This window comes from Hippopotamus amphibius, chromosome 2 (assembly GCF_030028045.1).
Source record: "Hippopotamus amphibius kiboko isolate mHipAmp2 chromosome 2, mHipAmp2.hap2, whole genome shotgun sequence".
NCBI lineage: Eukaryota > Metazoa > Chordata > Mammalia > Artiodactyla > Hippopotamidae > Hippopotamus > Hippopotamus amphibius.
In genome coordinates, this window is record NC_080187.1 from 28,719,310 (window position 1) to 29,007,667 (window position 288,358).

Below are 288,358 nucleotides of genomic sequence, written 5' to 3' on the forward strand. Positions count from 1 at the left end.
AGATTCATAGAACTGTGTACCAAAAGAAAGAAATGTAAATGTTACTCTGTGATAATAATAATAATAATAATAATAATAATAATAATAATAATAAACCCTAGGCATTCTCACACCCTGTTCATGAGAGTATACATTTATGCCAACTTTATGGAGGATAATTTAGCTATATCTATCAAAATGTAAAATATGTCTATTCTTTTACTTAGCAACCCCACTTTTGCTAAAATATTCTAAGGAATCTTTGGGCATGTGTGCAAAGATAGTACAAGAAAGTTCATGGCTGCATTTTTTATGATTGTAAAAAAGAAATACAAACTGTAAGTCTATCTTTGGGGATTTGATTTCAAGTTATAATATTACATACAGTGGAACACATACATTTAAAGTGGTATAATCTATACTTGTTTACAGGGAAAATGTCCATAACATATTACGTAGTGAAAATAATTTATAAATTATTAGTAATATACCAATATGTATGTTTATATAAAGTATGTTTATATAACTGCATAAAAATTTAAAAATAGTTTACAAATAATGCATATGGCATGAACTTGTTTTTTTAAAATGAGAAGTATATGTCCAAATACACATTTATTCATTGGAAAAAAAAGTCTGGAAGAATGTACCCCAGACACATTGACAGAAGTCATCTCGGGGTAGTCAGCTTATAGTGATTCTCACTTTCATCTTTGTACCTTTTTCATAGTCTTTTAACTTTATACCTTTGTTATAGTCTATTTGACTGTGCAAATGTATGACATGTATTTTTAACATTTATTTTGATTTTTACAAAAACCCACGCAAAGTTTGAAGCTTTGAGTTTTAGACCATGATAAAATTTTCTCAAGTCAAAACAGATGTATTCAAACATTACATACTCCACAAAATATCCTGCCCAAATCTACTATAAAAGAGAGCATTTAGCTTTTTATTGCTAGGACTGCTGAGGCCAGCAATATTTCCACCGTTGAACTTTTCACCTTCCAATATGTGTGGGCTACTAACACACTTTCTCATTTTTGAGGATTTGTCTTTGATAAAATGTAATTCTTGGACTCAAGGAACATAACCTCAAGGTATTCATATGGTTAAAAATCAAATAATGCACCTTGTTTAGTATAAAGTATGATCCTATGCATATGGTGATTGGGAGGAGAAAATGGAAAGGTTATCTATTACTAAATTTAGAAATTATGTCCTGGTAGATTGATGGTTGATTTAAATATAACTTCTTGTCAAACATCTGTTTTTAGAATCAAATTATTATGACTCTACAGTTTCCTTGAAGTCTCATAGTCTCAAATTTCTGTTTGCCTTTGTATGGTTTTAAGAAAATGAAGTGTGTGAAACTGCGAATTTAGTTTTCATTGTATCATATTTTATATGACACACTGGTCATTTCATAGAAATATAAGGTGGCAAACAAACTGTCTGCAGAAGACATAATTGTCATTGTCTCATTGAATCTTAAGTCATTCAAAACCACCTCCCACACACTGAAAATTCATGTGGGAATGCTTTTGTCTTCCCAGCTGCCCACATGTTTTTCTAATCCATCTCTTCTCCAACTTTGCCTTATTGACCACCCCCAGTGGAGGGCTGACTGTTTTTCATCTTGCTTCCTCTGTTTATCTCTAAGGGTTAACTCAATAAACAAAGTGGCTGGGATCAAATTTTGGGCTCCTATGGGTTTGGATGTGTTCTTTGGTCTCAGTTTTAGTTACCAAAAGGGAGTGTTGCTTCTGACCTCTTTAACTCTTCCCTGCTGATTTTACTAGGCCTTTGATTCTAGTAAAGGGTGAGATTTTTGAGGAAGTGGTCTTGCTTTTGTTAAAGGTTGTAATGCCTTTTATTGCTTCATGACTCAAGTTGGTTCAGTTGCATTCACAAAGGTGTGCCTTAAAAAAAATCAAATTCAAACTAGCAGAAATAGAAAACCAGGGTTTTGGTCTTCGAGGAACCATGTGGCTCTTACTATTGATACAGAGATAGCAAATAAGAACCCTCACATAGCTTTGATTTCACAAGATTTAGGTAATTCATTGCCTACTGCACTCACTCTCAGCCACTTCTCCCAACACATTCTCAAGGCGTGTGATGGACTAGCATCTCCCCTCCCCCACTGTCCCCCAAGAACTTCCAGGCCAAGGGGCTACAAACTCAGAAGCCTATAGAGGCTGGGCAGGTAGTGCAGAAGAGTAAATCAGGCTGTGTAAGAAAAACAGGGATTAGTGGGGACTTGGCCAAGGTAGAGACAGCATGTTCCCCCTGGAGAGAGCCTCTTTCCAGCATCAGCCAATTGTTGCTCTGTGGGAATAGGCCTTGGGTGATCAGAGCTTGCACTCTTTCAATAGAAGCAAGAAACAAAGACTTTTGTGTGACATTTCCAATCTCATCAACTATTTCAAATAAAATACCAACACACTTTAGCCCAAAGCATGTGTCAGAGAGCTGGATGTGGCCATGGGCCGCCAGTGTGCAACTTCTGATAAAAACGAAAGTGCATAAACCTTGGGAGTCCAAAAGCAGGGTACTGATGGAGGCTGTTCAGAGGTCAGGGCGAGCACAGACACAACCTCAGCAGTGAACAAGGGTATATGGGACTTTGAGGCACCCGTCAGTAGTGCTGCAGTGCTACTGCTGTGTGCTAGTGACAGGGCAACTGGCGGCTGAAAATTAGAGCCTGACTGACTTCTCTAGATCTCTGTGGAAGCCCCCAGGGCTCTTAGGCAGTTCTGGGGGAGGGAGGGGGGAAGGGAATCTCAAGAAAGAGATATTGGATTTCCTGCTAATAGGTAGGCAAGTGGGGATTTGAGTAATTAAATAAAAGATGAAAAAGAGATATGACCGTATTTGAACTCTAGGCTGGCGAAGCAGTTTATACTGGTTAATCTAATTGAAAATATCAATTTAAAAATCCTCAAATTGGAATTTTGGAAAGAAGTCATGTTTATTAAGTTATTATTGGACATTGAGGAAAAGTTATATTGTTGTTTGGAATAATAATAGTAGTAACATAAAAAATGGTATTAATAATAACAGCTGTCTTTTATTGAGCACTTATAACATGCCAGGCACAGTACCAGCACTTCACATGTATTAACTCATCTAAACCCATAGAATACCCATAGAAACCCATAGAAATAAGGTAATTTCTACTATTACTTCCACTTGATAGATGAGTAAACTGAGGCACAGAGAGGTGAAGTAACATGCCCAAGGACACACAAACATATTATACAAATAAGGAGTTTTCATTTAGCAGTGGACTCCTAGTGTTGGTTTAAAATCCTCTCACTTTGTAGAAAAATTTATAAACCTACTCACCAAAAAGAAGTTCTAGCTGTCTTAACCGTTTCATCTCTCCATATTCTCTTCTGTTCTTCATTACTGTGTATACATTCTTCTAAAATATGTTAGAGTTTACTGTTTCCATGTGGTAATTTATGGTTTGCCTTTGTGCAGTTGTGAACTACCTTCTCTCACTAGTAATCTACAAACTCTGTTCTTAATGCCATTTTTCTTAGGTAAAAAATACAATATGCTTATCCTAGAAATTTTGTAAAATACAGACACATAGGAAAAAATTACTCCTAATCCTACCATCCACAGAAAATAGCTGTTAACTTTTAGGTGGCATTCTTTCCATTCTTTTCTATACACACAGATTCGATGAAAAAGACTGCAAGTACATTGCTATCTATTTTTACGGAATATAAATCTTATATGCACATAACTATAGCTTTGGTTTTCTTCAGTTAACATTTATCATTACCTTTGACAACATTATTTTTATTTTTAATGACTACATAGAATTCTATCATATGTTTACCAGAATTTATTTTAGAATCTTAGATGATTAATAACCATTAACCATTAGATGATTTAATATTTTAAAAATGTTCACTCCTGGAGATAACATAGTGACAAATATTTCGAACATAAGTCTTTGACTATATTTTTGGATATTTCCTTAGGGTAAATTCCTCCAAGTAAAATTAGTGGGCCAATATCTCTTAACACATGTTGCTACATTGCCTGTCAGAATGTTGGGCCAATTCACACGCCACTAATACCCTCCGTTTTTATGATCTTCACTTTTACATCACACTCCTCTTTCCTTAACCTCTGAGTTTATTTCCTTATGTGTCAGGACTGGGACCTCCACAGATCTGTCTTTTCTCATCCTAGTAGTGTGTTGAGGGCCTCCTGTCCCCAGCAGTAAGTAGACAGATGTGGGGACTTCCTGCTGAGCTTTGTTGGGTAATTGAGCCAATCCAGAGGAACCAGCTTTCGGGTCCGCTAAACTGACCTGTGGGAAGCCCCAGGCCTCTGGGAACGGAGCCTGTCCCCCACTAATTTACATACTGTGGATGATTCTGCACGGGTAGGCTTCTGAGACAAGGAACCGATCTAAGAAACTGCTCGGATTTCACTGGACAACATCAGTCACCGGAAGCATGGTAACGAAGAAAGGAAATGAAGGCCTGCTTCCATGGCCTGGTCGCAGCACAACATCTGGACACTGTTGTCTTTGAGGGGGCACAAACATTCGTTTTGTCTAGACAGTTTCGGAAGCTATGAGGGGCACTGGTGCAAGGGCAAGTCAAACCAACACGAGACCACCAAGGGCACAACAAAAGGACCATCATGCATCCTGAAGGATTTGTCTCCAAAATGCTGAAGGGGAAAAAGAGAGGCTTGCCTCTCCAGTGGCCCAAAAGAAAAGGGAAATCTGGAACATTTCCTAGGATTTCTTTGTTTTTTAATGACTTAGTCTCTTATTAGTATGTCAGAGAGAAGGAAAGCTCCTGGCTGAGAAATAACAGTCCCTCATCCCAGAAATCACAGCCTGGAATATGGGTTCTTAACAAGTGTCAGAAAAGCACTCTGAGTAAGGAGAGAATCATGCAGATACATCACTTCTGTTACAATAAATGCTTGATTTCTTTTAATCCCCAGAGTCCAATTATTTTCTTTCCAAACTTGAGGGTCCTGTCTGCCCTATTAATTAAGGGTATTTGCCTATTAATTTGAGTACTTAAAAATATCTATCTATAATATCTCTCTCTCCCTTTTACCTACCCTATACCCCATACCTTTTTATCTAATGAATTCTAATCCTCTCTTCTCTGTCCCTTTTGCCTCCTGCTTCTTGAATAATAGCACAGCACAGTTAGTTATTTAATTCCATCCTTCTCCTTCCACAATCTTATACAGGAGGACAGGGATGGAGATGAGAAGGATTTCCAAGTAAAGAAACTACATGAGCAGAGATGCAGAAAGTTTGTGTAATGGGGAGTGGGTAAATAGGGATGGGGAATGGAGGAGGCTTCAGAGGTCTTCTATGTCATGTTTGCAAAGGTCTTTGTAGGTTTTCTTACAGAACTTTGAGGGACTGTTTCTTTGTAAGCAATGGAGAACCATAGGAAGTTTTGAAAGGGGAAAGATATGATTAGATACTTTCTGTTTTTGTGTTGGTTTGCTTAGCTTTTTTCCCTTCAAGCAAAAAATCACTCCATTGTGGTAGGAAAGATAAATAGGAAGAGGAAGAAACTAAAGGCAGGAATAGCAATTTGGAGGTTACCCAGTCCTTTGGCTTGGATTTAGACAAGTGGGGATGGAGAGGAAAGGACAGATTTAAGAGATGTTTAGGAGATTCAGTTGGCCTGACTTGGGTGCTTCATAGAATGAGAAGAGAAAGATGAGGTCAGAGAGGTGAGAAGTTAAGCAAGTATGGCCATAATTTCCCATAGTCATTATGTGGACGAGGATGTCATTAAATGACATTAAAACATTAGATGCAGATGGAGGAGGGAGATTTAAAGGGAAGATACAAAAATTGGTATGGGGTTTAGTTGCAGAATATCCTATTCAGTGTTGTCATGGTAAATGTTAAAGTTGGCTTTCCAGAAAGAGAGAAAGAAAGAGAGAGAAAAGGAAAGAAAAGAAAAAAAGAAAGAAAAAAGAAAGAGGAAGGAAGGAAGGAAGGAAGAAAGAAACAAAGAAAGAAAGAAAAAGAAAGAAAGAAAGAAAGAAAGAAAGAAAGAAAGAAAGAAAGAAAGGAAGGAAGGAAGAAAGAAAGAAAGAGAGAGAGAAAGGAAAAGGAGGAAAGAAAGCCCAGATTGTATCAGATTTCAATGGTGTTAATATTCCCACCATGGGCTGATTTTAAGCTCACCCATTGGAAGTCACCTATTGCAGAGTTGGGAAGAGATATACATACACAGTCAGCAATTCTGAGTTGGAGTGAGCACACCACTGGTTCTGCTGGATGCTCCACCGTGTATGGGGGGGTGCACCATCTGGGAGCCCACCAAGGAGATGAGAGCTGGGGATACAGGGTTTATGTGAAGCCAAGAGAGTGGATCATGTAAAAATGAAAAGAGAAAAACAGTATTAGGAGATATTATACAAGGACAGAGGAGTCAGGAAAAGAGTTGTTAAAGAGGCAGGAGAGTCAGAAAAGAACCAGATTCAGGAAATACAAGAGAAGAACTAGTTTCAGGAAGGAAGGTGTGGTCAGTAGTGTCAAATATCAGAGATCAGGTAGCCCAGGGACTTAAAGGAGGTCATCAGCTTTACCCATTCAGCGGTCTTTCTGCACTTGAGGTATTTTTCTATTTTTCTACATGAAAATATTTTATAATGATAAGAAAGAAAGCCCATATACTGCTTTCTCTCTCTTTTTAAGGAGGTCATTAATGAATCTGGAGAGTGGTGGGGGCCAGAGTTTGCCTGAAATGGGCTGGAGAGTGAATAAAAGAGAGCGATCACAGATGAAATCTTTTCAGCAGTTTGGTTCTTAAAGGCAGGAGACCTTGAAGGGAGGCAGGCTGGATGGCTGGCTTTTAAAAAGAATTATAGCTCATTGATCAAGGAGTAATTCAGGGGAATATATCTGTCTATAATCCAGACTAACTTGTTGATCCCAATGACAAGCAGAACAAACATCTTACTCAAGTCCAGAAGCAGTTAATGGTTTTGAATCTTGCTACTTGTCAATAGGAGTCACATTAATAAAGAAGGGGATTGCATCGGTCCAATTATATTGAATTTATAGGTATTGAAAGCCTATACAATACATGGTTTACTCCACAAATAATGGCAAATCCTTTTTTGTTTGTTTGAACATTTACAGCTTGAGAATTTGTTTTTAACCATGTATTGGAATTAAACTGACTCAAATATGAACTGTAGATTCCACTTCACAGGAGAGGATTACCTGTTTTTTTTTCTTTTAATTTTGAGGCACCTGTCATTCTTCAGGAATTCTCAAAAAGCCCAGCTATTAGGTCTTCTTAATTGTAATAAATTCTGCTTGAGAAGTTATTTTTAGAATACTTTGTTTTATTCTTCACTGACTTCCTGTAATACTCTATTTTTTTTTCAGTTTCCAGGAATCAAACAGTATGGTATGCATACCAACCAAAAACACGTGTGGTGAAAATACTTTATATGTTAATTAACGTGTACATGTACGCTAATGCAGACCATTAGCGTACACGTACACATGTACACTAGCAGATATTTTATATCAAAGCAATATCCAAGCAAAACCTTTTAGGTAATCCCTAATTTGAAAGTCTCAACAGAATGATAATTTGTAGCTTCATGACCTCTAGCAGGGTCTCCAAGGCCACAACTGCCTGAATTCTGTAATTAAAAGATTCCACGGTCATCTCAGAATAGAACTTCAAGACACCCAGGCTACACTGACAGAATGGCTTCTCCGGAGCCACAACAACAAAGAAGGGCCATTCTACTTGTTTGGAAAGGGTCACCTAGGGTGGGGACCTGGAATATTGGTGTTGGCATTAGCAGGAATTGAAGGACTTGGAGGAAAGCTCACTGAAGCATACTCAGGAACAAATTGACCTGTGACATTCAAGGGAGAGAATTCCCACTTTTACACTTTCTCAAAGGACACATTCTCTTAACCTCTAACTTTCGGAATTAAGTATTTTTGTCATATGAACCTGTCATACTTGTAAAGTGTGGGTTTGGTGCCAGCAGACTTAGGTCCTTGTGTCCCCTGGCCAAATCACTTAACCTCTTTGGGTTTTGGGCTCTTTTATTGGTAGACATCAACACGACTAATAAGCCTATTTCAAACATTATAGTGTGTTCATGTATTCATTGCAGAATGAATGTACACTGCAATGTACAGTGTACATTGCAGATTCTTGATACCGTAGATTGTTCTTGATTAAAAGTGATCACATTTGGCTTTGTGCATTTAGAATCAATGGTTGTCCTCTCTTGGGCTTTCATCTCCTTCTTGGCCTCATCTCCTTTCTCCAACAGCCTCTCTTTGTCTCATTTGTATAGGACTTACTGTCACTCATTCCCCAGGAGAACAATCTCAGGGATAACTTTAGTAGGGGTGCTCTTGGGAACTACAGCCTTCGGTTCCAAAAAGAATGCTTTTGGTGGTAGGATTTTAAGCATTGTAATAGGTGGGTGGAGGATGGGGTGGGGCAGGGGATGGAGAGTCAAAGAGACATAATCACTCCCACAAATCACACTTGGAATGGTCACACCCCCTCCAGGAGCTTTCCTGTATATCTAGAGGGTCAGAGAAATTACTTTGAACTCTTTGCTGGACCTGGAGTTTTAAAATTTTAGTATGGGAAAATCTTTATAGGCCATGACTGGCACCAGAAAATGACATTAATAGCTACCAACACCCTCTTTGTTTACAATGCCATTCTTCGCAGGAGCTCAAATGAACAAAATGCACTTTCAGAAAACCCCTGTGAGGCAGGGAGAGCATATATATTCTATTTTATGGGTTAAAGAACTGGAGGCAGAAAGTTGTGGATCATGTGGTTTGGTCAAATTTGACCCCAGAACCCAGTCTCTTGACCAGGGTTGTCCTTTGACCCAGGCAAGAGGGACTCCTTTCGTGGGCCCTGAGCTTCAGAAAGCTTGGCTGTGGCCCACCTCAAACCTCATCCCTTCCTAAGGGTGAAGAGTCCACAGGACCTAGGGGCCAGGCCACCACAGTTACGAGTTGCCAGGACGCCAGAATTCCTTGAGCTAAGTGCACTTCCAGGGCCTGCATGGGCCTCCTCACTGGATCCATCCTGAGTGTTGACAGAACCACTGACATGCGGACCTGGGTTCAAATTGTGGCCTGGACTGTAGTGTGGAGGGGCTGATGCAGCTAGGGGCCTACACACACACCTGGAGGTTCTTCTGGAATATGTTGGAGCTGGGGGTGGAAGAGAAGTTGTCTGGGGGCCAGCTTTCCCACTTTACTACTTTTCTTGACAAAATTCAAGTCAAAGTGTGAAGAGTCTGAATTTGAATCTGCCCTTCCAGGTTGCTCCAAAGGTGTCTTTGTCAAGGTAGGAGACATATTTTACAGTTTGTTGGTTATGACTTATGAGTTAAATATTTAAAGTATGTGGGCCTCCATTTGTACACTTGCTTCTGTTCCTCAAATGTTATGGGCCGTCTTGCTTCTGACTGTCAAAGCCAAAGCCAGAGGAAGAAGTTGGAGAGCTGGAATGGTTATGAAATTTTACAGGACTGCGATTCTCTAGCTGCACTCTGTGAGTCTATAGAAACCTAAATACAAGCCCTATGTATTCATCTATCACTGGGACGCTGACCACTGTGATGCTCGGTTTTTTGTGGCCTTTCTCCTCCCCCCAGTTTGCTAAGAGAAGGAGCGAGACCATTTTCAGGGGTCCTTTTGGGGACCTGGGAGGCCCAGGTGGGAACCGCAAAAGCAGTAAGTCGCCTCTTGAATTCCAAAGTCAGGGTTTATGGCGGAAACAACACCAGCCAATCATCCAGAGGGCTATCCGCCTTCTCCCATGCCCCGGGCATTTGAAAGGAAAAAAAAAAAAAGACTAAATGGTTGGCAACCGGAGGGGTTTCAGCCTCTTGTTCTCTTCCCCTCCCCCCTTACCCCTCCGCCCTCCAAGTCCCTCCGACTGAGTAAATGAGCAAACGAAGCAAAAATTGCTGAAAGCAAGAGTTTAGAGGAAGCGATTTCCACTTGTGCTGCTGGCTGCCCTGAACCTGGATAAGAGAGAGTTTCTGGTGGGCGCAGCCCCAAGTCCGGCGTTTCCCGCTGGTCCTGGGTGGGCCGGCGGGTAAGGGGCGAGGACCGTGCACCGCGGACCGCGGACTGCGGACCCAGGCCAAGGACCTCACCCCCTTCAGGTCCCTCCTCCCGCCCCCAGCCCCACGCGCGGCAAGACGTCGCCCGTTTAAGGGGCGGGGCGAGACTCCACGTGCTTTCTGCTGAGTGACTGAACTACATAAACAGAGGCCGGGAAAGGGGGCGGGGAAGGAGCGAGAGAACAGGCTTTGACCGATAGTAACCCCTGCGCTGAGCGCCGCCGAATCTATAAAAGGAACTAGTCGCGGCAGAAGCCCGGTAATTCCAAGGAAGAGTGAGTGCGGCCGGGCCCAGCGGAGCCGCGCCGACACCTCTCTCCCCGGGCGCAGGTGGGCAGAACAGGGGGCCCCGCGCGACCAGCGCCACCGCAGCCAGTTTTCGCGGCGCTTTGCTCCCTTCCCCTCCTTCTTTCCCTGAAGGGTTTTTCAAGGGGTGGGGGAAAAAGCCGCAAACAAAAAAAGTGGAAAACAGGTAAGAGACTCTCTGGTGACTTGGGCATTAATTGTTTTTGTTTCAGGGCCGAGGGGACTTTGGGAAGCGCTGGGTTTCGGGGGCTTTAGTCCGAACCCCCACATCCCCACCTCCTGCAGCGCCAATGGTGGGGGGCGTAAGCGGGGGCAGGAAGTTCTAGGATGAGCTCTAGCGACCCAAAGACGCGGCGCCGCTGCGCTCAGGGTTCGCCCGGCGTTGGAGCCCGGGAAGCATCTCTGGGCGCGGAGACCCGAGCGCAGTACCTGGGGCGCAGTGGAATCGGGGGCTGCTGGTGGTGCTGGGGGCGTTGCTGCCGGAGTGGGGAGAGTGGCAGGTCTGGCACTGAGCTCTTCCCTTTGTTTGGAAGCGCCTGAGCCGGCTGGAATCCTCTCTGGCTGCGGGTCGGCCGGCGCCCACCGGGACAAATGCCAGCCCTCAGTCTCCACTCAGTTCTTAAGCAGCTAGTCTGAGTTGGGCTCTGGTCTGGGGATCGGTCCCCTGCGCCCCCGGACTGGAGCGGCGCGTTCTTGTTCCCCAAGCACGCGACTGGGAGGTGTCCCAAACCGGGTCCGTAGCGCTAGTGCTCGTTTGAGGCCTCGGGGGCTTTGTGTGACCTGGGGGTCCTTTCTACGGTCTCCGTACGCTCCCCGGAGCTGGTATCCCTGACGCAACTAAGGGGGGTGGGGTGGGGACTGGAGTTTTGTTTCTTTAAGAAACGTTAGACTTAGAGAGAAGGAGGGCCCGCGGAAAGCTGGAGCTGAGGTGCCCATTCCCCTGCCTCCCATCTTCCTGCCCTCTGCTGATCGCCCCCTGGGGCAGCCTCAGGCCGGGCACGGATGGGGGAAGCTGGAGCGAGATGGTGCAGCGGAATGACCGAGAGTAACCCCGGCGGGCGGCGCCGAACTCGCAGCTCGGCGGGCAGGCTGAGCTCGGTGGTGGGGGAGGGACGGCTAGGTTCCGGCTGCCGGTGGCCACGGGGGTATTGATCCACAGCGCCTCCTGGCCGGGTGGCCTGGGAATCGGCTCCTTGGCCGGAGTGAGGCCGGGCTGTTGAAGACGGGTGTCTGCAGACTGGGAGGAAACCTGCGGGATCAGGCGAAAGCGCGTCTGGTTGTGTTTTATTACAATGATTCCCAACTCCCAGAGCGTTGCTAAATGGAAGGTCCTTGAGGCGTGGGCCAGTGCCAGGGTTGTGTGTAGGTGCCCCTTTTTCAGCACTTATCAAAAAGAAGGGAATAAACAAGATAAAAGAAAATCAGAGAAAGAGAAAGGAAAAGGGGGAGAAAGATAAAGAAAGAAAGAAACAAAGAAGCAAAAAGATAAAGAAAGAGAGGAGGCACTGGAAATAATTGGTCCGTGTCTTTTGCAAAAGCGATACCATCAGCTTTTAAAACCAAGACTTTTCAGTAACACAACAGAGTGAGTGAGTGGTATATACGTTCATATAATAGAGGACAAATTTGATATTTAAAAAAATTCCTTGGTGATGAAAATCAGCGAGTCACTTTCTAAGACCCGATCCCCACCTCCCCACAAAGAAAAACTCACAAAATTCTCCAAGTTCAAAAGCAGAGTTTTACTGGTTCTTTTAACAAAAGTTTCGGACCCAAACCTAAGTTTTGATCTTCTTTTCAGACAACATTTAAGTCCCAACTAAAAAAGTACTTAGTTTGTCATTTCCCCTTTTGTTACCGTTTCGGCACGTTTTCCTCAAACCAACCACAAAATTAACGGAGGTTTTCTGTTGTTCCTATCATTCTCTTGAGACATTTCTCCAAAATCAAAGAAAGTGTGAAAACATGGAGAAGGTTCCGGAGTAGAACCTCCTGTGATGGTATAATAATTTTCAAATACAATATTTTCATTGTCAGCTTTTCCCCCAAGTCCTCCTTTTATAGGAGCCTCAGTGCTTTATGCATTAAATTAATTCATGATAGAATTTTGAGAAAACTTTGGATACACAGAGTACATTGGTATTGAGAAAAGGTAGTAGAATCAGAGTGACCAGGCTTCGATGACAGTTCATTTAAGGGGTAAGAATTGCTACTGTCGTCAGAGTAATTCATGAGCCCCCTTGCAGGGACCCACCTTGCAGGGACCCATCTAGTGTTCCAGAATGATGTATCTGATGGTGAAGGGGACACATGTGATGTGTGTCTCTCCTCCAGATGAGCATTTGAAATCTCAACCCTCAATTTACATGTAAATAGAGACCTATAATTGACCCTGGACGCCTTTTGACTTAGAGCATATTATGTAAGACAATGTGAGACAATAGCTTAGGATTGGAAAAGGGTGATCAGGGTTTGGTTGTCTTCACTCTCTGCTCTAGGAAGTCTCAATGCTTACATGATTAAAAATGAACGAAACTCAGCAACACAGCTTTTTATTATCTTCTGTAGTATTTACCTTACACGGAGAGAAGTTGGAATATTTTTCCATTAAAATTTTTTAGGGGATCTTTCTTCCCATAAACCAAGTTGCTTATGCTATATTCAGAGTGATTGTAAATTAATATCTTTGCAGTTTTGATTTTTAGCTCCTAAAATAATTAAATGGACATTGCCTTAGACTCCTTAATTATGAACCTTTTGAAAATCTAGAAAATACCAATAGATGTGTGGTTTTTGCATTTCTAAAATACTCTCAAATCCAAGTACATTTTTATTTACTATCTAAATGTTAAAGAAATGATGAAAGTAAAATATAATGCTCCTTTGTGGTCGATTACCTCAGTATCACATTTTAAAGATCTTGCTGAAAATTTGTTTTAATTTAACTATTCTGGGAGAGGGCATACACTAAAACTGAAGCCTGCTTCATATCTGCATGTGGAAATAATCTTAAGTGCCAGTTATTGCAATATTTATTTAATAGACACTGTTAAATAGCACCAGGTGCCAATTACTATTACAAATGCTTTTCAAATCCTATTCTATTTTAATTTTTACAACAAATCCACTTATTATCCCTAATTTGCAGACTAAGAAACAGGTTAACTAACATGTCCCCGGCCATACACCTTGCAAGTGGCAGAGCTAAGATTTGAACCCAGCCAGTGAGCCCCAGATTTCTTTGACTCCTGCACTAAGCATTGAGGTGGTGCAATTTCAGCTGCTGTGGGCAGAGGACTATGCAAGGATGCTCACTGAGTTCTGGTACATTCATCTGCTCTAGTTCTTATCAGAATCTACAGCCTGTATTATATTTCCCTTGTTGCTATGAGTGAGCCAGCCAAATTCTCTTCAGCTTGTTAGGACATTGGTTGCGTAGGGATTGCAACACCATGGAAAAGGACAGACAATAAAATTTGCTCAACTCTAATTCTTTGCTTGCTTAAAAAGAAAAATTTATTGTTTTTTTGGTCAAATGTTTGTGAGTAAGTCTACAATGATCTCAAAATCTTTTCCTGTGTGATACATAGAAAATGGATAAGCAGAGGATTTGGCTGTAAAAGAATAAAGAACAAAAGAAAAAGGGAAGGGACTTCCCTGGTCACCCCAGTGGCTAAGCCTTCAGGCTCCCAATGCAGGGGGCCCAGGTTCAATCCCTGGTCAAGTAACTAGATCCCACATGCCACAATTAAGAGTTCATATGTTGCAACTGAAGATCCCGCATGTCGCAAGGAAGACCCGGCACAGCCAAATAAATAAATAAATAAATAAATAAAAAGAAAAAGGGAGGAAGACTATTACTTTAGCTGTCAATCTTAACTTTGGTGAATTTTTAAATTTGTTTATTGTATAATATATTTCTACTTGTTTTATCCCTAATTATGTCATGGACCTTCTGAAGTAAATTCTGTTACTTCCACTACTGTTTAGGAATCAAATTTAGCCTTTTGTTAAGGCATCTTTCTCTGAAAGTAAATACAGTGTCAATCAGCTTAATAAAAGTGCAGTTGGATGGGAAACTTTTTCTTTTTAACTTGATGTAGCACTTTAGAAATAAACTCTTAGAAAAGATTTCTTCTTGGTAACATGTTACATTTATTGTTGGTTCACCTTATGTTGGGTGTTGTTTCAAGCATTTTATGTGTAATGATTTAGTTCGTTCTCATGAGAACCACATGAGGTGGGTTTTGTTATTATCTTCATTTTACAGACAGGGAAACTGAGGTATAGACAGGTAAGTAGCCTGATCGTGGAGTTTGTAAGTAAGTAGTGGAGCTGAGGTTGCATCCCAGGCCGTTTGGTTTCCATGAATTTACCAATAGCAGGGTAAGGACTTCATTAAAAAAGCAAAGTTTTGACAAATGAAACGTTAGCAAAAGGCAAAAAGTGAGTCTCATGCTTCATTTGGATATTTCTGACTGAAGATAGTTCCCTGCGTAGGTAACCAGCATAGATGTTGTTAAAGAGGCACATTTTAGAAATATCTGGATTGAACCTGGTGTACCCCCAAAAAAATAAAAAAAAAATAAAAAAAATGAAAAAAAAGAAATATCTGAAGCCAGAGAAAGAAAATCTCATATGTAAAACTGCTTTCAGGTCGAGCCTTTGGTTTTTCTGCATTCTGTTGAGATGATAAGCTGTATTAAAGCAAAGAGCATTTACTCTGAGGAGCATCAGACTTTGTTCCTAAAACAAAAGAAAATTTGAAGTCCTGCCTTTTTTCCATTTTGAAAATTTACTCTAAGACTTGATTTAAATGCCATTCTTCTCATAAGCTCTCCTGAATTCACACCTTCCTGCCAACAGTAAGTTGAAATTAATTATCCCCTTCTCTTTTTACTCCCATAGGATTGCATCACAGCACTGTTCATGTCATGGGTTTAATTGTGTTTTGTTTTGTTGTTGTCGTTGTTGTTGTTCTAGTTAACATTTATTTGTCTTCTTCTTACGCGTCTGCTTCTCCAGGAGGAGGTCTTTGATTTATTCTCCCAGTCCTTAATTCACCCTCCTCGATATGGAAGGGGATTCAATAAATGCTCACTTGAACAAGTCAAAGAGAATGGCAAATAAAGTTGGTTTTCTGTATTCTAAAGATGAATTAAAATGATAGGATAATCACAGGAAAGCATTAGAAATAGAATTATATGAGAAAAAAACTCTAGTTAAGGTTGGGTTTATGATAGATTGAGAAATAGTAGTATGTACTTAGGCCAGCTTACCTTTTGTAGAACAAACAATTGTGACTCCATTCAGTGTCATTTCTCTCTTTGAGGCAGCTGTGGTTTGAGAAAGTACTGTAGTCTGTGACATTTCACATTAAACTACTTTCATTCTCACATTAATTTATTTTTAAAAAATAAGAATGAGATAATTCACTAAGTAATTTAGAATTTAATTACTTAAAAAACAGGATTTAATTATTTAACAAACCAAAATAACCTTTTATGTATAAGATGTTTTCTTTCATTCATTTTGTGTGTGTTTGTGTGTGTGTATGTGTATTTGTTTAGAACTGCAACATTTTCTGTGCCAAATCCAACTTCCAAGAAGCATTTGGAAGTCAAACATTTTATTTGTCTGGTCTTGAAGTCAAGATGTTTTATGATAATTGGTGTTTATTACGGGACACTTCCTAGGAAGAATTTTGTATATATAAAGCCAATTATTGGTTATCATTTATTGGGAGAGGATTTTTGACTACATAGAGAATATGGTGAAAGCTATGGATTCTCTCTAAAGAAAAAAATATACACAGGCATGTACACTCCAAATTTTACATATAATTACATACAATTTGATTTAATTGTATTCTATATGTAATTCCAGAAACCCACTAAGGAGTCATGTGACCTGGGGCAAGTCATGTTACTTTTCTGAGATATAGTTTCTTGGTTGATGAAATGAAAGAGGCTGAGTACATGACTTTTAAAGAGCCATTGAAGCTTTTATATCCTCTAACTTTAGGTCTGTATTTAGGAAAAAGGATGACTCTTTGGTTGAATCTGCCCAGAGAAATGTCCTGAGGGACAGGCTCAGTATTAGCATAACAGATTGTGTGGGTTTTGAGAGGAAGAGTGGAAATACCCAGGGAATGCGTAAGAGCATTTTGGTGTTTTTGTTTTTCTTTTACATAAATTTATTTATTTATTTATTTACTTATTTACTGGCTGTGTTGGGTCTTCGTTGCTACACACCGGCTTTCTCTAGTTTCGGTGAGTGGGGGCTGCTCTTTGTTGTGGTGCGCGGGCTCCTCATTGCAGTGGCTTCTCTTATTGTGGAGCACGGGCTCTAGGTGCTCGGGCTTCAGCAGTTGCGGTGCATGGGCTCAATAGTTGTGGCTTACGAGCTCTAGAATTCAGGCTCAGTAGTTGTGGCGCACAGGCTTAGTTGCTCTGCGGCATGTGGGATCTTTCTGGAGCAGGGATTGAACCTGTGTCCCCTGCATTGGCAGGTGGATTCTTAACCACTGCACCACCTAGGAAGTCCCTGTTTTGTTTTGTTTGGTTTTTTATAACAGCGTTTTGATGAGAGTGATGATGGAAGAAAAGAAGATGGTGGGAGGAGAGGAAGGTAGAAGCAAGAAGGTGTTTGGAATTGCCTATTTTTATCTTCATTAGGTGGATGAAGACTTGAATCATAGAACCAAAAGGGGAGTTTCATCTGAAATGCAAAGGAAGGAGGGGTTGGTTGATCTCAATAAATTTCAGTGGAGCAAACATGATGTGTGGAGACGCAGTGAGGCATTTGTCACATTTCCAACTCGCCATCTGGAGAATCTCTCTGAAAGAAAATGTTCATTTGGACTCTCCATTCTGGATGTCTCCATTTTGAGTATAGGTTTTGCTTCTTATATTGCAATCTTGTTAAGTCAATATATGATAGAAAAAAAAAGGTAACTGACTTTTAAGACTCATTCATCCTCCAAGAAAGGATGAAAATTGGACTAACCTTATAAGAATATTTCTAAATATCTCAGAAGACTCTCACTGGGGGTAGATGGGCAAGACACAAAGTTTTCTAAAGCATTGCTCTGAATTAGTTGTTTCAGAGATCATAGTAGATTAGGACTAGAAGGAAGAAGAAGGGAAAAAGAGCAAGGGTTTTCAGGATCGGGGCAGGCATGGGAGGAGGGAAAGAACTGCTAAGAAGTTGTTTGGGTTTCGTTTCCCTGTTTACACTTGCTTTGCAAAATTTCTGTAGGATGCTGGGTTGGGAAAAATTTTTGCCTAGAGTCAAGCCAAACTTGTTTTCTTGAAGAAGCAAGTCCCTGGGGGATGACAGCTTGAATCTGATTGGATCTAGTATTTAGATGATCCAAGTTTGACATAAAGGCAGCATTGATGGAAGCAGCAGCTTTCCTTGGAAAGGCAGAGAGAATGTGAAAGCCCAGACTGATGGCTTTAATTAATTAATTAATTAATTAATTAATTAAAGCTGCACCAGGTTTTAATTGTGGCATGTGGGGTCTTTTAGTTGCGGTGTGCATGCAGGATCTGCAGTCTTACCCACTGGACCACCAAGGAAGTCCTAAAGAACTGCTAAGAAGTTGTTTGGGTTTCATATCCCTGTTTACATCTAAAGACTGATGGCTTTAGATTGATCTGTAGACTCTTCTCCACTCCCAGATGCGGGACCTTGGGATGGAAGCGGCAGTTTACCTTAGCTGGGGTGAGGTGTGATTTTTGGTACTGGAAGGAGGGAAGAGGAAGACATCATATTAAAAAAAAAAAATGTGTGTGTGTACTTCTCTGTGGCTAAAGTAAAAAAATACCATTAAACTGAAATTCATTTCTTCAGCAAATATTTTTCAAACGCCTCGCAGATACTAGGCACTGAACAAATGTCCAAAGACTTTACGGATCTGCCACCATGATGATCCTTAGCTTGGCATTCGAGGCTCTTCGAAATGAGACTGACCATTTTGACAGCTTTGTCCTGGACTGTAAAAGGCATGCACTGCACCAGGTTTTCTCACCAGCGATGAGCATGTAGTCTGGCTCAGTAACTATCTGTTAACGGACTCTGCCGCTATGGGTTTTCCTCTTTTCTCTGATTCCTACTTTAAGAACCCATTCCTGCTATTTTTTGTCTCCTCATCGTTCTGGAATCTCACATCCATTCTTCGTGGTCGGCTTTTGTTTGCACTGTGGCCTCTACTCTGATCCCTCACTAACGGAAGCTTTGTCCCTCAACCATGGGTAGATGAGCACGGCATGGGCTGGGCCTTCCCCTCCATTACCTCATTTACTCCCCACTGGAACTCGAAGGTAGGCAGCATGTAAACCCCTCAGATTATTTCCACTGAGTCACATTTTTGTAATCATCAATACATATATTGAAAAAAAGTTAACTTTATATTGATTCTCTGAATTGAAAACTGATATCCGTTGTCTCAAATAAAAGGTAATTTTTAAAAATAATTAGGATGAAAGCAAATTATTTTTTAAACAGTCTGTCCATAAAATAAACTTGTTTTCTAAAGGCGCTAAGTGGCTCTGAGACTTGCTCTCACTTTGTTAAAAAAGGGAAAGTAAGCACGTGTTAAAGAGGCTTGTTAAAGAGGTCTTAAGACCAAACAGAAACTTTCTCCTTAACGTAATACGGTTTTTACAAAGGCTAAAGAAGTGCTAAAAAGAACAACATTTTCTCATTGTGTGATTGAGTGTTTTTAATATTCATTTATTTATTTGGCTGCGCTGGATCTTTAGTTGCAGCACTCGGGATCTTCATTGCGGCCAGTGGGATCTTTGGTTGTGGCATGCGAACGCTTAGTTATGGCATGCAGGATCTCGTTCCCTGATGAGGGATCAAACCCGGGCCCCCTGCGTTGGGAGTGTGGAGTCTTAACCGCTGGACCACCAGGGAAGTCCCCATGATTGTTTAATACTGTGCCTGTCCATCCCCTAATAGCCTCTTAAGTGGAATTTAAGTACTGCTCAAATTCATCTTGTGTGACTTTCCTGCACTTGGTGAAATATTGAGGTTGCCCCATTTTTCAGATGGTGCACCTGATACAGAGACTAGTTAAATAATTTGTTTCTGGTTCACATATTTCAATAATGGCAGAGCTGGGGGTTCAAACTTGAGTCTGAAACCCAAGTTCCAGGCAGTTTTCTTAGACTCAGAAGATATTCTACTCCATTCTCATTATAAAGACTTGTTTTCTGTACTGTGGCTCAAAGTGGTAGAATGACTTGCCTAAATTCACTCCCCAGAAGTCAGTAACTGGAACTTAAAATCTTATTTTCTTGCCTCTTTAATTCAGGCTTCTCACTACTGTACCAGAATTTAGGGTAGTATTTACAGCGACCTTTTAGGAGAGAAAAAAGAAATTGGGACTATAAGTCTGTTCTAATGGTCACTGAATCTTTGAATATTGAACTGGCCTCATTTCTTCTGTCTGTTGGTCCAGTTTGAATCTTAATGGGTCTTTCAATTGGATTTTTTTGTTTCTCTCTTTCAAATAAACATTGCTCTTTGGTTGTAAGTTCAAATCAGAAGGAAACCTCCACAGAAATCCTAAAGGTTGAGTCTTTCCCGTTTCCTTTATGCAGAAGTACAAAATACCTGTGCTAATTTTGGCCATTTAGGATTAATTGTGATTAAAGGTAGTTTTTTAGTTTTTTTCTTTTTTCTTTTAACTTTAATGATTGTGTTAATTATAGTAAGGACCTTGAGTTCAAGGTAAAGAAAGCCTTTGGTCAAGTAGTGTTTATACAGTAGTCAGTCCTGTTGCAGGATTTACAAATTTAGTGGAATTAGTGCCATTTTCCAGTTTCCAACTCCAGTCCCATTTCACGTGATCACAGCACGGCATTCTCCTTGGCTGTCTGACACTAGCTTCCAATGGCCTCCATGGAGGGGAGTGGATGTACTCCCTGGAGACTGCAGAAACCAGCAAGGCAGTCTGTCCTCAGGTGGAGCTCCACTGGGGACTCCATGCTCACCTGATATAGACACTTAGCACACAGTCACTTGGGAGATGAGACTGTGTGCATTTTAAAATGCCACTGTCAACCACAGTTGAAAAAAGAAGCTAGCAGGAGTTCCACCCAATAGTTACTTTCATCTTTCCTTGAGCACTTTTTCATCTGGCACGTAAAATGTTTGATCTTAATGACAGTAGCTCTTTCTAGAAGGAATACTCAGAATCATGATAATATTGGAATAATACAGATCGATTTCCTCTGGGAGCATCCTCCCAGAGCTCAAATAATGGAACTCATGTTGCCAGTATTTTTTTTAAAAAGGCTACCATCCTTCATTTTTTGTTTTTCAGAGTCACAAGTATGTGAATTTAAACTTGTGATCTTATTTCTCTTTAATTTAGCAAGGCAGCCAGCCAAGTGGCTTGTTATAGAGAAGGAGTTCAGTTTTGAAGTTGGGGGGGTGGGGCAGGGCTTAAACCCTGTGTCTCTGTGCCTGCCCTGGGGCCCCTACTACATCCTCACCTACCTGGTCAGCTGGTTCTCGATGGGCTTTAGGGACAGTGGCTTCTTGGACACATGACATACAGCTTCACTGTCTCAAGAGCTAGCTGGTAAAAGGAGAGGTTCCAGAGAAGGTTGCTGGGTTTGGTCACATACTCTATGAGCTACAACTGGAAAAGAGCCTGGAGATGAGATAACTTGTTTTGGCAAAAGTAAAAGGAATAAAGTGTTGAGGTGGAAAAATTGTATCCAGGTGTTGATATGTTTCATTGAGTGAGTTCTTGAGCCTGTGGGTTTAGAGTTCAAGGCTCCTGACCAATGCTGACAGTCCCGTATTTGCGGTTGAGCCCCTAGGGGAGGTGTTCTTGTTAGCTGGCATGTTTACAGGGGTTTTAGAGCCTCAGTCCAGCAAACTACAGATTCTTCTTTGCTCACATGAAGTCCAAGAAAATGAATGTCCTTCCCAACAAAGTAGAGCAGCTTTGGGGTAAACCAAATTAAATGCACTCCTGTTTAACCTGTGTTTCTTTGAACGCAGCTGGAAAATTTGTCATGGTTTTGTGCTACTTTCAATGATACTTCTGGTTAGTTACCATGATGAACCTGCTTTAACTGATTTTTCTCATCCCTGGGGTCTGACTTCAGAGGCCTTCACTCCACAAATGCTTACGCGCACCAAGTGGTCCTGGGCTCTGGGCTCAGTGTGGCAGAGGATAGTAAGATGATCGGACACTGTAGCTTGCTGTGCATGGCCTGCAGTTTCGCAGGGACCACATGAGCAGTTGGTACACTGGGGGAGATGGTAGGAAAGCTGAAGAGATGGAGGAATTATAAGGCCCAGACTGCAAATAGGTATTTGAACTGGAGGCTGGGGGAAGTGGGCTGGAGAAGAAAACTGAACCAGGTGCTGAAGATGTGGAGGAAGGCAGCCTGTATGGAACAGAGGAGCTGACTGCACCCAGAGTGGGAGAATAGTATAAGTGGGTGGTAGGGGTCCCCAAATGGTGTATGTGTGTGGGGTAAAACAGCGGCAGAAGTGGCACCAGGATACCAGCATAACCCTTTCACATCTCCCACTGAGCTGGAGACTGCAAAGAGTTCCAGTGTATTCTGCAAAGGCCGCTGGGGGAAATAGTGCTGTCTGTGGACAAAGAAGGGAAAAGAGAGATTCCTTTAATAAGCTGCCCACTTTGTGCTCCGTCCTTGATGAATGCTTTACCCTGTGAAGTCAGCAAAACTAATTATTATAATAGCTGCCCTTTACTGGATACGTCCTCTGTTCCAGGAACTGGCTAAATGTTTTATAAACTATATTTGTTCTATTTTATGGAGAGAATGCAGGGATTCAGAATCCCTAGTGTCCCAGAGCTGGTGAGTAGCAGACCCAGGATTTAAACCCGCTTTCTCTGACTCCAAAACCTACCTTCTGTCTACTGGGCCAGTTAATTCAAGAAAATAAGAGTTCAGGATGTCTGGGGAAGTTTGCTGCATGGCGGCATAGGCCACAGGAAGGGGAAGGCAGTGAAGGGATTTGGGTTTGTCTGTCCCCAAGTCCTTTGAGCACTTTTATAAAAATAAACTTTTTAGTCTGGGAGAAGGTTGAACATCTGAAGATGTTGACCCTCCCGAGATGTAAACCAAACAAAATGGTTTTTGCTGATACAGTCACTAAGCCTTTTATCCTAAAATTCTCTTGGAAAACCTTCCTCCAACAACAGGGAACACTATCCAGTCAAGTTTTTTGCAAATAAAGGATTGCTCATGGAGGCAGTCTTGCTTGTGTTTCTGTATCACTCAGGGTGTGTGTGACTTTGATAGTTCCTTCCCTGCAGGGCCCTCTTCCTTTGGCATTATGATTGTGGTTGAGAAAATTTTTTTTTTCTGTGACATGTAACGTTGACACGTATTTCTAGGGGAAAGGTTCCTTTTTCCTATATGCTACACATCCCCAACCAGGGAAAAAGCAAATAGTTGTATTGTTTGCTGAAGTCTTCCTTTGAAGGTTGCTCTGTGTGTGTTTAGTGGACATCAGCAGGGAAAGAAGGGTTATCTCTAACATTTTGTCAGAATTTCTCCATACTTCTACAACAATGAAACAAGAACTTGGGGACAGGACAGGCTTGCTTTCAGAAACCCTGGCTCTTGTCAGTTTTAGAAATCCTGAGACTGTTTTAGCTGGTAACAGCTGGACTGTTGAGAGTGATGAATAGGGTCTTTGGTTGTCCAGATATCAGCGATATGATAGATTTGCACTTTTTGAATCTCCTTTAAAATAGAATTGCTGACAGCATGAGGCATTATGCTCCTCAAAGGCTCGTTACAGATTTGTTACAGTATTCATGTGTCTCTTCTTACTTTCCAGTTTTGTGTATTCATGTCATAGCCCTCATTTTGAAAATTAGCTGTTAGCAAATACTTTGTCCAGGAAATTGAGTATGTATTCCAGGATGAAAAAAGGATGTGCAGTTGTCTATAAATTTATTGTTACTAATAATCAAGTAAGTATGATATATTTCGTACTTTAAAAAACCCCCTTGAGTTACAGATTGTTAAAATTGATAAAACTCATTGAATTTATATTTTTTAAACAGGTCTTGGGATAGCAGAGCCTCTTCTAGAATGACAGGAATCTTCTAGAATGATAGAATGGCTTCCTTTTATCCTTGACTATTATCTTGGAGGATTTCTTACATCTTTTTTTCTCCTTAAATTTGAGAATTAAAACGTTATGGTTTGGGGACTTACCTGGTGGTCCAGTGGATAAGACTCCACACTCCCAATGCAGGGGGCCCAGGTTCGAGGCAGTCAAATTAACTTCAGGCTTAATAAAGCTGACGGCTCAGCCTGGGAGAAATCACAGGGCGACTCCAAATCCCCCCCTTCCACCACAGCACCCATGTCCTGTCTTCAGTCGCGGGTGCAGTGAGCCTGTTCCAGCCTGGTTTTCTGACTGTCAGTAACCTCACTAGCCTTTTCCCCGAATGTGGCTACTGATCTAGAGACACATACTTGGAGAGACAATTAAAGAACAGACCTTTTCCAAGCAAGCATGCTCTGGTGGGCTTACAGGTTTCATATCCCCCTTCTACGGGACCCTCTACATCTCTCTGGAGATGAAATGCAGCAACACCTGTGACCCTTGCTTTTGCATCAGCATCTCATGAAGAGGCCATTAGCTGAACTGTAGCACCAACACATTTACTACAATTCAAGTGTGTTATAGTTAAATCTTGCCTTAAATCCATCTCCTGCTTTTGTTACTGGCAGGTTATTTATTGAGATAAGACATCTCGAAACAGTTTCATCAGAAGAGATGCTGATAGCTGTTATCACAGATTTCAACTTTTATCTCACTTCTGGTGACTATGGGGAAATTTGTCTAACAAAGAAGAACACACACACGTGTTTATCTATTTGTTTAAAATTTAGACAGATAGCTGTCTTTGTGACAGCTATTTCTGTTTTTGAAAGATGAAAATTAGTTGCTGACTGCATATTCTGGGTATACGAACTATTTGGGTAAAACCGATAGGAAAAATGTGTTCAGAAGAACAAACAGAATTGTAGAAGGAATATAGTAGTGGGAAAGTGGGAACAGTTGTTGGCAAAATTATTTCTTGAGAAACCTGGGCGCCAGCTCTGACTCTAGGGGGTGAGTCTGGGCAGGACATTTGCTTTTAGGGGGCCTCGACTTCTCTATAAGATTGAATGGGGGGGGGAGTCAAGGAAGGGAGGGAAGATGGGGATATGTGTATAAAAACGGATGATTGAACCTGGTGTACCCCCCCAAAAAATAAATAAATAAATTAAAAAAAAAAAAAAAAAAAAAAAAAGATTGAAGTGTGGTGGGAGTGGGTCTCCGAAGCTGCAATGAACTCTTTCTATCAGCTGGGGGATGGCCTTGTGCAAGGTTGTCCTCTTCTGCCTCGAGGGGCCCGACTTCCCTGCTCCAGGGAGAAATGGCAGTTGCGTGGTTCCCACTGGAGACTGTTCTCTCCAGGAGCGAGCGGGCTAGGGGCTTCACTGCCACCCTTGGATGGAAGCTCAGCCTCACGTGCTTGCAGTGTTCTTGCAGGAAGGAAAGAGACCAGCGAACCCTTTGTTACTGCACAAAGAATTTCGTGTAACAGTGCAAACACGTGCAGTTTTTTTCCTTACAACATTTCCGTGGACAGATTTAATGCCTCAGAAGGGTAGAAGGCCGTCACGGGATGTAGTTCCTGTTTTCCTTTTGACTTTGCTAAGTGGGAAAAAAAGGCCTCCCTTGCCTTTTTAGCATGTCTGCCTCTTCTTCTCTCCTCCTTTCTTCTTTATATTTCTCATCTCTCTTTGAAACTTACATGTGAAGTTCAAAAGGCCAAATGTTTTGGCGAGGAAGGGGGTTGGGGGAGCAGTGCGGAAGGTGCTGGCGGGGGTCCTCATTTCCCCTGGCACCAAGCTTCCTGTGAACCTGTATTTTTCCTTCGGCCAGCATCCCTGAGCCTATCTGGCATTTCAGGTTTTAGCTGAGGGAAAAGGTAAAAGAATTTACATTCGCAGCTGTCACTTGGTGACACTTTTACCAGTAGCAAATAGCCCTCTCTCATTTCACTGTCTTAAGGAAAGGCATTACCCACCGCTTGTTACCTTCTGCCTCCTCACTCGGCTTTATTTTTCTTCATCACTCCTGTCACCCACTGCCTTAACAGCACACGGTTATTAGTCTGTTTCCTACCTCCTTGCTAGAATAGAAGGTCCATGAGAGCAGGAACTTTGCCACTTTTGTTCATTGCTGAGTCTCCAGTGTCTGGAACAGCACCTTCACATAACAGGCATTCAGTAAATATTTGCTAATGGCAGCCTTGCAGAGTTAAGGCTGCAGTTGTTTGTGGAGCGAACAGGGGAGTGAAGATTTTATTTGGTGTTTACCTTCCTAGGGAATCACACAATAGTTACGCTTTATACTATGCCGTTCTTAGGTCTTCCAAAGCATGATTTGACTTGTGGAGTATGTTACTTATCATCATAGAACACTAGTTTTTTGGGGGAGGGCGATCAGGTTAAATCATTTACATAGTTAAATTTAGCCTTTTTACATGTACAGTTTGATGAGTTTTGATAAATGTGTATGGTATATGTACAACCACTACCACAGTCATGGGGTAGAATATTTCCATCACTCAATACTCTGCAGTCTGTTCTCTTCCCCACCCACTGGCAACCACTGATCTGATGTCTGTCCCCCATGGTTCACCTTTCCAGAATGTCATATAAATAGACTCATACAGTATGTATCTTTTGTGTCTGGCTTTTTTCTCTTAGCATAATCTTTTGAGATTCACCCATGCTGTTGCATGTACTAGTAGTGTGGTCCTTTTTTTTTTTTCTCCTGCTGAGTAGTATTCCATTTTAATTTATTCACTAATTGATGGACATTTGGATTGTTTGCAGTTTGGGCTATTCTATATAAGACTTCTGTAGACGTTCACATACAGGTCTTTGTGTGAACATATGCTCTCATTTCTTTTGGGTAGAGACCTGGGATGGGATGGCTGGGCTATATCTGTATCATATATCATAAGTCTATGTGTAACTTTTCGAGAAACCACCAGAGTATTTCACAAAGTAGCTGGTCCATTTTTGATTCCCACAAGCAGTGTATGAGAGCTCTAGGTGCTCCACATACTAACACTCGTAAATTTTAAAAATGGTAGTAGTTCTAGTGGGTATATAGTGGTATCTCATTGTGGTTTTAGTTTGTATTTCTCTGCAACTAATGGTCTTTGCTTATTTGAGAAGGTCATGGTTTAGCAGGCTGTGGCATTCTCTGGGTACTAGTAATTTTAGAGCGTCAGTGGCATTTGAAGTGAAAATTTCTGTAAAAAATTGGCCAAAGATTTGAACAGTCGCTTCCACAAGGTCATACTGCACAGAAAAGGTGAGAGTGTGGAAACTATGTTAAATTTTGGCAAAGGGGTGATTCACCTGGGTGACTGATACGAAGACCTGAAGAGGGCGCCCCTAGGACTTGGCATGAAGATGGGGAGAAAGCAGATTTCATGGTTCCTCTGGCCTTGGGAGAGCCTTAGCTAAACCTGTTTGTGGGCAGCTGACCTAGATTCAATTACACTTTCTGGGATGTCCCCGGAGTCACTTGGGAAGCTCAGCAGTGCTTGTGGCCATCACAAGTATGTGGTGAACATAGAGCCCTGGGGACAGTTTGCCTGAATCAGCTAATGAAGCTTGAGAAATCAGTTACCACAGGCCCAGGCATGCCACCACTCTTCCACCCTGAATCCCTATTTCTCATGTCCATCTTGTAGTTAATTAATTAAGCAGGTGTTCCCTGAGGGCTTACTCTGTGCCTGATACGGTTTTACATGCTGCAGAAAACTGCGATGAAGGAAGAGGTCCCGTGGACTCAGAAAGTGGCAGAAACTGTGCTAGCAAAAACAGAGGCTGCCCTGGGCACACCTAGGAGGGACTCCTAACTGGGTTGTCAGTGCAGGGAAGGTGGTCAGGACAGGATCCGAAGGTTGAGGAAAAGTTGGCCAGGCTGACAGTGCTGGGAGCAGGGGATTCAGGACGGGGAGCACACAGGAGTCCCAGTGGTAGCAGGGAGGGTGGTCCCTTCAGAGCTGGGGGTGGTTTTGCGGGATCTGGTTTAGGAGGTGGGGAGTGTTGAGAGAGGAGGCTGGAGAGTCGCCGGGGAGACCAGCTAAACCAAGGTGAGGACTGGACTTTATCCTCAAGGGCGGTGGGTTGCTGGCAAAGTGTTTTAAGTGAGTGAGTGGCATATTTGGAACTTTGATTTAGTGGAATAATTTGGGTTGCTCTGTGATAAATGGATGGAGGGGGCAAGACTGGAGTCAGGGAACCCAGGGAAGTGGGTATTGTGGTCACCCAGGAGCCGGAAGAGGGTGGCATATTGGCTGGCCATGATTGTGAAGTAGGACCCTTTCCAGCCAGTAACTGGAAATGTGCATAAGGACAGAAGTGAGTGTGCTATACTAGCTTTGAAACATTGAGAAATCTAGTACATAATACGGCCTTCTTTTTGGTTTTGGTTTGTTCGCTTCCTTGGAAAACTGATGTAGAAATGTCCCTTTGGCTTTAGTTACCTGAGCAGACGAATTTGGGCATTGCCAAACCCTCCTCTTCGGGTAAAATTGCTCCCAGCAATGGTCACCATGTTCTGAGGTGGGGGGAGGGAATTAAGCAGGAAGCCAAGGGCTGTGCCAAGGTGGGTGGGGAAAGTGGGGCAAGAAGCCTGCCCCGCTGGGTATACAGACAGTGTACCCGGTGAAGCCAGAGCAGAACCTCCTACTGCTGCTCCAGGCTACTCCTTGCCGACTTCTCTGCGCGTCTCCTGGAGGGTCTCTGAGGCCATGTTTGGACACCCAGAAACTCTGCTTTAGGAAAATACTCTCCCAAAACCCTCCTCCTGCCTGTTCTCTTCTCATGAACATTCTGTAGAGGTGCGTCTTCTTTTCCTCTGAGATTCTCCACTCAGGTTGAGGGGATTCTGTGTCCTGGTTTGGGTCTGGGGGTCTCTAACACTGAGCTGTTCTGATTTCAACCCTGCTACTTTGTTCCCCCTACCTTGCCAGAAACCCACCATGGAGTTGCTAGAAATAATGGAGTAGAAAAGAATGTATGACCAGGATAATAACCCTTTCTCTGTTAGAGGGAACTGATAGACCAGAAAAAGAGAAGTGGGGAGAAGGGAGCTCATTTCTTCGGCACTTACAGTGTGCCATGTACTTTGCTGGGGACTTACTTATATTGTCTCATTGAATCCATTGACTATCATGCAGGGTAGGTAATTTCACCCCCATTTTTTAAGGAGGAAATTGATGGCTCTGAGAGAAGAAAGATTTGGCCAAGGGCACGTAGTTGGGAAGCTGGGCTAATTCCTGTCTAGGCTCTCTTTCTGCCAAGTTCATTTTCCTTTTTTAATGACAAACTTATGTTCCAACCTCCTCATTGTTACCTTGGGGATCTGAAAAGATTCTTGTAGCTTCTGAATCAACTAAGTGATTCCTGGAGAGCAGCTTTTGCATGAGAAAAATCTAGCTACTTATTTATTTCAGTGTTTCTGGAATTCAAGCCCTGTCCTGGCCACTTTCAAAATAATTTGGGATTATAAGCACGCAGCTCACAGACGAATTCTGGCTCTCAGCGCTTGGAGGCCAGTTGCCATCTTTAAACAACAAATTGCGGATGGACACAGTGCTGGTTTAGCTCTTCTTTTTGGTCTGAGAATTTTTTTTGGGGGGGGGGGGCAGCCCATTTGTGTCCAACTAGAAGTTTGCTGAGCAAATGATAAAGAAAAGAAATAGGTCCTGAGGCTTGATTATTTCAGAGGAATCCCTGATCAGTTGGCTTGTCAATGAGTAAATTAAAATACCTAATTGTAGAGTCAGGCACGCAGACTCCTTCCATTCTCTTTTCTCCTGCAGAAGTTTTTAATCCAAGTCATTGTGGGGTGGGGGCCAAGAGGGTAAAATCCTGCTAGAGGTTGACCTTTGCATTGAGCTCTGATTTGGACTCACAGACTTTTCGTCCAGTGCTTGGTTTCCCACAAGTGGTCACGACATTTTTAGCTGTTTTTGCTGTTTATTCCTCATGCCTGATATCCCACCCCCACCTCTGTCTCACTAGAGGCCACAGGGATTAAACGAGCCATTTTAGAGGTAAAGCTGGTTTCTGGTTTCTGCTAAGGGTTCAGTTCATGCCTGAAGCAGCGTCAGGGCCTAGCTTTGACCTGTGTATCCCTCCCTTCTTCCAGGTTTCATTTTCTGCCCTCTCCCCAACTTTACGTTTAGTATGACTACCTGGGATTATTCCAGCACTAAATAAATACCGTTGGTGAGGGGGCAGCCGGGACACACAGAAAATTGTATCCCTTGTTTATGAGAACTCTCCCCCCTCCCCTGCTTCCCCCAGCATGGCAAAACAGTCCTCCAAGGAGGTACCCATGACACCTAACAAGGAGTAGGCAGGCCCTGTGTGCAGGTGCAGGTGGAGCAAGGCCAGATATGTGCATATGTCCGGACAGTGGGAGCTGGTCCGTTTCACCAGTGATGCTCTCCGTCTGCCTTCGCTGCCTTGTTTTTCTCCACGGGATGTTGTTTTCTTTCCACACACACACAACACGGGGGTTGTCCGCATCATCTGGGAGCCAGGTGTCTGTGGCATCTCCTTGGTGTTTACGCACAGTCATCTAAGACATGCTGTGACTTTCCAGGTTAGGAAAGTGCTTTATCGAGGGTGCTATTTATCATTGGAAGGACTCAACTTTGTGGTCAGATGAGAACATAGTTTGCAGCAAATTTCAGGGAATAGCATAAGTCACTCCAGCTTCAAGGCAAAATGTATAAATGCCACTGACATTTTCTGAGAGGGGAGGCATTTTCTTAGAGAAGGGAGGCGGTCTCCGGGATTCCAGTAGGCCATTTGCAGCCTCAGTGTTTTGGCCACCTAAGATTGCTGACTTACATCTGCCTTATGTCATAAGTGCATTTTTCATTCCCAAATGATCACACTAGTGGAACTCAAATGATTCGGATAATAATGACTCACTCCCAGGCTACCGCCAGAAGACCTGCAGCATCCCTGTCTCCCAGAGACCCCAAGGCTGGGGGTCGGGGACTCATGCCTTATGGAGAAGCAGTCATGAGGCAGAGCTGGGCGTTGAGGGCTCAGGTGAGGGGGCGGGTGCAACAGCCCTCACGGGTGTGTAGCTTTGCAGCAGAAACTGACGGCGCTCTCCCCTCTTGCTTTATCTTTCAGTTAATGACCAGCCACAGCGTCCCTGCTGTGAGCTCCGGCCACTTCCTCCACGGGCTCCCGAGCCACACGCAGGCTGCTGTGGTGCCGGCCGAGGTAACATGGCTTGTTGGCCTCAGCTGAGGTTGCTGCTGTGGAAGAACCTCACTTTCAGAAGAAGACAAACGGTAAGCTTGGGTTTCTCTGGGGGTTCTCCCATGCTTTTCTTCCTGATCTTGAGTTGGGAGGGGAGGAGGGGGCGAAGGGAGTCCTCTTGGTTTTCTTAAAGTGATTGAATGAATCTGGCCCAGTGGACACAGGACCGTGTGTGGAGTCCTGATCTAGCCCTGTCGCTTATCACAGGGGGCGGATTTGCAACCAGGCAGAAATCACAGCTTTGCTTTGTGCTATTGCCCAGGCCTAGAGTTCTGACCTCTGGAATCTGGCACAGAATTTGCCCCTTTGCCATCGTACTCTTAACTTTCGCTGCAGCCCTGGAGGCTACCTGGCTCTCCAAGAGCACCTAATGGCTTCTGGGTGGTGGAAATGAAGTGAGTTCATGGCCCAGCACTTAGAGATCAGAGACTGGATCTCTTAGTGTCAGTGTGCACTGTCTTCTTTCGTCTTTGATTGCAAGCCTGGAGGAATATAAAATGGAGATTTGTTTTATTTCTGCGGAGGGTTCTAAGCCATTCGCTTCTGGATGGGACAGCGATCCGAGAAGGCCATCTTTAACGCTCAGGTGAATGGTATTTTTCCGTGAGAAGGTAAAGGCTGTAAAGCCTGGTGATCTCTCTGAAGCTCTGACATCAGCTTTTGTCTTTTCCCTCTCCGAACGCCCCTAGAGATCCCGTTTGGTCTCCTGGGTTTAGCTGTACCTTTCTGTAGTTGGCTTCTAAATGTCCGTTTCCTGTCCTGCCTTTTCCCCTGAATTCTAAGCCTACATCCCCTTTTGGCTGTACTCACGCAGCTTAACACATCTGCAACCAAAATGATCCTCTTTCTTAGATGCAAAGAGCTATAAGGGATCTTGGAGATGACTTAATTCAGTGTTTCTGAAACTGGACTAATGCTTGGCCCTTCTTTAAAAGAGCAAAAATGTCGAGGTCCTCTCGTGTTCACTATTTTTTTTTTATTATAATGTTACTTAAATATGTACATATGTGAAACTAGATGTAAACTCCTTATTCTTACAGGCTATTATACAACCATATGACCCATACAAACTTACAAATTAAATGCAAACAAAATTGCAAACCAGTACAGTTCAAGTTAACACTGTTAAGGTAGTAAGGCAGCTGACATTGTTTAACTGAAGCCATGTTATAGGTAACAATGAGACTATGGTATCGAATGCTTATTTGTTTGAGTTTGGGCAGTGACCTTCATTTGATATCATTTGGCTTTCATTTGGTCCAATCTCATCATTTACAAATTACATCTGCATCTGTGCCCTTCTTACTGGTCTGCTACAGTTATATTGGTGCTAAACAAATATATTGCAAAAACAAATATAAACTTAGGCTTGACATCTTGCCTGACTTGGGCCAGAACTTGGTTATAAGGTAGGCATTCGGAAAATCCAGGTATGTTTATTTACATTTGCTTGGATGACCATTGAAATGAGAACACAAGATAATTGAAATCCTGACAGGAAACTCATATATAATCCCTCATGGGTGTGTGCGTGTGTGTGTATATGTGCACACGCCGTGTGCGTGTGTATTCTAGTTTAAGAAACACTGATTATTTTTCAGTTCCTCATGTTACAAGTAGGGAGCTGAATCCCAAGGTCAGTTAATGAGAAAGTAGGAACTAGAATCTACATATCCTATCTGCCTTGGTAGTAATAATAATAATAAAATGTAACAATATTATATAATATATATAATATAATAAAAGCAAGCACTTAGACTGAGCTTCCATGTGGTAGGCACTAAAGTGAGTTTTTAACTAGATTAATCCTTTTAAGAGCCACAAAGTACTATTATTTTCTTGTATTGTAATTGGGGAACTTAAAGCGCAGAGAGGGTTTAAGTAGTTTGTCTGAGGTTCACACTGCTAGTTGGGGGCACATGTAGGGTTCAGGTTTAAATCATCTGACTCTAGAGTTGGTTCTCTAAACCACTATGTCAGATTGCTCTTCAGTGGTATTATTATTTTTTCTATCTTCAGTCTCAACATGAAGTTTCTAACCTCTCTCTTGCCTTTACCCTTACCTCCCATGGGTATGTCCAGGTCCTGGTGTTCCTAAGACGTATATGTTCATCTCCTAATCTCATTTCTTAACTACTGTGTGGTCCAGGTCCCCTGCCTCTTCTCATCATGGTGCAGCAGCCCACGTGATGGGCAGCTGTCTCTGCTGTTCTGTGTCCGTTCGCCCGTGAGTAGTGGAAAGAACTATGTCATCTTAGTGATGCAAGGTCTCAAGGGCAGTCCAAGCCAAACCTGTCGTTTTACAGGTAAGAACACTGAGGCACAAATCAGGGAAGGAATTTCCCCAAGGTCAACCAAGGAATCAGGAGCACAGGGTCCTGGAACAGGACTTGGGATTGGGCCATCCAGACGGGGCCATCTCTACTAGTCTGTCTGCTTCTCGTTCAATATTGCCTATCAGTTTAAAAAGAGTTACAATTAGAGAGATAGGTGGGCTTAGTCAAAGGCAATTTTTGGCCTTGTGGCAGAGTTCTTGTTGAAGGAGTAAGTAGGACACAGCATCCTGACACAAAAGGGCTTTTCTAGATGACACACCTACTGCCTGCTAGCTTGTCCTCCTTACCTCTCTTCTTGATTTCTACAGGAAATGTATTTTGCCAAACCAGAAAAAAAAGGTGGTTTATTTCAGGTTGCAGATGCCTAGGTTGTCAGAGCTGGAAACATCTAATCTGCCCCTGATGGGATTGGGGTTGGGGGTGGCGGGGGGCAGGGGTCCAGAGTGGGTCAGTCATGGAAGTAGAACCAGAACCAATTTCCCTGTGGCCCTACAGGCAAAGGCCCTTTTTAGCAGACTTTGTCTTATCTGCACAAAAGGTTTAATGTCCATGGATCTCAAGAGCTGGCTGTAGCTACTTTCCAATCTACCTGGCTTGGATCTCTAGATATGTTGTTTTATAGACAAAGGAACCTGTTTAGAGTTTTGGTACCACTTTGCTAGCTCACATAGGCAGGACAAGCCCTGCCCAGTAGGCAGGGGAAGAAGCTAGCAGCTCCATGGTAGTTCTTGCCCACAGTGTATGGAAAACCATTGCTTGGTTTCCTCTTTCTGAGATCCTGGTTGTACACACTTGGCCCAAGATCCTGGCACTGGGGATATGCTTAATAAGTATTTGCTGAACGAGGAGATAAATGTGTTAAATGGGCCATTAATTTACAGGTCTCAAGGAGGCTCGCCCGCTATAGGGGCCTTATGTGCTGGGAGATGGGAAGAAGATGTAAAAGCTGGGTGCTGAACAGTAAACCCTAGAGCAACCTTCTTGAAAGGCAGCTGTTTGCCCTTTCACTCTGCGTCCTCGTTTGCTAATGAATCCTGGGGACCTCTCTCTCTTGTGCTCTCATTATGCAGACTCATGGGGACCATCAGCCAGGGCTAGCTTTCCGCTGTTCCTGTTGGGCAAAGAATACACTGAAATTGAGTTGCATAAGTTGGGTGCAAAGCTCAGTTTGGGTCCAAAGTGACGGTTAACTTGTGTGGGTGGCAGTCACTGAACACAAACAGGGCTTGGGACAGGAAGGGCGAGGGGCGAGGGGCTTCAGAGTCCTCCGGATCTTCATCTGGCTTTAGGCTGAGCCAGAGGCCAAGGTCGCCATGGAGCAGATGGGACAGAGTACTGCCATATGGCCTTTTTTTTTTTTGCCTTTGCTATTAATTTTCTTATTTAGATCTGTCTAGCCATGTGGCTGGGGAAATAGGTAATTCTAGTTTCTGCGTATGTTAGAGTAGCAATATTTGGGCATTGTTTAGTGACAAGAAATAGGCTATCAAATAAACAAAAATTGAGACTCCTCATTTAAGAGCCATTAGAGAATTTTACAGGGTAGATGCAAACTTTCTGCATCCGCTTCTGGCTTCCAGTTTCACCTGATACATTTCTTCCCTGTCCTTAGTTCTGGCCTGGCGATGCTGGTGCAAATCCAGATAAGAATTCTAATTCTTTTCTCATTCAATTCTAATTCCACCTTGGCCACTGTATGTCTCAGTGGTTCAGGGAAACTCATTTTTCCTGAGTGTTAGTTTTCCTTTCTGTGGACTGAGGAAAGCTAGAACAAATAGCCGTTTATTGTTTCCTTTGGATAAGTATTCATTGAACATCTACTGCATGTAAAACAGTGTACTGGGTATACAGGCAGGATCCCTGCCCTCATAGAGCTTACAGTTCAGCGAGGGAAGCAGGTATGAAGCTCATTATCACATAAGTAGAAATATCATAACAAGCTGTGATAAGTGCTGTGAGGGAAAAAAGCCAAACTGTCCTACTATGTTAGGTACTACCAGGCTATGCATAGAGACTTAATTTAGAATGGAAGGTCATGACATTTAAGCCGAGAGACTTGAAGTTCAAGCAGCGGTTAGCCAGGGGAAGATGGGGAGCTCAGCCATTGGGCCACTGGATTCTAGGCAGAGAGACAGAGGGTGTGAAGGCCATGGGCTTAACACATGTTCTGGAGTCAAGGAACAGGAAAGCCAGTGGCACTGAAGGAAAACTGGCTGGGAGTGAGTTGGGAGTCGGCAGGGCCAGATCATGTGGCCGTGGAGCTGGGGAAGGGGGTTGAATTTTATTTTATGTGCAGAAGGCGTCCCTGAGGTAGATAGGTCATGATGAGGGTCAGGTGGGGTAGTCCTTGGCACAGAGGGGGCTGGAAAGATGATCACCTCAGGAGACATTTAGAATCATTACACACGTACGTACCATTTTGCGCTCTGATTTCCTCTTTCATTTAACATCATTTGGCATGCATGTTACCACATTTCCAAATAACCTTCATATTGATAATAATGATTCTTAATGTGTAGGCTGTGTTTTGTACTTTTGAAATTACTTTTGTACCTGTTATCTTCTTGGTTTTCACAGCAATTCTGAGAGGTATGCGTTAAATTTCAGTTTCACAGGGGAAGAAAGTGCTGTAAGGGGAGGAGGCTGGGTCAGTCTGCCGTGGGATAGTGCCGCTGACATCCCTGGTAGCATCACAGTGATCCATCAATGCAGTTTTCATTTTATAAGTTCGTACCGTATTGCCAACATTCTGATGTTTCCTGTTTGCTGTTGTAAACTACCATAAAGATTTTATACATATAGCCTTTTCTTATTTTTATATTATTTCCTAAGGCCAAAATCGCAGGAGTACGATTTCTAGGTCAAAGGGAAGTTGCCCTTGACATATACGATCAGATGTCCTTCCAAAGGGTCAAACCAATTTAAAACTCTACCATCACTGCATGAGGCTTTACAGTTCTGGAAGGGCAGGCCTGGTTTCAAGATTTGCTTTTCCCTCCAGCATCTCTCTGATTTGATCTTTAAGATTTCACTTTAATTTGTCCAAAGTTAATGGAGGTGTATGTTGATAATTTTTCATTGTGATGCTGATATAGCCTAGAGTGTGCTATTGCTTTGATGAACATTTTATTGTTTTGGGAAACTCATTGTCTCATGTTTACTTTTTTACCTCTCAGAATAGGCTTTCATATTTTCATCTGTTTCTTTTCCCCATTGAATCTTGTTATCTTATCAAGTTCTAAAAGTAGCCTAGCACTATTTTAATGTCCCAGGGATATTTGGTAATGTCTAAAGACATCGTTTGGTTGTTACAGTCCTGGGTAGGGGTAGTTGGTCCTGTTGGTATCTAGCCGGTAGAAGCCAGGGGTGGGGGAAACATCCTACCATTCATAGAAGAGCCCCTCACAATTATCTGACCCCAAATGTCAATAATGCTGTTGAGAAAAACCCTGCTCTAGAAAGGCTTGCTCATATTATCCCCATGTTGTTGCTGAGAAATAATGAAATGGAAAGTCCCCAGAACAGCTCTGTGTCGCAATTTACTTAAACATCAGAATTTTAATTTTAATACCCTACTCAAAGAAGGTTTCTGAGCTTCTAACTTTGATAAGAAACACCTTTTGAAAACAGTGTTCCTCTGCATCTCCTCTACCTTGTAGTGGGGGCAGGTGTGGAAGTAGGTGGCTAGGTATCAGAGTAAGATTTAGAAGAGTTTTCTGTAGGAGTGTGTAGCAGTAAAGCATCAGTCATTTCTAAGCTACTGGGTTCGTCAAAAAGTTCGTTCGGGTTTTCTATCTGGTATGGAAGACCCGAACGAACTTCTTGGCCAAGCCAAGTATTTGTGAGGGCTTATTTTGAAGGAAAAGTGCTAAGCTTAGAGATGGAGGAGAAATCTGATTCTGATAACGAGTGGAGCTAGAATGGCATTTCTGGCAGAAGTAAAATTAGGTTTCTAGTGGGATGCTATTAGGAAAAGAAATACCTAGAACATACCCCTGAGTGTGGAAGGCGAAATCTGTGTTCAATGGCACAAATAATTTTAGAGGCTCAGAGTAAAGTGCACGGATAGAATTGTGTCTCTCCTGAGTTCTCTGGTTTGGGTGCTGTCTCTTGGAGAGTCTCTTCATTCATTCAAACATATTAGTGTTTCAGCTCAGCAGGGCTTCTAAAGATCAAGACCTAGATACTCTGGTAATGGGGTGGGGGGTAAGGAGGCTGGGGTGCATAGTGGCTATGAACGCACCCTTGAGTTGGACTGGCTTTGAATTCTTGCTCTGCCATTTACCAAGCTTGTATCTTTGGGCAATTTATTAATTCTTTTTTGAGCCTCAGTTTCCTCATCTGTGAAATGGGTATTATAATAGCACTAACAGGGTTATTTGAAGATTAAATGAGTTCATCTATGTAAAGCACTTAGAACACTGATACAGGGTAAGACCCATTTAAGTGTTAGCTGTCATTATTATTTTTTTTATAAATTTATTTATTTATTGGCTGTCTTGGGTCTTCGTTGCAGCACATGGGCTTTCTCTAGTTGCAGAGAGTGGGGGCTGCTCTTCGTTGTGGTGCATGGGCTCCTCATTGAGGTGGCTTCTCTGTTGCAGAGCATGGGCTCTAGCCGCGTGGGCTTCAGTAGTTGTGGCACGTGGACTCAATAGTTGTGGCTCGCGGGCTCTAGAGTGCAGGCTCAGTAGCTGTGGTGCATGGGCTTAGTTGCTCTGCGGTATGTGGGATCTTCCCGGCCCAGGGATCGAACTGGTGTCCCCTGCACTGGCAGGCGGATTCTTAACGACTGCGCCACCAGGGAAGCCCGTTAGCTGTCGTTATTACTGTCAGTCTTTTTCTTACCTCTTTCCCTAATCTGCTTACACCACTGGCTTCAGTTGCTGAAAATGGTTTACAAGATCTTCTTTGTGCTCTTTGCTATCAGCGCCATGGGAAGGATCCATTCTTTTTTTTTTCAATCAATCAACATATTTTGAGCATCTGCTCCCTTATAGGGGCTGCAGAGATGTCCAGGAGCACAAAGCTTGAATCATCAGGTCAGATCAGTGCCCAGGAGGCTGGTGAGTGCCAGACTTGTCTTAAGTGGCAGTCTTGAAAGGTATATGTCCCCAACATGGCTCTGTGAGAGGCAGCATGATGGGTGCAAAAGCACATAGGGGGTCAGTAGATCTGGGTTCAGACGCTGGTGCACTCTCTTACTCCGCTGTGGCTCGTAACCTGCCCCAGTCTTACTTTCTTCACTGTCTAATGATACCAGCTACCTCACAGAGTCACTGTGAAAATTAAATATTAGAGGTGAGGTATATAAATCCCTGGTACACAGTAAATGCTCAGTATTGGCTGTAACTATTATAAATCTGCAGGCCACCAGCTCATTTTACCTCTGTGAAACCTGTTGATATTTTTTGACCATGCCGCCTGGTGAGGTTATTTCCCACCTGGGCCACTGGCTTCCCGAGTTGGGCAAAACTAGCCACTAATTTCAACCCTGCCACTGACTGTCTCTGTGATTTACCCTTCCTTGAGCTTTAGTCTTGCCACGTATAAACTGGAGCTAATGATGGTTCCTACATCTCAGGGTTGTTTGCAGGATTAAATGAAATAATCCGTATATAATGTGCCTGCTACACACCGGACTCTAAGTAAGTAAACAGTAGCTACTGTTTATCCCCAAAGTACACGTGGTAGCTTCAGAGCTTCAAGGCCGATGACTCTCTTACTCATACTCTTAATTTTGGCTTTATTTTTTTCTGAGTTCATTATTCTTTGCTGAGTTTATTCACAGTTAAACCGTTTTTTGGAAGTTTTACTCCCGTCTGTTAGTATTTGTAAGTGAGCTTATTTAGCTGTAAGCTTGATATGCATACAATTTTGTGTTCTGCTTTTTCCACTTAATATTATATGGTTAATAGTGTCTGTGTCTCCTAAACATTGTTATAATGACTGCATAATGTATTGTTGAGTAGATATGCCAAAATTTAATCATTTCCATATTGCTGTGCAATTAGGTTGTTTCCAGTATTTTGCAGTTATAGTGTTTGAATGAATGAATAACAATGTATATAGGTTTTTCATATTTTAAACTTCTTCTGTGGCGTGAATTACTAGGAATATTCTTTGGTCAAAGGGGATAAACATATCTTTTGAGTACCTAAGGCTAGGTTGCTTTCCCAAAGGGCTCAACTGACTTACATTTTCATCTTTATTATTTTGTAAATTTCAGTTCATTCTCTTACTCAACACACATATTTAAAGCCCTTATGCGCAGGCTTAGTGAGAAGAAAGTGACACTCGGCCAGAAGCTCCTCCTGTGCCAGGTGATGGAAGAGGCTCAGGGTACCTGGGGAGCCCAGGGAGGGACCTGCAGCTCCTCTAGTGAGGAGGCTGAACGACATTTGAAAGCTTGGAGATTTCACTGTGTGTTGCCTCTTTGGGATTATTTACAGAAATATTTAGCAAGACCAGCCGCATCTTTGGTCTTGGAGACCCCACTGACAGCATGATTTCTTTCCAAAGAAGGACCCATTAGTCTTTTTTTTTTTTTCCTGGTGTGCTTTCTAGAGAAAACTATTCTTCATAGTTATATGGTAACTGTTTTCATGGTTGTTGTTGTTGTTCTACTAGAGAAGTGTCAATACTGCATGCCCATTATGGAAAATTTAGAAAACACTGGAAGGTGTTTAAAAAAAATCACCCATGTTCTTATCATCCTTGGACATCTACTCCTCATCCATGTATTTCCTTCTAAAAGATTTAAAAATGAGTTTAATGTGTAACCATATCAAAGGTCTTTGGAATTTAAAATACCAGAAATCCAACAACAAGTAATAAACAAAAACCCAAAACCAATTTGAAGCAGAAAGGTTAAATTAATTTTGATCTCTTCACGGTGTGGAGTATCAAGTGGCCATTAAAATCCATATCTTAAGAGAATATTTTTTGTCATGGAAAACATTCCCAGTATGATGTTCAATGAAAAAGCAAAATACAAAATTATATATGCTGCATAATTTTTATTTTGTAGAGAAAAATTATTATTTATGTACGAATAGAAAAAAAGACAAAAAATATTAATGGAGAACCACTGATAGCTTAATTCACTAGGGGTTATTGCCAGGAAGTAGGATTAATGGTGATTTATATTTATTTTTTTCTACTTTTCTGTATTTTTTTTTAATTTCAAATTTTCCATAATAAAAATATATGGACTTGGGGATCAAAGACAAATTCTGTTTAAATAAAAGGAGGGATTTCATATCAGTGTTCTCTTGGCTCTGAAGTCACAGTTGTAGTTACTCTCAACCACAGGGGCCTGTGACTATTCTGGGCTCTTTGGTGTTCATCCTAATTAGAACATCTGAGTCCAGAACTGAGAGGAATGAAAGAGGTGAGGCTTCAGGCAGTGGAACTAGTTGTCCGAACACCACAGGTTCAGTTAGATTATGTCTCATGATTTCCATCCTGTCCCTGTGCTTGTTTATCCCCTGGTAACTCACTGAGGCAGGTTTTTCCTTTAGAGAAACCCCATTGCTTTAACCAGTGGGTCAGTTTAATGATCGTCTAACCCGCTGGAGAAGATGGTGACCAGATCTTGATGGATGGGGAAGGACTTTGCACTCTTCCCGGATCTTGCCAGTCCTGGAGGCACACAGGTCAATGTGGAACTGCTTGTGAATTTCCATTGTCCTTTAGAGCCCTCTTCTCAGCCCCACAGGGGACAGCTTTGTGTGTTCCTTTAGAGCCAAGGTGGTGTGTATTTAGCACAGCAGGCTGCCCTGGCCCTCTTCTTTCAACAATGCTCATAACATACCTGACACTGTGCTAAGGCTGGAGATGCAAAGACACTTGATCCAGTGCTTGCCTTCGGGGTACTCATAGCGAGGAAGCCAGTGATAAAAACATGATTTCAGGGACTCAGGGAAACTGTTATGGGAGGAGGATGCAAGGGTTACTCTGGGAGCAGAGCAAAAGGGCTTCCAGCTCAGCCTGCGATTTCAGTAAAGGAAATTGTGCCTGGTTGAATCTTGAAGGATGAGTGGAGGTGAGCCAGATGAAGCAGGATGGGAAGCATCTTCCTTTTCTTAGGGAAAACACAGAGGTATGGAATAGTGAGTGATAAGGTGAGCACTGCAAACGATTCAGTATTATTAAAGCACTGAGAGTGGTAAGAGAGGCTGGAGAAGTTGATCAATTGTTTAATTAACTTTCTTGTGGATTTCCTAAAGCTCAGTAGCATCAGGCATCCATATTTGTTTGTTTAATTCACAGTGCTCTGTCTTATTTCCCACTCAGTGTCAGCTGTTGCTGGAAGTGGCCTGGCCTCTCTTTATCTTCCTGATCCTGATCTCCGTGCGGCTGAACTACCCACCCTATGAACAACATGAATGTGAGTATATGAGCAACCCGCCTGAGACTTACTGCTGGCATGTGAGATCCGGGCAAGGGGCACAGGCTAAATGTGACCTTTCCCAAGATGCTATCTTTAGGAAACACCGCAAATGGTTTGGAACAGGAAAGCGAGGCTTCCAATCGTTTGATAAGGCATCAGCTCAGGAAACCATTTCCAGTCCTAGTGGATGGTGATAATAGGAATTATAATAATAGCCAACATCTGTTTCATGCATTTTCAATCATGAAAGTAAAATAACCTTACTGATAGCTCAGAAAGGGGTGATTAAAAAAGCCACCCAAGGCAATGCCTTAACACCACTATCATCTGGTCCCTGCCAGGCCTTTTCATATGCATTGCAAGTCATGGAACATGTAATTTTAAGCAGCATTTGTTTCTCATTTGATTCTCATAAGAACCTTGTATAATGGACTTTATCACTGTTATCACTTGCTTTAATTTCTTGATAAGTAAATTGAGGCTCAGAGAAGTGCAGGGACTTGCCTGAGGTCACACATCTATTAAGTGATGGCTATGAAATAAAGCTCAGGTCATCTGACTCCCAATCACGTGTTTGGATGGTGGCCTTTTCGGTGAGCGTAGAGAATACAGTAGTGGCTGAGAACACAGGCTCTAGATGTCAGGTTACCTGGGTTTGAATCCTGGCTTCAACACAGGGATGTCACCTTGGGCGAGCCACTTGGCTTCTCTGTACGAGTTTCCTCATCTCTGTAAAAGGGGAGTAATAATACCTACCACGTATGGTTGTCGTGCGTGTTAACCCTCAAGCACAGTCTTTCTCTCCTGGCTGGGCTTACTGGATGGATTAACGCTGCAAAAATGTCCCCGTCTGAAAGATCAGCATTTATGGGGGAGATTTAGCTGGGACCTCTGTTCCATGGCTCCAGTGACTTTCCCTGTCATTAACCAGCTCCACCCATGCCCTGCCAGCCCTGTAGCTGTGCAGGATACAGTTCTTCAGGGAAGAGGTGGGGCTGGAGTTACCTTTGAATCGTGTTCTTGGTCCGGTTGCATGTCTCCCAGGGCACATAGTGGCCGTTATTTACCTGCTGACACATGATACATATTCAAGTTTTAAAAAATCCCACAAAACCTCAAAACATTCTACCGGATATGATTTTCTGATTTCACCAGAAAGGAAAAGAGCACACAACGAAATATACACTCAGTTTGTGGGCCTGCAAGGCAATTCTGCTTTCTTGTTTGAACCTCAGAGACTGATGAGCAAGTGCATATTTGATTTTATACAAGCCTTACCCTAAGCCCCACTGAAGTAAACATTTTAGGGAAAACTCTAGCTTTTTCATCTGCCAGGCTGTTCTTTCTCTGGAATTCTCACAAGCAGCCCAGATGGTACGAGGGAAAGAGCGCAGACCTTGGTATCGGGCAAACTGGGGTTTGTCTGGGTCCTGGCTCTGCCACTTGCTGAGGTTGTGATCTTAGGCCAGTTGTTCAATTTTGACCCAAACCTCTCTGAAGCCAGACCATCGATTCTCAGAAATGTTGTGAAATTCCTATACCTATAGAAAATAGAAAAGACTTTTGCCCTGCATCCACGTACTTTTTGCAACCTTACTTCCTGTTCTTCCCACCTTCTAGGGACTTAACTGGAAGGGCAGAGGGTTAAGGCGATGCTTGCAGAGATGTCCTGTCTCTGGGAACAGAGGATTGGTACATCCCCAAAAATCTTTCCTAACTTGACCCAGACCCATCAATGTCCTAATCCCTTCCCTGGGTCATGAGACTCCTTTCAATTGTCATCCTGTGCACCCAATGCCAAGTCCTCACCGCTTTTACTTGCAAATCAGGTGGGACACAACAGACGAGGAGAGGTCTTCGCTACACGCACCAAGGTATAGACTGAAGCACCTTGTTTGTGTGCCGGACCAACACCACCCTGCCTTTGGTGCCAGTATTTCCTGGAGGTTAAGAATCCCTTGGTCCTTCAAGTATTTAGTTAGGTTACATAAATCTCCCCTGAATGAGGAGCAGCTGACTTAGGCAAGGGACCTTGTTTGGTTTTCCTTGAACTATTAACAGGGAGATAAGGGGTTTAACTGGGTAAATGTTCAACAGGCCAGAGTCCCTGCAGAGGGTGGCCACAGGGACCAGATCTTGGTTCATCCTTGCTTTGGATGTTGCCTCTGTGGTTGGAATGTGGATAGAAGAAAAAGAAAAAGATAGAAGGACCCCAATATTGAAATGCAAAGTGTAGCAAGTCCTGGCTGTGGGGTGAACTTCTGGGGAGACTCTGTTTGTCCATTTGCATGAAAATAGTAAGCTGAATAAAACTGGGTTTCTGCCTGGGGGGGAGGTGGGGGCTGTGAGATGGAAGGAGTGTTCCTGGCTGGGCAGGAGCCCAGGAAGGACTATTGTAGGCTGGCCACCACAGCGCCTCAGTGACCCTAACAAGCCATTCACTGAGCTTACCCTGTGCCAGGGACTCTGCTGCATGCTTTGCCTATAAAAACGTGCGTAATACTCACTGCAGTTCTGCAAAACAGATTGTGTTGTTAGCACCATTTTATAGATGAGGAAACTGAGGGTTAAGAGGCCAGTGATTTGGCCGAAGTTGCTGCTTAGCAAATTTGCAGAGACTGGATGTAAATCCCAGTTGGTGTGACCCTAAAACCTGAGACGCTATACAGCTCTTCACTACCTAGAGCCATGGTTCTTAATGGTTGTTAACTCTTTTGGGGTCACAGAAAACCCTGAGAACGTGATGAGCATGGGGCCTCGGCCTTTCTGTCGCAGGAATCCACACGTGCTTGGTCTCAGGTTAAGAGCCCCAGGTTCCAGGGCACATTTATCTTGATCCTCATAAGCAGCCGCACGGCCTTTGATGCCTCGTATCAGCCCCTGTACATGCAGCCCTGCTGTTTGTAAGAAGCTCCTCCGTAATGAAGGGAAAGGGAAGAGAGGAGAGGACCTGTTGGATGGGGCTCAGTGTGCTGGGGGGAGGAGGAGCAGCGACAGCAGCTAAAGCAGCTTCACAGATGGCACCTGACCCCAAGTCAGCATGTTCCTTAGGTGCCTTTGAGGAGCTTGGGAGCTAGTGGAGCAGGTGAACAGAGGTCCATGGAGGACCTCAACGGGGGGATTGCGAAGAGCTAGTAGATAAAGGAGGCCACAGATGTAAGGAAAGGAGCATGGTTTGGATCACAGAAATGTGGGTTGTACCCCTGGTCCTTGCCCACTGACTCCCAGAGTGTTCATCAGCCACTATGTCTTGCCGTGGTTTCTTCCTTCGAGCGTGTAGGAACTGGATTTGCATCGCCAGGGCCCCCTCTGTGTCTGAAAGGCGAGGTGAGTGGTAGAAGATGAAGGGATGAGGAGCCAGTACTTGCTGCCCTCCAGGCTCCTTCTGTATATGGTCAGCAACCCCTCTGGTCACTTTCCCAAGGCTGGTGTCATGGATCCCAGCCTACAGATGATGTCAGATAGGTTAAGAACCGCTCTCTGATGCCCTGTTTCCACCTCAGTTGGATTCGTCCAGGGTGGCAGGGCTCTGGGCTGTGGGGAATGGGACAGACGGATTTGCGGTGGAGCCATGTTTGGGTGGCACCAACAGAGATAAAAGTTCCTATTAAGTCCCAAGTCCTTCAAAGAATTAATGTTTCTCCTTGTGTTTTTCTTCTCCTCGATTTCAACAGGCCACTTTCCAAACAAAGCCATGCCCTCTGCAGGAACACTTCCTTGGGTCCAGGGGATTATCTGTAATGCCAATAACCCCTGTTTCCGTTATCCGACTCCTGGTGAGACTCCTGGAGTTGTTGGAAACTTTGATAAGTCCATGTAAGTACCTAATCAGGTTTTCTTTCCCAGACTTATCAGTTAATAATTTTCCTTTCCCTTCTCAACCTCCGGGGAGTTTTGAATGGTTTGGATTTGAGTAAAGCTGCTTTAGTTGGTGTAACCAGGGCTTTTCTGCTTTCCTTGCACCCCCTGCAGTGTGTCTCGCCTGTTCTCAGATGCTCGGCGGCTTCTTTTGTACAGCCACAGAGACACCAGCGTGAAGGACATACGCAAAGTTCTGAAGACATTATACCAGATCGAGCGTTCCAGCTCAAGTAAGCAAAAGCCTTCTGTGAATTGGTTCGTAATTGGAAATTAACCTGCACCAGGGAGCGACAGCAGCCCAGGTGGCCTGGTGGTTGTTCCTTTTAGCTCTTCCCTATGGGGTTGTCCTCTTCAGTGGCTGGGCTGTAGGGCCTCTCTGCAGGATGTCTTTGAGAAGGAACTAGGGAATCAGTGAGTATGCTAGCCTCCTTTGGAGACACAGAAGAAAAGCCCCCAGAGAGGAATGTCACCTGCCTGGCGTTAGGACCATTAGAGGTGCAGATTGCTACCAACCTCAGTTTTTTGCAGTTGGCCTTATGGTTGCTGTGAGCAGGCAAATGTATAGACAGGGGATACTTCTGTGCGTGTAAGAGTAATTAAAGTTGCAACTTGATATGGATAAGTGAAAGTTAAGCATTCATTTTAAAAAGATGCCTTAGAGGACTGGGGCAGGGAGGGTGGGGGGGACTCGAGGGGGGGGGAGTCAAGGAAGGGAGGGAATACGGGGATACGTGTATAAAAACAGATGATTGAACCTGGTGTACCCCCCCCCCCCAAAAATAAATAAATAAATAAATTAATTAAAAAAAAGAAAATGAAGAACAGGCCAAAAAAAAAAAATAATAAAAGGAAGATGTAATTCATCTTCCCTCTAGTCATTTGATTTAGTCTGATGGGTAAATGAACTCTGATCTTTAAAAAGTGACATCTTTATCTCTAATCCGGGGAGTGCCCGGGCAGTTTATTGCGTGTCATGTAGGAAGCAGCTGAGAGCTTGCTGGCTGAGGCACTGGCTGCAGAAGTCACCACGAAACAGCCTCCCAGGCAGTAGCCGACCAGGGGGCCATGGGCTGCGGGAGCAGGCCCCTGGGAGCAGGCAGAGATGGTCTGCGAGGTCTGTAGAGAATTTAAACGCAATAATGAAGCCTACTGAGAGTCAATCTGCTTTTTATCATGTCCGTGCACCGGTGATTCTAAACAGTGTGGCTGATGAATTGCAGCCATCAGGAGTCAGCTGCTGCCACTGTTCCAGGAAAGTACTTTTTTGTTCAGTTTGGTGATTGGGAGGAATGGGGTGGGTTGGCTTTTGCTGAGAGGCCTCCCAGTTTGCCATCCACTTGGCGAAAGAAGAAATGGTGGATAGCGGTGTTTAAATGCTGGCGTTTAAACCATGCTTGGATTGGAGCTTTCTCTTGGGCAGCCAGACTGTGCTTTCCCCAGGGAAGGAAAAGAGGTAGTGAGCGGGGTGGGACCTGCCAACAAAGGGAGGCCAAGCTGTGTGTGGGGTGGTGAGAGGGAGGTGTCGTTTCACAGCAGAGACGGGTGTGACGGTGCTTGGGCTCCTGGGTCAGCTTCGAGGAGCTCCCAGCTGGACCACTCCTGGATGCCAGGCCATCTGGATGCTGTTTCCTTGCCCTGTAGGCCCCCATCCTGCACACCTGTCTGTCCCAGCACAGGACACAGAGAAGAAGCAACCACCAATCAAAGCATTAGTCCTTCCTGATCTGCTGGGGCTCCCCTGCCTGGTGAACCAGTGACAGAGTCAGGGTTATTTCTTGCTCTGCAGAGACCGTGTGACCCAGAGGAAAGAGTGCTACGGTGTATTACTTTATAGCTTAGTGACCTTGTGAATAAGTCCTTTAGACCCTTTTGGGGCCACTCTTCTCATCTGTAAAATGGAGACAATAGGAGAACCTAGCTCATAGGATTATTGTGAGGAATAAAGGAGATGAAACATTTAATTGCCTAAAAACTATATCTGGCACATAGGAAGCACTTAGTGAATGTGAGCTATGATTATTTTGGAGTAGTGCCATCTTGGCCAAGCCATTTAACCTCTCTGAGCCTTAGTTTCTTCCGCCCTTGCCTGCCTTTTTGACATTTTGCTGCAATTAGACTGGCTGTCCTTGAGAAGACTACAGCTGATCTTGGTCTATCTTATACCCAGTTCCACCAAGGGGTTTTGAACAGAAGCAACCTGCACCTCACCCACCAGGACTTAATGTTCACAACAGGAAGGACCATGCTGTATACTCCTTGACCAGCAGCCTTTTTGTTTGTTTGTTTTTTTAAACTGCAGAGTAAGCCTCTATGCCTATGTATATTAGGTCATTTTCAGCACTTGGGACTCTTTCTACCAGATCTGGAGTAGAGCAGATTGAGATCACTGTCCATTCCTCTCTTCTATAGTAATACAGAGATGAATCTGATTTACCAGTACTCACAGAAATGTACCAGTTCAACTTGGCAAAAGACTTAAAGGAACATAAGGAAACTTCTCCACTGAACTTAAAATTTACCACTGACTTGAAGAGCATCACAGAACTATTTGCCAGTGGGAGGCTGGTTGTCCTGCTTCATGTCAGCAAGACAGTTGGGCTCTTAGACTCATGACCACTGAGTTTACTTACATTGAAACTCTATTGTATCATCCAGAGTATGCTATTGGAAGTGATTATTCCATTCAAATGGGATTACAAGCCTCCTGAGTAGAAGACAAACTTACTCCTTACGATTTTTTCCAGAATACTTTTATTGTCAAGGAAGGAACAATGCCAGCTGTTACCATTCAACTTTATGAGCAGAGTTGAAACTTTTTCAGTATCTGGTCTTACCATTGACGTCAGTTGTTTTGGATTGACCAGCATCCCTTCCATTCTTTTGTAACAACTCCCTGATGTTTCTTGGAACCTCCTCTCCCTCTTTTCAGTCCACGTGGTTCAGTCTGACCTAATCTTAGGTTTCATGGGTGGACATGTAATTCAGACCTGATCAATCAGCACAGTCCATCTCCTTGACCATAGTGATTGGTTCAGGAATGGTCATGTGATTCAAGTTGGCCCAGTGATACTCAACCCTAAGAGTTTTACTGAACTGTGGAGGAGAAGCTCAGAAGCTCTACTGAGGTTGCTTAGCTCTGTAGGATGAAAAGCTCAAACCAACAGGGCCCACCATATCAAATGAGCCAGTCAAAGAATGAAGCCAGTACAGAGGAAAGCAGAGCCAAATGTTGGAGAGACTTGAGTCCTGATGACAATGTTTGTGCCCCTGGATCCAACCGTGCCTGAAGCTAGTATATCCCCTGGACTTTTCAGTTATATGAACCAATACTTTTCTTTGCTTAAAAAAAAAAAAAAATGGGTAACCTGCAATATGAAATATATACCCTAACACAGTGCCTGGCACATAGTACACGTTCAATAAATGGGAGCCAGTATTGCTCCTGTGTGTCAGTGATATTTCTGAGCACCTGGCCTTGCTCTTTTGTCTCTCCACCGCACGGCTGGAGAAACAGACTGTGTGTTGGGGGGTGGTGTTGTTTCAGATCTCAGTGGGTGCTTCCTTAGACACAGAGCAACTAGAGACATGAGTCAGGGTAGAGAAGAGATGCCAAACCTGCATTCAAACAACTTTCTCTGCATAACTCTGAAGAGAGACCTCTGATTATGATTATCCCCTATCAAGGCTTATCTCTCAGTATGGTCCCTTTTCTGCCCCGCAGCTACTTCTTAAGTGCTTCCACCTTTCTTTGCCTGTCTTGCAACCCTTAGCCAGCCCTCAGTCCAGAGGGGAATGCACAGAAATGTTGTTTCTTCCGAGGTGAAATCAGTGACTTTTTGCCGAATTTGAATAACACTAGATTTCAGAGAGAGTCGGAGGCTGGGGCATGTCAGTGTAGATCCTGACTTGGAGACCTCTGTGTCTCTGCACTGACATCACTACTCACAGTGTGATGGGCTCAGCTCTCTTGCACTGTCACTCTCCGGATGGGAAGGATCCTTGGTTCGGAGTCCTGCCCATCAACCTCCTCTGCCCACCTGAGAGAGGAACCCACCTCTCACACAGCAGCTTATTTTGGGTATTGGCAGAATATCCAATATTAGAATATTGGTATTCTAATTATCAGAATCTGTTCACTGGTCTGCTGTACCTCCCAGAGAAAGAAGCTAATCTATATCCCTTGAAGTGTTAAAAGACAGCTCTCTTTTTTTCCCCCCTCTCTTCTGGAAATCTTTTGTTTTTCTAGGCGAAATGTCCTCCATTCCTCTTCGGGAATGTTTACCCCCACCACCACCCCCCACCCCCGGCCAATTTCTGCCTCTCCTTTGATTGGTTGTGTTTCAGTGTGTATCTTTCTTGAAGTTTGTCAGAAATTACAAAAGTCTTCCAGCACAGAGTAGAAAGGGACTTTTGCCTCCTTTGTTTGGAGCACCGTATTTCTGTTAATGCAGTCTGGGATTGCATGAGGCCTTTTGACATCTGCGTCACACTGTTGACTCATCCCATGTGCAGTCAATCCAAACCGCAAAGCCTTTTAAATACACAGTATTGCAGGTTACTTGTTCTCCATTTCTGAATTGCGCGATTGGCTTTTTGAACCTAAAGGGAGAACATCTATCTCTTTTCTATTTTACAGTTTTAGATTCCCTGTGTCATTTCATCCTACCCAAACTGTTTTATTTTTTATTTAATTAATTAATTTATTTATTGTCCGTGCAGTGTGGCATGTGGGATCTTCGTTCCCCAATCAGGGAACCCACACCCCATGCAGTGGAAGTGTGAAGTCTTAACCACTGGACCGCCAGGGAAGTCCCCTACCCAAAGTGATTTAGATTTAGATTCTGGTTTTGTATTATATTTGCTGGCTGCTCCTTGTTGCCTGTCATGTAGAAATTTGATAAGTAGCTCTCTTTGTTCTCATCCAAGTCATTGGTAACTGTGGGACGAAGGCTGGAGGTTTGGATCAGTCCACTGGAGACTGACAGCCTCTTTAGATAGTGCCATCCAGGCTCTTACAGATCTACCAACCCATGTTGTGATCCATGCTGGGCCACCGGGCTCCTGTCATCTGGTTAGAGGACTTACCTTGTTTTTCCCTTCCACTTCACCTGCTAAATCCATTGGCCTATCCACTGATAGTTTGTCTGCTCAGATATTCTTTCCTAGTCCCATGGTTTGCTGGGCTAGGCCATTGTTTTATCCACTTATTGGATGAGACCTTAGAGGCCAGTTAGTTCATTTATAGACAAATGAATTGATTGATTCAAATGTTCAGCCAGTATTTATTGAACATGTAGTATGTCCCAACCACTGTTCTAGGTGCTGGGACACAGAGGTGTACAAAACAAATATGGCCTCTGTCCATACAGAATTTCTGTTCTAGAAAAGACTCTGGTCCAGCGGGGGGAGGGGCTTTCCCCAGTCTGCACTGCCACCAGAAGGATATTCTGGGAATGGAATACAGCTAAACCTCTGCTACCCCGTGCAGTGCTCTTTCTACAGAGCTCTCTTGTGCTCTTCCATTAATCTCCGAACTGGGAAGACCTCCAGTTTTAAGAGTTAAGTCATAGACAAGTTGAGTTACCCTTGAAACCGTCCTAATAAGAAACACACTTAGGAAGCTTTACAGAGGGGCCCCTCACTCAGTTTTCTCATCACTGGAACTTTTTTGACATTTTATTATTTTCTTCCTTAACCTGCAACCGGCCAGGTTGAGTAGGGGATAAATTAATGTTTGGGAGTCAAGGTGAGGAGTGTTCATTCTTAAGTCCCTGTCATGACTACAACCCGATGGAAGCGTAAAAGTTGTAAAAATTCTCAGAAGCTCTTAAAAAAGCGACAGGTCTAGATTCTGTCTCTGTGAGATGCAGTCTGGCAAGAAGGAGTGTTTCTGAGCGAGTCTTGCGTGGTATCTGAGGTGATTTTGAGCAGTACACAGATGACAGCTTTTAATTTTAACCCATCTCAAATTGCAGGTTCAAGGGTATCATTGCTTAGGAGGCTGTTAAATAGGAAAAAATTACTTAAAAGTTAATTTAAAGAAGACATCGTTTTATGTGGATGTGGTGAAACTTGTGAGAGTAGTTTGTAAATGCTGGAAGATTGGAAAATGCTGCTGTAAGAGAAAGAGTTTGGGCTTTGTATTAAGATTCGTTTTGGGGGAGTGATGTCACCAAGATGGTGAAATAGGTCAAAGATTCCCCAAAGATTCACTTGGGGAACAAATTCAGGCTCTGTCCCTCCTTAAGTGTGAACCTTGGGCGTGTTTTGATTCTTTCTGACCCTCAGTTTACCCGAAAAATGGAGATTAGCTACCCTGCGGGTTGTTGAGCATTAAATCAGATGACGTTGTAGATGACTGATAGCGAGGTCACAGCACATAGTTTTTTTTGTTTTTGTTCTTTCCTTTAGATCTTTATTGAAGTATAATTGCTTTACAATGTTGTGCCGATTTCCGCTGTACAACAAAGCGAATCAGCTGTATTTATACATATATTCCCATATCCCCTCCTTCTTGAGCCTCCCTCCCACCCTCTCTATCCCACCTCTCTAGGTCATCACCAAGCATCAGGTTGTTCTCCCTGCACAGCATATAGCTGACATGCAATTAATCTGAGTTAGTTTACCTCCCCGTCTGTTCCTGGCTGCCTGTTTGGCTTTGCCAATTTGTTCACCCTCTCTGGGCCTCAGTTTTCCTTGCCTCAAAATTGGGACTTTGGCTCAACAACCTGAACGTATTTCATTTTGGAAACTTGGTCGGTACTTGGGTAGTGGATCACCTGGGCCTGATGGGTGATGTGGGCTCTCCCCTGCCTGTAGCCCCTGGAGGCAGGGCTGGGCCTTGTTTGTGGCTCTGTCCTAAGCATCAGTGTCATCGTGCAGTACAGTCAGGCACCCGGTGAGCAGCCAGTGAGTCTTTGTGGAATAGAGGTGAAAGAGAACACCTGCCCTTTGTCCTTCACAGAGTATTTTGAGGGGCAAATGAAAGCACCTTGAAAAGTATAAAATCCCAGCACGTGTAATTTTCAGGTTGATGCATTGTGTGAACCCAAGTCACCAGGGTTCTCAATTAATAACAAAAGTTCTTAAGCACAGTTTTGGCTTTCTTTCTTCTACAAGGTTTACTTTCCAGAACTTTACTGGAAAGGCTTCCATGAACCCAGAGGCTTGAAGTGGATTTACTGAGAAGCTAAAGAAGTTTCACTTTCATAGCCCCCTTCCAAGGCCCTGGTAGGGATCTCAGCAATCAAAACTTGCCAAAGTGGGATGTAAAAACAATATTCCTTTTTTTAAAGAGAGCCCCCTAGCTGTGTCAGCCTCAGGCCTTGCACAGCTGCATCTGCCCCTGCCAGAGGCCTGGGGGACGGGAAGGACTGCCTCCTTCCTCAGCCTCCTCCTCCACCCCACCCTCCAGGCTTGCTCACCACTCCAGCCCACGGCCCCCTCTTTGGGGAATCTGGCATTTTCCAACGGGGTGACCAGCAGGCTGACCAGAGTTAAGGCCTTCCTGATGGGGCCGGTGCTGTGCAGATCGGGACTGGGCTAGGGAAGGAGGTATCCCTTTGTGTTCTTCTTTGTCTTTACTGTTTATTTCCTTTAGAGCTACTTAAACGTGTTGCTTAGTGATACCTAATGGGCTCATTAACCTGCTTCCTGCTGGATGTTTTCTGCTCAAACATCCACTTTGCCCCAATGCCTTGCTCCTTTCCCAAGTCCCGGAATCCAGACTACAGCTCTTCTTCATCTCTAGGTGGCCTCATGAGCCCAGGCCCCTCTCGAGTTTGCACCACATGTAGTGGTCAGGGCTTCCTACTTGGCTGGGAGGGCACCTCCTGGGGCGGGCCATCCTCACATCTCCGGTAAGGAGTTCCCCACCTCGCCACTGTCCCCCATTCCCACTGGTAGCTGGGCTTTTGCCTCCTGCTACATCCCATGGCTGCTCCCTCAGCCTCTCCGTCGCGCATGCTGGTCCAGGAACAGTTCCTAGGCTGGTGGGATGTTGTGATTTCTCTATCATTATCTGCTGTGGCCTGGCCCGATGGACAGGGCTCTGGGTTCTGTGATGTAGCTGGAGGCCAGAACCCCAATCTCCCCTGTGCATGGGACTCAGCAGCTTTCGTTCTCAGCCAAGATCTTAGCTGTCTACGTGCCTGACCCTGTCTCAAATTATAGCCATAGCAATGCCATTTAACAGAAGGCCAGTAGGTGGGACTTCAGGTCATTTTTCTCGACCTGCTGAATTGGGCCAGGCCAGGTAGGTGGGACAGTTAAGGGAGGGATTTCAGGCTTTACTTAGGGCCGCCAGATCACACATTTTTGAGGTGCCATGTATACCGTGGTCCACATGAATGGCGCTCCCGTAAGTCTCGTGCTCCCTGAAGCCGGGTGCCTTATCTCAGCTTCCCTGATGAGGACTAGGGTTACAGCTGGCCTCCCACAGCCCCTGACTCAGGGGCCTCTATAATGCCTTCTCTCCAGAATGTAGCATCCTCTGAAGCTCATGAGAACTTTGCCAGCAAAGAGCAAGGAAGAACTTCAGGCATTTTGTCGCTGGGCTGAAGATGTCCCTTTGGAAGACATCCCACGTCGTTGAGGTCAAGGGTTGGAAGGGGAAGGACTGGAGGAGAGCTCTGGGGCAGCGCTGCAGGCACCCTGACACCCTAACTTGGGTCTTGTGTTTCTCCATCCCTTTGGTGAGATTTTTGAGTGTCAATGGCATGGCTGTCATTTTCTATATGTTCATGGTACAGTCTGGCTTGTTTGACCTTTTTCATGTGGCTCTAAGACTTTCGTGAAATAAGGCCCGAGGGTTATGTTGGACTTTACTTAGGGAAATGGATCCTAACTTTCTGGCTGTTGGGTTTACTGGTAATACTGAGAACTCACTGCATGGACCTTTGATTCTGCTTTGATCTTTCAAAGTCAGAAAGACCTGATCCCCTGAGGGCAGGGCAGGCTTTGGTGACATGGCGAGGTAGTTGGCTGTGGCTGGGAGTTGAAGGAAGGGGTTGTAAAATTAGCATCTTGTAAACATCCACTGGGCGGTACAATTTAGTATTAAGAGAACATACTTGGCAGCCAGACTTTGGTTCAGATCCTGACTCTGCTGCTTACCGGCTGCGTGACCTTGGATAATTCTGCAGCACCTTTGTGTCTCAGTTTCCTCAAAATGGAGATAGCAATCCCCTCTTAGGGCTGTTGTGGGGAGTCAGGAGATAACAAGCATAAAGCATTTAGTACAGTATCTGGCACATCAGGAGCACCAGTCTTAGACTTTACTTCATTGAATGACCATCATGTGAGGTAGGGAATTCTGTTCCTTTTTGTGCACATGAAGGAGCTGAAGTTCAGAGAGGCTCAGTAACTTGCCTAAGGAAGCATAGCTGGCAAAGGGCAGGAATAGGTCTAGAACCCCAGACTTTCATACTCTGCTAGTATGTTATTACAGCCTAAAGAGAGCAGCCCAGGGTAGCCAGAAAATTTCCCAGTTTACAAGATACTGGGCATGGATGGACTGGGATCAGAGCAGAGACATGAGGGCTTCCAAGAGAAATGCCAGACTTCCTCTGCTTCCCGGCTTCGAGGTAACAGACATGGGTGGAATGTACCCCAAGGCCCGTGTAGAAAGAACATCCTATGACTCACAGCCACTTCTCCTTCCCTGCCTAAACCCCTTCCTTCCATTTGGGTAGGTGCTGAAGTTGAAGTTGCAGCCTCAAACTTTGTTTTCTGTCCTTGTGGGGCCCCACATCTTGGGAGATCAGATGACCTATGTGTCAACGTTAAGTCATCAAACTGGAAATTCCTTGAAATCTTTGGGTGATTGCAATTCATGTCCATATGCGCTTATCAGAAGTTCTAATTTGAGGCCTTAGAGTTTCATAGTTTGAAAGTTTCCCAGACCTGTCAAAGCCAGGCAGCCTCTCAAAGCTTAGGCTTTTGGTTTCCATCCAGGGTAGGGCCTGGCCTCAGCTTGGACTGCCGTCAGGGGGATGCAGTGCTGCACTGCTGTGTGGAAATATTGCTTGAACTAAATTGAATCAAAGGTCAGCTTTACCCAGACAAGAATAGAAAACACAATTGTACTCGATGACAGGACGACATGTACCGCACAATATCAGACTGCCTTTTAAGAGTTTGGATTGTTAACATCAAGAACAGTGATTCATGTCTCTTGCTTTTCCAGTATATGACTTATTTACCTTGTGGGTGGCAAAGAGCAGTTTGGAAGTTCGGTTTGTTTCTCCTTGAAATCTTCCCATTTCTAGCCATCACTGTTGCATTGAGGCACAGAAGGGCAATCTTAGAGTGACACTTTGTCCAACAGATTAAGCTGTACCAGGTAAAGATGCCATTTTACATTTAAACCTGTTATTACATTCAAGTCTTACAACAGCTCCAGCTTGGTATTATCACCCCCATTTTACTGATGAGGAAACTGAGGCTCACAGGGTTACATCTTTTGCCCAAGGTCACAGAGGAAAGCCATGAATTGAATCAGGGTCTGTCTGACCTCAAGGCTCAGCATCTTTGCACCATCCCATGCTGCCATGTCGCCTTATTCCAGTACCAGAAAGCATGAGTGGCAGCACCAGCTTTTGGTGCCAAAATCATTATGAAGCATTTTAAAAGAATAAAATGATTCCTTTAATTCCTATATAGCAGAAAGAGCCAAAGCTTTATAAGCCAGAGCTGATTGGGTTCACATTTACCATTTGCTAGCTCTGCGACCTTGAGCAGGATATTAACATCTCTGGGTCTGTTTCCTCATTTGAAAAATGGGAACAATAACATCTTTCTCATAAGCTTGTTTTAAGGATCGTAGACAGTGATACGTACAATGTATCTGATGCCTGGTACCTGTTAATCCCCTTCCTCTGCTGACAAAGCATGACCGTGTCCCTTAATACATTTTATTAATTTTAAAAGAAAAACTTAAAGTAATTTATATGTTATCTATTGATATGTTAACAGTTCTTCCTGAGTCCAGACCTGGAAAGAACCTTCTCAGGCCCTAATTCATAAACTCATCTTCCCTTCCTTTCCCATGTTCCTGGGCTTCTCAGGGCCCTGCAGGCTGAGTCTTATCCCTAACTCATGGTGTAAGGACCCTCTGGTCTCATTTCAGTCAGAGACCAGCTCCTCAGCAAGGACTGAATGCCTCCGACGCTCTTCTTTCTTCCCAGCCCTTTTTCTCTCTGCCCTTTCTGTTTGATTTGGTCTTTCCTGTTTCTGGACTGTTTCCTCCCATTTTCATCTCACCTTCTCCCCATCCCTTGCCTTTTCTGGAGATCCTCCCCCACCTCTCCACCTCTCTGGCCTTCACAAAGGGATCTCCACCCAGTGTTCTCCCAGCTATTTTCCTGCTTTGTCTAATGATGGCTCCTTGTCTCTCTGTCTCTTGTTTTAAGATTTATTTTATTATTTATTTATTTATTTATTTATTTTTGGCTGTGTTAGGTCTTTGTTGCTGTGCACGGGCTTTCTGTAGTTGTAGCCAGCAGGGTCTACTCTTCGTTGTGGTGCATGGGCTTCTCATCGCAGTGGCTTCTTGTTGCGTCGTATGGGCTCTAGGTGCTTCAGTAGTTGTGGCTCATGGGCTCTAGAGCGCAGGCCCAGTAGTTGTGGCGCATGGGCTTAGTTGCTCTGTGGCATGTGGGATCTTCCCTGACCAGGAACTGAACCCATGTCCCCTGCATTGGCAGTGGATTCCTAACCACGGTGCAGCCAGGCAAATCCCGGCTCCTTGTCTCTTCAGGTCCAGAACTCACTGGGGCCAGCGTTACCTCCCCAGTGTCACCTTCCTTTTCCTTTTGTGCTTCTCAAGCCAGCCCAACTGTGCCCACCACCCCTACGGCATCAGCAGAGCTCCAGGTAGTGTGAACAGGTCACCCTCTCCCTCTGGGGCTACAGTCTCCATTGGCTTTTTGGGGCCTGGTTACCATTCAGCTTCTTATCAGCTGACCTTAGTCCTCATTCCAGGGGCTCCCGACAACCTCTCCCACCTTGTCCATTTCTCACTAATACACAGGGATGCTGTTGCCTTAGCAGATGGATCTGGGGAAAATGTGTCATCTCTTCCCATCCCCCGATTTCAATGTTAGGACTGATTCTGGAGTGGCAGAGCGGACTGGAGGCTCACAGCTCTGCTCACCTGACCTTCTGTCCACCTCCTCTTGGATGTCAAGGGAAGGGATCCTGTCTTTATACAGCATCTCTTTTATTACAGTTTCTTGCCTTCAAGGAGCTCCAAGAAATAGTGCTACTTAGAACCACAGGTCTAGTGTTTTGGGTGCAGTAGCCATTTAGAAGTTTGTTGAACTTATGCAAGTTCCATTCTATGTAGATTAAGGGATATGTGGTTCCTGAAGCTGTGCTGCTCCCACGGGTCTCAGGAGAAGACCCTGGCTTCCCTGGGACTTGCCATTAAGGGTTCAGGAAGCATAACCCTGAATATTCTGGTTTCTCTGTGGAACCCTTCACATAGTTTCATCCAAGACTTTATCAGCATTTGTTTTGAACTTTAATTTTTCAGCTTGTGTTTTCTCTCGCAGTATGTGTGAGTCAGTATTCAGGGCACTCTACACCCCCGTGTTGCTAGTGCTTACGTAACCCACCCCCTAGTGTGGCCAACCTCCATTTATAGAAAGATGCAACTCAGAGACTCGGAGGCCACATAACTGGAAAATTCTGGAACTGAGATATGAACCAGGTTAGCCAGACTCCAGAACCTGGGAGCTTTCGGGGGTGTCATGGTATCCCTCCGCAAGCCCTCCCTGCAGAGAAGGAATCTTCTCCTGGGTTGGGAACCCCAGGCCCAGGTGATCAGGGAGGTCCTGAGGCTGAGTGTACCCCAGGCTCGCCACCTCCTCTCACCTGCCCTAAGGAGTCACCCCAGGGAGCAGCCAGGTCACCATGCCTTACCCCTCTCTCCAGAGCCCTGAACGTCCCAGAGAAGCCCTGGTTTTCCTGGGGAGGGTCCAGCCGTCTCAGTGAAGTAGGTGGGAGCTATCCTTGAAGAAGAAGATGGAGCCCTAGCATCAGGAAAAACAAACCAAAACAACAAAAAATACCCCAGAAGACACCTGAACATGTTTGTTTCCAGCCCTTTCCTGGCAGAGAAATGTTTCTCGGTCTTGTTTGTAAGGCTCGGCTTAGGCTGAGTAAACCCAAGAGTGAGAATCTGGCCACGGCCCCTCCAGGCCACCGCCCCTGTGATAGGATCAGGGCTGGAGACCCTCCTGGGGTCCTTTTAGGAAGAGTATCTGGGCCTTGGAAGCTGACGGGATCTCTTTCTCGACTTCTGCTTTTTTTTTTTTTTTTCATTTGCCTCCTCCACCCACTTCTCAAGCAGCTGATGGTTGTGGTTTCTTTTCATGTTGAACAAAAGAGGCGACAGCGATCTTGAAACTGGAGCTGGGCACTGGAGGGCACTGACCGACAGTAACCCCGCCACGGCTCTGCTGAGGGCTTCCCTGCTCCGCCTTCCTGGGCGGCTGCCCTGCCTCTTCCTTGCTCCCCTCCTTCCCTGTGTGCTCAGGCCCACTGGGAAGAAGCAGAAGGAACACTAGGTGGCCAGGAAAGCATCCCCCCAGGACAGTGTCCCCTTGGTGCAATGCCCCTCCCCACCACACCCCTCTCTCTCCTGCTGTAGAAGTGTTTCCTTAGCCTGCCCTGCCCAGAGGACTGGCAAGGAACTGAGGATTCTGTGTGTCCTCAGCCCACAAACACACATTTCACTTGTTTTGTTCTTTAGACTCCAAGCTCCTGAACTGAGTTTTTTTTCCCCCTCCTTTTCTTTGTCCCACCGCTCTGCACCCAAAGCAAAGCTTTCTGGAAAAGGACAGGCCGCTGCTGGCTCCTCTAGGCAAAACCAAGGAGGCTGATTTCAGCAGATCAGGTATTTTGGCCCATATTGAAGAGATGGCAGCAGGAAAGCTGTCAGAGCCTTCTGTTATATGGTGACTTTCAGTCTTCTCTGTGGGCAGCGGGGACACATTTAATTTAGTGACCAGTCCAGCTCCCTGATGACCATATTCTATGACAGCATTTATATCCTCTAAGTTACCCTTGTAAATTCTTGAGGCTCTTTCCCCCCAGGAGAATATTTTCACCTTCTTCATCTTGATTTTCACAACAACCTGTGAATGTTATTAGCCCATCTTACATCTAAAGAAACTGAGGCCCAGAGAGATTTAGAAGAGGGGAAAAGTGAGGTTCATGATTACACAGTTAGGAAACAGCTGAGCTGGGACCTGAATTCAGATTTTCTGATGCCATGTCCAGTGCTGATTTAGTTTTACTGCAAGTGTACCTTTGAGTACTAACTTTAAGAAGACCTCTGAGATCACCTTCTACAACTCACACATTACAGATAAGAAAATTAAGGTTATGTCAGCTCACGTGGGCGAAGTTAAATGGCCAACTAAGTGACTGTCTTTTCCATTAAGTGTTCTCTGTCTTAACTTCCAATGACTGGTTTTTCTTACTGGTCATCTTCCATTTATACCCATCCTTGTAGTGATCCTGTAGAGGCGATCATTCCCATTGATTTTCTGTAAAATGCTAGATTTATTTATTCTCTAAAGCTCTGAATAGGCAAGTCAGTCAGTTTCAACCTTTTCTCCACCTTATAGACAGCGTCAGCAGAAAGAATTCAATAATTCTGTCTGACTCAGGAGCTCAGCCAGGCAAATACCTAACACACAAATACAACACACACACATACACATACCTTAGATCATAAATTCAATATTGACTTTGTTGGCAAAGTCACTGCTACGTTCTTATCTTTTCTGGAAGCATATGCTTTAGGATCAGACTAGCCATGAAGCTAATGAGGCATCTTTCCTGAAAGTGAGGATGGTATTAGCCGTCCTGATTGAGAGCTTTTCTTGGTTCCAGGCGTTATGCTGGGACTTCAGGTACATTTTCTCGTTTAACCCCCGGCTCAGTGCAGTGAGGGGTGATCCCCATTTATCCTGTGACTGACACCTCCCATGCCCTGCTTCTAGCTCCCACTCACCCGACTGCCTTCCTGACCTGGGCTGATGCAGCTGAGGGGGCTCAGAGACACGAGCGCTGTCTCAACCTGGCACTCCCCTACCTGCGGCAGATCACCTCCGTTCATTACCCGATTCACTCATTTGTGTTCATCCATTCTTTCATCGTCCACCATTGAGGGGATGCCTCCTTTGTGTCCGGCACTGCTGTGCTTTTGCGCTCCAAAGTCCTGGCCCTCAGGCACTTCTGTTCTTCTGGGGGAAAAGATGTGGTCTCACACAACTGCAGCTTGGGGCAGGCACACATGGGAGGCTATTGGGACAGAGAGGACGGCCACCTAACCCAGCTTGAGGGCGGAACGTCGGGGCAGCCTTCCTGGAGGGGATGACTTGTGGCCCAAGTCATAAAGAAGGGTAGGAGTTCGTTAGGCCAGGAGGAGAAGGGCCATTTCAGACATCAGGCTTTCTTGATATTCTTGGCTTCTCCACTCATTTTCCTGCCAACAAGATGGAGAAAACTGAGACCAGAGGTACAAAGCCACCCTGCTCTGGCCTCATACTATACCTCTTCCTCTTCCTTCTCCCATCCTACTCCCCAAATCTTAGGTTTTGAGGAATCTCCTCTATGTTTATCTGCTTGTACATTTGTTTCAGAAACATTGAGAGCCTTGTTTACACAGCACTGTGACTACAGAGTGTCCTGGTCCTTGCCATCATAGGACGCCTTCCTTACCCTCTCCTCACCAGCCACAGCCTCTGGAGATTCCTGGCTCTCTGTCCTTTTTGAGAATTTGGCTTCAGCCTGTTCAGCCTGACTGCCCCCTTGAAACACTTGCAGTTAAGCCTCAGCTGGGTCAGATGCTGGCATGAGCTGCCTTCCCCTGGCTCTCTCATCCCTCCAGCTTTCTCTATTGATTTGCCCTTCATCTCCCTTATCATCCTTGGAAGTTCCTTGAGGGCAGTGCCTGTGTCCTTACCTTTTCTCTATACTTCACTGTGGTACACTAGTAAAGGTGAGTGAAATAAACCCTTCCCAATAATCACAAAATTATTATCATTTTTTGAGCACCTACCATGAGCCCGTTGCTCACCTTTCATGCACTACACGCGAATATCTCTAATGCTTATACCTTCGAAAAGTGGGTACTGTTACCCTTACCTCTTAGGTAAGAAATCTTGGGCTCAGGAAGGCAAAATGAACTTCTCAAAGCCACACAGCTCATAAACAGCAGAGTCCAGCATCAGAGTTAGGTTATTCTGATCCCACACCCCCAATCTTTCAATGCACTATTGTTTCCCAAACTTGGCTGGAATCACCCTGAGGAGTTTTATAAAATTCTGATGCCTGGGTCTTAGCCCTAGGAGTTCTGATCATGCAGAAGTTTTTTTGAGGGGTGTGGCCCGGGCACTTGGATTTTTGTAAAGCCCCCATGTGAGTCCCGTGGGAGCCAAGGTTGAGAACCGGTGCACCCTACAGTACTGCTCTACTCTGTGCACACTTGGCTGCAGCTTGTTGGTGGCGGTATGTGAGTCTGAGTCCACATGTGTGGGATCCACGTGACCAGAATGCAAGTTCTTCATAGCCCGGGATCTTTGGCCCTCCCTGCTACCTCCCTGCATGGGTGGCCTCACCACCCCGTGCACATGCACTGCCAAAGGTTGTTGACTTTAATCAGCCTCTTGGTTCTTCCATCTCATCCGGAGGATTCACTGAGAGGCAGTTGGAGTTTGATCACATCCAGCTGTTCTCACCCGCAGAGCCTAACTTACCAGAAATGTCTTGTAAACGCACTGCGTGCACTCCCTGGTCTCAAGTGTGTTGCTCGTGACCTAGACCCATCATCAGTGCAGCGGGGTCAGCCTCCCACACTTCAGCAGCGGTGCTCCGGAGGGAGGAGGTTGTTCTGGAGTTGGCCAGCACAGTGTCCAGTGCTGCTCTGGCTTTTCACACTCAAGAGGGGTGTGTGGCCCACCTGGTCACTGAGGCTCAGCTCATGTGCATATTCTGTTCTGTCCGGGGCTCAGAGAGGTTGTTTTCTTCACCCCTCACTTTACAGGTGAGGCAGTGGAGACACCGCCAGGTGAAATACTCTGGCAAATAAATGGGTGCAGAGCCCAGTTTTTCTGGCCCTCAGTGTGGTGCTTTTCCCATTGTTCCATAGTGGTCAGTGTCAGGCTTTCCATGCCAGACCTTCGTTGAAGCCACTAGCTTTCCTACCTTCTTCCTGTTTACCCCTACCTTAGGGATCCTGGGACACCCAGGATGTTACTTTGTGTCTTTGGGAATATAGTTCTAGTGACTAGGGGTCCTGTTTACTCTTGGGGTGCAGCCTGGGGATCATCCTAATATCTCTGGGCCCTTCTTGGACCTGTACAGCTGCAAGGAAGTCTCCTGTGATGCTTCTCAGATACTTCTGGAATCTTCCCAGCCCTGATCCCATCTCCTGGGATTTATTGTTGAGCCATCGTTCACTGATCAGTAATTCTTTGCTTGATCTGGACACCAGGATACAAGGATAAAAGACATAGTCTGTGTCCCAGAGGCATAGTCTAGTGGAGATAATAGGCAAATAAAACAACATTCCTAAAAGGATGGTCCCCAGACCCTCTGCATTAGAAATACAGGAGATGCTTATTAAAATGTAGTTTCTTAGGCCCCACTCTAGATCCACTATTTCAGAATCTCTGGAAATCAGGCTAAAGAAACTGCATTTTAGCATGTCCCTAAGTGAATCTTAGATGCTCTGAGGTTTGGCAGCTACAGAAGTGAACCTGTTGGTGAGAATGCAGTATCCTGTGTGATGGGGAGCACCAGGCAGATGGCAGCCTCCAGGAGCACCTATTCTCAGGAGGGGCACTAACTGGTCCAAGACCAGCTTCTTGAGGAATAACTAGAAGTTAGCCGAATAAGGTGTAGCCAGAGAATCATTTCTCTAGAGATGTGAATCATGCTTACTGTATCCCTTCTGTAACTCTGTGTTAAATATTAGAGTTTGCTTTAGCGGAACATGCCTGGATCAGGTAGCACTGATGAGAGTCTGGTTGGATTTTGAGCCCTCCTTCTACTTTATCTCTGCACATCACCGCCGTAGCTCCCAGGATTAACTCCTGTCCTCTTTAAGCCTCACCTTACAGCCCCGTTTTCAGATCAAACATCTGTTTCTCATCAGTTACGTGATTTGTGTGTGCTAGGTTTGCCCCCTAGAGGTCGGTTTGTGCCTGGGCCTGTGGACTGCAGCCTCTCAGTGATGTCTTCAGTCATGAGGTCATGAGGAGCTGGTTTTCTCTTTATTGAAAGAAGTTGGGTTATTAAGAGGGCGGGGCAGAAGGAGAAGTGGACACTCAAATGAAGTATGGCAGGTAAAGGAGAGCATTTCAATAAGGGGGTTCCTGCCAAGCATCTGGTCAGAAACCCCACGTTTTGGAGATAAAGATTCGGAGTGAATTTCAGAATGAAATCTCTGAGTGATACCACTAGGCAGGGTCTCCAGCTCTGGGGACTAAAATTGGATTTCTGGTTAGTGCTTTTTCTGCTTCACTACACTGGATTGGAACCGTTTCTGAATGTACCTGGAGGGCTTATTATTTAAAGCGATTCTGTTTGACACCCTGCAGCAATCCAGTCATTTAGTAGGGTTGATTTTTTACGTGTATGCCTATGTGTTTTCTTAAAGCATGGCAGACTTGGGTGTTGGAGCTCTGTGTCACGTGTTCCACATTTGGAACTGAAATGAGACCATGCCTGTGAACGCACTTGATATGCCTAACGGTCTACACCTGTGGTTCTCAAAGGGTGGCCCCCAGACCAGCTGCATCAGCATCGCCTGGCAGCTTGTTAGAAATGCAGATTCTCTAGCCTCATCCCAAGCCACTGAAGCAGAAACTCTGGGAGTAGGGGACCAGCAGTCTGGTTTCACAGGCCCCGCAGGTGATTTTGATGCCTGCTAAAGTTTCCTCTACTCTGCATCAAGAGGAAACCAGCCTCTGGGGCTCGTGGGAGTAAGATTTTAAATATCTCCGAGTTTAGCTCTTTCAGTTGGCATTGGGGAGATAGGAGCGGTGGGGTCAGGATCACAAATCTCAGGTGGGTTGACTTTTTCCTTGAAAAGCAAGGCAATGCTGTGTGTGTGTGTACAGCAGTGTCTACGCCACAGCTTCAGAAAGCAGTCTTTTCATGTCTCTGCTGTTAAGGCGAAGCTCCCTGAACCTCGTTTCTCTGTGTGCTTAAGCCAGAGGCCTGTGGTTATCAATCGGTTTAAAATGAGGCAGTCAATATTATGATATTTTGCTCCATCATGCTGACTTTTTAATTAATTATTTATCTATTTTTGAGTTGCTTATGAAATGAAAATAAAACACTGTTTCTCCGGCAGGCTTGAAGTTTCGGGACTTCCTGGTAGACAATGAAACCTTCTCTGGATTCCTGCATCACAACCTCTCTTTGCCAAGGCCAACTGTGGACAAGATGCTGGGGGCTCGTGTCAGTCTCCGCAAGGTAAGATGTGACCTTCACCTTCCCTGGTGGGGCTGATGGCAATGGCATTGTTGGAGAGTGCCTGGAAGGAAATGAATAAACTCCTGTCTTTGTAATGGCGCTGAAGGAGGTTGCTGGCTCCAATGCAGCTTCACCTATTTTTACCACCCTGCTCAGGCTGGCATTACCAAACCATCCAGAGAGTAGAATGTACAACCTGGCATCATGGACCAGCTGGTTGAAATAAAATTGATTTCCTGCCTGTCAATTGGCATTTGTTGATAACACCTCCCTGAAGGGGAGGTGAATTTAAGATGAATTAAACATTTTCTTTAAAATTTCACAATTCTGTGACAATAACCAGGGTTGAGGATTATTACTCTGAGTATCTCTATCTGTAAAACCTAAGACAGGAGATTTTAAAAACGTAACGCTTCCTTTAAAGATAGACGAGAAAGATATATAAGGAGAAAATGCTTAATTTTTTTCTTCAGTTTATAAAACCAGACAGTAATATTAATGTTTATGTAGAATTTTAACCTTAGATATTAAAAAACTCCCCTGACATCATACAGTGGGGAGCAGGCCCAGATTGCATGGTTATTGATTTTCAGAGAAACGTCTCAGGTTTATTCTCTGGAAAGAAGGGGAACTGCTTCCTTACCATGTCTCATGTCTACACAGTAGCTTGTCTTTGCAGTAAGCAGAAGTAGTGGAAATGTTTATGTCTGAAAATAGATCTTTGCTTTACGTGATCTAGAATTTTTAAAATTAGAAAAAGATGCTTACTGCTTGCCCTTATGAAACTAGGAAAATATGCCTTGTGTTTACCAGTTGTGTGGTTGGGAGATGGGCCAAAGGTGGCAGGCTTATGAAAATCGTTAGCAGCATTTCCATTGCCCCCCCGCCAGTTTCTTATCTGTCACATCCGATCAGTTTAATATAAGGGGCATCCTAAGTACGAAGGTGGTCTTTGCATGGTAATTAGTCTCTGTGTAGTCAGTGTTCTTAAACACAACACTAAAAGTAGGCTGTCAGCAAGGACTAGCTAGAGAAAAGAGGAAATGTGAAGTGCACTCAAGTACCTTGCCGTAGGTAGAAACAATAGAAACTGTGGCCGACTGAGTGCCCTGCAGTGTTAGAAAGCTGTAAGGGTCTTGAGAGGCTTTTGGTCCATCACTCCCATTAGGTTGTACTACAAGCAGGTCAGGCTGCACCAACTGAAATAAACAGAGGAAGTAGTAATGGAGTAATAGTCTGATTCATCCGTTCATTCATTCCACAAATATTTACTGCCCATATGTTCCAGGACTGTGGACACGCAAGGGAGCAAGAAAAACAAGGTTCTTCATCTTACTGAACTTGTTGTCTAATGGACAGTAAGGACCATATATGAAGAAGTGCAGTTTATAGGTCTAGTAAAGCTAATTAAATAAGATATGGCCAAGGAGAGGTTCTTTGTTAAAACGAATAGAAAAGAATGACTTAGAATTGGCCTATGAACGAGATAAGGGGCTTGACTTTCTAGTACTCTGCTCTGATACAAGTAAAAGGAAGAGTTCCATATTCTGAAATTGTTTGAACATGGTTCTTTGCATCAGTTAAATATATGTATCTACAAATAAATAGTATAAATGCCTTTTTTTTTAGTAATTCAGCCCAACCCCAGTTTAAGATATCATGCATTCCAAAATAATGAGAATTTTCTATTTTCTCTAATAAAAGTGGTTTCAGGAGTTCAGGCTCTAGATTCCTATTTGCTGAATCACGTGTCCCACTTTTGAGAAAAAGAGTTGGACTCAGGATTTCCCTTCACAAGGACAAGAGTGTGGAGGTGATGAGTCAGACACCACATTCCAGTTTTAAGTGTCCTGTGGGATCACGCCTTGAGCCATCTGAAGTTCAGTGGAGACCCGATGCATTGGACAGGGTCTAGTAGTGTCCATTCTTCAAAGCTGTATTGATGTGAGGTCCCCCAAAAGGCTGCCAGGACCCTGCTTCCCATCTTTGTCATCCAGTTTTGCTTCTCTCTCTTTGTATGAAATGCTTTCAGGTATTTTTACAAGGCTACCAGTTACATTTGACCAATCTGTGCAATGGATCAAAATTAGGAGAGGCGATTCAACTTGGTGACCAAGAAGTCTCCAGGCTTTGTAGCCTGCCAAGGGAGAAACTGGATGCAGCAGAGCAAGTACTTCATTCCAACCTGGACATCCTGAAGCCAATCCTGGTGAGGAGGCTTGCTGTGTGGGGAAGCTTCAAGCACTAATGCTTTTGGAATGTGAAAATTTTCCTTGGGCAACATGAATTTGTTTTCGTAGAAATATAGGGCTGGCTGGGAGTTGGAGATATAATTTGACTCAGTAGTATTCTAACTGTCCTTTCAAGCTTTTGGGTCACCTCTCCAAGAGTTAATGGGGGAAAGAGTGAGTTGGGTGTGGCTCTGAGTCCATGTCTAAGGTCCCTTGTGCCTGTTTCAATCAGAGAAGACCTGCTTTGTTATGGTTTTTAATATTGTAAGGGTTCATTTGAAGAAGGAATTCCCCAGCTTTAAAAAAAAAGTCTCAAAACTGTTAATGGGAAGATGGCTATCTATTCATTTCTAAAAGCCTATCAGAAAGGAGACACTGAGATGTCTCAGTGGGAAAACCCTGGAACTGGATGGAGCACACTTACTAGCTTAATCAATGACAAAATTGCATTCATAGAAAAAAAAATTCCAGCAAAGTATGATCACCAGCTGGGAATGACTAGTTCAGAGAAGAGATCCGTGAGAATACATGTTCGTTCCTAATCCAAGAATAGGGATGAGTCTGAGCACTAGAACTAGGCACATCAGTGTGTCTAGTTCCAGAACAGGTATCTTTCTTTGGATTTCTTGGAGCTCTGGTGCAGTGCCCCTTGAACAACATCCTTTAGCATTCAGTGTTCGGGTTTCCTATTCACCATAGAGCTCTCTGATTTGTCAGTAGTTTTTTTAAAACCAGGGGAAAAGCCCTTGGAAGAAGGATATGCCTGGAAAGAGATGTTCCTCATTATATTAGAAAGAAGTTGGAACCCTCTGGGACTTTGCACACCATAATTTCTCTAGAGAAAGATGGGCCCTCCTGGGGTACTAACAAAGTTCGGTTTCTGGGCCCTGTACCTGGATTACACCCTAGAATATTCCTTGGAAACCCATCCCAGGGTTTACCCTCTTGACTGACCATTAAGGAGTCCTTGTATCCTGCTTGACTCTCTGATGCTATAGCTTCTGCCTGAGGTGAAGGTAGTAATAAAACTGTGACTTCTTGGATGCTTCCGAGGCAGGGTTGATGGTGACCCCGTCAGTGTGAAGGGTTTAAGCCTAATACCTAAGATGGGTTTTTGTTTTATTCCAGAAATAGTATTTCTGTTTCTGTGTTTAAAAACATACTGCATTGTTTTCGGTGTTCTGATTCCATGGTTAATGTTTCTAGAGTATAATTTTAGTAAGATATATTTGTGTATGGAGATGTTTCCATCCCCAGATAACTGGTCTAAATAATCAGATAAGCTCATCAGGGAAGACACTTGCAGCCTGTTGGCACTTTTTGCATTGTGAGACGGAGGGTCAAAGGTTGTTACGAATGGTAGACCATTTCCTTGGACTGTTTTGGCTGTTTTGTTTGACTTCACTGCAAGACAGAAATGTTCACCCTTTCAGCCAGGATGATTCAAGCTTTGGAAAGATGGGGGCTTTTAGAAGACAGAATAATTTATTCTGGTGCCCATTCATTGTTTGATTTCTGTTTACTCATTGAACACCTCTAATTATATAATGTCTGAATTATGCTCCAAGTAGAATGATAGTATAGCCTTCATAGAATGATAGTATAGCCTTCATAATCTGATAGTCAACAGCTTAGGGTTCAACTTGAAAATCTTTCCCTAGTTGGGAAAATTAGCATGATTGGGGTATGGAAATGCACTGTCAAAACTGTCAGCTACATCACAGCCCATCCTGTCATGTTGTGGTGGTGCCTTGCAGACCAGTTGGTTCACTGCGGGTGTTGATTAGGGTGGCTGCCGTATGCTTCCTGCACATCTCTTGGGCATGGGAGCATCTCAAGTTCTGCTCCTGCCTGTCAGCTGTGGCTGTGAGATCTCTTCCTAAAATCAGAAAATGGGGCTCTGAAATTAGAACATAGTGAGTGGCCAGGATGGCTCTGCATAAAGATGTTTTAGGTGATACCTGTGGGATCAAATGACTTCCAAATATTTTGAAATGTGACTCATATAGCAGTGCCTTCATTGGAGCGCTGGGATCGATATTTGATTTACATTAAGCAGCCTCTTGCTTCTGCCACTTGCTTGGAATTTTGACATTGGTGATGGTAGGTGGGTGTGCCGTGAGACCTCATTGCACATGGACAGTTAATTGCGCCAAGAAATACAACAGGACCAGCAACCAACATTGGCGGTGGGGGGGTGGGGGGTGGTGAGCAGAGAGAAACTGTTCTGTCAATATGCGTTTCTGCACCTAGAGTAGATTTTGAGGAGAGGCATGTTTTGAAACATGTCTCTCTTCTCTCTCTCTCTCTCTCTTTTCTTTTGGTGTGGCTGTTTCTCTGTTTTTCAGCCAAGGTATTCTGAATCTTTCTCCTGGGCGTCCTTTAGTTCCTGTTGACCACTTGGACTACATTGTTTTGACAACAGCAGGGAAGTGTGGCAGAATAGAAAGGGTGTAGGCTTGGGGTCAGCTGCATCTGAGTTCAAATACTGCCTCAGCATTTTAGCAGCTGTGTGACCTTAGATACATCAGATTCCGTAAAGCCTCAGTTTTCTCTTCATTTACATATGGATAACGGGGTGTACGCTTTGTTGTGATTATTGCCCATGTATACAAAGAGCCTGGCAGAGGGCCTGGTACACATTAGATGCTCAATCAATAGAAGTTAATAATTTAATTGATATAAGTAATATAAATTATATGCTGAAAACAGTGGCGGGTAAGGTAGCAATTTTCTTCTCTAACTCAGTGTTAGAAATCAGTCACATCAAGCAAAGTAGCCTTGAGGAATGTTTCAATGAAGAGTTGTGTTCTTTGCTTGGATATGGCCGAGGCCTCTCACCCTGTAGGGTATTTGTTTATGCCTTGGTTATACCTTGCGTAAAATGAAGGTATTAATTTTGCATATCAAGGTGTTTATAGGGCTGTATTCCTTTCTGGAGTCTTTGAACATGAATCTGTTTCTGAGCTCATTCAGGTTGGTAGCTGATTTCAGTTCCTTGAAGTTGTAGGACTGAGGTCACTGTTTTCTTGCTGGATATCAGCTGGGGGCTGACCTTTGCTCCTAGAGGCTGCCAGCATTCCTTCTCATGCTTTTCATATGGTCCTTCTCCAGCCACAGTGGTTTGAGCTTCTCTCATGCTTTAAATCTGACTTTTCCTTCTGTTGCATCTCTCTGCCTCCAGCCTGAGAAAGTTTTTTGCTTTTAAGGGCTCATGTGATTAGACTGAACCCACCCATATACCTAGGATAATTTCCCTATTTTAACATTCATTACTTTTTACATCTGTAAGGTACATTTTACCAGGTGATGTAACTGATGGACAGGTTTCAGAAATTAGGGAGTGGACGGCTTTGGGGAGGGCGTTCATTCTACCATAACTGCCTTCGGATTGGAACATATATTGGAACAATATTTCATTATGTCTTTGAAGTGTTTCTTCAGTGCCCTTGGCTTTTTTTTTATTAGTCCCATTTCAGCCCTGTGTACTTTTTTTGCTTATATTCTGAGAGTGACACTAAAGCACAATAAACACTACTCACTAAGGTTTGTAATGCACAAGCCAAAGGGCAGTGACTTTGGAAAGCAGAGCACCTCTGAACAAGGCATGAGACATGCATCAACAAAACTAACATGTGTTTACTGACTGTCTGCTTTGTGCCAGGTACTGTTCTAAGGCACTGAAGTTTCAGCCATGAACAAGGCAGACAAGGTCCACATGGAGCTTTCATTCCAGGGGGCACTGAGAACCAGCCTTGAGGCTGAGATTGGGAACTTGAGGAATTCTTCACAGGTTCTGGGTTCTGTAAAGTGAGGGCTGTCCTCCCAACAGCTCCCTGACAACAGTCTTGTCCAATATGGGACACTGCGAGCCCCAGTGAAAGTCTGTGTGGTTCAGTAGGCTTGGGCTCTAGTCGTGTCTGTGATGTGAAGATGGTGTCTGATCCCTGAGGTGAGAAAAATGGTGTCTGATTCGAGTTAGCAAGGACAGGCATGCAGATTGACCTCCATCTCGATAACAGCTTAGACACCGCACAACCATGTGGCTAGATTGTCCTGACCTCTGATGATACGTTCACCTGAAAAGGGAAAGTTCTGTCTCCATGGAACAGAATGTTCTGTTCATGTGTCTTCTGATGCATGTAGTGCATTCTTGCAAAGGCAGAACTCAGTTCATGGGACAAAGGAGGTGAGGTGAGTGGTGCCCTGAGGTGCCCAGAGGACCAGTGAGCTCACAGCTGGACTGCACAAGGTGGTGATAGTCTTTGTACCTGGTATGCGGCTTACTTATTTTCAATTTGAACAAGAACATATAAATCCTAGCCCTGAATTGAATTTTCTGAATACAGGCAAAGGGAAGCAGAGATTTTAGTCTACTTTGAGAGCATGTCAGGGAAGTTTGAAATGTCCCAATGAACACATTGTAATATGCATTTGCAGGAAGAAGACAAAATTGTGTATTATATTGAAAATACTATTCAAATATAAGTATGTCCACATCTCACTTTAATGGTGGAGTCCCTGCAAAATTTGAGTGTGGATAAGATTTTTATAAATTTAAAAGAGTTTTCAGTTACATTTTAATTTCACAGATGTTCTGTCTTGTATTTCTATTTGCCTGTGACTTCTAATGCATTGGTAGTAATCTCTCCCAGTTGTCCTTTTGTATAGCGATCATCTATAAACAAACCCTTAATTTTATTCATTCAGAAAGTATTTTTGAGCCCTGATCTGTGCCATGCACTGGGCCAGGGAGGCCGTGATAAGCAAGGTGCAGATTTCTGAGTTTCCCTGCTGGTGGGGGAGTAGATGGACAGAGCAAGAAAAGAGCAGATGCTGTGCAGAGTGATAGCCTCTCTGCTGGGTGCTGTGCAGGCCCAGATGGGGCCTCCTAACTCAGTCTTTGAGGATCAAGAAAGAAACATCCTCTAAGTTGGAACCTGGAGAATAGACGTTAGCCAGGTAAAGACAGGAGAAGAATCTTGCGTGCAAAAGACATGGCGTGTGCAGGGGCTCAGAGGAGAGAGACAAGAGAAGATGGCATTTAGAGGTACTGTGCATGGTTGAGTAGTTCAGAGTGGATCGGGTACAGCAACAGGGAGTTTGATGGGAGAAGTCATGGTAAGACATATGATGCAGAGGTGCTGAGGGAAACTTTCATGAGTCATTTTTAGGCTATTGGCCCTCATCCTTAGAGTAAGGGGAACCACTGAAGGGCTCCAGGGGTGAGTGACTTGATGAGGTGAATGTGAAACAGAGTATATGTGAATTTGAATGACTTTTGGAGCAGGACTCATACCAGTCCATCACTCACCCTCCTAATGTGCTCTTCCCTTTGCTTTTCATTTTTCTTCCACATTTATTGGGTGCCTAGTTATTATGTGCCAGGAACTGTGCTGGACACTTGAGTTGAAATAAAACAGCAGCTCAGACATTAAAGTCAATTGACTTTGCTAGGTTATCGCCTTTTTAAAAAAAATTTTAAGTCTTTTACAACTTAGTTAAACTAAGTTTTTGGTGGGGTACATGCTGTAGCATACACAGAAATATAGTATATATTATGGAATGTAGAAATATAATGTACACATGAAATTTACATAATAAACCATTGTTACTTCAATTTAAAAAAGAAAAAGAAAAAAATAAAATTCAAGTGGAAGGAAAAAGCTAGTGAGGATAGAAAGAATATAATGAAGTCATCTATTAGACCCAGAAAAGATGGCACAATGGCCTTTCTCATTCTGGGGCCAGTGCCCCAGACTGTCATGCTTTTAGGAACTGTTGCAATGTTGCGATTAACACATTTTGCAGAAATGGGTAGGAGCTTTTGAGTAATACTCATTTGTCTATTCTTCCACTAATGATAGTATAGCATTTAGTTATGATCTAAAATTACTGAATAATGCATGAATTCCAGTTAGCCTAACACAGAACGTACAGTCTTCACTGAAGGTTTTATTTTCCCTCTTTTCCCCCCTGTTTTCCTTCATACGAGAAAATCTTGCCTTCTGTGGTTAGTGGAGACCTATATGAATTCATAGCCAAGGGAATGTTTTTGGTTAAGAAAAATAGTCGTAGGAGTTCCAAACTGTGAATGATTTACTGGAGCTCTTTGGAAATACTATTGGCAAACTTTGTTTGCCTTTGTCGGAAGTATGAGCAGGAGACCACAGTCAATATTCTAGGTGTAGGCACGTGGTTCTCAGACTTCATCTTGTGGCCTCATTTTAAGGCATGTTGCCTAGGGTTAATTTTGTTCAAGGAAGTTAGACATCTTTTGGATCTGATACAGACTCAAGCCAACTTATATTCTTACCCTTCCTTCATTCCTGCCAATCTCCTTTCCTCCTCCCTCTCTTTTGTCTTTCATTGAATTAAAAAGAAAATTATAAAATAGTTCAAATATATAAAAAGGCACAGAAATAACATAACACCCATGCACCATCATCCAGCATTTTACCGTGCCTGCTTTAGATTCATTTCAAGAAATAAAACACTACATATACAGTTTGTGTCACCTGTATATCTCCCTTTTTCTTCAAAGATAACTGCTATCCTGGAGTTGCATATTTTTATGCAACCATATATATATTTGCATTCTGTTAATAATAACATAGTGTATTGGTTTGCATGTGTTCACATTGTGTAAGTGTGCATGTTGATTTGCAGCTTGTCTCTTTCACTCAACGTTATGTTCTTGAGATTTATCAATGTTGATAAATGTGGCATCTGGTTCATTTTAACTGCTGCATGGTATTTCATTTTTGTTCTAAAATTTTTTTAAAAATCCATTCTCCAGTCTTTGGCTTGTTTTTTCATATTGGTGGTGGTGTCTTTTGGTGCGTAGTGTTTACTTTCAGAAGTTGAAGTCGTTAGTTCCCGGTTTTGGTTTGGACTTCTGTATTTTAAGAAGGCCTTCCCTACCCCAAGTTCATAAGTACATTTTCTCCTCTATATCCTTTAAACTTTCTTTTTTAGTTTTAGTTTTTTAATCTACCAAGAATTTAATTTTGTATAGTGGTATGAGACAGAAAAATTACTATCTTATATGAGTAACTACTTGTCTTAGCAACACTAGTAGAATAGCCCATCCTTTCTCCATTAATTTGTAATATTAGATCTGATTTACATCATAATGTGCAAGCACAAAAAAGTGAAATGAAGTCTTGAGCAAAATACCTGGATAATGTAAGATTTAAACTTGATGTTGAATTTGAATTGTGTGTGTTTTTAACCATGTGATATCAGCCCACACCTATATGTGTAACTCCAATCAGCACTTCTTTGAAAAGGGAAATTAGTTTGTACTGGTTACAGGTTGCCAGTACTTATGTTAATGAATTCCAAGCATTTAATCTCAAACAATAATTAGTGTAAAAAAGCATCCTGATAAATGGCATTGACTATTATAGTTATGACTTATGGATGGGTTTAGCCAGTGTTTTTGAGACCAAAACCTAAATCAATTAAACAAACAAACCAAAGTTCAGTCTCTTGACTACAAGTTCATATAGTAAGATATGGTATTGTATGGAGTCTGAATATCTAACGGTCTGAAATCCACGGCAGATGTAACGAGGTCTTTATGTTTATGCCATGGTTAACAGTATTCATGGGTTAGACAGCCATGCAGTAGGCCCTGCTGTGTGTGTGGAGTTTTGCTGAATTGTGTAGCTTCTAAAACAAGAAGAATAAGCTTGCTCCAAAGTTGACACTTACATTGAAAAACCTGAGGGAAAAATCATTACCTAATAAAGACGTAAATTCATTCAAATGGGGAAGACATATTCTCAGAACAACGTGAACTGCTCATTGATTTGTATCCTTCAGGGGAATGTTTGCTAGTGCGGACAACAGGCCAGTGTTGGGTCTGGGAGGTTTAGAGAACTAGTCTCTTGCACTTGGTGGCTTGGGTACACAACTGGTGTAACATACCTGGCTGCACATTTTGGCACTGTCTTGCATCCCACGCAGGGCTGGGTGAGAACTGATTGATTTCACTGCTTCACAGTCTGAAGCAGACAGCATCGTGTGAACCAGATGTGGAATGCTCAGACAGCCACATTCGTGCAAAGAATACTATAAAAAAGAGGTGTGAATATTGTCCAGGTGCTGTGCCTCAGTGGTGCTCAAACTTCCGTGTGCAAAAAATTCCCCAAGGATTCCCAGGTCTCACGTCTAGCTTCTCATCAGTAGGTCTCAGGGGCTGGGAGTTGGCATGCCTGACAAACACCTCAGGGGGTTCTGATGCAGGAGCTCCTGAGACCACTCTGTGTTGATGAAACCTGGTTATTATCAGTTCTCTGTCAGATTTAGGTTGTGTTCAAGTGCAGTTGGTACCATTTTAATTTAATATTTTCTTTTAATCAACTCATTTGTATCAAGGAAAGGACACTATATTATTCCTGTAAAAGTAAAATCAATATCACTTACTGTACATAGAAGGTACACGTGAATATATATTAAGATAAAGGTGTGTATGTGTGTGTATATATATGTAATTATAGATACATGTACATAATCATAGGTTTTTCTTCAGGTTTTTCCATTTAAATGTCAAGTTTGGGGAAAGTTTATGTGTATATAGTATAAATATATATCAATATATGTATTTCATCCACTTAATGTTTTGTTTCACAGTTTGACAAACACTAAGAAAAAGGGTTATAGAGGAGAGAGAAGCACTTATCCCAAGGATTCAGGAATTAGGATTAGGATGTCTTAACTTTGTGCTGAGGCATATTTATAATTTTAGAAATAGAACACTGGAGTGTGGCCGTTGTGCTTTCAGCTGACAACTCTAGCTCTCTGCCTAGTGGAGGGAGAGCACCGCAACAGGAGGAACAAGAGACAGAGGAGGGATGCATGTCCTTTCAAGAACTGGAAAACGCTGTGTGCAGAGGAGAGTCCTAGCCCTTCCGTTTTGGTAGTAGACTTTTGAGGAAGGGAAGAGAAAGGCAAGGATGGAATTGTTTACCACTGTGAGGATCTACGGTGTGCCAGGCACTGTGCAGGCGGCTCTGGTTTAATGTTTATGAAGAGGCTGTAGAGTTGAAGTGGAGGTGTGGGGCGTTTGAGCCACTTGTCCAGGTCCCCATTACCAGAGAAGAGGGGGCAGCGTGGTGAGAGTCTTATTTCCATTCAAACCTTTTAAAAGGAATGGATTAACTACCAAATTTTAAACATTAATTTGGCGTTTTTTGTTTTGCTATTCAATTGTGAACATTTATCCTCTTGTGGACCTCATGGTGAGCACAGAAACAGTTTTTACCTCCTATGTCTCCCAATTAAGACTTCTCAGTTTATAAGTTTTCCTTACCAAGGTCTCTGTAGGTTCAACTTTTAGTATGGTAGCCTCGAGGTATAATGTGAACCTGAAGAGAGAAAGAAGAAAACAAACAGAAAGCCTCCCACCTGTTTTTGCTCATAATTACTTCATGGACGGAACAATCATTAATACAGCCTGTGAACTGTGTGACAGAGACCTGCCTGAGCGCAGCATTTCAAGGAAAGCATGGGCCGGTCAGAGAACTGGGAGTGTGGGAAGGCTGGTGCAGGGTGAGTGAGCCATTGTAGAAAAGCTTATGAATCAGGCTGGACGAAATCTTCCAGAGAACCTTTAGACAGATTTTATCAGAAATGTACATTTGGGATTATGCTAGGATATTATCATCATGATACTAACGGAGCCTTCTGTATTTGGAGTTGTTTTTAAAAGACAACATCCCAGGCTGCTGTTCTCCAGAGATAATGATGAGCTCCATCTACTTTCAGCCATCTTCTGTGCAGGCTGCCTTATGATTTCACAGCAATTCCTGATATATGACAAATATCAAAATAGTTCAGCCTTCTCCAGATTTCTGAGGGTCTGATATTGAATAAAATGATGCCCATAGAAGTGCCAAGGAAAGATGGGTTTTTCCCTGGAGACTTTTTTCCCCCCTATTTGGCAAATAGAGTGATGAAACTGACCCTATATCTTTTTTTCTTTGGAAGCTTGAAAACTCAGAACCAACTCTGACCTCAGAGTCTGTGCATCATTGTTTGTTTTTCTTCTCTAGCTTAGACTTTCTACCCTAACCTGTCTTCTCCTTGGGCCTAAATTAATTATTTTCTTCTATTTGCCATGCAGCTAGGTGGCATATAACAGCAATATATAAATGAGTAAATATAACAATTTGATTCAAACTAGACATAAGTATTTTTAAGTTATTTAAAATTAATTTTAACATAGTAAAATAAGTTTTACTATATATTAAAAATAAGTATATTTCCAGTGTTAGAAACAGTGCTGACTTAAATGGCAAGAAAGAGAATTCCTTCTTCCCATGCTTTTGGCAACTTTAAGCTTTCTACTTTCTTCTTTTCTTGTGAGCCATCACACACTTGTTTCTCAGGGCCATTCACATGTTGTCTTTCTTGCAGAGTCATAGACAGAGTTGGGAATTTATGATGAGCTTTGCATTGGACACACACACACACACCCACACCCATGTGAGATATTTTATCTATTGCATATCAACTAGTTTAAAATACATATTCCTACACCATTTAAAAGCATTCATCAAAGAATTAGTAGTTCTTATGTGAGATGAACAACCTGCAAACACACAGAATAATTTTAGTGTCTTATTTTGGTTGGGAGTGGGTTTCTTGTGTTTTAAACTCAAGATTGTGAATGGTTTTAATTCACTTGTTTATTTTTAAGTAGAGATTTCAGGTTTACACTGAGTTTAGAAACAGTATTTTTTTTTTTTCTCATTGCAGACAAAACTAAACTCCACATCTCCCTTCCCGAGCAAGGAGCTGGTTGAAGCCACAAAAACTTTGCTGGATAGTCTTGGGAATCTGGCCCAAGAGGTAAGTCGTGTCTTTTCAGCCCGAGATGGCAAACCGTCCGCTATCGCATTTTCCACCCTGAGTTTGGCTCAGAGGGTCCTTTGATTTGAATGTCATAGGAAATGTAAAATCAACTTTAGAAGCATCTGTGATCTTAAAATTACTTAATCTCCTTACTTTAGAGATGAAGAAACCGAGACTCATGGATGTCTCAGGGTTAATTAGCTAGTGGCTAAAGGCCTGATATCTAGCCTAGAACTTTCTCTCATAATTACCCTTGGCCCCTAGTCAGTGATTCATTTGTAAAGAGGATGATTCCTCCTCATCCTCCATGTCCTGTATTTGTCTTACCAGCTACTTCTCCTTATTTCTCCTTCAGTAGCAAAGCAAGACAGTCTTTTTTTACCGAAACATTTGTTTGCTATCTGAAGGGAAGAACGTGGTACTCCTAATTCACATCTTTCCCTTGTAAACATCTGGCCTCTGAGTTCAACTTCGGGGCTGTAGTCTCCTGATAAATGTTGAATTTACCTTTCGGGTCCACATGTTTACAAGTGTATCCGAATAACCTTTGTCATAGGATCAGAGGGCCTAACTTACAAAAAGCAGTTAACCATTCCTCTGCCTCCCAGTCAGCATGCGCTCACCTTTCTGACACCCAGCCTTGTTTCAAATTAGACTTGGGAAGGGGGAACCGTTTGGAGCCAGGTGTATAAAGAGCTAAGCTGAGAGGTGGTGGTCACCAACGGTGCAGGCTTTAATGTTTAAGATACTGGGTAGGAATAATTCGTGGTGAAATTTTCTCAGACTTGGTCCAGCCTTATTATGAGTTGCTTCTCTAACTCATTTTTTGGTGTTTGTATCATTTTTCTCAACTATTAAAGCTCACTTTGTGTCTTCTAAAAATACAGTATTGCATGTTCACTATGGAAAAATGCAGAACATTTGGAAAATACAGAAAACACCGAGATTCAGCACTGTCCACGTGTTGGTGTATTGCTTTCAGTTTTGTGTTTCGATTCTGCTCATGTGTGTCTGACTGGAGAGGCCTGGCTTTTGGGTCCCTTTCAGGGGGAGAAGCTCTCTTCCAGGCTGCCGTCTGTTAACTCCAGTTATGAACTCTGGTGACATCTCTGGGGGTGGGGAAGCTGGGTCTCCTGGGGTTCTTCCAGGAGGCAGAATGAGAAATGGAAACGGCCCTGCAAATCGTTTCTCTCGGGTCCTGTTAGCTGACACTGACGTGCCCTGTACCACTCTGCAGGTCCCTGCCAGCCTTAGCAAAAGAAAGCAGGGAGGCTGCCTCTAAACTCAGTGTCTGGTTACAGCTGTTTCCTCTTACCTTACTGGCCTGCATATTGTCTGGGGTTAAAAAAAAAAAAATTGAAAGCATGTGATGTTTCCATTGCTCATATGGTAGAAACTCTCCAACTGGACAATGTACATTTTCCTTGCCCTGCTTGTTCCCCGGTCCTGGGCAGCAGGGGCCGCCTGCTCCTCTCAATGGAACAGAGAGTCAGGTCACTTTCTCCATGAGTGACTCATTGTCTAATGTGCCATTTCTCTGGGACAAATGGGAGAAGATAAATAAATAAGCGCACTTGTTGATCTGTTCTGTGTTTGGAAAGAAAGTTTGTTGTTTTGACCGAAGCACAACCCTTGAAAGGAAAAGGAAAAGGGAGCGAAGCTGCCCTGGTTCATGCAGTTTCACCCAGTTTCCCTGTGTAATCCACACAACAGACATGAGTGGGTCCTACTGTGCCCATTTTACAGGTGACACCAAGGCTCAGAAAAGCTAGGCAACTTGCCCACAGTCACCTAGTAAGTTAATTGGCAAAACTGGGATTTGAACCCAGGACTGTTGGCCTCTAAAGCCCATGTTCTTGCTACTTTAGCCCACTTTTTGTCTGAACCCTGATAGTAAGTGGGATAGAATAGAAAGGAGACTCGTCAAAGAAAGAAAATATGGGTTAACAGGGCTGGCAGTGGGGTGGGAGTGGGGACTTTTGGAGCCTGATAAGTGAAAGCAGACGTGAGCTTCACCTCTGGGTGATGGGAAGGTGAGCCTGGGGAACCTGAGGAGGCAGGGCAGGGAGCAGCATCTCAGTTACATGTCCAGCACCTACCAGGTGCCGGGCACAGCGGGTGCTGGCCACTCAGCAGTGAGCACAGTTACTTCACTGTTCTCATGGGACTGACACGGGGTGGGAGACAGAAACAAATAGGTCTGTGTATAATGTGACAGCAGGGATGTCTGCAATGAAGAAAAATAAAGCCAGGGAAGAGGGCTGGAGGGAGATGAGGTGGTGTCTTAAAGGAGGGTGATTTCTGAAGTCCTCTCTGGTCAGGTGACATCTGAGCCCGAAGGAAATGACACTAGGGCCTCCACTCCAAGCAGGAGGAACCGTAGATCCAAAGACATGGATGTAGGGCATGATGAAGAGACGTATGTAAAGACCGGGGAGCAGGCCAGCGTGGCCAGAGCAAAGAGGGCAAGTGATAGGGGAGTCGGAGATGAGGTCAGAGCAGGAGGTGAGTGCCGTGCAGGCCTGGTAAGGCTGGGTTTACACTGAGTGAGATGGGAGGCCAGTGGAGGGTCTGGAGCAGGGGCGTCTGGTGTGACCTAGAGGGTGACAGTTGTTTACCTTCCGGCTGTTACGCTGAGAAGAGACTGTGACGGGGGCAAGGGCAGGAGGAGGCCATCGCAGTGGGTTGAGAAAGTGGGTCAGTGGTTCATTCACTCCCGGGATGATGGTCAAACGCCACCTTCCATGGGCTGGAGGGCGAGCGGCCCCCTTCCCTGTGAGGGGGAGCGCTTCACGGAGGAGGTGTGGAGCGTCCCCTGAGGTGCAGAAGAACCGGTAGGAGTTTGCCCCTAAGACAGGTGCCGGAAAGAGCCAAGAATTTGGAATGACTCAGTCATTTATGGTGCTTCTGTCCAAAGATGTGCTGACTTTATGTGGAAAGTAGTTTGTCCTTTTGGTTGGGTGATGGCAGGATGGTGGTGGTGAGAAAGAGAAGTGAGTTTTTGCTACTGTTTAAAAATCTCTAGGGCTGCTGCACCCACTAACAAGAGGAAGGGTGGTCTGACCTCCTCTCCCTTCCCTGTCTGTATACCACATGCACCACATACATGTGATGAGATGATAAAGTCGGGGCAATGCTGACCACCTAATTGTGTTCTCCTGGTGGGAGAGGCTCCCTCTCTGGCGGGAGGAATCGTTGTGACCTCTGACCACCCCTGGAGCTCCTGGTTCCCCTCTGCAGGCAGAAGACGAAGGCAGGATCTAAGGCGCCCAGGACGCGTCCCTTACAGGAGGCAGCAGGCTCTGTGAGATAGAAAACTGGGCCCGTGGAGTCCTAACCTAGTTCGCCTCCAGGGCGTGTGCGGGGTCCTGCAGCCCCTCCCCTCTGCCTGCCTCGCCTCCGCCTTCCAGGCCGTGAGGACCTGCAGTGACATGTCAAGGAATGTAGAGATTTATTAATGATTTATTGTGAAATGTGTGGAAATACAAAGTGCTCTATAAATATTGAATTATAAGAGGCACCGGGCCAAGAAGTCCACATGCTGCTGGAATACATTGGTGCGTGAGACAACCTCACGTGTGAGTCCTAGACTCCGCCCCCAGCTGCCTGGGGCGTCTAGCTCATCCCTGCAGGGCCTCCTGTGCAGGGCCCTCTCTCGGTTGTCGCATGTCCTGTGATTTTCTCCTTGCCACACTCTGTTTTAGCTTCATCATCTTGATGAGAAGTTGGGCCCTCAGAGAAGTGACTTCCCAAAAGCTGCAAGCTAATGAGAGACATAGTGGGGATTCAGACTTGGTCTCCCACTGTGTGCTCTTTCCATTGCCTGACATGAGGATGGGGTTATCACACGCAGCGCATTTTCCGCCAAGAGGTAGAGGGCCCCTCAGCTTCCACACTGAAGTTTGAGGTGTTTTAGAAATGAGGCAGTGACTGAGGATGTGAGCGGTTGCTGATGGACGCATACGAACACATGGTTGTTCAAAGAAAGCATCCTCTGCTATAAACCCGATGATCATCCGAATGAGATAAAGCCCATCACCAGGGGCTGCACTAACTTCTAAGCGGTGCTTCTCAGTCTTTAATGTGTATAGGAATCACCTGGGCACCTCGTGAAAGTGCAGATTTGAACTGTAGATAGATGGACCAGAATCTGCATCTCAAGCAGCCTCTCAGATGATGCTGATGCCACTGGTCCCTGGACCCCAGAGGATTAGCAAGGCTCTGGGAATCCCATCACACGGCTTCTGAGTGGCGACATCAGACAAGAAATGTTCTGGTATGAGGCTTTGGAGAGGTCAGGAGATTAACCTGTTTATTCCTCTTCTGTGTCTTCAAACCTGCCCCCCTCTTTCCTCTCCTTTTCCACCTGATCCCCCCACCAGCTCTTCAGCATGAGGAGCTGGAGTGACATGCGGCAGGAGGTGATGTTTCTGACCAACGTGAACAGCTCCAGCTCCTCCACCCAGATCTACCAGGCCGTGTCCCGCATCATCTGTGGCCACCCCGAGGGCGGGGGCCTGAAGATCAAGTCCCTTAACTGGTACGAGGACAACAACTACAAAGCCCTCTTTGGAGGCAACGGCACTGAGGACGATGCTGGCACCTTCTATGACAATTCTACAAGTGAGTGTCCGTGCAGACCCAAGCCCTGGCCCCAGCCTACCTCGGGTCCAGACTCAGCCCTGTGTCACCCTGTGTCACTTGTGTCACCCCCTCCCTCGTGCTTATGCTCATCCTACAGTAGCAGCAGTGGATGTTTGTTTTCCTGTCTGTTTGTGCCCCAGACTGAACTCCTAGAGGAGGGAGACTCCTGCTAATCAGTGAACTGTCCCCACCTGTGTGAATGGGGCCTGGCACGTCCCAGGCGCTACAGTGAATGGGTGATTGAAAGCCAGTCTCCTCAGTTTTGGGGGATGTCAGAGGGTGGTTCCCAGAGTGATCAAGGATCTCCTCCTCCTCCTCTTCCTTGCTCTCTGCCTCCTCCCTCCCTCTCCTTGAGGTATGCTTTATAATAAAAACTTAATGGTAACAACAACGGTAATAAAAGATAACATTTAGGGAACATTTCCTATGTACTATGCATTTTATATCTCATTTAACCCTTACAATAACCCTGCAAGGAAGATTTTATAACTCCACATCTTACAGGCTCAGAGAGGTTCAGCGACTTGGTCAAACCACAGCAGAGCTAATTGGCAAGAGCCAATGTTAAACTAGATCTGCCTTGCTCCATGCTTTTTTCGGTAAACACACGGCCTCCAAAGTACCTGTTTACGGTGGCGTGTGTGTGCCTTCGGACTCGGGCATTTGATCTCCTGTTTGTTTTTGGTCCTTAGCTGCAAGGCGGCGTTAAAGAACCTTGTAACTCCCCACGCCTGGGCAGTTTTGTGGGGATGTGTGTCCTGTGCCTGGAGCTGGTGTTAGAGTTTTATACAATGGCATCGTTTTCCTTGAAAACCTGATGCGAGTGAGCCTTCTTTCTCCATTTCCAACCACAGGTGTGTCTTTCAGACACTGAGTGAGGTGGCTTTTGTGCATTTCTGTAACACAAGAACCTTTTATTCTTCTCTGGAGTGAAGCACTCCAGACATGGCAGGTTGCTTTGCAAACTTGAGCGAAGGGCACTGTAGGCAGTTTTCTGAAATGCCATCCCCTCTGTTCCCTCGCTTTGTAAGTCAACCCAAGGGAAACTTCATTTGCACAACAGATATAACAGTGAGCAAATCCTCTTTTTTTTTTTTTTTTTTTTTAAATATTATCTTTGCAGCATGTAGAGGATACTTGGTATCTAAAAGAACCCAAAATGAAACTTTAAAAAAATTCAGGAATCCTTCTGAATAATCAAACCCTCTTGTCTGTTACAACTTTGAATTTTTCAGTTTGGGCTGTTTATTACATTTGTTACATGTACTTGTTATGAGACCTGTTAATTAAAGGGAAGTTTTTTGTTTCTGATTGAAAACTAAAGCCTGAATTCAGCCCTCTGTTAACAATGAAAACAAAGTGGTGAGGGCTGGCAGAAGCCATGTAGAGTTATAGATCTAGGCTCCTGCGTAGTAAAAAAACATTTTCTATATTGTCTCAGTTACGTTATCTATCATCATTGTTATAATAAGCTTTGATTATTTATCAAGCATTGTTCTAGGGGCTCCACGGATGGCATCTCAGTTAATCCTTTCCACGTCTCTGCCAAGTAGATGTCATTAACTTTATTTTTACAGAGGAGCCAACTGAGGCTCAGACAAGTGAAGTTGTTACATAGCCATTAAGTGGCAGAGCTGAGACTTGAACCCATGACTGACCAGCTGGCTCCAAAGCTCTTTTTTTTTTTTTAAGGACTTTTATTGAGATATAATCGACATGCAATAAACTGCATATATTTAGAGTGTACAGTTTGATTTTTTTAAAGAACTTTTATTGAGATACAATTGACATACAATAAACTGCATATATTTAGTGTACAATTTGATATTTTTTTTCTTATTAGTGATGTATATATGGCAATCCCAATCTCCCAATTCATCCTACCCAAATTCCCCACCCCTCGCTTTCCCCTTTGGTGTCCATATGTTTGTTCTCTACATCTGTGTCTCTATTTCTGCCTTGCAACCTGGTTGATCTGTACCTTTTTTCTAGATTTCACATATATGCATTAATATAGGATGTTAGTTTTCCTTTTTCTGACTTACTTCACTCTGTATGACAGTCTCTAGGTCCATCCTCCAAAGCTCTTATTGGTTCCTACAAGTATATGACCATGCATACAAATATTTACCTTTCATCCTTTTCATAGCTCCTTATTGCAATGATTTGATGAAGAACCTGGAATCCAGTCCTCTTTCCCGCATCATATGGAAAGCTCTCAAGCCCCTGCTTGTTGGGAAGATCCTGTATACCCCTGACACTCCAGTCACAAGGCAGGTTATGGCTGAGGTAAGCTGCCTGGGCCCAAGAGCCCCTCTAAGAGAATCCTCCTAGAATTATGGACAGAAATGTAAAGGTGGCTTCAGATGGTGTGTATTGAGTATCCTCATGGCTCTTCTGGAATTTCCAAAGAGTGAGAACCTCCAGTCTGACTCAGGCCCCAGCTGACTATGGAGGGTCAGCTCTCCAGCCTTGGGTATTTGAATCACTGCTGCAGGCAGGCACTTCTTGGGAAAGGGAAGGACTGGAAAAGGGCTTCTGTGATGGAGCATCTTTTCAGGGAGCAGCTGAGTTTCTCATGTCTCTGCCTCTCCTTTTTTTTTTTTTTTTTTTTTGCTGCCCCTGCTCCCTGCTTAACTCCAGGTGAATAAGACCTTCCAGGAACTGGCTGTGTTTCATGATCTGGAAGGCATGTGGCAAGAGTTCAGCCCCAAGATTTGGACCTTCATGGAGAGCAGCCCAGAAGTGGACGTTGTCCGGGTGAGTGCCCCTCTGATTACCGTGTGCCTGCTTCATGCTTTTGACTTTCCCAGAAGTGACTGTGAGGTGAATTCTTTACATCGAACCAGTACAGACGTACTGAGCATAGCTCAAGCCACAGGGCTGTCACTTGGCAGAGCTACAGGTGATGGTGCACAGATCACACCATTTCATGCACGTCAACATCAGTGCGTCTGGTAGTCAAGATCAGACTTCCAAGAAACTTAGGGCTGGTATTTGGAGCAAGAGTTTAGTGATTACAGGACCTTGAATATTTTCCTTTCTGGCTCTAGAGCCACAGCATCTTACTTAATCCTACTCGGTCCTAGTAGGTCTTGGACAGAGGTGTGTGTGAGCAGAGGCCTGGTCTGACCTGAGATGCTCATTCCCCAAGGCACCATGTCAGTGCAGAGCCGCTTTTACTGCATGGAGGGGAATTGTACTTAGTGCTTCGGAACCACTTGAAAAGGGATAAGTGCTCTAGAGACAATTGCATTCAAAGCGGAGGAGTCTGAGCAAGAACGGAATGTCTCCTTTGCTTGAACCTGAGTGCCGTTTAATCACATCATCCTGCCTTGGGCTGAGTCAGAGAATCATTAGACTGTTTCCTGTCTCCATGGTGAGAGAGACCTCTTCCTTTTTACCTGCTGCTATTAAGAAGCACAAATGGATTTTGCCAGGTTTCTTGTCTTGACACTTCATTGATCAGAGAGGGCAGCTGGGTGTTAGAGGTGGTATCTACCCTGGGAGGTACTCTCCCAGGCCGAGGACTGTCCTTTGATGCCCTGGGAGGGACGGTACCCGGGGGCCTTCCAATGAGGGGAAAACAGGAGTCATCTTTGTTGCACTAGTCCTGCAATTTAATTCTTAAATTGGGGGCCTTTAAAAACCAAGGGACTTTAGTCAGAAAAACATGAACAATAATTTGTATAGATTGACTGAATAATTCCTAATAATAATAACAACTTATGCTCTTCAAGGATGGATCTCTGTTAGACTCCAGTCTCTCCTCCGAAAGGGAATCAGGATTCACGTGGTCCAGACACAGACAGCACCATAGACCTAGGTGTGGTCTCAGGCATCTTCTTCCTGGTCCTCTCCTTAGAATCTACATTTCTGCTTGTTGGACTTCTCTCCTTCTGAGTCTCAGAGGACGATGAGGGGTGCTGTTGAAGGACCTGCATGAGTTTTAGTCTGTAGGCAGATAGATGCTTCCCTTACTCTTAAATAGAGGGTTTGGCTTGGATGATCCAGCAGCCCACAGGCTCTCACTTCTTCTGAGACAAGGCGCTTGTCAACATGGCTGTGGCATTCATTAGGAATGCTGCTGGAGAACCCAGGATGTGTGATAGGAACGGAGGAGCTGTGGCTGGGGAGAAAGGCACAGCGTGTGATTTTGGAGAGCGTTGGGCGTCAAGCCAAGGACCTTTACTCTAAGCTCTGGAGCCCCGTGAAAGGGTGCTAGGCAAGGGTGAGGGAGGATGGGGAGGTGGCTATTCCTCTGGTTTGACAGGTGGATTGAAGAGGGGAAAGGTAGAAGGCAGAGTCTAGGGTGGAGGCTGTCCAAGAAGGTGGCCAAGGCACTGGCTGGAGGCAAAGCCTTGTGACTGCTTGATTGCGGAGGGGTAAAAGAGGGCGGCTTCAGGATGATTCTTGATTTCTAGCTGGTGGATGGTGGGGTTGTCCAACAGGCCAGTGGGTGTCGGGGCTTGGAGTGTAGGGGGCTGGTTAGACTGGAGACACCAAGTGGGGACTCATCAGCCTGCGGAGGGGGACGTCGAAGGAGCCTCCTCCAGGTGCTTTCTTTTCTCTACTAAGGAGTGTTTATTTCACTCCACAAGCTTGGGCCTCTCAGTCCTCTACACCCCCTGCAGCCTCGAGTCTGGTACATGAGGCGATTGCCTGAGACTTCTGCGTCTGTTGGGGTAGCTCTTTCTTTTTTTCAGCTTCATTGATGTGTAATTGACAAATTAAAAGTGTATGTATTTAAGGTGCACAACTTGGTGTTTTGATATATGTATGCACTGTGAAATGGGTCACCTCAGGGGAGCTAAGTAACATGTCCTGCACTTCACATAGTTACCTCTTAGCAAGTGTCAAGTATACAGGACAGTCTCATTAGCTATAGTTACCACACGGTACATTAGGTCCCCAGAACTCTTTGCACTGCATAACTGAAACTTCGTACACTTTGGCCTCCCTGTTTCCCCTGGCAACTGCCATTCTCCTCTGTGGTAGCTCTCATCTTCTGCTGTCTCTGGCTCTGTCTACACCCGTTGTGTCAACCCACAGATCCGGAGGCACTTTTCCGCTGAATCACGGAACCCACTGATGCTAAACGGTTCTCCTTTGTGAGCTGCTGTTTGTCTCCTTTATCTCAGCCCTCTGCTTTCTGCCTGGCCACTGTGCTGAGGGTGACCTTTGGTCTCCTGGCCCCGCTAGTGCCCTAGAACGGCCACGTGGTCGGGGGTCTCGCTGCGTGCATCTCTCCGGCCTTGCTGCCCTCCGTGGCCCTATTTCCCAGGAGCCACACGGGCCAGGGCGGGCCTCACCCCAAATGGCACGTGTCTTCACTCAGGTCTTATTGGTTCCATTCAAGTCTCAAAGTCATTTCAGAATCACTAACCCATACCCCTGTGAACCTTTGTGAGGCACAATTTTGTATCTATTTTTTTTTAACAAAAATACGTATCTTAACTGATGACAGTATAAATTGTTATTCCCTATAGGAAAGCAATTTGAAATGAAAATTGTAAGAACCAAAAAAAAATGTACTATCCTGTGTACCTCCATTTCACACACCCTCAGGGATGTATCCCATACAAAAATAATTTTAAAGAAAGAAGTCACCCTGTGAGACAGAATGTTATTGCTATAATAATTGTTATTGTGAGAAATTAGACTTAAATGCTTAGCAATATGAGAATAGTTAATGAAATTATAGTTTATATAGTCTATAAAAACTGTTATGCTCCCATTAAAATAATAAATATGAAGCCACATGGGGAAAAAACTTATAATGTTAGTAGAAATAAGACTGATTTAAAAAATAGCAGTTTGGCCACTTAAAGATTCCATTTCAGTAGAGCCAGAGTTTCATCTACCTTCTCGAAGATGTGACAGGAGTTGCAGCCCATTCTCCCTTCCATGAGCTGAGGCTGAAACAGACGCATTTTCCTGGCAGCACATCTGTGCAGGCCTCTGCCCCGGTCCTCTGCACCTGCTGGTTGAGCACCAGATTGGTTTTCTGTCTCCTCCATGTTGATCCACGTGGAGCACCAGCCAGCTAGGGAGTAAGCAATGGAAGACAGGCCTCCTTGGCATCACGACCCATGCATCCTGCAGTTGGAAAAGATCCTATTTTACTTGGTTTAACAGCAGAATTCTTTCCCCAAACTAAATAGCAGAAGTAGGTACGTCTTAATTGTCTAGAGAGTAGGGCCTTTATGAGGGGTCATCAGCCTGGGTCTCAAAAGAGGACGATGATGTAATGCAGTGGGAGGTGCAGCAGAATCCAAGAGCCCAGCATTCTCACCTGTAAAATGGTACCTATCTCACAGTTTTCTATTAGGATTTAAAAAAAGGACAATGCATGTGAAAAGGTTTTATAAATCAAGTAGTGCTCATTAAGACTTAGTTGGTGTTTAATACTTGTACTTTGTCATTGGAATGGTAGACGCTATTGGACACCAGAGGCAATGACCACTTTTGGGAACAGCAATTGGAAGGCTTAGATTGGACAGCCAAAGATATCGTAGCATTTCTGGCCAAGCACCCAGACGATGTGCCGTCCGCTAATGGCTCTGTGTACACCTGGAGAGAAGCCCTCAATGAGACCAACCAGGCAATCCAGACCATCTCTCGCTTCATGGAGGTAAGGATCTGTTCTGTGGACCATTTAGAAAAGGCTCTGGCTTCTTTCTCTGAGATGGTGCGATAAGGTTCGGATTGGAGTAAAGTTTAGAAATAACGTTTAGTCGTATTTACAGTAGTATCCCTCCAACCTAACACAGGGCGTGGTGTACAAAAAGGTACTCAATAAATGTTAGCTGAATGACTGAATGAGTAAATAGACCTAATTTCTAGCTTTATTCTGTGTAACTCAAGAATGTCTCTACCCATTGTCTTCTAGGTTTTCCTGTGTTTTGATATCCCAGTACCTAACGGCAACAAAAAAAATTCCTTTAAAAAAGCATTACATATGACACTTACCTAATAGGACCGATTACATTTTAAAAATTGAGTTCTAAAAATGATATGACTTAATAGGGACAAATTCAAGGGTTTTTTGGGTCTGTTTGGTTAGTTGTTATAACTCAAAATTACTAAGAAAGCAGAGAAGAAAATGAAGTCTGATCATTGTTTAAACCTCTTTCCCTCCACAAAAGTCAATATAAGTAACTTATCTCCAAATACTTCCAACATTTCTCTTAAACTGCAGTTAAAAACAAAAACGACCCATTTTCGATTGAATATTGGAGAATGATTTGAGAGAGGGATAGAGTGAGGATAAAAAAAGTCACATGCTTAGCGCTTCTCTTTAGCATAGACTCCGCCTTGGCCACACTTGCGTTCCTGGCCATCAGCGTGCTCATGACGGCTGTTCTTGTTTCAGTGTGTGAATCTGAACAAGCTGGAACCAGTAGCAACAGAGGTTCTGCTCATCAACAAGTCCATGGAGCTGCTGAATGAGCGGAAGTTCTGGGCCGGGATTGTGTTCACTGGAATCGCTCCCGACAGTGTCGAGCTGCCCCATCATGTCAAGTACAAGATCCGGATGGATATCGACAACGTGGAGAGGACGAATAAGATCAAGGATGGGTAAGTGGAATCCCATCCTACCAGCTGGTCTCGGGGACGTCAAGAGCAGCTAATATGGCTGGAGGTTCTTTATTTTAACTAAGAATCTGGTAAAAATTTCCAACAAAGTATAACTCAAATTGGTGGCATGATTTTGGTATAAGCTGGCACGTTCATTGTGGAGACAGCTATTTCAGAGATCATAAAATATCATTATCTTTTGGGTCAGCATTTCCACTCAAGGGAATTAGTTCTAAGGAACTGAATCAACAGGAAAAAATGGGGGAAGAAAAGACAGTCGGTTTCTGTGCTAGTGCTGTCCGTTTTTATAAAAGGGGGCAAATAACCAAGATAAAAGGGAATGGTAAGTAAATTTTGGCACATCCACTTGTTGCACTTGTTGTTAGGGACCCAGTGGAGGGGAAGAAGACCCCATACCTGCAGGTGGTTTGCTCATGCTGATTGTACCTATTTAAAAACATGTACGTATCAGCTGAGATCAGAAAGTAAGATACAGAAATAAGAATGGTGGCCCTGTAATGGTCGTAGGATTGTGGGTGATTGAATTTTTTTTTTTTTTTTTTGTATGGTACTAAGGAATGTTTGGTCACCTGTGGTTTGATTTAAGGTACTGGGACCCCGGTCCTCGGGCTGACCCCTTTGAAGATATGCGGTACATCTGGGGGGGCTTCGCCTACTTGCAGGATGTGGTGGAGCAGGCAATCATCAGGGTGCTGACGGGCACAGAGAAGAAAACCGGTGTCTACATGCAGCAGATGCCTTACCCCTGTTACGTCGATGACATGTAAGTTACCAGCAAGCCACCACCTTTACTTAACAGGTTAATGCTGCCCCCAGATGGTGTGTATGCACACACACACACGCCAAGGGAGGAGGCTGAATGATCGTATTTATTTTATATGTGTGTTGATACTGGCCAAAAAATTAGCTAAAAGAAGACTGAGGCTACTGAAAAAAAATCGTTTTTGAAGTTGTGTGGCAATTTCAGGAAATAAGATGCCAGATGTAGGTAGTTGACAGTTTGAGCCACATCACCAGTCATCCTCCCTCCTTTCTAGTCCATGGCTACCGGAACTTTTATTTCTTTTGGTCAAAATCAGCCCAATCTGCAAGTTTAAACTGCGTCATGACGAGCACATGCCAAGCACATGGACCCCTAGAGGCACAGCATTCTAGGTTTATAAAAGCTGCCTTCATGTCAGTTTTTCTTCTTCCTCTCTGTAAGTGGTGAACCACATTTTCAAACAATGCAAATAAACCTGAACAAGGCCTTTTTATCTTAGACTTTTTAGATAATCTTTTAGTGCTTCCCCCCTGTGTTGCCAAGTTCTCACTGTGGGGACTGTGCCTTTGGAGCTAATGGTTTCTTGCGAGAGAGAGAGAATGGGCAGAGGTGTAGTTATTGCAGGCATCTGAAATATGTCATGTCTCTTCCAAATTCTGGAAACTTTCTTATTCTCTGTTGTGTGAGGGTGAGTGAGTGAGTGTGTGTGTGTGTGTGTGTGAAGAGATCAGAGTGCAAAAGGAGCAGGGTTCCTCTCCTTGTATTTCTCCCTGCTTTGCATTGAACTACCTATCTCCTTGCAGGGCGCACTCTAGCTTTTCTAGGTCACCGGGATTTATCTTGTTTCTCACCTTCAGAAAGATTAGGCGGTATTTTCCAAAGGAAGACTTTTCCAAAGACCCCCTAAGGCAAGATTTACTCTAGAAAGGATGTATTGAGATGGGGACATGATGGGAGGTCAGAGGCATTCAGAGCCTTTGCCTCTTGTCGCGTACCCAGTAAGAGCATAAGTGGTAAAGCTGGGACTTGAACTTTGAGTTTCAGAGTCCGGATTCTGTGTCCCTTTTACTTTACTGCATTTCCTGTTCTACTTTGGAATCTGAAATATTACTGACAGGAGCTGCCTGAAGTGTATTTCTGCACCATCTGTTGTAACAGTTATGCAAGGCAAGCTGATAGTGAGATGACCTTAAAGATATTGAACTTTTGTGAGAGAATGAGTTGGGTTTTTGGTTTTGTTGGTTTGGTTTTAACACTTTGAAATCACCCACATTTAGCTTAATGATATCAGATGGTAACTATCTGATAGCTACTATAGCAGGCCCTCAAGAAGTTTTCCTTGGCATCACTTTGTTAGTAATCTTTATCACTGCGATGCCCCGCTCATGAAGCGTGACTGTCAGGGTGCACAGGGTCAGCCCGACCCGGGCGTGGTGCTGGTGCTTTCTCTTGCACACAGGCCTGGAGGCATCGGCCCGGGACCCTGGCTCACACTCACCTTTGCTCCTCCCCCCACCCTTCCAGCTTCCTGCGGGTCATGAGCCGGTCGATGCCCCTCTTCATGACGCTGGCCTGGATTTACTCTGTGGCTGTGATCATCAAGGGCATCGTGTACGAGAAGGAGGCGCGGCTGAAGGAGACCATGCGCATCATGGGCCTGGACAACGGCATCCTCTGGTTTAGCTGGTTCGTCAGCAGCCTCATCCCTCTGCTTGTGAGCGCCGGCCTGCTGGTGGTCATCCTGAAAGTAAGGCTGCTTCACCGACTCCTCGCCGCCCCCCGTGGGCTACGTGAGCAGGAGGAAAGCACAGATACTGTGGGAGGGAAAGGGTCATATGTGCTCTTCCCTGCAATATGCTCATTTTATAGTTGGGGAAAGTGAGACCCAGAGAAGGGCAGCAACTTGCCCAGAGTCAACCCAGCTGGTTAGCTGCTAAGCAGGACCGAATCCAGGGGTCTCATGTCCCAGCTGAGCCCATGCTTAACTACGCCATGCTGCTTGGCAACGGGTCATGGCAGCATCTGAGATTTCCTCATTTTTTAGATGGATTGGGTGGTGATTCTGCCAGAATTTCTAAAAACCACAATGAGAAGGATAGATATTATTGCAGGTTAGGATTTTCTGGAAGCAGAGGCTGAGACAGAGTTTGGTATATTAGTATTTCTTAGGGATCCTGCATCTATAGAATGCAGGATGCAGGGCAGAGCAGAGGGAGGAGTTGAACTGTGATGCACGGCCAACCCCTCGGGCGCTCTTGCCATGGAGCTGAAATGTCCAGCCCTTTAGGTTACCCCAAGGTCTCTCTCCCTGTCACCCCATAGTCCCAGGCCTCTCAATTAGTCATTGGAAGCTGTCCGCAGCTGGGACAAACCCAGAGGGGTTGACACCTGAAGCTTTCTGCTGACAGCAAGGCAACAAGTCCTTCCTTGAAGGGGACTCTGTACAGTGCAGGTCTGTGTCCACCCCTGACATTAATAGGTTTATATGCCAATTTTTTTCTCAATCATTTCATTTAAGGATGCATCGTTTAAAAATACATGTTTTTTTTAAAAGCAGAGGGGTACAAAGGGAGAGAAACTCACATTTAATTTAATACTAGCTACTGTTCATTACAAATGAGCACTTACTGATTGCCAAGCACTGTTTAAAGCACATGCATGTGCTGTCTTATGACATCCTGGCTAACTGACCCATTTAACACACACGGAGATGAGGTCAGGGAAGGTCAAGGACTTCACTGAGGTCAGCTGACACTATGGCAGAGCAGTTCTTGCTAAAATCAAGCCCCCTCATGCTCTGATGTCTGACTTGACAGGGCTGAGCTCTGTGGCCGGATTGGGGGTCCTGTGGCTGGTGGGTGAGAGCTGCTCTGTGACAGCAGAGTGCTGGTGGCCTCTGCTGAAATAGAACCAACTGCCAGAGAGGAACTTGAAAGGTCCACAGAGTTTGGATGATTGTGGGGATCTAGAATCCATGACAGGTTCTCACGGGGGATGTTAAGATTGCCTGGCCATTTTCCTTGGGTTTCAGAGGGAGAAGTCGTATGCAATGCTGTCTCCCACAATTTGGTGCCAAGAGTCATAGTCCTTATAGAAGGAGAATCCAGGTGATATTATTTCTTGAAGAAACGAAGAACAAAATTGTCTGTTGAGATGACCCTTGGTGAATATCAAGCCTGGACTTTGTTCTGTTTCTGGCTCTGCTGTTGTTTTGCTGTGTGGTCTTGGGCTAGTCGTTTCCCTTCTGTAGACTTCAGTTCACTCATCAGAAAAATGAACAGCACTGTTTCTCTGTATTATCTTTAAGATGAGCAGGAATAAGCCCTGGCTGTTTGCCATAGATCGCTGCTTATTGAGAGTCTTATTGGGTCTCTTCTTTCCCAGTTAGGAAACCTGCTGCCCTACAGCGACCCCAGCGTGGTGTTTGTCTTTCTGTCCATGTTCGCCGTGGTGACCATCCTGCAGTGCTTTCTGATCAGCACGTTCTTCTCCAGAGCCAACCTGGCGGCAGCCTGCGGAGGCATCATTTACTTCATACTGTACCTGCCCTATGTCCTGTGCGTGGCGTGGCAAGACTATGTGGGCTTCACACTCAAGATCTTCGTGGTGAGTAATTCTGGCCCTTCTGCAGCAGCTGCAGTCACAGCTGCCCCTGGTATTTCACGTCTGCTTTGTAGTCCAAACTGAGAACAGAAGATAAGAGATTCTCTTTCCCATGGGACTTGAACCTCAATTCTAGATTCTATGCTCCTTGAAGGCAGGGACTGTGTCTTATTCAATTGTTAATCGTTAGTCCTCTGAGTGAACGCTGGTTGAATTGAATCAGATGGTATTTTTTTTAGGGAGCCAGACTGCACCGTGGGCTGGCTGGGGGTAAATGGCCCTGGGGAACACCTTTAGACTACAGAGGCCACCTCTACCTTTTATCTCCCAGCTCTGTTGGCCATGTTAAGCTCGCCACAGAGTCACAGCCACAGATAGAACTGAAAGCTCTTGAGGTCAGAGAGGGCTCTTTCTAGACTCTTGTCTTCCTTGTGTCCAGTATGGGGTTTCACTTGAGTCATATTTTCTGAACTTCAGGACTGAGGAGCGGCAGGTACCCCATCTCCCCACAAATCCCTGACTTTACTCCCCTGCTTTGGGCAGAGGAGGAGAGGCCTTTGAGGGTGTGCAAGTCCCTATAAAAGTGAGTTGTCCCAAGTTTTTCACAGGTTGCTCCAGGTGCTTCCATCTGGACCTATTAGACGTCAGCAGCCCCAGACAGGCTCCTGGGATGCTGAGCCAACACTGGCCAAGCAGGAAGCTTGAGAGGACCTTGATGAGTGCCTCTGTGTGTGTGTGTGTGTGTGTGTGTGTGTGTGTGTGTGTGTGTAAGGCACACGATTGCTGAGCCCTTGAGGCATCTTTGGAAGCATACAATTTTAGAAGTTTTATATTCCATCATATACACATTTCTGAAATGTGTCTGCATAATGAGTGCTTATAAATAGAATCACTTTACATGATGCCGGGAGCCCACTCCCCTAAAGGGACTCTGTAGACGCATATTTCCATATCTTGTAATTGATCCATTTCGCAACTTTGCTTTTCTCCAGGTGGCATTTACATTAGCAGCGACAGGAAAATGAGAGACAAGGAGTTGGATGAATGACTTTTGCCTCTTTCTCACAGAGCCTGCTCTCTCCTGTGGCTTTTGGGTTTGGCTGTGAGTACTTCGCCCTTTTCGAGGAGCAGGGCATCGGGGTGCAGTGGGACAACCTCTTTGAGAGCCCCGTGGAGGAAGATGGCTTCAACCTCACCACCTCGGTCTCCATGATGCTGTTTGACACCTTCCTCTACGGGGTGATGACGTGGTACATCGAGGCTGTGTTTCCAGGTACACGGAACTTCCACACTTCTTTAGTCATCGGCCAGGGAAATGGAGTTTCTAGCTGTAGCGCTTTCCTCCTTTTGTCCTGGAATTTCTGAAGGACCTGGGTTTCCCTAGAAAGTGGCTAGGACTTTAGACCTATGGCAGACAAATAGTCCAAGGAGAAGCAGCTGATGCTAAAAGTACAGCTCTTACTACTGACATAGCTCTTGTTTCTTGAGCACTGTGTACTACCAGGCACGGTGCAAAGTGTTTTATATACTTGGATTCATTTAATCCTCGTAAGACTACTCTGAGGGAGTTACTGTTCTAACCAGTTTCTGCAAATGAGAGAACTATGACCCAGAGAAGTTAAGTAACTTGCCTGTGGCCACGCAGCTGGTAAGAGTAGGTGCTTAGAGGTGAACACAAGTGGGTTACACTGGTTCACCTGGTCCAGGAGATTCCTCCCAATGCTGACCCAGGTCTCCAATTCTGTGTCCCCCGAGTTGCCACCAGCGGAGGTTCTGTTTCCTGAGTACAGCTGGTGAATAATAAGATATATTGGCTCTAAGCCCGTGCCTGTGCTTCCGTCAAATTAGTATTCATCAAAATTCATTTTTATACTTCTCTTAATAAATCTCCTTGACCAAGACTTGCCTTGGATACATTTTCATAGAAGAACAAATTCTGAGAGAGTGGGGTTTAACCCTTTCTGGTTCACCTTCTGATTTTCCTCTAAGGGAGTGTATCTGAAATGTTTATTACATACCCCTGCCTGAACTTCTCACATGGAACATGCAGTTTTGCATCACACAGATTTGGATTCAGATTCTGAGTCCTTCACTCTACTGGCTGAGTGATCTTGAGTAGGCTATGTATCCCTCAGTTTCCTCATCTCTAAAGTGGGGGTGACACCTGCCTCGTGGGTTTGCTGGAAAGATGCCGAGACGTGCAGGGTGTTTGTCGTACATAGGGGATCCCAGCAAATGGTAGCCCCTGCTTCCCCACCTCCATTCCATTCTGTCCTGTCTCCGAAGGCTGTATCAAGGAGAGAGTCAGGGAGGCTGTGTCTGGCTGAGACACCTCGGGGACACTGGGGCATTGCTGAGCGTGGCTCACACTGTGCTTTGCTTTCAGGCCAATATGGAATCCCCAGGCCCTGGTATTTCCCGTGTACTAAGTCCTATTGGTTTGGCGAGGAAAGCGATGAGAAGAGCCACCCTGGTTCCAGCCAGAAGGGAATATCAGAAAGTAAGTGCTGCTGCCCCTACTGGCTGTCAGGGGAAGGGGGTGGCTCTCTCCCTGAAGAGCCTAAAACCACCCTAGGGGCAGAGAAATCCCAAGAAGTGACCCTTTCCAAATTCTCCCATGCATTTGCGTCCAGTGCTGTTGACTTATCAGGGAGTCACTACCTGGGTTTCTAAAGGACATTTCCTTTGTTTTCTTGGCTTCTAAAAGAAGTGGTTCTTGATCTCTGCTATCACTTTCACCCACCCCATCCCCCCAGATACATACGCACATACTTTTCTTGCTGTCCTAACAGCTAGAAGGAAGAGGTAAAGACAGCCATAGCCTCGCTGCCTGCCTAGTCCTGATGACAGAGGCACGAGCCTGTGCAGGGTGCCACCAAGTGGCTGCCACGGAGCTCGTTCTGTGCTGCTTAATGTTCTCAACCTGCGTTACCCGGAGCACAGATCCTCTCCTGGCTCCTGACTGTAGGAAGTGATGCTCACAGTTCATCAAAGACTCTGCCTTCTGGGCTTTTTTGCTCAAGTTCTTGGAGGGGGACTCTTTGTGTTCAGTATAGCTTCCTGAGTTGTTCGTAACTTGCTCCTCTGCTGAGCTCTCCTGTGCCCTTTTCCCAGGCGCCCGCGGTGAAGTGTTGACATTCCTTTGTGTGGCTCACGAGGTTCCTGACCACCCGCCCTTGCCCGCTGTTCCAGCTGCTGCCCCTGCTATTCCTCCTCCTCTTCCCCAGCCTCCTCTCTGCACCTGTATCACTGTATTCCCCTCACCAGCACTAGTACCCAGATAGACCCTACATAAGTATTTGTTGCCTGCCTGGCTACCTGAGAAACCAGGAATAGCCGTGGAGAGAGGGCAGTTGTAAAAGTGCAGGCACAGCCCCCTGTGTCTTGACACTGCACTCATCAGGGTCTTCTGTGAGCTCATTTCCATCCTCTGTCTTCTCACAGTCTGCATGGAGGAGGAACCCACCCACCTGAAGCTGGGTGTGTCCATCCAGAACCTGATGAAGGTTTACCGTGATGGCATGAAGGTGGCCGTTGATGGCCTGGCCTTGAACTTCTACGAGGGACAGATCACTTCCTTCCTGGGCCACAATGGAGCTGGGAAGACCACCACCATGTAAGAAGAGGGTGTGGCTTCCTCAGAATCAGCCACAGGAAGGTTCTGCCCTACAGTGAGAAACTCATACCAAAGAACATTGCGTTGGTTACCAGGGCAAGGGCAGAGCATGTGAGGAGTTGATGAGTGTAAAAATATCATCTAATCGCAAGAGTGCTTTCCAAGTGCTGTTTTTTTTTTTTAAAGACATTATTTCTTCAGGTTAAAATAGGCTGGGGGCCTTTTGATGACCTTTCCCATTCAGTTCTCAGAATTCTGCAGTGTTTTTGGAACCTGAGGCTGTGGCTAGTCTGAGAAAGGGTCTCCTTTGGAGTTGATTTGGTTAGAACTGTGAGGCAAGAATGTGGAAAGAAAGATTGGCTGTATTGGAGGGAGGAAGTAATTTGCAGGAACTCTGTCTCTCAGCAGATGTGAGAAACAGCTGGGCAGCTGAGTGTGAGATTGCCTTCTCTGGGACCTATAAGGACCTTATAATGGGTAGCTGCAGAAGGGAGCACAGGCCATAAACATACCAGAGTTACCTCAGTGGCTTTCAATGTAGTCCATCAAACACTGCAAAGGGTATTTTGGTGGGGGAGGGGGTAACCTCTTTTTCCTGTTTTTCTTTTATATATTTGAAAAATGCAAAATCAGTATATTATGAACATCGCAGAAACTCTTTAAAAGGTGCACACACATCCTAACTGCCAAACACAGATTATTTTTATCTTTGAATAATGTGGTCTGCTTTGTCCACTTTACTTGGACGTGATTTTAGGCAGACAAAATGTATGTTTTAAAGTGTAGTTCCCGTTGTAAATTGGAATCTTCATTTAAAAAATGCTTGTGCTGAAATTGCCATTTCCAACATACAGGCCCACTGCTAGCTGTTCACTGAAGCAGAGACTCCTTTGCTGCGTGGGGGTCTGCTGGGGTCCGTTAGGAAGGAGAGGGGATGGGGGGGCTGCTGCCTCTGCTGTCCGCCTGGGCTCTGCCGGCTGGGATGGAGCCTCAGGCCAGGGAGGCTAACGCTGACCCCTGCACATTGACGTTTCTGTCCTCAGGTCCATCCTGACTGGGTTGTTCCCTCCCACCTCGGGCACTGCCTACATCCTGGGGAAAGACATTCGCTCCGAGATGAGCGCCATCCGGCAGAACCTGGGGGTCTGTCCCCAGCATAACGTGCTGTTTGACATGTGAGTACCGGCAGGCAGACCCTGCCCGGAGGTGTCTTGCGAGTGGTGGGCAGAGTGGGACTTAAGCATTTTACCACCTCTGGGGGTGGCGGGCCTTCGCTTCATGGACGTGTTGAGACGTGGTTGTCCTTCGATTTTGGAAAAGTCAGAGAGTTGTTGGGTGGGGGATGTTACATCAGTCCAGCTGGTGGATGGGGTCTCGGGAAGTGGTGATCTCCATCACTGTCCTTCTGGCGTAAGGCCACCCTCTCTCCCCGCCACCGTCCCTGAGGCCCCCGCAGCTCTCACCTGGAGGTACCTCAGGGCCCTCGGTATGGGGGCCCCGTGTTTCCTGCTCAGAGCTTTCACTCCCGTTCAGCTTGCCCATCAGCAAGCAGGGAGCTGCCCTGGTGAGCAGAGAGAGGCCTGAGCCGTGTGACCTTGGGCAAGGGCGTCCCCCGCTTGGGCCCCAGTTTCCTCTTATCTACAGTGAGCAGCTCGCGCGCGTGTCCTCCACAGGGGCCTCCCTTCTCTCAGGGCGGAGGGCCTTTGAGGTTCAGGGGGCTCGGACAGGCTGAGGCTGAGCCAGCTCCTTGGTTGGCAGGGCCGTGGGGAGGGCCCTCTGAGGACCTGCCGCTCACTGCCTGACGTGCGGGGGCCAGGCCTGCAGGGAACAGGGCGGACGTGACCCGTCCTGCTGTGGCTCTGGCTTCTTGAGCAGCTCATGGGGCTGCGCGCTGCCGTTCTACCTCGAATCTTTCCTGGAGGTTATTTTTCAGAAATTGGTAAAGTTAAAAAAAAAAAAAAAAAAAAAAAAAGGCGGGGAAAGAAAAACGTGCCTGTCGTGTCCTGGGTGAGGAGGCCCTGTGCTCTGTGTATCCTGGGGGCCCGGAGCTGAGCTGCCCCTGTGTCCCAGGCTGACTGTGGAAGAGCACATCTGGTTCTACGCCCGCCTGAAGGGGCTCTCGGAGGAGCACGTGAAGGCTGAGGTGGCGCAGATGGCTCTGGGTGTTGGTTTGCCGCCCAGCAAACTGAAAAGCAGAGCAAGTCAGCTGTCAGGTGAGGCCCGGCGCTGCCTTCCTCCTCCACCTCCCCTCCTGCTTCAACCACCACCCCACCCCGAGAAAATACAGCTGCCCCAGGGTCCCCTGCGTCGGGGGAATGGGAGGGTGGGTCAGAAATGTGTCCCGGGCTTGTCCCCAGGTGGGCACCTCCATTCGTCGCTCGCCACCTCTGCCGTCCCTCGCCGGGGCTGGTCCTGGAGCCTGTTTCCTCTCTCCCACAGGTGGAATGCAGAGAAAGCTGTCTGTGGCCTTGGCCTTTGTCGGGGGATCCAAGGTTGTCATTCTGGATGAGCCCACAGCCGGCGTGGACCCTTACTCCCGCAGGGGAATATGGGAGCTGCTGCTGAAATATCGACAAGGTAACTGATGTGTGTTTACTCTGCCTTCTGGGCTGCCAGGGGGAGGGAGGGAAGGAGAGGCTCTCGACGTCTGGGTGTATCTCATGGCTGTTCTTGCTAGAGCTTCTCAGGGAAAATGTGGAGCTGATCTCTGAGCTCAGCCCTGGTGTGCAAGTGGGAGGCCTGGTTTACAAGCCACGTCAAGTTTATACTTCATTACCTAGGGGCCTGCAAGGAGAAGAGAAACGGGGATAAAGGGCATCTTCTGTGGGCCCCCTGGGCTGCCCCCAGTATAGAACTTTCACGTGCATAGTATAATTATGTTCCGCTATAGACTGAGATTCTCAAGAGCCAAGGCTGCGTGGTCCTTCTTCTCTGTCCCCACATGGTACAAACAGAGTGGGTGAATACATGAATGGATGGGAGAGGTGCCGTCAGCTTAGAGAGGTGGAAGGTACCGAAGGTGGTATAGTATGGGTTTGGAGTCAGTTCAAGCTGGCCCGAGACCTTGGAAAAGTCATTTAACTCTGTTACTTTATCCATAATGGTGGTAGTGCCTGCCTTATAGAGGATTAGGTTGAATGGGGGTGCACGTAGACCACCTAGCACACTGCCCTCATGTAGCAAGTTCCCAAACAAACACTCCTGTCCTTTATTGTATGAGGATGCAGCTGCTGTCCTCACAGCGTTGCCGCCGTGGGGGTCATGAGCACACAGGCCTCGGGGTCTTTCTCCCAGGCTTTCCTCTGCTCATATTTCTGTAGTTCCGGCCGCTGCCATCAGTGAGGACAGCAGGCCTCACCTGTGCCATGTCCCTGTGTTTGTGCCTGGCAGGCCGCACCATTATTCTCTCCACGCACCACATGGATGAAGCGGACATCCTGGGAGACAGGATTGCCATCATTTCCCATGGGAAGCTGTGCTGCGTGGGCTCCTCCCTGTTCCTGAAGAACCAGCTGGGGACAGGGTACTACCTGACCCTGGTCAAGAAGGACGTGGAGTCCTCCCTCAGTTCCTGCAGAAATAGCAGCAGCACTGTGTCGTACCTGAAAAAGGTGAGTTGCAGGCTCAGTGCTGGGCTGGTGCAGGGTCCGGGGAGTCAGGACTCATCGGCTGTGACCGGCTTCTCTGCATCTGCCCCACTCTGACACCTTGAGGCCACCATCTCCCTGCTCTGTATCCCTTTGGAGTCATGTCGTACCTCCTATATGGAAAGCTCCGGAGACTTGTGTTCCCATCGTGCTAGCTCTGTTGAATCCTGTTTCCTTTTTCCTATGGAGACACAATGAGTGATGGAGAAGGTCCTTAGGGACTTAATTTTGTTGAAGAAGAGAGACTTGCCAAGAGTTAAGAGCCTTGGCTGCAGAGTGCCCTGCTGTACCTGCTCATTACCTTTAAATCTTATTGATCTTAACTTTTAAACTACAAAACAGCAAATATATATGAGCACCGATTTCATGTCAGACACTCAGGCTAGCAGACTCTGAGCATAAGAGGAAATCATGATAATGTTTGTAACGTTGTTATCATTTGCAAACTTTTTTTTTATATCTATCATCTCAAAGTACAGAGCAACCCTGGGAGGAAGGTATTGCAATTATTATCCCAAATGAGGGAAGTGAGGCTTGTAGGGATTCAGTTTATTCACAGTCACGCAGCAAGTGAGTAACAGAGGTGGAAACAAAACCCAGTAACCAGGTACACTTCCCCTATACTGCAGTACATGCCTAAGATTTATTTCTGTGTTCAAACAGTGGCACCCAAACACTTACATCCCAGCCTTGACCTCCTGTCCACTTATTTACCTTTAAACTAGTGCCTGGTGACTCAAAGTGCAGTTTGAGACCAGCAGCATCAAGATCGCTTGGGAGCTCATTAGAAATACAGAAACTTGGGCCCAACTCAGACGAAATTACTGAATTAGAATCTGCATTTTAACAAGGTCCTCTGGTGATGAAACACACATTAAAGCTTGAGAATCAATGAACTAGACAACCAGGCAGGTAAATCCCATGCCCAAGGTGGTCAGTGAGGGCCTGGTTACAGCACTCGTTGGCAGGCCACGGTTCGAGAGCTCTGCTTCCTTTGTACACAGCACACACATGTCGGATCAGACAGTGGCCTCAAAAGCCAAGGCTGCCCAGTTGCATGCCTCCCAGGAGAAGCTTTTCGCTCCAGTTCTTACACGATAGAGCTTCTCGGAAGCTCCCCCGGTGAAGGTGCTGGTGGCTGTACCTTGCTCGGTCTCTGACCCATTCTCACCTCCTTCTTTGCCATCAGGAGGACAGTGTTTCTCAGAGCAGTTCTGATGCTGGCCTGGGCAGCGACCATGAAAGTGACACGCTGACCATCGGTAAGGACTCTGGGGTTTCTTATTCAGGTGGTGCCTGAGCTTCCCCCAGCTGGGCAGAGTGGAGGCAGAGGAGGAGAGGTGCAGAGGCTGGTGGCGCTGACTCAAGGTTTGCTGCTGGGCTGGGGCTGGGCGGCTGCGGGAGAGGGTGTAGCTTGGTGGTGGATTGGCCTCGTGCTTGCCGGGGAGCCTGGGGCTTTGTCTGCGAGCTGGCAGGGCAGTGTCCCAGAGAGCTGAGATGATTGGGGGTGGGGGCTCCCTTAGGGGAGGGGGTCTTGCTGGACACTGAACGCTGGAGACCAAGGGTAAGGAGCTGAGTGACCACAGTGATGGGGGAGGGGCTGGAATCAGTGCCTAGGGAGGGTGCGCGCCCAGGAGAGGAACAGCCCGCTGGATTTCCCTCAGGAGGTGTGTATAGGGGGCCAGTGCCACCAGTAACACATATGGAACAGAAGCCTTTACCATGGCCACGTCTGCCCGGCCTAACAGCTGACTGTTCTCAGGAAGACCTCTCCTTCCACGCACTGTTTGATTAACCCTCTATTGAAGTGAATAGAAGGAGCCTCCTTTAAAAGGTTAGAGAAAGGTGAAGAATCTTTTATGGTTCCTTTAGTCAAGTTTTCCACTGAAGAATCCTAGAATTTAGGCTGTAAACACCAGGCTTTCAACCTAGAAAGTCATCCATCCCGCCACCCACCCAGCATGCACTGAGGACCTACACTGTGCCCGGCTTCGCTGATACAAAGGTGAATAAGACCCAGTCCCTGCCCCCAGGAACTCTCAGGCCAGAGATGAACATGTGGAACGACTTTTGTATCTGGGCCAGGTGTGGTGTGCAGGCAGCAGCCCCTGAGGAGTAGGCAAAGGGAGAAGGTGGGGAGCAGCTGGCCCTTAAAGGGGAACCTCTGAGCTGGCTGAGCTGTGTCTGTGCTTTGGTCTCTACAGATGTCTCTGCGATCTCCAACCTCATCAGGAAGCATGTGGCCGAGGCCCGGCTGGTGGAAGACATTGGGCATGAGCTGACCTACGTGCTGCCCTACGAAGCTGCCAAAGAGGGAGCCTTTGTGGAACTCTTCCACGAGATTGACGACCGGCTCTCAGACCTGGGCATCTCCAGTTACGGCATCTCAGAGACTACCCTGGAAGAAGTAAGTTCAGTGGCTGACTGTCAGAATATAGCAGGGCCAACAATCCTGGAGCCAGACAGGCAGCTTGCATGTCCATTGGGAATAGGATCACCATGGAACTAGGCACTGAGCCCTTAGGTCGTTGGCACCTGGGTAATGTTGGTTCCAGTTAGCCCTTGAAGGTTGTAGTGGGAGATGGTAGGAAAGAACTATTAGGATTGCTCCCTGGTATGACTGTGTCATGACCATGCAGAGGAAATGGCCAATATTTATGGAAAATCTACTTGTGCCCTGTGCTAACCTTGATGTGTTTTGTTTGCTTTTTTCAATCATCGTAACTTCATTGAATCCTCATAACAAAATGAGAAAGTTGACACTCAGGGATGCTGAGCGAGGATTCAGAATCAGAGGTCTTGGGCTTCAAAGCTCATACCCTATTACTGTGTAAGCAGTGCCTCTCTTTAGAGAGACCTCGAGGGCTGGAAGGGATATAAAAGTTGTCTGGCCTGGTAGTCTCCAAGTTTGACTGTGCAGCAGAATCTTCTGAGAATATTATTGACAATAAAAATTCCAAGGCTCAGCTCCAGAGTCTTTGAATCAGAATTTCTGGAGGAAAGGCCTTGATGTCTGTGCTTTTATTGCATGCTTCCTGGGCAGCATCTGTAGATCAAAGTTTGGGAATCACTGGTCTAGTTCAGATTGTCTTCTGATGTTGGAATCCCTGCCATTACATTTCTACTTGTGGGGAACCCCTCCTCTCCTGATCATCCTGTCCTGGATAACCTATCACGGTGCTAGCCTGCTCAAAGATTTGGAGCTATAGACTTGAAAGAAGCCCCTTGGCTCACTCCCTGTAGGTTTAGAACAAATTCCTCCTTCCGCAGTGTCCTCATGCCAGAGCTTTAATTTGAAAATGATTCCACCCCTGGGGAAATGTTCTCTGGTAAAAACGGCTTCTCTCCCAAGTGACTCTGACAAAGTGTTATTAATAAACGCGTCTTCCACGTTTTGTCTTAAGGGCTAGCACACCATTCAGTCATGTAACAAGCATGGCACTTACTCGCACAACGTGGTGCTTACAGCACTCTCACTCACTCTTATTTTTCAGATATTTCTCAAAGTGGCTGAAGAGAGTGGGGTGGATGCTGAGACCTCAGGTAACCTTCTAGGGGGCTGCACACTCTCTGGGCTGGGCCACCTGTAGGCTGTCTTAGCTCACCAGGGTTGTGCCTTTCCCTTCAAATTGTTTATGACCTTCTTACTTTTAGTGTATAGATTTGTTACAGATTTGGAGAGTTTGTTTTGTTACAAATAAAGTAACACGTGGGGTTCCTTGCTTTTGCCTGTAGATGGCACCTTACCTGCAAGACGAAACAGACGGGTCTTCGGGGACAAACAGAGCTGTCTTCACCCATTTACTGAAGATGATGCTGTAGATCCAAATGATTCTGACATAGATCCAGGTCTGTCTGGGCAAGATCTGCATTCCCATTGCTTGGAAGTGAATTTCTCTCTTACGTTCTTCTCCATTGTTACCTTTCAAGGCCCTTGAACCAGGATGATAGATGCCTACAGGGTCCAAAGGGAAGAGAGAAAAGGAGAAAAGCCACTTTCCTCTTTCCAGAGTTGTGCATACAGTCCAACCGGAAAGAGCCTGTCCTCACCACTTCCATCATTGCACTGAGATCTTTCTCTCAAGATACACATCAAAAGATGGCTCCTCAATCCTCTGAATCCATTTCTTATCTTTTCTCACATTCATTAGTTGTTTAATTGTTGAATAAATGTGCTCTGAATGGATGATGGACGATCTTGAAAGAGCGAGGTGAATTTGCTTTCAGAGTTAACTGCACCCTTAGACTTAGCTGTTTTGGATGAGTGTGTCCCTGTGTATTTGACTGCGATGGAGAAGGGTCAGGCAGAAAATCAAGCCACCGCAGTTAGAAATCGTTCATTTAAGATGAGGATTTCTATAAAAATTTTCACAATATAAATTTGACAATAAAAATTCCAAGGTTCAGCTCCAGGGTCTTTGAGTCAGAATTTCTGGAGGTAAGGCCTTGATGTCTGTGCTTTTATTGCATGTTTCCTGGGCAGCATCTGTAGATCAGAGTTTGGAAATCATTGGTCTAGTTCAGATTGTCTTCTGATGTTGGAATCCCTGCCTTTACATTTCTAGTGATGGGGAACCCCTCCTCTCCTGATCATCCTGTCTTGGATAACCTATCACGGTGCTAGCCTACTCAAAGATTTGGGCCCGTAGACTTGAAAGAAGCCCCTTGGCTCATTCCCTGTAGGTTCAGAACAAATTCCTCCTTCTGCAGTGCCACTTCCCTGTACCACATGAATGTGTGACTCTCGTGTTCTCCGTAACTTCATACATCGTCAGTACTCAGATCACCAGGATGTGTCCACCTTTTACCAAAAATATAATAGATGGGAGATAAATTGCCATTGTGTGTTCTCAAGTATGTCAGCCTACATACATGGCCTATTTTATAAAATATTCTGTAAGAAATGGAGAATAACTTGATTCATCTGAATGGCTTGATGTAACACCATTATGTGTGAATACATCTCTTCAGTTGTCTCAAGGCGCCTTCATTTTTCTGTGCCCATCAGATGAGAACCCAGAGACTGCTGCTGTTGTACATTTGGGGTCATAACTTTTCCGTGGTCGTGAATTTGTCATGAAGGTCCTTTACTCCTCTACTTTTACCTTCAAATGCAAGCCTCCAAGATGGTTGCTGAAGATGCTGGAGGGAGGAGCATGGGGATGTCAAAAATGCCTGTATATTAGGTGACCCTCAGTGTTGGGTTTCTGCAGAATCCAAAGAAACAGACCTGCTCAGCGGGATGGACGGCAAAGGCTCCTACCAGGTGAAGGGCTGGAAACTCACACAGCAGCAGTTTGTGGCCCTTTTGTGGAAGAGGCTGCTGATTGCCAGACGGAGTCGGAAGGGATTCTTTGCTCAGGTGAGAAGTGCTGTTCCAGGCCCAGGACTCAGGCTTCCTTGGTGAGCAGTGAAGGCAGGCATTGTTGTTAGAAGATGGATACTGGAGCCAGATTATCTGTATTTCAATCCCAGTTCTGTTTCTTGCACTCATATATCTATTGACAGGTTACTTCTCTGAGCTTCAGTCCCCTTATCTGTAAGATGGGGTTAATAATAGTACCTATGATATAATTGTTATGAAGATTAAAATAAGTGCTTAGAATGGGCCTCACATTAATAATTACTGTGTGTGTTAGTTTTATCGTAGAGGAGAGTATAACAAGGACAAATTTTAGAAAAACTGGCTGGGCAAATTAAACTTTCATAACTTCAGAGATAATATGCCCACATGCACTCAGCATGTGAATGGAAACTTGATTTTTCTCGAAGTTGATGTTTAAATGCAAACTGATAGAAAAAATGACCAGAGGTCAGACCAAAAAATGGTAAACAGAGAAGACTCATTACACTCTTGCCTGCGTGGCAGTGTTTGCATGCTAACCTGCTGGGTTAGGAGGGATGTACTCATTCCACTCTATAAAATCAAGAAGTGTAAAGAAGTTACAGAGATTCTTCCCTACAGACTGTGTGGGTAATGCAAAGAGTATGATTTTGGAGCACACAGACTTAGGTTTGAATTCTGGTTCTGCTATTTAGTGGCTGTGTGGCCTTGGGCAAGTTACTTAGTGTCTCTGAACCTCAGTTACCTTGTTTGTTGATTGGTGATAATGGTATTACTACTTAGGGTTGTAATGATAGTTAAATAAGATGATGCTCATACAGTATTTTCCCATGAAATTAATCACCCAGTGATTAATTTTCTTCATTGAAACTTGAGAACGTTGGAACCATGGGTATCATTTGGTTTTTTTTTTTTTTTTTAAGGATAAATTTCTCAGGAATAAATGGAAGGAGCTTAGAGTTTGCTTATAAAGTATGTATAGGTCATTGTTTTCAGAGAAGGTACAGGTGTAAAGTTTAAGGTGGTTTAGTAAGGATTTAGGTTAATTATGCTTTTCGAGGCCATCAGGGACAAGAAATGGCTGCTGTTACCTTTCTATGGAGACAGTGCTTTAGAGTGGTTTTATCAGAGTATGGGATCTGAATGGGTCACCTAGTCTGTCTGCAGATTACAAAGGAGAAGACTGAGGCCATAGGGGACGTGACTTCACATGGATACACTTGTAGTAGAGACAGAATGAAGCCGCAGGTCTTCCAGCTTCTGGTCCAGGCTTGGGCTCTCGGCTTTCCTCTGAGCTGAGCTGCGCTCATGGCCAGTGTGATCTTTCTCAGGTTTTCAGGGAGAAGAGGGACCCAGTGTTCTGAGTCACCCTGACATGTGACCACTGTTCACTCTGTGAAGTCCTAAGCTCGGTGCCCCTGCCAGGTGGCCACAGCCTCTGGCCTTGTGTTGCCAGCTCCCAGAAATGCCCCAGAGGGAAGGGGTTTAGATTTCAGTCTCCACTGCTTCCAGTCTGCCAAGAATGCCCTGGAGGAGCTGGGCCCTGTGCACACCCGAGCGCTGGCTGGTCTGGGTGGGTGGCTGGACTCAGGGCTTTGCCCTGTGGCCTTCTTTCTAACCCTTGTCCTTCTTTTGCGATGTCTCTTTCCTCCTGCCCTCTGGCTATAGATCGTCCTACCAGCTGTGTTTGTCTGCATTGCACTGGTGTTCAGCTTGATCGTGCCACCCTTTGGCAAGTACCCCAGCCTGGAACTTCAGCCCTGGATGTACAACGAACAGTATACATTTGTCAGGTATGCGTTTGCCTTCTGCACCCAAGACGGGAGGAGAGCTCAGGCCCACCAGGGTGTTTACTGTGCCGAGGGCCAAGGGAAGAGGGACTGGAGAGTAGCACAGGGGCATGGATTTATCAGCTGTGGCTACAGCCCTCACACAAACTCACGTTAGATGCAAAGAACGCAGTGAACAAAACCTGAACTAACAGGCCAGTCCTCTTACCTCTTTATACGCTGTTGTCAGGAACATACGTGTTTTCTGTAAATAACTTGCCCTTGTAAAAGAGTCCATGACTGAGCTATCATATATTTGGATTTTCATAGCTATGTCTTTATTTTGTACTTGAACACATGGCTTCCATACACTCAGAGCATCACACCTCCAGGTTCTTGTTTTCTGCGTGGTGCAATTCGTGTTTCTATTATTTAGTCTTTTAGGTTATAGATAATAGCTAGTGTTTGTTTTTTAGACAAAAATACCAGCTACTCTGTAACAATCCAGCGCTTCAAACAAAAGGGCAAAGGACTTTCTCCGTCTCATTATGCAGGAGTTTTCCTCAGTCCCATAGTATTCGCAGAACTTTCAGTGGAGGGAGTGTGTCAGTGATGTCAAAGGGAAGCTTTAAAGGAAAGAAAAAAAGAGAAAAATATGTAACCATATAAATCAGCCTCTTTTTCTCTAATCCCGTGCTTCCTTCTGGTTTAGTGCAGGTTTACTTTCTTCTTTCCTTTCCCAGTTACTGACCTTGTATTGCCCAGGGCTGTAGGACACACGGGCTTGTTTTATGTTTATAACCTGTGCCAGAACACACTGTTTGTGTTTTCCACTTGTCCATGCAAACGTTCAGCCCATAAAATCTGCCTGCCCTTTCCTAGAAAATCCCTGTTGTCTATACCTAATGGATAATTGTGAAAGTACTTTTGAAATCCTGATCTTTAATGAATTCACGTACCTCACGTTATAATATATATGTAAATGTATGTGGGTGGGGGTGTAGACATGCACACACACGTGCACACATGTGCACACCTCCATACGTATAACTTATGTACACAGGCTCCACGTTGGAGTGCTGTATGTTACCTTGACACCAAATAAACAGCCAGAGGCTGAGTTCCTTGTGGGTGGGTTCTGTGTTTCTGTGTTAAGAGCTTGGCATACAGGAAGTACTTAATAAAGTGTTTAACTTAAAAAGAAAAACCTTTCCTCCTACTCGAAGAGGGGGGAATCAAGGGAAGGAGGGAATACGGGGATATGTGTATGAAAACAGATGATTGAACTTGGTGTACCCCCAAAAAAATAATAAAACAAAACAAAACAAAACAAAAAAAACCTTTCCTCCTCCCCATTCGGGGTTTCAATGAATTGCTGAGCCAACTGCTCCTCATGTTCCTACAGTAATGATGCTCCTGCGGACGCAAGCACCCAGGAACTCTTGAATGCTCTCACTGGAAAGCCTGGCTTCGGAACCCGATGTATGGAAGGAAGCCCGATCCCGTGAGTGCCCCTCCGCGGCTGGCTTCGTGTGCTTGTCACCTGGCTTGGTCTGTACACCGCTTTTATCACTTGTATGCCACATGGTGAAGACCATCATTTGCCCTTTGGACCATTTTTTGTTTTGAAAAAGCTAATACAGTGATTTAATCAGACCATCTAGGAACAAATGTAATAGACTAGGAGAGTCTTCTAGCATCTTGCCAGGCAAACAACTATAGACATTTGTTTACTGCTTTAGAAATTAATGTTTCATTTAAATGGTACTTTATGCTGATCCCTTTCCCCCAGCTCCTAGACCTAAGTGCAGAGACAGGCTCCCATTATGTATAATTTGCAGTTTTTTTTATCAGCTTCTTCACTCTAAAAGCCTGAAAAGATGACATAGTTTTTTTTATAACAATGGACATTTTCTTCTTTCAGAGTTGCACATTTTTATCATATTCTTCAAAGTCCTTAAAAAAAAAAGTAGGCAGTGTATACCTAAATTCAGTAAAATACCCACATGACTCTAAGTGTATATGGAGGGAAGGCATGTCCAGAGATCTTTGTGAGTAGACAGTGAACAGAGGTGAGGAGCTTCTGAGAGATCCCGATGACGGTAGAGGTGGGTGCAAATTTTCAGGCTCAGGTAGGTTGTTAACCACAGACTGAGGAATTATGGAGATTGTAGGAAGGTGTGGAAAGATTGGAGAAGGCCTAACTTGCATTCCAGGTTTTAAAGGGAAGATAGTGAGCTTGCATGTGACAGACCAAGTGAGCATACCACCTGTGTGTGCAAGGTTTCAGAACAGATTGCTAAACAGATAGCTATCATGTACTTGCTAGCTCTTATTAATTGAGTACTTACTGAACATTTGTTAGTACTTCATACCTGCTAAGTGGTAAATCCTGACAGTCAGTATCAGTTCCTAAAGAACAAGATCACCAAGGTGGAGAAGGACAGAGATTTCACAAGACTTTTTTTTCCCCATCTGATTCTTTTCTTTTTTTTAGAACTTTTATTGAGATATAATTGACATACGATAAGCTACATATATTTAAAGTGTACAATTTGATATTTTTGTCTTAGTAATATATACATGGTGATCCCAATCTTCCCATTCATCCCACCCCAACTCCTCCCCCCCCACAAGACTTTTGGTGAGATTCCACTTGGACGTACTCTGTAGGCGAGGTAAGGGTGAGATGAGGTGATAACAGAGGTAGGTGGATTCATCACACGCCAGCTCAACAGTATGGACTCATAGATGGATGCCAGCCTAGGAGGGATCTGTAGGAGCCGGGTCTGATTTCAGAGGTGCAGGCCCGACATCACGGCTCGCAGCCTGGGGGCAGAGCACCACTGACATGTACTGGGGGTCGTCTGATGTAAGGACACCACTCTGGAGACTTTTAGGTTTTTCAGAAAGTAGTGGACCTGAGGGAAATTTGACTGGGACACGTCCCCGTGGCATTTAACCTTGTCTCAGCCAGTCATCTTGTGAAGGTTTCAGAGTGTGAGCTTCCGGATGGCCCTGTCTTAGTCTGACTTTTCCATGTAATCCAGGTGCTTTAAAGAGAGAACCAGAGGGCAGTTCACAAAACTGTTCATTTGATAGAAGAATCCTCTAAAGACTGTGGCTGTACTTCAGATTGTAGAGTTTTGCAACTGGAAGGGATGTTAGAAATACCTTGTTGAAATGTGACTTATTGAAATAGGTTATTTTTTACTTTTGTTTCGCTAGTGGAGAAAATAGGCCCTGAGAGGGCAAGTGACTTGCCAGTGGTCTCACAGTAATTCAAAGCTCAAGTCAGACGTAAAGGCCTGTCTTTAGTCACCTGGGATGCTTGCAGACAACCTAAGCTCTTCACCGGCCAACAACTCTCACCCCTATTCACTCCCCGCAAATTCTCTTCTTGTTTTAAAACATAAAGTGAATTCGACATTCTGCACTAGATTTTCAGCACATTGAGCATAAAATGCAGACTCCTTCCCAGGCCTGTGTCCTCTGACTCCTGCCTCCCTCTCCTCCTCATCTCCCGTCCCTCTCCCTCGTAGCCCAACTCATTCCAGCCCCACTGCCTTCCTGTTGTTCCTTAAACGTAGAACGCTCGGGACCTTTTCACCTGTGCTCTGTTGCTTCTGCTCGTAATACTCTTCCCCTGAATCCCTGCCTAGCTTGTTCTCTCTCATCCTTTGGGCTTTGGCTGAAATATATGACCTCTTCAGATGGTCCTTTCTCACCAGTCACTCTGCCTTTATTTTGTTTCACTTTTAGCTGTCTAAAATTATATGATTTAATTGTTTGTTACTGAACTCTTTCATGGGAACACACACTCCATGAAGGCAGAGACTTTGCCTTTTTACCCCAGATTCTCAAATACGCAGGACAGTGTCTGGCACATAGTAGGTGCTCAGTGAATGTTTGTTGAGTGAACCCATGGGTGAGTGATTTGAATGCTGGTGACTAGATTGACTTGAGTTCATTACATGAGCATTTAGGCCCTCTTTGTGTTCCATTGTCCTTCACTGTAAAATGTGTTTGTAGCTTACAAGTCTGTGGAGTGGATCAAATAACCAAGTGGTGAGGGGATAGATGCATGTTTGCAGTTGTTATTGATTGGTCCTGTGCTCTGAGGCAACAGGAAAGGCCAAGCCCTCTTGGGTGATTCTACCTTTGATGTCCCTTTGTAGAAACATGCCCTGTTTGGTGGGGGAGGAGGAGTGGCGCACTGCCCCAGTCCCCCAGACCATGACGGACCTCTTCCAAAACGGGAACTGGACGATGGAGAACCCTTCCCCGACCTGCCAGTGTAGCAGTGACAAAATCAAGAAGATGCTGCCCGTGTGTCCCCTGGGAGCAGGGGGGCTGCCTCCTCCCCAAGTGAGTCACGGTCAGGGTGTGACTGAGCAGATGGGGGTACAGGGTGGGCTGGGGAGAAGGAATGGATGACATATTTTGAAGTCAGCTGAGATTCCTTCCTTGTTCGAGATACAGCCAGAGCACAGCACTCTGGATCAGCGGGCTGTGGGAGGCACACTGTGGTGTCACAGGACAGACTGTGACAGGCCCAGCTTCATCTCTGCCTGTGCCACAGATGAGCTGGTGACCTTGGACAGGCCGCTCTGAGTCCCTGGGCCTGTTTCCTCACCGCTGAACTAGGGAGGCTGGCCCATAAAACTTCTGTGAGTCTTACAACTCTGAGACTCTGAGTGAGAGAAACAATTCTGAACCATTTTTTTCTGAGAAAAATTTCCGGAAGAGGAAATTTGCTTGTGATGTCTCTCTGCATCAGCATCCAGGTTGGAGGGTGAGGACAAGGAATTTTAAATGGTGTCGAAAACTTAGAGTAGCCCTTCCTGGTTACCTTTCCTTAAAATAACAGCTCATCTCTTCATCAGTATAACTCCAGTGAACAGAGGAATTCACTAGGCATAGTCAATGGTGCTGCTCCCTAAAAACCTTTGTAACTGTAAAGAATGATACTTCACGGACTGTTGCTTAGTTCTGAATAATTTGCTGGGGATCGCCTTGGCTTTCCGTAAGTGAATGGCCATGCTGAGGGCAGGATGGACCAGACCTTGGTGGCCGGCTGATGGCAGTGTCTGGGTCCTGTGGGCAGAGTCTGGTCACACCGTGGTACACGTTTGACAGACATGTGTCATTATCATCCTTGATTTGTTTTCTGTTCCAATTCTGGTCCGTAAAGACACATGTGCTTGGTTTTTCTGTGATAACAGAGAAAACAGAACACGGCGGACATCCTTCAGAACCTGACAGGAAGAAACATTTCGGATTATCTGGTGAAGACATATGTGCAGATCATAGCCAAAAGGTCATTATTTACTAACCTTGGCCCCTGCTTAATCATTACTGATCAGAGGAATTAAAGGCCTAAGAAAATAGTCGATTGAGTAGTGGGGGGAACATCACATTTTGGCTTGAAGTTGTCTTTTGGAAATTTAGGATATTCTTTCAAACTAGAAAAGGTGATGGGAAGTGTTATGAACACTCTGCTTTAAGACTGAGGTTGCCTGTTTCCAGAACGAAAATAAATCTGGATTCAGATTCTAATTCTGCCACTTATTAGCTGTTTGATCATGAGCAACCAGTTATCCATTGTATAAAATGTGATAATAACATTGCTCTTATTTCTTGTGAGGATTAAATGAAATGATGCATCTGAAGTGTCTCTCATGGATGGAATGAATGATAATACGTGGCATTATAAACAGAGCACTGGCCCAACTTAATGGAGCCTTGGAAGAGCCACGTAGCTTCCTGGGGCCTGGGAAGGGAATCGTCCCTTTGTCCAGCATATCTGTGGCACACATGCTACCTGCCCTCGTCCTCTGGGTTATCACATTGACTGTCACAGTATTACAGTACTCATGTACTTTACATAATAGTGGGCCTATTGACCTTCAAAGAAATTAACAGGAGACATAGGGAAAAACATAGTATATGTAGGGGTCAGTATTATCTGTGGTTTCAGACAGTCACTGGGGGTCTTGGAATGTATCTCTTCCAGATAAGTGGGCACTGCATGTTTGTTCTAGCTTCCATCCCATCAGCTTGGTTAGTTGGGCCCCTAAGTTAGGAGTTCTAGTGACTTTTAATGACAAAGGTATGCTTGAATGACAGTTACTGTGAGTTTCCAAAACTAGAGGCATAACCTCTGCGTATGTCATCCGTAATTGAACTATTATTTTGAAGCTAAAAAGTTTCTAGTTTGATCACATCTTTGGAGGTTTTTGAATTGTTATAATACCAGGCATGATTTTCATATAAATAATAAGGTTTTAAGATGGGGAGAAGAAGAGACATGGTAATTAGGGCTTCTTTCCTCTGGCAAAACCCGGTAGCACCAGCCTGATCGTAGGAGTTATTTCTGTCCCTTTGTTGTATCCTCAAGTAGATATTTATTCCTTTTGCATCATCAAGAATAGGATCAGTGTTTCTTTGGACTGATTTCTGGTTTCTTTGTCTTTGGCCTTCTGCAGCTTAAAGAACAAGATCTGGGTGAATGAATTTAGGTAAGTTGACCTCTCTGTGCTTTCTTTTCATTTGCCTTGACTCCTAAAGTTCAGGAGGATGATTTTGATGCAGTTTTCTTGGATCCTGGGAAGTTGTTGTTTTAGGGATTGTTTTTCCTTTAGCATTTCTGCTCAGTGCCCCACTGCCACTTCAGAGACCTTTGGGATATTTGGCATACAGATCTCCTTGAGGAGATCAGACGTTCCGTGTGGGTCTCTGGGGACTTGGCAGGAAGCACGATGTTGTGAGAGGAATACATACGCTAGTTAAACTTACCAAATCAGATTCCTAGAGGTTCTGGGGGCTCAAGGACAATTTTTCAGGCCTTTGGGATAACCAAGAAGGTCTTAGACGAAATAAGAGGCATCAAAACCATCTGTGATCATTGTATTTCGACTCATTTGTCCCTCTGAGTTTTTTTTTTTTAAATAATAACATTTCTATTAGAATTAAAACCAGAGTTCCATTAGGATAGCAAGAATCATTCTCTCCTCTGCTACAGTCAGGCTCTCTCCTCCCCACCCTCCACCGCCACCCCTGCCCACATCCTTCTGGGTTTTGAAGGAGCAAATGGGACTGGGGAAGAAAAGGAGGGACTCTTGAAGCCCATCATTACTCATGAGAAATGAGATTCCTTACATGGCTGCCTGAAAACTTGGCTCTTTGTGCCTGCCTCCCACCTTCCTTCTTTGCCTTTTCCCCAAGAGCCAGGACCTACTGAGTAACTGAGCAGAGCGGGTGCAGGACCCTTTGTGGTCCTCCTGCTAGGAAAGAGCCACAGCCTGTCTATAAGCCCTCCCTGGCCTCTCTGGTCAGTGTCTTCACTACTCTTCCTGACTCCCCATCTGCTTGCCTGGAGACCCACGTTCAGGCCAGAGCCACCAGGGTGGGAGGAGCATCTGTGAGATGAACGAGTATTCTTTGCTCAACATCTCAGATGTCTCCCTCTGCATATAATCGGACTCAGGTCCCTCCCACTTGCACAGGAGACATAAGAGCTAATAGATTGCCAGAATCCATTAGAGGAGGCCAAGGTGAAACTTTCTCTGAGTCTAACTTTGGTCCTACTTTGAACGGGCAGTTCATCTAAATGAAGCATTACATACTCACGCGGTGTCTGCTGCTGAGTGATATTGGGCCCCACACTGCCTGTGTTTTAATGTCAAGCTGTTCTTTTAGGTACGGTGGGTTTTCCCTGGGTGCCAGTAATTCCCAATCACTTCCTCCGAGTGAAGCAGTGAATGATGCCATCAAGCAAATGAAGAAGCACTTGAACGTGGCCAAGGTACAGTATCCATCCCAAGACATGTCAGACAGGAAATGAGTTGCTGGTACATGGGAATAGTTGGCAGGTAGATCTGATCAACTGGCAGCTTATTGTTTAAGACTTTCAAATACAAAGTCATCACTGGGCATTTAGTGATCTTGGGCCAGCCAAGACTGAGCTACTCAGTATGTACCTTGCTATCTGAAAGTACAGATCAAAAACAGATGCAGAGATTTTAAATCTCTCAATAAGTATAGCCAATGGGTAAATAAACTGGGAATCAAACATACTTTTCTGAAACAATCCCTATTTAACAGGAAATGAATCATTTTCTTTAGGCTGGCAGCTAGTTTTAGTACCTGATAAGCATTCACTTCATTTATCTGTATCTCGAGTTCCCCATTTCTAAGTTTGAATGAGGGGGGGTCAGATGACTCCAGGGTCACGGGCAGCAGGGATCGTCCTAGAGTCTGTATGTCTGCACTTGAGGCACAGATTCCATGTCTGATGCATCTGCACGTTGAGTGTAGTTTTGGGTCTTAGAATGACATCAAGGGGACACAGTGAAGAATCCTCGCCACCAGTTACAGCCAGACATCTGCATCTTGGGACTTTGAGTCACTGGGTTTCCCCTCTGGTTCCTTTAAGACCTGTGGCTTGTGGCAACATCAGTGCTTTAGACTTCTGGTCACTTGTTTCTCAGAAGCCAGTCATAACTCAGTGGCTTCAAGTTTCATTTCAGTGAACGAGGCAGTAGCGGTGTTGCCCTTCACAAGGTCGTCCCAGTGTCCACACACTCCAGACTTCCTGTTGCCCTCCCCTTGTGAACCATCCTAACTGAGGCAGCTTTCTGTTGTTCACAGGACAGTTCTGCAGATCGATTTCTCAGCAGCTTGGGAAGGTTCATGACAGGACTGGACACGAAAAATAATGTCAAGGTAAAGCCCTTTGTTCCAATAGCTTTTTTGTTTGTTTGTTTGGCCACTCTGCAGGGCTTGAAGGATCTTAGTTCTCCAACCAGGGATTGAACACCCAGGCCCACGGCAATGAAAGCACTGAGTCCTAACCACTGGACCGCCGGGGAGTTCCCTCCAACAGCCTTTTGATGAACAGTAATCCCTGTGTTCCCCCGAAGCACTTTCAGCTCATGATAATGTTGATTCATGACAGAAAAGTCTAGGAACGTTACTGGGGAGGCTGTACAACGTGATGATGAAGAGAACTTGCTTTGCCACCAGTCACACCAGGGGAACCATTATGAACTTGATCGAGTTACTTAACCCATCTAAGCCGCAGTTTCCTAATCTATAAAATGGAGACAATAATGATGGCTACCTCAAAGCTATGGCGAGGATCAAATGAGTTAAACATAGTCTGGCTGCACAGTCAGTGCCGGGCTCACCTTGGCCGCTGTTACCTTTTTGCCGTGTTCTCTTGATCATGTTTTGTCTCCGGATATAACTGGAATTTCTGGAGTTTACGTGCATGTTTTGTGAGTGTGCATCTACCTCTGGGAGCAGGGTTTGGGAGCAGTACCTTGCACCTGGTATGTTTTATTTCAGGTATGGTTCAACAACAAGGGCTGGCACGCCATCAGCTCTTTCTTGAACGTCATCAACAATGCCATTCTCCGGGCCAACCTGCAGAAGGGAGAGAACCCCAGCCAGTATGGGATCACTGCATTCAATCACCCCCTGAACCTCACCAAGCAGCAGCTCTCAGAAGTGGCTCTGTAAGTGTCGCTGTGTCTGAGCAGGGAGAGGGAGAGCGTGTCTGGGGGAATCATGGAGCAGGGAAAGGAGTATGAAGCCGGCTATAGAGTAACAGCTGGGGAAACAGGTTCAGTATGGTTTGTCTGGGTTGGTCCAGGCTCTGGACAGAAAATGATCAGGGCAGGGATTAAACTGCAGAAGATAGATGACTCTGATATATTAAAGCCATTATTACATTTAGTGAATTCATATAAAGTAAGTTAAATTGTTAATATAATTCTAAAATATGTTAACTTACCCTTCATACAATGTTTAATAAAACAATCAGTTTCATTTGTTTTGAAACCACTATTTTTAAACTTGGTGAAACATGCTTTTATCAGCTTGTGTTTAATTCCTGGAGAGAGGGAGAGTGTGTGTGTGTGTGTGTGTGTGTGTGTGTGTGTGTGTGTGTGAAGTTAAAGCCAGTATAACCTAGTTCAGAGTATATAACCTTTGAAATCACAGAGATCTGGGTTTGAATCTTGTTTCTAAACTTTCTAGATGTATGGTGTTAAGTGAGGCAATTCATGTAAATTGCCAAGTCCAGTCTTCAACACAAGGTTGATATTCAACACACGTTAGGTTCCTTTCCTCTCTATGGAGCATGGGACAGTTATTATTTCTGTTTCACTTGTATAGAATATCAATATATGTCTCTGGGATCTTTATACCAAGCTTATATAAAATGTATGCAGAGAAATAGTTTATATTGTACCCCATTTAATGGGCTGTGCTGCTTATAATAAGGATCTGATGGAATTTTTATATGTGTTAGATTGATAGGCCACACACTTTTGTTGTCAAACTTATTTACAGCCAGACGTTGTTTGAATAGTTTCGCACGATTATTTCTTCTTTATTTAGTTTTCAAGCTACACTACTCCTTATGTGTGAAAATTTACAATTTGTTGCTCATAGAAGGTCAAGAGTAGTGGAACAAAGTGAATACCATTAGGCCACTCTTAGACGTCCTTTAATAATTTCATTTTGGCAGTGGACCCTTTTTGACCTTGGTAGAATCAGTTTTGCATTAGAATTATCAAGGTTTGTTGTTTTTTGGTTTTCTTTTTTTTTTTTCACTTGAAAGTAATCATCTTTAACCCTGAATAAAATATATTTGGTGAACAGATTTTTTCCCCTGGGCTATGCGTCAGATATTTGTGTGTGTGTGTGTGTCCCTGATTGAGTCCTCAGCTGCGCTGTCTGTCTTTTTCAGGATGACCACGTCAGTGGACGTCCTCGTGTCCATCTGTGTCATCTTTGCGATGTCCTTCGTCCCGGCCAGCTTCGTCGTGTTCCTCATCCAGGAGCGGGTCAGCAAAGCGAAGCACCTGCAGTTCATCAGCGGAGTGAAGCCCGTCATCTACTGGCTCTCCAATTTTGTCTGGGACATGGTGAGAACGCCTGTCTGCTGCTGCTTTGTAAATCTCCATCAAGGCTCTGGATTGGATGGGTGAAACGGCCCCTGGCCATCAGCAGAAAATGTTCTAGCTCGTTCAGAGATGAACGAAAGAGGAAAAGGCAGACCCAGTGGTACACTTTCATGTGACCAAACATGGCCTTAAGCACAGGGCTGATCTCACACCAGAGAAAATCTGTGCACACGGACTGCAGTTAGTACCACCACCACCACCTCATTCCCTAAGTGACAACCGTCCAAAGAAACTGAGGCGGAAGACTCTTAGTCAGAACTCAAAGCCAGTGCCCCTCACGTGTGATAGAGTTTTAACCTCCAGAGTCAGGGTGTTCTTTGTCTTACTTAGGAACTCAGTCTTGTCACTTGAAAACTTTATATGTTTTACTGGAAGCTTATCCATCCATTGCAAATCTGTTTTCATGCCAGCTGTAATATGTTGCTTCTGTTTGGACCAATATGGAGGACTTCAAAGGATTCTGAAGTTCTAATTTTTGTAACACGGAGTGGAAAGGTATCTCCCTATGAGTTCCATTCATTGTAGGCCACACAGAGGACATTTAATTCTTCTGCCGCTGGACAGCCCCACAGATATTTGAAAACACCTGTCATTAAGCTTTCCCCAGATAAGATGATATATGAGAACACACTTTGTCATCTCTGAAGCGCTGCGCAAATGTGGGTGATGATGATGGTGCCGGTGTAGATTATAGCAAGCCTCTCAGACTTGTCATTGCTCTGACCTGATTGCCTCTCTGTGGCCATGCTCCATATTGTTCATGTGCCTTTTGAAAAGCGAAGCCTGGAATTCACCTTATATTCAGGCTGTGGTCTGAATGTTTACGAGTCTAGAGGGAGTTGATCTTTATTCCATACTCCTATTACTCAGCCCAGGGGTATTGCATTTTGGAAGTAGCACTGTCTTGTTGGCAACTTGGTAGTGAACTGTTTCACAGCTAATATTTATGGGGTCCCTTTCACTGTGTACTAATGCAATTGACTTTTTTGAACCTTTATATTTATATATGAATGTAAAACATATATATATATATATATATAATCAAACTTTATACTTATTTATAGTTATATATAAATGTAAAGGTTTTTAAAAACATACATAAAACTTTATATTTATCCCTGTTAAACAATTTTACGTAGTGTCCATTTGTTTTGGTTTTATCCCAGTAATTGCTTTATTGACTAAGCACATACATACTGACTGTTGACTCCATGTCTGACTCTGCCAGGCATCGCAGGATTCAGAAATGAAGATAAAGTCCCTGACTCAGGAATACCACTTATCTTCCTGTGTATGTTATCTGTCCCTCCCTGCTTTAGAACCTCTGAAATTTGCTATAAGTTCATCTTCATCTAAGGTGTTGAAAAACACAGTTGAGTAGGGTGGGACTGAGGCACAGAGCCCTACGGTCTGAAGCTACAAATTCTTCTAACAGCTGACAAGCCTACTACCGCCTCCCTGCCTGTGCTCTGCTCTGCCAGCTATGAATTCCCGTAATTGTCCTGGGGTCACGTCTTTATTTCTGCATTTTAATGCTTGAGACACTGTCAGGACAGACTTTAAAATTAGTCTCGGTGTGATGAAACAGTTCTGACATTCATGTTATAAGTGCTTACCTCATAAATAGATTACAAGTGAGCTTGAACTTGGGCAGACTATAATATAGCATTAATGATGAAACAGACACAATCATCTTCGGGAAGAATAACGGCAGCTTCCTTGCTGCCTGTGAAATTGAAATTACTGTGACTGAGAATCCATCGTTCAGTAAGTTTACTGAGCGTGACACCTTGGCTTATCTGTTGGAAAGACAGAAAGGACATGCAGTTTATAAAATCAGCCAAGGGTAAAATGCTCGTCAAAGTGTATTGTCCAGTATGTTGATTAATAGGTTTTGTGGCTTCATTAATTCAACGTTATTCTTCAGTATGTTGATCTGCCCTTTCTTTCTGCTGATGATGCAGACTTGAGATGTGTTGTAGCTTTGACTTAGGGGTGACCTTGATTTCTTTGTTTCACTTTTAGTGCAACTACGTGGTCCCTGCTACACTGGTCACCATCATCTTCATCTGCTTCCAGCAGAAGTCCTACGTGTCCTCCACCAACCTGCCTGTGCTAGCCCTTCTACTTTTGCTGTACGGGTAAGGCACCCGTGGATGGGGCATATGGTCTTGGATGTCAGGGGGAAGGCAGGGGACACCCAGTGGACATCTGTCTTTGTGCCTCACCAGGTGGTCTATCACACCTCTCATGTACCCGGCCTCCTTCGTGTTCAAGATCCCCAGCACAGCCTACGTGGTCCTCACTAGCGTGAACCTCTTCATTGGCATCAATGGCAGTGTGGCCACTTTTGTGCTGGAGCTCTTCACCAACAATGTGAGTCCTGCAGAAGGAGATGCTGGGATGAGCGTAGTGTTCAGTCACGATCTTATTCTGCCTGCCTGTGGTGTTGACACCATGGACCACTCTGTCCTTTTACGGAGTCTGTCTGTCTTTCCTCGGTTTGCACAGCATCTCTCACTTCTTTTCCTTATATGTCTCTGATCCATTCTGTTTCCTTTAACATGTTCTTTTATACGCCTTTCTGTTTAAATGCTGCTTTCTCCAATATTCGGCCGTCTGGCATCTTATTTCCCACTTTAGATGCTGTCTCTGGGGGATGCCATTCATGCCAGAAGCTTTTACCACCACCTCTCAGTGTCTCCGGTTGTTCTCTCTCAGATCTGTGCCTTTAGCCCCAGCTCTTCTTTTGAACTCTAGTCTCACATTCTCCCTTGCCCAGGGAATGGCTCTCTTTAGACTAACTGAAGGATACCCCAGACTGGCCATGTGCTAATCATCTTCCCCTCAGAATCCAGTATTTCTCTTGCCATTCCTGTCACGCTGGATGGCACTACCATCCACCCAGTCACCGCAGCTGGCCACACTAGAGCCATTTCATATGCTTTGCTTTTGCTTCTTTCCTTTCTTGCCAGTTCCTCCCATTACAGATCTCTTAAACAAGGTTCCCTGTCCACTCTTGCTGCCTCTGCCTTCGTCCAAACACCTTAACTTAGCCCACAAGGCCTCTCAGGTGTACAAGCCTTCCTAGACAGTCCCCACCGCACCCTCTCCCAAGGCATGGTGCGCTTCGGCTGAGTGGCCCCTTAAATCCTCCGTGCTCCTGTAGGCCTGGTGCAAGATGCCCAGCACAGCCTACGTGGTCCTCACTAGTGTGAACCTCTTCTTAGGTGTCAGTGGCAGTGTGGCACGTTGGTGCTGGAGCTCTTCACCAGCAATGTGAGATACTACCTGATTCTGTGGTTTCTCTGTCACAGAAATGGGTAGTATCTCAGTTACCCTTCAAGACTGAGCTTGAATGTGAAGCTTTCCTTACCTGCCTTATGGGAGGTGCTCTCTCTTCCCTGTGCTCCCAAAGCCCACACAGTCCATGCCTCCAGTACAGCACATCCAATGATGTAGTAATTTCCTGTTTCCACATCTCTTTTCCTCAGAGTAGAGACTGTTTCTTATTCATCTTTGCCTCTCCTGTGCCCTAGCACAGTGCATCCAGCATATAGCAACTTACACAGTTCTTGGGTATTTGGCCACTGCTCGAGTGATGTATGCTAGAAGAATTTTTAAAATTCCAACAAAACCCTGAAACTGAAGTATTGACCTAGACATGAGCAATTTGCTTTTAAAATGCTAAGCAAATATTTTGTGATGGATTTGCTTCTGATTAAATTTAATCGTGCTTCTAAACTTTGCTCTTATTTCTCCCGTATGCATAGCATTATTCAAGATTTTCTACAGAGCAAAATTTTTATTACATTATATATCATCAGCTATGACTACTGCTGTTTATTGGTATCTGAATTCAGAGATTCAGGTTGACCTCAGGAAATCAAATTTTTTCTTCACTCCTATATTTTAAACTTTTGTAAATTTTTAGGCTGAATCACGAAACACGTACAGTCTCCCTCTGTCTTATTGTTTTTTAGAAGCTGAATAACATCAATGATATCCTGAAGTCAGTGTTCTTGATCTTCCCACATTTTTGCCTGGGACGGGGGCTCATCGACATGGTGAAAAACCAGGCAATGGCTGATGCCTTGGAAAGGTTTGGTGAGTGACAGCAGTGGATACAGGATGTTTTAATAGAGATGGCAGTTTGCCTGGGTCTTGGTACTTTTACCTTTGTTTTGGGAAGAGGCTGGTGACTGAGCACAGGACTTCCCTCCACTGATAGAGCTCATGTCAGCACAGCTGGTTGTGGTATGGGTCTTGTGATACAACCATTTGTCTGAAAAGTGAGACGGTAGTTTTGGAGGTAAGGAAAATATTGGCTTTAGCTTGGACCCAGTGCCTGATACCACTGGTGGGGTTTGTCAGTCATTGGAAAAGTCAAACCACAGCTTTGAGAACTAGGTATAGGCCAGAGAATCAGAAGGAAAGATGCAAACTTTGGCTCTATTAGGAAAATCATGGACCTGCAGATGGGGTCATATATTACCTTTTACACAGTCTATAAAAAGGTAATTTACTGCAGCTCTTTCTACCTTTAGGCTCTTTAAAAATATTTCTCCTATGGCCACATTACTGTTCTTTACTGACTCACTTATACAGTTAGATGGGCCGTGTTATTTAATGGGCATAGAAGAGGGACTATTTTTTTTTTTAACTTGGAGGTACAAAGGGGACATATAAGGAATTTAAGGACTATTTATATAAACCCAGATGAATTGAGTCACTAGGTTACATTATATGCTACTGAAAGGGGCATCTTTTAAATGTGCTTTCTAATCTTTCTTAGTGAAGCTTATAATTTGTTAAAATACTGACCCTAAAAATTACCCTGGATTGTTTGCCTTTTACAAAGGATTTTTGGCATGTCTCATTAAAAGGGAAGCATTAGATTTCTTAGATGAAGTTACAGATCTAATACATACTGGCTCTGAAGTTCTGATTGATACCGGGTCACAATACCTTTCCCCCAAACCTTACCCTAAGTCAGTCTTGGAAAGTGGTGACTCCTTTATTTTTTCCTCCTTGTCATGGGCCATAAACGTTGGTATTTCTAGGAACATAGGTGAATTTGAGCCTGAATTTGAGGAAGGGCCATGGTCTCTGGTGCCTGCATTCTGACTGGATCTCTGCATTGTGTCCACCAGGGGAGAATCGCTTTGTCTCGCCGCTGTCTTGGGACTTGGTGGGACGAAACCTCTTCGCCATGGCTGTGGAAGGGGTGGTGTTCTTCCTCGTCACAGTGCTGATCCAGTACCGATTCTTCATCAGGCCCAGGTGAGCTTTCTCTCAGAACTCACGGAGCGCCTGGTTGAGGGTCACAGAGGAGGAGCACAGGGAAACACTCACCAGTGGTGGTTGGATTGACTTGAACTCAAAGCAAATAATCAAGCTGATTTTCCTAATGCGGGTGTACCCCGGCCCCCAACGCTGCCGACAGCTCTGGAGCATGGATTTTACAGGACTGCTTTAGAAAATGGGTCTTTCACTTAGAAAAAACTTGAAATGTTGACTTTTTTTTTCTCTTAATTTTCCCCCTAAGACCTATAAAGGCAAAGATTCCTCCTCTGAATGATGAGGATGAAGATGTGAGGAGGGAAAGACAGAGAATTCTTGATGGTGGAGGACAGAATGACATCTTGGAAATCAAGGAATTAACTAAGGTGAGGCAATGAGGACAGGCTATAACAACTTGTCTTCAATTTTTTCAGCTTTATATATTGGAAACTAGCATTTTGCCTACTCTCTTATTAAAACGAGCATGCTTCCTAAAATGTGCATCTATACCAAGTTTCTGTCAATTTAATTTTATTTAAAATACATCATGGGGACTTCTTAATTAAAGAAATCCTACTGAGAATAATTGTAATGTGAGTTCTCATTCTTGAGTATATTTGTTTTTCACACTTGCATTTATGGGTTAGTTATTAAAATATCTTATATTGTATATCGAGTCAAAGCTGAGGTTGGGAGAATAAATGATTGGTTTTGAGTTTGGTCCATGGTCCAAAAAGCTGATAAATCTCCATTGCTTAAGACGAGGGTCTGTTTCAGCTCTTTCTAGGTGCCAGAATCCCAATAATTCACTATTTTGTAATATGTTCAATATTTGCAATGTTTCAATAACAAATTTTTACTCCATAGAATTTAATCTTTAAAATATCTACAGTATCTTTATATATTAAATAAAAATTATGAAGATATTAATGATCAATATGTTTTTTAAAAGGCTGATGTTAGATTAAAACATTAAAAAATTCACTTGTATTTTAAGCTTCATTCAGAATCCAGTTGCCACAGAGACGGACCAAGGCTTTAGCACATCAAATATGTAGCTTAGTCTTACTGATGAGTCTTGTTTTGTGGTGTGTTTAGGTCATAATTTCCTCGTGCACAGTTGCCTGGGACAGCCATGAGTCACTGCAGCTGGTGAAGTTTTGCATTTTGTTTGTTGCAGGTCTACAGAAGGAAGAGGAAACCTGCTGTTGACAGGATTTGCGTTGGCATTCCTCCTGGTGAGGTAAAGACACTGTTGTCTCCATTGTGTTTGCCCCAATCAATTCAGACTGTCTCTGCTCCAGTCAACAATGTCTATAAGGGGTTAAAAGTGGTTTTAAAAGGCTTCTCCATTTTATATCTATGTGGAGCAATCAGTCATTGAAAGGATGGGGGCCCCGTGTATCAACAATGTTGGATAATCTCAGACAATTTAAGAAAAGTATACACAGCCCAAAAGTGATTTTGTGATTCATTCACGATGATAATGAAATTCAAATAGGTTTTAAGAAATAGATTTTCTCCCTTCTCGTTTCTGTGTGTATTCTTGTATGCCTTTTAACCAGGTTAGATGGTGAAATTTGACTTGTTGGCTTTCATTACTGTTTTTTCGCACATTAACTTTGGCCTTAACCTGACAACTCAAATAATATTTACAAATACACCCACACTTTAAATGGTTTCATTATAAAATGTATATTTAAGTATCTATATGATTTCTTAAAACCAAGAAAATAGTTGACTCTTCATTAAGAATGTTTTAGGATCATGTTACATAAAAATGAAGCTGAGGTGATTGTTTTACAAGGGTCATCTGTATTCAGATTTTTAGTAGTTTGCTCATACAGCTTACCCATTCTTTTTCAGTGCTTTGGACTCCTGGGTGTCAATGGGGCTGGGAAATCATCAACTTTCAAGATGTTAACGGGAGATACCACTGTTACCAGAGGAGATGCTTTCCTTAACAAAAACAGGTGAGAAAAGAAGTCGGTATTTTGCCACAAAGACTTTTTTTTTTAAACTTTATTTAAATGAGTGTGTTGTTATTTTTCTGATTATAACAGCACTGTATAGTTTCTAAACATGTTGAAATATAGTAAACTGTAAAGAAGAAAATGAAAATCATCCATAATCCCAGTACCTAGAGATAACTACTATTCACATTTCCTTTTAGTGTCACTGTATTTTTCTTTAAACAGCTTTATTCAGGTATAATTTATATACCATACAATTTACTTGTTTTAAGAGAACAATTTAGTAGTAACTTTCAGGCAATTTACAGAATTGCACAACCATTATCACAATATAATTTCAGAACATTCCCATCACCCCAAATCTCTCTACTTTATATACACATATAAGTATATTATAAAATTGAGATCATACTATATCTAGATTTTTAATTTAGTTTTTTGTTGTTAATGACTGTATTTTGAATATTTCCCAATGGGTTATGTATTCTAAGGTGTAGCATTTTACTTTGCTGCATAAAACACATATCTGTACATGTACCTATCATTTATTTTACCAGTTAACTTATCGTTGGACATTTGTTTCTGTTTTTCACTAAATATGTCCTCGTATTCATCTTGATTGTTTCCTCAGGGAAAATGCCTACAAGATGAAAGTTTATATACTTGTCAAATCACCCTCTCTAAAGGGTGTGCCAACTATTGGTGTCACCACCGGGCTGTTATCTGAGAATGCCCAGATCACTAAGCATCTGATTTTCAGGGGTATCGTACACTTAGAGTCCCGTTAGGCAACGTCACCCTCGAGCACTCTAAATAGGAGTGGGACGTCTCTGGGCTTTTTATATGGAGAGATGGTACAAGGCAGCGGCTTTCAAACTTTTTGATCAGACCCATAGTACCAAATACATTTTACCACTCAACCCAGTAAATACACAAAAACACATAAACAGGCATACAGCTTAAGTAAAAATTTTGAAAAGCGGTACCCACTCTTCCTGCTTGTAGTGTACTCTGATATTTCTTATTCTACTCTCCACCATGCCATTTTAAAAATGCTGATTGTGACCAATTAAATTTATTTCACAACATACTAAAGGGTGGTGACTGACAACTTGGACAGAGAGCTACTAACCAATAAAATTGCAAAGGGCAAGAAACTTAACGTACTCATGGCTCTCCTCCTCTGCATGTTATATGTTTTTTCAGTAGCAGTGTAAAGGAGGTTTACAAGAACAGAATTTCTAGAAGAGTTGGCCTAAGGCGACACACCTGCTCTCCCAGGCTTGTTCCCAGTACCAGGCTCCTGGGGCACACAGCCATGGCAGCTGGCCCAAGCTAAGGTTCCTCACAGTGCCTGGTTCCGAGAGCTGGCGTGGGCAGTGTAGCTGTGGGGTCCGAGCACAGGGTCTGTGAGTGCCTCCATCATAGTTCTGGAGAAGGCTGGATCTGGGAGTACTAATTTATATGCAGAGAGAAGTGAATACTGCTGACAGGCCAAACTCATGGCTGTCCAGAGGTGACTAAAGTGCAGCTGTCAGACTGGATGTGACACTGAGCTTTCTCATACATCAGGGATCCTAAGCTGAGACTGGCTTCATAGGGCCTAAAAGCTGCCCCCACCAATCTATGTAAAATTGTGTCTGTAGGTATATGTTTTGTTGTCAGCAGATTCTCAGAGAGTCTGTGATCATAAAAACCTTCAAGACCAGGCGGGTTCATGGGTTGAGTATTTAGTGGAACCAGGGAGTCTGGACCATGCTGTGGCCAAGTCCGTGTGTGGGCAGCAAAAGGCAGAAAGAAGTCACACTGAGTTGCAGAGCTTCCTCTGGCTTGAATGGAGCCACAGAGCACACTGTGCTTATGACGGGGCCACAGAATCAAGGCAGGGATGGACACTTAGTGTTAAAGCCCCAGGATAGTGTGCCTGAGGCTGTTGCTAAAGATGGTGCCACAGTTGGGATGGACTTGGGAATTCTGAATGGGACTGAGCCTGCAAATTGAGGTGTTGGGGGAGCCAGGGGCAAGGACTGGGCAGGAGGGAGGCAGGAACCCTGACTTCCAGGAGGGGCTGGCATCCTGGGGGCAGAAAGGCTGTTCCTTCAAGCTGTGGCAAGTGTGCTCGCTGGTATGTTTGTCATACACAGGACCCTTTATAGGAATATTAGGCAGGATGGTCTGATCAGAGTATCTAAATGCTTAAAAACCTGACCAGTTTCATTTTTCTTTGCAGTATCTTATCAGACATCCACGAAGTACATCAGAACATGGGCTATTGCCCTCAGTTCGATGCCATCACGGAGCTGCTGACTGGAAGAGAACACGTGGAGTTCTTTGCGCTCTTGAGGGGAGTCCCGGAGAAAGAAGTTGGCAAGGTACCGTGGGCACCAGAAAGCCAGCCTGCCTCCTTTGGCATCCCGACAGCATACCTTATGGCTGTGACCTTCACACGTGACCACCCGCTTCAGGCTGTTCTTCCTTGTGGATGCAGCAATATGGAGTGCCAGCTGTTTGCAGCCGCTTTCAGGGTGGGAAGCCAGTGGTGGCGATGGGGCAGGGACGGGTGAGCTGGCGCACGCTGGAGGGCAAGGGCAGTGCCGCTCCCACCCACACCAGTCCCTTCACCCTGCTGTTGGCTCCTCCGCACTTGCCAGGTCATGATTTTATAGAATCTGATTCTACTCAGTGAAAGAGTTTTCACATGCATGTGTAAGAAAGCGTGATAAAATTACCAAATCCAGCAAAGGTCAGGGCGCTTTTTATCACTCTTAGGTTGGCGAGTGGGCAATTCGGAAACTGGGCCTCGTGAAGTATGGAGAAAAATATGCTGGGAACTACAGTGGAGGCAATAAGCGCAAGCTCTCGACAGCCATGGCTTTGATCGGCGGGCCTCCCGTGGTGTTTCTGGTGAGTGTGACTGTGAATGGAAAACGTTGTTCTGGCCGGAATGGAAAACATCTCTTTTCCAAAGTCCTGGATGTCATGACTGGCTTGGCAATGGCACGCCCCCCTCCCCTGATGAGGAATAGCAGAGCTGCCCCCAGGATGCCAGCCCCTCAGAGAACCAGAGGGAAGCTCCCTTGTCCCTCTCCTTCACACACATCGGGGTGGCTCTCCCATGCCCTCGGATGCTCCAAAAGAGGGGGTACCCCAGGAACCTTGTTTCTCTGATGGAGAATCTCAACTAGCGTGGCTGAAGCTGGGTATGTGATTTGACCTTTCTCTGGACCATTCTGTATTCCATCTATGTGTTCATACCCTGAAGATGGACAGTGTGGATGTAGCTTCAGGATCCCCAAGGTAGCACCTGGGTCATAGTTCCTTACATACAGATAAATGGAAGACAGAAGGTCGGACTGATAGTGGCCCTTAACCCTTTTTCTTCTGCAGAGGAGAAGAGCATTGAAGTTATTACAGGAAGAAGCCTTGGGCTGAGGCTTTAAAGTTATCCAGACTATTTGGATTTGAAATTTATTTCTCTGAGACTAGCAAGTACAGTATAACAGATTAAGCCAGAGTGAACTAGAATTTAAAAAAAAAAAAAAGAAAAGAAAAGAAAAGGAATTTTACTCAAATCTGAAACTGACTTCAGTAGACATTTCAGACAAAAATAATTTTTAGTATATACTTGTCAGTCATGAAACGATGATTGAAACTAAATGAATTTTCCCCTTCCCTTTCTGTTTATTTGGAGAAATTTCATTTCATAAAAAATTAAATTTGAGGACTTCCTAGGTGGCGCAGTGGTTAAGAATCCACCTGCCAATGCAGGGGATATGGGTTCGATCCCTGCCCCAGGAATATACCACATGCTGCGGAGCAACTAAGCCCGTGTGCCACAACTACTGAGCCTGTGCTCTAGAACCCGTGAGCCACAACCATTGAGCCCATGTGCCACAACTACTGAAGCCCACACGCCTAAAGCCAGTGCTCCGCAACAAAAGAGGCCACCACAATGAGGAGCCCTGCGCACCACAACAAAGAGTAGCCCCCGCTTGCTACAACTAGAGAGAGCCCAGTGCAGCAATGAAGACCCTACACAGTCAATAAATAAATAAATAAAATTTTAAAAAAATTAAATTTCAGTTTTCTACTTCAAGTGACACATTTGTGAAAGTGAATTGGTTGCGAATAGGTATGAAATACTCTTATGTATAAGGTCTGGTTCTTTGGTCTATCAAGAAATAAATAGAATGGTGAGTTAAAACTCAGGCTGTTTCAGAGATCTTCTGCATTTAAAACCAAACCTATCTTTGATTTTTCTTTCAGCATATAATAGGGCTTATTTTATTCTGATTACAGGATGAACCGACCACAGGCATGGACCCCAAAGCCCGGCGATTCTTGTGGAATTGTGCCTTAAGTATCATCAAGGAAGGGAGATCAGTAGTGCTTACATCTCATAGGTCTGTAGTGAAGACTTAGCTTGGCTTCTTTGTTGTATAATTTTTAAGTTTTCCAAGTAGTGTATGTGATCATTGTGTCAAAATAGAAAATACCGAAAGGCAAAGAGAAAAAAAATTATGATCACCTGATATTGCATCGCTAGGAGACAACTATTACTATCATCGGGAATATGTCTTTGCGGAGTTTCCCTATGCCAGTCTATACACATGTAGGTGTTTTTGTAAACAAAAATGCAAGCTTTAGCATACATACAAAGTTCTTTTTCACTTAACAATATTGAGAACATTATTCCAAGTCAGTTAACTGAGATGTGTCATCGTTTCTTATAGCTATTAGGAATAGCATTCCATTAGGATACACCCTAATTTATTTAACCATTCCTCTTTTGTGTAGACATTTGGATCATTTCCAACTTTATTCACAATTGTAAACGGCACAGCAGTGAACAGCATTTTACCTACATCTTCCTGTATTTGTAGCAGGATGCAGTTATGGCCTAGGAAGCTGGGAATCTGTTTCTTTGAAATGCCAGATGTCATGGTGATGTTCTGATGGTTGTAGGAGCATCTCTTTAAAACTAAACCTCATTCTGTTTTCCCACAGTATGGAAGAATGTGAAGCTCTTTGCACGAGGATGGCAATTATGGTCAATGGGCGGTTCAGGTGTCTCGGCAGTGTCCAACATCTGAAAAATAGGTAATAAAGATAATTTCTTTGGGATCCCACATCCTGAGAAATCGTGTATTTATTCTTTTGTAAGTGTATACATGGTGGCTCTAAAATAAAGGGAAATAAACTGAACAAAATGGTATAGTGGAAAGAATGAGGACTTTGAAGTCAAACAGAGCTGCACGCAAATTCTGTCTTGACCTTTTAGTGGTTGTATACACTTCGCAAGTTATTTAACCTCTCTGAGAGTCAGTGTTCTAGGAATATCTACTTTCTAGGTTTGTTATAGAGATGTAATGATAAGATTTATATGTGCCAGTAAGGTTAGAGCATAGGCTTCGGAGTCAAACACAGGTTGGGTCCACACCCTGGTCCCACCACCTCTGAACTACATACCATAGCAAGTGACTAACTCTCTAGGTTTCAGTTTCTGTGTAGCATCTGACAGACCTCATAGGCCCAGGTGAGGATTAAATGGAGTCATGTCTAAGGCACTCGGCAAGGCAGCTCACATAGAATAGGTATTCAGTACGTGATAACTAGTTCCTGCTCTCTGAAACTTATTTCTGGGTCTGGCAGGGGCCTCTTTCATCGCCCAAGTGGGGTTCTTCGAGTTAAATATTCTTTTGAGAAGTTTCCCAAAGACCTTCCATTTGGACTTTCTTCTTCGTGCTTTCAGGTTTGGAGATGGCTATACAATAGTCGTACGAATAGCAGGGTCCAACCCTGACCTGAAGCCTGTCCAGGAGTTCTTTGAACTCGCCTTTCCAGGGAGCGTCCTGAAGGAGAAGCACCGGAACATGCTGCAGTACCAGCTTCCCTCTTCGCTGTCTTCCCTGGCCAGGATTTTCAGCGTCCTTTCCCAGAGCAAAAAGCGACTCCACATAGAAGACTACTCTGTCTCTCAGACAACACTTGACCAGGTAAGCTTCAGTGTCAAAAACAGGTTTGCTTTTCAGGGTGAGGATTCCTGCCCCTTCTCCTCCCCCTGCCCGTTATGGGCCCTAGAACAGTATAGACGATCTGAGCATGCGCTCCTGATCGTCTGTTAATTATGCTTTTTACCTGACCTCCCTGAATCCGAAAAGGGAGATAATAATACCAACTTCATAGGGTTATTGTGAGAGTAAACTGTCATAATAATCATAAAAACTGCAGTTTTTTTTATTGCGTATCTGCCATGGGCATGTACTATGCCAGGTGCCTTATCCCATTTAAATTAGGTAACATCAGGGACCAAATAGATCCTGGTACTTAGTAGGTATTCAGTAAAGGTTAGTTGTCATCCCTCTTCCCTTTAATCCGGCCTGTATGAGTCAAAGTAAACAGATGATTGAGCCATTGGTGATTTGGGGCAATAATAGAAGGTCGGTTTTTTAGGTTAATGCTTTGTCAAGTATTCCCCTCTTCCTCCCACGCAAAGTTTTCTAGTTAATCCATTTATTCTCTTTATTCAATCTTGTATTCTCTAATTTTCACATGGGGAAACATGCAACTAGAATAAAGAGAGCAAGTTAGAGGTATTTATAAAGGTCAATCTTTATTTTGACAGGTATTTGTAAACTTCGCCAAGGACCAAAGCGATGATGACCACTTAAAGGACCTGTCGTTACACAAAAACCAGACGGTGGTGGATGTTGCAGTTCTCACCTCTTTTCTACAGGATGAGAAAGTGAAAGAAAGTTATGTATGAAGAATCCTGTTCATACGGGGTGGCTAGAAGAAAGGAGGAACTAGACCTTCTTTTGCATCATGTGAAGTGTTCCAGAGGAAAGGGCTGGAAGATTCTGTAGGAAGAAGTAAACTGGATACTGTACTGATAGATACTGTTCAATGCAATGCAATTCAATGCAATGAAAACAAAATTCCATTACAAGGGCAGTGCCTTTGTAGCCTATGTCTTGTATGTCTCTCGAGTGAGAAAGACTTGAATTTAGTTTATTACCTTATACTCATGTGAAACTCTAGAATGGAACCCAGTGGACATATGGGTTTGACATACTTTTTTGTTCCTTTGTATTCTAACTGGGGTTGCAACAATATTCCATCAAGTAATCATGGCCAGTGATTATTTATCAAAATCTAAAGGCCTGCACATCCCCATTCATGAAGCCGTGCCATGCCAGGAGACTGGCTTCCCGCTGACACAGCCACTGCTAGCAATGAGTGTGCCAGAACTACCAGTGCCAAGTTGCTCAGAAAGCCTGAAGCACCACAGTGTGTCATGCACACTTTTGTGAAAGCTCCTCCACTCAGAGTCTGTTGACATCATCAAATATCAAGTGACAAAATGGTGCCGTGTGTGGGGAAGGTCCTGCTTTGATTCCCTCTTCGATGAGCTGCTCTGGTGGTGGTCACATGCACACTGTAACACGAAATCACAGGGTAACATACAAGAGTGAGACTTGGTTTCATTGTTGGCATTGCTTGGAACCATGAGTCTCCACGGTTATCTTTCTGGGACTCTTTAAGGACACTTAGGTCCTGGTAAGAAGCAAAGAGTCGGCGACCACACTTTTGGGGCTACAGCTGCGGAGCCCAGGGCCTGGGATGAAAGGTGATGCACTCAAACCAAGGGAGGCCTGTGTCCATTTGTCCTGATTGTCTACTAACACGGTACAGTGCATCTCAAGATTCTGTTGTTTGATACAAACGTAGTATTATTTCTGGCTTTTTGAATTAATCTAGAATATGAAAAGATGGAGTTGTATTTTGATAAAAATATGTGTACTTTTAATGTTATTTGGAAGTGTAAGTTCTGTCAGTGACTTCTGAAACCTTAGAATGACCTCTGCGTAGAACCCTGTGGCACAGAGGAGTATGGCCACACTGCCTCGCTAGCTTTATTTTTTCACAGAAGTTTGCGGATGGATCATCTGACTAGTGCCTGGTGATTAGAAAACAATGTGATGGCCAAGATCTCATATGACAACATCGTATTTAAGTTTCTTTAAGATCCTTTAGAATACTTTTAGTATCAGTGAATCGATCAGGTATTTTTTTGAGTGTATGATTGAGTGAGTCTGGATGGATGGGGTGGGGAGATATTAAGTCTCAGTAGATTTCCTGTGCCATGGTCGTCAGCTAACTGGTTTACAAATACAGGTTTGGTTGTGGTTGTTGGAACCCACTGAAAGACTATTGGGCAGCCCACTTTTTGAAAATAGCAACAATGTAAAAGCCAAGAAAGTTTAAATGTCATGAGGGTCACGAGACTAAACAATGAAAACTTTCACAGAGAAGACAGCTAGCTTCAAAACTTGTCAAATAACATAAAACTTGTGCTTATGGCATTTAGCACCTTCGAATAATTGGCTTTGAAAATCTCAGATACCCCATTCTGACAATCTCAAATTTTTCATCTCTTCAATCACTAACCTATCATGGAAAAAAAAAAACAAAACAGCAAATGACCCCCCCCACATGAAGATTATTTCGGACTTTTCTAACCCAGTTTAATTTTTTTAGTAAGTAAAGACGTGAAAAATACTATTGCACTAATGCTTAATGTCATCTGTCTTGAGACAACAAAATTAGGAGAGAAATACTGTTTGGTGAAGTTAAAGTGATCATCCAATATCATTACTACTGTCTTCTCCTTTTAAAAATATTTAGATATTAACTCTAAAGGTGCAAGATTTCAGATCTATTCCAAATCTGTATTTTTTTCTTTTAAAATTTACTGCATGTTATCATGCAGCTTGTTGCTTGGAAAAAGAAAATGACCTTTGGGAATGAATGCCAATACTTTCTAAAATGATGAACAGGTAATAAATGTATTTTTCCAATAACTGTTGGCATAAGCTCATATTTTATGCTATCTTTAATGATATAAAATTCATTGACTAATTGTTTCTCCTTGTTTAATATTTTTCAAAATCAAGTTCTGTTAGTTTTCCCATTTCACTAGAATCATGTTCTAATTCTGTGTTATATTAAAACCATGAGCAGCTCCTTTTTTTGATTACTCTCCTTCAAGGCCATATTTAAAAAAATCAAAAGACACTGTGAATTACTTTGAAAAAAAATGCAACATTTCAATATAGATTTAAAGGTTCTCTTAAGCTAGAAACAATCTACAGCTACTCATCTACTTCATTAATATTGTTACCTTTTAGACTATCCAAATAGTAGTCTTTTACATTTTTCTGTGTAAGCCTAATTATAGTAGAAATTTTTATCAACTCTCTGCTTAGTCAAGTAAAATTTCTATGTAATCCCTGTGGAAATGTAACCATGTGAGTTTCAAAAAAAAAATTTTTTTTTTTCAGAAGTGTTCAAAGATTTCTGCTTTCACTTCTTTTGGACACCTTAAACCTTTTTAACTGTGAATATGAAAGATACAAAAGAAAACAAAGCCCTCTATATGCAAATGCCCAGCATAGGTCATTGTTAAAAAAAATAACCAAACCTCAAACTACTGTATTTCAATATCTGTACTGAAGGCATGTGCATTGTGACTATTAAATGTTGCATACCATTCACTGTATAGTAATCATTGACTAAAGGGATTTGTCTGTTTTCTTCTCATGGTTGTATATATCAGGTAAAAATTGTTTCCAAAGAGCCATGTGTCATATTATATTGAACCACTTTGAAACTGAGATATTAATTTCTACTCTTGTTACTATTTAGTAGTAATAATATAGTACTATAGTAATATTGTTCTAATTCTCTTCAGAATTGTTGCATCCCTTTTTATAGACTGTTTATACTTTCATAAAGTCTAAATATCCTGTTCTCCCTTCTTATACCCTAGGAAACAGCTATGTTTTTGTGCTTTTTCTTTATCATTGGCCCTTCATTCCAAGCACTTTATGCTGTCTGTAATGGGATCTATTTTTGCACTGGAATATCTGAGAATTGCAAAACTAGACAAAAGTTTCACAATAGATTTCTAAGTTAAATCATTTTCATTAAAAGAAAAAAAAAGAAAAAAATTTTGTATTGTCAATAACTTTATATGAATATTAAAAAAGGCATATTTCTATGTTGTAATAAGTCACGAAATAAACCTGTGACAGTTCTGTTGTGGTCTATACTAATTTATTTTCATGCAGTCATAGCACCACCTACTGTTAAAGCGTAAAAAGTCATTACAGAAGTAAGAAATGTCTGCTTGTAGAAGGGACGACACTGGATCAAAAGTAGAAATTTATGAGTTATTTGTAATGAGGTGGATAGACCTAGAGACTGTCATACAGCGTGAGGTAAGCCAGAAAGAGAAAAACAAATACCATATGCTAACTCATATATATGGAATCTAAAAAAATGGTACTGATGAACCTAGGGACAGGGCAAGAATAAGGATGCAGATGTAGAGAATGGACTTGAGGACAAGGGGTTGGTGGAGGGGTGGGGGGTGCGAAGGGGAAGCTGGGACGAAGTGAGAGAGTAGCATTGACATATATACACTACCAAGTGTAAAATAGCTCGTGGGAAGTTGCTGCTTAACACAGGGAGATCAACTCGGTGATGGGTGATGACTTAGAGAGCCAGGATAGGGAGGGTGGAAGGGAGTCGCGGGAGGGAGGGGATATGGGGATATATGTATAAATACAGCTGATTCACTTTGGTGTACCTCAAAAACTGGCACAAGAGTGTAAAGCAATCATATTCCAATAAAGAGCTGCAAAAAAAAAAAAAAAAAAAGGTAGAAATTTAGAAAAAGCTGAATGTCCTGTTAATCACAAAAGAGAATCTAGGGGACTACTTGAAAATAAAGGGTGTTTCGCACTTTCATGATTCAGTTTCAGTAGTAACTGGTACTAAGTTTAAGAGGTTTTAGATAAACATATTTTGCTTAATGATAATGACACTGCAGAGATCTCTGCAAATACTCTGTAGCTAAGCCATAGAATAAAAACCTCATTACTTCATTTGGCGTTGAGGAAGCTCAAAGGCAGCCCTCGATGCTCTTCTGTTTCGTCAACCAAAAATACAAGGACACGGTGTGGCAGGTGTACCTGTGAGGTGCTGACAAGTGTGAGCATGCAGGAAAAGCAGGAAAATGGGGGAGGAGAAATGATACTAATGTTGGAGGTGCCTTCCCTTTCTTCTGTAAAAAATGTTGTGTAGTCTACACCCAAGACGATGCAGTGCTGCGATGAGACGTGGGTGCATTTGTCATGGCTCATAAGCAGACACTGTTTCTGAGACTGACTGCTAATCTTGGTCCTTGAAGAACCCCTGTCAAACAGGCCCTCTGAGGCAGCACAGTGGAGTCGTGGCTCTACTTGTGACCTCTTGATGGTCGTGACGTGCAGCGAGTGGTCCTTTGCTAAGGTGTGGATCTGAACTTTGTGGGCGGGAGGGAGGACTGTGGCTTTGCGACTGAGCCCTGGTTGATCGCCCAGTCATCAGCATCATAACTGTCTTTCTCCCTTGAAGTTCACACTCTAGCCACTTTAGTGAAATGACAGAAAACTGTGTTTGTGACAAATGACAATTGAGGGAGAGAAAAAAACACTGAAAAATAAAAAGGCAGTTAATTAAGATAACTATATGTTACTCACAAGTCTGGAGCAAAACATTCTAGGAAAAAAAGCCTATATAAACATTTATAGGTTCAGAAAAACTCTGGAAACTTTGGAATGCGAATGCGTACATTGAATAAGAAAGAGCTTGGGAAGATTAGCTACCTTTTTCAAGTGTTTTACTGTGTTGTCAGGTATTTCATTTAATCCTTAGAACCTACCCTATGAGGTAAGTAGTACCATTTGACATATGAGTAAACTGACTCAGAGAATAACGAATTGTCCAAAGTAACACAGCCAGTAACTGGCAGAGGGTTGTTTTGGTGAACTTGGGTATCAGTTAAAATTGTCCTTGTAAAATTGGTTTGGCATCATTATGCAATAATGTAACAAATACTTATTGAACTCTGTTGTGCACCAGATAAGCTTCTAGGTTCTGAGGATGCAGTGTTGAAGAGGACAGAATCCTGCTCTAATGAACTTGAATTTCAATGGGGAAGTTATATTCATATTCACAATGCATGTGTGGGTAAAGAAATAAATTCAGACAGCACTAAGTGCTAAGAAGAAAATACAACATGGTAACAATAACCATGGAGAGGAGTCAGACCTCTGTGGAGTGATATTTAAGCTCAGATGTGAATCAAATGAACAGCAGCCAACATTTGAAGGTAGGTAGGAAGAATGTTCCTGGAAGAAAGAACACTTGGAAGTAAGCCAGAAAGAGAAAAACAAATACAGTATGCTAACACATATAGATGACATCTAGAAAAATGGTACTGATAAACCTAGTTGGCAGGGTAGGAATAGAGATGCAGACGTAGAGAACGGACTTGAGGACACCGGGGGGAGGGGAAGCTGGGACATAGTGAGAGAGTAGCATTGACATACACTACCAAATGTAAAATAGATGGCTAGTGGGAAGCTGCTACAGAGCACAGGGAGATCAGCTTGTAAAGGGAGATGCTTTGTAAAGACTTAAAGGGGTGGGATAGGGACGTTGGGAGGGAGGCTCCAGAGGGAGGGGATATGGGGATATATGTATACATGTGGCTCTTTCACTTTGTTGTACAGCAGAAACTGACCCAATACCATAAAGTAATTATACTCCAATAAAAATTAAAAACAAAACAAAAAAACAAACAAAAACACATTGAAATGCACCCTTTAAAAAAAAAAAAGAACACTTGGTGCAAAAGCCCCGAGTGGGGAAAAGCTTGGCAAGCTGGGGAGTGGGGAGTGAATTCCAGTGTCTCTGGAGTTACAGGGGATGGAATCAGAGATGGCAGGAACCAGAACTTGTGGGGCCTCGTAGTCCAGGTTAAGGTACCTGGATTTTATTGTTGTTGCAACGAAGAGCCGCTGGAGAGTTTTAAACAAGGCAGTGATTTGATCTAATCTTTATTTCAGAAAGAGCTTTGCTGGTTATATGGGGAGAACGGACAGTAGGGGAACCAAGTAGGAGAGGATGGTGGATTGGGCCAGGGAGGAATTGTAACACTGAGAATCTATTTTAGAGATAGAGTCAACAGGACCTGCTGACGGGCTGCAGGAAGGGGATGAGGGAAAGAGATATCAAAGTGACTTCTCGTTTGTGACCCAAAAGGCCGTTGGTATTTCAGTCTGGAGCTCAGAGGGAAGGATGGGAAAGGAGATAAAAATGCATGAATCATGGGCATAAATGTGGTATGTAAGCCTTGGGACTGAATGACCTTACCTAGAGAGAGGGAAGAGAGAATATTCCTGAGGCCTGAGACGCCACCCACATTTAGAAGACAAGCCAGCAAAGGAAACAAAGAGACTGGCCAGTGAGGAGGAGGAAAATCTAAGAGTAAGGTGCCATATATTAAAGCTCAGAATCAAGTGTATTTGGGAAGGTAAGAAGTGGTCAGTTGTGTCCAATACTGCTGAGAAGGTGAGCAAGGTAAAGGCAGAGAAAGACTATTGAATTTAGTAAGAGAGAGGTCCTTGGTGACCTTCAGAAGAATCATTTCAGCAGACTGACAAAGATGTAGGCCTATCTAGATGGGGTTCAGGGGAGAATAAGAGGTAAGGAAGGGAAGATGGTGAGTATATACAACTCTGCAGAGAGTTTTGCTTTGAAGGGAAACAGAAAACACGACAATAGTTGGATTACAAAAAACAGGATGTTTAATCCTTTAATTTCTTCTACCAGGATCCTAAAACACTGTACCTTGTTTTCCAAATTTCCCTTAGGCAGCTAATTCATAATTTACTATTTTATACTTATATTTTAGAAATGTAGAATAATATAGCTATAAATACAGACTATCAAAAGAGCTTGGAAGTACCAAACCTAGTTTTAGAAGGCAGAGGTATACAACTAAAATGGAAATTTAAGGTGTTTCAAGGAAAACCCTAGCATATCTGTGGCAGCACTAAAGAAATCTTCCTTCTGGCATTACTATCATGCTATATTCTTGATATAACTTAACATTTACAATAAGGTTGGTAAGTTATTACTGTGTCATCATCCTATAGTAACACAGTAAAATCTCCAGAGATGATAATATAAAATGCAAATTAAGAAAAAACCAAAATGAATATGTCAGATTTTATTAGGGCAAGCATTTCCATAAATGTAAAAATCTTTAAAATAAATATATGTGCCAAGGATCGTCATTAAATAGTGATCCAAAATGAACAAAAAGCTAATAAAACTGTAAATGAACACATTTCAGCATATAAAACAAGTCTTCTGAAGTTAAAAAAAAATTTTCCAAGTGAAAGTGACAATTAATTGTGAAAGCCATAATTAAAACGGATGACACAGGTTATACCGTACTTTCCCAAGGTAAAGAAATACATTTGATGTAATATTCTTCTGAATCCCATTTGATATCACAAACTTAACTGGGCAAAATTTTTTTAAAAATCTCAGATAACAGAGACATGATCGAAAGATAGACATGGTATATAAATAGTTTAAAAATATTGTCAGGCACAGAAATGTAAAATCGTAAAAATATAAGAAAATGCTATAGAGCATTTCGTTGTTAAAATAGAGGAGATATTCTGAAACAAATGAAAAATCAAGGTCAAGGAGTAGTGGCAACTACATATTTCTAAGTTATAACAGATACTGAAGTGCCAAGGGGAAAATGAACAGAACTATCCTGAGGCAGTAGTGACAATGGACAGAGCTGGCTTTAAAAATGCAGGGACATATGAATTAACACTTTCTTCAAATAAAAGTGAGAATCTCTTGGGAGAATTTAAGGACCATTAGCAGACACATCTTACGGCACTTCATGCAATGCTTTGTATTTCAGTGGAACCCTATTTCAATGGTGAAAATGACGTAGGAATCAGAAGCACATTCTGCTGAGACATCAGGTAATTGACACTTTCCCGAACTGAAAAAAAATTTCATAAGAAGGCATATAAAGTTATTGACTAGATGAAATTTGTTCTACGAATAACTCGTGCCTAGTGAACTAGCTTACCTGCTGCCACTACTCTGGGATCCTCATGAGTCTGCTGTCTGCCAGCTGCTCGGCTGTCTGCACTCTCGTTCCACCACAGCATGTGAGCTGCAGAAATAAACCAGAAATCGATTCTAAAGACTGTGCATTACTACAAATGAGAAAGACAGAAACATTAATCAGACTGTGAGTCCTATTCTTTAAATCAAAAGGGTGATTATCAACCGGGTAACACTAAGTATGTTAGTGATAAGACTTCAGAGGGGTCTGAGATTTAGGAGAGAAATTTATAAATTAATTAGTCAAACTGGTTTTATAGATGAGGAAACAGGAGGCTTTTACTTTATTTTTAGAAAGCAAGATTATACAAAAATTGTGTTTCCTACTGAAAATTTGTCTGATGCAAAGAAGAAAACAAGAAGTAACTGAAACTTAACTACCCAGAGAAACCCTGTATTAATATTTATTGTATTTCTTTTAAAAGATGAGAAATATAAAATTAGGGTCTTACTGTATTTTACAGGTAGTAACAGATGTTAAAAAGTAACAATGAGAATTTTCTATGGCAATGATATTAATTTTTAACATTTATGTGACTGCATTCTCATAAATATAACAGAAGGTTTTTATCCCAACCCCTTATTGTTGTTATTCAAAATAGTGTGGTATTCTACAAAATACTGAAATAAATGTTCTTGTAATTAAATTATTTAAAATTTAAAAATAATTACAATGTAATACATGTTGGCTGTTTAGTTTTTGGAAAAAGCAGATAAACAAAAAGAGAAAGCAGGAATAGTTTCTAATCCTACCACCCGGAATTCACCACTTTTCTGTTTCGATGTGTCTTTTCCATATTTATGTATATATATGTATTTTTATATGTTTATGTATTTATATACATACAGCATATATGTTTATGCTTATATAAGATACATGATATATATGATATATATGTGTGTGTCTATTTGTGTATTACAAGTATATTATATACATAGGGTCATACCACATTATTTCTAAAGCTTCCTTATTGTAAACAATGCTGACAAAAACTTCCTCAGAGCAGCACCTACGTGTATATCTGTGAAAATAACAACGTCAAAGACAAGTACTGCTAACATTTATTGGGCGCTTCCTATGTGCCAGGCCTGGCTCTAAGCATTTTGCATGTGTTGGCTCATGGAGTCTTCACAATAATCCTAGGTGGTAGCCTATTATTATCCTTCTTTTATCAAGAAGCAATGTAAGACACAGAAAGGTTAAGTAACTCAATGAAAGTCACAAAGTCAGTAAGCGGTGGAGCTGGGATTCAAACCCAGGCAGTGTGGATATCATTCTTTCCTCAATATAATGTCCTAAAATTAAAATTGAGAGAACCAAAGGGACTATCTCATATATTCTTACATACGTACAGTGTACATACTATAAATTGTCATCCAGAAATGAAGCACTGATTTCTACTCAGCATATTACTCCTCTGTTTTCTCTGCTGAGAATGAATTTAAGATTAAAAAGTGTGCACACTCATTTTCTGCTTTGTCTTATAAAAGTTATATATGTCCATTATAAAAATTAAAATACTACTTAATAAGTAGTAATTTCATCATTCAAATGATCACTATATGTTTTATATTGTTTCAAATTTCCTTCCTGTGTAACTGAAGACACCTATGCAACTATGTGTATTTCCTAGAATATTGGCAAAAATAAGTTTAAAATTGATGCTTTTCATTTATATTGCCAAATTTTATGGTGGAGAATTAGTAAGCCAGTATATGGTACACAGTAGAGGTACTTCTTTTTTTCCAACTTAACTGGTACTATATCTATTTAAGTATGTCTTTCTTTGGTGAAAATGGCATCTCATTATTGTCTTCACCTGCATCTTCTTTAATATATGTTTAGTAGTCATCTGTACATCTACCTTTGCATAAGATTTTACATTTCTATTTGCTTTTGAATTTCATTTATGGTGCCTTGGGTCATGCAGAAAGATTGAGCCTTTTTATAAAAAAATCATTAGTTGATTTTTTGACCTTCATTGTTTTCATTTATTTCTTGGTTTAGAAATGTAGTTCTCATTCATATTATTTTTAAAAAGCATCTATATATTTTTTAGTAATTTTATGACTTCTTTTCTTCTACATTAAAGCTATAATCCATTGAATTTTATTTTAGCATATTGTGTGAGATAGACATCTAATTATTTTCATAATTTTTCTCCTCTTCACATATTTCTCAGCTTGAAAATATTTTTTTCTGTATATTCGGATTTTTTCTTATGCTATATTACTAGAAGTTAAATTTGTGGGTAAAGGTAAGAAGCTCAGTTTTGAATATGTGAGGTTTGAAATGTCCACTGGACTGTCAAGTAAGGAAGTTGAGGAGGCAAATGGAGATATGAATTAGCTATTCTTGGTCATTTATCCTTCCAGATGAACTTTATATGCATTTTCTGGAGTTTGCCGCATATAAAGTCTTTGAAATTCTCACTGCAGTGACGTCCACATTTAAAGTTAAAAATCAATAAAAATATATTTAGAGGAATAAAACCATGAAGAACAGATTTTCGTGAGGCAGTTTTTTAATTGTATCATTTTGATGTATCAGAAAACAGCAGTTTAGCATTTGGAAAAGGCTTCATAAGTGATTAACATTCTAAAGAAATAAGCTGTGAAACAGGTTTTCTTCACCCTTAAAACAGCAAAAAAAAATTGGGGATAAAAATTAAAATATATGGCATAATGGAAAACAGTGACTGGAGGAACTTAGTAGATCACCAGTATACTTTCGGTTTCTTAGAAGAAATGGACAACGATACCTCTGTTGAGCTCCATATTCTGTGTGGAAAACTCCAACTAGTTTTGAGTAGCGTAGATCCACATGGGCATTAATTGCCCTTTTAAATGCATCACCCCACAGAGCGGGCCCACCTGGTTTCCTCTGAAAAGTAACCAGCTCATAGACTCCTGGAATAGAGAGAAAATAATTGTTTTATAAAAGATACTCAAGAAATTTCTAATCAGGTTAGTGTGGTTCCAGTGGAAGGCTAATCTCCATATACGGATTTGGAGGATCAAACATACAAAAATGTTTATGTATACACACTTATGATTTCTTTGCTTTTTTGCATTTTTCCTTGCTTTTGTGTTTAGAAAGTCCTTCTCCATGTTTAAGGGTGAGTTATTAAGCTTATCACACAGAACACAGAACAAGGAAGCTATGTTAAAGTATTACCTGAACGATTTTTAACCTATAAAATTATTCATTAAAACAAATATTGAGAATTGATGATAGGATTAGGATTTTTGAGCTGCCTGAGTGTACACATTTAGGTAAGAAATTAATAAGAAAAGTATTTTCTGATTCATATATTTCCTTCTTCTTTCCAATTCTGAGAGGAAACACTTTAGTTTGTGTAATTCCCCCCTACAGATTTCCATTTCTAACAGGAATAGCCAGCAAACAATGGACCCAAAGTGATGTCCAAGTTTTTGAGGGAAAAATCCCAAAGGAGGTGGTTTTTATTATTGCTAAATATCTAGGTAAACACTGAAAAGCAGTTTACCATCTGGTCAGGTAGAGAGAGATACTAGGGAACAAGTAGATTTGAGAAGTAAAAGGGAAAAAAGTACAAAGCAACTAAAGAATCATGAACATACAGATGGCCAACAAACATGAAAAGATGCTCAACATCACTAATCATTAGAGAAATGCAAGTCAAAGCCACGATGAGGTATCACCTCACACCGGTCAGAATGGCCAGCATCAAAAAGTCTAGAAATGATAAACGTTGGAGAGATTGTGGAGAAAAGGGAACGCTCCTGCACTGTTGGTGGGAATCTAAGTTGGTACAGCCACTATGGAAAACAGTTTAGAGTTTCCTTAAAAAACTAAGAATAGAACTACCATATGATCCAGTAATCCCACTCCTGGGCATATACCCAGAGAAAACCATAATCCAAAAAGAAACATGTACCAGAATGTTTATTGCAGCACTATTTACAATAGCCAGGATATGGAAGCAACCTAAATGCCCATCAACAGATGAATGGATAAAGAAGATGTGGCACATATACACAATGGAATATTAGTCATAAAAAGGAATGAAATGGAGCTATATGTAATGAGGTGGATAGACCTAGAGTCTGTCATACAGAGCAAAGTAAGCCAGAAGGAGAAAAACAAATATTGTATGCTAACTCATATATACGGAATCTTAAAAAAAAAAAAATGGTACTGATAAACCCAGTGACAGGGCAAGTATAAGGATGCAGATGCAGAGAATGGACTGGAGGACATGGGGTTGGGGGGGTGCGAAGGGGAAGCTGGGACAAAGTGAGAGAGTAGCATAGACATATATACACTACCAACTGTAAACTAGATAGCCAGTGGGAAGTTGCTGTATAACAAAGGGAGATCAACTCGATGATGGGTGATGCCTTAGAGGGCCAGGACAGGGAGGGTGGGAGGGAGTCTCGGGAGGGAGGGGATATGGGGATATATGTATAAATACAGCTGATTCACTTTGGTGTACCTCAAAAAAAAAAAAAAAAAAAGAATCATGAACAACATAAAGGCAGAGAACAAAGATGTGACATGTTCTAGAAGACACTAAGTTCATTTAGACAATGCTGAAGCCTGAGGGGAGGTCCAAGTGGATAGGATCCAAATAAGGCTTTTCAAATCTCTTATAATCTAAGATACACTACAAAGTTGGCATTGTGGTTGAAATCAAATAACATTTTAATTAGTATATGCTTTAAAAATCTGACTTTTGTTTAAAGTTAGATTGAGGTAAATGTTTTCCTAAGGTCAGTAAGAAAGTGAAATCAGCAAGAAGATAAATCTTTAATAATTATTTTCAAACCAAGAAATAAGAAGGAGGAAAACAAAAAAGTTAAACTACGCTAATACAGCTTAGTTTAAATTTGTTCATTCCCCCCATCTGTCTTACAAGCAAAGATATACTTACTGTTTCAAGATTAACCGTAATTTGTGTAAAAACTACACTAAACTATGACAAAATCTCATATATTATCCTTTACCTACCTATACATGTTTTTTCTGTTCCAAATCCCCAACTTCTCAACCTTTCTTCTCATGTCAACTTTACATTTTCACACCTAAACTTCAAGAGTTTTTCAAAACTGAGAAAACATTTCATTATTTAATACTCACTGTTATAAGGATAATAAAATTAATTTAAATTAATTGAGCAAAGAGCTCAAATTCATTTTTTATCCCTATAATCACAATATATGTCTACATAAAACTAAGTATTAGTTTTTTTCCTATGGAGCTTTAGTTTTTATAGCTTAAATCTTTAGTATTTCCTCCATCAAAATTCGAACTAAGAGGGAAGGACTTACCTTCTTTTGGAGGTTTTTCTAATTTGCACCATGGCACCAGGTAAGTAATTTCAGTCCCTTCTTTATCAACAAGAGCCAAGTTTGGAATGAGAAATTGTTCTTGCCATTCCTTGTCTTTGGCCAAGGCTTTCTGAACTTCAGCTAGATGGGCAAAATTATCTATGTGAAGAAAAGGAGTAAGAAAAATCAAATGTTTGATTTAAAACCACCTGTACAGGGACTCCCCTGGTTGCACAGTGGTTAGAATCCATATGCAAATGAAGGGGACACAGTTTTGATCCCTGCTCTAGGAAGATCCCACACATTGTGGAGCAACTAAGCCCATGTGCCACAACTATTGAGCCCGTATGCTTCAACTACTGAAGCCTGCACACCTAAAGCCCGTGCTCTGCAACAAGAGAAGCCACCTGAATGAAAAGGCTGCGCACTGCAATGAAGAGTAGCCCCCGCTCACTGCAACTAGAGAAAGCCTGTGCACAGCTAAGACCCAACACAGTCAAAATTTAAATAAATTTATAAACAAAACAATACGAAACAAAAAAACCACCTGTACATATTCTGCATTTCATTCAAATCAGCAAGTGGCCATTGAGGCCACATAAGTACACTGCGCTATATCAGTAGAGATACCGACATAAGTAGATGTGACATATGTCCCCATGTTGCTCATAGCCTAAAAGCGGAGTAGCAATGTAAACAACTAATGATAATATCATAGAGTAACATTATAGGTGCTGCCTTTTAGTAGGTAGTTGTGAAACTTAGGTAAGTTATTGAATCTTTCTGTGCCTGTCTCTTAACCTGTGAAATAGGCATAATGATATACTTCCAGACTGTTGTGAAGTAAAAATGAATTCATACATGAACGGAGCTTAGAACAGTGTTTGGCACCTAGTAAGTACTCAATATATATTATTTTTTTGTTATTATTTGAGGCATTTAAATTATAGTGTCAGTTTAGAGAAAGACTGTTTTTCTTTGGGAGTGCTGGTGTTGCGTAGTCTTCTCAAGATACGATTCAGTTAAATTCAACATACATTCAATTAAGGTTTGCTTTCAAAGATCAGCCTCTTTTCCTGAACGAACTCCTTTCAGAGAAAGAGTGCTGATTCTCTCGCTTATTGTCTCCCATTCTTTTTACCCAGGACTCTTTCTCTTCTGGTTGTTACCCAAACAGGTATATACATTTACTCACTTATAGGCTTCGTATTATTACTTTATTATTAGAGCCTCGTAAGACTCATGGAAACAGTTTTCTATGGTTTATGCTGGGGATAAGGAATAACATCTATCTTAGACGTAAGAAAGTTATATCAGGACCTCAGTAGTAGTTATTTTTCATGGGACATAGTTTTGCTTGTTGCACATTAAAGCATACATTTTGTTTTCATGGGATTTGTTCTATTACAACAGCAAAATCCCCTCAGCTATGGCAGCAATGTTAAATACAGAGTGAGCATTTTTCTTATTAAAGTACATGATGACTAGTAACTTTGGACACTGATAACCACATACCAAATGAAATTCTTAACCGTTCTTTGGATGTAAGCAAGTCCTATGTGGACGTCAGAAAGATTAGACACTGGAGCAACAAACACTCTGGGGATTCCTGGACCTTGTTCTCTTTCATCTGCTAAACCAGCTGTAAGTGAATTTGAATATGGGGAGAACTCTGATCCCTTTGCCTTTACTTCCCTCGAGAAGCATAATGACAGGGAATTCCCTAAAACCTTGGGGGTCACAAATGAAACAGAAGTGGTTCCCTAAACTTACAAAACATTCAATCTCAGACTTGTGTGAGGCCTAGAAGTTAACTCTTATCCCCATCAACCTCAACTACCCTAAAGCCCCTGTGCATTTCAATCATTTCTACTAAAATCCTGATATATAGTTGGAGATTTGACAATAAGAAAAAGTAACTCTCCCTTCCTCTTATGATCTTTACCCACTTGAGCTATTGCAATCACTGCTTTAAATTTTTCATAAATCATGTATACAATAACCCATTCTCTATTTTTTCTGAGCATTAAAGGCCAGTTTATAATTTCATGTCTTAAAATATAAGATGTCACATTATCCCAATAATGATACCTCAGAATTTGGGCAAAAGGGTGTTACAGGGACCAGTGGGAGGAGAAATCCCTGAATTCATTTTTGTTGTTGTTGTATTTGTTGTTTCTCTCTTTAAAAGTTTAACTAAACCTGTGTGTATGTATAGGCCATAGGCCCCAAAGATAAGTGTCATGTAATATTTAAAAGAATGAAAACCTATATCAAATATTTAAGCTGGAAAAATCATACCATACTTCCAAATATGAAACACTTTACTCATCCAGCTGCTAAATTCCACAGTCCAGAATCCAACCAATTCAGAGTGAGCTGTCCAAAAATGTATGTTTTCCTTAGCATTTTCAAGAAACTCATTCATCTTTGAAGGTTTAAGGTGATAATTACGAAGTTCATAGATTGTTCCATCGTATTGTCTGGGGTCCGTAGCAAAAGATGAACACACCTGAAGAAACATAAGGCAAATTTAGGTATTTGGGGACCTCAAGGTTTATAATATCATATTACAACCAGATCTGAATCTGCAAAGAAGGGACATTCATTAGACTTATACTCCACGTTTGTACTGCTGTTGTCATCTCTCCTTAGAATTTGCTTAGAGATGTCACTAAGGATAAGTAGTCTTAAGTGTACTGAATATACAGCTACTGTTTCCTAGCAGGGGTCCCTTAGCTACCTTCTCCTGGAAAGTTAATCAAAAGAAGGCACTGGGGTCTTAATGAGAGTCCTTTATCCAAGAACTACAATTAGGATTTTAATAAATTACAAATGTTTTACCTTATGTAGCCAATATTCTCTCTTTAGTCAACACTCTATATGTTACAGTTATGTATTTAAATAAACTTGATTAAATAAGCATGTGTTTTGGCAGGAACAATGGAAACATGTTTTCCAGCAAAAAAATTTTTTGTATTTTTTTTTTAATGGAAACTTCAATTCAGTCAAAGTATTTTCCAAATTCAATGAAGTAGATCACTGGTAAAAAATAAGACTGGAATGTAACTAATGCTAAAGGAACCCATAATCTATTAAATTGTACTGTATTGGGATTGACATGTACACACTGCTATATTTAAAAGAGATAACCAACAAAGATGTACTGTATAGAACAGGGAACGCTGCATAGTAGTTTGTAATACACATGTATGTATAACTGAATCACTTTGTTGTGCACCTGAAAGTAACACAACATTGTTGATAAGCTATACGCTAATATAAAAGCTTAAAAAATAAATATAAATACATAAATAAATAAAATAAATTGCACTATAACATGGTGGTAGACTGCATGAATTCTATAAAGGAAAAATTATCAGGTTACAACTGTCTGAATCATTATTAGGTTTAATTACAGATACAATGTGAAGAAGGGCATTTAATCAATCAAATTATAGTAGGTTGATGGAAATATCCCTTAAGAAGCATTAGTTCTTTCCTATGCTCACTATATAAATTTTTGTTGTGTTTAATCTTCCAAGTCTTGGTGAACTTAACTTTAAGTAGGAAATGCCGTGCCAGAAATTATCCTCTCTGGATGTATATGTGGGTGTGTGTAAATAACATGTATACATACACACTCATATGGTATTTGTGGATATTAGTCCATCTTATTATACTTTTGGATATCATGTGTCAATTCTTGAAGCTGATTAAGCAGAATTATCTATTCCAAGTGTTGGTACAAACAAAGCTACAGACAATTTTGGGTTTAAGCTGACTAGCTTGTTTGTCAGATGAAACCAGCAGACTCCTTTCTCTGTCATATCTTTGGTTATGATGCACAATTGCCTGGATATGTGATTTAATTGTGTATAATTCATATTTATAATTATCTACATGAGTTCATTCCACTTATGTCCCCTATGAGTTATGTTCCTATTGCCCAAGTGGCTAAGCTTACAGTGAAAGCAGGTATCCCACCAAAAACAACTGCAGCTGCTCCGACTTTTGGTGGACATGATTTTTGTGTCATTTTAACCAAAGTCTGATAGGACAATGTTACACAAATAAACAACTCTTGGTATAATAGTATAATAAGTATTATAAATAAAATGTATCAGCAAATGTCAGTGAGGTATTTGTAAGAGTTGCTTTTTTAGTTGGATTTCAGGAATTTGGACTGATATTTGGACACAAATATGTGGTCAGGGCACACAATTTTGTACTCTTTCACAAAAGAAAGAAACAAGTAACAGAGGAAGCCCAGGGAAGAGTTAAACAGCAGTGAGAGAACTGTGTGTGTGCTGGTGGGGAGGTGGTTTTCGTTGCAGGGCAGAAAGTAGAACTGTGCTGGGGGAAGAATCATGAGTACTTCAAGCTCCCTTAGAGTCAAGTCAGGGCCCGTTTTCAGCAGCAATAACGTCCAAGTCACCTGTAAGAGAGCATTTGATCGACATTTAGTAAAATCAAAGCTCAGAATAAAGTTGTAAGGAATAAATTTGGCCCTGCCCCAGGAGAGACTCAGGATAAAGACTGTATTGCTAATATTGAGTTAATGGGCCACTCTGGCTCCTCTTTAGTCTTTACAGAAAGTCAGTCTCTATGTAGAGTCCCTTCCTGTCCCACCCCTTGAGAAAGGAGTAAAAACCTAAGCATCCAAAGGAGAAAAATCTCTAGGTGAGGTTCACAGATTAGACCAACTCCCACAGTTAAAGGTGTCTACTTTGTACATTTCTCATTTTTAAGTTTAAATGAGGTTGTCATCCTCTGTGCTTGTGAGGTTCCTGACCCTGCCTGCCTGACGTGGGCACTGGGCAGATGCTCCACCACCCGCATCCTGGGCCCCCTCTTTAAGGTTCTCTGTGGGCGAAATGTTGAGAGATTGCATATTTCGTTTCAAAGGGGGAGGCCAGTTCTGTTGCCAGCGGCTGGTTGACTTTTTTGTCCTTCTCACTTCAGTCTGGAGGGGCTTGTCAAAGGACAAATCAATAAGAGAGGCTGGACCACCGCGTGGCACCGGCCCCGGTGCTGCGACAGCAACCGCGCGGAGCGGCAGGAACGCAGCTGCTGGCGCTTCAGGGGTTCCTCAGGGCCGCGGGCACCTGGGCTAGAAAAGCCCCCTGTCCGTGGCTGTTCGCGAGCCAGCTGGAGGCGGCCCTGGCGAGGGTCTTCCGCTAACTGCAGCCTTCCTCCCGCCGCGCGGCCCGGGGTGCCTGGCCTCCTGGTTTTGGGACTTGATACTAGAACCTGGGCGGCAGCACCGAGCTCGCAGACCTGGGCTCTCTGGTCCCTGGATGGCTGCGCAGTCCGCGCGCTCCCTGCAGACGCCTCTCCCCTGCCCTCCCCTCCACTTCCCTGCGCTCTCCCTCCCTTCCCTGCCTTCCTCTCCGCTCCCATCCTCTCCCCTCCAGCAGGGAACATTTTGGGCCCGTCCCCGCAGCCGGTACCTGAGGAGCCAGTGTCCGAGCAGCCAGAGCCCTAGTCAGGGTCCTTCGGAGGGCAAGCATGTGGCGGCGTCGAGCGCTGAGAATGGCAGCGGCCGGGATTCTTCCTTAAATTCCTCCTCCTGTGGCTTCCCGACTGGCGGGGAGCCGCGCCTGCACCAGGGTAGGGGCTGCTCGGGGCAGCTCGGGGCGGCCTGGCTCCTCCTCCTGGGGTGGGAGCCGGCCGGACCGCCCAGTCCGGGGGCCTCGGCCCCTTGCCCAGTGCTGGGTGCTTTGGTGTCAGCCCTGATCCTTCTGTGCACTTTGTTCCCTCAAGAGATCTTATCCCCATGTCATCTGTGATATGCGTTAGCTGAATTTAACTTCATCTCTATGCGCACCTGCATACAATTCGTAAAAGTTCGTGTGCAGGATGCGGGGGTGTGTGACCATTGGGAAGGCAGCACGGATGCTTGCCTGTCATGCTTTGTATTCAACTCGCGGACGCGTTTGGTGGGGTTAATTTTTACTCGGGCGATTTATGTGTAGCTAAAGACCAGTGAGCTTTCACTCTTCTTTATTAGTGCATTCTCTCTTCCAATGCCGCTTCCAGCATGACCTTATTAGATGCTAAAACTGATGTAGAGTATTTCTTAGTTGCTTAGAGGCATGGGGGCACCGAACTAGATCATGAAAATTCAAACGTAAAGATACATCCTTTGAAATCAAATAGTTTGTAAGCTTTCAAAGCAAAACTGCAGACCTCCGATCTTGCCCTTCTTACTTCTGATATTGGTCCCCAGAGTAATCTCTAATGCTTCTTTCCCTTTTTCTAAATGATATTCACTTTTTTGGAGATTCTTGCTTTTTTCAGTCATAGATAGTATCTAGTGCTTGGAAACTGAGGATTTAGGGCTGTTACATACCACTCCCCCCAAATACACTTCCTTTCCCTCATCTGATGAATCACATGAAAAATAATTAATTTTTACATTATATTGATGTTTACACCTTTATTACTAATTACTTGACCTTCTTGCACACATAACTACACACTCAATACATAGCTAAACCCAGTTACACAATAGTTACATTCATGCACACACTGAAGTAATATTGCTTATATTATCAAGGCTAGGGAGTTACTACAGGGCTATCATCTGTGCTTGTATTGGTTGTGCCTTTGCCAAGACTTTGGAATCATCTGTTCAGAGGAAGGGAGGCTCTTTAAAATTGGTAATTCCAGAGGTAGTGAGTGAGTCAGTTTTTCAAGTTGATGAGCCTCCATATCTAACCAAGGAAGAGGAAAAAACACCATGTGTACCTGGAGTGGATCTTTGTGGTTAAGTTTATGTTCTTAGACTTTTTCTTCCTAGAATTCCCAATTCATTCCCTCCTTCAATCCCTTTTAATTAAACTCCTTATGCTTCAGGCACTTTTCCAAAAACTGGGGTGCAGAGGTGAACAAAAGACAAAGTTTGTGTCGTCTTGGAACTTCCAGGGTAGGGGAAACAGTAAACAAGTGAAGGAAAAATATGTCAGGGGTTAATAAATAACGTGAGGAAACACAAGTAGGTTATGGAGAATAGAAAGTGCTGGAGGGAGGTAGCACAGACTGCCAACTATTTCCCACTCTTCGCCCACCACACCTTTTTAGAAAATAGGACCCATGCAGCTTGGTGCAGTCATGTGACTTTAAGTCCTGGCCAGAGGGATGTGTTAATGCATTTATGACCTACTGTAAGTGGGCTTAAAGCAGTGTAGGGTCTTGCCCTCTTTGTTTCTTTCTTATTTCTGCTTGCTGGAATGTGGATGTAATGGCTTGATTTCTTGATTTCGTGGACTGTGAGGTAGAAACCACATGCCGAAGTTGGCAGAACAGCCAGAGAGAAGCACCCTATGTTCTGACACCATACGATGAGCCCTGGGCTGCTTGTTTCTGGGCTTCTTTTTTACATTAGAAGTCATTTTCTAGTGTCTTAAAACTATGATTGTAATAAAAAAGAGAGTAACTATTTCTTTTATTTCCCTTTTTCATTTGTTTATTATTTTCATCAGACATATCACCTACTAATCACCAAATTCTTTGCCAAAAAAATAAATTTTCTCTGAATATGATTAAACACATTAATCAGCTTATCAGTTTTATCTTCTAGAGTTACCTTCTGGGATTCCTTTTTTCTCTTGCTCCAGTGTGGACTAATTGTTCTCTAATATAGCATGGAGGTAGCTCTGGGATCTCCTTTCCCTGATATCCTTGGGGGTCTATTTGCCTTGTGTTGGACTTCCTGTTGCCAGAATTTTGTAGCTTGCTTTTTCCACTGCTAATTTTTGGAGAGGGTACATGGGAGTTAAACCTTTGAGACTTGAATCTCTAAAAATGTTTTATTCTATTTATCCTCTTGATTCATATGTTGGTTGGCTATGTAGCTCAAATTCTACATTGGAAATAATTTTTCCTTATATTTTCCAAGGCAATTCTCTATTGTATGATAGGTTCTAGTAAGAAATTCATTGTGTTCTGATTCTTAATTCTTTGTGACTTGTTTTTCTTTCTCTGTTTGTAATCTTTTATGTTTTCTCTCTTTCTCTGGGGTTTTGAAATTTCACAGTTACATGCCTTGCAGTGGGTAATTTTTATCCGTTTTTCCTCACTCAGTGTACCCTCTTTATCTGGACACTGTTCGATCTTGCAAAATGTTTGGAATTTTTTTTCTTTTCTTGTCAATCTCTGGAACTTCTGTTATTGAAACAGTCTGCCTCCACTTGATCGTCTCATTTTCTTTTTCTACTATTTCACATCTCCACTTTTTTGGTGTAGATGTTTTTGAGATTAAGTACCACAATTTTATCTTCCAATTCATCTACTGAATTTTAAGCTCCTGCTTTCATAATATTTACTTACTAAGCTCTTTTTTTATCCCTTCCCCAGAATATTTTTGTCTTTTTAAAAATAATATTCTTTTTTTCTTCATGTGTTAAGTATTTCTCTATCTGTGCACATTAATTACAGGCATTTATTTTAGTCATTGCATTCTTCTTCCTGCATTATTTCTTTTTCTTTCAAGTTTTACTATGTTTTCTTTCATTTGATTTCTTTTCTCCCCTGATACTAGGGTTTTTCCTATAGTATTTTTATGTTTGTGATCCTTGACTATCAGTTCTTATTTTTGAGAGAGACAAAAAATAATTGAGAGCTCTTTGAGTACCTGGAGGAGGAGGGCTGTCAAACAGTGGGCCTCACAGTAGGGTTTTCTGACTGGGCTGTTTTGTTGCTTGGAAAATTGCCCTATTTGGTACCATGTGTAAGTCATTTCTCTTAGCGTAGTCAGGTAGTCCTGTGAGGAAATTTCCAGGGTCCCATCTGTGAGTTATACTCTTATTGCCAGTTTCCTATAACTGAGGCAAGTAGAATGCTGAATATCTCAGCATTTAGTTGGTAGTCATTCACATAACATTTGTTTAAGACTAGTTTTGACAGTTTCAGCTGTATCTGGTATTCCTAAGTGTGGTTCAATATTTCAAGAAAGCATTAAATAGAATAGGCTAAAGTGCTCTAACAAATAGACACCAAAACGTATGTCTCAAACACAATAGGATTTTATTTCTTGTTCCTTAAGATCTAAAATGCGTTTTCCTAGTGGACGATCAGCTCTTCTGTATGTGTGAATTAAGGACACAGGTTTGTCGGCCCCGTGGCTCTGCCATCCTTAGAGCCCCATCATCAACTGCATCTAGTCAGCAAAAGAAGAGAGAATTTCCAAAGGAAAATACTTAGCGGAGAGTGAAGAGTAAAATTCATGACTGCAAATCAAAGAAGGAAAACATTGGTAAGTGCTAAGACAGTCTCCTCCTCACCTTCTCACATGTTTTCATTATGCTCAAAACCCTGTGAGTTAAGCTTTATCTCCATGTGAGAAAGGTGAATTTCTGAGAGAACAGTAATTTCCTCATGTTAACTGCTGCTAAGTGGCACATCCAGGGTTTGAAGCCAGATTTTAAAACCAGTTCAGTTTACTATTTATTTTAAATCAGTTGAGTAAACAATTCACTTTTTATCTTGTTCCTTCATCTGGTACAAAGTCCTCTGTCTTTTCATTTTGTCTGTCTTTCTGTGGCTGTGGTTTTCCTTCCGTAGGCTGCAGTATTATAGTTTTTCTTGCTACTGCTGTCTGTCCTCTGGTGGATGAGGCTATCTAAGAGGGTTGTTCATGCTTCCTGATGGGAGGGAGTGGTGGTGGGTTGAGCTGGGTGTTGCTCTAGTGGGCAGAGCTCAGTAACACTTTAATCCACTTGTTTGCTGGTGGGTGGGACTGAGTTCCCTTCCTGTTGGTTGTTTGGCCTGAGGCGACCCTGCAGTGGAGCTTACAGGCTCTTTGGCAGGGCTGATAGTGGACTGGAGGGCTCACGCCAATGAGTACTTCCCAGAACTTCTGCTGCCAGTGTTCTTGTCCCTGCGGTGAGCCACAGCTGCCCCCTGCCTCTGCAGGAGACCCTCCAACACTAGCAGGTAGGTCTGGTTCAGTCTCCTATGGGGTCACTACTCCTTCCCCCGGGTCCTGGTGCACACACCACTTTGTGTGTGTCCTCCAAGAGTGGAGTCTCTGTTTCCCCCAGTCCTGTGGAAGTCCTGCAATCAAATCTCACTGACCTTCAAAGTCTGATTCTCTGGGGATTCCTCCTCCCATTGCCGGACTCTGAGGTTGGGAAGCCTGACGTGGGGCTCAGAACCCTCACTCCAGTGGGTGGACTTTTGTGGTATAACTGTTCTCCAGTCTGTGAGTTGCCCATGCAGCAGTTATGGTGCTTGATTTTATCACGATTGTGCCTCCCCTGCTGTCTCACCTTCTCCTTTGTCTTTGGATGTGGGATATCTTTTTTGGTGAGTTCTAGTGTCTTCCTGTCAATGATTGTTCAGCAATTAGTTGTAATTCTTGTGCTCTCACAAGAGGGAGTGAGCACATGTCCTTCTACTCTGCCATCTTGAACCAATCCCTGGAAAAGGAACCTGGTCCCCCAAACGTCACTCGCTGCCGCCCGACCTCCTGGGATCCACCAACAATTCACTTTTTAATCTGTTTTAGCTTCACTTGATCATCATGGATTGCTTTTCCAGCATCTTTATAATTTTTTATGCTTTATTTATTCTCCACATTGTATTTAGGGCCAGAGCATTAATGCAAGGGGCTGATGGGTTGTGTCCAAACCCATGGGGCCAGTTGTCTCTTCTGCCCCTTATTAGGTCCTTCAGAATATCACCTAGGAATTTCCCATACACACTTTATGATCCAACTTCACATGCCTCTCTAGCTCTTATGATGGTTGACACACACATAGTTTATAGCAAATCAGCACTACTCAGAGTAAAATTCCCTCAGAAAATCATTGTGTCTTCACAAGACAGCTTAATGGCACTGGTTGAAGTAGTCTTCATATTCAAGATGATCTTCTTCTTATACAGACACTGGATATTAAAAAATACAGTTCCCAAGTTTCCCCCTCTCTTGTAGTCACTGGCAGTTTGTACTCAGCACAAATAAACATTGAAAATATCTAGAGAAAATTCATAACTTTACAGGCTGCCTCAATATAAATTCTATTTCATAGTATTTTTCATGGAATAAGGGTCCTGAGCCTGTGAGTGTTTTGGAATGAGGCCTGTTGGTAGATTCATATGACTAGAGTCTTGTTAGTGATTACCTCTTCAATGAGAGCTAGGCCCTCATTTGGTTGATTAATTCTTTCACCATTCCTATTTAGCTGTGCTTCTCAATCTTAACCAGTTCTAATAAACACTGATTACTTTCAAATCATAAATATTCCTCTCCTTCAGAGAATGTCAGTGATACCTATTTTGCACAAGAGAATATCAGATTCTGATGTGCCTGATATCACGTAGGAGCTGTCGTGCATATTAATGTCTTTTACTTAAATCTTTTCCTATTCTCTTTCATTTTACTTTGTGAAGTTGATATTTCCATTTTACAGATTAAAACAAAAACAGCAACCAATAAGCTCAGAGAGGCTAAGAGACAAAGGTAACAAAGTAAATCATTCAGATATGTTTCATTCATTTCAATATTCCCCAAGAATCCAGTGCTTCAGTATACAGTTGGCCTGCATCTGTGGGTTCTGCTTTTGTGGGTTCTGTACCTGTGGATCAAAACCATTTTTAAAAAATTCCAGAAAGTTGAAAAAGGAAAAAACTTGAATTTGCTGCCCATAGGCTACTATTTGCATGGCATTTACATTTTGTGTACAAGTATTTCCATAGCATTTGCATTGTAGTAGGTATTATAAGTAATCTAGAGATGATGAAGTGTCAACATAAGGAGGAAGTGAATAGCTTGTGTGCAAATACTACAGTGTTCTGTATAAGGGACTTGATCATTGCAGACTTTGGTATCTGCTGGGGTCCTGGAACCAATGCCCTGAAATACCAAGGGACAACTGTACCATAACGTTGTTATTTCTTCCCTACTGATTTTTAAGTGTTTCCATATGTTTATTTTATAAATAATGTTTCAGTGACAAACTGGTACATAGGAGTAACTGGCAGGTAAACATGACCACCTAATAGTTTATTGTTCAAGACTTTTAAATACAAAGCCACCACTGGCATTTAGTGATCTTACACCAGTCACAACTGAGCTCCAGTTAATATCTGAAAGTGTGGATCCTACGTTTGGAGCATGGCAATTATTGTTTGTGCTTATCTCTTACAGAGCATCAGTATAGGTCACTAGGAATTTTATATGACCCTGTATAATGGGTGTATAAGACGTTCTTATAACAAGAATCTCTTAGAATTTTTGTTTCTATTAGATTAATATGCTATACATTGTTGTTTTCCAATTTACTTACAGCCACAAGAATTTAACTTATTTGAGTAATTTCACACTAATATTTCTACATTTATTAAGTTCTCAAGCCAAAGCAGTCCTTTTTGTGAGTGAGAGTTTACAACCTGTTGCTCTTATAAGGTTAAAAACAGTGAACCAAAGTGAACCCCATTAGGCCACTCTCAGAACTCTTTTTTATTTATTTATTTTTAATTTAACTTTATTCCTTCTACGTATTTATTTAGTTTTTGGTCAGGCCATTCCCCAACCAGGGATCTAACCTGGCCCCCCTGCAGTGGAAGCATGGAGTCCTAACTACTGGACTGCCAGAAAACTCCCTCTCAGACCTTTTCAATAGTTTCATTTTGGTACTGGACTCTCTCATAAACTCAGAGAAATCAATTTTGCATTTGAACTCTCAGGTTTTTGACCTGAAAATGATGTTTTAACTCTGAATGAAATAATTTTATTTATTCAACAGGTGTTTTTTCCCAGGCTATTCTTCAGATATTCACGTGTGCATGTGTCCTCAACTGCATCAATGACTCTTCAGATTCTCACTGACTTTCTCTTTGCAGGAAGAGCATGTCAGTGGACATTCTTACATCCATCTGTCATCTTTGTGATGTCCTTCGTCCTGGCCAGCTTTGTCGTGTTCCTGATTCAGGAGCAGGTCAGGAAAGCGAAGCACCTGCAGCTCATCAGCGGAGTGAAGCCCGTCATTAGCGGCTCTCCCATTTCGTCCGGGACATGGTAAGAATGCCTATCTGCTGCTACTTTATAAACTGCCATCAGGGGTCTGGATTGAATGGGTGAAACAGCCCCTGGCCATCAGCAGGAAATGTTCTAGCTACTTCAAAGATGAATGAAAGAAGAAAAGGCAGACCCAGTTGTATACTTTCATGTCACCAAACCTGGCCTTATGCACAGGGCCAATCTCACACCAGAGAAAATCTGTCCACACAGACAGCAATTAATACCACCACCCCACCTCATTCCCTAAGTGACAACTTTTCAAAGAAACTGAGGTGGAAGTCTTTTAGTCAAAACTCCAAGACAGTGCCTCTAACATGTCTGATAGATTTGAACTCCACAGTCAGTGTTCTTTGACTTACTAGGAACTCATCTGTCCTTCAAATCCTGAGGACCAGGTAAGTGAGAGATGACTATGCTTCCAGTTTTTCAGTTTTCCCATAAACAGCAAATTCATAATTTACTATATTGTTTTCGCAATATACTAGAAACATAAAATATCATAGCTGTAAGTACAGGCTACCAGGAGAGCTTGGAAGTACCAAATCTAGTCTAAGAAGGCTGAGGCACTCAACGAAAATAAAAGCTAAAGTTGTCCATAGGAAAATCTTAGTATATCTGTGCTGGTATTGAAGAAATTCTTGTTGCAAGGTTACCAGCAGGCTATTTACTTGAGGTAGCTTAATATTTATAATAAAGATAGTAAATTATTACTGTCTCATTACCTATGGCAACACAACAATAGCTCCAGTGATGAGGGTAAAATATAAAACACAATAAAAAGAATCAGATTGTATATGTAGACTTTTATTAGGGCAGACATTTCCATAATCATAAATATCTCATTAAAACAAACAGATGACCAAGCATCTTTGTTAAACAGTGATCCAAAGTGAAGTAAAAATTAGTAAAGTTAACTGTAAATGAAGACACTGCAGCATATAAACCAATGAGTCATCAATGATTTTTAATACCAGGACCTAATAACATTATCTTCTAAGTAAGAATTATTAATGTGAAAACTGTAACTAATATAGATGACACAGATAACATTTACTCTTCCATAGTAAAGAAGTATGTTTAATATTTTTATGAATCCCATTTGGCATTATTAAAAAAACTTTACTAGACAAAAACTTTTAAAATCTCAGAAAAACAGACATGATGAAAAGGTTAATAATGTATATAAATAATTTAAAGATATTATCACAGTTATGGAAATGTAACAATGGTTTCAATGTAAGAAAATGCTATAAAAACTGAAGGCTGTCAAAATAGAGAACAAGAGATATTCTGAAATGAAAAATCAAGATCCTGCAGTAATAGCAACTTTTTAATGCGTGACAGGTACTGAAACGCCAAGGGGAAAATGAACAGACTGTTTCCTGAAGTGGTGGTGACAGTGGACAGAGGTAGCTTTTAAAAATGCAAGGGATATAGCAAATTAGCTTACCACCTCCTTCAAATAAAAGTGAGAATCTCTTGGGAGAATTTAAGCACCATTAGCAGACATATCTTACAGCAATTCATGAAATGCTTCGTATACCAGTGGAAAACTATTTCAATGGTGAAAATGACATAGGAATCAGAAGCATATTCTGCTGAGACTCAAGGAAGTTAACACTTTCCCGAACTGGAAAAAAATTCATAAGAAGGTATATAAAGTCATTGACTAAATCAAATTTGTTCTAAGAATAATTCATGCCTAGTGAAATAGCTTACCAGCTGCCACTACTCTGGGATCCTCATGAGACTGATGTCTCCCAGCTGCTCGGCTGTCTGCGCTCTCGTTCCACCACAGCACATGAACTGCAGAAATAAACAGAAATAGATTCTAAAGACTGTGGCATTACTACAAATGAGAAAGACAGAAACTTTAATCAGAAACTGTAAACCCTATTCTTTAAATCAAAAGAGTGATTATCAACAGGGTAACACTAAGTATGTTAGTGATAAGATTTCAGAGGGCTCAGAGATTTGGGAGAGAAATTTACAAATTAATTAGTCAAACTAGTTTTGCAGATGAAGAAACAGAAAGCTGGAGAAGGCAAGTAAAATAACACAGCTAAAGACATAATCAAGTCTAGACCCAAATTAAATGACTTCATAATACGTTACTTTATTTTAAAAAAGCAAGATTATACACAAATTGTGTTTACTACTGAAAAGTTGGATGATACAAAAAAAAAAAAAATTAAAAGTAGCATAATGTTAACCACCTAAGTAAATTCTCTATTAAGTGTATTGCCTTTAAAAAATGTGAGTAAAATCCACATTAGGATCTTGCTGTATATTATGCTTAGTCTTAGTAACAGATTTTTAAAAATCAACAATGTGTACTCTCTATGGCAATAATATTAATTTTTAATGGCTATGCGAATTACTTTTATAGATATAACAACATTCTATCCCAACCCCTTATTCTTGACCAGTTAAATTACTTCCAACAGCTCAATATTCTATGACATACTGGGATAATATTCTTGTGCATAATTTTTTACAAACTTTTTATGATTACAATATAATACCTGTTATCTATATAGGAAAATGCACATAAAGAGAAAGTAGGAGGCATTTCTACAGCACCCAGAAATAACCACTTTAATATTTGGTGTATCTCTTTTCTCATGCATATACGTTTGTATTTTAATATATATTTACATATTTATATACACATAAATACACTTCAGAATATATGTTTATAGTTATAAATACATTATATTTGATATATATTTATATATCTATTTATGTATCACATGTGTGTTACATAAAGAAAGTCATACCACAGTAAGATTTCCAAAGATTCCTTACTATAAACAATGTTGACATAAATTTCATTAGAGCAGTGGTACATGAATATCTAAAATAAGAACAATGTTGGTAGTAACTACTACTAACATTACTGGGTGCTCACTGTGTGCTGGGCCTGGCTTTGCATTTTGTGTGTATTAACTCATTTAGTTTTCATAATAACCTTAGGTGGTAGGTTATTATCATCATTTTACGGACGAGGAAACTAAGGCACAGTAAGGTTAAGTAACACACCCAAGGTCATAGAGTTTTAAGTGGAAGAGCTGGGATTCAAACCCAGGCAGTCTGTATCTGATTATTTTCTTAATATAAACTCCTAAAATTTAAACTGAGAGAACCAAAGAGTATCTTTTATATATATAAATATACACTTACAAATATACCACGTATGTATTATACACTATCCTCCAGAAGTGAAGTACTGATTTACACTCAGCATATTATCATACTCCTAGTATGTTGAGAATGAATTTAAGATTAAAAAGTGTGTGCACACATTTCAGTAGCTTTTTTAAATAAAAATTATACACGTCCATTATATCTAGTAAATTAGAGACTTAAAAAACCTTTAATCTTATCATTCAAATATGACTGTTTTCTATCCTTTAAAATTTCCTTCTTGTGTAACTAAAAACATTCATATTTCCTAGAATGTTGGCAAAACAGTTGAAAAATTAAGCTTTTTATTTATATTGCCAAATTATTAAGGGGGGCAAGATTAAGTCAATACAACCCTACACAGTACAACAGTACTTGTTTTTCCTTGACCCCTCTAATACTATATCTACATGCTTTTATTAGGTAAAAAATGGGATCTCATTATTGCTTTAATCTGCATCTTCTTTATGTTATTCATCTGTCATCTTTGCATAAGCTTTTATTTTTCTTTTTGCTTTTGGATTTCATTTATGTTGTTTTGGGTATGCACAAAAATTTAAGCCTTTGTATAAAAAAATCATCAGTTGTTTCTTTTTTTTCCTTCATAGTTTCTTCATTTGCTTTTGGCTTAGAAATGTTGTACTCATATATTATTATTTTTTTAAGCTCTTTATTGGAATATAATTGCTTTATACTCTTGTACCAGCTTATGAGGTACACCAAAGTCATCAGCTGTATTTATACACATATCCCCATATCCACTCCCTCCCGCGACTCCCCTCGACCCTCCCCATCCTGGCCCTCTAAGGCTTCACCCATCATCGAGTTGATCTCCCTTTGTTATACAGCAACTTCCCACTGGCTATCTAGTTTACAGTTGGTAGTATACATATGTCTATGCTACTCTCTCACTTTGTCCCAGCTTCCCCTTCGCCCCCTGCTCCCCCAACCCCGTGTTCTCCAGTCCATTCTCTGCATCTGCATCCTTATTCTTGTCTTGTCACTGGGTTCATCAGTACCTTTTTTTTTTTTTTTTTTTAGATTCTGTATTTATGAGTTAGCATACAATATTTGTTTTTCTCTTTCTGGCTTACTTCACTGTATATGAGAGATTCTAGGTCTATCCACCTCATTACATATAGCTCCATTCCATTCCTTTTTATGGCTGAGTAATATTCCATTGTATGTATATGAAACATCTTCTTTACCCATTCATTTGCTGATGGGCATTTAGGTTGCTTCCTTGTTCTGGCTATTGTAAATAGTGCTGCAATAAACATTCTGGTACATGTTTCTTTTTGGATTATGGTTTTCTCTGGGTATATGCCCAGGAGTGGGATTACTGGATCATATGGTAGTTCTAGTTTTAGTTTTTTTTTGAGGCACTTCCAAACTGTTTTTCATAGTGGCTGTACCAACTTACATTCCCACCAACAGTGCAGGAGAGTTCCCTTTTCTCCACACCCTCTCCAACATTTGTTGTTTCCAGATTTTGTGATGATGGCCATTCTGATCGGTGTGAGGTGATACCTCATTGTGGCTTTGACTCGCATTTCTCTGATGATTAGTGATGTTGAGCATCTTTTCATGCGTTTGTTGGCCATCTGTTTGTCTTCTTTGGAGAAATGTCTATTTAGGTCTTCTGCCCATTTGTGGATTGGGTTATTTGCTTTTTTGGTATTAAGATGCATGAGCTGCTTGTATATTTTGGAGGTTAATCCTTTGTCCACTGCTTCGTTGGCAAGTATTTTTTCCCATTCTGAGGGTTGCCTTCTTGTCTTGTTTATGGTTTCTTTCACTGTGCAAAAACTTTTAAGTTTCATGAGGTCCCATTTGTTTGTTCTTGATTTTATTTTCATGATTCTAGGAGGTGGGTCAAAAAGGATCTTGCTTTGATGTATGTCACAGAGTGTTCTGCCTATGTTTTCCTCTAGGAGTTTTATAGTGTCTGACCTTACATGCAGGTCTTTAATCCATTTGGAGTTTATTTTTGTGGATGGTATTAGGAATGTTCTAATTTCATTCTTTTACATGTTGCTATCCAATTTTCCCAGAACCATTTATTGAAGAGGTTGTCTTTTTTCCACTGTATATTCTTGCCTCCTTTGTCAAAGATAAGGTGCCCATATGTGCTTGGGCTTACCTCTGAGTTCTCTATTCTATTCCATTGATCTTCCTTTCTATTTTTGTGCCAGTACCATACTCTCTTGATCGCTGTGGCTTGTAGTATAGTTTGAAGTCAGGAAGCCTAATTCCACCAACTCTGTCTTTCCTTCTCAAGATTGCTTTCTCACATATTATTAAATAAATGTATCTATATTTTGTTTCAATAATTCTATGAATCCAGTTTTTTAATTGAAATTCATAGTCCATCTTGATTTTATTTTAGTGTATGGCATCTAATAATTGTCATAATTTTTCTCCTCTTTATGTTTTCCAACTTGAACAAACATCTATTTTTGCACAGCCCAACTTTTTTTTTTTACAATATATTATTAGAAGTTGAATTCCTGGGCAATGATCAGCTCAGCTTTGGATATGTTATGTTTGAGATATCCATTAGACATGTGGAGAAGATGAGGCAGCAACTGGATACTACAAGTTTTCAAATTTTAAAAGTCTTAGTTATCTTTTCAGATAAACTTTATGAGCATTTTTTGAGTTTTCCACACACAGAAAAAACCCCTCTGAAATTCTGATTGGAGTATCTTTCAACTTTAAAAGTTAAATATTCCAAATAGGTGTTTTAGTAAATAAATCAATATGGTATATACACTAAGTGTATCTAAGTAGTGAGAAAAATGTAATCTTTTTCTTTGGGCTTGTCCATGCTTTTAATATTTGCAATAACTGTATATTACTTTTCACCCCAAAACATCCAAAGTAATATTATTAAAAAAAAAATCACAAAAGGTACAAACAGTACAAACTTTCACATATAAAATAAATAATTTGTTAAGAGAGTAAATCTTAAAATTTCCCATCACAAGGAAAAAAAATTGTAACTGGGTAAGGTGATGGATTTTAACTAAACTTATTGTGGTAATCATTTCACAATATATACATACATCAGATCATTATGTTGTACACCTTAAACTTATACAATGTTACATGTCAATTATATTGCAATAAAACTGGAAAAAAAAGAAAAAAATCAATAAAAGTACATACAGAGGTAAAAAAGATTATGAAAGGAATAGGTGATTTCTTGAGGTTCTTTCCAGTTTTAAAAATTTTATCATTTTGATGTATCAGAGAAAATAGCAGTTCAGTATTTGAAAAAGTCTTCATAAGGTATGAATATTCTAAATAAGTAGGATTTAAAACAGGTTTACTCAACCCTTAAAATTATAAAAAACTAAAAATTTGGCAATAAAAAGTAAAATACTCTCAATAATGATAACACAGACAAACTGACCCAAGGAACTTAACAGTAAATCACCAATATACTTTGGAATTTTATAGAAAAGATGGACAACTGTACCTTTGTTGAGTATTCCATATTCTGCATGGAACACTCCAACTAATTTTGAGTAGCCTTGATTGACATGAGTATAAACTGCCCTTTTAAACGCATCACCCCACAGAGCTGGCCCACCAGGTTTCATCTGAAAAGTAGCCAGTTCATAGACTCCTAGAATAGGGAGAAAAATAATTATTTTACTGAACACATTCAAGCAATTTGTAATCCTGTCGAATTCGGTTCCAGTGGATAGCTAATCTATATGTATATAGATTTGGGGGATCATAAACATATACATGATTATGTAAACATGTTTATTTATAATTTGCAGTGTTTTGTTGTGCTTTTATGTTTAGAAAGTCCTTGTCCTAGTTTAAGGGTGAGTTGTTAAGGTTATCTATCATACAGAACAAAGAAAAAGGGACTGGAAGATACAGGTAAGCTATTAACTAAAATATTTTTAATCTATAAAATTTATCAATAAAATAGTGAGAATTTATCATGGAATAGGATGTTTTAGCTGCCTGCATCTACATTTTTATAACAGAAATGAATAAGAAAGTATTTTCCAATCTCTTACAGTTCTATTCTTCTTTCCAACTTCCATTACTTTTTGCTTTATATAATTTCCTCCATAGGTTTCCATTTCCAGGAATAGCAAGCAAACAATGGACCCGAAGTGACTGTCTCAGAGTTTTTGAGGGAAAATAAACCCTAAAGGAGATGGCTTTAGTATTCCAGGTAAATACTTGAAAAGCATTTTACCTTCTGGGTGGAAGTATAGGGTGGGTGGATAGAAAGAAACTAGGGGACCAGTCGATTTGAGAAGTAAAGGAAAAACATCTAAAAGTTACTGAAGAATCATGAATAACACAGAGAAAGAGAACCAAGATTTGGCACTGTCTTTGAAGTCCACTAGTTCATTTAGATGTTGGCAAAAGCTGAGGGGATCTAGGTAGATAAGGATCTAAATAAGACTTTTCAAATCTCTTGTAATCCAAAATGCACTACAGAGTTGGGAATATTGGGGGAAATAAAATAAAATTTAAATTAGGTTATGCTTTTTCTAATCTGACCTTTGTTTAAAACTGGATTGAGGTAATAATTTCTTTAAGACAGCAAGAAGTGAAATCAGGAAGAAGACAAATCTTTAGGAATTATTTTCAAACTGACCAATAAGAAAGAGGAAGACATAAGAGTCAGAACTATAGTAATACAGCTTGGCAGTTTCAGTTAATTCATTTCCCCCCAGTCAATTTTATACGCAAATTTGTACTTAATGATTTGAGATTAGTAGTAATTTATGGAAAAATACTTTTATATTTAAAAGTTTGTATTATTTTAAAATTATGACAAAATATCATACACTATCCCTCACCTACCTGCTTGTGTTCCTTGCTCCCAAGGCCCAACTTCTCAACCGTAAAGTGACCATGTCAACTTCTTCTATAATACAGCTAAACTTTAAGTATCGGTACAATACCAATTTGGAAAAATACTTCATTATTTAACGCTCATTTTTTAAGGATAAGCTAAGAGCTCCAATTTATTTTTATCTCAACAATCAACATATATTCATATATTAAGCAAAACATTAACTTCATTTTTTCAATAGAACTTTAGTTTTTATTTTATAGCTTAAAATCTTTAGTATTTTCTCCATCAAAATTCAAAGTGACTGAGATGGAAGGACTTACCTTCTTTTGGAGGTTTTTCTAATTTGCACCATGGCACCAGATAAGTAATTTCACTCTCTTGTTTATCAGTAACAGCCAAATTTGGAATGAGAAATTTTTCTTGCCATTCCTTATCTCTGGCTAAGGCTTTCCGAACTTCAATCTGATGAGCAAAGTTGTCTATGGGAAGAAAAGGAGTAAGAAAAATAAAAATGTTAGGTTTAAAACCACCTGTACTTTTTCTGGGTTTCATTTAATTTAGTAAACGTTCATCAAGGCCCCATAAAGACTGTGTTATATCACTGGAGATACCAACATAAGTAGATGTGACATCTGTCCCCAAGTCGTTCCTGGTCTAAAAGGGGAGCAGCAATGTAAACAACTAATGATAATATCATATAGTAATGGACTTAATAGGCGCTACCATTTAGCAGGTAGTTGTGAGGCTTAGGTAAGTTATGGAATCTTCCTGTGTCTGTTCAACTCCAGGGCTGTGAGGATAAAATGAATTAGCACATGAAAGGAGCTCAGAACAGTGTTTGGCACCTAGTGAGTACTCAATATATGTTAACTATTCGTATTAATTTTATTGAGGCATTTAAATTATAGTGCCAGTTTCAAGAAAGACTATTTTTCGTTGTCAGTGGTGATGGTGATGAGGGGTCAGGTCAAGGTACAACTGAATGATATTTAACATAAATGAAATTAAGATTTGCTTCTTCAGCCTTTTCTTTGAACAAACAGCTTCCAAAGAAATAGTGTTCATTCTCTTACTTATTGTCACCCATTGTCTTTTTACCCAGGACTATTTCTCTTATGTTTGTCACCCATATGTTACTAACATATGGGCCTAGTACTAATATATTTACTAATAAGGCCTTTTAAGACTAATGGTTTACATTGCAGATAAGGAATAACAGCTACCTTAGAGCTTAAGTAAGTTATATCAGGACCTTACTAGTTATTTTCTTCCTGGGACATGATTCAACTGGTGGTACATTAAAGCATAAACTGTATTTTAATGGGGTTTGTTCTATCACAACAAGGAGAACCCCTAAACTATGGCCATATTAAATACAGAATGAGCACTTTTGTTATTAAAGTACATGATGACCAGTAACTTCTGACAACGATGACCACACACTAAATGAAATTATTAAAAGTTCTTTGGACATCAGCAAGTCCTGATGTGACTTCATAAAGATTTGATATTAAGAGTAATAAACATTCTGGGGATTCTCCTTCTTCTTAACCAGGGGTTGGTCAGCTTCAATACTTGAAGAACTCAGTTCCTTTTCCTTTACCTCCCTAGACCAGTATAAGGACAGTGAATTGCTTGAAACTCTGGGGGCAGAACAAAACCAAAAGTGGTCCTGAAACATAACAGAATTATTAAATCTGGGTGAGGGCTTCAAAGTTAACTATCATCCCATATCAACTTCTATTTCCCTAAAGTCCCTAGATGTTTGAATGATTTCTGCTAAAACATTGATATCCAGTTATGGCTTCAATATTAAGAAAAAATAATTCTACTTTCCTTTACGATCCTAACCCACTCAGGTTCTTGCAATCACTGCTATAAATTTTTCATAAAAAGTCTTTACAATAACCATTCTAAACTATTTTTTTAGAATTAAAGTCTAGTTCACAATTTCTGACTTGAAATTGGAGATGCCACATTTTCCCAATATTGCTTCCCATATGATCATATAAAGGATCCAGCAATGGGCTGTTAAGAGGTATACTGTTGGGAAAAATTATCACTGAATTAATTTTTTTTGGTATTACTTTTTTAAAGTTTTACTTAACCCGTATGTATCAATATTTATAGTAACAAAGATCCAAGAACTAAGTCTCATGTAATATCTAACTGAATGAAATACTTCAGCTGATGACTCATACCATACTTCCAAATATGAAACACTTTATTCATTCTTCCTCCAAATTCTACAGTCCAGTATCCAACCAATTCAGAGTGAGCTGTCCGAAGATGAATGTTTTTCTTAACATTTTCCAGGAACTCATTCATCTTTGAGGGCTTAAGATAATAGGTACGAAATTCATAAAATGTTCCATCGTATTGTCTGGGGCCTGTAGCAAAAGACGAGCACACCTGAAGAAAGATAAGGCAACCTGAAATATTTGGGGAAAGTAGGTTTATAATATTATGTTACAACCAAATCTGAGTCTGGAAACAAGGGACACTCATTAAACTCATAATCTGTTTGGACTTCTGTTCTCTTCTCTCCACTGAATTTGTTTAGAGATATGTCAATAAATATGCCTACTTTTAAACATTCTAAATATATAGCTACTGTTTCCTAGCAGGGAGTCCACCTTTAGTCACTTTTTCATGAGAAGTTGCTCATAAGAAGGCAATGGGGCACTTTCTTTACCAAAGGACTACAATTAGGATCCTAATAAATTTTACAAATAGTTTATTATCCCTTATTTAGCCAATATTCCATCTTTACTGAATGGTATATGTGTTAGAGTTAAGCATTTAAAACAATTAAAAAAAAATACAGGTATTTCGGCGCAATGAAAATGTGTTTACTGGCAGAAAACTCTTTTTTTTTTTTTTTTTAGGTTTTTAAAACAATAGAAATTGCAGGTCAGATTAAAGTATTTTCTAAATCCAATGAAGTGGACCATTGGTCAAAGACAGTACAGAAATGTTAACTAATGTAATAAGAAACTATGACATCTAATTGCATTGTAATATGGTGATAGCCCCTGTAAATGCTACAAAAAGGAAAAATCAGTAAGTCAGAACTGTGTGAATAATTATTAGGTTTTAATTACATATGCAACCTGCAGAAGGGCATTTAATCCACCCAATTATAGCAGGTTGATGTAAATATCCCTTAAGAACCATTAATAACTTTTTTAACAGTCATATGCTCACAATGTAAATTTCTAATTGGGTTCTCTGAGTAACTTTCAGTAGGAAATGCTTTGTGTATGTATATGTGTTTGTGTATGTATATACATATGCATGTACAAATACATGTATATATACACATGTTTATACATTTCCACTCATATAGCATTCTAGTTTACATATCCATCGTACATAAGTTTGGTTAGCATATGCACATTTTCTGAAGCTGATTATACCAGAATTATCTATTAAAATAGTTTTGGTACTTATAAGGCTTTGATGAATTTTGGGCTTATACTGACTAACTGATACGTCAAAGGAAAGCAGAAGGCTTCTTCCTCTGACATATTTTGTTTACAAAACACAATAACGCATATATTTTACTTAATTGTGCATAAGACTTTATAATAATCTCTGTTGAGGTCATTCCGCGTCTATGATGAATTATATTCCTATTGCCCAATTGACTAAGCTTGCCATCAAAATCAATCGCAGCTGCCTCTGTATTTGGCAGACATTCTTTCTGTGCCATGTAACCAAACTTTACTAACAGAATGTTAAGCAAATAAAAACTGCCTAGTATTTACAGTTTAAAAATATTATAAATAAAATATAAGTATATGAGATATCAGAAAATGGGCCAATGGGGTACCTGTAACAATCGCTTAAGCTGCTTTTCAGATAATTTGTATTTGGAGATCAAAATACGTTCTCAAAGGCACACATTTTATTATCGTGGGCAGAAGAAATATACAATAGCAAAGCTCAGGGAAAGGTTAACAGCAAGGGGTGTGTGTGTTTGTGGGAAAATGTGAGGTGATGTTTTTGTTGCAGGGCCACTAGAACTATGCTGCGGGAGGAATCATTATTGCTTCGGGCTCCCTTATCTCCAAATTAGGACTCATTCTCCATAGCAATAACTTCCAATTCACTTACAAAAGAACATCTGGTTGACATTTAATAACATCAAAGTTCAGGGTAAAATTCTAAGGAATACTTCTTGGTCCTGCCCCAGTAGAGAGAATCAGGATAAAGACTGTATTCCTAATCTTGGGTGACGGGGCTATTAATGGTTCCTCTTTCATCGTCACCTGGAAGGGCTTGTCAAAACACAAATCAGTAACAGAGGCCGGACCAGTGCCTAGCACAGGCCCCAATGCGACGACAGCAAACACGCGGGGCCGCGAAAACGCAGCAGCTGGCGCTTCAGGGGTGTCCTCAGAGCTGCCGGGCACCTAGGCCAGAAGCGGCCCCTGTTCACGGCCGTCTGCGTGCCGGCTGGAGGCGACCCTGGCAGCGGGTCTCCCTCTAACCGCACCTTGCCCCCTCCCGCTCATTCCGCGGTCTGCAGCCCGGCGCTTCTGAGACTCGCAGTGGAACATGTGCCACATCACCACGCTGGCAGGTAAGTGCGCGTCGGCGCATGCGCGGCCCGTGCTCTCCCCGCAGATGCCCCGCCCCTCTCTTCCCCTCCCGCAGGAAACGTTTTGGGCGCGTCCCCGCGGCCGGTACCTGCGGCGCCGGCGTCCGAAAGGCCAGAGCCCTAGTCAGGCTCCCTCGGAGGACAAGCATGGCGCGGCTTCGAGCGCTGAGAAAGGCAGCGGCCGGTATTCTTCCTTAAATTCCTCTTCCCGTGGCTTCCCGACTGGCGGATGCAGGCTCGGGGCGGGCCGGCTCCTCCTCCTGCGTTGGGGGCGGCGGGAGGCGGCTGGACCGCCCATTCCGCCAGGCCTCCTCCGCAGGCTGAGCCCCAGACGCGGTTGGTGTTAGCTGTGACTCTTCCTTCCCCGTTTGTTTCCTCAAACGTTCCCATCCCCAGCGTCGAAGTGACATTAGAATGGGCTGAATGCTGATGTGGTTCCTGTACCAGCTGTCAGGGCCCATCGCGCAATTCGTAAAAAGTCGTGTGTAGAATGCGAGTGTGTATGACCAGGGAGGCTTCACTTTTCTGCGCCAAGTGCATTCCCGTTCCACCACTGTCCACAGCGTGACGTTGTAAGGCTCCTAATAATTTACATTTTATTTTACAGCTCAGAGGAATGAACTAGATAATGAAAAATTCATAGATAAACATACGTTATTAAAATTCTGTAACCCTTGAAAGCAAAACTTCTGGTCTGGTCTTCCCTATCCGTGATTATTGCTCCGCAGAATAACCGCCTTCAACATTTCGAGATGTTTCTTCTGACGCCTGTTTCTGTGTTTTTAAGTAGCAGGCATATTCTGCTATTTCTTGTGTGTTTTTTTTTTTTTTTTTTTTGGCTTAAATAGTATCTGTTGACTGGCTCTATGGAAGAAGAGGGTTTATGTCTCTAATATACCGCTCCCCCCAAATAATTTCCCTTCTTGCATCTAATAATGTTTACAGTAAAACTGTACCCATTTAATTGATTACAGCATTAATTTACATTATTTACATCATTTAAGTGATTACATCATTAATTTACATTATTTGCATCATATTAATGTTTATGTGATTCTTGCTAATTGTTACATTATTGCAAGCATTAATGTAATATGGCTTATAGTATTAGGACTAGGGAGTTGTGCCTTGTGCAATGACTTGAATCATCTGTTCGGAGGAAAGGAGGCTTTTTAAAATTAGTAATTCCAGAAGGGTAAGTCATTTTTTTCCAGATGATGGGCATCCATTTCTAACTAATGAAGGCAAGACAAAGCATCATCTGTGCCCAGACTGGACCTTTATGTTTAAATTTCTTTTCTTAGACCACACCCCCCTCCCCCCCTCCGCGGGCCCCAATTAACAATTCATTCCCTCATTCACCCCATATTAATTAAATGCTCTATGCTTTAGTCACTTTTCCAGAACCTGGGGTGCAGAGGTGAACAAAAGACAAAAGTTTGTGTCCCCTTGGAACTTCCATGTTAGGGGAAACAGAATGACAAATGAAGGAAAATTGTATCAGGGATTAATAAATACGATGAGGAAAAACAAAGTAGGATCTGGAGCATAGAAAGTGCTGGAAGGAGGTAGCAGAGACTGCTAACTATCTTCCAATAGCCATTCTTTTCCCACCCCACCGTTTTTGAAAATTAGCAATAAAACCTATGCAGCTTGGTGCAGCCATGTGATTAAATCTTGGGCAGTGGGATGTTTTAGCGCATTTATGACCTACTGTAAGTGATCTTAAAGTTGGGTGGGGGTGTTGTTTCTCTCTTTGCCTCTTATTTCTGCTTGCTGCAATATGGATGTAATGTCTTGAGTTTGGACTTTGAGGTAGAAGCCACATGCTGGAGGTGGCAGAACAGCAAGAGAGAAGCAGCCTATGTTCTGACACCACCGAACACCACACTGGGAGCCCTGGACTGCCTGTCTCTGGACTTCTTTTACAAGAGAATTCATCTTCTAGTTTAAGCCACTGCTATGTCGTACACCTATGATCTTACTATAGGAAGGTGACTGTTTCTTTTATTTCTCTTTTTCATTTGTTTCTCTTCTTTTCCTTATACTTATTAATCACCAAATTCTTTGCCAAAACTCAAAATGATTAACCCTGTTAATCAGCTTATCAGTTTCATCTTCTAGAGTTGTCTTGCAGGAGTCTTTTGTTCTCTTGGTCCAGTGTGGACTAAGTGTTCTTTAAGGGGGCCATGTAGTAATTCTTGGATCTCCTTTCACTGATCTCCTGGGGAAACTCATTTGCTTTGTGTTGGACCTCCTTTTTCCAGGATCTTGTATCTTTTTTTTTTTTCCCCTCCTAATTTTAGGAGAGGGTACACAGGAATTAAACTTTTGAGACTTGCATCTCTAAAAATGTCTTTATCAGCCTCCTTAATTTTTAGTTTGGGTGGATGTGAAATTCTACATTGGAAATAATTTTTCCTCATGTTTTTAAAGGCACTGCTCCATTGCATTATAGCTTCTAGTGAGAAATTCATCCCATTCTGATTCTTGATCCTTTGTATGTGACTTATTTCTCTCTGGAAGCTTTTATATTTTTCTTGTTGTCCCTAATGATACTCCTTGGGATAGATATTTTTTCATCCATTGTGGCATATTCAGTTGACGCCCCTCAATCTGGAGACTCTTAAATTATGAAAAATTTGTTGTGTTTTTTGGATTTTTTTTTCTTCCTTCTCAATCTCTGGAACTTATTTTATTCAACCGTCATGCCTCCATTGGATCCTCTAATTTTATTTTTCCTACTTATTTTTTAATCTTTCTTTTTTTGCTTTTTGGGGGGTCATGAAATGTTCCAATTTTATTTTCTAACTCATCTAGTAAGACTTTAAACTTCTAATCTGCAGTGTTTATTTCCAAGAGCTCCTTTTTACCCTTTTTTTCCAGAATGTTTTTTTCCCCACTCTATTCAGAAATATTATCCTCTTTTTGTTTCATGGGTTCAGTATTTCTGTCTCTCTGGGGACATTGATTATAGGCTTTTTCTTTTTAAAAATTGTTGTTTTAAGTCTTCATTTGAGTTTTATTTTGTTTTCTATTTGATTTTTTTTTCTGTCTCTGATATTGAAGTTTTTCCTGAAATGTTTTTATATTTGTCTATCAACTCATATTTTGTAGTGAGAATATAAAAAAGTTTGAAAGTTCTATGGGTATGGGTGGGTCTTGCCAAGTAATGAGCTTTAGTGTAGGGTGATCTGACTGGGCAGTTTCCTTCAGTAGACATCTATCACCACAACTGTTATTATCTATAAGTTTTTTCTCTTGTCTAGTCATTTTTCCCTGTAAGGAAACTTGTAGCATCTTACCTGTGAGGTCTAATCTTTGTTGCTACATTCTTGAGGATAAAGAGAGAAGGAGGCCAGAGATCTCAATATTTGGTGGTATCTTTCAAGAATATATGTAGTATATATTACACACACACACACACACACACATTGTTTAGGCTAATTTGCTGTTACAGAGTGACACCAAAAGTGTATTATGACTCAAACACTAATGAATTTTATTTTTAATGAGAAACCAGAGTGCATTTACCTAGTTGGCAGGCAGCTCTTCTGTACATGATAAAGACCTAGACCTTTTCCATGCTGTGGCTTGGCCATCCACTAGAGCCTCATCCTTAACTGCATCCAACCAAGAAAAAGATAGAGGAAACTTCCAAGAATATTTCCAAAAGGAGAATGCTTATAGGAGTAAAGTTTATGGCTATAACTTAGAATTAGGTAAATATTGTTAAGTACTGTTAGGTGCCTAATTAAGACAATCTTCTATTTAGTTTCTCACAGGTTTTAATTATCCTCAAAATGATACAGGTTAGTCTTTATCTCCATCTTATAAGTGAAAAAGGTGAGATTCTGAGAGATTAAATAATTTCCTCAGGTTCACTGCTGCTAAGTGGTCCAGCGAGGACGACTTTTTAATTATTGCCCATCTGATCCAATGAGTGTGATAGTGCATTTTACACCATACATAACAAATAGGTATCAGTTAAAGGGTGGAGGAAATTATATGAGATGGCAAAGGCAGCAATCCACTTGATAATATCTCTACTTGGTTTTGTCCAAAGGTCAGGCTCATCAGATCTTCAGAAGGAAGTGGGAGAGGTGGATACAACGCTGGCCCAGCTGCATAGGAGGGCAGTAGCTCTACATGTAAACTCCAGATGCTTGTACTTTGGGGACATTACTGGGTAAGTACATTCTTTATGCTGCATTCTGTGGTCACTTGCTGGTGGTATAAACTAGTTTCCTGCATTAGGCCTCGAGTAGTGTGCACTATTTTTGTTATTGTTAAATTCCTGTAGGTATTTAGAGTGGAGTTATACTTCTTTTTTTATTATATGGTATTATGTATTGAAGAGAAAAACTTCAGTAAAGATGAATTACTTTCAAAACTTTTATGAGTTACTTTATTATTAATATAAATTAGTGATAATAAAGGAACAAATTTTCTCTCAGTGTTTCTTAACAAGTATCCTATTCATATCAGTGAATATATATTGAGCACCTGTTGTGTGTTGAGTGTTGGATTAAATGCTACGAAGGAAAAAGACTAGATGCCTCTTCTTGAGCTTGTCAATGTCTTGATGTTTCTGTAACAGCCTCTTTGCTGCTAGCCTTCTCAGAATAAGTAGTAGGAAAGACTTGTGAGCAGCTCAATATTATATATGTCAATTTATTTAACATTGTTTCTATTAATAAAATGGTTTTGTTACTAAAACACATAAACATATGAGTTTAAGATATATCCATTATATACCTTTTTAGATATCCTCTATTAATTGGCTTCCTATATATTTTGCATTTGAAAGTGAGTTCTAGTGCTAATGACATTTAAAAACCTGTCAATAATAAAAGCCATTATTTCCTAAAATAGTCTGTTGCTTTGAATTATTTCCTAAAATAGTCTGTTGCTCTGAATAATCCTGGTGCCACACAACTGGAGTTGGGGGAAAATGTTTGGGGGAGGTATTTCTGGACATTTTGCTACTTGTTTTGGATTTTTATTACAAAATATGGCTGATTTCTTTCCTAGGTGTAAGTTTAAATACCTTTTACCTTTAGGAGCTAGTATACTTAGTTTGTGACACATTTTTTCCGATGAAGTTCTTTCAAATGAACATGCATTATCTGATGCTCTCCAGTGTAATTCTCTTTACCTCTGCAAGTTGTCATAGACACCTACTAGCTGAGTAATCAACTCACTTTTTAATCTGTTTTAGCTTTACTTGACTGCAGCATCTTTATAATTTTTTATTTTTTAATTTATTCTCAGTGTTGTATTGAGGGCCAAAGCATTAATGTAAGGGGCTTGTAAGGTGTATCCAAACCCAAGGGGCCTATTGTCTCTTTTGCCCCTTGTTAGGTCCTTCAGGATTTCCCCAGGTACACTTTATGGTTGAAGCTCAAATGTGCCTTTAGCTCTTCTGAAGGTTGACAGACACATAGTTTATGGGAAATCAGCACTACTCAGATTAAAATTTCTTCTGAAAAATGCAAGTTTACTTCTTAAGATAGCTTAAGAGTTTTACTAGAAGTAGGCTTCATATTCAAGGTGATTTTCTTCTTATATAGTTGATGAATATTAAAAAATATGGTTCCCAATTTTCCTGCTCCCTTGGTATTATCAGCAGCTCCCACTGAGCACAAAATAAAAACTAAAAATAGTTGGTGAAAAGTCATAACTTCACAGGCTGCTTGAGTATAATTTCTGTTTCATAGTATTTTTCATTGAATAAGGGTCCTGAGCCTGTAAGTGCTTTGGAATGGAGCCTGTTGGTAGATTCATGTGACTAGAGTCTCCTTTGTGATGACCTCTTCAATGAGAGTTAGGCCCTCATTTGTTTGGTTAATTCTTTCCTCCTTCCTATCTAGCTGCCTTTCAAATTTTTAAAGAGGTTTTAATAAACATTGATTATTCTCAAATCACATATCCTATTCCTGTCCCCCTCTCTTTCAGAAATGTTGGTGATACCTATTTCACAGACAAGAGAATATCAGATTCTAATGTACCTGATATTACATAGAGGCTGTTATATATATTATGTCTTTTACTTATCTCTTTCTTACTTATTCTCTTTCATTTCACCTTTTGAAGTTAACTTCCCATTTCATAGATTAAAACAAAAACAGCAAACAAGAAGCTCAGAGAAGCTAAGTGACTGCCAAAGGGTAACGAAATGAGTAGTTTAGAGCTGGTTCACTCATTTAAATTGCTCTCCTATAGTCCATTGTTATAGGATACCATAACTTAGTTACTAATATTTCAATGTTCCCATATGTTTATTTAATAAATAATGCTTCAGTGAATAACCCTGTGTGGATCTCCTTGGTCATATACCTGTAAGTGGAATTAATGAGTCAACTTCACACTTTTTTGTTGATTTTTAGATTTATTTATACTCCCACTATGTCTTTCTCCATATTCTTGACAATTCTTGTTAAGGGTTTAATACTTTCATATCTCTTGGCTGAGAAATATTTCACTGATTTAATTTACATTTCTCTGATTTCATGTGAATTGAGCCTCTTTTCTTAATTTTATAGTCCATGCCATTTTCCTTTTCTTTGAGGTCCCTGTTTATATCCTTTGCCCAATTTTCTGTTATGTTGTTTATCTTAGTAATTTGAGAGTTAAAAAAAAAAAGCAATCTGGATACTAATCCTCTTTTGGTGTATTTGTTACTGATATAGTCTTCCATTTGTGTTAATATTTAAACCTTCTTAATGATGTATTTTTGCCATATGGATGTTTCTGAATTTGAATTAGTAGTTTTTTATGTTTTATGGTTTTGGGGGCTCATTTGAAAAACACTTTTCCTATCCCTGTATATGAAGACATTTTCCTGTATTTTCCTCTAGATATTTTACAGCTTTGCTTTTGGCATTTGATTTGTCTCAAATTTATTTTGGTCACAGTGTGAGGTGGAGGTTTAGTTTGACCTTTATTTTTCCCTTCAATATTAGTAGTCCATTACCAAAGCACAACTTATTAAATACTTCATCAATTCCCTGTTGATTTGTAATGCCATATTATATCAAATATCATTTATTTAGGATATAAACTTCCACATATGCCAAGGCTATTTCCAAATACTCTATTCCTTTGACATATTTATGTTTACTTGTACCAATGCTATGCTAGCTGAATTATTGTAGCTTTATTATCCATCTTGACATTTGGTACAGTCAATTTGTAGTTCTTATTCTTACATTATCTAGGCTATTCTTGGTCTTTACTATTCAAGCTGAATTTTGGGGTAAACTTCAGAAATTAAAAAAAAAATCCCAATTTCATTTCGATTGAAATTATACAACTTTATAAAGAAATTTGGGATGAATTAATGTAGTTATTCTTGAATTCCTTAACATGAACAAAGTAAAGCTCTCCAATTTGTGGGAGGTTTTCTTCTATGTGTTTTAATGAAGAGTTATACTTTTCTTCAAAAATTCCTTATACAGATTTTATAGATTTATTTGTGAGCACTTTATACTTTTGCTGGTGTTGTGAGATGCTTTTTAAAGTACATTTTCTAACAAGTTATAACTGTAGCACAAAATACTATTGAATTCTGTATATTGATCATGTATTTACCAGTCTTGCTAGATCCTCTTATTCATTTAAATTTTAAGATTTTCCTTTATAGATATTTTTTTCTCCCATGCTATGTAGACAACCTTATTTTCAGTAAATAATGACAATTTTGTTTCTCCCTCTCCAATCTTCATATCTCCTCTTCTCCCCTTCTTCTTCCTCTCCTTCCTGCCTTTTCTTCTCCCCTTCCTTCCTATTTTTCTCTTTCTTTTCCTTTTTTTGCTTTCTCCCTTCCTTTCTCCTTCCCTTCTCCTTCCCTTCTCTCTCTCTCTCTCACTGGGTAGGATTTCTGTGCAATGCTGAATTTGTTTGGAACTTTAAGGGAACTTGGTAGTTTTAAGTTTTCTGATAAATACTCTCAAGTTAAAGGAGTTTTCTTCTGTTTTTAGTTTGCTAAGTTTTAAATTTTTAAAACATTATAAATGCCTGTTGAATTTTATAAAAAATTTCCCGAATTTGCTGAAAACATTATTTGTTTTTATTCTTTAATTGATATTGTGGTGAATTACATTAACATATTTTTATAATGTAAAGACTTCCTTGCATCCCTGGTATAAACCCTACCTGGATGTTAGGTATTATTATTTTGTACATTGTTAGATTCTGTTTGCTAGTATTTTATATAGAATTTTTCTATGTTTGTAAGTGTGATTGGCTCATAACTTTTCCTTTCTCATATTGTCCTTGTTCAGTTTTCATTTCAGTGTTATTTCAGGCTTATAAAAAAAGAGTTGGGGGAGGTTCCCACTCCGTTTTTATATTTCATGAAACAATTTGTGTATGATAAGGGTTACCTGTGTTTGGAAAGTGTATTAGAAGTATCCAGGGAAATGGTTTGGGCCTGGTAAAATTTTAAACTGCTGATTTGGCCTTTACCTATCTTTGGATTTTTCATTTCTTCTTTTTATAAATCTTTGAGTTGGATTCTTAGTATATTAGTTTTCAGTCCTTCTTATTTTTCAACATATTTATTTAAGATTGTAAAATTGCTTTATCCCACCAATTTTCTCCTGTTAAGTTAAAAATTTGAAGATATTATTCCATTAATGTTTGGCCTCTATTTGCACTGATGTCATTTTAAAAATTCTTTTTCTATTATGGTTTATTATAGGATATTGAATATAGTTTCCTGTGCTATACAGTAAGACCTTGTTGTTTATCCATTCTATGTATAATAGTTTGCATCTACTAATCCCAAACTCCCAAGTCCTTCCCTCCCCTACTCCGTTGGCAACAACAAATTTATTCTGTACGTCTGTGAGTCTGTTTCTGTCTCATAGATATGTTCATTTGTGTTGTATTTTAGATTCCACATGTAAGTGATATCATATGGTATTTGTCTTTCTTTTTCTGACTTATTTCCCTTAGTCTGATAATCTCTAGGTCCATCCATGTTGTTGTACATGGCATTATTTCATTCTTTTTTATGGCTAATATTCCATTGTATATATGTACCACATCTTTATCCATTCGTCTGTCGATGGAAAGTTAGGTTGTTTCCATGTCTTGCTATTGTAAATAGTGCTGCTGTGAACATTGGGGTGCATATACACTGATGTCATTTTTGCTCAGTTCTTAATTTTGAAGCATTTGAGAAAAATAAATACTATGTGATATTATATAATACTAAAATATAATGAGATCATTCATTATTAAGAACAGACTGTGCTTCATTTAAAAAAAAACTGCTATAAATATTCTATGTGGAAATCATCATGACATTCTAAGATGAACTTCCATGGTTCCTTTTAGGCATTCACTTTGCCATTATATAATGCTTAATTATAAACATGCCTATATACTTATTATATGTTAATTTTAAAAAGTAATTTCCTTTATTATAAACATTATTACATATTTTACAAATATTGATTCAAAATTACGTTGTACAAGTGTTAGATTTTGAAATTTAAGTGTGCCAGTCAAATCATACTGTAGAAACTGTCTCCTGTAACATGTATGCAGAGAACCTTATTCTAGGGATTATCATTCTCTTTTTTATACTGTAAAAAGAAAAAAGTAAACCTGCATTTCTTAATTTGATATCTTAGAGAAGTTATTTAAGGCAAATGCTAATGTCATACATACATATTCAAACAATGCAGTTTTGCACACACTGTGTACTTCTGAACAATCATTCTTAGGACTTCTAATGATTTCACCATTATAGTAAGATAACTAGTTTTAAAATGTGATAAAATATCCTATCCTAGCCCAAAGCTAAGAAATGTAGAGCACAAGGACTCTTAAAATCTGTTTTGCCTTGTACGTTTATATAATTATTTTAATATTTGTCTCTTTTTCCATGCCAGGAAGTTGGGAAAGATATTAAACACAAAGATATCCAAGTCTGCGTGCCTTTATTTCTTAAGAAGACACTGTTTCCTTCTGAAACAGGATTAATATGATACATAGTCTTTGTCATGTAATTGTCTTGATTGATTTACTTCAATAGTTTCTTTCATTTGTTCCTCAGTCACTGAGTTGTACACTTATGCTATCTTTCAAAATGCTTTGAAATTCAAACCTTTTGATCAGAAGTGTAAGATTTATTTTTAATAGTCCTTGTATCACTAATATCAGTAGTGTTCATTGCATCAAGTAATGTCTCATTCTCCATTTTTATATACTCTTGTGTATTACAGCATATATATTTACAAATATTCTGTAATCACCTGAATCATTATTATAATATAACCACTATTAATGTGTGTTGTCTTTAGCCTACAGTGCCTTCATATTTGTAATCATTGTTTGTCCCACGTCTGTTGTAGGAAAATTATTAAAAATAAATTTACTATTAATAATTAATTTATTTATTAATAGTAAATAAATAGTTTGGTCAATTTATAAGTTAATTGTTTGAAGGAACTCCAACTTCTTAATTTTTAGGAAAGTTCCAGATCAAAAAAGTCCTGGGATATGTGAGTGATTATGTAAATTGATTGTTTTAAGACGAGCAATACGAGAAGATACTTAGGTGATTATCATGTAACTATATAGGAATGGCATATAAAATTTTATGGCCTTAATTACATTGAATGGGTGGAATTACAGAATAAATGCTGTAGAAAGAATGAAATTTCTGTTGTTAAGGTCTGTACAATCTGACATTCCTGGGGAATCAGAAATACTCAAAAGCACATGAAGGAATATGGCAAACAATACATCATACCAAAAAAGTTTGCTCTTTTGTTTTTCCTTATTACCTTTGAACTTGATTCTGGTAAATCTTCTAGTATATTTCTTTCCTTTCCTTTCTTTTTTCTCGCCTTATACCATCCCCTAGGAATAGCAGATGAAACCTTGACAAAAGTTCACTGTAGGAAATTAAGTTTCACAGGGACCATTAAAATTTACTTTTAATTTCTCTCCTGTAAGAGTTGTAAATAACCTGTTAAAAAGTTTTACCTTATTAAAGTAGTGGAACTTTTTCCTGAATTGACTTTATAATGACACTATTTTTGGTCTGATTTCTACCTTTGCCTCATTAGTTGATACAACATGTATTCAAGAACTATATTCCTGACAGGCTTTGTATAATTTTTCCCAACACTGTATTATGGTAAATTTCAAACATAAAGTAAAACTGAAAGAATTTTACATTGAACATCAAATACCAGCTAGATTCTACAACTAACACAGACTAAATTTGCTTATCTCATTCCTATGTGTCTATTCATCTCTCTATTCCCCCATTAAATCCATGTCATTTTTGATGCATTTCAAAGTAAACTGTAGAAATCATTACCCTTTCCCCTAAATACTTCAGCATATGTATTATTAACTAGGGTTTAAAACTATATTTGTTTACAGTTTTTAATTTAAAATTTACATACAGTAAATTCACAAATCTTAATGTAATATTCGTAGTTTTGACAAATGTACACCTGTCACTCAAATTCTTAAGATATAGAACATAAATGAAAAGTTCCTTCATGTCCCAACCCAGTTGATACTTGCTCTAGCCACTCAGCCTCATAAGCAACCACTGTTCTGATTTTTAAGATACCGTTAATCAATTTTACCTGTTCTAGAACTTTAGTATGTACTCTTGTATAAACAACACTCCAGTTACTATGCAGAGAAGAGATTATAGGAGAATAAAAGTAGAATCATGCTTGATGCATTTTTACAAATAAAACACATCACTCAAGGTGCTTGTAGATTAGACTTCAGTATTTCTAAATCATGGCTGGTAAAGAAACACTGTTTTAAAATTTCTTGATTATTTCTTTCCTGTAGCTCTAAGAGTAGAAGCTGTAGTTTGTTTTGGAGGTAAGCTCATTCAGTCTCCATTTTGGAAAGAACCATCTTGAGTAGTGCTTTGAGTTAGGTATCGATTCATTTTTTTAATTTTTACTGGAGCATGGTTGCTTTACAATGTTGTGTTAGCTTTCATTGCACAACAAAGTGAGTCAGCCATACAAATACAGATATTCCCTCCCTTTTGGACTTCCCTCCCATTTAGGTTACCACAGTGCATTAGGCAGAGTTCCCTGTGCTATACGGTATGTTCCCATCAGTTGTCTGTTTTATACATAGTATCAATAATGTATATGTGTCAGTCCCTGTCTCCCAGTTCCTCCACCCCTTGTTGGGTCATTTGTAGGACATGGGTGGACCTAGAGAGTGTCATACAAAGTGAAGTAATTCAGAAGGAGAAAAGCAAATATCGTACAATAATGCATATATGTGAAATCTAGAAAAAAGGTATAGATGATCTTATTTGCAAAGCAGAAATAGAGACACAGATGTAGAGATAAATTCATTTTTATTGAGAGAAGTGCTTATTATTATAGAAGAAGGAAGTGAATAGACACTACCAGTCTTGTAGCAGGACAGGAACCAATCAGGAAAATGGATTTAAGAGGGCTCATGTGAAGGGGAATGGCTAATAGATACCAAGAGCAGTAATATTTAATATTGATGTATTTTTCTTAGTGATCATAGTCCCTTTATATTATTTTTAAGCCTAAGCAAAGGTTTTAAACATAGTGCTCTTTTGAATGTGGATATTTATGAGGCTTTGTGTCCTTTTTTTTGAGGTCAATATTGTATCAGATACGAATGACTACAGTAGGATATACATGGTGATAAGAGTAACAACAACCATTAAGAGGCACAAAGTACCAGTCAGAAGATAAACCAGGCATAGGAATGTAATATGCAGCACAGGGAATATCGTCAATATTTTACAGTAACTTTGTATGGTTTACATCTATTATTTGTGAGCAAAATGTGCTGTTGAGAGCTTAAACAGCACAGAGGCATACAAGGTTACCAGAGAGGAATGATGGAAGTTTACAATTATAGCTTGACACAAAAATGAAAACCAGAAACTAGGAAAATACAAACATTTATATTTTATAAATGTTATTTGTTATATTTATATTATATATTTGTGTTATAAATTATAAAGAAGAAAGTAGATGGAGGAGGGGAAAGGACAGGAAGGAGGAGGAAAGTGGGAAAAGAGAGAAAAAAGGGAAGAGAGCGAAAGAAGAGAAAGGAGAGAGTAGAGAAGAGAAAGCTTCATCTTGAGGAAAAGCCATATGCCCTACATGGGCCCAGTTGGCTGAGCTGCAAACAACTAGAAAGTTTGCCAACAAGACAGTGTTCAGAAGGTTTACATGAACATTCTGTGTTGAAAAGAATGGGAGTCCCATCATTGGACTTACAAGCAGGTAAGTTTTCTTGATACTGGGTTCTGTGACTTCATCTCTGAATACAAAAGACCTGATCTGGTCCCACATTGACGATATCACGTGTCAGGTCCTTTCACATTTTCCATAGAGGCAGGTGTCGGCTCAGGACTTTCTTCACAGCTTCTTTCACCTCCTTATTCCTCAGGCTGTAGATGATGGGGTTCAACATTGGGGTTACCACTCCATAAGACAGCCCAATGATCTCATCAGAAGTGTTTGTGTCCTTTGACTTGGGCTTCATGTACATAAAAAGGGCTGAACCATAGAATAAGATGACCACAGTCAGGTGGGCCGAACAGGTAGAAAAAGCTTTTTTTCTCCCTTCAGCAGAATTAATTTTCAGGATGGAAGAGAGGATGAAAACATAGGAGATGAAAATTAACAGCAGAGGAATCATCAATAAAATAATACTTGCCACTGTCATGATAATCACATTGATGGCAATATCTGAGCAGATGAGTTTAAGAAGGGCCAGGATCTCACAGGTAAGATGGTCAATGACGTTATTACCACAGAAAGGTAATATCATTGTCATGACCGTTTGTAATAGAGAAGTCAGACAGCCTATGATCCAGGACCATGCAGCCATGTGCACATACAGCACCCGGTTCATGATGATGGGGTACCTCAGGGGGTTGCAGATGGCCACATGCCGATCATAGGCCATCACAGCCAGGAGGACACACTCGGTGGAGCCCAACCCAAGGGAGACAACCATCTGCAGAGCACAGCCAATGAAAGAGATGGATTTTCTCCCAAACCTGAATATGATGAGCATTGGAGGAATGGATGATGATGTGTAACAGATGTCCAAGAATGAGAGATTCCCAAGGAAGAAGTACATGGGGGTGTGGAGGCGAGAATCCAGTATGCTGATGATAATGAGGAGGCTGTTTCCCAGGAGGCTTATCATGTACATGATGAGGCAGAGCACGAACAGACAGAACTGGAGCTCTGGGTATTGGGAAAGTCCTACGAGAAAGAATTCTGTCACGGCTGAGTAATTCCCCATCTCCGTGTGTCCATGTCACCTTCAGGGTTTAGAAAAGGACATGACTTAGGGAAATTTGGATTTTTGATGTATAATTATCAAATCACTTTCACTTCCGTTATGTTTTATTATTCTTAGAATAGCTCCTGGAATCAGCAAAGACGGGGTATTAACTTTGTCAGTGATGAAACAGGCACTGAGAGATCAATACTGTTGAGGCTCATAGAGCAGCAGAGCCTTGGAATTGTGTGGGAAATTTCAAGGCTTCTAATTAAATAAAATCTAAGGACGAACTACTTTCAAATGTGGGTACATAAGAATCACTTTATGAATGAGTGTTTTGAAGTAAAACTGCATTCTAATGAAGGTGGGTTTAATTTAAAATATCATATTTCTGTACCATGCCATTTACCCTCATATGACTATCTTAAGTGACTTAACTTTTTTTAGTCTCAGCTAGATCAGCTACTACTATCAGCTAGTAAAATGGTGGGAAAACTGTATGTCTTCAGCAGTTTGTTGCGAGAATTAAATTAGATGACATATTAAGTGTCAGACATAGTAAGTTCTTTGCACATGTCATCTAAAATTATACATGGCATAATGGAATGCAGTATAATAAAATATACAATATAACAATATTAAGTATTTGTATATTCCTAAATATAAATTATAATAAACTTTAAGTTTACTTGACTGACTCATAAGGAAAAAAACTGCTTTCATTTTCTTTTTAAATTTTAGGGCAAGGGGATTGAACTTTGGGACCATAATTGAGGGAACAAGAATATTTTCTGATCCAAGAGGTAATCTGACTCAGACTCTTAACTGGATAGATGGGGGAAATTTTTCCAGTTAAGAGCATGAGAGTCAGGGCTTGAGATCTGCCCTCCTTTAAGTCACTTAGTACTACCTTTCTTCCTAACTTTTTTTTGGGTAATTTTCCAATGCTCTATTTTCTCTATTCGTCTGAAGCCACTATTGATACCCTCAATGCTCTGAAATGGCCACGCTGAATTTTTTTAGTCTCCTCCAGACACTACACTCTTTCTTATTTATGCACCTGTACCTAATGCTTTCTTAAGCCAGAAGGGCTTCTCCTAACTTAGATGTTATTTTTTCTAGGAAAACTTCTTACCTCCTGATCCAAGTAGAATGACCCTGTTATGTGCTGTCACAGAACTCTGTGGTTTCAGCGCTGCAACATCCTTCATTTACTCACTTATTGAACATATATAATGCGATATGTAATAGAGATTTCATTTGTGAGTACTAGACTTTCAAAATGGACACGATGCAGAATGCCTGTGATAGTTATTTTGAAGTTTTAAGGAACAAATAATTTATGTGTTATATATGTTCTAATATGAAAAAGTTATAGAACACTTTGCAAATTATTTTATCAAAGTAAAATTGCCCCAAACTGACAAATAGAGAATAAAATTATGATCAATCCTATTTCTGAGTATGTGTGCAAAGAATACAAAGCACATCCAAACTGAATGCTAAAATGATGCCATTTATTTTTATTAATACATGGAACTCCAAATTAATGCTTAGTAATTATAAATATGTGAAATAGGTAATAGAAATAAAATAAATTGTCATCTAACTAGATGCCTAAAAGCAATGACAGAACACAGCATCCACTCTTGATAAAACCTCTTGCTAATCTAGACCTAGGAGGGTAAATAACTAAGAAGATAAAGGTGATCTCTCTTTACTGCTGGTCAAACTGAGTTCCAGGTGGTGAGATACTGAAGATAGTTCCCTAAAAGTTATTCAAATATGCATTATTGTTATTAGTTAACATTTTCCTTGAGAGATCCAACAATAGAATAGAAAAACAAACTTAAATGATATTGCATGTAACATCATACTTCAGGTTCAATCATGTTTTAACAGAGGCCATAAGTTTTTCCTCTTGAATGCTCAGATTCTGGCATGTAAGGGTTAGGGTGTACACACAAGAAGATGTAATACCACAAGTACAGATTTTAGTTTGGGAGAAGGGTTAAGGACAAGGGACAATGCTCACGATATAATGTTACATGAAAAAAGTTTCCTAATAATTTAAATGGTTGCAATTTGGTATATATATATGTGTGTGTGTACATACATGAGAGTGAGTCAAAAATTATCTGCACTCTGGCTGTAGAATTTGTAGAAGTTTTAATAAAACCGGAGTGTGGATAATTTTTGACTCACCCTTGTGTATGTATGTATATGTGTGAGTATGTATATATACGTATACATGTGTATATATGTGGGTGTGTGTATATATGTGTATATGTGTGCGTTTTCCTAGAAAAAATACCTAAGAAGCCCTTCCAGCACTAAAGAAACTACTTCCGTATGTTAACTGTGGTTTCCTCTTGAGTATGGGATTTGGGGCATTAATACTTTTCTTTGTGTTCTTTGTATTTTTCCAAACAATCATCAGTTACCCTACATTTTCTAATTATAAATATCAGAAATATTTTCAAATTTTTCTTGGAAGGAAATAGTGGTAGGAATGCTCAGAACTTTGGCCCCAGTTTTCTCTAAAACTCAAGTAGGAAGTAAAACAGTCAATCGACAGGAAATTGGAAAGAGGCTTTATGTGGCTTTATATTACATAGACTAATTTAATGTCTTTTAGTGTTCTGATTCAATTAATCAGTTTCACACATATATTCACCAACAGCAGATATACCGACACAGCCTCAAGGTTTGCAAAATGATTCTGAAATGCACCATTTAGAATGTGACCAACCTTAGCAGTGCAGTTAGGATGTACTATAAAGAACACAACAGTATCACAGAAGAAAAAGAAAGAGGAAATCTTGGTATGTAGGAGGGAGAATGGGCAACATCAGGGGCTTCTGTTACCTGTGCTTTTTGCTTTCTGCCATTTTACCACAGAGGTAAAATTTCATTTTCGTGGATCTCCAGGTTTTGTTCATCTCTATTCCCAGGCTGGGTCCTTAAATTGGTTCTCACCGCTGGGCATCACCTCTGGAAAGAACACAGACTCTGCCTGGGGATATGGATCATTATGCATTCACACTTTTCCCTGTTTACTGACAGGAGTGAGTAGCAGTTTGTAAAGCACATATACACTCCCAGATTCCTCAGTGTTAATCCAAGGAACTTTTTTGAAGCAAACTCACCATGGAAGATTTCCTCAAGAGGAAATTTCCAGCACTAAGTATTGTATCCTGTATCCTGTCTTATCCAGTTTTTTCTATTATTTATAAAGCACCTTTGTTCTTCATATATAACAGACCTCTGGCAGGAGATCCTGAATGCTTGTCCAAGTAAATGGCCCTCTAGGAGCCCTAAAAGGAGTTGATAATAAGCAGTGCAGGGTGAGTCAGAATTAAGTCCTCTTCTCCGTTTCCTATGTGGTCTTGAGAATTATTCTGAGCTTTTTTTTCCGCGCTAAAATTTCTGTGTGGGTACCAAGTGCAATTCTTTGTTGTTGAGAACATAGATGAAGCTTTAAGCTTTTACTTTGTAGAAGCCTCTATCTGAGCAATGGGCTCACTTTGGGGATTGATTATAACACGCTATCCTGCATATTCTAATCATTTATAGGGCTGTGCCATGAAAGCCTACTGTATTCCAGTCCTCTTACCTCTTTGTTCTTATTACTAGTAAGATTTTTTTTTTATGGAGAAATACTGTGTTTTAATTGAAAGAGCAGTTGTTTTGGAGTCAGGGGACTCAGAGTTCAGTCTTGAAGCTGTGGCTTGTTAGCTGTAGAAACCTTGAGCAAGACACTTAACGTTATGTAAAATGAGGTAACAGTACTTTGTGGGTTGCTGTGAGGATTTGACAAAAATGAAAGATGTTGGTACAGAGGGAGTACACAATACACGTTAGTTTAATCTGAACTCCAAGGCTGCTATTTTTCATTTTCTGCGATAAAGAGCAACAGGTAATTTAAAGTTATGTTCATGAGTATCCAAGACATTTCCTTCACTGATGGTACCTTCCCATGATTTTTTCCCGCTGTTTTATTCAAAACTCTTCAAACAAAACAAGTCATTAAGAATTCCTAGTTCCCATTTTTTCTGTCCTTCCTGAAAATGACTCTTCCCAACTCACCTCTGGTCGGTCTCACTTAAGCGTCAGTATAGGGTCATCAGATTTTCCACTTAAGGTAAGTAGCATGATTTATTGGGATTATAGTCTTCAAAACAAGGAAGTTGTTTTAGCTACAGGCATGGATATCTCAACATTCTTTTTTCCAGTGTTTCACTAACTTTTTCTGTGTACATATGGAAGTTGGTGTAGCTCTTCCTCCTTAGATTAGTTCAAATCTTAGTTCTCTTCTCTTGAGCTGTAGTCATGCTATTGGAACCAGTTCCAGATGACTGCTGGTAGTGGTGAGGGGGGAGACCAAAAATAAAGCTTTCATCCCTAAAGAAGTTCATGTTATAAATTTGTATCAATAATAAGTCAACCTACCACATAAGTACTCTCTAACCTCTGGGCCCTAAATATTTTCAGAGGGTGTACCAGTGGCTCTGGTGTCAGTTTAAATACTCCTTTGTTTTCCTTGAAGACACCGTAATCCCAGAAGTGATTTAAAGTTGAATCTTTAAATTTTGCTGAAGATAGTAATCTTTAGATAGGTTAGAAATAATGTCTCAGAGACTTAAATTATACCTTACTAATTACCAAACAGCAACTTTTCTTTCTTCTTTGAATTACTTTTCCCCTGTTTACATAAATGATACATACTTGTAGGAAATTTGGGAAATTCAGAAAAGCCCAGTGGAGGAAATATATTTTGGTTATTTTTAGGCACATACTACAGGTAGTGAAAACTTGAGAGCACATTGCGTTTCCTGTTTTATGACTTGATGTTAAAAATTAATATATTGTGTGTTTTCTCATGTTATTTTATTAAGTAATTTTAATAAATGTCATAATATTTTTACATGGTGAAGAGGGTTGGGGGGAAATGTAACAAGTGGAAATGAAACAGTTTGCTGTTAGATTCTTGGCAGCTTTCATTTTTTTCTGACTTTTTGAAGGTAATGACAGTGTTGGAAGACTGGAAATAAAGCTTCCCTACTATCTATTCCTCGTGACTAAAAGCCAGGCTTTAGTATTTTAACTGCCTCCACATTTATGTTTTTCCAGCACCTCTATAACTGTATTGACTTTAGTTAGGACATTTATGTTAGAAAGGAGACTAGCTCATCTATAATAATTACACCGTGAAATAAGGGGATGGAACACAAAATTTTAAAAGAGGAACAATCAGTTGTACTTCAGAGATACAGCATGTGTTTCATTTTTCTCTAGTTGTTATATAGTCCTGCATGTGCTTCTTTTTGTTTTGTTTTGTTTCGTTTTTTGCAGTTACATATTTGTCTCAAATTTATTTGGGGAACAGTATGGGGTAAAGTTTTAGTCTTTCGTCAATACAGTTAGTCCAATATCCAGGCACCATTTATTAAATAGTTTATTTTCTCTTGGTTAGTAATGCTGCTTTATATCAAATACCAGTTCACTCAGGATATAAATAAACTTCTATATATGCTCACAATATTTCTGCACTCTCTGCTCTCTTCCTTTGGTATCTTTGTCTTTACCTGCACCAATACCACGCTATCTGACATACTGTAGCTTCGTGATCAGTTTTGATATCTGATATAGTGAGTATGTATTTCCTATTCTATAGCATTGTCTTCGGTATTCTGAACTCTTCACTCTTCATTAATCTTTAGGATTAACTTGACAAATGTAAAAAAATCCAGTTTCATTTTGTCTGGAATTATAAAAAATTGGGGCAAATTAATATACTTATTTAAAAATTCCCTAATGTGAACAAAATAGAACTTCACAGTTTACATATTTTTTTAAATGTCCTATAATAATTTGATGTTTAATAGTCATTAAGTTTTAAACATTTTGGAATTTTTATCACAACCTATTTCTAACCTATTATTTTAATAGTATCTTTTAAAATTCCAGATTTAAAAGACATTTTAGAAGGTTATAGTTTCAACATTTATTTCTAATATTTTTACATCATAGCTAGAGTTGAAGTTTGAATGATATTAATTCTTTGGTATTTATTGGGACTTGGTTCCTTTCCTAACATTGCATCAGTTTTTACAAATACTTCATTTGGGTTTTAAAAAATCATCGAATGTTTTAGTGCAAAGTTATATATGCATATGTGTATGTATGTGTGTTTATTATTTCACCTATTAGTTTGAGAGAGATACATTAAATTCTCCTTTTTTTAATTGTTGATTTGTCTTTTTCTTGCAGTTCTGTCAATACTGAATCTGTGCTGTAAGATTCATAAAGTTCAGGACTACTTTTTCTTTCTGATAATTTCCCTGGTAATACTTTTTGCCTTAAGGTCCTTTTAGCCTGATTTAATCAAAGCAGTGGCTTTCTTTTGGTTGGTATTTGTATGGTTTATGTTTTTCTATTACATTACTTCCAATTTTTGTCACATTTTAAGAATTTGAATTTCTCTTGTAAATAGAATATAATTGGATTTGTTGAATTTACCGCTGGGATGAAAGATAATTTCAGTATTAGAAAATGTGTTAATGTAATTCTTCACAGTATCAATCAACTTCTAACTGGTGCCTTTAACTATTTACATTCGGTGTGAATATTTATGCTTCTGATTCTTTGATCCTCATTTGGTGTGTGTGTTTTTTTTTTAATCCACTATGCTTTTAAAATTTTCTTTCTTTTTTTGAGAATTTTTATGGCTTCTATTGAATTGACAAAATTTTCTTTGCTCTCTTTTATTCCCTTAATAGGTTTAGAAGTTCCATATCTCATTCCTGTTGATTTTGTGAGTTCCCTTAATTTTTTAATGATGCTTGTTTAACTTAACATAGTCTCTACTTAGTATCTCTGCAATCCTGAATAGTACAATGACTTTAAAATGTTTATCTCTGATTTCTAACTCCTCACATTATCTTTCATGCTATTTATGTTTAAAATTTCATTTTTACTTTATATTTAAGTCCTCCAGTTTATTATTATTTTCTTTTTTACACAAAGTTAGGAACAATTTAGATTTATCCACATATTTACTAGTTTGTTTACTCTGATTTTTTTTTTTTTCATTCCATGCCTTTCTTTTGAGTATACTTTCTTTCTTTCTGGAGTTTAATGTGTAGTAAAATTGCTTGCCTTTGTCTAAAAGTGTCTTTATTTTGTTTTCTCTTTTGGAATTTAGTTTAGTTTGGTGCAGAATTCTGGATTTTTAGTTATTTTCCATGAACAATATGAAGATATTATTCCATTGATTTTGGGCCTCTCTTTTCACTGATGACATTTCTATTCTATTCTTTATTTTGGAACATTTGACAAAATAAATGCTATGGGTATAACATGATATCAAAATTTAATGGGATTTTCCATCACTAAGAGAAGTCTGTTCTTCATCATTTCTAAATAACAATAAATATCTTTTTAAAAAATAAATTTATTTATTTATTTATTTTATTTGTTTATTGGCTGTGTTGGGTCTTTGTTGCTGTGCACAGGCTTTCAGCTTTCTCTAGTTGCGGCAAGCTGGGGCTACACTTCATTGTGGTGCACGGGCTTCACGTTGCGGTGGCTTCTCTTGTTGTGGAGCATGGGCTTTAGGTGCGTGGGCTTCAGTAGTTGCAGCACATGGGCTTAATAGTTGTGGTTCACGGGCTTAGTTGCTCTGTGGCATGTGGGATCTTCCCAGAGCAGGGCTCGAACCTGTGTCCCCTGCATTGTCAGGTGGATTCTTAACCATTGCACCACCTAGGAAGTCCCCAACAATAAATATTCTCATAAAATAGCATCAAGACATTCTTGACTAACTTCCATGGTTCCTTATTGGATGCTAACCTTATCATTATAATTTCCTTTATATAAACATGCATATCAAGTATTGATTTTAGAAAGTGATTTGCTTTGTTTTATAAATCATTACAGTTAAATATTGATTTAAAAAGACTTTAAATGTCTTAGACTTTGAGGTATTTGGATTAAAAAATATAATTTTTATAGCTATAGTCCAAAGGTTTAAATATCAAAGCATTACTTATTCTTTGAGTATGTCATAAGTCTAGAATTATATAATGCACAAATAAAATTTACTTAGTTTTGACAAATGCATACACTTGTGTAATCTAAACCCCTATCAATATATAGAATATTAGTATAACCTTAGAAGAGTGCTCTTATGCCTTTTCCCAGTATTTCCCTGCCCCAATTCTCCCAAAGCAACTACTTTTGTGATTTTTAAAAATACCATTGATTAGTCTTACCTGTATTAGAACTTGAGTATGTACTCTTTATTCTTTAAACTAAATTTTTTTTTACTGGATTTTCTTTTTTTTTTTTTAAAGATATACAAACAACTGTACATAATTAATATATACAGCTTGATGAGTTTGGAGATAAATATACACCAATTAAAACCATCATCCCAATCCATGCCACAAACCTATCCACTTCCAAAAATTTCCTCCCACCCTCTTATTTATTATTGTTATTATTATTTGGTGATAAGAACTCAACATAAGATCTAGCCTTAGAAAAACTCAAAGTACAAATATAGTATTGCTAACTATTGGCACTGTGGTCAGTACATCCCTAGGACTTATTCATCTTGTGTAACCAAAACTTTGTACCCTTTGATTAATATCTCCCTGTTTTTCCCTCCCTTTAGCTCCTGGCGACCACTATTCCACCCTCTGCTTCTATGAGTTTGATTATTTTAGATTCCTCATATATATGGTATCATGTAATATGTATTTATCCTCTCTGACTGGCTTATTTCACGTAGCATAATGTCCTCAAAGTTAATCTATGTTGTTGCAAATGGCAGGATTTCCTTATTTTTAAAGGTGGAATAATATTACGTTTAATTATATACTACCACATTTTATTTATCCATTTATCTGTCAGTGGGCATTTAGGTTTTTAATGAGTCTTGGCTATTGTGAAATCATTGCAATGAACATGGGAGTGTAGATATCTCTTTGAGGTCCTGATTTCAGTTCCTTTGAATAGATACCCAGATGTGGGAATGCTGGATCATATGCTAATTCTATTTTTAGTGTTTTGAGGAACTTCCATACTTTTTTCATAGTGGATGCACAAATTTACATACCCACCAACAATGTACAAGGTTTCTCTTTTCTCCACATCCTTGCCAACAGATTATCTTTTTTTCCCCCTGATAATAGCCATTGTAACGTGTGTGAGGTGATATCTTGTAGTTTTAATTTGCGTCTGCCTGATGATTAGTGATGTTGAGCACTTTTTCATCTGTTGGACATTTGTATATCTTCTTTGGAGAAATGTCTTTTCAGTTCCTTTGCCCAGGTTTTAATTAGATTATTGTTATTTTTTGCTATTGAGTTGTAATTAATCCTTTATCAAATATGTGGTTTGTAAATATTTTCTACCATCCCACAGGTGGCCTTTTCATTTTGTTGATTGTTTCCTTTGCTATGCAGAAGCTTTTTAGCTTGATGTAATCCCACTTGTCTATTTTCTGCTTTGGTTGCCTCTGCTTTTGGTGTCATATCCAAAAAATCATCGCCAAGGCCAAAATCCAGAAGATTTTCCCTGTGTTTTCTTCTCGGAGTTTTATGGTTTCAGGTATTAAGTTTAAGTCTTCACTCAGTTTTGCGTTGAATTTTATATATGGTATATAGTATAAGATAAGCATCTAATTTTATTCCTCTACATGTGGATATTTAATCATTTGTTGAAGAGACTGTCCTTTCCCAATTGTGTATATATTGGCACTTTGTCAAATAATCAATTGACTGTACATGCACATGTATGCATGTGTGTTTCTGGGCTCTTCATTCTGTTCACTTAGTCCAAATGTCTGTTTTTATGCAGGTACCATACAGTTTTTTTTAAATTAATTAATTAATTTATTGGCTGTGTTGGGTCTTTGTTGCTGAGCGCGGGCTTTCTTTAGTTGCAGTGAGTGGGGGCTACTCTTCGTTGTAGTGCGTGGGCTCCTCATTGCCATTGCTTCTCTTGTTGCGGAGCATGGGCTCTAGGCGCATGGGCTTCAGTAGTTGCAGCACATGGGCTCAATAGTTGTGGCTCATGAGCTCTAAAGCACAGGCTCAAAAGTTGTGGCACGAGCTTACAGGCTCTTCAGTGGGGCTAATGGCAGACTCTGGGAGGGCTCATGCCAAGGAGCACTTCCCAGAACTCCTGCCCCCAGTGTCCTGTCTCCTCAGTGAGCCACAGCAACCCCCCACCTCTGCTGGCAACCCTCCAACACCAGCAGACTTGGTATTTGTTTGAGCCAACACTCGGACATTAGTCTGGGGCTTGGACAGTCTTCTATAAACCCTTCTATCACCAGGACAAGCAACCCCAAAAGTTTGGACTACCATGAGGAAACAAAGAAACACCATGCAGGCAAAGGAGCAGGAAAAAAACCCACAAGACCAAATAAATGAAGAGGAAATAGGAAAAAATGCCTGAAAAAGAATTCAGAGTAATGATAATAAAAATGATACAAAATCTCGATAAAAAAATAGAGAAAGTACAAGAAACAGTTCATAAGAACTCAGAAAAACAAACAGCAATGGATAACAAAATAACTGAAATTAAAAATACTCTAGATACTATAACCAGCAGAATGAGTGAGGCAGAAGAACGAAAAAGTGAGTAGGAAGATTGAATGGGGGAAATAACTGCCACAGAGCAGGAAAAAGAAAAAAGAATAAAAAGAATAGAAGACAGTCTCAGAGACCTCAGTGATAGCATTAAGCGCACCAACATTCGAATTATAGGCATCCCAGAAGAAGAAGAAAACAAGAAAGGGTCTGAGAAAATATTTGAAGAGGTTCTAGTGGAAAACTTCCCCAACATGGGAAAGGAAATAATTCACCAAGTCCAAGCAGCACAGAGAGTCCCATACAGAATAAACCCAAGGAGAAATACACCAAGGCACATATTAATCAAACTAACAACAATTAAACACACAAAAAAAATATTAAAAGCAGCAAGAGAAAAGCAACAAATAATATAGAAGGGAAAACGCATAAGGATAACAGCTGACCTTTCTACAGAAACTCTGCAGGCCAGAAGGGAATGGCAGGATATACTGAAAATCCTGAAAGAGAGAAACCTACAGCCAAGAATACTGTACCCAGCAAGAATCTCATTCAGATTCAATGGAGAAATCAAAACTTTCCAGACAAGCAAAAGTTAAGAGAATTCAGCACCACCAAATCAGCCTTACAACAAGTGCTACAGAAACTTCTCTAAGTAGGAAACACAAGAAAAGGAAAACACCTACAAATACAAACCCAAAACAATTAAGAAAATGGTAATAGAAACACACATGTCAATAATCACCTTAACTGTAAATGGATTAAATGCTCCAACCAAAAGACACAGACTGGCTGAATGGATACAAAAACAGACCCTTCTATATGCTGCCTACAAGAAACCCACTTCACACCAAGGGACACATAAAGACTGAAAGTAAAGGGATGGAAAAAGATATTCCATGCAAATGGAAGTCAAAAGAAAGCTGGAGTAGCAACACTCATATCAGACACATTAGACTTGAAAGTAAAGACTATTACAAGAGACAAGGAAGAACATTACATAATGATGAAGGGATCCATCCAAGAAGAACATATCACAATGGTAAATATCTATGCCCCCAACATAGGAGCACCTCAATACATAAGGCAAATGCTAACAGCCATAAAAGGGGACATTGACAGTAACACAATAATAGTGGGAGACTTGAACACCCCACTTACATCAATGGACAGATCATCCAAACAGAAAATAAATAAAGACACACTAGTTTTAAATGACACATTAGACCATCTCGACTTAATTGATATTTATAGGACATTCCATCCAAAAATGACAGAATACATTTTCTTCTCAATTGCACACGGAACATTTTTCAGGATAGATCACATCTTGGGTCACAAATCAAGCCTTGGTAAATTCAAGAAAATTGAAATCATATCAAGCATCTTGTCAGAGCACAACGCCATAAGACTAGATATCAATTACAGGAAAAAAACTGCAAAAAAAAAAAAAAAACACACACACACACATGCAGGCTAAACAATTCACTATTAAACAACCAATAAATCATTAAAGAAATCAAAGAGGAAGTCAAAAAATATCTAGAAACAAACAACAATGAAAACACAACAACCCAAAACCTATGGGACACAGCAAATACAGTTCTAAGAGGGAAGTTTATAGCAATACAGTCCTATCTTAAGAAACAAGAAAAATATTGAATAAACGACCTAACCTTACACCTAAAACAATTAGAAAAAGAAGAATAAAGAAACCCCAAAGTGAGCGGAAGGAAAGAAATCATAAAGATCAGAGCAGAAATAAATGAAAAAGAATGGAAGGAAGCAATAGCAAAAATTAAGAAAACTAAAAGCTGGTTCTTTGAGAAGACAAACAAAATTGATAAACCATTAGCCAGACTCATCAAGAAAAAAAGGGAGAAGATGCAAATCGATACAATTAGAAATGAAAAAAGGCGAAGTAACAACAGACACCACAGAAATAGAAAAGATCATGAGAGACTACTACAAGCAACTATATGCCAATAAATTGGATAACCTAGAAGAAATGGATAAATTCTTAGACAAATACAATCTTCTAAGACTGAACCAGGAAGAAATAGAAACTATGAACAGACCAATCACAAGTATGGAAATTGAGGCAGTGATTAAAAATCTCCCAACACACAAAAGCCCAGGACCAGATGGATTCACAGGTGAATTCTATCAAACATTTCGAGAAGAGCTAACACCTGTCCTTCTCAAACTCTTCCAAAATATTGCAGAAGGCAGAACACTCCCAAACTCATTCTACGAGGCCACCATCACCCTGATACCAAAACCAGGCAAAGATCTCACAAAAAAAGAAAATTACAGACCAATATCACTGATGAACATAGATGCAAAAATCCTCAACAAAATACTAGCTAACAGAATCCAAAAGCACATTAAAAAAATCATACACCATGATCAAAAGGGGTTTATCCCTGGGATGCAAGGATTCTTCAATATACGCAAATCAATCAATGTGATACATCATATCAAGAAATGGAAGGATAAAAACCATATGATCATCTCAATAGATGCAGAAAAAGCTTTTGACAAAGTTCAACATCCATGTATGATAAAAGCTCTCCAGAAAATGGGCATAGAAGGAAATTACCTCAACATCATAAAAGCCATATATGAGAAACCAAAAGCCAGCATCGTCCCTAATGGGGAAAAACTGAAAGAATTCCCTCTCAGAACAGGAACAAGACAAGGGTGTCCACTCTCACCATTATTATTCAACATAGTTTCAGGAGTTTTAGCCACAGCAATCAGAGAAGAAAAAGAAATAAAAGGAATCCAAATTGGAAAAGAAGAAGTAAAATTGTCACTCTTGGCAGATGACATGATATTATATATAGAAAACCCTAAAGACTCTACTAGAAAACTGCTAGCACTAGTTGATGAGTTTAGTAAAGTAGCAGGATACAAAATTAATGCACAGAAGTCTCTTGTATTCCTATACACTAACAACGGAAGAGCAGAAAGAGAAATTAAGGAAACTCTCCCATTCACCATTGCAACAAAAAGAATAAAATACCTAGGAATAAACCTGCCTGAGGAGGCAAAAGATCTGTATGCAGAAAACTTTAAGACACTGATGAAAGAAATCAAAGACGACACAAACAGATGGAGGGACATACCATGTTCCTGGATTGGAAGAATCAACATTGTGAAAATGACTGTACTACCCAAAGCAATTTACAGATTCAATGCAATCCCGATCAAATTACCAATGGCATTTTTCACAGAACTAGAGCAAGAAATCTTACAATTTGTATGGAAATGCAAAAGACCCCGAATAGCCCAAGCAATCTTGAGAAGGAAAAATGGAGTTGGTGGAATCAGGCTTCCTGACTTCAAAGTATACTACAAGGCCACAGTGATCAAGACAGTATGGTACTGGCACAAAAATAGAAAGGAAGATCGATGGAAAAGAATAGAGAACTCAGACGTAAACCCAAGCACGTATGGGCATCTTATCTTTGACAAAAGAGTCACAAATATACAATGGAAAAAAGACAGCCTCTTCAATAAGTGGTGCTGGGAAAATTGGACAGCCACATGTAAAAGAATGAAGTTAGAACAGTTCCTAACACGATCCACAAAAATAAACTCCAAATGGATTAAAGACCTCAGTGTAAGGCCAGACACTATAAAACTCTTAGAGGAAAACATAGGCAGCACACTCTATGACATACATCAAAGCAAGATCCTTTTTGACCCCGCTCCTAGAATCATGGAAATAAAATCAAGAATAAACAAATGGGACCTCATGAAACTTAAAAGCTTTTACACAGTGGAAGAAACCATAAACAAGTCTAGAAGGCAACCCTCAGAATGGGAAAAAATGTTTGCCAATGAAACAATGGACAAAGGATTAACCTCCAAAATATACAAGCAGCTCATGCAGCTTAATACCAAAAAAACAAATAACCCAATCCACAAATGGGCGGAAGACCTAAATAGACATTTCTTCAAGGAAGACATACAGATGGCCAACAAAGACATGAAAAGATGCTCAACATCACTTATCATCAGAGAAATGCAAGTCAAAGCCACAATGAGGTATCACCTCACACCGATCAGAATGGCCATCATCACAAAATCTGGAAACAACAAATATTGGAGAGGGTGTGGAGAAAAGGGAACTCTCCTGCACTGTTGGTGGGACTGTAAGTTGGTACAGCCACTATGGAAAACAGTTTGGAAGTTCCTTAAAAATCTACAAATAGAACTACCATATGATCCAGTCATCCCACTCATGGGCATATACCTAAAGAAAACCATAATCCCAAAAGAAACATGTACCAGAATGTTTATTGCAGCACTATTTACAATAGCCAGGACATGGAAGCAACCTAAATGCCCATCAACAGATGAATGGATAAAGAAGGTGTGGCATATATATACAATAGAATATTACTTAGCTATAAAAAGGGATGAGATGGAGCTATATATAATGAGGTGGCTAGACCTAGAGTCTGTCATACAGAGTGAAGTATGTCAGAAAGAGAAAAACAAATATTGTATGCTAATTCACATATTCGGAATCTAAAAATGGTACTGATGAACCCAGTGACAAGACAAGAACAAGGACACAGATGCAGAGAATGGACTGGAGAACTTGAGGTTTGGGGGGTTGGAGGGTGAAGGGGCAGCTGAGACGAAGTGGGAGAGTTGCATAGACATATATATATTACCAACTGTAAAATAGATAGCCAGTGGGAAGTTGTTGTATAACAAAGGGAGTTCAATTCGATGATGGGTGATGCCTTAGAGGACTGGGACAGGGAGGGTGGGGGGGAGTGGAGGGAGGGAGGGAATACGGGGATATGTGTATAAATACAGATGATTGAACTTGGTGTACCTCAAAAAAATAATTAAAAAAATAAAAATTAAAAAAAAATAATTGTTGCACACAGGCTTTGTTGCTCTGTGGCATGTGAGATCTTCCTGGAGCAGGGATTGAACCCGTGTCCCCTGCATTTGCAGACAGATTCTTAACCACTGTGCCACCTTGGAAGCCCCATACAGTTTTGATAATATAGCTTTGAAATATAATTTGAAATCAGGTAGTATAATGTCTCACATTTTGTTCTTCTTGCTCAAGATTACTTTGCTATTTGGGTTCTTTTGTAGTTCCATATGAATTTTAGAATTGTTTTTCTATTTCTGTAAAAACTCTGTTCGAATTTTGATAGAGATTGCATTGAATATGTAGGAACTTTTGGTAGTATGGACATTTTAATAATATTAATTCTTCCCATCCATGAACATAGAACGTCTTTCCCTTTATTCATGTCTGCTTTAATTTGTTTCATCAACATTTTATAGTTTTCAGTATACAGGTTTTTCACATCTTTGATTAAGTTTATTCCTAAGTATTTTATTCTTTTTGTTGCTATTGTGAATGGGCTTGTTTTCTAAAATTATTTTTATTTATTTATTTTTAAATTATTTATTTTTACAAATTGTTGTTTACTTATTTGTTTATTGGCTGCGTTGGGTCTTCGTTGCTGCACATGGGCTTTCTCTAGTTGCGATGAGTGGGGGCTACTCTTCTTTGTGGTAACAGGCTTCTCATCGTGGTGGCCTCTCTTGTGGAGTACAGGCTATAGGCACATGGACTTCAGTAGTTGTGGCACATGGGCTGAATAGTTTTGGCTCACAGGCTCTAGAGCGCAGGCTCAATAGTTGTGGCACATGGGATTAGTTGCTCCGCAGCATGTGGGATCTTCCTGGACCAGGGATTGAACCGGTGTCCCCTGCATTGGCAGGTGGATTCTTAACCAATGCACCACCTAGGAAGTCCCTCTTAATTTATTTTTAAATAATTCATTGTTAGCATATAGAAACATACTGATTTTTTTTACATTGATTTTGTATCCTGCAACTTTGCTGAATTTGCTTATTATGTTCTAACAGTTTGTTTTGGTGTGTGGAGTCTTTAGGGTGTTCTCCACATAAGACCATGTCATTTTCAAACAGAGATAATTTTATTTCTTCCTTTCTTATTTGACTGACTGTTATTCCTTTTCCTTGCTCTGGCTAGGACTTCAAATACTATATTGAATAGAAGTGGTGAGAGTAGGCATCTTTGTCGGGTTCCAGTTCTCAGAGGAAAACTTTTAGTTGTTTACCATTGAGTGTTATTTGCTGTTCTCTTGCCAGTTGAAATTTGTTGTGCCTGCCCCAAACTTTGTGCTCTAGTTCTTTGTACCAGAAAGATGGCAGGTTTCCTATTAGAGTTTTATCCTATATAGCATTGACTTCTCTTGGGCTAAAAGCCATAAATGTGGGCAACTCAACCCATAATTTTCCTTATTCTAAGTTTCAAATTCTGTCTTGAATTTGCTGGCTTTTTTATATTAACTAATGCTTGTTTACTACTCTTCCCCATACCAAGTTTCCCTACAAAGCCTCTAGAGATCAGTGATGAGTGATGTTAGTAACATCTAACATTTCTTTCTCTCTTGAATTAGGACTTGACAAGGGTACCTCTTTTTTATCCTTAGGTTAATATTGACAGGATACATATTATTTTAAAAAGCTATTAAATATTATAATATGGATTATCTATTTTGATCAAAAGTCTAGTTGAAAGAATTTATGTATACTTTATGGGAAAATAGTGAAAAGAAGATAATACTATTTCCTATTACATGGCCTTTTATTCTGTTTCATCTCATTTCTAAATGGATTTCAGTTGTTTTTTCTTGAAAATATATACTCTCAAATTTCTTCTGAGATTGTCAGTCTGAGAACAGTTTTTAGTCCTGTACCTGGTATGTAATTGTTTTCCTCTCAAAAAGTAGGCTGCCTCATCAATCCATTTGTATATTTCCATCTCTAGTACTGTTGGTTTGTTTTTTCAAAGTGTATTTCCCTCACAATTAAAAACTTTTTTTCTTATAACGTTGAGACATTTGTTTCAACATTTATAAGAAATTTTTCTTATATAGAGTTTAACTTTTGTAACATATGTATAGGAGATATTGGAATCAAAGGTCAGATCTTCTTTCCAGGATGTTATATTTTAAAATATCTTGACAGTGTAATAATACTAACTTCTAAAATTTCAAGCAGGTGCTACATTAATAATTGCTTATGCAGCTGAATTACCTCCATCAGAGAATATGCCAAATGGAGTTACCCAGAATGTGGTATGGCAGTGTAAAATGGGAAACTTACTGCTAGGACTTTAATTAAGAAGTAACTCTTTCTAATATTAGAATTTTATTATTACTCTCTCTACAACTGATAGCATAATAGAAAACATTGACTATGGTAGAGAACACAGAAAAGATACCAAGCACTTATATTAGCTTTGAGACAGAAATTCATCATGATATATAAAAAAAGAAAAAGATAAAGAAAGACATTTCCATAGCAACAGACAATATGTAACCAGTAATTTGCTGTCCATTCTGGAGAAGAAAACCTTAACAAAAATCATTTGATAAAGCCTATATATTAAAATGACCTTCATACATTTTCAAGTGCAAAGAGAAATTATTTTCTCAAGATAAATCAGAACACTGTAAGAAGTAGTGATCAATTACAGCACAGATAGTATGGAACAAGAAGCTGATGTTAACATGTAGAAGAATCAGCAGAGTCTGGAAAGAAAAGATACTGAGAAAGTATAGACTGTAGTCCTTTAACCACTGTCTTAGGGTTCCTACCAGTTATTTTAGTCAGGAAGAGGCATACATTTATATATGGATTTACTCTAGAGTAAAATCTGTAATGCTGTCCTATAGAAAGTTTGTTCTACATCCAAATCCTATTTATGAATTATTACCATTTACATATCGTTGTAATAGGTACTGGGGATCCACAGCAGTGAACAAGAAAGAATCTCTGCCTTCATGGAGCTTACAGTGGAGAAAATAGACAATATATCCATAAAATGATAAATCTGTAATGCAGTTTACAGGAGTGATAAGTGCCAGGGGGATTACATTAAGGTTTTTCTGAAGAGAAAATATTAGCCATTTGAGGAGAGACCTGTTTGAAATGACAGAGGGAAGCCTTGGAAATTCTGGGGGAGGAGTATTCCGTATAGAGGGAACAGCAAATGTAAAGACTTTGGCATGCTTGAGAAACAGCCAGAAGACAGTGAAGCTGGAGTCTAGTGAACAGGTAGAAGGTAGGAGATGAGGTTATAGAAGTAGGTGGGGGTCAGATCACATAGTAAGGAGCTTTAATTTTAGGTATGTTGGAAAACATTTGTAGCACTTTAAGGAAAGTATGACATGATATGATTTACATTTTAAAAACACTACAGCTGCTGTGCAGAGAATGGACTATAGGAGTACAAGTGAAGTGGAAGCAGATATATAATTAATTTGAAAACCATTACAGTAGTATAGATGAGATGACTGTGGCTTGTACTAGGGTGGTAGCAATGGAAGCGGTCAGATTCAGAGTAAATGTGAAAATAGAGTTAACAAGGTTTATTGGTGGATTGGATGTGAGTGTATGATGCTGGCACTTTCCGAGATGGGAAAAAATTGAGGAGAAGTAGTTTGGGGGTAGAGAGAATCAGGAATTCTGTTTTGAACATGTTGTATTTGAAATGCCTGTTAGAACAGCACATCAGACCTGGAGATAAACACATGCGAGTCACATTGCTATAGATTAATATGTTATTTGTTTTTAATTTCTGTCAAGGTCTGAATTAAGTATAGGTCAAGGATTATATCCCTGTTTAACTGAATTAGGTAGACTGTCCCTGATCTATTGCAATCATGATTCTGGTGCACAGAGTGGACAGAATCAGATATGCAACATCTTTTAAGGGAATTCTGTCTTAACCAGGCTTATTGCTAGTGGTGTGTGTTAATATGTAAAGAATCATACTGACTATATTCTGCCAAATGACAATGTCTATTAAAAAATTAAAAAAATTTCACAAAAAATGATCCAGTTGCACTGATCAGAAGAATCAATATATTGAATTGAAGCATAGAGAATGGTAAAAAAATAACCCCCAGAACATCAGTTTGGAGCAAAATCTGAGAACAAAAAATTAGGAACATGTAAATGCTCCTCAGAAATAATTGGTGAGGTTACTGGAATGCTGAAGTTATGCAGAATAGAGGTTAGATTAGTGTGGAGAACTTGGAACCACTTAAATAACATACCATGTGTATATACACACACAGACACACACACACACATATATTATTACACATCCACATATATGTATTTATTTATATTTGGCCTCAAAAATATAACTAGATGGAGGGAGGTATGAGGTAAAGGGATATATTAATCAGGATTTATGTGGTTGTAAGTGGTAAAATCTAACTAAAATTAGTTTTGCATAAAATACTAATTTGACTTATAAATAAAATGAACACAGGTGAGTCTGATTTTAGCCATAGCTGTGTTCAGGAGTTAAATGACATCTTCAGGCACATTCTCTCTCTCAGCTCTACTATCTTCAATTAGACTCTGCCACGTATTGGCAAAGATGACCAGCAGGAGCTCTGGGTTTACGTTCTTCCAGTTTAGAGACATTGCAGAGAGAGCACCCTTTTTTCTGACACTGGGGCAGCACTTCTGGGACTGAGTCTGATTACCTTGTTTCAGGTAAGTTGCTATACTGTACCGATCACGATGGCTAGAGGAATAAAAGTCTTTTAAAAAATTAATTACTTGCAAGGCCTGTTTCCATGCTTGGCCCTATTTCCAGAGGGTTGGGTCAGTCCCACCTTGTATTGATACAGTATGGACTGAGAGTGGGGTACTCTTGGCTCCTCAAAAAAAAAAATGTTATTTTTCTATATATTGTTCAGATCTGCAAATTGTGTAGCAATATTTTGCAGGGGTGTTGCATAGCAAAAACAATAAATGTTCACTTCCAAGAGACTGAGAAAAGAGACAAGGAAGAGAGAAGAAAGGAGGAGAAAGGAAATATATGGAGGAGAGAGAAAAGGGGAGAACAGAAGAGAGGAGATGGGAAGTGAGGAAAGAGAAGGGAGGAGGGAGAGACAGAAACAGAGAGACAGAGTTGATTCATCTTGATGAACAGCATCATGGTCTTCATGGGAGCAATTAGCATATCTACTAGAGCTGGAACCCAGAAGATAAGATAGAATATGTACGTGACCATTTTATGTTGAAAGGATAAGAGTACCATATTTGGCTTTGCAAACACACAAGCTGTCATGACAATAGGTTTTGCAGTACCGTATTTAAATACAAAAGACAAGATTTATTTCCAGATTTAGGGTATCACATGTCACATTCTTTCATGTTTTCAATAAACGCAGGTGTCGGCTCAGGACTTTCTTCACAGCTTCTTTCACCTCCTTATTCCTCAGGCTGTAGATGATGGGGTTCAACATTGGGGTTACCACTCCATAAGACAGCCCAACGATCTCATCAGAAGTGTTTGTGTCCTTTGACTTGGGCTTCATGTACATAAAAAGGGCTGAACCATAGAATAAGATGACCACAGTCAGGTGGGCCGAACAGGTAGAAAAAGCTTTTTTTCTCCCTTCAGCAGAATTAATTTTCAGGATGGAAGAGAGGATGAAAACATAGGAGATGAAAATTAATAGTAGAGGAATCATCAATATAACAATATTTGTCACTGCCATGATAATCACATTGATGGCAATATCTGAGCAGATGAGTTTAAGAAGGGCCAGGATCTCACAGGTAAAATGGTTAATGACGTTATTACCACAGAAAGGTAATATCATTGTCATGACCGTTTGTAATAGAGAAGTCAGACAGCCTATGATCCAGGACCATGCAGCCATGTGCACATACAGCACCCGGTTCATGATGATGGGGTACCTCAGGGGGTTGCAGATGGCCACATGCCGATCATAGGCCATCACAGCCAGGAGGACACACTCAGTGGAGCCCAACCCAAGGGAGACAACCATCTGCAGAGCACAGCCAATGAAAGAGATGGATTTTCTCCCAAACCTGAATATGATGAGCATTGGAGGAATGGATGATGATGTGTAACAGATGTCCAAGAATGAGAGATTCCCAAGGAAGAAGTACATGGGGGTGTGGAGGCGAGAATCCAGTATGCTGATGATAATGAGGAGGCTGTTTCCCAGGAGGCTTATCATGTACATGATGAGGCAGAGCACGAACAGACAGAACTGGAGCTCTGGGTATTGGGAAAGTCCTACGAGAAAGAATTCTGTCACGGCTGAGTAATTCCCCATCTCCATGTGTCCATGTCACTCACCTTCAGGGTTTAGAAAAGCAAATGATTCAGGGAAATTTAAATTTGTAATGTAGATTTTCAACAACGCTTCACTTCTAGTATTGTACTTGACTCTTGGAACACTCCTAGGAATCAGAAAGGGCACAGATATGATATTAATTTTATTGATGATGGAAGTGAGGCTTTGAGAAATACCAAAGTCTTGGACAGCAGCACAGTCAAGGCTACTAATATTCCAAGAGTTCTACTGGGAAGTGCTAAATAAGATTCAGGATGAACTGTTTTTAAATGTAGCTATGTAAGAATGTCTTTATTCATGGAAAATTTTAATTTAAAGCTGTTTTCTGATGAAGATAGCCTCTATTTAAAAGATTATCTAAATCTAGCACCATATCATTTAACCTGGATAAAACTTTGGTAAATTGCTCCATTTTTCTGAGTCTCATATAACTCATGGTAAAGTAGGATAAAACAATAATTATTTGTCATGTTGTCAATAGAATTAAATTTGATAAAATCTGTTAGGTATCTAAAACAGTAGTGGTTCCAACATGCTGTGTGTGTGTGTGTGTGTGTGTGTATGTGTGTGTAACTATATATAAATGTATATATACTTATGCTTACTTTTTGTAATATAGTAATATTAAATATGTATTTTGCATATACAAACAAAGTTGAAGAAAGAATGGCTCTTTTTCTTTCTGTTCAGAAAAGGTCCCAGGTGAGTAAGGCCATTTTTCAAAATTTAGGTCAAAACAAGAGAAAATGGAAACAGTAACTTCACCAAAAACACTGAATCAACCCATTATCTGAACTTCTTATCTGAACTTCTTCAGTTACCTTTTTTCTCACTTATACCATTTCTCCTCCTGTGATACTCTCAGAGGAGGTTTTGTTTCTCCATGATCTTTGTCAGCAATCCCACAAAAATATTCTAATAGAGAAATATTTGTGTAAAAAATGTGCTTGCTATACAACACAACTTCAAGGAAAGTCCTGTAGCCCCTCATCCAATCACATTGTTACCCCTAGAGCCCTCTAATGTGGAAATTCTAGAGGCACTACTGTCACCCCAAATGTTCTGCAATTAGCACGCTGAGTTTCTTTGTCTCCCTATTCTACTGCCCTCTTTCTTTATGCTTCTGTACAAAGTGTTTTTTTTTCTTTTAAGCTAGAAGAATCCCTCTTATCTTAGGTATTACCTTTTCTAGGAAAACTTTCTCACCTCCTGTTGGGAGGAGGATGCCCTTTGTTTGCACTGTCACAGCACCCTTTGCTTATATCTCTTGTAGAGTCCTTCATGTTTTCATTTATTAAACTCAAACTATGCCACACATACTGTGGTAGGTAATGGGGATCCCATTGTGAAGGCTTGTTTTTCAAAATGGATGTTGAATGCAGAATGCTTATGAGATTTATTTTATACTTTTAAGAAACAATTTCTGTGCCATAGAGCATATTTCAATATGAAAAAGTTATGGAACATTTTACAAAACATTTTATCAAACTAGTCTGTTATTCTAAATTGTCAAGGGTAGAATAAAACTATGAAATCAATATTACTTATGCATATATATGCAAGAATCATAAACTATCCAAACTATATACTAAAGTGATACAGTTTATTTCATAAATTCATGAAGTTCCAAATTAATACTTGAAAATCTATCAATACAATGCCTATAACATTATAGGCAAAAAACAAAACAAAACATATGGTTATCTAATAAGATGCCAAAAAGCATTTGATAAAATATTACTCAATACTCATTCTTTGTAAAATTAAAATTTCTTAGTAATATAGATATAGGAGGATACATAATTTAGATAATAAAGATTGTCTCTTTAAAAAATTATTTGGCTACATAATTCAAAATGGCAAAACTCTGGAGTGTATCCCTAAAGGTAGTCAGAGATTGGTATTAGCACTATTATTACTACTTAACATTTTTTCCCCTTAGTGATCCACCCAATAGACTAGAATAAGAAGAATAATGACGTTGCATGTCTTTTCATGTTTCAGGTTAAATCATAATTTAAACGGTTACAACAGTTTTTCCCTCTAGGCTGCTGGGATTCTTGTTTGTGTTGGTTGTGGGTCATGCTACACATGTGAGAAGACATACCCTTACATGTTATACAACCAATGAAAAGAGTAATCTTGGAGAAGAGTAAAGGGAAAGGGAAATGGCCATGGTATAGTATTAAATTAAAATAGGAAGTTTCATAGCTATATAAATGATCACAATTTGTATATATGTGGCTGAAAAAAGCCACAGCAAAATCTTAACTTGTTTTCTCTAGAATGTGGGACTTGGGTGCATTGTTATTATTCTTAATTTTTCCTCATTCTCCAAATTTTCCTTAAGGAAATATTTTATGACTGTCAAAGTCAGAAATATTAAAAAGTTTTTCTTTGAAGGAAACAGTGGCAAAGATTTTCAGAATTTTATCCCCAGTTTTCATTAACACCCAGATAATGGAAAGGAAATTGGAGAGAGATTTTTTGATTTGTTACATAGACTGACTTAATGCCATTAAATGTTTTGGTTTCAAGCAATCACTTCACAAAAATATCCACCCTGAGCAGACACACTGACAGCCTCATTTCTTGGAATAGGATTCTAGAGTCCGTGATTTACAATGGCCCAGGTGGGCAGTATAGGTAGGATGCATTTTATGAGACATCCAACCATATCAGACAGTAAAAAGATAAGGCAGAGGAGATATCTGTGGTGAGGAGTGTGGGGGATGTTAGTGACTACTGTTACCTTGGCTTCTTATTTCTGCCAAAAGGAGGTAAAATGTCAGTTACTTGATTCTCTATTTTTTGTCCCTCCTCTGCAAAGGATCAGACCTTAGATTGATGCTCACCTTTAGACATCACTTATAGAAGAGAAGCAGACTCTGCTTGAGGACTTGAATCATGAAGCATTCACTCTTCTCCCTATGTTTACCAATAGAAGAGAGTAGTAGTTGTTTGTAAAGCACTTGTACTCACCCAGACTCCCTGATTTTAACCCAAGGAACCTCTTGAAACAGGTGTGTCTCACTCCTCTCAGAAGGAAATCAAATGCACTAAATATTGCATCCTATCTCCCACTTCAGTTAGTTTTTCCTCCTGTTTGTGAAATGATGTATTCTTCATGATATCAAACATCACTGGTGCTAGATCTCCAGTGCGTGTCGAAATTTCTGAATCCCAAAGTTGCTAATAATGAGCACTAGTGCTCTAGTTAGAACAAAGCCTCTTCTCATTTTCCTACATGGTTTTGAGAATTTTGTTGGGTTTTCTCATTCACGTTTCTGTGTGGAAACTGAGGACACTTCTTTGTTGCTGGGAACTTCAGTGAGCTGGGCTCAGTGCTGGGTTTGATTAACCCAGCTCATGTTCTTCATGCTCTAACCATCTCTAGGGCTGTGCTAGAGTACAGTCGTCTTGTGTCTCTGGAAGCCTACAGTACCTCAATCCTCTTACTCCATTGTCCCCTTAACTGCTGGTAAAGAGAAGCACTATGTATTATTGGAAAGCACTTGGCTTGGAGGACCTAAACTTCAATCTTGGCTCCTTGGCGTATTGGCTGTACAAACTTGGGCAAAACACTCTCAGTGTGATGTGTCATTTAAAACGGGGGTAAGGGAACCTATTTCTAGGGTTTTGTTTTGTTTTGTTTTGTTTTGTTTTGAGGATTGGTATAACATACCTGAAAGTTCTTGGCATAGATTGTATGCACAATACATCTTAGTTTAATCTGTACCCCTAGGCTGGTATTCTTTCATTTTCCATGATAAAAGACAGTGACATTTAAACTATGTTCATGTATATCCATGGTATTTTCTTTATGCAATAATTCCTTAGTTTTTTATTGTCATATTTGGCACTTTAAAAATAAAATAAATTATTAATAATTCCCAGTTCCCATTCATCTTTTCCTTCCTGGAAATATCTCTTCTCAACTTTGTCCTTATGTTCCCTATTAAATCTTTGGTATAGGATCCTCATCTTCTACAGTTACAATAGATAGCATGGCTAATTGGGATTTCAGTTTTCAAAACAAGGGAAACATTCTTTCTTTTTCATCAGTGTTTCACTAACTTCTTGTGACAGTTGGTGCTCCTCTGCAGTGAATGACTTCTTAGTTTTCCTTCTAGAGCTGTAGCCATGCTCTAGGACTCACAGTCAAGTATCCCACAATCACAGACAACTATTAGTAGTGGTGAAGGAGAGGAAAAAATAAAGCTTTGTGCCCAACAGAGTGTCATGTTATAAATTTGTATGCAACAGTAAACTACTGTATCACATAAATACTCTCCTACCTCTGAGCCCTAAATATTTCCAGAAGCCCCACAGTGGTTTTGATAGCCAATTTAAATCCTCCTTTGTTTTCTTCTACGAGACTCTGTAATCCCAGAAGTGATTTAAAGTTGAATCTTTAAATAATATAGAAAGTAGTAACTTTTAGATACATTACGGTTGATGTCTCAAAGAACTGATTGTACCTAACTTACTAACATTAATTTTCCTTCTCCTCTGAATTATTACTTCCCTGATTATACAAATAATACATATTCAGTATAGAAAATTCGAGAAGTTCAGGAAAACCCCAAGGAAGAAATGAAAGTCATTCATAATTATAGAATAAATATTAATATTTTGATGTATATCTATTTATATGCTATATTTACACACCCAAGAGCACACTGCATTTCTTGATTTACTACCTGCTTTTTTATAATTAATGATATAGTGTATGTATTTTCCCATATCACTTTACTAGGTAATTTTAATTAATTTCATGATGTCTTTAAATGGTAAGTAGGAAAAAACATGTAAGAATGGAAATGAAACAGTTTTTTGCTGGAGTCTCAGCAACTTTTCAGTTTTTTTTTTTTTTTCTTTTGAAGATTGGAGAACTGAGATCAGAGATTCCCTTCATTTTATTCCCTGTGAGTAAAAGCCAGTTCTCATTGTCAGAACGTATCACAAAGCCCGTTTTATGGAATGGAAGATCAGTGTGATGCACAATTTTTCTTTTTGGGATGAAGCAGATATAAGGGCGTGATAACCAAAGCTGTGGATGCACAGCCTCAAGGAATGTCCAACACCCTCCTTCCATTGCTTCCCAATTGTCCCCTCTCAGTCCATTTGTCTTCTCTTGACTTTCTGGCCTCGACTCTGCATGTTTATAAGTTGGTGTATCCCTGTGCAGGTACTCTCAGAAGTCCTCTGTAAACACTGCTGAAGGAATCGTATTTTCTATTATATTCTGAGGCCACTAGATGGTGGCATAGACTAGTTTTTTCTTCATCCTTTCTTTGAGTACAGACCTGAAAGTGGAATTATGGGATTAATTTTTCCTGATCTTGCTTCTGCTCTTCAAGATGTTAATTCATATCCCCGTGGCAATCAATTAGATTTTGTGTTTCTGTTGTCATAATTTATTGTTTGACTATTTTGGGGTATGCAATGTCTCATTTAAAATTTTTTTTTCTTTCACTTGTGATTTGATTATTTTTATATTTTTATTGGTATTGGTGTTCCTTTACATTGTAGAACTCGCAGTTTTTTTTTATTAGATTGTATTTTTAGAAACATATTCTTGACTACTCCTTTTTTTTGTTTGTGTACTACAGATAAATTTTCCCATTTATGTCTAGTATTTAAACTTTCTTAATGGTGTCTTTTGCCATATAGAACTTTTCATTTTAAGGAAGCTGTCTTAAATTATCAATTTTTAGGTTGCATAATATTTCTTGAGTTGGTGCAGGATATTTGGTTCATTCTCCTATATTTCTCATATTTTGATATTTTAAATAATGAAAATTTCTGTATACTTTAGTTGTTTTTTTTTTTTTTTCTTTTGGCTATTTCCCTTGGATAATATTCTAGCTGACTCTCAGGAAAGAATAGATTGCTGAGATTTTAAAAAGGCAGTGTCATATTATTTTTTGGAAGGGTTAAACCAATTTTTATCATTTAAAATAAAATTTTACTGTTTTGTTAAGTATAGTGTCCCCTACCATAGGCAAAGTTCCTTTAAATTGTATATTTCTTTGACTAAATAGTTTTTAAATCTGAAAACACATCTGAAAAAACTTTTTTTTAAGGAGAATGATTTTGTCATTTTTTTCACTTCCTTTTGTTCTGTGTGTTATTTAACAAACTATAAATACTGTTCCTGCCCATGTGCCACAGAGATATTTTTCCATAATTTTGTATAGAAGCTTTAGAATTTCGCTTTAAAAAGCTAATTTGGCTAATCTTTCTTAAATTTATATGTGGTATAGTATGAGATAGACATCCAGTGTTATCTTTTTTGGTCAGTATTTGGTCTGTACTGATTTACAATGTCATATCAGGCATCAAACCCTTTGATAATATCTATTATCAAAGTTTCTTTTAGATGACTGGGATGTTCCTAGGTTTTCCGTCCTATTCTGTTGATCCCTTCCTCTTTTTATCTTAACCAATACTACATTGTCTAAATATCTACAACTTTATAGTCAGTCTTGATATCTGGTATAGTGATTACCATCTTCTCATTCTTATTCTGCAGTATTTTCTTGGTGACTTTCAGTCTTTTATTCTTTCTGTAAATTTTAGGATCTACTTAGTTACACCCAAAGAGGGGAAAGAAAACCTCACTCTTAGACTTTTAATAGAAATTGCATTAAGTTAAGAGAGAATGTTGGGGACAAATATTTTTTAATTTCTTAACTATATTTAAAATATACCAACTGGATGCTTAGTGATAACCTAGAGGGGTGGGATAGAGAGGGTGGGAAGGAGGCTCAAGAGGGAGGGGATATGGGGATATATGTATAAATACTGCTGATTCACTTTGTTGTACAATAGAAACTAACACAACATTGCAAAGCAATTATAGTCCAATAAAGATCTGAAGGAAAAATAAATAAATGGAGGTTGGTACTTAAAAAAACATCAACAAACAAACTAAAAAAATATAGCTCCCTGTTTACTCAGGTTTCCTTATCTGTTTTTTTGAAATAAAGATTTATAATTTTTTTCTCATAAAGTACTTGTGCTTTTTAAATTAGATTTATTCATAGGCATTTCACATATATGTTGCTATTGTGAATGAGGTTCTTTTTAAGATACTTTTTTAACCAGTTGTGGTTGATACAAGGAACACAATTGATTTTTTAATATTGATCTTTGATTTGCAACCATTATTAACTCAGATGATTTGTTTATAACTTTTCTTCGTTTTCTATGTAGAAAATTGTATTATCTGATAATTTCATTTCTGCTTTGTAGTCCTTAATATCTTATTTCTTCTTCTTTATAAAATTGGATTCTAGTCCAGTGTTATGGAAGAGGCAAACCCAGGCATTAAAAAAATCTCATTTTGAACATTAAAATGAATATATTTAGTATTTCATCATTAACTATGATATTTGCTATGGGTTTTGGATAGGTATCTTATCAAGTTGAAAAAGTTTCTTTCTGTTCTAATTTGCCAAGATTAAAAAAATTATAATTGCATGTTGAATTTATCAAATGTTTTTCTTGCATTTATTAAAATGGGCATTTTTTTCCTCCTTAAATTGATACTGTGAATTATTGATATTGTGTGAAAATGAACACATTTTTTAATGTTAAAATTTCCTTGGTTCCCTGGGATAACTCCTAGTTGGACACTAGGTGTTATTACTTTGTACATTGCTGGATTATGTTTGATAATATTTTATTTAGGATTTTTATATCTATGTTTGCAGTAGAATGACATTTTTTCTTTTATTCTTCTTATGCAGTTTTTGTTTCACTTTATACTAGGTTCAAAATATTAGTTTGAGAAGCACTTCATATTTTTCTGTTTTCTGAAATAAATGCATGCAATAGAGTTTTTCTATTCTTTAAAGTTTATTAGGCTTTTCAAGGGGAATTGTTGGCCTGACAATATTTTAAGCAACTTATTCATTACTTCCTTGTCTTTGTTTTTTCATTTTTTCGTAGTGTTTGAATTGAATGCTTAGTGTATTAATTTTCAGTTTTTCTCACTTTCATATATGTATATATGTATGACATGTATATATGTCATGTATAAAGATTGAAATATCTATTTATTTATACCTATAAATTTCCTTTTAGAGTTAACCTACATCAACTGGTTTGGTTGGAATTCTATTGTGTTGTACTAGAAATAGTGGTTGAGTGATTTTAACTGTTCAATATTTATTAATACTTGCCTTGTATTTTAAACATGTATTCTCATTATAGACCTTACATATATATTTCATATATTGTTGTCTATATCTTACATTTTTATATGTTTTAATTAATCTTATTTAGTGTAGAATTCAAATCTCTTATTTTCACATTTCTATGCTGAAAAGTTTGAGAGATGTGTATTAAAATCACCTACTTTTATTTAGTGTCTTCATAAAACTTGAGTCTTTTTGTAATTCTGAAGATTTTTGTTTTCTTCATTTTTCTATAAAGGCTATTTTATATATTTCTTCATATATTTATTAACTTTTTATTAACTATTGTTTTCTTTCTTTTTTTTTTCCATTCTACTCTTCCATTTAGGTTGAATTTACTTCTTCATTAGGTACATTCTTTAATAGTTCATTCAATACATTTTTTGAATGATAAAAATCTCCTAATCTTCGTCTGAAAAGTAATTTATCTTCAGTCTTGAAAGATAATTTAGCTACTTTACAGTTTACAGTAATTTTGTTCCAGTAATTTGAAGATATGATTCCATTATCATGTGGATTCTATTTTGTTGATGCCATTTATATTTTATTCTTTGATGCATATAGCAAACTAAGTACTCTTAAAATATAATAGGATTATTTATTATTAAAATTAGATTGTGGTTCTCTTTTTAAATAAATGCTCTGTGCATATATCATTATGACTTCTTTTTAGGCCAACCTCCGTGTTTCATTATTGGTGCTAACTTTGCTAACATATTTTGCATTACTATAAAGATTAGTGCTCACTTATTTAATATCAGTTAAAAACTCTTTATAAGTTTTCAAAATGTGAAATGTAAGTGTTCCTGCCAAACCATAAAGTATCAACTATATGATACACACAAAAGAAAAACAGAAAGAGGACTTCTATAGCAACTATACATAGAAACATAGTCTAGTCTTGGGTTTGTTACTTTGCCTTCTATCTTATAAAAGGCAAGTAAAAAAAAAAATCTGTGTTTTGTTTTGAAAAATGAGAATAGATGTTAAGGGAGAATACTAACAGATTATGATACACTTATGGAAAGATAATGTTAATTCTGCATACACTATACTGTTACATCAATATACTTAGAATTTATTATGATTTTGTCATTGTACTTAACATAGCTTGCCAAATTCCCTACCTAGACAATGGACAGACTTAATTAAAAAATACTTTAGTACTAAAAACTGCTAACCATCAACCGAGCCTTCAGCGACTCATAATCTTTTTGCTGGTGGAGAGTCTTTACCTTGATGTTGATGGCTGCTGACTGATCAGGGTGGTGTTACTGAAGGTTGGGGCGACTGTGGCAATTTCTTAAAATAAGACAACAATGAAGCTTGCTGCATTGATGGACTCGTCTTTTCATGAATGATTTCTCTGATGCATTTAATACCTTTTGATAGCATTTTTCCCACAGTAGGACTTCTTTCAAATTTGGAGTCAAACCTCTCAAACCCTGCCACTGCTTTATCAACTAAGTTTGTGTAATATTTTAAATCCTTTGTTGTCATTTTAACAATCTTCATAGCAACTTCACCAGGAGTAGAGTCCATCTCAAGAAACTACTTTCTTTGCTCATGCTTAAAAAGCAACTCCTTATCCATTAAAGTTTTTCAGCAATTCAGTCACATCCTCAAGCTTCTAGTTCTCTTGCTATTTCCACCACATCTGCATGAGTTAGCAGCTCTTGCATGCTTTCTCGGTAAGTAAGAAGAATTGAAGCTTCTGTTGGTAGATTCACAGTCTAGTGTTTTTCTTAAACTATGCTTACAGTAGAGGTGACCTAGGATGATCCTGGGGTCTAGGGATAGAAGTAAAAGAGGTAGTATGTGTAATGCTATTAAGGCATTTTCTCATGTAAAGGAGGGCGAGATGTTATTGATGTGGTGTGTGTGTTTACCACGTTGGGTGGTAATTAGCATATATAGTGAGTATAGGGTGGTGATTGTGATGTTGGTCCTATAGTTACTTCCTCCACTGAAATCTTGAATCCCTCAAAGTCATCCATGAGAGTTGGAATTAACTTCTTCCAAACTCCTGTTAATGTTGGTATTATGAACTTTTCCCATGAATCAGGAATGTTCTTTTTGTTTTTTTAAGAACTTTTATTGAGATACAGTTAACAAACAATAAACAGCATATATTTAGAATGTACAATTTGGTATCCCAATCTCCCAGTTCATTCCCCCCCAACCCTCCCCGCTTTCCCCACTTGGTGTCCATATGTTGGTTCTCTACATCTGTGTCTCTATTTCTGCTTTGCATTTCCTCTTTTATAGCTGTTAGCATTTGCCTTATGTATTGAGGTGCTCCTGTATTCGGTGCATATATATTTATAATTGTTATCTTCTCTTCTTGGATTGATCCCTTGATCTTTACGTAATGTCCTTTCTTGTCTCTTGTAATATTTTTTATTTTAAAATCTGTTTTATCTGATATGAGTATTGCTACTCCAGCTTTCTTTTGATTTTCATTTGCATGGGATATCTTTTTCCATCCCTTCACTTCCATTCTGTATGTGTCCCTAGGTCTGAAGTGGGTCTCTTCGAGACAGCATATATATGGGTCTTGTTTTTGTATCCATTCAGCCAGTCTGTGTCTTCTGGTTGGTGCATTTAGTCCATTTATATTCAAGGTAATTATCGATATGTATGTTCCTATTACCATTTTCTTAATTGTTTTGTTTATGTTTTTGTAGGTCCTTTTCTTCTCTTATGTTTCCCGCTTAGAGAAGTTCCTTTAACATTTGTTGTAGGGCTGGTTTTGTGGTGCTGAATTCTCTTAGCTGTTGCTTGTCTGTAAAGCTTTTGATGTCTCCATTGAATCTGAATGAGATCCTTGCTGGGTAGAGTATTCTTGGTTGCAGGTTCATCCCTTTCATCACTTGAAATATATCATGCCACTCCCTTCTGGCTTGCAGAGTTTCTGCTGAGAAATCAGCTGTAAACCTTATGGGAGTTCCCATGTATGTTATTTGTCGTTTTTCCCTTGTTACTTTTAATAACTTTTCTCTGTCTTTAATTTTTGTCAATTTGAGAACTATATGTCTTGGCGTGTTTCTCCTTGGGTTTATCCTGCCTGAGACTCTCTGTGCTTCTTAGACTTGGGTAGCTGTTTCCTTTCCCATGTTAGGGAAGTTTTCAACTATAATCTCTTCCAATATTTTCTTGGGTCCTTTCTCTCTCTCTTCTCCTTCTGGGACCCCTAGAATGCGAATGTTGGTGCGTTTAACATTGTCCCAGAGGTCTCTTAGGCTGTCTTCAGTTCTTTTCATTCTTTTTTCTTTATTCTTTTCCACATCAGTGATTATCACCATTCTGTCTTCCACGTCACTTATTCGCCCTTCTGCCTCAGTTAATCTGCTGTTGGTTCCTTCTAGTGTATTTTTCATTTCAGTTATTGTGTTGCATATCTCTTTTTATTTGTTCTTTAATTCTTCTAGGTCTTTGGTAAACTTTTCGATCTTTGCATCCAGTCTTTTTTCAAAGTCCTGGATCATCTTCACCATCAGTATTCTGAATTCCTTTTCTGTAAGGGTGCCTATCTCCTCTTCATTTAGTTGTTTTTCTGGGGTTTTATCCTGTCCCTTTATCTGGTACAAAGTCCTCTGCTTTTTCATTTTCTCTATCTTTCTGTGGCTGTGGTTTTCAGTTCCACAAGACGAAATACTGCTGATACTGCTTGATCCTGCTGTCTGCCCTCTTGTGGAGGAAGCTATCTAGGAGGCTCGTGCGTGCTTCCTGATGGGAGGGACTTAGGAATGTTCTTAATGGCATCCAAAATGGTGACTTCTTTCCAGAAGATTTTCAATTGACTTTGTCCAGATCCATCAGAGGAATCACTGTCTATGGCAGATATAACCTTGTGAAATGTATTTCTTAAATAATAAGACTTGAAAGTCAAAATGATTCCTTGACCCATGGATTGTAGAATGGATGTTGTGTTGGCAGCCATGAAAACAACATTAATCTCATTGTATATCTTTAATTTTTTGAAAGAAATCTCTTTTTCTGAGCAATAGGTCTCAAGAGTGGTCTTCAGGTATTCAGTAAACCATGTTGTAAACTGTGTGCTGTTACCCAGGCTTTGTTATTCCATTTATATGGCACAGGCAGAGTAGATTTAGCATATTTCTTTTTTTTTTTCAAGATAGGAAATGGTTTTATTCTCTGACAGGAAATTTACCAACATTTTTGGAGTGACAACTGAGGAATAGCAGGCATCCAAGAATGATTACACACTCAGAAAATAGTACTTAGGGTTGTGGAGCTGAGAATCCACAATGACCAATAAAATCAATCCTAAATTTCCTACCAGTGTAAAAAGATAGATTGCCAGAATAAGTTCAAATAGGAAGACTTACACCTCAAAATCGTCTGTAAAGCCCCTCAATATAAACATGGTTACTTCAGTCTCATATTTCATGTGGATCCTGTGTAAATCTAAAACTGGTGAGAACTGTCCCATTTCAGTTTTCCTTTATAGGTTCTAAAGGCAATATCTTGTGAAAATAGAGTCCAGTCATTTGTATCTTCCTGTGTGTTTCTTAGCAAGGTGTGATGATTTCCATGGTAGTCATGGGATAGTCAGTGGTGAAGATGTTCGATCCAAGTGAATGCATTTTGCTGTTGAGTAAAAGAAACTATTTCATTCAACATTAAATAAAGGTATGATGTTAAAAATATAGCATAATTCTTAAGGGCACTAGTATTTGTGGAACCGTAAATGAGTATTGGCTTCAACTACCACTTGCATTAGCTCCTAACAAGAGAGTCAGCTTGTCCTTTGAAGCCTGAAGACAGGCATCAGTTTCTCTCTACCTGTGGTAATCCTAGATGGCATCTTCTTCCAATATAAAAGTATTTTGTCTGCATTGAAAATCTGTTGTTTAGTGGAGCCACCTTCATTTGTTGTTGTAGCTAGATCTTCTAGGTAACCTGCTGTATCTACATCAGCACTTGAAGCTTCACTTTGCACTTTTTTATTATGGAGATGGATTCCTTTCTTAAACCTCACGAGACAACCTCAGCTAGCTTCAAACTTTTCTTCTGCATCTTCCTCACCTCTCCTAGCCTTCATAGAATTGAGGAGAGTTAGGGCCTTTCACTGGGTTAGGAGGGAATGTTGTGGGTTTCATCTGTTCAGAACACTAAACCTTCCTTCATGTCAGCAGTAAGACTGTTTGCCTTTCTTATTGCTTGTGTGTTCACTGGAATAGCATTTTTAATTTCATTCAAGAACTTTTCCTTTGCATCTCGGCTTGGCTAACTGGTGCAAGAGGCCTAGCTTGTCAGCTTTTGACATGCCTTCATCACTAAGCTTAATATTTTCTAGCTTTTGATTTAAACTAGTTTTCTAGTTTTCACTTGAAAACTAGAGGCAGTGTAAGGTTATTAGTTGGCCTGATTTCAGTATTGTTGTGTCTCACATAATAGGGATGCCAGAGGAGAGGGAGAGAGAGAGACGGGGGAACAGCTTGTCAGTGGAGCAGTCAGAATATACACATTTTTCAATTAAGTTTGCTGCCTTATATGAGCACTGCTTGTGGTGCCCCCAAACAGTTCCAATTGTAACATCAAACATCACTGATCACAGATCACCATAATGTATAATAATAATGAAAAAGTTTGAAATGTTGCAAGAATTACAAAATGTGGCACAGAGACATGATGTGAGCAAATGATGTTGGAAAAATGGTACCAATAGCCTTGCTCGGCACAGGGTCGCCATAAATGTTTAATCTGTAAAAAAAGCAGTATCTGCAAAGTGCATTAAAGCAAAGCACAATAAAACAAGATATGTCTGTATAGGTGATTATCATGTGACTGTAGAGAGATGGCATTATTGAAAGTATCTTCATGGCCTTATGGATATTGAATGTGAAATTGCAGAAAAATGCTGTAGGAATAACTAAGGTCCTTTTGCTAAAGTCTATACAATCTGTCATGCCGTAGGGAATCAGTAGTTCCCACTAAAGTAGCTTAAAGCAGATGAAAGTTGTTAGCAGAAAACATATCATGTGATAAAAGTTTGTTGATGACTTTCTCCTCATTACTGAGAGTTTAATTTTGGTAAATCTTCTGATACTTTTCCTTTCTTCCCTCTCTCCTTCTTCCTACCCCCCAGGAATAACAATGAAACCCTGATAACCATTCAGTATAGGAAACTAAGTTTCAAAGGGACCATTAAAATTTATTTTTCATTACTCTCTTGTTGGAGTTGTGAACAATCTATTAAAACTTTTTCTTTTTGAATAGAATAACTTTTTTCCTAAAAGAAGTTTGAGGAAATTCATAATGATACTTTAAAAATTCATCTGCTGCTCTTGCCTCAGTTAGAGTCTTGTATCACACATTTAACATGGCAAGTTTTCTGTGGATTTAAAAAAAATTTTTTTAATATTGGAAAAAATAGATTTTAGGAAATCTTGTGAAGGCTGCTTTAATAAAGAGTAATTTCTTGGTGTTGTGATAAAAAATCCTCTCTGCCATTTTGTTTAACTTATGAATTTAGATATTTGAACTTTTTAATTAATAAGTCACACAAAATACTGCCTTGTTTCCTCAAAATAAGGAAATAAACTAGCTTCTTCCTCAATGTCACATTTGTCTAAATATTTTCATTTAAATGCCTCGAAGAGTTACCCAGTTATCTAATCATGTTGATATTTCAAAGCCTGTCACCATTTATTTTTTATAATCGTAGGACATTTAGATTTTCTTATATAAGGTATAATCTTGATAACATTTTTGTCAGAAGTATTTGTAATCATAAGTCAAAAATTCTACCAGTATGTCACATTTTAAATTTCTTTAATCTTTTGGGACTGTCTTACTGGACAGCATGGTAAAATGATTTCAACTTCTAGTTTGGCAAGCATAGTGTATCTTATATTTTATTTTACTATAACATTAGTAAATAGATATGATCTGAATTTTTTCTATCAGTAAGGGTGTCAGTGGTATAACACAGAAAGTAGAATGCCAGTGTGAATGATTTTCAGCTTGGACTCCAATCAAGAAGATGCAACTCTTTCTAGCAGTAGAATTATATTAATTATTATTTTTTCTATCACTGAGAGCCCAAAAATCCAATGCAGCAAAAATGGATTATGATAGAATACACTGACTGGAGTCTAAGCACTTAGATTTTGGGATAAAAAGAGCCTCATCATGAGGGAGAGGGAGGAAGAAAGGGAGAAGGAGAAGGTGGGAGGGAGGGAGGGCTAGAGAGAGGGAAAATGTCCTAACACTTAAAAGAAGTTTAGTTTAAAAATAAAAAGAAGTTTAATTTTGCTAGAACGCAGGATGCAGGGATGCAGAACAGTGGGGAGAAGTAAAAATTGGCAAAAAGATGAGGCTGAAGAGTCATAAAGGATCTAGATCTTGGACAACTTTGAAGGTCACTTTAAGAATTAAAAACTATTTTTTTACTGCTTTATTGAAGTATGATTGGCATACAGAAAGCTGTAGATATTTAATTTTTACATCTTGATGTGTTTGGAAATAAGTATACACTCATAAAACCAACATCACTATCAATACCATACTCTCATCCACCACCTCCAGAAGTTTTCTCCTGCCCCCTTTGGTTTTTTGTTTTTTCCTTTTGTGGTAAGAGTGCTTAACACAAAATTTAACTCATTCAGCAAAACTTATTAAGTATACAATATAGTATTGTTAATCATAGGCCCTATGTTGTGCAGTGGAACTCTATAACTTGTTAATCCTGTGTAACAAACTTTGTACCATTTGACTATCTCCCTATTTCCTCCTCCCCCAGTTCCCTCCCGTGTGACCACCATTTTACTCTCTGCCTCCATGTGTTTGTTTTAGATTCCACAGTATTTGTCTTTCTCTGTCTTGCTTATTTCACTTAACATAGTATCCTCCAGATCCATTCATGTTGTCACAAATGGCAGAATTTCCTCCCCCTCCTCCTCCTTCTCCTCCTCCCCCTCCTTCTTCTTCTCCTCCTCCCCCTCCTTCTTCTTCTCCTCCTCCCCCTCCTTCTTCTTCTCCTCCTCCCCCTCCTTCTTCTTCTCCTCCTCCCCCTCCTTCTCCTCCTCCTCCTCCCCCTCCTTCTCCTTCTCCTCCTCCCTCTCCTTCTCCTTCTCCTCCTCCCTCTCCTTCTCCTTCTCCTCCTCCCCCTCTAACTCCCCCTCCCCCTCCTCCTCCTTCCTCTTGTCTGAGTAATACCCCATTGTATGTATACACCACAACTTCTTTATCCACTCACCTAGTGATGAACATTTAGGTTGTTTCTGTGTTTTGGCTATTGTGAATGATGCTTTCAGTGAACACGGGAATGCAGATATCTTTTTGAGATCCAGGTTTCAATTCCTTTGGATATGTATCCAGAAGTAAGATTGCTGGATGAAATGGTAATACTATCTTTTATTTTTTGGGGGGACCTCTGTATTGTTTTCCATAGTTCCCTGTTTTCCACAACTGTGCCAAAACTTCTTATCCTTTGTTGATCTGATTAATAGCCATCCTAACAGGTGTGAGGTGATATATTATTGTGGTTTTGCTTTGTATTTCCCTGTTGATTACTGATGGTGAGCACTTTTTCATATACCTGTTGGCCATTTGTATGTCTTCTCTGAAGAAATGTTTATCCAGTATTGTTCCTCATTCTAAAATAGGATTGTTTGGGTGGTTTTTTGTTTGTTTGTGGGTTTTTTTTTTTTTTTTTTGCTATTTTGTTGTAGGAGTTTCTTATATATTTTGGAATATTAACACCTTATCTCATATATATAATGTGTGTGTGTATATATACCCTGAAAATATTTTTTCCCATTCTGTAGGTTGCCTTTTCACTTTGTTGTTTCCTTCACTGTGCAGAAGCTTTCTAGGAATTTGATGCAATCCCACGTGTTTTTGATTTTGCTGCCTGTGGTTTGGTGTTATAGCTAAAAAATCATTGCCCAGTCCAGTATCTTGAAGTTTCTCTCTCTTTTTTTTTTTTGAAGAGTTTTAATGTGTCAGGGTTTACGTTTAAGTCATAATTCATTTTGAATTTATTTTTGTGTGTGGTGTAAGATGAGGGTCCAATTTCATTATTTTGCACCTGATTATCCATTTTTACCAACACTGTTTATTGAAGAGACTATCTTTTCCCCATGTGTTTTCTTAGAACCCTCATCAAAGATAAGTTGATCTTATATGTGTGTGTTTAGTCTGGGTTATCTACTTTATTCCACTGGTCTGTGTGTCTGTTTTTATGCCAGTACCACACTGTTTTTATTATTGTAGCTTTATAATATAATTTGAAATCAAGAAGTGTGATATCTCCAGCTTTGTTCTTCTTGCTCAGAATTGCTTTGACCATTCAGGTCATTTGTGATGACAGATAATTTTAGGATTCTTTTTTATTTTTTATTTTTTAAAATTAATTAATTTATTTATTTTAAGCTCTTTATTGGAATATAATTGCTTTACATTGTTGTGCCAGTTTTTGAGGTATACCAAAATGAATCAGCTGTATTTATGCATATATCCCCATATCCCCTCCCTCCCTATCCTGGCCCTCTAAGTCATTGCCCATCATCAAGTTCATCTCCCTGTGTTATGCAGCAACTTCGCACTAGCTATCTATTTTACATTTCATAGTGTACGTATGTCAGTGCTACTCTCTCACTTAGTCCCAGCTTCCCCTTTGCCCCCACCACCACCCCATGTCCTCAAGTCCATTCTCTACATCTATAGGATTCTTTTTTATATTTTTGTAAAGATATGCCATTGGGATTTTGATAGAGGTTGTATTGAATATAGAACACTTGGGGAAATATGGGCATTCTAACACATTGATTTTTGATGATCTTCCATTTATTTGTGTCTTTTAAAATTTCTTTCATCAGTGTTTTATAGCTTTCACTGTTCAAGTAATTTTTTAAGACCTTTATTGGAATTTAATTGCTTTACATTATTGTGCCAGTTTTTGTTGTACAACAGAGTGAATCAGCTATATTTATACATATATCCCCACATGCCCTCCCTCCCACGAATCCTTCCCACCCTCCATATCCCAGTCCTTTAAGTCATCACCCGTCATTGAGTTGATCTCCCTGTGTTATGCAGCAGCTTCCCACTAGCTACCTATTTTACATTTCATAGTGTATATATGTCTATGATACTTTCTTACTTCCCCTTCACCCTACCCCGCACCCCAGTGTCAAGTCGTTCTCTACATCTGCATCTTTATTCTTGCCCTGTCACTGGGTTCATCAGTACTGTTTTTTAAGATTCCATATATATGAATTAGCACACGTTATTTGTTTTTCTCTTTCTGGTTTACTTCACTCTATACGACAAACTCTAGGTCCATCCAGCTCACTACAAATATCTCAATTTCATTCCTTTTTATGGCTGAGTAATATTCCAATGTATATATGTGCCACATCTTCTTTATCCGTTCATCTGTTGCTGGGCATTTAGGTTGCTTCCATGTCCTGGCTATTGTAAATAGTGCTGCAATGAACATTCTGGTACATGTTTCTTTTTGGATTATGGTTTTCTCTGGATATATGCCCAGGAGTGGGATTGCTGGGTCATACATTAGTTCTATTTTTAGTTTTTAAAGGAACCTCCAAACTATTTTCCATAGTGTCTGTACCAATTTACATTCCCACCAACAGTGCAGGAGGGTTCCCTTTTCTCTGCACCCTCTCCAGCATTTATTGTTTCTAGATTTTTTGATGATGGCCATTCTGACCAGTTTGTGGTGATACCTCACTGTGGCTTTGACTTGCATTTCTCTAACGATTAGTAATGTTGAGCATTCTTTCATGTATTTGTTAGCCATCTGCCTGTCTTCTTTAGAGAAATGTCTATTTAGGTCTTTGGTCCATTTTTAGATGGGGTTATATGCTTTTTTGATATTGAGCTGCACGAGCTGCTTGTATATTTTGGAGATTAATCCTTTGTCCTTTGCTTTGTTGGCAAATATTTTATCCCCTTCTGAGGGTTGTCTTCTAGTCTTGTTTATGATTTCTTTTGCTGTGTGAAAGCTTTTAAATTTCATCAAGTCCCATTTGTTTATTTTTGTTTTTATTTCCATGATTCTAGGAGGTGGGTCCAAAAGAATCTTGCTTTGATTTATGTCATAGAGTTTCTTGCCTATGTTTTCCTCTAGGAGTTTTATAGTGTCTGGCCTTACATTTAGGTCTTTAATCCATTTTGAGTTTATTTTCGTGTATTGTGTTAGGAGGTATAGTAATTTCAGTCTTTTACATGTGGCTGTCCAATTTTCCCAGCACCACTTATTGAAGAGGCTTTCTTTCTCATTGTATATTCTTACCTCCTTTGTCAAAGATAAGGTACCCATATGTGCGTGGGTTTATCTCTGGGCTCTCTATTTTGTTCCATTGATCTATATTTCTGTTTTTGTGCCCGTACCATACTGTCTTGATCACTGTAGCCTTGTAGTATAGTTTGAAGTCAGGGAGCCTGATTTCACCAACTCCATCTTTCCTTCTCAAGATTGCTTTGGTAATTCAGGGTCTTTTGTGTTTCCATACAAATCGTAAGATTTCTTGTTCTAGTTCAGTCAAAAATGCCATTGGTAATTTGAAAGGGATTGCGTTGAATCTGTAAATTGCTTTGGGTAGGATAGTCATTTTCAGAATGTTGATTTCTTCCAATCCAAGAACATGGTATGTACCTCCATTGGTTTGTATTGTCTTTGATTTCTTTCATCAGTGTCTTATAGTTTTCTGCATACAGGTCTTTTGCCTCCTTAGGCAGGTTTATTTCTAGGTATTTTATTCTTTTGGTTGCAATGGTAAATGGGATTGTTTCCTTAATTTCTTTTTCTGATCGTTTGTTGTTAGTGAATAGGAATGCAAGAGATTTCTGAGCATTAATTTTGTATCCTGCTACTTTACTAAATTCATCGATTAGTGCTAGCAGTTTTCTGGTAGAGTCTTTAGGGTTTTCTATGTATAATATCATGTCATCTGCAGAGAGTGTTAATTTTATTTCTTCTTTTCTAAGTTGGATTCCTTTTATTTCTTTTTCTTCTCTGATTGCTGTGGCTAACACTTCCAAAACTATGTTGAATAATAATGGTGAGAGTGGGCACCCTTGTCTTGTTCCTGTTCTTAAGGGAATGTTTTCAGTTTTTCATCATTTTGAATGATGTTGGCTGTTGGTTTGTCATATATGGCTTTTATTATGTTGAGGTAATTTCTTTCTCTGCCCACTTTCTCTTTCTGGAGAGTTATAATCATAAATGGATGTTGAATTTTGTCAAAAGCCTTTTCTGCATCTATTGAGATGATCATATGGTTTTTACCCTTCAATTTGTTAATATGATGTATCACATTGATTGATTTGTATATATTGAAGAATTCTTGCATTCCAGGGATAAACCCCTCTTGATCATGGTGTACGATCTTTTTAATGTGCTATTGGATTCTCACTGCTAGTATTTTGTTGAGGATTTTTGCCTCTATATTCATCAGTGATATTGGTCTGTAATTTTCTTTTTTTGTGACATCTTTGCCTGGTTTTGGTATCAGGGTGATGGTGGCCTCGTAGAATGAGTTTGGGAGTGTTCCTCCTTCTGCTATATTTTGGAAGAGTTTGAGAAGGATAGGTGTTAGCTCTTCTTGAAATGTTTGATAGAATTCACCTGTGAATCCATCTGGCCCTGGGCTTTTGTTTCTTGAGAGATTTTTAATCAGTCTCAGTTTCAGTGCTTGTGATTGGTCTGTTCATATTTTCTATTTCTTCCTGGTTCAGTCTTGGAAGATTGTACTTTTCTAAGAATTTATCCATTTCTTCCAGGTTATCCAATGTATCGGCATATAGTTGCTTGTAGTAGTCTCTCATGATCTTTTGTATTTCTGCCGTGTAGGTTGTTACTTCTTTTTCATTTCTTTTTTTTTTTTTTTAGCTCTTTATTGGAATATAATTGCTTTACACTCTTGTACCAGCTTTTGAGGTATACCAAAGGGAATCAGCTGTATTTATACACATATCCCCATATCCCCTTCCTCCCACGACTCCCTCTCACCCTCCCTGTCCTGGCCCTCTAAGGCATGACCCATCATCGAGTTGATCTCCCTTTGTTATACAGCAACTTCCCACTAGCTGTTTTACAGTTGGTAGTGTATATATGTCTATGCTACTCTCTCACTTTGTCCCAGCTTCCCCTTCACCCCCTGCCCCCCAACCCCATGTCCATTCTCTGCATCTGCATCCTTATTCTTTCCCTGTCACTGGGTTCATCAGTACCATTTTTTTTTTTTTTTAGATTCTGTATATATGAGTTAGCATACAATATTTGTTTTTCTCTTTCTGTCTTACTTCACTGTATATGAGAGATTCTAGGTCTATGCACCTCATTACATATAGCTCCATTTCATTCCTTTTTATGGCTGAGTAATATTCCATTGTATATATATGCCACATCTTCTTTATCCATTCATCTGTTGATGGGCATTTAGGTTGCTTCCATGACCTGGCTATTGTAAATAGTGCTGCAGTGAACATTCTGGTACATGTTTCTTTTTGGATTATGGTTTTCTCTGGGTATATGCCCAGGAGTGGGATACTGGATCGTATGGTAGTTCTATTTGTAGTTTTTTTTTTTTTTTAATTTTATTTATTTATTATTTTTTGGGGCGGGGGTACACCAAGTTCAATCATCTGTTTTTATATACATATCCCCGTATTCCCGCCCTCCCTCGATTCCCCCCCCACCCTCCCTCGAGTCCCCCCCACCCTCCCCGTCCCAGTCCTCTAAGGCATCTTCCATCCTCGAGTTGAACTCCCTTTGTTATACAACAACTTCCCACTGGCTATCTACTTTACAGTTGGTAGTATATATATGTCTGTGCTACTCTCTCGCTTTGTCTCAGCTTCCCCTTCACCCCCCGCCCCCTCCCAAACCTCAAGTTCTCCAGTCCATTCTCTGCACCTGCGTTTTTTAAGGAATCTCCAAACTGTTTTCCATAGTGGCTGTACCAACTTACATTCCCACCAACAGTGCAGGAGAGTTCCCTTTTCTCCATCATTTTTCATTTCTAATTCTATTGATTTTTGTCATCGTCTTTTTTTTCCTGATGAGTCTGGGTAATGGTTTATCAATTTTATTTATCTTCTGAAAGACCTGGCTTTTAGTTTTACAGATCTTTGTTGTTGTTTCCTTCATTTCTTTTTTGTTTATTTTTGAGCTGATCTATATGATTTCTTTTCTTCTGCTCACTTTGCGGTTTTTTTGTTCTTGCTCTAATTGTTTTAGGTGTAAGTTTAGGTTGTTTATTTGAGATTTTTGTTGTTTCCTGAGGTAGGATTGTATTGCTCTAAACTTCCCTCTTCGAACTGCTTTTGTTGCATCCCATTGGTTTTGGGTCATCGTGTTTTCAGTGTCATTTGTTTCTAGGTATTTTTTGATTTCCTCTTTGATTTCTGAAGTGACTTCTTGGTTGTTTAATAGCCTGTTGTTTAGCCTATATGTGTTTGTATTTTTTACAGTTTTTTTTTCTGGTAATTGATATCTAATCTCATGGTGGTGTTGTTGGAGAAGATGCTTGATACCATTTCAGTTTTCTTGAATTTACCAAGGCTTGATTTGTGACCCAAGATGTGATCCATCTTGGAGAATGTCCTGTGTGCACTTGAGAAGAAATTGTATTCTGTAGTTTTTGGATGGAATGTCCTCTAAATATCTGTTAAGTCAAGATGGTCTAATGTGTCATTTAAAGCTTTTTTTCTTTATTTGTTTTCTGTTTGGATGATCTGTCCATTGGTGTAGTAGGGTGTTAAAGTCTCCCACTATTATTGTGTTACTGTCTATTTCCCCTTTTATGGCTGTTAGCATTTGCCTTATATATTGAGGTGGTGCTATGTTGGGTGCATAGATATTTACAATTTGTTATATCTTCTTCTTGGATGGATCCTTTGATCATTATGTAGTGTCCTTCCTTGCCTCTTGTAATAGTCTTTATTTTAAGGTCTAATTTGTCTGAGTATTGCTATTCCAGCTTTCTTTTGACTTCCATTTACGTGGAATATCTTTTTCCATCCCCTTACTTTCAGTCTTTATGTGTCCCTAAGTCTGAAGTAGGTTTCTTATAGGCAGCATATACAAGGGTCTTGTTTTTGTATCCTCTCAGCCAGTCTGTGTCTTTTGGTTGGAGCATTTAATCCACTTACATTTAAGGTAATTATTGACATGTATGTTCCCATTACCATTTTCTTAATTGTTTTGGGTTTGTGTTTGTAGGTCTTTTTCTTCTCTTGTATTTACTGCCTAGAGGAGTTCCTTCAGCAGTTGTTGTAAGGCTGGTTTTGTGGTGCTGAATTCTCTTAACTTTCATTTGTTTGTAAAGCTTTTGATTTCGCCATCAAATCTGAATGAGATTCTTGCTGGGTCGAGTATTCTTGGCTGTAGGTTTTTCTCTTTCAGGACTTTCAGTATATCCTGCCACTCCCTTCTGGCCTGCAGAGTTTCAGCAGAGAGATCAGCTGTTATCCTTATGGGTATTCCCTTCTATGTTATTTGTTCCTTTCCTTTTGCTGCTATTAATATTTTTTCTTTGTGTTTAATTTTCATTAGTTTGATTAATATGTGCCTTTGTGTGTTTCTCCTTGGGTTTATTTTGTATGGGACTTTCTGCACTTCTTGTTCTTGATTTACTATTTCCTTTCCCATGTGGGGGAAATTTTCTACCATAATCTCTTCAAGTATTTTCTCAGACCCTTTCTTTTTTTCTTCTTCTTCTGGGATGCCTAGCATTCAAATTTTGGTACACTTAATGTTATCCCTGAGGTCACTGAGACTGTCTTCCATTCTTTTTATTCTTTTTTCTTTTTCCTGCTCTTTGGCAGTTATTTCCTCCATTCTATCTTTGAATTCACTTATTTGTTATTCTGCCTCAGTTATTCTGCTGTTTATACCATCTTGAGTATTTTTAATTTCAGTTGTTGTGTTGTTCATTACCGTTTGTTTGCTCTTTAGTTCTTCTAGGTTCTTATTAAATGTTTTTTTTATTTTCTCTATTTTGTTTTTGAGATTTTATATCTTCTGTACTATCATTACTCTGAATTCTTTTTCAGGCAGTTTGCCTATTTCTTCTTCATTTATTTGGTCTTTGGATTTTTATTGTGCTCCTTTGCCTGCAAGGTGTTTGTTTTCTCATTTTGCCTAATCTATAGTATTTGCTGTCTCCTTTCCCTGTGCTACCTAGTAGCAATTTATCTTGTCTCTGTTGTTTGACTTGAGGTATCAAGCTCTGGAGCTTGCTGGCATTTGGTTGGATTTGGAGCTTGGTGTTGAGAATGAGAACTCTTGGGGAGCACTTGCTAATTAATATTCCATGGGGCCAGGAATTCTCTGGTGGTCCAACATCCTGGACTCTGCTCTGCTGCCTCAGGAGTCCAGGCTTGACCCCTGGCTGGGGCACCAAGACCCTGGAAGCTGCACAGCATGGAGGAAAAGGAGGTAGAAGGAGAGAAAATAAAAAAAGAAAAAAAAAAAAAGGGAAGAAAGGGAAAGGACAGACAAATTCCCAAAACTGGTGGTACAAGCAACTCTAATCAGTGAAAATCACACAAAGTGATGTGCACACTTGCACTTGCAAAAAGAGAAGAGGAAGAGAAACCAAAGAAAAGAGAACGAGAGAAAACAACAAAAACAAAAATGGAATATTCATACCAATTACAAGCAAATCCACATACAAATATATGTAGTAAAAATTAAACTAAGAAACATAAAACCAGAAACAAGTCAAACATACCAGGAAGTCCTCCAATACTTCTAAGTAGGGCTCTTCACCTGCTGTGGAGAGGACTGTGGAGAGCTCAGACTTTGATCTGGTTTTAGTCCTGTGTGTATTTGTCACCACAGTCCACTGTTGCCCCCTATGTCTACAGCCTCTATTTTAGAAACACTTGTTTATTCAGGTGATCCACAGATGCAGAATATATCAAGCCTATCATGGGTATTAAATCTGCTCCTCCTGCAGCTGTTTCCCTTTCTCTTCTTTGGTCCTGCAGTCCTCGGCGATCAGTTTTGGTTTTGGTCCCTTCTTTGCATGTGGACTGCTCTCAGGAGTCCTTTCCCCGCCCAGGCAAGAGCGGGTGAAAGAGAGTGATTGGGGCTCACTTGCAAATTCAGGCAGGGGGAAGGAGAGATATGGCAGTCTAATTGAAATTTGCGGGAGTGCTTGCAGCAACAGGGGTGAGTCTGACTGAGGTGTGTGGTGCATTCTCCCAGAGAAGTTGATCCTGAATGCGAGACCCTTGGTGTTGGGCTTCACCTGCTGCCGGGAGGGTGTGGCCAATGACCTGCCTTACAGACGGGATCCTTGGTGGTGGTGGATTGCGGTGTGCGGTGGCAGGTGGTGGGGCACGGTGGTGGGTGGCAGCAGTTTCTGTGTTTCAGTCTAGCAGCTACGGGTCATGGGAGGCTCCTGCACTCGTGCTGCTCTGCAGCCTGTGAGTTTGCAGAGATGCACTCAGACACAAAGGTCCCCTGACTCCCAGTCAGGCCCAGGCTTTTCTCCAAATTCCCTCCCAGTTAGCTGGCGCACCTGCCCCCCAGGCAGTTTTTTTTGCAGCCAGCCCCAGCTCTCTCCCTGGTGTCTGTTCTCTGAAGCCCAAGCCTTGGTGCCCATCCCCCACCGCAGCCATGGGTGAGCAGACTAGCATGTGTGGCTGGGGAGTGCTTCTTAAATTCTCCATGCGGGTATCTTTCTGCTCTGCCCTCCACACACCTGTTGTTGCTCTCTCTTCTGTGGGCTCTGAGGCTGCCCCGTCCATCCCTGCCTGTGAGGGGGCTCCCTAGTGTGTGGAAGCTTTTCTCCCCCTCACAGCTCCCTCCCAGAGGGGCACATCTCCTTAGGATTCCTTTGTCTCTTTTTTTCCCTTCTTTCCTTTGCACTACCCAATTATGTGGGAATTTTCTTTTGCCTTTTGGAGGTCTGAGGTCTCCTGCCTACATTCAGAAGGTGTTCTGCAGGAGCTACTCCACAAGTAGATGTATTTTTGATATGTTTGTGGGGAGGAAGGTGATCTCCTCATCCTACTCTTCTGCCATCTTTTCTCGATTTCCCACCGTACAAGTCTTTTATGTCCTTGTTAAGTTTATTCCTAAGTACTTTAAGTCTTTTTTATGCTATTGGAAATGGAATTGTTTTCTTAATTTATTATTTGGATAGGTTATTGTTAGTGTATAGAAATACACCTGATTTTTGTGTATTAATTTTATACTCTGTGACTTTATTGAATTTACTTGTTAGTTGTATTTTTTTTTTTTTTGAGTCTAGAATTTCTACATATAACATCATGCCATTTGTAAACAGTGGTAGTTTTACTTCTTCCTTTCTGAATATCTTTTTGGATAGCTTTTATGTGGGTATCTTTTATTTCTTTTTCTTTGCTCCAGCTAGGATTTCTAATATTGTTTTGAACAGGAGAGGCAAGAAGGCATCTTCATCTTGTCAAGGATCTTGGAAAGCTTTTACCTATTCACTATTAAGTGTAATGTTATCTTTAGACTTTTCACTAATGGTCTTTATTGTTTTCAGATACGTTCCTTCCATATCTAAATAGGTGAGAGTTTTGTCATGAAAGGTTGTTGAATTTTTCTGCTTTTTCTACATCTGTTGAGATAATTGTATGATTTTTTATGCTTTATTCTGTTAAAGTGATATATTACATTGATTGATTTGCATATGTTGAACTATCCTTGTATCCCAGGAATAAATCCCTCTTGGTTATGATGTGTTTATCCTTTTAATGTGCTGTTGTATTCAGTTGGATCATATCATATTGAGGGTTTTTGCATAAATGTTTATCAGGGATATTGACCTGTAGTTTTCTTTTCTTGTGATCTACTTTTCTGGCTTTGGTATCAGAGTGATGCTGGCCACATAGAATGAGTTTGCAATTGTCCTACTTTTATCATTTGGAAGAGTTTAAAATGGATTGATATTAATTATTCTTTAAATATTTGGAAGAATTCACCCATGAAGACATCTGGTCCTGGACGTTCATTTTTGGGAGTTTTTCTGATTGTTCCTTCAATCCTTTTTGTTATTAGTCTATTCAGGCTTTATATTTCTTATTGATTCAGTCTTGTTAAGATATATGTTTCTATGATTTTCTCCATCCCTTCAAGGCTGCCCAATTTCTTGGCGTATAATTGTTTATAACAGCTCCTTATGATCCTTTCTATTTCTGTGGCATCACTTGTAATGTTTCCTCTTTCATTTTTGTGTTTGATTCTTCTTTTTTTCTTAGTCTAGCTAAGGATTTTTCAATATGGTTTATCTTTTAAGAAAAACAACTTTTAGTTTCATGAGTTTTTAAAATTATTTTTCTATTCTCTATTTGACTCATTTCTACTCTATCTTTAATATTTCCTGGCTTCTGCTAAGTTGTGTTTACTTTGTTCTTCTCTTTTTAGTTCCTTGTGGTATAAATTTAGGTTGTTTATTTGAGAAGTTTTTCAATGTGATCACTGTAAACTTACCTTTTAGTATTACTTTTGATGCATCCCATGTTTTTTGGTATTGTGTTTTTGTTTGTCTTGACATCTTTTTCTTTCTTTTTTAAAAATTTATTTATTTATTTATTTATTTATTGGCTGTGTTGGGTCTTCACTGCTGTGTGTGGGCTTTTTCTAGTTGCAGTGAGTGGGACTACTCTTTGTTGTGGTGCACAGGTTTCTCAGTGTGGTGGCTTCTCTTGTTGTGGAGCATGGGCTCTAGGCACACTGTCTTCAGTAGCTGTGGCATGTGGGCTCAATAGTTGTGGCTTGTGGGCTCTAGAGCACAGGCTCAGTAGTTGTGGTGCATGGGCTTGGTTGCTCCATGGGATGTACGATCCTCCCAGACCAGGGATCGATCCTATTTGCTGTGCATTGGCAGGTGGATTCTCAGCCACTGCGCCACCAGGGCAGTCCTTGACATCTTTTTTTGATTTTCTTTTTTATTTCTTCTTTGACACAATAGTTGTTTAGAATGTGTTATTTCTATGTGTTTGGCAGTTTTTCTATTTTCTTTCTATTATTTATTTCTAGTTTCATTCCATTATGATGAGAAAATTAGTCTTCTTAAGTTCATTAAGACTTGTTTTCTGACCTAGCATGTGATCATTCCTGCAGAATGTTCCATGTGCATTTAACAAGAATGAGTATTCTGATGCCATTGAGTGTAATGTTCTCTGTATGTCTGTTAGATTCATTTGGTGGTAGTGTTTTTTTTTTTTTAAGGTAAGAAGTGGATTTATTTAGAGAGATACACTTTCCATAGACAGAACATCTCAAAAGGCAAGAGTGGCCCCAGGGCATGAGGTCATCTTGGAAAGTGAGAGCAGCCATGGGAGAAACACACTCCACAGACAGTGTGTGGGCCATCTCAGAAGGTGAGAGGCCGATAGTGTTTTTTAAGTCTGCAGCTTCCTTTGTGATTTTGTTTAGACTATCTATCCATTTTAGAGAGTTTAGAAGTTTCATATTATTATTGTATTTGCTGTCAGTTTCTTTGCTTAGATCTGTCACTATTTGCTTTGTAGACTTAGGTGCTTTGACATTGGGTACATATATATTTGTAATTGTTATATCTTCCTGACAAATTGACCCTTTTAGCATTAAGCAATGACTTTCTTTGTCTCTTGTGATGATTTTGGACTTAAAGCCTATTTTTTTTTTAATGTAAATATAGCTACCTCTCTATTTTGGTTACCATTTGCATGGAATATCTTTCTTTACCATTTTACTTTCAGCTTATGTGTGTCTTTAAATTTAAAGTGAATCTCTTGTAGATGATATATAGTTGAGTCTTATGTTTTAATTCATTCAGCCACTCTGTGTCTTTTGATTATTAAGTTTAGTTGATTTACTTTTAATGTAATTATTGAGAGATAAGGACTTAATATTGTCATTTTGTTAATTATTTTCTTTTTGCTTTGTAGCTTTCTTATTTATCTCTTCTTATCTTTCTTTGTGGTTTTATGATTTTTTTTTACAATGGTATTCTTTGATTCTTTTCTCTTTATCTTTTGTGTATCTACTGCACTTTTTTATGTTTACCATAGGATTTGCATCAACATTGTAAAATTATAGCTGTCCCTTTTAAGCTGGTAACAACGCAATTGGAACAAGAAATTTCACGCTTTACTCTCCCCCTTTATATAATTGATGTCAGATTTTACTTATTTTCTATATTGTGTTTTTATTAACAAATGTCTGTGGTTGTACTTATTCTTATTACTTCTGTCTTTTAATTTATATGCTACTATTAAAAGTGATTTACATGCCACCATTACAGTATATGATGCTCTATGATTGTGTATATATTTATTCTTAGCAGTAAGATTTATATTTTATATAATTTCATGTTGTTTAGTATATTTTAGTTTCAACTTAAAGAACTCTCTTTAGTGCTTTTGTAAAACAAATCTAGTGGTGATGAACTCCAGTTTTTGTCTGGGAAAATCCTTATCTCTCTTTATTCATTCTTAAAGGATAGCTTGGTTGCAGTTTCTTCTGTCAGTAATTTGAATATATCATCCAACTCACCTGGCCAGTGTGATTTCTGCTGAGATATCTGCTGAAATTCTTATGGGGAATCACTTGTATGTGACAAGTTGCTTTACTCTTGCTGCTTTCAAAATTCTTTCTTACTCATTGACTTTTGACTATTAAATTATAATATGTCTTTGTTTATATTTCTTTGGGAACAACGTATTTGGAGATTTTTGTTTGTTTGTTTGTTTTTGCTTTCATGAATCTGGATGTCCATTTTCCTTCCTGATCTTTGGTATTTTCAGCCATTATTTCTTTAAAAAGCTTTCTGTCTCTTTCTCTTTCTGTTCTCTTTTGGGGACTCCCATATGTGTATATTGATTCTTTTGATGATGTCCCATAAGTTCTATAGGCTACTCTTCTTCCATTCCTTTTTTTCTTTTGTTCCTATAACTGGATAATTTCAAATGACTTATCTTCAAGTATGATGATTCTTTCTTCTACTTGATTGAGTCTGTTGTTTAATCTAGCTAGTGAATTTTTAATCTAGCTAGTCTGTTTTTAATCTAGCTAGTTTTTCAGTCATTATATTCTTTGGCTCCAGGATTGTTTGGTTCTTTTTTTAATGGTTTCTCCTTCTTTACTTAACTTCTCATTTTGTTCATGTATTCTTTTCCTGATTTCACTTGGTTGTCCATCCATGTTCTCTTGTAGCTTATTGAGCTTCTTTAAGATTTTTTTTTGAATTCTTTGTCAAATAGTTCTTGGATCTCCATTTCTTTAGGGTTGGTTTCTGAAGCTTTATTACTTCCTTGGAGGTATCATTTTTGTGTGGTTCTTCATTATACTTGTAGTCTTGTGTTGGTGTTTGTGCATTTGAAGAAGCAGTCCCTGACTCCAGTCTTTACAGATTTATCTTGATAGGTATTGACCTTCTCCTGCTGGATCCTTAGAAGGCCAGGATTGCAGTCAGGTGGGGCTGGAGCTGGATCACAAGGCTGCTTCTGTGTCCACAGTAGGATCTGTGGCTGGTGGGCCTGTTACTGGGGGTATGGGTGGGTGTGGCTCATCCTGGGCAGATGCTTCCAGGACCATGGTAAAGTGGAGCTGGTGCTTGATTATATGACTCCTTCCAGGTTCTCAGTCAGGACTGTAGTTTGGGGACCTGTTACTGGGGGTTGTTTAGGTATGGTTCCTGTTAAGTCCAGCTAAGGGCAGGGCTGGGGGCACAACCAAGGACAAGCCAGACTGGAGCCAAGTCTGCAGGGGGATAGGGCTGCTTCTGTGTCCGCAACTAGGTCCACAGTTTGTGGGCCTGCTACTGCGGTGTTGGCCTGCTTTCTCAAACAACTTTCATCAGTCTTAGGCTCCACTGGTGTGTAGAACCCTTCTAACTAGATCCTAGAGCTCCCACAAAGAAACTTTTGTCTGCAGATGGTTGCAAAATCTGGGATTCTGTTGAAGAACTAGGGCTGGGGACCTCTTATTCTACCATCTTGCTGATGTCACTCTCTCATTTTAAGAATTTTGGAAATTATCTCAAGATCAAGGAAAAACTCTGGAAGAAGAAACGTTTCATAATGGAAAAATAGGAGGAAGACAATATGAACTTGTTCATGTGTAAATGAACATGATTAGTAAAAGAAATGTGTTTTACTTATTACATTTAGATGAGATACCACTATAAAACACCCAGGAGAGAAATTAGGGATGTGGCTATAGATTTGGATTTGTCAGTTTATTGGTGATTCATTGAAACAATGAGAATGAATGAGTTTGCCCTATGAGATAATACTGGAATTTTAGATAGTGACAATTTGTGGAGGAATTAATATCAGGTCCGTGTGTTTACATTTCAGATGGAAGGCCAAAGTAAGTTTTTGAATAGTTAGTGATGATGAAGACCATGAAGACCCATTAACTGGACGGTAGACATACTGCATAGAGTTAGGAAAAATTCAGAGCCTGTGAAACCACTTAGAATGTTATTGTAACATCCAAACTGAAAGGTTGTAAGAACTAGGATCAGGATAGTAGCAGAGAACAAATGGTATTATATGGCCTTTAGGATAAAACACATATGTGTTCAAATCCCATCTCAGACAATAATGTTCATGTTGTTTACCATTATCTAGAAGAGTGTAGGCACTCATATATTTGTTGAAAGAAATGAACTATTTCTGTTAATTCTAAGAACTAATAGCTTACTCTAAAATATAAACTCCAATTCTAATTCTAGTTCTTAAAATAAGCTCAAGTGATATTGTCCCAAAGAATACAACTAAGAATAAAAGGTAGAAAATATAGAAGAACAGATTTTGGCTTCACATAAAAAAGTGTTTGTAACAGTCAACAACTAATTCCTTCAGGAGAGGTGAGCTCCTCATTACTAGAGGTGTGCAAGAAAGGATGGATAACAACCCATTATGCATGTTTTAGAGGGTATTCAAGCATAAAGTATAGAACTATGCGCTTTTAGTTCTGTGAGGTTTGATTGTTGTGTTGACTGATTTTTAAACATTATTTGGTACCAATGCAGAGGTCACGGGTTCGATCCCAGCTCCAGGAAGATCCCACATGCCGCGGAGCAACTAAGCCCGTGTGCCAAAAAATAAAAATAAATAAATAAATTTAAACATTATTTGGTAGGTTAGGAGGAAGATAGGATAAACTATCTTTTCCTTGGAGGAAGATAGGATAAACTAAATCTGATACTGGTATCCAAGAATTGCAAAGTGAAATCCAGATAATTGGAGTCAAAGTCTTTTGGTGACAGTGAGGATATAACATGTTTTGGTTGGTAATATGTCTCAGAGGTTTGCCTGGAGATATTCTCTTTTACCATGAAATCCTTCATCTCTATGGATTAGTGAAGATGATGCAGGTATCTTTTTATTATTTCATGCTCGTTATACTTGAAGTTAATGATGTATACATGTGATAAGTTTCTGCGCTCCAGTATTTCTAAATCACTGGTGTGACAGTGAGGGCTCATAGTTTTGAAAAACTGTCGAAATTTCTTTTCTGTAGTGATAAGAGTAGAAGCTGCTGTCTGTTTTGGGGATAGACTCATTCTTTTGGGTAGGACCACAAGGAGGAGTACTTTTAGTCATATACACCATTTTTTAAATTGGGTTAAGCCTAATGATTGTAGAATAAGGAAATGAACAGGCCTCAGCGTAAGGTGCTAAAGAGAAAAATGATTTTAAGATGCCCCTTTGAAGAAGCGTGTTTAGTAGTGTGTCGGGTACTTCTGCTATAACCATCTTTGCCATAGGCATCTTTGCAGCAAGCATTTCTACCCAAACATTTTTGCTATATAACTGATTGTCCATAAAACAGTTTTAGTGTGAAAGATAAAATGACTTGTTCACAATTTTTGGTTTGACAGTTTGATTTCAATTGGTTGAAATGCATTAATATTTATTCCAGTTAGTGATATTACTGAGGGCTTTATTGAGCTGACAAATGGTGATGATTTGCTTTTGTTTCAAGAGTTGGTTTCTTAGTTTGAAACAGGATATACTAGAGAGAAGGAGGCTGAGGGCCTCAAAGGCACAGATTTGAACCCTTATTTCCCATTGAACTTTGGCACATCTATCAACAAATGTGACATTATGCTAAGAAAAAGCTACAGTGTAGAGTCTTTCACAACACAATACAAAGCTCAGTTACAGTTATGCATCCTAGTTTTTGGAAACTGATACCTCTCTCAATGAAGGAAAAACAATTAGTGAAAAAGAAAAAGTGCAATGCCAATCAAGGAAATAAATCAAGCAAAAATGTGTATAAAATACTATGAATGAAAAATTGGAAGACAAATGCTTAGATATAACTCACAAACTAGCATCTGTTATTTCCACAGTATTGCCATGATTATACACACATTTTAAATGTATTAAAGTATTTTTTATTTTGCAATAAAATCTTTTAAATTTTGTTATTCATTTTCATGTTTTATGTTTATGTACTTTTTGATGTTCCTCTTTTATTTTTTGTTATTTCATCTTTTATGGAAAAATTGCCTTATAGTCAATTGGTTATGCAGCAAAAATGTTTGTGGCAAAAATGTCTATGAAAAAAGTACCTAGAACCATCTAGCAGATACGAGGAGCAGTGATATTATATATTAAACTCTATTTTTTTTTTACTGCATCATTTAATTTTGCTCTCAAGCTAAGTACTCTATTAAACATGACAGCCTCTTGAGTGTGTGTGTGTGTGTTTATAAGGGTACTTGTATACAGACTTTGTGGGCAAAATGAACTGTAGAGAGCTTAAATACAATGGAAAAATAGTTATATGAGTATCAGAGAAAAATGATGGAGAAGTATGATAGAACAGTCTGGAGAAAAATGGCCAAGAACTACTAAAATGTGTGCATTCATGCAAAGTAAAGATTATATTATTGTAATTTGGTTAGTAAAGGAAGAGGTGACTCCTGAATGCTAGAGAATTTGGGAGTATCAGTGATTTCTTAAAAATTAAAATTTTTCTGTGACACAGAAAGAATGAGAAAGTAAGAGTGAGAAAGAAATGGAAACAGAGAATCACAAAATGACAGAGGAAGGGAGGAACACATATGGTCGTATTAGAAAAAATTAGGAAAAAGGAATACACAGAGGAAAATTATAGCTAGTGAGGGAGAGGCAGTGGGTGAGGTAAGGTAAGAGAATGCATCAATCAGAATATACGTGGTTTTAAGCAATGAAAATCTATTCAAACTACTTTTTATAAGGAAGTATATTGGCTCACATAACTGAGAAGTCTATGTATGGAGGTTTTTAGACCCAGATTTCAAGGAATTAATAATGACATCAAACACATGCTAATTCCTTCCCTCAGCCTACTCTCCTCTTGGCTGATTTCATTCTCAGTCTGACTCTCCTCACATATTGACAAAAATGGCCAGGTGAAGATCCAGGCACATATTCTATCCTTGAAAAATGAGTGACTCTTTTTTGATACTCAGACAACATTCCAGCAGTGAAGGCTGATTAGCATGGCTTAGGTCACATGCTACCCTGAGTGAATCACTGCACCTAGGGGGATGTTCATTTTTCATTGACACAACTTACGTTTCATGATTATCATTCAATCCAGATAATGTGGTCAGGCCTACCCACAAAATATGGACTGAGATTGGGATTCAAAAACTAAAAATAGAACTACCATGTGATGCAGCAATTCCACTACTGGGCATATACCCAGAGAAAACCATAATTCAAAAAGACAGTGCACCCCAATGTTCATTGCAGCACTATTTACAATAGCCAGGACATAGAAATAACCTAAATGTCCATCAACAGAGGAATGGATAAAGACGATGTGGTACATATATGCAAAGGAATATTACTTAGACATAAAAAGGAATGAAATTGGGTCATTTGTAGAGACATGGATGGACCTAGGGATTGTCATATAGAGTGAAGTAAGTCAGAAAGAGAAGAGCAAATATAAATGCATATATGTGGAATCTTGAAAAATGGTATAGATGATCTTATTAGCAAAGCAGAAATAGAGACATAGATGTAGAGAATAAACATATGGATACCAAAGGGGGAAAAGGGCGTTGGATGAATTGGGAGATTGGGATTGCCATATATATATATATATTACTGATACTGTGTATATAATACATAACTAATGAGAACTTACTGTATAGCTCAGGGAACTCTACTCAGTGCTCTGTGGTAATCTAAATGGGAAGGAAATGTAAAAAAGAGGAAATATATGTATATGTATAGCTGATTCGCTTTGCTGTATAGTGGAAACTAATGCAACATTGTAAAGCAACTATATTCCAATAAAAATTAATTTTAAAAAGTTGATTCCTTAAATTGAAAAGATGCATTCTTTGAAGACAAGGTGAAGGGATGCTGGACTGACCAAAACAATGTGTATTTCAAGGAGACTGAGAAAGAAGATAAGGAAGAGAGAAGAAAGAGAAAGGTATAAGAAGGAGGGAGGAAGAGGGGGAGAGAGAGAGCATGAGCGCTACAGAGTGAGATACAGAGTGAGATACAGAGTGAGATAGAGAGAGAGACAATGAGAGAGACAGAATGATATTCATTAGGAACAACATCCATCATGGCCTTTATGGGACCAAGAGGCATAGATGCCTATAACTAGAAAAACTGCTGAAAATATATTGTATGAAAAGATTTACAAGGAGGTATATTGTTGTGAAAATGAGAATTCCACATTTGGCTTTATAATTGCAGTACTCTCATTATACTAAGTTCTGCAACTTCATCTGTGAATACCAAAATATATCTTTTCCCCAAATGTAGATGTCACATTTCTTGAGCTCTTTCATATTTTATGTGAGTGCAGGTGTCTACTCAAGATTTTATTCATAGCCTCTTTCACTTCCTTATTCCTCAGGCTGTAGATGATAGGGTTCAAAACTGGAGTTACCACTCCATAAGACAGCCCAATGATCTCATCAGATTTCTTTGTGTCCTTTGACTTGGGCTTCATGTACATAAAAAGGGCTGAACCATAGAATAAAATTACTACAGCAAGGTGGGCTGAACAGGTTGAAAAAGCTTTCTCTCTTCCTTCAGTAGAATTAAGTCTCAAGATGGTACAGAGAATAAAAACATAGGAAATAAAAATTAACAGTAGGGGAATCACTAAGAAAACAATACTTGCTATTGTTATGATAAGCACAATGATGGCAATATCTGAACAGATGAGTTTAAGAAGAGCCAGAATCTCACAGGTAATATGATCAATAATGTTATTCCCACAGAAGGGCAATACCATTGTCAGGACTGTTTGCACTAAGGAGCTCAGACAGCCTATGATCCAGGACCATGCAGCCATGTGCACATATAGCACCCTATGCATGATGATGGAGTACCTCAGGGGGTTGCAGATGGCCACATATCGATCATAGGCCATCACAGCCAGAAGGATACATTCAGTGGAGCCCAACCCAAGGGAGACAACCATCTGCAGAGCACAGCCAATGAAAGAGATGGATTTTCTCCCAAACCTAAATAACATGAGCATTGGAGGAATGGATGATGATGTGTAACAGATTTCCAGGAATGAGAGGTTCCCAAGGAAGAAGTACATGGGGGTGTGGAGGCTAGAATCTAGGATGCAGATAATAATGAGGAGACTATTTCCCAGAAGAATTACCAGGTACATGATGAGGCAGAACATGAACAAAGAAAGCTGGAGCTCTGGGTATTTGGAAAGCCCTACGAGAAAGAATTCAGTCACAGCAGAGGAATTCTCCATCTCCACGTGTCTATGTTACCTGCAGAGTTCAGAAAAAGACATGATTCAGGGAAATTTAAATTTATAATTTAATTTAAAAAATCACCTTAACTTGCATTATTTTGATTGGTTTTTAGAACATTTATGGAAATCAGGAAAATCCTGGATATAATTTTAATTTTATTGATGATGAAACTAAAGCACTGAGTGATCTAATACTTTGTAGGGCAATGCAGTAACAGAGGCAAAGCTACCAATAACCCCAAGAATTGTGCTGTGAAGTGTTAGCCCTCTAATATAGTAAGAGGAACAGCAAAATTCTAAATGTATATGTAGAGCAATCTCATTCTTAATGAATATTTTGAAATGAAAACGTTTTTATAAGTGAAACTTGTTTTACTTTAAAAATAATACATAGTTGGTAAAGTGATGTCAGCATCATGGTGGTGTGAATCATTATTCTTTTCACTGTCCTTAGATTTGCAACTAATCAGACATCCATAACTGAAAAAGGGCCTCTCTACATCATACCAGGACACCTGAGAGATCCATCCATTTGTGCACACAAAAGTGGGTGGATTGGACCATAGAGGAGGTAGCAGAGCAAGTGCTTTGACTGTGGAGCTATTAGCAATGGAGGCAGTGACAGCAGAGAAGGCAGCGGCCAGTCTGGCAGTGAGCCAACACCACCTTTCTGGCAGAGAAGGTGGTGGATGAAGGCAGTGAGTGGGAGGTCTGCCCAGCTGCAAGTGCTGCAGCTAGAGGGACCAGTTGCTTTCTCTGAAGAGAGACTACAGTGACTAGGGGAAGGAAAAAGAAAGGGAAGTAGGAGACAAAGTACTGAAGGAAAGCGTCCTCTGAAGTTTGCCTCAGGAGTGAAGAGGACTGGCCAAAGGAGCTGTGGGATGACCCGATTTGAGGATATCCCCACTGGGCCTGGGAACACCCAAAGCTAGAAGTGCTAAGTACTCACCTTCTGCTCTACTGCCACCTTGCTCCCAACCTTAGCAGAGAGTTAGCTCTGGTAAGAGAAACCAAACTTGTGCTGTAGTGCCATATTCAGAAAACAAAAGGAAGGCTCCTAACTCCCAATCTGTTGAATTATTAGAATAAAAGTAAATAAAGCCTTACCTGGATAAGAAAGGTGTTTGCTACCTCAAATGCAGTGAAAGAGGCAGTTCTCATCAAATACCTTGAAAAATCACAGTAACATGGCATCACACACAAAAAAATAATTTTCCAGCAATGAGACTCAAAGGCATGGAATATTGTGATCTAACTTATAAAGAATATAAAATAGCTGTTATGATAAAATTCAGTGGGCTACAAGAAAACTTAGAAAGGCAATACAGTGATCTCAGCAATAAAAGTAATGAACAGATGGAATATCTTACTAAAGAGATTCAAATTTTAGAAAGGAACCAAACGGAAATTTTGGACCTGAAGAACTCGATAAATGGGATGAAGAATGCATTAGGATACACTGGAAATAGAGCAGATTATATGAAAGAGAATTAATGAGCTCAAGGATAGATATATGGAAATTATTCAGGTGGAGGAGGAGATAAAATTAAGACTTTAAACAAATGAAGAAATTCTATGAGAACTATCTGACTATATTAGAAAAGCCAACATAAAAATAATGGGTATCCCAGAAAGAGGAGAGAGAAGGAAGGGAGCAGAGGGTGTGTTTAAAGAAATAATAGCTGAGAACTTCCCAGACTTGGGGAAGGAACTGGATATACAAGTCCACAAAACTAATAGACCACCTTATTATCTCAATGCAAAAAGTCCTTCTCCAAGACACATTATATTAAAACTGTCAAAAGTTAACAGTAAAAAACATAATTTTAAATGCAGCCAGGGGAAAAAAGACAATAACTTACAGAAGAAGCCTCATTAAAATATCCACAGATTTCTCAGCAGGCCAGGAAGAGTAGAATGACATATTTAAAGTGTTGAACGATAAAGCTGCCAGCCAAGAATACTCCATCTGGCAAAGTTATTCTTCAGATATGAAGGAGAAATAAAGACTTTCACAGACAAACAAAAACTGAGGGAATTCATCACCACTAGACTTGCCTTATAAGAAATGTTGAAAGGAGCTTTTCAAGATGAAGTAAAAAGGTGAAAGTACACAAAACTGTTTATGTTGCTAGTAAGAATTATAATACTGTGATTCTTTTTTTTTTAGAGTAGTAGATTATACTCTTAACCATAGTATAAAATTTAAAGGAAAGGAGCATCAAAAATAATGAAAGCTACTATAACTTGGTAGTGAAATCACAGCATAAAAAGAGATAATTTATGATACCACAAATATAAAAGGGGATGATTAAAAAGGTAGAAAATGTATAGGGAAATAAAATAAATTGCTATCAGCAGAAAAAGGACTACTTCATTTATCAGATGTCTGATGTAAGCCTCATTGTAACCACAAAGCACAAATATTAAGCAACTAATAACAGATCTTAAAGGAGAAGTAAACAACAATACAATAATTGTAGGGTACTTCAGTACCCCAGTATCTGCAATGAATGCATTGTTTAGGCAGAAAATCAACAAGGAATTGAATCACACTTTAGAGCAAATGGACTTAACAGATATTTATAGAACATTCCATCTGACAGCAACAGATTACACATTCTTCTCAAGTGCACACAGGATGTTCTCCAGGACAGAACATATGATAGGCCACAAAACAAATCTTAGCAAATTTAAGATGATTGAAATCATAGAAATATAAAGCAATAAGAAGAAAGTGAGAAGATCTACAGATGTGTGGAAACTAAACAACCTTTGGGTCATAGAAGAAATCAAAAGGGAAATAAATTATCTTAAACAAAAAGAAAAAAAATCAATCCGTATGGAATATAGCAAAAACAGTTCTGAGAGGAAAGTTTATAGTACTAAATGCACCTATTAAGAAATTAGAAGCATTTCAAATAAACAACCTAACTTTGCATTTCAATGAACTAGAAAAAAAAGGAACAAATTAAGCCCCAAATTAGTAGAAAGATGGATATAATAAGGGTCAGAGAGGGCTTTCCTGGTGGTGCAGTGGTTAAGAATCCACCTGCCAATGTAGGGGACACAGGTTTGATCCTTGGGCCGGGAAGATCCCACATGCTGTGGAGCAACTAAGTCTGTGCACCACAACTACTGAGCCTATGTTCTAGAGCCCAAGAACCACAACTACTGAGCCCATGCACCAAAACTACTGAAGCCCACGCTCCACAACTACTGAAGCCTGCAGGCCTAAAGCCCATGCTCCACAACAAGAGAAGCCATTGCAATGAGAAGCCCATGCACCACAATGAAGAGTAGCCCCTGCTCACCACAACTAGCGAAAGCCCGTGTGCAGCAATGAAAGCCCAATGCAGCCAAAAATAAAACAGATAAATAATAAAATAAATCTTTAAAAAAAAGGATCAAAGAGAAAATAAATGAAATAGAGGCCAGGATAACAATAGAAAAGATCAATGAAACTAAAAGATGGTTCTTCAAAAAGGAAAATAAAATTGGCAAACTTTTAGCTAGACTAAGAAATAAACAGCCAAGACTCCAATAAATAGAATTAAAAATGAAAAAAGAGACTTTACAACTGATACTAAAAGAAATATATATAATTGTAGGAGACTACTATGAATGATTACCTGCCAACAAATAACCTAGAAGAAATGGACACGTTTCTAGAAGAAACCTACCAAGACTGAATCAAGAAGAAATGGAAAATCTGAACAGACCAATAATGAGTAAAGACATTGAATCTGTAATAAAAACAACAACAACAACAACAACAACAAAAACCCCCCAAAAAACCTCTCAACGCAGAAATCTCCAGGACCAGATATCTTCACTGGAAAATTCAACCAAACATTTAAAGAAGGATTAATACTATTTCTCCTCAAGTTGTTCCAAAATATTGAGGAGGAGGGAACATTTGCAAACTCAGTCTACAAGGCCAGCATTATTTTGATACAAAAACCAGATAAGAATACCACAAGAAAAGAAAAATATAGACCAAGTTTCCTGATGAATATAAAGGCAAAAATTCTTTACAAAATATTAGCAAACTGAATTCAAGAATATATTAAAATGATTATACATCATGACCAAGTGGGATATATCCCTGGGATGCATGGATGGTTCAACACATTCATCAACCTATGTAATATGTCAATAAAAGGAAAGGTAAAAATCACATGACCATCTCAATAGATGCAGAAAAATCATTTGACCATATACAACATGATAAAAACCCTTAACAGATTCAGTATAGAAGGAACATACCTCAACATAATAAAGGCCATATATGAAAAATCCACAGCTAACATTATACTCAGTGGAGAGAATAGAATTGAAAGCCTTTCCCCTAATGTTAGAAACACTCTCACCGCTTTTATTCAAGATAATTCTAGAAGTCCTAGGTAGAGCAATTAAGCAAAACCAAAAAAAAGAGAGGCATCCACAGAAAGAAGTAAAATTGTTGTTATTTGTTGATATGATCATATATATAGAAAATCCCAAAGAATCAGTCAAAAAACTGTTGGAATTAATCAATAATTTCACTAAAGTGGCAGGATACAAAATCAATGTGAAGAAATCAGTTGCATTTTTTTACACTAATGAAGCACCTTTAAAATAAATAAAGCTATTCCATTCACAATGGCATAAAAATGGTAAAATATTTAGGAATAAATTTAATCTGTAAAGTGAAAGATCTGTATAATGAAAACTAGAAAAATTTGCTGAGACACAAACAAATGGAAAGACATCCTGTGTGCATGGATCATAAGAATTAATATTAAAATTGGCCATACTAGCTAAAGCCATCTACATATTCAACATAATCCCCATCACAGTTCTAAAAGCATTCTTTGCAGAAATGGAAGAAATAATCCTAAAACTTACACAGAACCACAAAATACCCTGAAGAGCCAAAGCAATTTTGAGAAAAAAGAATAAAGCTAGAGTTACCACGCTTTGGGACTTAAAACTATACGATAAAGCCATAGTAGTAAAAACAGTATGGAACTGCCACAAAAACAGACGCATAGACTATGGAACAGAATAGAGAGCCTAAAATTAAATCCTACATATATGGTCTACTAATATTTGACAAAGGAGCCAAGAATATTCAATGGAGAAGGGATAGTTTTGTCAACAAATCGTGCTGGGAAAATTTAAGAAACACATGCAGAACAATGAAATTGGACCCCTATCTCACATCACTTACAGATATTAATGCAAAATGGATCAAAGACTTAAATATAAGACTTAATACTAAAACTCCTAAAAGAAAACATACAGAAGAAGCTTATTGATATTGATCTCGGCAATTATTTTTTGGACATGATGCCAAAAGCACAAACAACAAAAGAAAAAATCAACAAATGGGACTAGATCAAAACTTAAAAGCTTCTGAATAGCAAAGGATATAATTAACGAAGTGAAAAGACAACCTATAGGATGAGAGAAAATTTTTGCAAACCATGTGTTGGATAAGGGTTAATATTTAAAATATATAAGGAAATCAGGCAACTTAATAAGAAATGAACAATCAGAGTAAAAAATGGACAGAAGAACTAAATAGATATTTCTTCAAAGAGGACATCAAAATGGGCAACAGACCCATGAAAAAATGGTCAACCTCATCAATCATCAGGGAAATGCAAATCAAAATCACAATAAGACATCACCTCATGCTTGTTAGAGTGGCTGTCATCAAGGGGACAATAGCCAGTAGGTGCTGGTAAAGATGTAATAAAAAGGGAACCTATATGGGAATATAAATTGGTTCAAGCACTGTGGTAAACAATATGGAGTTTCCTTAAAAAATTAAAAATAAATCTACCATACAATCCAGCAATTCCACTCCTGTGTATATACCCAAAGGAAATGAAAACAGTTTTCAAAAAGATGTATGCACTGCCATGGTTATCACAACATTATTCACCATACCCAAGATATGGAAGCAATCCAAATCTGTTAACGGATAAATGGATAAAATCAAGTGGTATATATACACAATGTAATATTATTTAGCCATGATAAAGAAAGATTTCCTTTCATTTGTGACAACGTAGGTGGACTTTGAGTACATTGTGCTAGGCGAGATAAATCAGAGAAAGACAAGTACCATATCATATCACTTTTATATGGAATCTGAAAAAGTTAAACCTGTGAAAAACAAGTAAAATGGTGGTTACCAGGGTAGGAGAGGGGGGAGAGTGATGCCATTTAAGGGTACAAATTTGTAACAAGTAGTAAATAAGTCATAAACATCTAATGCACAGTATAATGATTATGAACAATAGTGTACTATAATTATGTAATGTGATAAATATTGCTACATCAGTAATCATGCTGTACCCCTTAAAGTTACACAGTGTTACATATAAAGTTTATTCAATAAAAAAATAATACATCATATACAGTCAGCACCATACCATTTAGCTTATATGAGACTTTGGATAAGTTACTTTACTTTCTGAGCCTCAGTTGGGTCACAGTAAAATGTGGGAAAGAAGTAACTGGCAATTTGTTGTGAGAGTTAAATATCTGAGGTGTCTGTTATAACATGTGGTTAAAATATTGTACCTGGAGTTATATTTTAATAATTATATTTTAATATTATATTTAATTTTTGATTATAATTATTAGATCTCATTGGCTCAGAAAGAAAATTTTATATAGTGTGATAAGGTGATGGTCCTAAAATTTGAGTTCATACTGGGCAGACAGTATTTTCTCTTCTCAGATGGGCATCTATCTGTTCTTCTTTCAAGGGACCAGTTGAAAGTTAATCTGGAAATATCTGAGATTTGTTGTGAGGACCTTCCATGGACGAAACAGCCTGGGTCTGCATTAAGTACAATTTTTTAGGACCTGGAATTTCCCCTCCCTCAGTATAGGTCATCTTCATAACATTTGCATTTCTCTAAATTCTGTAATTCCTCTCTTTTTTTGTCACCATACTCCTAGGTGCATATTTTTTATTTTTTTCCAAACAAGTTAATATAATTTTACTCAGTACTGAATGATAATTTTTTCCTCTTAATATTTATATAGATGGTTTAAGAATTTTGACTTTATGATGGTGCCAAAGCCATACCATTCAGTAGAAACTGTACTTCAAAGTTTGAATTTTTACCTTTCCCTGGGCTAGTGATACATGGTAGATACTCTCCTGTGATGCTGGGCTGACAGTCAGCCAAGTGATCACGAGGGGAAACTGATATACTTAAAACCATTCTGTACCCAGACAGCTATTCTAGTTTTCACTTTCAGTACAGTATTCAGTAAATTGCATGAGATATTCAGCACTTTATTACAAAATAGGCTTTGGATTAGATGATTTAGCCCAACTGTAAACTAATGTAAATGTTCTGTCTTGTTTAAGGTAGGCTGGGCTAAGCTATGATATTTGGCAGGATGAGTTTATCAGGATGTAACCCCACTGTAAGTTGAGGAATACCCAGGAATGTATCTCTTGGTCTTCTATATCATTTTTATTTTATGGCAAGGAACCTTCTGATAATATATAAAATGTGCTCATCACAGTGCCTGGCACAAAGATTTTGTGAATACTGATAAGTATTAGTATGGCTGGACCAAGGAGAGCTAGCTAATATTTATTGAGAACTAACCCCGTGCCAGGCACTGTGATAAGCACTTTGTCATTTAATATTCACTGCGAGCCTATAAGTATTATGTATTAATGTAATAATAGTGTGAGAAACTATTATTATTCCCATTTTACAGATAAAAGGAAGTTAAAGTAGCTTGCCTAGGATCACAGAGCGAGAACCAGGATTCGATAACTGGCAATCTGGAGCCAGAGTCAGCCTTCTTTACACAACACCTATCACAGATTCTCATCTGGTCCTTTGAAAATACTACACAGCCTTTAGGTGTGTTGAAATTAACATTCCTCCTTACTTGATTTTTTTAGCCCACAGTGTATGTCATGGGTTACTATGATATACCGTGTTAGTACCTTATGAAAACTCAGCTGTTGCCCCAGTTGTTTCTTATTTGTCCAATATGATGCCCAAGAAAGACTGTAGATTTTTGATGTAAGCACTGTGTCTTATGCTATGTTGTATTCCTGTGATAGATTGTTTTAATTGGGCTGGGGCTGCAGAGTGAGAAAATTTCTCCTTTTTCCTATCCTCCAGCCCAGAACCAACCACTTGTCCTGCTTCCTCTTTCTGGAGAGCAGAAGGGCATGATTCCATGGCTGGTCACATGGGACAGCCTTCCTGGCTTCCCCATTACCATTCTGTATTTTTTCTCTTCCTCCTAGTGGATTATCACCTAGATAACGGTTTGGGAGAGATTTAAAAAAGTGATCATGGTACAATAGTTTAGTAACAGAAGAAATTCCCTTCTTCCTGCACTTCCTTGCCTGTCTCTGTTCACATTGGCATATAGACTTAACTTCAAAAGTGTGAGTTGAGGCAGTTTTGATTTGTTTGAGCACAGCTGCTCTAAGTAGAAGAAGAAGGAGAAGGAAGATAAGAGGTTGGAGGAGGATAGAAGGAGCTTATTTTTTTGTTACAAATGAGCAGTAAACTAAGCACTTATATCTTGAGAGAGTGGGTGTTGAGGAGAAAGGAATGAAAGGAGAGTGACTCCTTGTCTTTGATGATGATGATGATGATGATGATAAGTAATAATAATAATAATAATAATAATAAAATGCCCAGATGGAGTACATTTAAATACTTAGGACAGATAAGAGAAAGTAGAAAAAGTCATCCCATTAACACTGAATTAGCCCATCATTAAAGGCCCAGTTTAATCTCTCCATCATCTTTCATGTCATGTCAGTATTTCCCCACACCACAAATGTGTCAAGGGTAAAGAAATTGGGGGAGGATTTACTTCCCCATAATCTTCATCAGTCTTGCCCCCAAAGTCAGTCCAACAGTAGAATCTGAGATAAAACAGTGTAGTTGTTATGTAATATGGCTTCAGGAAAAGTTTCCTGCAATCAGATTGACACCCCTAAATGCAAATATAGAAATTCTGGAGCAACTACTGACCCTTCTTCTTTATGCTCTGTAATAGCCATGCTGAAATCCTTCCAATTTACCCCAAACACTACACTCTTTCTTCTTTATGCTTTTGTATAAGCTCTTATCTTAAACTGGAAAGGCCTCAGTTAGTTTTCCTAGGAAACTTTCCTAAATTTCTAGTTTGGGTAGGATGTCCATTTTACGTGCTTCCACAGAACCATACTTACCTGTCTCCTGGCATCTTTCATTCACTCATTTTTTTAAACACTGCATGATAGGTACTGTAGTATTACTAGAGCTTCAACTGGAAGAATGGTAGATACTGATCCTCAAAGTGGACACTGGACACAGATTACTTAGTAAAGAGTTAGTTTATACTTTCAAGAAACAATCTGTGCTACATAAATAGTTTAATGTCTAAAAAATTATGGAATACTTCATAAATCATTTTATCAGACTAAAATAACTTTTACACCCTGAATTGTCAAAGAACAAAACTATGGTTCAGTCTCATTTGGATATATATGTAAAACTCATAAATATATTCAAAACAAATCCAACTGTATATTAAGATAATTTCATGAATGCAAGACACTCCAAATTATTATTTAGATATCTGTCAACATAATATACCAAACAATAGCAAAAACCCTATATGATCATCTAGCTAGAAATAAAAATCATTTGATAGAATTCAACATTCTTTCTTGATAAAAACTCTTAGTAATTTAGACATGGGCCAACTTGATTTTAAATGATAACACTCTGGAAGTATTCCCCTAAAAGTCAGCCAAGGATTACTGTTATTATCATTATCATTATTACTTAATATTATTTTTCTGAAATAATCAATAGACAGTTGTAATTTGTTTTTCTTTAAGATGCTGAAAATCTGGTATGTAGTAGTGGAAAATGTTATGATATGTGAGAAAACATACCTTCATGTATTATACCACTGAAAATTGTATTCTTGTGGAGGAGTTAAGGGTAAGGAAAAATGCTTATGACATATTATTATGTGATAAAAACAAATCACTTGGCAATATAATCACAATTTTGTATATGTGTAGCTGGAAGAAACCACACCAAAATATTAACTGTGGTTTTCTTTGTCAGATTGGATTTGAAGCATTTAAATTTTCTTAATATTTTTCATATTTTCCAAATTTTCTTTGATAAACCCATATATTTTGATTGTAAAAATAAGAAAAAAAATTTTTTTTTCTTAATAGGGAACTGCCCTGGGGCAAAGATTAGCATCTTTGTGTTCTTTCTAATGATTAGATCGCCAAAGAGACCAGAGGTGCAGGCATTTGTTGGGCCTCGCTGTCTCTAAAATCCAAGAAGGAAGAACAGTCAATGGATTGGAATTGATTTGAGATTTTTCTATTGCTTTTTTACATAGACTAATTTAGGCCATTTAGCTTTCCCTCTTCAACCAATAAATCTCACAAATATATCCACTCTGAGAAGACGTACTGACACAGCCCAATTCTTGCAAAAAGATTCTAGAACCCACTATTTAGAATGTGACCAAGGTCAGTGGTATAGATAGGATTCATGAAAAAAGCAATGACAGTATCATGTAGCAAAAAGAAAGAGGAGATACCTGGTAGAACGGCAAGACCTTGGGCAAGCAGTAGGGGTTTCTGTTACTTTTGCTTCATTCTCTTTGTCCAAAAGAAGCTAAAGTTTCCATTTCTTGGCTCCCTGAATTTCATCCATCTCCAAGGAAGGAAAATGTTGAGACTTGCTGGTCATGTGCATCTGTTGTCTTCCTGTCAATAGAAGTTTGTCTGTAAATCATATAAATTCAGCCAATGTTTCCTGTTTTGCCCCAGGAGCCTCTTAAATTGGGCTGAACCTCAGCCATCCTGGAAGTCTTCCTCAGGAGTAAATTTCCAGCACTAAGTTTTGAATTTTAATCCCAGAGTTATCGGGTTTCCCCTTTGTTTGTAAAACAACTTTGTTCTTCACAATATGAAACATCCCTCACAGGAGATCCCCAGTGCTTGTATGAATAAATAAGCTCCAATGAGCCCCCAAAGGAAATAATAATGCATAAGATGGAGTGAGCAAAGGCGAAGGTAAAAAACAAAGGCATTTTCTCCTTTTTCTACATGGTATTGAGGATTATTCTGGTTTTTTCACTAACATTTCTGTGTGGAAACTAAGTGTAATTTTTTTGTTGTTGGAAACACAGCAACAGCCTTTAAGTCTTTTCTAGTGGGAACTTCTATCTGAGCAGTAGGCTCACTCCTGGGATTGATTCACTGGTTTATCCTGCATGCTCTGACCATCCAAGGATGTGCCCTAGAAGCCTACTGTGCCCTAATTCTTTTATCCCTTTGTCCAGACTGATGATAAGATTTGTTTATGAAAAAGTACCATGTCTTAATGTGAAGAGCAATTGGCTAGGAGTCAGAGACTTAGATTTAGTCTCCGCTTTGTGGCTTGTTAACTGTACAGACCTTGGGCAAGACACTTAACCTGTCTGAGCGTGATGTGCCATCTGTAATATTAGCGTAGTAGCCCCTATTTTATAGAATTGTTGTGAAGATTACATGTGGTGTGTGATAGTCCTTGATACAGGGTAAGTGTGCAATGTGTTGATTTAATCTGGACTTTCAGGTTCGCATTTCCCCCCCTTTTTCATTGTAAGAAGAAATGATAATTTAAAATGGTGTTCATAGATATTCAAGATATTTCCTTAATTTAATAATTCTTTTTGTCCATATTTCCTTTTTAATTTTTTTATTTAGAACTTTTCAAATTGATAAAAGAAAAAAGACTGAGAAACTATTACAAAGTGGAAGAGACAAAAGAGAAATAACAATTAGGTACAGTGTGGGATCCTGAAAAGGATCCTAGAACAGAAAAAGACATTACTGTAAAATTGGTGAAATCTGAATAAAGTCCATAGTTGATATAACGTACCAACCTTAATTTCTTATTCTTGATACTTGTACTATGGTTGTATAAGTTATAAACATTAGAGGTTAGTTGAGAGATGTAATGGAACTCTTTGAACTCATTTTGTAAATTTTCTGAAAGTTTAATATCAGTTCAGAATAAAAAGTTTAAAAAACATAAAAATAAATTATTTAGAACTTATTTCCATTTCTATTTCTTTTTCTGAAACAAATCTTTACAACTCTATCCCAGTACTTCCTATTTAATTTTTATATAGGATTCTTACCTTCTCCACACACAACAGGTAGCATATCCTGTTGGGACTTCAGTTTCTAAAAAAAGATGTAGTTTTAGACCCAAGCACACATCACTATATATCATTCCTTATTCCATGCTGAGACCAGCTCGGCGACTCGAGGTGCCGCAAGCTTGAAGAAGACACAGACACAGACTGAAGAGAAAAGTGGGACCGGGGGGCTCAAGACCTCTCGGATCAAGAGCCCTGCTGACTCATCCCAGGTTGCTTTTATTGAGTTCGTGGGCTAACATTCTCAGGTTACACCCATAAACAATCAAAGGCCTCACATGACTGAGGCAATTATCTTTGTTTGCTTCCTGGGTCCGAGTTGAGCAGGTGTGGATTTGAGCTGGGGCAGGAGACCTCTCTCAGATATTGGGGGTCTGTGCCCCACCCCTGTTGGCCCCTCTGCGACTGTGCCTGTCTTAGGTTGTTCCTCCCTTGAGGAATCTTACCCGTCTCTGGCTAACCAGTCATCCTCCAGGGCCAAACAGGGTGATATAAGGAAGGCTCTATGCACCACCCCTGTTGGCCCCTCTGCAGCTGTGCCTGTCTTAGGTTGTTCCTCCTCTGAGGAATCTTACCCGTGTTTGGCTAACCAGCCATCCTTCAGGACCAAATAGGGTGATATTAGTCTCCACGCCCCGCACCCTCAGTTCCTCCACTGCTCAAGCAGGACATTCTGAATCCCATCGCTCGGCCCACATACTTTAACATTTTCAAGGTTTCAGAAAGGTTCCCGAATGTCTTCCCACAATTCTATACCAGTATTTTACCAACTTCTTTGTGTCCAGATAATAAATTCATTGTGGTTGCACTTCCTCAATCTAGTTGACATCTTAGCTTTCTTCTTTTTTTGAGCTATTTCTATGCTATGGGGCTCACCATTAAGAATCCCACCATTTCAGATTACTCTGGGTAGTGTCAGTGTGAAAAGACCAAAGGTAAGGCTGCCATTCTTACCCGAATGTTCTGTCTTGAATTCATATCAACAGTAAATCTTACAAATATTCTCCAGTCTCTGGGCCTTAAAAATTTCCTTAGGACCTATCATAGACTCTGTTAACCAATTTAAATCCTTCTTTGTTTTCTTCTAAGGGACTCTGTAATCTCAGAAGTGATTTAAATAGTATCTCTAAACTATTATGTACAGAGTAGTAGTAATTCTTAAAGCTTTAGGGATATTGCCTCACAGATCTAATTAAATCTAACTTATTAAACAATAATTTATTTTTTAATAAATTAAAAATGTATTAAATTAACATATAGACACTAATATATATAAAATAAATAATCAACAAGGGCCTACTGTATAGCACAGGGAACTTTACTCAACACTCTGTAATAACCTGTATGGGAAAAGAATCTGAAAAAGATTAGATATATGTATATCTATAACTGAATCGCTTTACTGTACACCTGAAACTAACATAACATTGTAAATCAAATATGCTCCAAAATAAAAATTAAAAAATAAAAATTTCCTGATTAAATAAAGAATACATATTGCAAAAAAATTTGGGAAATTTGGAAATGTTCAAATGAAGAAATTAAATTCATCCACCAGTTCAGTTATAGTAACTGTTAATATTTTAATATAATCATATGCACTGTATATAATAAACTCAAGAGCATAGTGCATTTCTAACTTTCTAACCTCCTTTAAGAAACAATTGTATATTTTGAATTGCTCTTTGTTATTTTTTCAGACAATTTTAACTGATGTCAAAACATCTGTAAATGGAAAATAGGGAACAAAAAGTAAATGGAGAGTAAACTAATTTTCCACTTATGTTTGACTTTTGACAATAATGACAATGGTGAAAGACTAGAATTAGAGATTCTCTCCACTCCCTATTCCTAATAAGTAAAGGCCTATTCCCATCATTAGATCTTATGATTTTTGTAGAATGGAAAATCCAGTGCAATATAGTTCATTTTTCCTTCATGGAGCAGGAAGACATAAGGGTCTAATAGCTGAAGCTGTAGATACCCAGCCTCAAGAGAATGGGCAACACGTTACTGCCATTGCTCCCCAACTGCTTCCTCTAACTCCACTTATCCTGTCGATAGGCTCTCTGAATGTGTTGTGGTAGCTCCAGGTCTTATTTTAATTCCATTAGCATTTATATTATATCAGCACCTCTAGAGTATATACGTTAGTAAGAAGGATGTGACTTTTTAAATTTTTAAAAATTTTTAAAATTTATTTATTATTTTTTGGGGGTACAGCAAGTTCAATCATCTGTTTCTATACACATTTCCCCGTATTCCCTCCCTCCCTCGACTCCCCCCCACCCTCCCCGTTCCAGTCCCATAAGGCATCATCCATCCTCAAGTTGAACTCCTTTTGTTATACAGCAACTTCCCACTGGCTATCTATTTTACAGTTGGTAGTATATATATGTCTATGCTACTCTCTCACTTCGTCTCAGCTTCCCATTCACACCCCATCCCCCCCAAACCTCGAGTTTTCCAGTCCATTCTCCGCATCTGTGTCCTTGTTCTTGTCTTGTCACTGAGTTCATCAGTACCATTTTTAGATTCTGTATATGTGAGTTAGCATACAATATTTGTCTTTTTCTTTCTGATTTACTTCACTCTGTATGACAGACTCTAGGTCTAGCCACCTCATTACATATAGCTCCATCTCATCCCTTTTTATACCTGAGTAATATTCACTGTATATATATGCCACATCTTCTTTATCCATTCATCTGTTGATGGGCATTTAGGTTGCTTCCATGTCCTGGCTATTGTAAATAGTACTGCAATGAACATTATGGTACATGTTTCATTTTGGATTATGGTTTTCTCTTTGTATATGCCCAGTAGTGGGATTACTGGATCATATGGTGGTTCTATTTGTAGTTTTTTTAAGGAACCTCCAAACTGTTTCCATAGTGGCTGTACCAACTTACAATCTCACCAACAGTGCAGGAGAGTTCCCTTTTCTCCACACCCTCTCCAACATTTGTTGTTTCCAGGTTTTGTGATGATGGCCATTCTGATCGGTGTGAGGTGATAACCTCATTGTGGCTTTGACTTGCATTTCTCTGATGATGAGTGATGTTGAGCATCTTTTCATGTGTTTGTTGCCCATCTGTATGTCTTCTTTGGAGAAATGTCTATTTAGGTCTTCCGCCCATTTGTGGATTGGGTTATTTGCTTTTTTGGTATTAAGCTTCATGAGCTGCTTGTATATTTTGGAGGTTAATCCTTTGTCTGTTGTTTCGTAGGCAACTATTTTTTCCCATTCTGAGGGTTGCCTTTTAGTCTTGTTTATGGTTTCTTTCGCTGTGCAAAAGCTTTTAAGTATCATGAGGTCCCATCTGTTTATTCTTGATTTTATTTCCCTGATTCTAGGAGGTGGGTCCAAAAGGATCTTGCTTTGATGTATGTCATAGAGTGTTCTACCTATGTTTTCCTCTAGGAGTTTTATAGTGTCTGGCCTTACATGTAGGTCTTTAATCCATTTGGAGTTTATTTTTGTGTATGGTGTTAGGAAGTGTTCTAATTTCATTCTTTTACATGTGGCTGTCCAATTTTCCCAGCACCACTTATTGAGGAGGCTGTCTTTTTTCCATTGTGTATTTGTGCCTCCTTTGTCAAAAATAAGGTGCCCATATGTGTTTGGGCTTACTTCTGAGTTCTCTATTCTATTCCATTGATCTTCCTTTGTATTTTTGTGCCAGTACCATACTGTCTTGATCACTATGGCCTTGTAGTATACTTTGAAGTCAGGAAGCCTGATTCCACCAACTCCATTTTTCCTTCTCAAGATTGCTTGGGCTATTCGGGGTCTTTTGTGTTTCCATACAAATTGTAAGATTTCTTGCTCTAGTTCTGTGAAAAATGCCATTGGTAATCTGATGGGGATTGCATTGAATCTGTAAATTGCTTTGGGTAGTACAGTCATTTTCACGATGTTGATTCTTCCAATCCAGGAACATGGTATGTCCCTCCATCTGTTTGTGTTGTCTTTGATTTCTTTCATCAGTGTCTTAAAGTTTTCTGCATACAGATCTTTTGCCTCCTTAGGCAGGTTTATTCCTAGGTATTTTGTTCTTTTGGTTGCAATGGTGAATGGGAGAGTTTCCTTAATTTCTCTTTCTGCTCTTCCGTTGTTAGTGTATAGGAATGCAAGAGATTTCTGAGCATTAATTTTGTATCCTGCTACTTTACTAAAGTCAGCAATTAGTGCTAGCAGTTTTCTGGTAGAGTCTTTAGGGTTTTCTATATATAATATCATGTCACCTGCAAAGAGTGACAATTTTACTTCTTCTTTTCCAATTTGGATTCCTTTGATTTCTTTTTCTTCTCTGATTGCTGTGGCTAAAACTCCCGAAACTATGTTGAATAATAATGGTGAGAGTGGACACCCTTGTCTTGTTCCTGTTCTTAGAGGGAATTCTTTCAGTTTTTCCCCAATTAGACCGATGTTGGCTTTTGGTTTCTCATATATGGCTTTTATGATGTTGAGGTAATTTCCTTCTATGCCCATTTTCTGGAGAGCTTTTATCATAAATGGATGTTGAACTTTGTCAAAAGCTTTTTCTGCATCTATTGAGATGATCGTATGGTTTTTATCCTTCCATTTGTTGATATGATGTATTACATTGATTGATTTGCATATATTGAAGAATCCTTGCATCCCAGGGATAAACCCCACTTGATCATGGTGTATGATTTTTTTAATGTGCTGTTGGATTCTGTTAGCTAGTATTTTGTTGAGGATTTTTGCCTCTATATTCATCAGTGATATTGGTCTGTAATTTTCTTTTTTTGTGAGATCTTTGCCTGGTTTTGGTATCAGGGTGATGGTGGCCTCATAGAATGAGTTTGGGAGTGTTCCTCCTTCTGCAATATTTTAGAAGAGTTTGAGAAGGATAGGTGTTAGCTCTTCTCGAAATGTTTGATAGAATTTGCCCGTGAATCCATCTGGCCCTGGGCTTTTGTGTGTTGGGAGATTTTTAATCACTGCCTCAATTTCCATACTTGTGATTGGTCTGTTCATAGTTTCTATTTCTTCCTGGTTCAGTCTTGGAAGATTGTATTTTTCTAAGAATGTATCCATTTCTTCCAGGTTATCCAATGTATTGGCATATAGTTGCTTGTAGTAGTCTCTCATGATCTTTTGTATTTCTGAGGTGTCCGTTGTTACTTCTTTTTCATTTCTAATTCTGTTGATTTGCATCTTCTCCCTTTTTTTCTTGATGAGTCTGGCTAATGGTTTATCAATTTTGTTAATCTTCTCAAAGAACCAGCTTTTAGTTTTATTAATTTTTGCTATTGCTTCCTTCCTTTCTTTTTCATTTATTTCTGCTCTGATCTTTATGATTTCTTTCCTTCTGCTCACTTTGGGGTTTCTTTGTTCTTCTTTTTCTAATTGTTTGAGGTGTCAGGATAGGTCATTTATTCGATATTTTTCTTGTTTCTTAAGGTAGGACTCTATTGCTATAAACTTCCCTCTTAGAACTACTTTTGCTGCGTCCCATAGGTTTTGGGTTGTTGTGTTTTCATTGTCGTTTGTTTCTAGATATTTTTTGATTTCCTCTTTGATTTCTTTAATGATATCTTGGTTGTTTAATAGTGAATTGTTTAGCCTCCATGTGTTTGTATTTTTTGCAGTTTTTTTCCTGTAATTGATATCTAGTCTCATGGCGTTGTAGTCTGAGAAGATGCTTGATATGATTTCAATTTTCTTGAATTTACCGAGGCTTGATTTGTGACCCAAGATGTGATCTATCCTGGAAAATGTTCCATGTGCACTTGAGAAGAAAGTGTATTCTGTCGTTTTTGAATGGAATGTCCTATAAATATTAAGTCGAGATGGTCTAATGTGTCATTTAAAGCTTGTGTGTCTTTATTTATTTTCTGTTTGGATGATCTGTCCATTGATGTAAGTGTGGTGTTCAAGTCTCCCACTATTATTGTGTTACTGTCGATGTCCCCTTTTATAGCTGTTAGCATTTGCCTTATGTATTGAGGTGCTCCTGTTTGGGGGCATGGATATTTACCATTGTGATATGCTCTTCTTGAATGGATCCCTTGATCATTATGTAGTGTCCTTCCTTGTCTCTTTTAATAGTCTTTAATTTAAGGTCTAATTTGTCTGATATGAGTATTGCTACTCCAGCTTTCTTTCGACTTCCATTTGCATGGGATATCTTTTTCCATCCCTTTACTTTCAGTCTATATGTATCCCTTGGTGTGAAGTGGGTTTCTTGTAGGCAGCATATAGAAGGGTCTTGTTTTTGTATCCATTCAGCCAGTCTGTGTCTTTTGGTTGGAGCATTTAATCCATTTACATTTAAGGTGATTATTGGCATGTGTGTTCCAATTACCATTTTCTTAAATGTTTTGGGTTTGTATTTGTAGGTGTTTTCCTTTTCTTGTGTTTCCTACCTAGAGAAGTTCCTTTAGCACTTGTTGTAAGGCTGGTTTGGTGGTGCTGAATTCTCTTAACTTTTGCTTGTCTGGAAAGCTTTTGTTTTCTCCATCAAATGTGGATGAAATTCTTGCTGGGTAGAGTATTCTTGGCTGTAGGTTTCTCTCTTTCAGGACTTTCAGTATACCCTGCCATTCCTTTCTGGCCTGCAGAGTTTCTGTAGAAAGTTCAGCTGTTATCCTTATGGGTTTTCCCTTCTATGTTATTTGTTGCTTTTCTCTTGCTGCTTTTAATATTTTTTCTTTGTGTTTAGTTGTTGTTAGTTTGATTAATATGTGCCTTGGTGTATTTCTCCTTGGGTTTATTCTGTATGGGACTCTCTGTGCTTCTTGGACTTGGTGAATTATTTCCTTTCCCATGTTGGGGAAGTTTTCCACTAGAACCTCTTCAAATATTTTCTCAGACCCTTTCTTGTTTTCTTCTTCTTCTGGGATGCCTATAATTCGAATGTTGGTGTGCTTAATGCTATCACTGAGGTCTCTGAGACTGTCTGCTATTCTTTTTATTCTTTTTTCTTTTTCCTGCTCTGTGGCAGTTATTTCCCCCATTCTATCTTCCAACTCACTTATTCGTTTTTCTGTCTCAGTCATTCTGCTGGTTATAGCATCTAGAGTATTTTTAATTTCAGTTATTTTGTTATCCATTGCTGTTTGTTTTTCTGAGTTCTTATGAACTGTTTCTTGTACTTTCTCTCTTTTGTTATCGAGATTTTGTATCATTTTTACTATCACGACTCTGAATTCTTTTTCAGGCATTTTTCCTATTTCCTCCTCATTTATTTGGTCTTGTGGGTTTTTTTCCTGCTCCTTTGCCTGCATGGTGTTTCTTTGTTTCCTCATGGTTGTCCAAACTTTTGGGGTTGCTTGTCCTGGTGATAGAGGTGTTTATAGAAGACTGTCCAAGCTCTAGACTAATGTCTGAGTGTTGGGTTAAACAAATACTAAGTCTGGGAAACACATACATGTATAAGATACACAATTACTGAATCCATTAGGACCTAATGCTCTGGAAAGACCTGACAGAAGAACCCCAGTATGCTATCCAATATTCAAAGAGAAACCCAACAGAAATTGACAACTGAAATAGAACAAAACAGAAAGAAAAGCAAAAACAAACAAACAAATAACACCTTACACATACAAACACTAATCCAGGGAGATTTTGTAAGCTGGGATCAAATATAAAAATGAGCTAGTGTACCACCAGACAGAATGGAGGATCTCAGAATGAAATTAGACAATTGTACTAAGAACTAAGATGAAGACAAAGACTTAATATTAAATACCAAGGCAGTGCGTCATCTGGAGAATAGAGCAAGGAGTCTGAGCAGATCGATAGTGTTGCTTATAAGTATGTTAAGATAAAATAAATTAAAAATGGCTGGAATAAAGGGGAACAGAAGAGCATAGTGTGATTGGAAATATGCAAATAAGAAGAAAGGAATAGAAATGTATAAAAGATAGGGATGAAAGGAAAGTATGAGAGCTATAGTGTCTGTACTACCAGAAACTTAGCTAGAAATAGAAGTATATAAAAAGGCAAAAAAAATAAAAATAGAATAAAAAATAGAATTAAAAAAAATATGTTATAAAACTTTTAGATCCCTTAGGACCAGGATCGTAATTAATAAAGGGAAAAAAATCCATAACTGATCTCAGAAAGAACCAGTTCAATAGAATTGATACTAATATTTCTGTTTCCTTAGAGTCTCAGCTATAAGTGTCCTTCTTGTTGCCTTGGGTTTTCTTGTATGATTCTGTGACCAGCAGAGTTTCCTTTACTGTTCGTCTGTAAGCGTTGGTGTGTGGGCAGGGAGAGGGTACAGTAGTGCCTCCTTCCCCTGGGAGTGAGTGAGCAGTGGTGCACTGTTGTTTCAGTCAGGCTTGGAGGTGCCTGTTGCAGAGGGATGCCGGTGGCTCAGGTGTAAACAGGACGTCTCAGTGTTGGGCGTCTCTCGGGGTTTTCTTTTTTTTTCTCTGCAGCCTCCCTGCTGCCAGAGTTCCAAGGGGTTTTAATCTAGCCCCGCCGGATGGCCTGAGGGTCCCTATTATCCCTGAGCGACTCAGGTGGCTCCACTGCCCGCTGCAGGCTCCGAAAGAGAGAGAGAGAGGCTATGCCCGCGGCTCCTCCCCCTGCCCCGTGAGCCTGAAGCATCCAGCTGCCATCATGGATGGGCAGCTCTCAGGGGCAGGCACTCCTCGCCATGGACCTCTTCCCTCCTGTCCTCTCGGTCCGTCACCTTTCTGGCAACAATTTTTCTCACCCTGAACCAGCTCTCCATCTCCCACACTCCCGCTCCCGGACCCACTGTTCAGCTGTGAATTGACGTCTTAGTCCGGGAATGCTGAGCTGCAGTGCAGACCCTCCGTATGTTTCTCACTCCCTCCCGTCTGCCACAGCTCCGCAGTTTCACCCTCTTTGAGCCGTCGTAGATGCCTCCCTACCGGTTATGTCGGGATCCCCTACCAGTTATGTCGGGATCCTTGTGATCCTTTCTGGTGTCCGAGGTCATCTGCTGGTGTTCAGCTGTTTCTCTGTGGGAATTATTGCCTCTTTTGGTGCATTCCCAATGCATCTGTGGAGAGGGATGCATTCCACGTCCCTCTACTTCGCCGCCATCTTTTTTTCTCCAGAATGTGACTTTAACATGGAGACCCAAGATCATTTGTAAAAGATAAACCATGAGGCAAGAAGCTGGTACAAATAATTTGGAAAAAATAATGGCCAACAGTACTTTAATAACATTATAAACATTTGTTATATTTCTTTCATTCCTATTTGAGATCCAATTATGTGAAAGACCTTTCACTGAATTTTTATGTCAAAATTGTGAGGATGTCCAGAGATGAAAAAGCAAGGTTTTTGCTTTCAAATAGCTAATTACATAAACAGAAGACAAGGCAAAGTGAAACATGTTCCATAAGGTTAAAAACAAAGAACAATAATTTTACAATAGTTTTCTGCCTCTATAAATGTTACTACATGATATGTATTTTTAATAATACTAGTATAATTTTACTGTTTGATTTTCAAATGTTAAACCACTCATATTTCTAGAATTAACTCCACTTAATTGTAAGCTATCGTTCCTTTTATATAACACTTCATTCAATGTGCTAATTGTTTTTTGAGGATTTTTTCCCAACTGTGTTCGTGAGAGCTAAGCTCTCAATCTTCCTTTTAAACATAATCTTGTTAGATTTTGGTATGAAGTTTATGTTGGCCTCATAAAATGAATTGGAAAAGTTTTCTGTACTTTCTATCTGTGAATAGATTGTGTAAAATTGAATTTCTTTCTTTCTTAAAAGATTGAAATAATTCATTGTGAGGTTATTTGAGCTAAGTATTTTTTTAGGGAAGATTATAATAACAAATTCACTTTTTTAAATGGATATAGGACTTCTCGTTCCAAATAAGATGGAATGGACAACTCTCCCTATTCTGTTAAATACAGCTAAAACTCTGGATATTATATATAAAAAAAAGCCTAAGACTGTGGAAGGTAGAGAGAAAAAAGACTGGCTATTGCCTTTGGGACCCAAGGAACCAAAAGGCAGTGGATTTCCTGGATTTCCTTTTTGCCTTCTATATATCTCAGACTGAATACTAGATAAGCCTACAACTTGGAAACACCAATGGGAACAAACAAAAAAGCACTAAGGAAATCTTACTCTCTGTAGCCAAAGGACTGGGAAAGGAGTGGCTTAGCAAGATAGAAAACATTTTGGCAGTTCTTGCCATATTCCAGTCAAACACCAGAGAAAAATACCTCTGCCCTTCCCCCTCTTCTTCAGCAAATATCAAGTATGAAGCCTAGACTTCCACCCTCTTCCAGCTGTACCAGGTGCTCTTTCCCTCCAGACAGTGTTTCAGAGCAGTATTAGCAAGAAGTCAGAGCTTTCACTGCATGCCAGTGATAATGAATTTTCCTACCCACACTATGTCATGAAGGCCATGTGGCAAACCTGTACTTCCACCCCACCTGGCATGAATGAGGTAGTGAATCCCTTCCCTAAAGGGCATAGTTTTAGAAGAGATCTGCTAAAACAGAAGATTTGAGTAAGATCCAGATTCTCATAGTACATAACATGTCCAGGATACAAATGAATATCATTCCTCAAACATTCAGGTATCTCAACGTAAATGATAAAAGACAATCTCCAGATGCAATAAGATGAACATCTGTTGGAGTTATTTGACAAGGAATTTAAAGCAGCATCATAAAATACTTCAGTGAGCAATTATGCATATATTTGAAACAAATGAAAAAAATAGAAAACCTGAGCAGAGAAATAGAAGGTCTTGGAAAAGAGATAGGAAATATAAATAAGAACCAAAAGGAGATTTTGGAACTGAAAAACACAATAATGGAAATAAAAAAATTCCATGGATAACCTCAATAGCAGAATGGATGGGGTAGTATGGAACATGTTGGTATGATTTTGTTTTTTTTTTTTAAACTTTGAGATACAATCTAAGATTATTTTCTAATAAATATGTTTAGGGCTATAAATTTTCTTCTGATCACTGGCTTTAGCTGGATTCCATAAGTTTTTAGTAGTATCTTCATTACCATTTGATTCAAAACAGTTTTATTTTTTGTTGTGATTTCTTCCTCATATTATATGTTATTAGGAGTCCATTGTGTAAGTTCCTAACCTTTGGGCTATTTTATATTTTCTTTTTAAAAATTTTCTAGCTTAAATTTATATGGTCAAAGAAAATTCTGTGAATGATTTAAATTACCTGAAAGTATTTAAAGCTTATATTAATACCCCATATAGTAGAAACATGGTACTGATGAACCTAGTGGCAGGGCAGGAATAAAGATGCAGATGTAGAGAACAGGCTTGAGGACACAGTGAGGGAAGGGGAGGCTGGGATGTACTGAAAGAGTAGCATTGACATATACACTACCAAATGTAAAATAGATAGCTAGTGGGAAGCTGCTGCATAATATAGGGAGATCAGCTAGATGCTTTGTGATGACCTAGAGGGGCGGGATATGCAGGCTGGGAGGGAGGCTCAAGAGGGAGGAGATATGGGTATATATGTATACATATAGCTGATTCACTTTATTGTATAGCAGAAACTAACACAACATTGTAAAGCAATTATACTCCAGTAAAGATGTATTAAAAAATGGTTGCTCATCGGGAAACTCTTAGGGTACTTATCCATCACCTCTTCCTGGATGCTGTTCTTTTTTAACTCCTTTTCTTCATTGGTAAAAGCTTTTCATCTTTTGTAGTGAGATAAGAGAGAAGGAAAGAACTCCCTAGGTAGGCTGCTCTGTGTGCACTTGTAGTGAGTGGTTCACTCTTCAACTCTTCTTAGCTCTGGACTACTCTTATGTTACTTTAGGTACCTTTGCTCGTAAGGGTTAGAGAAGGGTGGAGCATAATTTCCTCATGGTAATAAAGCAAAGAAGGAAGAACTCTACTCAAAACTACTCCCACAATCTACTTCTTGTCAGTGGCTACATTCTGTTTCTTTGGGTTTCTTCCAGTTTCATTCTGCTTTTCAGGTTCATTCATTTTTAATCTTAATTCTATGTCATTTCCTTGTTTGAGTGGGGAAGAAGTCAAAGGATTAGGCTAGTTTGCTCTCTCCAAAAACTGGAGATATATTACTTTCACAATAAGTTGTTTATTGAATGATTAATTAGATAAAATTTATTAATAAACAGTCCTCATGCAGAGACCTCTACTACTGGAACTGAGTTAAGTTAGATTGACCTGTGCTATTTTTGTTTTTCCCATCCCTCCATCTCTTGCTATCTCAACCAAATATATTGATTGGTAGTGTTGTGTTTTGTTTTAATCACACCTCGGATCCTTCCACTGCTTAGTGTTGGAAATATTCCTTTCAAATTCTGGTTAACTGACCCCATATGATGTCCCTGTTCTGTTCCTTATATCATGGACTAATTGGTATTACTTGCTGCCTTCTACTATTCCTCCAATCTGTCACTCTTCTGTCTTGCTAGATTCTTTCCTGCCAGGTACAAAACCCACCTGTTAGAGAAACAAGCTAGAGGGAAAGTGATAATGAGGCTATGAGAGATTCTCATGATCAAATGAGTTAATATACTGAGCACAGTGTAGCTATATTATGGCTAATATTAACAATTTTGATACAATTTAACCTGAGGCTCTAGATGAAGTTCTGTGCCCATTCAACAAAAATGTTTGAAAAACGTTGCCTTTATCTAATTTTAAGATGATGAAACTAATTTTTCTAGGCTTATCATGAAATCAAAATTTTGTTCACAATTCAGTCCTGTACTCCCTCCATTGCCTGGGAATGACCAGAACTGGCAGTGGTGCTGGTTGGGACAACTCAGGCTTCGACTGGTATCCATATGAATCCTAGTCACAGGAAGTTAGGGTTGTTAGGCTAGCAAATAAAAATAGATGATGCCCAGTTAAATTTGAATTATTTCTAATTGCCTTCCTGTATGTATACTGGGAAAGAAGAAAAATATTGCATAGGAAATATTTGTACTAAAAATTACTTGTTTATCTGGAATAAATTATACATATCTGTAACTGTATACCTCTATAATTATATTTCTATAATTATATGGCTCTGCTTAACATTTCTTTGTCTTGCGTAATTTGCTTATAAAACTTCTTGCAGTTACAGACTATCTTCTGTTTGCATTGTAATATAGCTTTTACTGTGGTCATATCAAAACAATTTAATTTCTTTCTCTACTCAACATTCGTTAATGAGGAAACATGTCCAACATTTGCATTATGATCCAGTATACTGAAAAAGTACTTACATAAATTTCACAACTATGAGAATCACTCTTCAAATTTGATTTGTTGAAGCATATAATACCATCTTTCATGACATAAATTGCTTTCCCATTGTTCAGGATTATGTTGCTCAATGACTTTTTAAAACTGTTGTCCATTGACAAGAAAAGAGCACTGTTGTCAAATTTTATTCCCTTGTTTTAAAAATTACATATAAAAAGCCTCTTCAATAAGTGGTGCTGGGAAAGTTGGACAGCAACATGTAAAAGAATGAAATTAGAACACTTCCTAACACCAAACATAAAAATAAACTCAAAATGGATTAAAGACCTACATGTAAGGCCAGACTCTATAAAACTTGTAGAGGAAAACATAGGTAGAACACTCTATGACATACATCAAAGCAAGATCCTTTTGGACCCACCTCCTAGAATCATGGAAATAAAATCAAGAATAAACAAATGGGACCTAATGAAACTTAAAAGCTTTTGCACAGCGAAAGAAACCATAAACAAGACAAGAAGGCCACCCTCAGAATGGGAGAAAATATTTGCCAATGAAGCAATGGACAAAGGATTAATCTCTAAAATACAGAAGCAGCTCATGCAGCTTAATACCAAAAAAGCAAATAACCCAATCCACAAACGGGCAGAAGACCTAAATAGACATTTCTCCAAAGAAGACATACAGATGGCCAACACATACATGAAAAGATGCTCAACATCACTAATCATCAGAGAAATGCAAGTCAAAGCCACAATGAGGTATCACCTCACACCAGTCAGAATTGTCATCATCAAAAAATCTAGAAACAATAAATGCTGGAGAGGGTGTGGAGAAAAGGGAACTCTCCTGCACTGTTGGTGGGAATGTAAGTTGGTACAGCCACTATAGAAAACAGTTTGGAGGTTCCTTAAAAAACTAAATATAGAACTACCATATGATCCAGTAATCCCACTCCTGGGCATATACCCAGAGAAAACCATAACCCAAAAAGAAACATGTACCATAATGTTCATTGCAGCACTATTTCCAATAGCCAGGACATGGAAGCAACCTAAATGCCCATCAACAGATGAATGGATAAAGAAGATGTGGCATATATATACAATGGAATATTACTCAGCTATAAAAAGGAATGAAATGGAGCTATAGGTAATGAGGTGGCTAGACCTAGAGTCTGTCATACAGAGTGAAGTAAGCCAGAAAGAGAAAAACAACTACTCTATGCTAACTCATATATATGGAATCTAAAAAAAAAAAAAAAATGGTTCTGATGAACCCAGTGACTGGGCAAGAATAAGGATGCAGATGCAGAGAATAGACTGGAGGACACGAGGTTGGGGGGCGGGAGGCGAAGTGAGAGAGTAGTATAGACATATTTACACTACCAACTGTAAAATAGTTAGTGGGAAGTTGCTGTACAACAAAGGGAGATCAACTTGATGATGGGTGATACCTTAGTGGGCTGGGATGGGGAGGGTGGCAGGGAGTTGCAGGAGGGAGGGAATATGGGGATATATGTATAAATACAGCTGATTCACTCTGGTGTACCTCAAAAACTGGTACAAGAGTGTAAAGCAATTCTATTCCAATAAAGAGCTTAGAAAAATAAAAATTGCACATGATGATTTCACTTGTTTCCATGCTGGAAGAATCTTTTACAACATCTGAGTAAAATGATTGAAATCTTCAAGGGTTGATGTTGATTTCAAAAGATAATCCTGGCAAGTGTCATAATAATTATCCATTTCAAGTCAGAACTTCTTTTCCTGTTCATGAGTAGAGTGTGGTTTACTCACAGTCATGGAAATTGTTGATGTGGTCTGCTCTGTATTGTGTCATGCCAATGTGGGCATGACTGAAGGACAAATTGGATAAATTTGGGGGTATTGTGGATGTATTTAACAGAGGGCCTAAGTAAGCAAAATTAAAACAGAATCATATGACTGTGCATTTGATTCTGGCTGTTTAGTTAGGCCCGGGAGACCAGAATGAAACTTGTGGGCACTGAGCCTCCAGGATTTAGAGATCAAAATAAAGGAGATTAGCAGATACTTTATTAAGAACAAGTATCGTTTTGACCTAAGTGTCGCAGATTACTACCAAATCTTTCTGTCAGATACAGTCAATTCTAATTTCCATGTCTTGGCCATTTTACCTAGGGCGCAGTTCCAAATTTGGTCTTCCCAGAAGGTGTAAAGTCAGAAGATTTGTTTTGTGAGTCACACCTTAATTAAACTGTGTTAGCAACTTTGTTTTAATTGCTTCTAAGGGACTTCATCCCAAAAGTACTAGAAATTTTCTAAATTCTATCCAAGCCACATTGTGAACTTAAAATTGCTTTTGGGAGTAGAAACATCCTCAGAGCAGCAAAGACTTTAAGTTGTTTGATGCTCCATTGGCTGATCCTTTAAGGGATCCTCTACTAGTGAAATGATTGTAAAAAGCCCTAACTTTTATTTCACTGGAAGTCAGTTCTATTTTGCTAGTGGTTAATTGCTTTTTTTTCTTTTTACAACATTGCAATGGCAGCTACTTGATATTAATGAAAACTGAGAAGCAGATAGTTCTTTTAGTTATCTTACTGAATTTACTGGGATGGAATTTATGAGACTAGCAATCTCATTAAAAAGTAAGCCTACTTCTGTTTCTGGCATTTTAATATAAAAATACTCTGTATTCCAGTAAGTGGGGATTCAGATAATTATAATGTATTGCTAATGCTTAAGAATATTTTTGAATGTCCCACCCCTCTCTATTATGGGTTTTCTGAATATGCAGTGAGAGGAAGATCAGCAGAGCAGCTGTTAGAGCAGAAGCAGCTGATTTCTGTGCAGGGAGAAGATAATATGTGTTTTCTCATACTTGGAGGTAAAAGAGTAAATTCCCTGTGGCTTAAATTTCTTAGTTTATACATTTATTTTTGTTTTGACTATAGATTGAGACATGTGTACTAGAGTTTTTCTGAGATCAACTTGTCATTCATTATCAGGCAGGACAGTAGAGTTACCTAGATGTCCCAATTTGTACTGAAAAAGACAAGAATAATTTTATCTAAATAATTTTCTTTTATAAACATTTTTAATGCCTTTGATTGATATTCTTAGGATATTACAGATATATATTTCTCCCCAAATTAGAAATAACTGAATGTCCTTTTTCTAAAAATGTGTCTTTTCGGTTTGTTCTTCTAGACACAAAACAATTCTGCAACTGAGGTTAAATTACTGTTGAATCAGAATTTACATGTACCATTATGTTTTAGTAACTGCAGAACAGTTATTTTGGCTAAGGCTAACATTAGTTGTGTTCTGGATTGTTTGGTCAAAATGTTATGGTGACACTGTCTTCAAAGTAATTTCAAATTCATAATGTGAGATACACAATTCTAACCCAGTTGTATATGTTGTGAATCTGTTTCTAACAAGGGCATATTTTTTTTTGGAGTTAAAACCTCCTTCATGAGTTCTAAATGTCTAACTGATCTTAGCTTAGAGGATTGTAGTATGTTCTTATGCTATCTGTGTATCCAGTTATAGGTCCACATTACCCATAAGGGAAACCACTTAAGGATGCAGCCTACTCTTACAAACACTGCAGTAACAGATCCACATGTATTCTGGCTGCTGCAGAATTCCTTTTGGTGAAAGAAAATATTAACATGGGAAAGACCAATCAGTCTTCTGTCACAGAATTTCTCCTGCTGGGGCTTTCTGGCTACCCAGAGCTTGAGGCCATTTATTTTGTACTGGTGCTATTTATGTACCTGGTGATCCTGCTGGGAAATGGAGTCATCATCATTATAAGTGTCTGTGACTCTCACCTGCACACCCCCATGTACTTTTTCCTCAGTAACTTATCATTCTTAGATATTTGTTATACCAGTTCTTCTATTCCCTTATTTCTCAGCAGCTTCTTAACTTCAAAGAAAACCATTTCCTTCTCTGGATGTGCAGTACAAATGTTTCTTTCCTTTGCTATGGGAGCCACAGAGTGTGTCCTTCTAAGCATGATGGCATTTGACCGCTATGTGGCCATCTGTAACCCTCTGAGATACCCCATCATTATGAGCAAGAATTCATATGTGCCTATGGCTGCTGGGTCCTGGATTGCAGGGGGTGTCAATTCTGTGTTGCAAACCTCTCTTGCAATGCGGCTTCCTTTCTGTGGAGATAATGTCATTAATCATTTTACTTGTGAAATCTTGGCTGTCTTAAAATTGGCCTGCACTGATATATCCATAAATGTTATTAGCATGGTTGTTGCTAATATGATTTTTCTTGTGGTCCCAGTACTTTTCATTTTTGTTTCCTATGTTTTCATTCTCTCCACCATTTTGAGGATTCCTTCTGCGGAGGGAAGGCGCAAAGCCTTCTCCACCTGCTCCGCCCACCTCGCGGTGGTGATCATATTCTATGGAACCATCCTCTTCATGTATGCAAAACCCAAGGCTAAAGACTCCTCTGGTGCAGACAAAGTGCAAGCCACAGACAAAATCATCTCTCTCTTCTATGGAGTCGTGACTCCTATGCTTAATCCCCTCATCTATAGTTTGAGGAACAAAGACGTGAAGGCAGCTGTGAAGAATATACTCTGTCGGAAAAGCTTCTCAGAGGGAATGTAAATGTTGCTTTTTTTAAAAGAAAATTCGTTCACTCTGAATGCAAGACTAGTTCTTACCTGGAGGTTCCAAAATAAATGTAAGGGTTGGTAGTACCATTAATTCTTGAAATTCTCATTTTTCTGTTCCTAGCATCTAAATGTGAGAGAAATCTGGGGCCTTCATTCTTCATGACTGGCTTAAAGAGAAAAGGGAAAGAAATCTATGGGTAAAATGATTCTCATCAAAACCACCCACCTTCACAGAATTTATTATACTTTAACTCTGGAATGATGAGTTCTATAATCTTATGTAAATGAAAGTACCATTTAACTACTTTAATCTCTTATCCTCTATGTGCATCAGTTTTCTAGTCTCATTTCTTTCTTAGGAAGATAAAGTAGAAAGTGCCTTGTTAAGGGTCAGAGTGCTATATAAACTCAACATTAAATAATTCATAATGGGCTAGTGTTTGACCTTAGAGAGGGACGACCACTTTCGGATGTTAGATACCTGGCTATGTATATGTCATAGGCAAGAGTAGAAAAAAATAATGCTATTTTTAGGGCTGATATCCTTTTGGATGCAATCTGGCAAGCATGCTTCCGTGCAGAGGTGTCTGAAGCACTGTGAGACTTTGTGTAGACACCCCAGCTGATGGGGAAATTTGATCTATCTTATGTATCAACAGATGAGCAGTGGCATCTTTGAGTGAAAATGATGATTACTAAGTGACAAAAATTACTTACTTTCTCAAGAACTTGATTGTACAGTTCTCTGAGAACGTTGTGATAATGGGTTTAGAGTGTCACAGATTAGGTATTTTTGCAGTTACATGAATTTCCTGTAGAATATGAGCTTTCCATTCATTCACTGAGTCAACTTTTCCTTAATTCAATTATTCAGTCAACCAGTGTTTACTGAATATGTATTTTGTTTAAGGCATTATGTTACCTAGTGGCAATATCAAAAAAAACTAATCAACATGGAAACAAAAATCAAAACGTGACCAAGGGGTACACAGTCTTGTGGAATATAGACTGACATAAATTTGGGACAAAATATTGAAGAATATTCACAGCTTTTCCCCCTCCACTATCTTCTAAGCTGGATCCTTTGTATTCATAGTGTGTTGGGTCTTTATTGGGCTGAAAGAATAAGGGTAGAATGACATTCCAAGAAGTCAGATCTCTGATACCCTTAACCCTCTAGGTGGCTCCGCCTTTGTCTGTTTTATATGCTCTGAGGTTTCACATTATATTTTATTTGCAAAAAAAAAAGTTGCTAGGAAAAGTTTTAAAACCACTAAGGTAGACTGTAGAATCCAGTAAGAGTTATAAGAAAGAGATTGATGCTTTTGGATTGGTGTTTTAGAAAGATCACTTTGGCACTGGGGAGGATTAAGTGGTATGCCTCTTGCCATTAAATTCCCAGGGCAGTTTCACATTTCTTGGCCAGCCAGTAGCCCTTACCTTGTTTTCCTTCCTGTAGGCTTCAGAGTACAGAGACCTACCCAGTTCCTTGGAGTTTTTATTCCCATCCTGATTAACTGGTTATGGAACAAGTTTTCTCAAATAACTTTCATGATCCTTTCATTTATTAAAATTTTACTTTAGTTTTAGTAAAGGCAACAGAGAAGAAAAGAAAGTAACATGAATGGGAATTTTCCACAAGTTTAGAAAAACTTCCAGGCTTTACCAGAATTAGCTCTGATATAAGGATACTGACTATATATATCTCTGCATCTTTCCCAGGGCCTGTAATCCTTTTTCCTTAGTGGAAGATTTTCCTAGCACCTAAATCTGAGAAAAAGTGCCTCTAATCATGTACTAAACTCTATTTTGCTCTGTGCTATTTGAGAATGGTATTTGTTAAATACTTCATGTGATACATAGGACCAATTTGACTCCTGAATGCAAGCTTCTTCCTTCATTCTTTCCTTATATTTCTGTTCCTTTCTTGATTTTAAACTTCACTAGGTACTTACTGTATGTTTTTATGTCACTGACTAATCCCTATACTCTGTAGTATTTTCCCCTCAACTGTTCAGTACTCCCATTGTTCTACATGTTTTCATTTGTAGTTACAAACATATTCATGTATAAAAATGTTAAGAACATTATAAGGAAACCTGGAATCAAATAGTATGGCCCTGGACAATCTCTGAATTCACCCTTTCTCTGAGTTTTATAATTGTTAATATCCAACTTGAACAGATCACTTGGTCAATGTGAAGTGACTGTATAATGCAATCCTTTATGTGAAAATGTTAGAAAACTTTAAAGTGCTAGAGAAATGGGAAATATTATTATTTTATCCATTAGTTTCTCAATAGCAGATACTAGATCCTGTATCACTATGAACTTCCCTCTGAGAACTGCTTTTGCTGCATCCCATCAATTTTGTAAGTTTGTGTTTTCATTGTCATTTGTCTTGAGGTATTTTCTGGTTTACTCTTTAATTTCACTGTTGACCCATTGGTTTTTCAGTAGCATGTTATTTCGTCTCCATGTGTTTGTTTTTTCCTATTTTTCTTTCTGTGGTTGATTTCTAATTTCATACTGTTGTGGTCAGGAAAGATGCTTGAAATAATTTCTGTCCTCTTAAATTCATTGAGACTTGTTTTCTGTCTGAGTATGTGGTCCATGCACACTTGAAAAGAATGTGTATTCTATTTTTTGTTTGTTTGTTTTGAGTAGTGTCTTGTAGATGTCAGTTGTCTGTCTGGTCTATTGTGTCTTTTAGGATCTCTGCTGCTTTCTTGATTTGCTGTCTAGAAGATCTGTCCATTGATGTTCTCCTATTATTATTGTATTCCTGTCAATTTCTCCCTTTATGTTTATTAGTATTTCTTTTATATATTTAGGTGCTCCTATATTGGGTACATATATGTTAATGAGTGTAATATCCTCTTGTATTGATCCCTTTATCATTATATAGTGTCTTTTGTCTTTCATTATGAACCTTGTTTTAAGGCTTATTTTGTCTGATATGAGTATTGCTCCGTTTGCTTTTTTGCTGTTTCCATTTGCATGAAATATCTTTTTCCATCCCCACTTTCAATTTATGTGTGTCTTTTGCCCTAAGTTGAGTTTCTTGTAGGCAGCATGTTGTAGGTTCTTGCTTTTTCTATTCAGTCTTCCACCCTGTGTCTTTTGATGAGAGCATTTAGTCCAATTCCATTGAAAGTAATTATTGATAGATATGTACTTATTGCCATTTTAAACCTTGTTTTCCAGTTGATTTTGTAGTTCTTTGTTTATTTTTTCTTCTTTTTGTTTTTCCTTTTGTGGTCTGATGGTTTTCTTTTGTATTATGCTTGAGTTCCTATTTTGTGTTTGGGGTGTGTGTGTGTGTGTGTGTGTGTGTGTGTGTGTGTGTGTGAGAATCTATTGTATGTTTTTGATTTGTGATTACCCTAGTTTTCAAGTATGTTACCCATAACTATATCTACTTGCTTCAGACAAATAGTAATATAAATTCAAATGCATTCTAAAATATTGACATTTTTTACTCCCCTCCTCCAATTTTTGTGATTTTGATGTCCTATTTTACATGTTCATGTCTATCTTGTTGCTGTTAATTGTAGTTATAATGACTTTTACAATTTTCTTTTATTTTTTAAAGTCTATGTACTAACTTATTAGAGTGATCTTCAGTCCTTTTGTATATTTGCCTTTCCTTATGTGATTTTCCCTTTCATATAAACTCTTGCTTCTTTTCTATTTAGAGAGGACCTTACAATAATTCTTTTAGGTTAGGTTTAGTATTGCTCTAATGTTTTAATTTTGCTCATTTGAGAAATTCTTCATCTCTTCTCCTATTCTAAGTGATAATCTTGCTGAGTAGAGTATCCTAGACTGCAGGTTTTTTCCTTTCAGGACTTTGAATATGTTATGCCACTCTCTTCTGGCCTGAAAAGTTTCTGCAGATGAATCACTTGATAGCCTTATGAGGGTTCTCTTGTAATGGATGCTTTGTAATTCTCTTGCTACCTTTAGAATCCTCTCTTTAGTTAATTATGATATGTCTTGAAGTGGGTCTGTTTGGGTTCATCTTGTTTGGGAACCTCTGCGATTCCTTCACCTGGATATATGTTTCCATTTTTAGATTTGGGAAATTTTCAGCCTTAAGTTCTTCAAGTACATTTTTGATCTCCTTCTCTCTTTCTTTTCCTTCTGTAATCCATTATGCTTTGGTTGGTACACTTTATATTATTTCATAGATCTCATGTATTGCTTTCATTTTTTTTTTTTTCATTTTACTTTCTGTCTGCTTTTCTGATTGGGTGATTTCCATTATTCTGCTTCCAGATCACTTGTTCATTTTGCATTATTTAGTTTCTATTCATTGCTTCTAGATTGGTTTTTATCCCAACAATTGAATTGTCCTGTTTTGATTGGTTTCTCTGTATGGTTTCTAGTTCCTTGTTACAGTGTTCTGCAATTCTATTGATAATCTTTCTTAATTCCTTTAGCATTTTTTTGAACTTCCTTTTTGAACTCAGAATCTAGTAGACTGGTGAGGTCTGTTTCATTACGTGTTCTTTCAAGGAATTTCACTTGTTCTTTTAATTGGGAGTAGTTCCTCTGCTTTTTCATTTCACTTAACTATCTCCATCTCTATGAATTTAGGAGAAACAGTAAGTTATTGTGGTCTTTTTTTTTAAGATTTATTGTATTCTATTTTATTTATTTATTTATTTACTTATTTATTTATTTATTTAATTTTTGGCTGCATTTGGGTCTTCATTGCTGCACATGGGCTCTCTCTAGTTGTGGTGAGCGGGGACGACTCTTTGTTGTGGTGCGTGGATTTCTCGGGGTTTTTCAATGCGGTGTCTTCTCTTGTTGTGGAGCATGGGCTCTAGGCACGCGGGCTTCAGTAGTTGCAACGCATGGGCTCAGTAGTTGTGGCTTGTAGGCTCTAGAGTGCGGTCTCAGTAGTTGTGGAGCATTGGCTTAATTGCTCTGTGGCATGTGGGAACTTCCCAGTCCAGGGATTGAACCCATGTCTCCTGCATTGGCAGGTGGATTCTTAACCACTGCGTCAACCAGGGAAGCCCTACTGTGGTCTTGAAGAGATGTTTTTATGTGGGAGCATCACTATGTAGAATATGTGACTCCAATATTTTTGGTGCAAAGGCTGTTTTTGGTATGGATGCCAGCATGTCTTTTCTCAGAGTGTGCTGGATGTTACCCCCTTGATAGAGGGGGTATGATTGGTATTGTGGTGTCCAGAACCTGCACTGGATGTTGTGTGTGGCCTCCTCTTTGCTTCATGGCTGTCACAGCCCTGTTGGAGGTGGGGTCTGTTCTGCAGTTGTTGGAGTAGAAGCCCTGAGGGTCTGGTTCTATAAGGTTCTGTTGTCCTTAATTGTGTGCTTTGTTCCAAAGGAGGTGAGCACTGAAGCAAGTGAGGCCCATGTGGTCACAGTCAGCCTATGTACTGCTGGTGCAGGTGTCTAGAAGCAGCCTAAGGTCATGTCTCTTTCTCCCTTGAGTTTGTCCCTGACCTAGGTGGTTCAGGGGATGGGGTGCTGTGGCTATAGGAATTAAGACAGTTGTGCTGCCACCTGGGGCATGGGCTGTCTCTGTGGCAGTGTTTTCTCAGGACCCGTCTTCCTCAGTTCTGGCTCCAAGCTGGATGTGGTATGTGCAGAACTGGAGTGCTCCTGCTAGGAAATGAGCCAGTGTACTCCTCCTTAGTGGCTGTCTGACACATTCTGTGATGCCCCCCAGTGTGAGCCCCAACAAAATCCTCTGCTTCCAGACCCACCCAAGGACCTGCCCTTGCTTTGTGTATGCTGACAATGGGCTCTGAGATTCAGCCTGGACCACACCTCAGGCCCTCCAGGCTGTCTCCTTGCAGCTAGACTGAGTCCTCTACCAGGACTGGTCCACCTGAAATTCAGTGCCTAGCCACTGAGTGTACCAGCAGCCCTGCCTGACATGAGTTTTTGGCTGGGAAGTGCAGTGAGGTGGCAGCTGTCAGCAACAGTTTCTCTCCACCCTGATTGCTAGCAAGCCAGCACATCCTACCTGGTTATGTGGGGATCTTTTCTTGTAGCTTTGGTTGTGTATAAGATATCTCTGCCAATTTCCAGCTGGTTTTCTGTGAGAATTGTTCCCCATGTAGAAATATTGGGTTGGCCAAAAAGGTTGTTCGGGCTTGATTCTTCCTGAGTGGGACTAGATCCTTTATATAATCTGTATCCCATTATAGCCTAGTGATATACCATAGTTTCTATAAACGCTTTTAGATCTACTAAATAGGATACTTGTTTAGTTGTTTGATTTATTGAAATTGGCTATTGAATATAAAATATGCCAGTGCAGATATGAGTTTATCATGCTAAAGTGAATGAAAAGATAAAATAATTGAAAATAAAGTCACAGACAAAAATATATTTCTGTTGAGAAAATGAGAGATTCACTCCTACTAAATAGAAGTGAATTTTTGCTTACTGTCAGATATAATTTGATTTTATATGCTACTTGAAGAATTTATGATATTTCTGAGAAGATAAACATTCAAAAGTGATGATCAAGACATATTTTTTCACTCAAAGACCCAAACCCCCAGGGTATGGAAAGTCAATACATTTTACTGTGGAATGGAAAAATAAAAAGACAAGTAGGCTTTGCATCTTGCTATTGAGTAGTGTTCCATCCCATGTTAGAAAAGGGGGTAATATAGCACTTATGCATTGTGATAAAACCTATTATAAAACTGAAAAGAGTAAAAATCAGAGAAAAAATCTTCCATGAGTAAATCATAAACATTTTACCTGGGTTTAAAGCATAAGTAATATTTCTCCAAATGGAAAGTGGAGAACAGACATCCCAAGTGAAGAGCATAGTAGAACAACATTTTCAAAGGAAGATAGGGACTTGATCCATGAGGCATGTTGAAAGGATGACAGGAGTCAGAACAAGGCTTAGGTGCTTTATTTACTGAGGGTTGAGGGGATGTATTTTAACCATGATTAAATAATTTGAAGGGCTAATAACATATACCCAATGTAAGGATTTTATGAATTCAGAATTAAGACTTCTTTATACTCCCATGTAGTTGAATCTCATAAAGTCTTTCTTGGCTCCTGCTTGACACTAATTCTTAGAAGAGAGACACATTGCTCTGGTTTTCCCATAATATTCTTTGGAAAAAAGCTGCTCATGAGGGTGTTAAGTGCAAGGGAGGTTTCTTCTTCCCAATTCTACTTACAGCTATGCTCTTCCTGGGTTTAAGAAACTTAAGCCAGCATCAAGATGGTGGAGTAGGAGGACGTGCGCTCACTCCCTCTTGCAAGAACATCAGAATTACAACTAACTGCTGAACAACCATCAACAGAAAGACACTGGAACTCACCAAAAAAGACACCCCACATCCAGAGACAAAGGAGAAGCCGCAATGAGAAGGTAGGAGGGGCGCAACCGTGTTAAAATCAAATCCCATAAATGCTGGGTGGGTGACTCAAAAACTGGAGAACAGTTATACTGCAGAAGTCCACCCACTAAAGTGGGGGTTCTGAGCCCCACGTCAGGCTTCGCAACCTGGTGGTCCAGCAACGCGAGGAGGAATCCCCAGAGAATCAGACTTTGAAAGCACGTGGGATTTGATTGCAGGACCTCCACAGGACGGGGGGAAACAGAGACACCACTCTTGGAGGGCACACAAAATAGTGTGCTCACCAGGGCCCAGAAGGAAGGAGCAGTGACCCCATAGCAGACTGAACCAGACCTACCTGCTGGTGTTGGAGGGTTACGTGCAGAGGTGGGGGGTAGCTGTGGCTCCCTGAGGAGATGGGGGCACTGGTGGCAGGGGTTGTGGGAAGTGCTCATTGGCATGAACCCTCCCAGAGTCTGCCATTAGCACCACCAAAGAGCCTGTAAGCTCCAGTGCTAGGTAGCCTCAGGCCAAACAACCAACAAGGTGGGAACACAGCCCCACCCATTGGCAGACAAGCAGATTAAAGTTTTACTGAGCTCCGCCCACCAAATCATATTAAAGTCTTACTGAGCTCTGCCCTACCCACCATCAGTCCCTCCCATCAGGAAGCATGCACAAGCCTCTTAGATAGCTTCCTCCACAAGAGGGCAGACAGCAGGATCAAGTAGTATCAGCAGTATTTCGTCTTGTGGAACTGAAAACCACAGCCACAGAAAGATAGAGAAAATGAAAAAGCAGAGGACTTTGTACCAGATGAAGGGACAAGATAAAACCCCAGAAAAACAACTAAATGAAGAGGAGATAGGCACCCTTCCAGAAAAAGAATTCAGAATAATGATGGTGAAGATGATCCAGGACTTTGAAAAAAGACTGGATGCAAAGATCGAAAAGTTTACCAAAGACCTAGAAGAATTAAAGAGCAAACAAACAGAGATATGCAACACAATAACTGAAATGAAAAATATACTAGAAGGAACCAACAGCAGATCAACTGAAGCAGAAGGGCAAATAAGTGACCTGGAAGACAGAATGGTGATAATCACTGATGCAGAAAAGAATAAAGAAAAAAGAATGAAAAGTACTGAAGACAGCCTAAGAGACCTCCAGGACAATGTTAAATGCACTAACATTTGCATTCTAGGGGTCCCAGAAGGAGAAGAGAGAGAGAAAGGACCTGAGAAAATACTGGAAGAGATTCTAGTTGAAAACTTCCCTAACATGGGAAAGGAAATGGCTACCCAAGTCCAGGAAGTGCAGAGAGTCCCAGGCAGGATAAACCCAAGGAGAAACACGCCAAGACATATAGTTCTCAAATTGACAAAAATTAAAGACAGAGAAAAGTTATTAAAAGCAACAAGGGAAAAATGACAAATAACGTACAAGGGAACTCCCATAAGGTTTACAGCTTATTTCTCAGCAGAAACTCTGCAAGCCAGAAGGGAGTGGCATGATATATTTAAAGTGATGACAGGGAAGAACCTACAACCAAGAATACTCTACCCAGCAAGGATCTCATTCAGATTCGACGGAGAAATCAAAAGCTTTACAGACAAGCAACAGCTAAGAGAATTCAGCACCACCAAACCAGCCTTACAACAAATGCTAAAGGAACTTCTCTAAATGGGAAACAGAAGAAAAGGACCTACAAAAACATAAACAAAACAATTAAGAAAATGGTAATAGGAACATACATATCGATAATTCCCTTGAATGTAAATGGACTAAATGCACCAACCAAAAGACACAGACTGGCTGAATGAATACAAAAACAAGACCCATATATATGCTGTCTCCAAGAGACCCACTTCAGACCTAGGGACACATACAGACTGGAAGTGAGGGGATGGAAAAAGATATTCCATGCAAATGAAAATCAAAGGAAAGCTAGAGTAGCAATACTCATATCATTTAAAATAGACTTTAAAATGAAAAATGTTACAAGAGACAAGAAAGGACATTACATAAAGATCAAAGGATCCATCCAAGAAGAGGAGATAACAATTATAAATATATATGCACCCAATATAGGAGCAGCTCAATACATAAGGCAAATGCTAACAATTATGAAAGAGGAAATGCAAGGCAGAAATAGAGACACAGATGTAGAGAACAAACATGGATACCAAGTGGGGAAAGCGGGGAGGGTTGGGGGGGAATGAATTGGGAGATTAGGATACCAAATTGTACACTCTAAATATATGCTGTTTACTGTCTGTTAATTGTTTCTCAATGAAAGTTCTTAAAAAAAAAAAAAGAAAGAAACTTAAGCCAGAATAATGGATACGGACCAACAGAGAATAATTAGCCTTTTTTCTTTTGTCATACAAAAGAACATATCTAATGTGTTCACAAATGGGATAGTTAGATTATTTGTATAGATCCACACATATTGCTGCCCTTATTAGAGAAAAAGTGTAGTAGTTTCAAGTGAAGACAAAGATTTCTAGATTGTCAGATTTCTTTTAAATTGGTCTATAGTGTCTTGCCTAACAAGGTTCTATCTGTGTGGAATGAAAGTGCATCATTTATCCACAGACATGGATTTGGAAAAAAAAAATCCCCACAACTGGATATAAACTCTTGTGTTTCAGACTTTTTTGGGGGACACACATGATGAAGAAAGGCTCTTTAATCTTCTGAAATAGACCTCAAAGATATCAAGTGGCAAGGGCCTGAGCTAAAGGGACTATTACTGGCGTTTGGTCAATGAAAGATGCCACTAACACCAGGATAAGAATGTTATCTTAGATTGTATTGATGGCATAACCTGTGGATGACCATATACTATGATTTGCATGCAGAGATCCAGGTTTATGCTGGTTGTCACAGGATAATTGTTAAAAATACCCCGTTTCAGTCTCAGAAGTATCCTAGTTTGGATGATAAGTGATATAGTGGCCTTTGTCACAGAGAGAGTTGCTCAGAAGTACTGTTTCTGGATTTCTACCAGTCTGGGAAGTTGGTGAATTCTAAGGGCTTCTTTTCTTTTTTAAAAAAATTTTGTTGGAGTATAGTTGATTTACAATGTTCTGTTATTTTCTGCTGTACAGCAGAGTGAATCAGTTATATGTATACATATATCCACTCTTTTTTAGATTCTTTTCCCATATAGGTCATTAGGGCTTCTTTCTTAGTGAGATCCTAATGATGTATGTGTACTTTCCTAGACATACATTCTTGTATTTACCTTTTCCTTCCATGCTACATCCCTCCAAAATTATCTTTTGGTCAGAACAAATAAAACATAGATAATATAATCTCATAAGGATGTTTGTGGAAAAGTCAAGCTTTTTCATATAAAATATAGAACATGCTTATATATTTCTACAGAAAAAGCTGCTGGGGTTATGAGTGGGATTATGTTGATTCTAAAGATAAATATGGGGAAAATTAGTTTAACAATGCTATGTAAATTCATCAACATGATATATCTATCCATTTATTTTAGTCTTCTTAAATTCTCCCAAAACGTTTTGCAGTTTTGGTGTAGAGGTCTTATTCCTTAATAAATTCAATTTATCCTTTAGTATTTTGGGTGCTATTTTAAAATGGACTTAAAAAACTTTCTCAAGATTGTTCTGTTTATTTGGGGTCTTTTGTGATTCCATACAAATTTTAGATTTTTTTTCTGTTTCTATGAAATATGCTATTAGAATCTGATTGAACTGCATTCAATCTTGTAGCTTGCTTTGGGTAGTATGAACATTTTAACAATATAAATTCTTCCAAACCATGAGCCTGGAATATCTTTACATTTATTTGTGTCTTCTTCAGTTTCTTTCATCAATGTCTTATAGTTTTCAGTGTGCCAGTCTTTCACTTCCTTGGTTAAATTTATTTCTGGGCATTTTATTTTTTTTTGATGCAGCTGTAAATGGGATTGTTTTCTTACTTTCTCTTTCTGACAGTTCATTGTTAGTGCATAGAAACACAACTGATTTTTGTACACTATTGATTTTATATCCTGCAACTTTTTGAATTTGTTTATTCTAAATTTTTTTTTTTGGTGAAGTCTTTAGTGTTTTCTGTGTGTTAAAGTCTTTTTGGTTAAGTCTTTAGTGTTGTCTGCAAATAGAGACAATTTTACTTCTCCTTTCCAATTTGGATGCTTTTTGTTTCTTTTTCTTGCCTAATTGCTCTAACTAGGACTTACTACTATGTTGAATAAAAGTGTCAAGAGTGAGCATCTTTGTCTTGTTCCTGATCTTAAGGAGAAAGCTTTAGCTTTTCACCATTGGGTATGGTGTTATCTATGGGCTTGTCACACATGGCCTTTATTATGTTGAGGTATGTTTCCTTTATATACACTTTGTTGAGAGTTTTTATCATAAATTGATATTGAATTTTGTCTAACGTTTTTTCTTCATCTATTGAAATGGTCATATGAATTTATCCTTCATTTTGTTAATGTTGTGTGTCATATTGATTGATTTGCAGATGTTGAACCATCCTTGCACCATAAGATAAATCTCACTTGAAAATGTTATATGATTTTCTTAACATACTGCTGAATTCAGTTAGCAAATATTTTGTGCGGATTTTGCATATTCTATATT

The 288,358-nt window shown here is 40.0% G+C and overlaps 7 protein-coding genes across 12 annotated transcripts; 2 read left to right on the forward strand and 5 right to left on the reverse strand.

Annotated features, from left to right (window-relative positions):
• The first annotated feature begins 10,376 nt into the window (after positions 1 to 10,376).
• On the forward strand, positions 10,377 to 134,178 carry ABCA1 (ATP binding cassette subfamily A member 1). 3 transcript variants are annotated; one of them, XM_057720426.1, is made up of 50 exons: positions 10,377 to 10,470; positions 30,711 to 30,874; positions 41,477 to 41,570; positions 45,248 to 45,389; positions 45,546 to 45,664; positions 64,810 to 64,931; positions 66,964 to 67,140; positions 77,930 to 78,022; positions 82,408 to 82,648; positions 84,819 to 84,958; positions 85,313 to 85,429; positions 89,106 to 89,303; positions 90,045 to 90,250; positions 90,858 to 91,034; positions 92,559 to 92,781; positions 94,419 to 94,640; positions 95,706 to 95,910; positions 97,024 to 97,137; positions 98,082 to 98,253; positions 99,297 to 99,428; positions 100,324 to 100,466; positions 100,693 to 100,830; positions 101,644 to 101,864; positions 103,090 to 103,162; positions 104,105 to 104,307; positions 105,395 to 105,443; positions 105,636 to 105,749; positions 107,114 to 107,262; positions 108,913 to 109,037; positions 110,419 to 110,517; positions 113,192 to 113,381; positions 114,239 to 114,333; positions 115,502 to 115,534; positions 116,715 to 116,820; positions 117,666 to 117,740; positions 118,365 to 118,534; positions 119,773 to 119,950; positions 122,015 to 122,130; positions 122,221 to 122,365; positions 123,973 to 124,096; positions 125,143 to 125,272; positions 125,538 to 125,658; positions 126,453 to 126,515; positions 127,139 to 127,245; positions 129,476 to 129,617; positions 130,015 to 130,149; positions 131,545 to 131,648; positions 132,253 to 132,345; positions 132,998 to 133,241; positions 133,871 to 134,178. In XM_057720426.1, exons 2-50 carry the CDS (start codon positions 30,809 to 30,811, stop codon positions 134,009 to 134,011), a joined length of 6,786 nt encoding a protein of 2,261 aa, XP_057576409.1. In that variant the 5' UTR covers positions 10,377 to 10,470; positions 30,711 to 30,808; the 3' UTR covers positions 134,012 to 134,178. The 3 variants fall into 3 exon arrangements, with proteins under 3 accessions (XP_057576409.1, XP_057576408.1, XP_057576410.1); XM_057720425.1 differs by having other exon boundaries at positions 10,416 to 10,612; XM_057720427.1 differs by lacking the exons at positions 10,377 to 10,470; positions 30,711 to 30,874; positions 45,248 to 45,389 and having other exon boundaries at positions 41,501 to 41,570.
• On the reverse strand, positions 132,266 to 153,307 carry LOC130844199 (protein NipSnap homolog 3A-like). 2 transcript variants are annotated; one of them, XM_057720428.1, is made up of 6 exons: positions 153,066 to 153,307; positions 149,914 to 150,124; positions 147,613 to 147,771; positions 145,062 to 145,209; positions 142,262 to 142,348; positions 132,266 to 132,334 (listed from the first exon to the last, which is right to left on the reverse strand). In XM_057720428.1, exons 1-5 carry the CDS (start codon positions 153,123 to 153,125, stop codon positions 142,285 to 142,287), a joined length of 642 nt encoding a protein of 213 aa, XP_057576411.1. In that variant the 5' UTR covers positions 153,126 to 153,307; the 3' UTR covers positions 132,266 to 132,334; positions 142,262 to 142,284. The 2 variants fall into 2 exon arrangements, with proteins under 2 accessions (XP_057576411.1, XP_057576412.1); XM_057720429.1 differs by lacking the exons at positions 132,266 to 132,334; positions 145,062 to 145,209 and adding an exon at positions 142,095 to 142,171.
• A 3,323-nt stretch (positions 153,308 to 156,630) lies between these two features.
• On the reverse strand, positions 156,631 to 173,494 carry LOC130846677 (protein NipSnap homolog 3A). 2 transcript variants are annotated; one of them, XM_057725058.1, is made up of 6 exons: positions 173,361 to 173,494; positions 170,867 to 171,077; positions 168,986 to 169,144; positions 167,310 to 167,459; positions 162,359 to 162,445; positions 156,631 to 156,775 (listed from the first exon to the last, which is right to left on the reverse strand). In XM_057725058.1, the coding sequence occupies exons 1-6, from the start codon at positions 173,418 to 173,420 to the stop codon at positions 156,690 to 156,692; spliced, it is 753 nt and encodes a 250-aa protein (XP_057581041.1). In that variant the 5' UTR covers positions 173,421 to 173,494; the 3' UTR covers positions 156,631 to 156,689. The 2 variants fall into 2 exon arrangements, with proteins under 2 accessions (XP_057581041.1, XP_057581042.1); XM_057725059.1 differs by lacking the exon at positions 156,631 to 156,775 and adding an exon at positions 161,428 to 162,269.
• A 9,574-nt stretch (positions 173,495 to 183,068) lies between these two features.
• LOC130845860 (olfactory receptor 13D1) lies at positions 183,069 to 187,584 on the reverse strand. 2 transcript variants are annotated; one of them, XM_057723649.1, is made up of 2 exons: positions 186,675 to 187,584; positions 183,069 to 183,073 (listed from the first exon to the last, which is right to left on the reverse strand). In XM_057723649.1, the coding sequence occupies exons 1-2, from the start codon at positions 187,582 to 187,584 to the stop codon at positions 183,069 to 183,071; spliced, it is 915 nt and encodes a 304-aa protein (XP_057579632.1). The 2 variants fall into 2 exon arrangements, with proteins under 2 accessions (XP_057579632.1, XP_057579631.1); XM_057723648.1 differs by lacking the exon at positions 183,069 to 183,073 and having other exon boundaries at positions 186,646 to 187,584.
• Positions 187,585 to 208,423: 20,839 nt separating this feature from the next.
• On the reverse strand, positions 208,424 to 209,368 carry LOC130844291 (olfactory receptor 13D1). The gene has a single exon (XM_057720610.1). It carries the CDS (start codon positions 209,366 to 209,368, stop codon positions 208,424 to 208,426), a length of 945 nt encoding a protein of 314 aa, XP_057576593.1.
• Positions 209,369 to 245,374: 36,006 nt separating this feature from the next.
• Positions 245,375 to 246,316, reverse strand: LOC130846024 (olfactory receptor 13D1-like). The gene has a single exon (XM_057723977.1). It carries the CDS (start codon positions 246,311 to 246,313, stop codon positions 245,375 to 245,377), a length of 939 nt encoding a protein of 312 aa, XP_057579960.1. The 5' UTR covers positions 246,314 to 246,316.
• A 29,095-nt stretch (positions 246,317 to 275,411) lies between these two features.
• On the forward strand, positions 275,412 to 276,374 carry LOC130845742 (olfactory receptor 13C7-like). The gene has a single exon (XM_057723391.1). The coding sequence runs from the start codon at positions 275,412 to 275,414 to the stop codon at positions 276,372 to 276,374; it is 963 nt and encodes a 320-aa protein (XP_057579374.1).
• Positions 276,375 to 288,358: the final 11,984 nt, after the last annotated feature.

Excerpts from the sequence above, each read along its gene's own strand:
- ABCA1 (XM_057720426.1), top strand. The coding sequence starts at position 30,809 with ATGGCTTGTTGGCCTCAGCTGAGGTTGCTGCTGTGGAAGAACCTCACT. Across the intron at positions 122,366-123,972 it reads TGGAGCTCTTCACCAACAAT|AAGCTGAATAACATCAATGA; the intron begins GTGAGTCCTGCA and ends ATTGTTTTTTAG. Across the intron at positions 129,618-130,014 it reads CGGAGAAAGAAGTTGGCAAG|GTTGGCGAGTGGGCAATTCG; the intron begins GTACCGTGGGCA and ends TATCACTCTTAG.
- LOC130844199 (XM_057720428.1), bottom strand. The coding sequence starts at position 153,125 with ATGCTTGCCCTCCGAAGGACCCTGACTAGGGCTCTGGCTGCTCGGACA. Across the intron at positions 150,125-153,065 it reads CTCGGACACTGGCTCCTCAG|GTGTGTTCATCTTTTGCTAC; the intron begins GTACCGGCTGCG and ends ATGTTTCTTCAG. Across the intron at positions 142,349-145,061 it reads GAATATGGAGCTCAACAGAG|CTCACATGCTGTGGTGGAAC; the intron begins GTATCGTTGTCC and ends TTATTTCTGCAG.
- LOC130846677 (XM_057725058.1), bottom strand. The coding sequence starts at position 173,420 with ATGCTTGTCCTCCGAGGGAGCCTGACTAGGGCTCTGGCCTTTCGGACG. Across the intron at positions 167,460-168,985 it reads AGAAAAACCTCCAAAAGAAG|GAGTCTATGAACTGGCTACT; the intron begins GTAAGTCCTTCC and ends TCCCTATTCTAG. Across the intron at positions 162,446-167,309 it reads ATATGGAATACTCAACAAAG|TTCATGTGCTGTGGTGGAAC; the intron begins GTACAGTTGTCC and ends TTATTTCTGCAG.
- LOC130845860 (XM_057723648.1), bottom strand. The coding sequence starts at position 187,584 with ATGGGGAATTACTCAGCCGTGACAGAATTCTTTCTCGTAGGACTTTCC.
- LOC130844291 (XM_057720610.1), bottom strand. The coding sequence starts at position 209,368 with ATGGAGATGGGGAATTACTCAGCCGTGACAGAATTCTTTCTCGTAGGA.
- LOC130846024 (XM_057723977.1), bottom strand. The coding sequence starts at position 246,313 with ATGGAGAATTCCTCTGCTGTGACTGAATTCTTTCTCGTAGGGCTTTCC.
- LOC130845742 (XM_057723391.1), top strand. The coding sequence starts at position 275,412 with ATGGGAAAGACCAATCAGTCTTCTGTCACAGAATTTCTCCTGCTGGGG.